Source organism: Crassostrea angulata, chromosome 8 (genome assembly GCF_025612915.1).
Source record: "Crassostrea angulata isolate pt1a10 chromosome 8, ASM2561291v2, whole genome shotgun sequence".
In the NCBI taxonomy this organism is placed as follows: Eukaryota; Metazoa; Mollusca; class Bivalvia; order Ostreida; family Ostreidae; genus Magallana; species Magallana angulata.
In genome coordinates this window covers 17,713,508-18,001,865 of record NC_069118.1, presented here as the reverse complement: position 1 = coordinate 18,001,865, position 288,358 = coordinate 17,713,508, and the positions used below count along the sequence as shown (strand labels likewise).

The 288,358-nt window shown below is 33.3% G+C and overlaps 9 protein-coding genes, 2 non-coding genes and 1 pseudogene across 17 annotated transcripts in view; 6 read left to right on the top strand and 6 right to left on the bottom strand.

The window, feature by feature from the left end:
* The window catches only part of LOC128161762 (NADH dehydrogenase [ubiquinone] 1 beta subcomplex subunit 11, mitochondrial-like), a 4,632-nt gene extending 1,716 nt beyond the window's left edge, over nt 1–2,916 (bottom strand). Inside the window, exons 1-2 of the mRNA XM_052825154.1 lie at nt 2,664–2,916; nt 1,188–1,324 (exon numbers count right to left, since the gene is read on the bottom strand). Coding sequence (XP_052681114.1) covers nt 1,188–1,324; nt 2,664–2,888 — 362 coding nt within the window. The 5' untranslated portion in view covers nt 2,889–2,916. The remainder of the gene's footprint in view (nt 1–1,187; nt 1,325–2,663) is intronic.
* A 13,789-nt stretch (nt 2,917–16,705) lies between these two features.
* Nucleotides 16,706–23,652, bottom strand: LOC128160185 (protein rolling stone-like). 2 transcript variants are annotated; one of them, XM_052823469.1, is made up of 4 exons: nt 23,010–23,652; nt 21,010–21,238; nt 17,687–17,818; nt 16,706–17,484 (listed from the first exon to the last, which is right to left on the bottom strand). In XM_052823469.1, exons 1-4 carry the CDS (start codon nt 23,094–23,096, stop codon nt 17,063–17,065), a joined length of 870 nt encoding a protein of 289 aa, XP_052679429.1. In that variant the 5' UTR covers nt 23,097–23,652; the 3' UTR covers nt 16,706–17,062. The 2 variants fall into 2 exon arrangements, with proteins under 2 accessions (XP_052679429.1, XP_052679430.1); XM_052823470.1 differs by having other exon boundaries at nt 17,687–17,815.
* Nucleotides 23,653–84,341: 60,689 nt separating this feature from the next.
* On the top strand, nt 84,342–85,361 carry LOC128159293 (uncharacterized; annotated as a pseudogene).
* A 68,151-nt stretch (nt 85,362–153,512) lies between these two features.
* On the bottom strand, nt 153,513–171,307 carry LOC128158921 (uncharacterized). The gene is made up of 19 exons (XM_052821911.1): nt 171,173–171,307; nt 169,016–170,451; nt 168,436–168,597; nt 166,398–167,612; nt 165,520–166,013; nt 162,513–162,555; nt 161,771–161,855; nt 161,429–161,508; nt 161,079–161,170; nt 160,567–160,675; nt 160,048–160,118; nt 159,711–159,818; nt 159,047–159,162; nt 158,411–158,544; nt 158,146–158,214; nt 157,567–157,725; nt 157,034–157,120; nt 155,934–156,101; nt 153,513–154,549 (listed from the first exon to the last, which is right to left on the bottom strand). Exons 2-19 carry the CDS (start codon nt 170,423–170,425, stop codon nt 154,445–154,447), a joined length of 4,707 nt encoding a protein of 1,568 aa, XP_052677871.1. The 5' UTR covers nt 170,426–170,451; nt 171,173–171,307; the 3' UTR covers nt 153,513–154,444.
* A 5,138-nt stretch (nt 171,308–176,445) lies between these two features.
* LOC128161718 (E3 ubiquitin-protein ligase HUWE1-like) lies at nt 176,446–237,739 on the top strand. Of its 6 annotated transcripts, none has more exons than XM_052825082.1 (81): nt 176,446–176,511; nt 177,877–177,962; nt 178,114–178,221; nt 179,196–179,312; nt 179,569–179,729; nt 180,055–180,133; nt 180,228–180,290; nt 180,498–180,572; nt 180,683–180,799; nt 180,912–181,011; nt 181,170–181,270; nt 182,166–182,227; nt 182,321–182,409; nt 182,536–182,616; nt 182,701–182,786; nt 182,971–183,075; nt 183,327–183,558; nt 185,542–185,643; nt 185,924–186,004; nt 188,175–188,281; nt 188,497–188,535; nt 188,813–188,999; nt 189,289–189,380; nt 189,675–189,880; nt 190,854–190,920; nt 191,044–191,220; nt 191,440–191,685; nt 191,862–192,487; nt 192,582–192,701; nt 192,798–192,862; nt 193,109–193,266; nt 193,436–193,726; nt 193,964–194,116; nt 194,705–194,803; nt 195,583–195,736; nt 196,086–196,210; nt 196,355–196,489; nt 196,756–196,874; nt 197,073–197,160; nt 197,548–197,663; nt 198,013–198,064; nt 198,178–198,298; nt 198,447–198,549; nt 198,677–198,917; nt 199,203–199,392; nt 199,523–199,669; nt 199,849–199,976; nt 200,304–200,501; nt 200,862–201,417; nt 201,872–202,017; nt 202,489–202,582; nt 202,874–202,954; nt 203,126–203,289; nt 203,434–203,548; nt 203,719–203,829; nt 204,592–204,790; nt 205,120–205,273; nt 205,734–205,860; nt 215,206–215,357; nt 215,528–215,630; nt 218,229–218,439; nt 220,004–220,209; nt 220,332–220,431; nt 220,576–220,859; nt 221,203–221,399; nt 224,433–224,733; nt 228,612–229,820; nt 230,018–230,070; nt 230,368–230,525; nt 231,533–231,643; nt 232,097–232,290; nt 232,711–232,826; nt 233,066–233,189; nt 233,453–233,644; nt 234,011–234,214; nt 234,474–234,749; nt 234,852–235,122; nt 235,305–235,410; nt 235,558–235,857; nt 236,257–236,447; nt 236,782–237,739. In XM_052825082.1, the coding sequence occupies exons 2-81, from the start codon at nt 177,918–177,920 to the stop codon at nt 236,882–236,884; spliced, it is 13,263 nt and encodes a 4,420-aa protein (XP_052681042.1). In that variant the 5' UTR covers nt 176,446–176,511; nt 177,877–177,917; the 3' UTR covers nt 236,885–237,739. The 6 variants fall into 6 exon arrangements, with proteins under 6 accessions (XP_052681042.1, XP_052681046.1, XP_052681043.1 ...); XM_052825086.1 differs by having other exon boundaries at nt 201,869–202,017; nt 220,576–220,661; nt 221,212–221,399; XM_052825083.1 differs by having other exon boundaries at nt 201,869–202,017; nt 221,212–221,399.
* Nucleotides 210,498–213,250, bottom strand: LOC128161719 (uncharacterized). Its single transcript, XM_052825087.1, has 2 exons — nt 212,719–213,250; nt 210,498–210,923 (listed from the first exon to the last, which is right to left on the bottom strand). Exons 1-2 carry the CDS (start codon nt 212,840–212,842, stop codon nt 210,598–210,600), a joined length of 450 nt encoding a protein of 149 aa, XP_052681047.1. The 5' UTR covers nt 212,843–213,250; the 3' UTR covers nt 210,498–210,597.
* LOC128161981 (small nucleolar RNA SNORD61) lies at nt 232,899–232,968 on the top strand. The gene has a single exon (XR_008240574.1). It is a non-coding gene; the product is annotated as a small nucleolar RNA SNORD61 (small nucleolar RNA).
* Nucleotides 237,740–240,434: 2,695 nt separating the features above from the next.
* On the bottom strand, nt 240,435–240,556 carry Trnal-caa (transfer RNA leucine (anticodon CAA)). Its single transcript has 2 exons — nt 240,519–240,556; nt 240,435–240,480 (listed from the first exon to the last, which is right to left on the bottom strand). It is a non-coding gene; the product is annotated as a tRNA-Leu (tRNA).
* Nucleotides 240,557–240,756: 200 nt separating this feature from the next.
* On the top strand, nt 240,757–256,230 carry LOC128160537 (pseudouridylate synthase 7 homolog). Its single transcript, XM_052823875.1, has 16 exons — nt 240,757–240,817; nt 242,719–243,092; nt 243,294–243,384; nt 245,481–245,591; nt 245,991–246,140; nt 246,685–246,812; nt 247,201–247,278; nt 247,853–247,981; nt 248,696–248,821; nt 249,472–249,533; nt 249,642–249,799; nt 250,069–250,258; nt 250,558–250,680; nt 252,168–252,237; nt 254,111–254,262; nt 254,679–256,230. The coding sequence occupies exons 2-16, from the start codon at nt 242,749–242,751 to the stop codon at nt 254,867–254,869; spliced, it is 2,103 nt and encodes a 700-aa protein (XP_052679835.1). The 5' UTR covers nt 240,757–240,817; nt 242,719–242,748; the 3' UTR covers nt 254,870–256,230.
* Nucleotides 256,231–258,311: 2,081 nt separating this feature from the next.
* LOC128160655 (uncharacterized) lies at nt 258,312–270,136 on the bottom strand. Its single transcript, XM_052824014.1, has 5 exons — nt 268,884–270,136; nt 268,348–268,540; nt 267,415–267,734; nt 266,014–266,277; nt 258,312–258,387 (listed from the first exon to the last, which is right to left on the bottom strand). Exons 1-5 carry the CDS (start codon nt 269,629–269,631, stop codon nt 258,350–258,352), a joined length of 1,563 nt encoding a protein of 520 aa, XP_052679974.1. The 5' UTR covers nt 269,632–270,136; the 3' UTR covers nt 258,312–258,349.
* Nucleotides 270,137–274,806: 4,670 nt separating this feature from the next.
* Nucleotides 274,807–275,568, top strand: LOC128160735 (uncharacterized protein K02A2.6-like). Its single transcript, XM_052824079.1, has one exon. The coding sequence runs from the start codon at nt 274,807–274,809 to the stop codon at nt 275,566–275,568; it is 762 nt and encodes a 253-aa protein (XP_052680039.1).
* A 3,244-nt stretch (nt 275,569–278,812) lies between these two features.
* LOC128161804 (uncharacterized) lies at nt 278,813–284,432 on the top strand. The gene is made up of 5 exons (XM_052825208.1): nt 278,813–279,421; nt 279,642–279,834; nt 280,874–281,190; nt 281,439–281,699; nt 281,786–284,432. The coding sequence occupies exons 1-5, from the start codon at nt 278,956–278,958 to the stop codon at nt 283,738–283,740; spliced, it is 3,192 nt and encodes a 1,063-aa protein (XP_052681168.1). The 5' UTR covers nt 278,813–278,955; the 3' UTR covers nt 283,741–284,432.
* Nucleotides 284,433–288,358: the final 3,926 nt, after the last annotated feature.

The following is a 288,358-nucleotide window of genomic DNA, read 5'->3' as shown; positions in this document are numbered from 1 at the left end:
ATGCAAAATTACATATCGTTGATTTTTAAATATATCAAAATCAATAAAAACAAATCCTGTCAGTACTTCAGTACTTTGATTACTAGTTTACATTGAAAGTAAAAACAGGGTTTACACCTTACAATGACAAACATTCCAGATTCATGATTATTATATTAAAATCACTAGAATCATGAATGAACAAAAGCAAAAATAATATACTAAATATGGGGGTGCTAGTTTTAGTTTCTGAGTGATATTTTATAATGATCTTTTAATTTTTTTTTCAATAAACAAAATGTTAATGGAAATGAGGCCATTATCGGTTTTATCAATATAATAATCAAACATGGTGAACTGTTATACAATAAAACTCATTTAATGCAAAGTCCTAGGGACCAGTGGATTTACTTTGCAATATCTGTTATTCGTTATAACTGTATAACACATTCGTAATAATTATTATAGCAAATTTGCTATATACTTGTTTTCTTTCACATGACTACCATTTGAGCTTATTGTGGCATGAAATAAATTACCTTCCTTAGAAAACTTAAATAATTAGATGGTAAATTGAAGGATTTATGTATAAATAAACTCATTCAAAGAATTGATTCAATTGGTAAGCTAATTTTTTAAAACTATTAAAAACTTTTGTTGTAAAAGAAGTGAATTATGCTATTTTTTACCTACATGGGACTCATTCTCTGTATCCATAAAGTCATCATAACCAAGTTCGTTATAACCGCAAGAATTTCGGATTAGATTTTTGCAGGGGACTATGCAAAAATTTGCTACATTGTATATCTGAAAATTCTCTATATCTGTGTTCAAACTAAATGAGTTTTACTGTACATGTACATGAAGAAAGTGATGAATTCCCTGATAGTGCTTATTAATAATAATAAAGATGTTATTTTATCAAATATTACTTGCTTAAAATAAATAAATGCGCATCTAAATAATGGGCACTTTTATGCTAAGTTACACATTTTACACGTCCATTCGTATGACAGTACATGCATGTATGTTGGTATATTAACTTCACATACAAATATGTTGGTATAATATCATATTTTCATTAAGTTTGTAAACAGGCATAATACCTTGTAGATGAATATTTGAATACAAACTAAATAGCAGTCTTGAATAATTGAATATCAATTTATGGTATTCGTTTCAGCTCTAATAGTACCAACAATTCTTACCCATAATCATTCAGAGAAAAGTTGAAAAAGGCAATTCCCACGGTTACCGGTATGACGAACCAAAACCACCAGACTGTGTGATAGTTAAATTTGTCAACCTCTGGAACGTTTTCCTCATATCCATAGGGTATTCGATTCTGTAAAGAAATATTGGTAGGTTTTAATGCTTCATTTATAAGCATTAATTTTATAAATTAAAGACTTAATACATCTTAAGGCCTAACAAAAAAATATGTTTGTTTCCACTTTCCCGACCGATCCTAACTTAAACCTGTTGGCCCCAAAAAATTTCTGATTTTTTTTTCGTAAATTTTCGTTTTAATCTGTTTTTTGTTAAAATTTTGTTTTTATCAGATTAAAAAATTTATTGTGTCCTCTAAATTTAAGTTGTAAAAACGCTTATAGAACTTATTTAGATGTCATCAGTGTTGTGTAGATGCTTGTTATTTACAAATGGCAGCACGTCATGCCAGTTGAGCTCGAGAAATGTTCCTACCAGCCGGGGAAAAAGTTCATCAGATCATTTTCGTCTGGGCTTTCATTAAGTCAAATATATGACCAAAAAAAAAAAAAAGCCTACCTTCCGACCCTAATTTTTTTCAGTCTGAAAGCGGAAACAAGCCTATTTCTTTGTTAGGCCTTATAATTAATGTTTGGAAGTGATGAAATTTCAACATAAGAAGCAGAAAAATCTCTGACAAAACAGGAACAATGTGAAGTTTAGAAATAGATTTAACAGCTTATCTTTTCTTTTAGAATATCTGATACATAAAACATGTTAAATCTAGCATAATAGACACCTTCAAAGAAACTGCAAGCACTACTCTTTTTTTGCAAAGCAAACTGCTGAAAAAAATCATTAAATTCTTCATATCTGTCATTTGATTATCCATTTATTAAATATTTAGTACAGTGTATGAATTTGCCCTGCAAGAGAGCAGTATTGCAGTTACTTCAAATTGGTCTGTTGTGAGTGGGGAAAAAGAACAAACTAAACATACTAAAGCTTACATTTTTCTCAAGAAAGGTAAATAAATGTTCAGTTAAATTTTGTCTGTTTTTTTTTGGCACACTGATATTCTTAAGAAATTTGAATAGTTGTGTATTAAATCCTAATTACATGAGTAATCAAATGAAAATTAAAGCACCTTTTTGATATAAGAGTTAAATCTAAACAAAACAAAGCCAATTAAAAAATATATAGTTTAAGTATAACATAACCTATTTATTAAACTGGTTTAATTTCCATGGTCTACCAGTAAAGCAAACCTTGGCTATATATAAGTACATGTATATTCTTTAGAGAGAATGTTTACCTGTTTACAAATTTAAAGCGGCATTAACAGTACGAAAAACATGCATAATGATAAAACAAATCGTGAAACCTCGAGATTTCACATCTGGTTCCTTTACCATGACGAAAGATTATTTTTAAAACACCTGTCACTAGGCTTTTCAGGTGAATGTTTGGCTTACTTTGGGTGAATTCAAGTCTTCATCTTTGAAGTGTTCCTCTAAACGTTTATGAAGCTCTTTTCTTTTAGTTTCGTCTGCTATATCTTCGGGTGTAAATGGTATACTAAGGTTACTTTCTTTTTTGTCGGATGTAGAGACAAATCGCAGAGAATGGCGCTGTATATATCGCCTTGCTCCACTCATTTGTTGGTGGAGCCGACATGTCCTTCCCAGGAAGGTCGCCATTTTCTTTCACGCGCGTGTAAATTCGAAAACCTATTCCCGACAAATATATCCGGATTGGCAGAATGAGTAGGGCACACATATTATCTCTTTTAAAGCGAATAAAGTTGAACTTGATTGGTACTGAATTATAAACAATTTATGAAAAACTACCCAACTTACATAAAAAAGACTTTTTCAACGCAGGTTGACTAATAAAGTTATGAACTCAACATTATCTGAAAAGTAATGTATGTTAACCCCCACCCCCCCCCCCCACCCCCACCCCCACCCTAAGGCCCTGCACAGAATTTTTTTTATTATCAAAAACAACCACGATGGTCTTAATTGGTCGGGGTGAGTGGGAGGGTAGGTTACTTTCCCAAAGCACATGTTGATGTTAATTCATGTATAAAATGAAAATAAAGTGCGTGGGTAGGTTACTTTCCTCAAGCACATGTTGATGTTAATTCATGTTTAAAATGAAAATAAAGTGCGTGAAGTAGAGGTATTGGGGGGCTTACCTGTCATATTGTTCAATGATGATGATCTTATATTTTTGTTGTTGATATTACATGTGATTATAACTATAGTTTCTGTGCCTGTAACGAAGAATATTGATCTGGGTTGACTCGAAATTGACCCGGGAGTCATTTTTTAATGTTGAAAATTTAGACCAAAGGTCGTGAAATCAATTCCCAGGGTCATTTTTCAACAGTTTGAAAAAAGATTTTTATAAACTCTGATGACTTCAACACGTTGAAAATTGACCCTGTTGAAAATTGACCCTGTTGAAAATTGACTCCAATGTTTATTCAACTGAACTGGAATCTACTCTACACGGTTTTAATGTATATGTATATACTTAAGAAATTTACTAATAACTTAATAACTTTAGTTTTAAAAATATTACTTTACTATCAGAATTTTTGAAGAAAATCGTTTATTTATTTTCCAGTGAACTAGAAGAATATACGAATTAATGTCTCTATTTTCTTTATCGGGATAGAATGATTGTCCCTTTATTGATTTGAACTTGTCATAGTCTCTGATAAATATGTCCAACAAATACTTTCAGGCAAATCGACATAGCTTTATTCTACAACCATATGACGTTGATCTTAAAATAAAAAATTATGACATATATATACCCTCTATTTAATAATACTGTATTATTAGGTAGAGGATATACGTATACGTTAATTTTTATTGCGAGAAAAATATATAACGTCGAGTGCCTATTTTATTTGACAAGTTGTCAACAGTTTTTGTTTATATTTTTCGACTTAACAACAATATTAAGTGGGTAGATGTAAACACAAAATTAACTGGATTTAGTATTTACGCCATGCAACCAATAAATACAATATTCACAATATGACACAACGCGGATATGTTTACAGCACTGTCCCGATTGAAGATGCAGGTAAAGAAATCATGTTTAATGAAAAAAAACCCAATCAAAATGAAGTGCTTGAAATAGTAGTACCTGTCGTATGAGGGTACTTAATGTATCCATAGCATAATGACGTTCCTCTGTGATACCTCTGAAGAACACCTAAACTTTTTCAGTTGTCAGTGACAATAATCACAGAGGCCTCGAATGTATCTTTATACACCCACGCGCCACTACTTAGTGCTACTTAAGGATACACCCCAATTCGCTAGACAAGGATTTAAATTAGATTTAGTTCCTTGTACATCGGAGATGGCTACCCTGAAGATGTCAATTAATAACCACGTGTGAGGTCAACACGGTCACAACTAGGTACTCCTCAAAATGCACTCCATCAGGTTCTATTTGGGATCAATATATAAGGATAACATGAAAACCTAACTTCATAAAAGGTGTTTTTTTACTAAATATAATGAATTCTTTATGTTAGTATATATTGAAATTTTTAAAATCTTGAAACATATTAAATATTGTTGAAGGATATTTGTTACGTACAAACAAAACCAAGAAAATAAGTAAAGCAGCTTATGTTTTAAAAAAAAATTGAAAAAGGTGTAGAAACAAGAACGATAAATCTCGCAACGCACTTTCAGTTTAAAGCTAAACACAGTTTATGCACCCAGACCATGTACCTGTAACAGGGACCCTTTGGTTGAAGAAAAAATTAACAGACGCTTTGGGTTCGCTGTGATATGGTTTATTTGTGATTTTAAAATAGATCATCCTGTAAATATACATAAATATAATTCAGTTACATATGATCAATCCACATAATATTTATTATTAATTTCACACGCATAGAATATACTTAACAGTAAAATAAAATTCTTAGGTGATTCATGATTCATATGGAGGTGGCAACATTTCAGAAAAAATGCATAACCTGCGATATGGATGGCCCGATATATGACGCAGACTCTATAACAGGAATACATTTTACTACGAATTTGATCTGAAAGTTCAAGAAATCGACATTTTTTTTTCAAAGTGCGTTGACATTGTCGATATATACGCACTTTGGAAAAAAATTCAAAGTGCATTAAGAATCTTAAATATTCCAATCAGTTGTTGTTTAAACCAATCTGATCAATAAAAGAATTTTAAAAAAATTAACGTTAAACAGTTGGTTTTTTTGGCGCCGGTGTTCTCATGTTGATCCATTCCTGTGTCCGGTGATATCCCAGGGGAGGAATATACAGTATATAATTATCAAATATCCAACAGTATTCCCAGTTTTAAAGATATGTTCAACATTTTAAAACTCTTACAAAACTAGAACAACATGTCAATCAAAACTGCTGGATAACTAATTCGTTAGCTTTGAGTTTCCTCTTCGTTGCTTGCAAAATATTAATAACCTTTTATCAGGGACAAATATGTTGAACAATTTAACATGCATTTTAATCATATGCCAATTTCGACAGATATCCGGGATTTGGCAGGGAAGAAAACGGGTGCCAGGGTTACTAGACGCTCTCCAGTAGATTGAAGACAGGTAGACCAGGGGAGGCAAAACTCCGCCGACTACGTACACAGAGCTTATTTGTTTTATTTGTTTGAACGAAGACCTACATTGTACTTGTACAAAGAAAATAAAGAAAAGGAAGTATTTCATATAACGTCCTAAGAAAAACGGAAAACAAAAAAACAAATTAATAAATAAATAAAACAAGTATATCTTTGCGCGTATTTATTTAAGAGAATAAATTAAATTAATTAAAAAGATTTCTGGCACAGCATATAAAGATCTTTTAAGCATATAAATGTAGAAAAAATATCAAGGAATGTACAAAAAGTATATCATATAATGTTTATTGTTTGATAACTAACAAACATTTGAATTTACAATGTATACTGGATGAATGTAAATACAAAATTCGTATTGGAAATGTATTTACACCATTAAACCAATAAATTCAAATGAATGTTCACAACATGACCCAACACCAGCATGTTTACAGTACATACAGTACTGTCCCAATTCCAAGCTATCCTAATAATGAAGCCATGTTTAATGAAAAAACAAACCACTTAAAAAATGAAATGCAGGACGTAGCGGTACCCGTTGTATTGAGGGTGCTATTTGTCCCTTCGATAACGGCTTAATTAGTGACCTAACTCTGTGCTACCTCTGACGGTCACCATGAACATGGAGATCGTCATCACAGAGGCGCGGATTCTACTTTCCATCCACAACGTCACTAATTGGATTCCTTGGAAGGGATTTTGCTTAATTATTTCACCCCATCTTCGCTAGACAAAGATGTAGAGGATCAGAGTGAATTCTAGACCCTTGACTAGCGGAGATGGCTATAATTCCCCGGATATCCCTATCACCAGATACGTCTTCGATCGTGCGAGGTATACACGTTCACAACTAAATAGGTACAGTACTACTTGCACTCCACCCACAATCGATTCGCGATCTGTAGATAAGAATAACGTATATATCAAACTTAAGAAAAGAGTATTTTATTCTAGATATCATTTATTCTTCATGTTAATATACTGAAGATTTTAAAAACATTTGAATATTTAAAATATTGTTGAAGGATATTTGTAACGTAAAGAGAAAACGGACAAATGAAGTAAATCCTTTTATTTTTTAAGTTTTCAGTTTTAGAAAAAGCTGAGACAAGAACGATAAATATCGAAATGCACTTTAACTTTAAGATTGCTATAACCATCTTGGTAAAGATTGTAAATAGAAACATTCATCGATCTCTTTCACATTAAGATAAGCTTATGTAATATACATGTATAAATGTAAATGTATTTATCTGTATATCATCTTTTTAGAAATACTCCACAGGTATTCATGTATACTTCTTTATTTCTGATATTCCACTCTTTTGTTATTTAATAAATCTTATCAATCAGTACTCTATAATAACAAGGTAGACAAAGTAAAGGCGCGATTTTGCAAGGAAGGGGGGTCAGTTTTGAACACCGGCGCTCTCCAGTAGATGAATGTCAATGTCCGATTATAGTAGCGCAGATCGAGACATTTTCCACAGGAGAGGGTGTTCAAGGGATTGGGGGGGGGGGGGGTGGCTTGATGGCCTATTTTCGGAAACTTTACGATGCGAATTTGAGAAGTTTGTAAATTTTGCCTAGTCTGGTCCCCTCCCCTTTACCCTTTCTAGAACTCTAGAACCACGCATGAAGATTAAACTAACAAAAAGGTCTGGTGATCCGAATGCCGTTTTCTTTGAGGGATGAGGGAGTATGAGTGGACTGATTAGGGCCTTGGTTGAAGGGTAAGCGATGGGGTGGGGCGTTTTCATGTAAAGGTATATGAATAGTCTCATAGCTCTGAAATATTTTTATTAAAGAAATGGAACATTTATTTTATGAACTTCTGTGCAATTAAAATTGTTTAAGTGTTTGTTTCTTTCGTTGCTTTTTGCAACGAATTATAGAATCCATTAATTCTTTTTTACGGTACATACTGGAAAATTTTAAAACCTAAAAATATTAACAATTTTGCTCAATGTTAAATGTTACTTATGGTGAAAACAGTAAAAATTAGTAAAGAAGCTTGTTTTACAAAAACCTTTTGAAAAATCTTTGGAAACAAGAACGATAAATTTGGCAGTGCACTTTCACTTTAAAGGTATGAGTTAACAATAGCTTGATACTTTAATAGAGACTTTTAAAATATAAACATTGACCGAACTAGTACTCTTAACGATATACGTTTATGTAATACCGGAATATAGATATAACTATTAATGAATAAAAACTCCTTTGGAAATTCTACCCGAGTACGCAATTTGGACTAGATTTTTTTTTATATTTAATCATAGTTTCCCAATCCATTGTTGTTTAAACCAATCTGATAAATTTAAAAAAACACACAAACGTTAAACAGACAAAGGGTGCGGTACTAGGATTTGCGGCGGGGTGGTGGTGGTGGTTGGTTTCGGGCGCCGGTGGTCTCCAAAAGATTCATATCAGTGTCCAGTGATAGTCCAGGGCAGGAATTTAAATAATATTTATAATCAAATTTCATATGTCTTCTCAATTTTTAAAATATTTTTAGCCTTGTACAAACTTTACAAAACCAGAATAAAATGAACAACATGTCAATCAAAACTGCGGGATAAATAATTTATTAAATTCATTTTTTTTTTCTGCACTGACATCCTTCTTTTTTATGAGTATTTATCCGGCGCAAATCTGTTGAACAGTCTAACTCGATTTCAATGTTTAAATGGTATGTCGTTTCATTTAATGGGTTTCTTCCGAAATCGACACCTGATTAGATCGGACACGGCACCCTTCATTAGTTTAGATAATGAAACCAATATACCGCTTTCCTCTGTTTGAATTGTTCTCTGCCTAAAGTAACCCAGAATGGTTTAGGGTAAGATGTGAGGACGTGTGTTCTTATTAAAAAAAAAGCATTATTTATAGGCATTTTATTTCTATCGAACAAATGGAACAGTAATAATATTGCTTGCAATTTAGAAGTTTTTTCTTACTATTTTTGTTGCACTTCAAAGTATTATGCAAACTACCATATTTTTTTTATTTTACAGTACAGAAATAGTTAATATACTGGTTAAATTTTTAGCACTAATTAAAGGTTGAAATCAATTAATTCTATTCCATCTCTAATTTTAAGGCTGCTTATAAAAACCTTAGCTGATAACTTTACAGGTAGCTGTGTTTGAAAATTATTTTAGAATATTTTTATCTAAAAAATATATTACGCTGTTATAATCATTAATCTAGAATCTCAGATGTTGATGTCAGGTTTTATTTTAATATTCTAATATGTTGGTGCATAGATTTCGATAATTAAGTAAGGAGGCTAGTTGGTTCATTAACAAACTAGGTTAGGACGACAAAGAATTGCTTTTAATTACGTTAAGCATTAGATAGTTTAGAAGTGTATACCCTGAATTGAATTGTAGGAAATAGAATGAAAAAGGCTACGAAAGCCGAGAAGGATCATTCGAGATTCGAAATACGAGATTCGAAATACGAGATTCGAGATTCGAAATTCGAGATTCAATATCTAAATTAACCAATCAAATCATGGATCTGAAACCTGTATCCTAGCAACATCAAACTGTTCTAAATAAAGATCATTCGTACATGCTCTTTCCTACAAATAAATGTCTTAATAGCTCTTATGTAATGGTTATAAAATGGTTAAATTAACATTAATGAATTAACCCCACACAATATAAACAATTAAATTAGTGATAACACTGTTGGCTTTGCGAATCTATGTGATTTTGTTTATCCTGTATGTATTTTCCCCCCGAACCATTTTAACCCGTAGTGTATTCGCCCCAACTGTGTAAAAATCGGCTCGCGAAAAAAGATCTTTTTGATCTAAATAATTAAAACTGAGTGTGGTTTTAGCTATGAAACGAAATTCAATGAAATAATCGACATGTCAAAATATAGGTTATGATAAAGTTTTAAACCATAGGAGATATCATGATTTACAACCTCAACGACAACAATCCAGATAGGAATAGTGTATTGTAGGGTATCAATGTCATTGTCGATATGAGAGAGAGAGAGAGAGAGAGAGAGAGAGAGAGAGAGAGAGAGAGAGAGAGTTTTGTAGTGTCATATTCAATTTTGATTTAGAATTTGAAATTGTTTGATTTGATACAAGCATATACAGACAGTTAAGCCACTCATAGGAGAAAAGAGAGGAGGTAGATAGGATAGGGCAGACCAACTAGCAAGCTTTAATTTGAACGGTGTTAACGCACGTGTGATTTACATCGACTCTCTCTCTCTCTCTCTCTCTCTCGCTCTCTCTCTCTTTCTCTCTCTCTCATCACCTAGCATTTCCTTTTCCGTGTGATTTCTTACATTAGCTAGCAAAAATGATAAAAAAAAAACCATGGAATTTTCTTTAAATTGTGTGCGGATGTTGTACTCAATAATCTGTTTTCAGTATATAAATTTCGGGGGGGGGGGGCTATATATATATATAGTCCTAATTTAATTTGTCAGTTATTCTGTCCCCACTTCGTTCTCTCTTCGTTTTCCAGGCTTTTTTTTTTGATTTGGCTCGGCAAATTAATTTCAAACTTTCTGTGTAGCTCCATAACGATGCACTATAGATAATTTATGAGTAGTTTTACTTTTGATAAACATATATATATATATATATATATATATATATATATATATATATATATATATATATATATATATATATATATATATATATATATATATCCGTACTTAATTACTTAATTAAATTTGACTCTTAAAATCGGATTTAATGTTCCAATAAATATAGGGTAGGAATGAGTAGACGGGACCTTTTTTCGCATATCATACTGTACCATTCATTCAACACAGGTATTAGTACTCATCGAGTTCGACTTTCATTTTTTATCCACTGGTTTTAAAGCTATTAATTTTTGAAAATATTTCGAATTTATGGCCTGATTATATATAAATTAGAGCTGCGCTGGTGCATCTATTTACCCAAATGGACCAAAATATAACTAAATGAATCTAAAAAATTTGACAAAATTAGTTTTAAACGACTCATTTTTCAATTCTAATCGGGTATGTCCTTTAGAAAAATCTTGAACCACACACATGTTTAGCAAATAAAACGACAATTGTTTCATTTTTTTATGGGGAGGGGTGGTGCCGGTAAAAGACATGTATTGTTTGTGGCAGTTGGGCTATACTCTCATTTGTTATAATAGGTATTACTATACATATTGATATAAAATGAAAGTTTCCAATTACACTGTACATAGCTTCTATCATGCATTTTGACCCGCGCGATACTTTAAGACAATTTTCAAAGCATTTAATGTAATTCAACCGATCATTTTTGGAAATAATTTTTCTGGATCCCCGCCTGATACGTCCGCCTCCATGTACATTAGAATTACATGTACGTTGACCATAATATGTAAACATTAACTTAATCGGCTATGTTATGTGACGATAACATTTTTTATCAATGTATTTGCAGGATAGGTAACAAATAACAGCCTATTTGTTGATTTCCGCACTGGTTATTTGAGATAATTTGCCGCCATCTTCTATGCATTCCCCACACCAAACACAGTTTCTTTATTTTGTGTTCTATGTGTATGGCGACAAATTGGTAAATTTGCACTTCTCGCCCCTTGTAGCTTCACCCTGATTACATTTTATCTGGCTAAGTGTAATGTAGTAGTATATTAAGTACACACATCTTTGCAGTGTTATTTACATCTTTAGAGAGTTACTTACATACAAAGTAAACTTTTGTATGATTTATATGCAATTATTGTCAATTTTGATGCATTGGGGGGGGGGGGGGGGTAGGAAACTACAGAGACACTCAACTTGGGTGTGATACATATGCCTGTCTATACCTTCTATTCTTTCTTGTTGATATATCAATGAATGAAATATAACAAACTACAACAATATACTTTGAAAAATTCATGCACAATCAAATTTTTAAAATTTTACCGTTCTCTGCACAAGAAATCGGCAATGTGAACAAATTGGCACCCTATTATCCCTACCTTTAATTGTACAAAATATGTATCCTTCTATATTGAAAACAATGCCAAAAGTAAGACTCATAAGAGGTTGTTTACTCAAGAAAAGGGAAAAAAATTGTATATATTAATAATTCCGTATGATGTGATAATATTTCAATGATTAGTTTATAATCATAGTACTAGTGTATGCCTGTATACATAAAAAACGATAAGTAATGCTTATATTTATTGGTGAAACCTGGACTGATTATTTACATTTAGATTAAAACGTATTTTAGATACTAATCTTCATGCGCGGCGGGGGTCTATAAAGGAGGGGGTCTGGACTTTCCTCGGGAAAATTGAAGCTTAATATACATAGTAAAATTATTGAAAATTGGCCTAGGACCCCCCTACCGAAAAAAAATTAGCTCCGCTTATGAAGCTCTCTACCATAACCGCATTTTTACACAAAAAGGGTGAATAAAGCCGGGGTTTAAACTATTGGTGGTGAAATACCCCAGGGTTCAAACGCATCAGGTGGAAATGCACAAGGGCAAACAAAATCACATAGATCTGCGAAACACACTGCATTATTACTATTCTACTTGAATATTCTGTGTAAAAATAAATACAAACAATTATTTAGCTAGCTAGGAGAAGTGAACATAGCATTTATTTGTGTATAAGAGCATGTACTAATATTCTTTATTTAGAACAGTTTGATGTCGCTAGGATACGTGTTTTCAGATCCTTGATTTGATTGGTTAATTAGATATTGAATCTCGAATTTCGAATCTCGAATCTCGTATTTCGAATATCGTATCTCGAATGATCCTTCTCGGCTTTCGTAAAAAGGCCCCAAATTTGTGGTCATGCCACTTTGACTTAACTAGACTAAAAGATACAAACGTAAATACTTTATATGGCTGATAGTTAAAATCTCCGTTTTGAAGCACAAGGTACATGTATACATACACTATATTCAGACACCCGGGTATTGTTCTATATAGCCTTTCCAGATATGGTGCGGATATCTTTACTACATACTCTATGATGTGGATCATTGCTCATAGAAACAGAAGTAAACATCCTTTATTCGTCTATTGACATCCGCCACAGATTAACCTCACAACTCAAATATACTAGTATGCAATACAAAGATATTCTTATTTGGTTATATGTATTGTATGCCGAAGACCTACGATCGATCTGCGGCTTACGGTGATGTTTACATACGCTTCAACTCAACTGTACACACACAAATATTGTTATTGTAGGAATTGATCACCGTTATACAGTCAAAAATGTTTTAGATTTTTCCAAATTCATCTTATTTTTATATTCTTTGAAGTTTCTCAAAATGGCGGACAAAGTCTTTGCCCTGCTTACGAAATTGGGAAGTTGAGCCTCTGCTTTTAATTTGTCAATATTCGCTTTTCTTCGTCCCTCGGCGGAAAGCGAGAACATGATATTCGTCACTTCCTGTTCCATAAATTTCCTACTCTCGTAGGAAGATTTGCAAGAACCCGGGAAAATAGTCCTATCTCTGGCGTAAGAGAATGTTTTTTCACGCCTTCGAATTCTTCTGATTGGCGCAGACGCTGATTGTCCGGCGGCGTTTCTAAGAAACGTGTCGAACACTTGTTTCGTTGTTGAGACGGGTTCTTCACGTTCGGTTTCTTTGGGAACTGTTTCCTGGACAACAGTTTTTGCTAAGGCCCATTTATTTTTAGGCTCCGATTCCACCACAGATGGCGCTGTCGTCGGTTTCACTTCCTTTTTCTCACTAATAGACTTCCACTTCAACAGCAAACTTTTACTTTTGTTTATTTCATCATGTTTCGTTTCGTTTTCTTCTTCTTGTTTTTGTCGCCATGAACGAACATAAGTATATCCCGGAATTCTCGTGACGTCACGAACCGCACTTTTTTTCTTCAGAAAGGGATCGTACCTCTCAAAGCTGTGCTCCCGGTACGCCTTGGTGGACGCCCGCATCCGGCGATACTCTTCCTGCGTTGACGTTATGTCACGATAGCATTTTATTTCCTGCTTTTCCTTATCCTTCGACATTTGTTTTAGAGTAAATCCCAGTTTGTTGTGCTCGTGCTGGTTCTTTACTTTAGTGTTAAGCAGAATCTTCCGGCTCATTTTCAGGCTGTGGTTCAGCTTGGTTTCATTTGTCGCCGTCATCGTTATAAAAACCTCACATTAAATTTTATAGATTCACATTCATTTCTCCTTTAATTTCACCCGCACACAATTCAAATAGTATACGTTTATAGGTTTAGCGGAATATTATGTGGTCTTTAACATTTGGCATCTATATTTTACTGATATAATTTACATATTGATTATAAATATTCATTGTCTTAGATTGAATGTTGGTGTTTAAACACAACACTGAGGAATATTTGCATAATCTTTGGGCTTTTATGAGTCTGCATGACATTTACACTCTGAGGAAGTCTAAATGAAGGTACGGTCCAAAAATCGAAATTGATCGAATGAACTTTATTGATTTTGCTTCTGCCACCGTTTTAAAAAATATGGACGTGCCAGTTTTCGCACATGTTGAAACAAAAAAGATGTTTAAAAAATGGAGTACCAAGTACTTAATATTAACAATTTTTAAGAAATCAATTCGTTTGCTTTTTAATGATTAATAAATATCGATGTGTTGTAAATTTTGTAAACCTTTATTCGAATGGCTGGTGATAAAATTAAACCTCAACTTTGACACGACACATGTTCGATTGAATGCAAGGTAATCATATTTTTTGAACACATTTAAATGTGGGACACCATTAAAGAAATATGCATATAATTACAATGATTTTAATTTCACCCTGAGTACTGGATACCTATTAATTAAGATGGTTCTAACCTATTTAATCAAAGTGCACAAAAGTGCTCATAAATCGAGAGTTAATTGTCGAAGCAACATAAACAATAAGTTTAGTAACTTCAATACACAGTTACGATAGTACAAAATTTGATTTTCAACTGGATAAGAATAAGTTAAATATCTATACAAGTATGTTTACATTTTTCAGTGTCTGCAGTCTGTGATAACACTACCAATCGAGATTGTAATGTATAGTCCAATAAAGTTTATCAATGAATATTGAGATTTTTATTCGTACAATTGCTAAAAATCAATTTAATGACATACACATATATGTAACAAAAGAATCATTATTTGAATATTATGTGTTGATCAAATACCGTCGAGCGTGATCAAGTCGGGCTTTATTGGATGTAATCACCCACGAACGTATTTGATCACGTAATATATATTCCTTATTTCTTAATTAGATAGATCATCACTGACCAAATACATGTATTGTCATATATAAAAAAAAAATCCTGTGTGATCTAAAATACAGATGACATCATTTGTTATTTGAGTTAGAAAATTCCAACCACAAATAAATATAATGACATCATGCATGTTTTCATGTCATGCCTTGTAAGAACATTGTACATGTATTTGGTGGTGTTTTAACGTTATACAGTTGTAAACTTTATGCCTCCTCTCCCCTCGCCTCACCTTATCTCCTACCTCATAATAATATTTGATATAAATAAACATGTATTTTATAATGCCAGTTTGGTAGAATCTATATTTTTCTAAATACAGATATAATTGATAAAGACTGGTAAACGACAGATGCACACACATTAAACTGGTATACGACTGGTATACGACAGATGCGTATACATAAAACTGGTATTTATGACAGATGCGCACAAATAAAACTGATATACGACTGGTATACGACAAATGCTTACACATAAAACCGGTATACGACAGATGCGTACACATAAGACTGATATACGACTGGTATACAACAGATGCATACTCACAAATTAAAACTGATATATACGAATGGTATATGACCATGCATGCATGCAATATTTAAATAAAACTGGTAGTGGTATATGGTCTATGAATATGGCGCCGTTCAAAAAACTTTTTAAATAGAAAAAATATTTAATGATACAAATAAAAAAAGTCACGGATATCAAAAATTAGAACGCAAACATTCGATTCCAAAAGGATCTTTTTAATTTTTTCAACTGTGCAAGTCTTTTTTGATGTCACTGCATGGCGTGCACATTTTTAATGCATTCAATGTCGATTAACCTTTGTATACATATTGCAGGTATTTCTAAATCACGTTAAGATTTTTTTGGTCGGATTTTTGAATTGGTACTCCTCCTGGCTATCTCCCAATCAAAGCAATGGTTTACTCCCTGTTTAATCAAGCACTTGTCACTTTTCCGAATGCAATACTAAGTTTGAAACTGCATTATGCAGTCGTCTGGCGTCATCTTTTCAATTATTTTCAAAAGGAATACACTGGAGGAAAATATTTTTGTTAAATAACCAAAGTATTACGTCAGAATATTGCAAGCCTATATTAACAGAATATTGATAAGAAACTGAAAAAGAATAATTTCGCGCGATCATTAAATCCATTAAGATTAATTTTGAGGTGTATAATTTTTCAAATTATTATTTTCTGCGTTCTTTACATTCATTTCATCAGAATTCGCCGTATAAGAATTTTTAAAAAATGCTAAAAATTTCATAAAAAATTTTCTTAAAATTTTGTCTGCTATCCTCAGGAGTAGAAAACAGCTTTTACGCATAATAATGAACGGCACTCATACACATAAAACAGATACAGCATATGTAGTCTTGTAATCATGTAAGTCTTGTACTAAAAATAATCTATAATACTGAAACATGACTTGAATATATATACAATATATAATTATGCATATACATGAAATAAAATAAAAATGGTACATGGATAAGATATCTCTTTTACCCTTACAAAAAAGATCTAGATCCCACCCCTCCCCCACCCTCAAATAAAAATGTATACATATGGCAACATAGTTTTTACTACAAACAATAACATTATAAATATACACATTAATTGCAATGCTTGAATATTATTAATCTAAATAACAGCATCTATTCCGTATGTTACACTTAAGAGATAAAAGTCGATCGATTTTATAAAAAAAGATGGAGTAGAACTAAGAACATATGTTTTGCAAAACAACATTAGTAATGCTGATTACTCTTATTTTCATTATTCATCTCAAAAAATCACGTTTATGAACTTTGAACGCCAGCAAGAATTAAACTGTTATCGCTCTCTTAATTTAAAATCGTAAATATTTTTTATAAATATCACATAGATAAATACGTACTATATTAATTAAATAGTTATATAACCTTTAAGCTATTCTAGAGTGTAGTTGGGTTGGTCGGAGATAATACTGCTCATTTCCGATTCAAAATCATCCAAGGGCGCTAATGCAGGTTCCTTAAAATACACTTTAGAAAATATCAACAAACGTAACCGATAGAGAAGGAACAAAAATGTCTGGCTCAAAATGGCCAGGACAATACAAAGTATACACGTCACAATGGCCTCCGTCGGCTTCACCCAGTTCAGGACGTTGTACGCATAGTGCCGCCCTTCCAGAATCGTTCCGTCGTTCAGAAAATAAATGGCGTTGAAGAGTGAGTAGATAGAACCGAGGACTACTGTGTAGAACATATGGAGAAGACGGAAGGGCGTGGCAGAAATCATGACGTCACTGATGACGTACACCGAGTTCAAAGTGTGTTTGAGTCTGCTCAGCTCGGTTTGAAAAATCTCTGTTTAGGAAAAAACAATTGTAAAACTTTCAATAATAATTGTTTAGAGAAAAAAAATGTTTTAGCATCAATTGTAATTTTTGCTGATTTCTATGAACACATTTTTAAATGGTTTTTATGAAATTTGCCATGACACTTTAGTTATCATAACTATCAAATAAGAAGCCAAAAATACAGTAACCTTTGTAAACTCATTACTCACTGCTATGGTCAAGGAATATTATAAACGCCCAATATGACATAGTGACTATGAAGGCGGAGTTGTAGCTCATGTTTTTCAGCACCCAGAGAATCTTTAGAGACAGGGGCATCCTGTCAAAGTATCTATCGTCTGCTGAAAAAAATAATACGTCATAAAGAACTTTGTATGCATAGGGTAGAGATTGGCCTTAGTTTTGATTTTTTTTACATAAAGAAAGGATTCGAAGTCAAAACTATGTTCGGCGCTTAAATCTACTGGGAATTGGGCGTTTATATCGTACTGACACCGAAGGTAAGAAGAGTAACTTAAGCAAGCATCAAAAGAAAGACCGCAAACCACTTCCTTTTCTACAAAAAAAGTATTTGAAAAAGATCGAGCTTTTTGCATTTCAAGAGAAATCCACTCACAGACATCAGCATACTGGTATATGGCCCTAACCGGATTCCATACTATTTACCATTGTTTTCCCTCGGACTGAAATGTCACATTTTCATTGGATTAAACATGGCACGTGATTGCCTCATATATCTCTATGTAGGTTCTTTGAGGATTAATATTAGGCAATATGGCCGTCATTGGCCGCCGCATCACCTACTCATCTCGATATTTCATATTATTTAACACAGAAATCGTGTTCAGTAAGTCATTAAAATATTTAGAGTAGTGGCCCTTTGGAATTATTTTTAAATTATAGAGTAGTTGCCCCTTGAATATTGACGTCACATTGAACTGTGTCTGGAGCAGAACAAAATGGCAGCGTCTAAATTTGCTCAAATCTCTGCAGAGGTTTAAAATTGAATAGCAACAAAAGTTACAAAACATTGTGAGTAATATGGGTGAAGCGAAGATTTTTAAAGCGTATTTGAAAGGTGGCATTGATAATTTTGAAGAGTTTAAATGAGTTTAATTGGACGAGATGTGAGGCATCTTGTACATGGCTTTGCGTAGAACACCGCTATCGCTAGTCCTATTTGTGAATGAATATGTCGCTTGATAGTCCTCGGGAAAACAAAACACTTCATTAGGTTAGTTACTGACTCACTACGGAAATATATTGGGTTGATCAATCTCATAGATGGCGAGGCGTAGTGAGTCAGTAACTAACCTAATAAGTAATAATATCGTTTTATATTTATATCACAAATAATAAATGAAATAAACGTTTTCCAGAACGCGAAAGAGACCACAGTGATTAAAATTTTCATTAGTTAGACTTAGCTTATTATATAATGTTCCCATTCTTCGATACAATGTTTAGGATCGGCTGGAAACGGAAACACGTACTCTACTAGTATTTGGGTGCACATTTAATATTAATTTATAATGTCATTAGCTAAGCTTTTATATAAAGTAGTCGCTGGGGTTTTTTTTAAACTTAGGAACCATCTGCAATGAAAAGAATTCCTTTCGTGAACACAGACACCTAAGAAAAACCTATTCACTGGCAAATTGCAAAAAATAAAGGTTTTGCACGTTTAAATGTCATAAAATCCAATGTCAAGTTTTTATTTCAATAACAGCTACAGAAGGGTGTTCACTTTGATATACCGGTACATTAATCGAAATCTGCTTGACATCAAGTAGGCATGAAATGACATATGAATTCACAATCCGATAGCTTTAACAAAACGCCGCGAGACATAATGGAAATCACGGATGGCTTGTCTCGGAGAAGAATAGCCAAAATGAGCGGATCAATGCAATAATAGAGCAATAAATTAAGCTGTAATAGCGGTTCGTTTCCGTATCCAGTGTTATAAACAGTCTCTCGAGACACGCAGGGTGTATGGTACATTGAGTTTACGATATACGACCAAGGAATACGTCCAAAAATCACGGAAAACGCTTCCGTCAATGTAAACAGCGGTCTGCATCGGAAGTGCTATGATGCCTGTAAATTTGTATGTTTTCTGAATTACACGTTCTGTCGTCCTCAGTTTCGCGCTAAAAAAAAAAAGTGGCTTGCCATGGATGGTCAACTTAAGATCCATTGAAATATCCTATTTTATGTTTTTGAGTCACAACCAGCATCATATTTGTAGTAAAAATTTCCGCTTTAAGGATTCGTCGAATCTGAATATGTTCCGAAAAATTTTTCACGTACTCTTCTTTCCGGAAGTTTTATCAATCACATTTACGCGGGTTTGAATGCATAAGAAAATGTACAATTTTCAGGGACACCTTTTTTCTAAACAAATACTAGTATCGATTGGTCAAGCAAAAACATATATCCTTTATATTTACGAATATTCTATATATTTAGTTATTTCTTATTATCTATCATATAACGGACCCTTTTGGGGCCTTCTTTGAATAATTAACCAAAACGAAAATGTGCAAAAAATATATTAGGCTAACGTTTTATGAATCAGAAAACAGACTCTACGAGATATGCATCTGTCTCTTAATGGTGCTTTATACTCTATGAATAATATATTAGCGATAGAATCATTGCACTGCACCGAGATCTGATGGGGTAGAGTCATTATTTTCCGCTACTTCACAAAGCACTGAATCCCCTTTACAGAAATGAAACTGAATAAGACACAAAATGTATAATTACACTACAGTTGATAAATCTAATTCATGTATTATCAAAACATTAGGTGTCATTGCATCGAATCTGCAGACATGTATTATTCATGTTATTTTTCCTTTTATACTTTTATAATGAAGATTCGATTTTATTCAGATATGGTAAATCAGTGTTCCCCCCATTTTTATGGATTATCGTCCTATGGATCACCCATCAAATTACTGTTGGTTTTCTATGACCATTCTAGATCATAATGAAATGCAGTCAATTCATGTACAGCATGCGTGTAAAATTGACAAAACGTTCATCATTTTCAATTTGATAAAATTAAAGGAATGTTACCTCTCTGCCCAGAGTGCTAACGCACCTTAAAATTATCATGCTTGAATTTTGATGTTGTCTTTTTATATTTCTGTTGCCTTTATATTGTGAAAGGATAAGTATAACATTATACTAAAAACTCGATACGTTTAAATCAGACTTTCATGCGGTTTTTTGTAGTTTTAAGGAGGCTGGGGATCAACAAATTGCCGATAAGATCTGTCTAAACTTTCAAAAATTATATTTAAGGACATACGCTTTTAAGTGTTGACTGTTTTCTTATATCTTTATACAGAGTTCTTTTTATATAATGGGGATAAATGGAGCTTAAAAATGGCAACGATCACCGAGCCCTTTAAATTTACCGGGTGGCAGTAAATACAAAATGTTGTAAATTTTGTATTTTCTGCCACCCGGTAAATTCAAAATTTACAACATGACAGACTGATAAAGACCATGACATTACCTAGATTGTCGGAAGACTTGGCCGTGTAGACCAGACTACACACTGTCTGGTACACGCTTGTGATGACCAGCAGAAAGAAGCTCCAGTTAGTAGCGTACACAGCGTACGTCCAGGTTCTGTCCTGATAGAACGTCTCTGATTCGTAGATAATATCAGCCAGGAACCAACCAATCAGTGCCAAGGAGACAATGATACGACAACCGACGTACAATTTTTGATTAATTGGCCACTGCAAAAAATAATATCAGTGTTAAATGTGAATATTATTTATATTTTAGTGAATTAATTGTAAAAGCTGTTTTGAAAATTGTAGAACCAATTTTCTTCTGAGGGTTGGCAAACGTAATTCATATTATAATACATTGTATATTCAATTTGTTAAAATTGAAAACTGGCCCTCCAGAAAGCCGTAATATAATTAAGATGGTTTCATACTGACTGACGCACAACGTGACATTCAAAAGTGAAAACATCGCTCCAGCTTTAGTGAAACAACTGTTCACCATTTCCGACTGTAAATTAATTAAGTCTATATTATATCCGTTTTTGTTGTTGTTTTTTGCAAATTGCAGGTATGCAATCTAATATATAGGTGTAGAACGTTCACTTACATAACTTACTTAAGACAAACAATACCACAAACTATTTGCGATCCCAAACTTCCGGATGTTGACTAGATGACATTACAAATGGCGGCGCGCGTTGTTCGGCGTGTTTTTTCTATTCATGCAATAATCCAACTCATAGAGGCGGAAATGAAAGGCCCATTAGCGTCAAATGTAAAAACACACAAGACTGAAGCGAGCCTATATGTCAAAGCAATCGAACACACGAATACACCGTGAAATTGAAGTTAGCTAAGCACTTTATCTTCAAAACCCTCGAGATTCGGATCGATTCTGAAAACAAACTTTGATCTTGTAATTCTATATCATCACTCACTTAGCTTCTGTAGATCACATCCTCAAAACAAATAGCATTACATGCGCTTTGTTTTTTCTCGTCTGATTCTGCAAAACGCGTTATAGATATAATTTATATCTTATTTGAAAACAGGTTTCTTGTAAAATCATATCGAGTATTACTACAAAATAGAGTTAAAGATTGTACAAAAGTGAAAGAAAAACCGATTACATATTTCAAAAATTAGTACATAAGTACTTTTCCTTTTCTAATGTACGTTTCAGTTTCTTTTCGATAAATTATAATCCAAACATGTATTAATTGTTGCAGACAATATTTATGTTGCTATCAGTGTTTGCCCTTTGTCGTAACCGCCTTCAATCTGCTGTAACGAATACCACTCAGTGGACATCTATAGCTGATTGTCCAGTCCAGTTTATTGTGTTGTTCCAGCCGCTGACCAAAATGTCAGCCAATGAAAGTCAATACAAGTACAATCCCCAGTAATAGCTCAATATATCGACAGCTAATGTAATGACATTTGTGATGATGAAATGAACGAAACTTAGAACAGAAAAACGAAATATGATGCAGTGCGTAACTGATATAAATGTAATGTACTGTATGGTATTTTTAAAAATGTTTAGATCACCATTGGATTATTTTTCTCCAAAATTGTTTGAAATCAGAATGTTTTTATTTCTCTCTCCCCTATGCTTTTGCGTTTTGTTCCGTTTATAGAAGCTATTATCATTCGGCGATTATGGATTTTTTCCGCGTAAAACAGATTGTATGCATTCATTTGGCTTATGGCTGTAAATGTCAAAGTGGGCGATCAATTAAAAAAACTGAATCAGCGCTATTTGGAATTAAATGAATACAGTCGTGAATAAAAGATATACACAATTCATATTTACAAAATCAATTCGACCCACTTTAAAAAGATTTAATCTCGTGCAAATGATTTCTTGGGAGATTTAAATCAATTTTGATTGATATATTTTCATTCCATTAATTAAGTAAGTAAAGACTCTATTGATTGACTGAAACAAAAACAAACAAGTAGAGAAAAAATAACATGTCTTATTAATAATTACCTGAGAGCGAAGAAAGTCCGATGGGTTTTCATGATGAAGGCTTAAATTCTCAGATTGAAATTCTTTCACAAACGTTTCGCATGCCATAGTACTTTGATCAGAAGAGACCCTCTCTCATTACAGGCTAGCAAACGTGAATCGGCGTGAACAGTGTCCCTTTACTGCAACAGCTGTTTAGAATATGGTTACAGTCCCATTGTTTGAATTTATATCGTAATCTGTATAGATTTACCCTAAATGAGTGAATCGTTTCACCACAGACTTGTAGAGATTGCCTTCAATCTGCTGACTGCATTTCGTTATCATACAAGGTTCTGATCGCGACGTCCCAATCGATAGGAAACCGTTGGCATCCAAGGACATCGCTGTTCACGACTTTTTACAGAAACTATAACAGCGTTCCGGTAGCTTCGATCTAGACTCGAAACCATCAATTTTAATTACTCTCACATTTCATCTTTCCAATGCGTAGGATAAGAAGCAAAAAAGTAGCGTTAGACTTACAGTATGCACTATGTGTACTACAGATGTAGCTTTGCCAATGGGACTCGATTGCACATGAACTCGATTGGTAAAAGGGTGCCAATGCAGTGTCAAAAATTTGGCGTTGAACTTGGCGACAAAACGGGGACATACAAATGTAAACAAGTAAAATTCAGGGCTAAGATGGTTTGATATTTGACTCTTTTCAGTAAAGTCAAGCTCTACAAAGCAACGGCGGTTGTAAATGAATCGTAAAGCATACTGTATCTATGTTAAGAAATGGTTTTGAAATATACCTATTACCTGTTATCTTTACAAAGTGAAAAAAAAATGTTCGTACCTATGCATGTTAAAGCTGGTGTTTTCTTTTTGACGGAAACTGACGGTTATTGTTTCTGAAATAAAAGTAGGTTACGTCATTTAACTCTGTGACGTCACAGAGTAAGGCTCTTGCGGCGTACGGGTTGCTAAACTAGCAGAAAGGTTTCAGGTCAGGTTACGCTTGTATAGATATTTACTGACAATATTTGATGCTATCAACAAAACAATTTAATCAGTTTCAATCAACTTATAACTCTGCATATGAATATACGCATTCCTTTAAGCTATTTATGCGATTTATTCGGTCAATTACAGTTAATCTCATTAGTTTTTGTGAAATGTGTTTTACTTGTATCAAGTTTTATTTTTTTTTTAAAAAGGGGAAAGGTCATGGACGCCTACGGAATACATTCGATTTTTTTTTACCCACAAATGTTTTATATTTCCCCATTATTTTTTATTTATTCCCTATGGATTTCGTTTCCGTTTAAATATATTAAAATCAATTGTAAAAAGTTAGCAAATGGGGGTAAAAATGTTGACCTCATGGTTTAGTCCAGTATTAGAATCAATTTTTTTTCTCTCAACAATAATAATGGCATTTACAAACGTTACATATATGCTAAACACAATACAAAAGAAAGTACGACTGCATAACATTAAAAAGATCAACTGTATTTTATATTTAGCATCATTTGTAAATAAATTAACACACTTTTTAAAACCTTGATATACCTTTCGAACCTCTGATGTCCTTGTGGTATCATTTTTAGACGGTGGCTATAAATAGCCACGGTCTATTGCTACGGTCCTGACAGGAAGGGTATTTCTCACGTGGACCCTAGCGGATAAGGAACGATAACTCTGTTAGGTACATGTATGCAGTGTTACAGGCAATGTTTTATTTACGTGTCGATTTAAGTATGAGAATTAATTTTCATCTTATCAGATATTTCAAGCATTATAGCTGCTAATTATTTTGTACATACATTTAAATAATGTATGAAATGTATGATGTAAACAATTGTCAGAAACACGCAATTTAAACTGGTTTGCCATTTCATATTACAGCAATTATGCTTCATTGATAAATTCAGTCATTTTCAACGCATAAGTTTTAGTTGAGGCAGTATATTTATTTTGTTGTAGCTTATTCCAAAGAATTCACAGCATATTCTGACAATGAATATTACATAAATTACATTTTATTGAACTTCAACCGATCAATGGCACACTTTCTTCTACAAGTGTGCATGTGTTTTTAAACACACAAAAAACTTAAAATTTACGATACAAATGTGTTTAATCTTGGACTGACCTATGATTTACAATGTACCTTATTTCAAGTTGTACCTCACTCAGTCCGTAGAAACATTAATTTTATTACAGGCACCTCAATAGTCATCAGACAATATTTACTGCTGATGTTGACGCTTTACTTGCTGCTGACTTTCTTTCAAACACGCTAATCGACGTCGGATTGTAAAATTCACGTGCACATCGCGATCGAGTCGCCATTTTACATGTATATAAACTACATTTTACGATGTTTCAAAGATTTTCAGTTCAGATTTTTTTTTTACATATGCTGTAAAACGTCTTATGGATTTCACGGCGTGTCAGCTCGTGTATCTCTAATTTGCAGCAAACGCTAGCTTTTTTGTGAGAAAAAAGAATCGGTTCAACTCATGCGATATTCCATATACATTTATGGTACACTGTGAACGCCTAAACAGTTTCTGTCGAATTTTTTCACAATGAACTGAATAGCGCAATTCGATGAGCGAAGTACAAATAGTGAATTTAATTCATAGGCGCCCGTCCCTGCTAAATGTATTAGAGAATCTTTTCTTTGGTTTTGGGGACATTTTTTCACTAACAGATAACACTATTTACATTTGTATGTAAACATCGCCCCGTTTGTTCTCAAATAATTTTTAACTCGCGAGAACAACTCTATTATGAACTTTCTTCGACATTTGTTTCCAAGTGTTAGCATCATGTTGTCAACATGCATTTACAAATGGGCGGGTCTATGTAAATAAGCCAGTTTGTTGCGACTCGCAATTGAAATACACACCGGTTAGAAAGTGTCACCACTTAACGCAATGCTACATCGGCCGAAGCGTAAACATCCTTGCTATATTTGCGATCAGAAAAATGTGCTTCATAGATGACTGTAGAATTCTGCTGAGCTACAGAACTATAGCTTTCCGGAAATATTGCCGGGATTTGCAAACCCTAGATCTATTGTCTAGTACATGCAAAGAATAAAATCAAAGAAGGTGGGTGAATAAGGCGCGTAAAATGCCCATATGAGGAATGATTAGATACAGCAAAATTAAAAATATCATTAAAATCTGATACTTTTTTAAAAAATAATTAAAAACAATGTATATTTAACGTAACATCGTGTTGTAACCTTTAAATATTTTATATACTTGCAATATATTGATTTAATTTAAACTGGCATATGCGTGTCAAAACCTCCAAATAGTGTAATTTTTATAACTTCAATGCCTTTTCTTTCATAGAGTGGGTCTGAGCTCCATATTTTTTGTCACAGTCTAAATGTAGTTTAATGGAATTTAAACCGATTTTACTCAACAAAAATGTGGAGAGATGATCCACTATAGTTCAAAAATGTCATTTGATAGCTCAACAATTGTTTTAGAAAAATAATACAAGTCCGTAAATTCGTGGCTAATGTCTCATATAGCACTTCAACAACTCACTTTGTTGTGAATGAAATGGCTTAGTGGTTAGAGCACCAGACATTAGGAAACTTTATAGAACTTGGGTTTTTAGGTTGTGGGTTCGATACCAAAGATAACAAAGATTTATTATAATTTTTTCTTATCGTATTTTTGAAATATTTCAAACTGAATATAGTTAGAAATTACCATTTTGTAAAGTTGTATTATAACATCTCAAATATATTTAATTGAAAAAATGCTAAATTTGAAATTGTATTTTACGACTAAACCAAATGGGCAGTTGCGCCATCACCTTCCCCCATCTTCTACACAGCTGTACGGTCAGAAAAACGTGCGTTCAACTTGAATTTTGTTTGTTTTGGTGTTTTTAAAAACTTGTTGTAAGTTTACTAGAAAAGTTAAATGTAGCAAGTAATTTATTTGTGCTGAGAAGCGATAAAATATACATGTGACTTTCCCGAATTCATTCAAATGATTTGAATAAATCTATAGCTAAATACAATATAACAAATGTTTAAAACGTTGATTAACGAAACTGCCGCGACTGAATATTGTATGATTTTTTTTTCAAATTTTAATTCACTTTCGTTGTGAGCAAATGGAAATAATCCACTAAAGTGGAAGATAAAATATTGATTGGCTCTTCTGTTTCATGATGAGGTGCATTCCAAAAGCAATACCAGTTTTATCAAACAGGTTCTTGTAAACCCATTCCGTTTTCTTTACACCTAAATGTATTAATTGACTATGAGGACAAAAGCAAGTGTGATGGTCCACAAGACTGTAACTTTTTCCCCGTGAAAAAATTGAGGGGGAATGCTGTCAAGAGGGACAATTAACATACTATATGTATGCCCAAATAGTTAGCAAAAATAAGCATTTTATCATATCAAAGCTTTATTTGTTCTCGTTACTTGAGAAATCTACAATATATTTAAAGCACAATAGTCCAATCCACAGTTTTCAAAAGTTGTTTCCCTTTGCGGGGTCAACCCAAAGGTAAAAAGGGAAAAAACCAAAATTCCCCTTCTTCAAACAATCAAATATTTGGGCGTACTGTGATGAAATCGCTTTGGATTTGATTTATTCATTCAATATGTGGTGGCACCCACATATTTAATGAGTCATTCTGGGGCAATCAAAATGCATAGTATTACCGAAAACGGATTTTTAATGTCAACTGACATAGATACAAACATATAGATACAAAATATAGATACAAACTTCTACTCTACAAAGGCTACTGCGATAAATCTTGGGATTTTCCCCAAAAGATGACGGCCAAGAGACACAGCATTTGTAAAGTGTGGATTGAGATCACAGCTACGATTTCCACAGAATTATCCAAATAGGAAACTCACGACCAGTTGTGCGACTAAGCGTTAAGTATTAGTACATGTATACGATACTGGCCGCGGTTTTCGACAACATTAATTAACATACATCACTCATTGTTACATGTAATTTGCCACTTTCAAACGACGCCACCGTCTAACAGTACTTTCAGTACTTTGATTTGTTATAATATCGAATCTCTTTTACCCCATATTTTTAAAGCATTTTATTTCCAGCACTTTATTGCTGGACAGAGCAACAGACTCAGTTATTGTTTCTTTATGTTCTAATTCGTTCCACATAAACGAACATATATAATTTTGAAATAAAAAACAAACACGTTTGTTAGGATGTGAAGCGCTTTGAAGTGCAGTTTATATATTTCGAAAGACAAAAAAGAGTGCTAAAATGACTTGTATGTGAAAATTTAAATACCCAAGTTTTGAGTTACAAATAATTTATCCTGAATGCTTTCTCTGACATAACCATCTCTTTAGCTTTTAATGACCTCCACCGCCCATGCTTTATCAACAATCTATCATTAATACCACCGTTTGCAGCTGAAGTTGCCCCCCCCCCCCCCGATCTTAGACTTGTCTAAACCTATTTCTTCAATAGCGAATAGACAATTTCGCGAGGCCTGGTATAAGACAAAGGACGATTATCTCTTCAAAATTTATAAATATTAGTGTTTTCACAGAATGTTAGAAATTTGAAATAAAAATAATCTTCAACACCCAACAATATTAAATATTCCTCCAACGTATGTACAGGACAAGTGTCACCGTGAGTTCTAGCAATACACAATTCATGACCTTCTTTATAAACATCTGTATTGATTTTGACAATATTAATTTTCAAACAAAAATTATTAAATATTTTGCAAGTTCCGAATATCTGAGGAGACCTGCAAAACCCAATAGACGCATACATAGAGTACGCATGCTATACAAACTGTTCGATTTGTATCTCTGAACCAATAACTTCAAATGATCTGGTGTAATTGGTTCCTTTTTAACAACATGCTTGGAAGTTTCTTTTATTGCGCCCTCTTATGTTAGCTTCACTAATGCGGAATCATATGGGTGATTAATCCTGCTAACTGACGGGTCCAACTTATAGAATGAGTTGCTAATTGAATTTTACTCCTTTTATAGCGATCGAGATTATATAGAGCCACGTGTTCGTCTGCTGCAGGTAACGCTGAAATAGAAGGTATAAAAGCGCCGCACCGTAGACAGAAAGCGTTGAATGCGTACCTGTATTGAGTTAACGTGTTCTCTGTTCTTGATTTCAGACGGAAACTTGGTAATCTATCCCTTTATTGTTGTAACCACGTGCACTGATCTTTAATCCGTGCACTATCAGACCACCGTCCCGTAATGAAAATATCTGGAAAATGTAATCAACGGAATACGACAATTAATTTTTTTGAAGCAAACACGAATTTCGACTCATGGTGCATCATGATCATTGATCAACTGCACTGCACCCTGAATTCATAGATGTATCAGGATCTTATATCATCTGCAATACATCCAACATCATGATATAAATTATATACATGCATAGTGTACCAGGACCGAGCACATCTCCAATACATCATACACAATTTCTATATTGACATTCTGAACTCATCAAGAGTTTATCAACGAACCTCAAGCGTTTCATTTAAGATCTTGCATCCGGCTTTATTGCGAGTATTCCAGAGGTAAAATCTTTTGTATCAAACAAACATGTTTTGTTATTACCCTGGATCATTCATCGTCGGAACCCATGGTTTTCTACTTGTTACACTGCTTTCAACAAAGCAGTGTAACGGATAGAAAACCATGGGTTCCGACGATGTGGAGCATTATGTCAGTACATTCATGAAATAATAAAACATCTTTAACGTACGATCTGTAAATCATATCTTTATCGAAAATGAAAGGCAGAGGGCCAGTTTTAACAATCAAAACACCAAACGCTTTACATGCTATTAAATGTCTAATGGCGCGAACTACTTAGTAGACGGGATACAAGCCAATCATTTTCATTTTCCCAGTTTTGTGCTAAACAGACAATAGCTTCCGAGCCAGGGTTCCAAAATTTAGAGTTATGCCGTCCTAACTTACAAATATTATAATTTGAATCTGTCAACAGAAAAATTTCATATCAAGTTGTTAAAAAATTCAAAACATTTTACGTTAACACCCCAATCATCACGATCAATGATATTACTCAGAAAATCGGCTTTCTCGTTTTCTAGTCTGGGTATCCACTGAATGTCAATTGAAATTTTTAGTTCTACACACATCTTGGAAATATCATAAGCAAAAGATTGTAAGTGATGTTTCATACTACCTGACTGTACAATTTTACACAGCTGTGGTTATCAGTGAACCATTTTACGTCTTTGTTTACCAAAATATCTTTAAATGAAGCTAACGCTAGTTCAATGGCCTGCAGCTCTCTCCAAGCTCCTAATCTTTTCAGTCTCTTTCAACGTCAAATGAAAACATTTTGAATCAACTTCGACAGTGTGAACTCCTGAAGCTAAACTACTCGCATCTGAGTAACCGATAACACTTTTCTTAGTCGGTGTTGTTAAATACCGTGTGGTTTTTTTTTCAGAATAAATGCATTGTAGCCAGAAATTACACTCGTTGAGAAACTCACTCTTGTGAGTGAATACAATAATATCGCCCCATGACTCTCCAGATTCTATCTCAATAGAAGAGAATTCACATTTTGCTACATATGTACATATGTTACCCATAACCGGTGACATTGCCATAATCTTTCCGACCACTCTTGCTAACTCGTCAAAAACTCTAGGAGGACTCTTAACTAATTTCTGCAATGAACCAACTGTGTCGTCAATACGCCTTGTGGGCACTGAAATAGAAAAAAAGCTTTGAATCCCACAAAATTCCTGCGTTGGGTAAAGATTTTTTTAAATTGATGAGTAGTCCAAATTCTGATAAACTGTTTTGTGTCATGTTGTAAATTTTGCATTTACCGGGTGGCAGTAAATACAAAATTTACAAGTTGTCATGTTGTAAATTTTGTATTTACTGCCACCTGGTAAATTTAAAATTCACAACATGACATTTGTATAAATTCAGAAACTGACAAACATTCATGTAAAAATGGAGTTAATAAAAGACCAACATCGAGGTAAAGTACTACCCCTCTTCCTCCAAAATTTGACAATAGGCTTAAGACAGTTCGTAAAAATGAATGGAGCAGATGACAAACCGAATGGCAGGATAGTATAACAGTTATACTTATCATTCCATGCAAACCAAAGGTACTTCTGAAATCTTTCGGAGATAGCCAAATTTGAGATCGAATTTTAGGCAATTACAATCTTTTCAATATAATCTATAGCTGTTTCAATCTTCAAACTTATTTTTTTCATATTTTAAATAATTATCAAGTAGACTCAAATCTAGTATCAACGTCTTTTTGACCTGCAGGCATGTTCACGAAACTTTCCTAAGATATGACCTAAGTGTGTTCCTAAGATATGACTTATGAAAAAAGTTAGGAACATCCTAAGATCAACTTAGGACACGTCTTAAGATGTAGCTCGACGGTAACTTAGGAACATCTTAAGTTAGGATATCATAACCTTCTACAGCCATTCTTATTGTTCACATTTATTCATTCAGATCGAATTTGAGAGACTTGTGTAGGATACTAGGGATGAATCATTAAACATTTTGCCAGAAAATTGTACGTCTCGGTAGTTAACACAATAGGGCTAAAACCAGTAATTTTTATGTATACATTTTAAAAATTTACATTTACCTAAGTAAATATCAGTGACCAATAACAATTTAGTTTGTTTTTGTTTGTTTTTTGAAATGAAACACCCCCCCCCTTCCAAAAAAAAAAAAATAAAATATTGAAATAAAAAATATCACACGCCCCAAAAAATTCAAATAACTGTTCTCTTTTTTAAGAAAATATGTATCAGTACAGAATTGGCTTACAAGCAGATAATTATGTAAACAACACGTGTGCATTGTCTTTAGATAATTAACATTTGAGAATCTTGTCATTCAAATATATGTAATATACATAAACTCGCGATTTTCATAGAATTTGAAACGTTACATGGGGAAACACATGTACCCTTACATAACAGCCAATTTCCCTTTAATCTGCAATATATAGAATACACAAACATGTTAAATAAGAGATAAGTTGTAATATATTTCGAAAATATATAAATACAGTTCATTCAACATTAAATGTTTTTTCAGAATAAAGCGATAAAAATTAGGAATGATCACGCATGGCTTATATAACCCGATGTAAATTTACTTTTTAGCAAAGAACATTTAAATAATTATAATCAAAAATTATTAAAATCAAAACAATGAATGTAACGCAAAATAAGTGAATAATTTTCATTCGTCAAACAGAGATAGTATTTGCAAAAAAAAAAAACTTAAAAATTTGTCAGCTCCCAGGCAGGCATGTAGTAACAGGGAAGTGGTGAGAGTTCGGGGTCCCCCTCCACGTCATTCTGTTAAAATGAACACACATGATAGGATTAATGACTATGCCCACCCCCCCCCCCCCCTCCCGGATTAGGAATTTGATGTTTGTCGAAAATGCTGGAACCGTGGAAAATATTATTTTATTATACCGGTCTTAAGAAATGGCTTCACAACATCCCAATATCCCCAAAAACGTGATTTTATAGCTTTAGGATGGTCTTAGGACAAGGTAGGTGTTGTCCTAAAGTTAGGACAAAGTTATGGTGGTTCCTAAATTTAGGAGAGCTTCGAGAAACAGACTTAAGACTAAGACGTATTCTAAGATGTACTTAGGACGCACCATAGTCCTAAGATAGCTACGCTGAGAGGACTTAACAATTTATAGTCTATGTGAAGCTTCTACAAGACAACCTGTCGTAATTAATTGAGATATTTCTGATGTGACAAATTCAGTGTTGTTTGTTGCAAATTTATTGTCTCAAACAAGCATAGGAGGTGGAATGGAGACAAAAGGAATTTGATAACCAGAATAAATTACTTTTAATATATATTGAAAAGCCCCAATCTCTTCCCATTATTTATAATGCCTTTTTAAACTATGTTTTATAATACTACATTCCTTTTTACTTTTTTCCCTCCCCACAATTTGAACAACCTGTATACTTATCATTGACTTTGAGTGGCCTTTCCCTTTGGGCAGTCGGACTTTCAGTGCCCTGTTGCAAAGCAGTTGAAACAGACGTCATACGGCATAGACTGCCTCCTTAACTGCTTGTTTCTGCCCTGGCCGTAGAGAAATTGCTGTTGTTGCTGCTGTGTTGAAACGCAGGAAAGGGCTGAAAAGAATTATAGACACCAGAAAAAGCCAGTTGAGCTGGGGACCCCGCGCCGCCGTTGGATGTTGTTTTGTTTGTCCCGTATGGCTGAAATCTCTTATTCTGTTTCTGGTGTCTATGTGCCCTGTTTTCAGTGCTGCGATTCTTCTTTTCGTCGTTGGAGTTGTCTGTTATTTTTGACGAGTTTTCAATTTTTAAGTAAATTCGGAAATATTGCTTTCTCTAATTAAAACCTTCTAACAAGTCGGCGTTAAACTCCATCTGAACTTGGCTACCTTCAGACTTAAAGTTATGTATAGATTGTTTTGAGTTTCTTCAAAGATTTTGACTGCTCCGCTTTCAACTGCCCCGAGAACGTTCTGAATTGAGACTGTATTAATCCCGTTAAGAATTTTACAATGTCCGAAATTTCCAACAAAGAATTCTTCCTGTGCTGTCTTTTGGTACTTTATCTACGTCTGTATTCATTTCATCACCCGAATCGTCCAAATTCCGTGGAAAAACAGAGAGAATGAATATGCAATGAATATTTTAATGTCACCTGACAAGGTGACCAACAACTAACCAATAAATAACAGATGTTAATAAAAAGGAACACGTGTTATTGGAACCTTTAATAAATACACATTTAGCGATCTCCGATCCTCAGCCATGTTCAATAACTCTATATTATCAGGAATTTTTTATCCATACCATAAATCGTATAAAGATATATTTTATATAGACAAATTTGATTAGTCTTGGAGTGTAAATACTACACTAAGTCATGGCACAGTGACTCAAAATATATGTTTTACTTTTTGATTATGACAATGGAAATAAAAAGAGCTACTCGAGATTTCATCATGATCATACGGAAGGTTTCGCACATCATAAGTCATCACCTACTGATTTACAGGTCATTAAAACTCATCCGGAGATCGCACACGTAAACAAACCGAATTGTTTTGGACATTGGTTTACCGTCACGTGATTGCGATTTCTGTCTTAAAATAGTTACAATGGGATTGACACACTGAAAAAAGAATCATATTCATCGTGGCCAAAATTGCAATAACTTCTTAAACTGCATAGATACCATCTCTTTTTTTATTTCATATATAGTGAAGGATAGATAAATAATATTTTCAGACTGATTATCAGTAAACCTTAAAGAAAACTTTACCCTTTCAATTCTGATGAAGTTACAAAGCTTTGTTTTTCTATTTTGCTATCGTACAAATAGCAGTTGAAAACATTACATTTATCAATACGGTCTCTTTCTTATCTTTGTAATCAATTGCCTTCATTGCAAATACATGTAGTTATAAACTATAAAAGCGCTCTTCACGAGGCTTAGGCTTCCGAAAAACAAACATAGTATATAATCTGGAGTCGCCTATACCTCTGTGCATTATTCAATTCTATACAATGGGTCCTGTTGTAACTGCCTAACGTGTGCAAAATTATAAGTGTAACATATCTGTTGATGAAATTCTAACTTCTTGATTTTATTTTTTCATTGCACTGATTTTAAAAAAGATATATGAAATGATTCTTTTATATCTAATATGTTTTGCACAGTATTAAAAATACGTTCATTAGTATTTGTTTCGTGTCGTTTTGAATCGTAACGTTATACACAAACTCTCTTATATTTCCAAAAAAAAACCACTATATTTTAGACACTGCGACATTGAAGCTATCGTTTATTGGTAGAATGTAAAACAAAATCACACGTCAACATAGATTTCAAACAAGGCAAACCAGAAAGTATTTACTGCATATGGATCTCAGTACAACAGAGGACCTAATAAAGACTACATATAAGTATATAATCAAAAACATTACATAATCGAACACAAAACGGCGTTGTTCGTTATCAACAGTGCAGCGGAAACATACGAGCAACTTTTATAATAGAACTCTGTGATCAAGATAGGGGAGGTCACTCATCGAGGACGAGTCATTCTTGGCCCTCGACCAACCCTCAATTTGAAATCAGTCGACGTTTTCTCTTTATTTATTATTACGCATTAACATGCATCTTAAATTTATATATGAGGAAAACAACTACCGCACTCTGTGAGAAGCAGCTGTAGACACAACCACGTCTTCTGTTCGTTTGAAAAAGAGGCTAATGACCTTAAATGACCTTAAATGACCTTAAAACATCTATACGCAATAAAAGTTGAGGAATTTAAAGTGACAAGAAGTACCATGGCCAGGAGATGTCTTTGAGAAATCTAGTTACAACAATGTTAAAAAATGGAATCTTGGAATCAATCTAGAGATGACGTACATTTTAATGAAACCAAGTTTGATGACAACAACAACGCAACAGGAATAACTTGGAATGCTGACAGTGGTGTTTTAACAAAAATTACTTTCTACATCAACCTGTTAGGATTTCTTGGGAATTTTATCACCATTTTGTACATCATGTGCAGCAAGCAACTGCACACGCCAACCTTTTTCGCTATTTGCAGTTTGGCAATTACAGACTTTATAGTTTGTATGATATCGCTATTAGTCAAGTTTGTTTTCGATGAATCCTTCATACTTGTTGTGTATATTATCCTCTTCATTGCCATGATCAAGTCTTCGTTTGATGTGGTGTTTCTGTTTTTCCTTCGCTACGCCCTGATTGTTCATCCACTGAAGTGCAGACAGTACCTCACCAACTCGTTGGTATTCAGTGCATCACTAGCCTTTTGGGGATACAGCTTTATTGTTTTTACCCTGTTAATTTTGATTCAGTGCTTACTCTATCTGTCGAATATATTGAACATATTTGAAATTACTATATTTTTTACAACAATAATAATGTTAATCATCACTGTTCTGCCAGTAACCATTATATCTGTTCTCCATTGCCTAAAACAAAGAACACTTCGGTCCTCGACTGTCAACACAGCGATAACGAGAAAAATGTCCTGTGTCATTATCATTATTGCCGCTTTGAATATCATTTTTGGTATATTACTTTTATTAGAGGATACTGTCGACATAATTGGACTGATGCATTCATTTAATCCATTTATACTATTTCTATTTCATGTTTCTTATAAGAAATGTGTTTCTAATGTACCGTCATGTTGTGATAACGGGTAAATTTAAATGTATGATTTCCATTCTTTTTCCATAAATTATACAGTTGTCTGTTTTCTTGGTTATTTTTTGGTCGAGATTAAAACACTATATAAATTTTACAGATGTTCAATCAATTTTACTAGGAGGCTATGGTCAAAATAAAGAAAACAGGTGGCATATTAAAGGAACAGAATGGAAATAATAACTTTCCCACCTCTTCTGTTGAATGTTTAAATTGACCAGAAGAAATCCATAGACTAACAATAATCAACAAATAAATTGTATTTTACATAAATAAAACAAAAAATCTAAGAAATCAAACTTAAATATTGTTAAATGCAAGTATTGCTTACACTGCATATATTTATCCTGATGTAGAAGTATTAATGTTGACAAAGACAATTCATTGTAATTAACAGTACATTCCCATGCAAAAATGCCTGCCTTTTTGACACATGGACACTTCCGCCTGAAGATATTTTTGCCAAAGATCATTTTGGCCAAAATGTTTCATATTGAAAATGCACCATTTGGTTTTCTTTGTTTCATTTACAATATATATTTTCATGTGTGCAAATGTCTTTCAGGCAATTCGACAAAACATTTCTAATGCAATAAGACCGTAACAATTTCGTTCCTGAAATTTTAACTTAAAGTGGTGTACGACCATTTTGTACACATGTGAACCAATATGTAAACATTTCATTAACTGAATTGTTTATGCCATAAACTGACTGGAACTCCTGTCAGAAGATACAAAAACAATAAATATGAGATTTTACGTGTTGTTCTGTATGCAATTTTTTTTTTACAAAAATACAGAACAGTGACTTTGCTAATCATTTATTACAAATCACTTTACAAATAAAAGTTTCAGTTTTGTACAAAATCTTAAAATGAATCAACACAAACATAGAAAATACATAGGCAATGACTTTGTTAACCAAAAAACGGTGAAGAAGACATTGCTGATGTACTAATACATCAACAATGAATTAAATTTAAAGTATGAAAAAACTTACTAATAACTTAAATCACGATGCTTCAATGTGGTTATACCTTATTTTTACGTTTGCAAATGAGAAGGCATAAACAATGTCAAAATGTTTAAACGTCAAATAAATACAACAATGCATAATTGAACTAATAACAACTCCCTTAATAAAAATGATTAATTCATTCAAGTATATTTGATTCATTGTTAACAACTTGTGCAGAATATTTGTACGAGGGTTGTTCGGAAATTATTGAGACAACACGGATATTTCCATTTCTAAGTGACGAATTAGGGTGAAAATTGGCATGAACATTGTAGAAACCTTTACAAATAATTAAAGAAAGTAATATTTAAAAAATGTTCAATATTTTGTTTACAACAGTAGATAAACAAATCGGTGGTCGGGGTACCCGGCGCAAGCATAAACTCCGAGAATAAGAAAACTAAAACATCGTTTATCTAAGTGTCTGCAAACGTGCAGCTTATACTGAAAGAAATCAGATTATATATGTCCATTTTGCTATTCATTGTGACTAACGTTTGATCAAGTTTCACTAGTGTTTGAGTTGAAATACGGATATAGTACAGATATATTTACCAAGCAATAGGAATTTGAAAACGACGGTATATAGAAATTTGACGTCAAGGCAGCGCAGCAAATATACATCAAATTGATGGAAATATTCTGAAAAAGACCTTTTAATGCCACACAGTTGCTTTAACAAAAACTATACGATGGCAAGGGATAAACAACTTCAGTTTATCGTCTTTTTTCACTAATTGTTTAGCTAGAATACAGACAAAGTGACTAAATAACAAGTACTTTTTACACACTTACTGATGTCAACAGTTCAAAAATATGTACACAGAATCACGGTAGGAGACATTTCACAGTAATTTGACCTTTGGTTAGAAATGACCCGATTTTTTCCCACAAAATTCAAGTATGGAGGGAATATGCGAATGTTGACATCTTGAAATGTAAACAAAAGATGAGAAATGAAGAATTAATTCTAATTTCCCTTTGTTTGTTAGCTGTTTAAAACATAGGATCAATAAGAAGCGTTAAAATGACGTTGCGGTAAGTTTGCGGTTGCGCCGGGTCACTGGGCGATGGCAACTTGGTCTGCTTACCAGGAATGTTCTAATCATGCTATGGACAATACATTTTTTACATTGATAAACTCTATCCTGGTGTACGTTTTGGTGAAATTTCAAGGGTTTATCTTTTCCCCCAAGAAAATAAGAGTAAATGTCTCAATAATTTCCGAACAACCCTCGTACATTTGAAATTACCCTTATATTACTTTTTCAGTGATTCACTATCAACTCATAAGTTTCTTAAATTCAAGTAAATACGTGTTTGATGATTTCCTTACCATCTGTTTCCTATAAGATTTACGTATTTCCCCCCTTATTGAAATAATTATTGTGTCAATTTTTATTGAATTAGAAAAATCACTGGGTTTTGTTTTTAAATAAATAAAATCATTGTTATCTATATCATATAAATTATTATGTCATGCTTTAATTGTAATTGATGATCTGAAAAACTTAGAGCTGTGGCCTTAAATGGGTTTTAAAATTTTGTTGTCAAATCAGTCCACAGGGTGTATTCCTGCATTGCACACATTTAAAAATAAGGTACAGAACAACAGGTGTGAATTGTGTTTTGATAACAATTATAATCTGTACTTTACCTGAGATTCACCTGAATTTTGGCATTGTATTTATAGAAAAAAATATAATGGATATAAATGTAAAGGAGAAATTTTTCAGATTTAGTTTCGATTGCAGGAAATACTTTTAGACATAATATGTGTAGGTTAGGGGATATTACTTTCAAATGTTTATTTAATATCAAGGTGGTACGTCCTTTGTTTTGCAATAAACAATCTATCATAGTAGTTAGCAAATTCCAAAAACAGTGAAAGTATTTTAATAATGACGCACTTCTATTCACGTTAATATCAATACACCAGCTTAAATTTTTATGTATTGTAGCTAAATCATGGTTTTAATAGATTTTGATGACCAATGAATTTGGAATCTAACTAATTACATCTGCAAAGTAATCGGAATTTAGTTATTTAGATTTAGAAATCTTTTTAATGGTTATGATAATTTAGTTGAAAGTTTTAAGCAAATAATTGTAATTTAATGAATTACTTTTCAGGTATTTAACCCCATTCCTGGTTGCTACAAATACAAGCAATATTAAGAGATCTAATTTTTTTTTTGCATACATTAATCACTGATTTGTTAAAGCAGATATTTCCTTTCTGTTAGTTACTAATTTATTCGTATCAAATATGGTTTTTTCACATATGCAAACTGCATGTACCATAAAACAAAACCTGTTTTCAATACGAAATAATTCTGACCTCAGTATATTGCTTGATACTTCACAACTATCATTCAAATTTAATAAATCTATTAATTCAGCATTTAATGAAAAATGAACAAGAGCATTTAGAGATATACTTATGAATTAAATATTTTAATTTTGTAAACGACTTTCAGAAGTACACTTAAATACATGTAAGAGGAATAACTCTAGTTACTCGACTTCATACGGGAATCAAATACACCAGATGATATCCCGTGCAAGCGCTGAAATTAACTCTTTACTTTAAAATTATATAACGCTTAAAGTGGTATGAGACACTTCAATGTTGTGACGTGTTGTTTATCGAAATAAACAATAAAATAAAGTGTAATTACATGAGTAGTTTCTTTCACAATATAATCACCAAATAGCGTAGTGCAGTTTGTTAGAGGGGTTACTTCGCATCTGTAAGTCATGAGTACATAATTTCCGTTCATGTCTAATTCAAACTATTTTAAAATTATGTCTCATGAAAATTATAAGAAAAGAAAAATTAAATTACGAGCAAACAGTCATGAAATAGTTTCACTGACCATCTGTCGCAACTTCGTCCGACTTCTCAAAAAATTAATTTCTTAACAAAGTCTTCCAGTGACAAGTTAAAGATCTCCGTTTGAAATTATTTTATTATTACACTTTCTGAACAATTTCTCACCTAGAGTTCAGCCCTTAGGACTAAATTTAACGGACTCCAACTTAACTTGAATATATAACTGTCTCGAGAGACAAAAATATCTATATTTTTAAGTGTTGTTAAATCTAAATTATTTTTATCTTATACAACTACTGATTTTGTAACCGGCTACCATCGTTCCGACCGAGTAATCGGTTATCTTGTTACCGATTGCCATCCCTAATATATGCATGAACGTGGCCGTATTTCTCTTTGTTGCCGCTGGCTGGAGAAAAAATTGCAAACATTTTTTAAAATTTTAATTCAAACAATTGAGTGGGTTTTTTATTCTAAATGTCTATATTCTAAATGTTGTGCTTTAGGTCAAATTTCACAATAGTATTTATCACTTTCCAAATAAAATTTCAGATAAAAGAAATTTTGAAAAAAAAAATTGGGGAGCTTCACCCTACCCTACTCCCCAAATTAACCTACCCGCGTATTTAAGAGGGTGGAATTGAAATATTTTTTTTACCATGATATTTATTGAATGTTTAAATAAAAAGAAAATTGTCTTTAGTTTTGGGGGATATAACCGGGTGGCTTTGGTGTGTCAGCATGTGACTCATACCTCTAGGCTAAGTCGGATTTATTTTGTTAGTAACATTTTATCTTTATCATAACAAGTACATTTAGGGTTTTGGTTAATTATTTTGTAATGTCATAGAAAAAATAGCATTCAGTGTAAATCTTGCCAAGCCCACTTTCATTGTCTAAAGAAATGTAAAGAGGGAGGATGTCTCAACTTAAATGGATAGAAAATTTAACAATCAAAGTGTTTCCTTCCTCGGATATGTGTATTTTTTTTTATTTCTTTGCTTATTGCAATAACTATAGTAGTATGTGCAAACAAGTTTGTTATCTATTAATATTGAAATATGTTATTTTATAAAGTTTTTAATGAGAAAAAGATAAACAGATAAACCTTTATTTACATGCATTAGACAAAGGAAAGGGGTAGTACTAAATATAAATGTGTAATAAAGAGTATTATGAGTACACGTATAATTATGATATTTACATTGTATATTACAGGTGTGATAATCAGTTTTTATTTAAACTTTAAGGAACTGTCAACGTTCATCTATATATGCTGATAGTGAGAAAAAAAATCTTCAACACAATTCAGAGTGTAACATACATCATTTATTAATATAGACTAAAAATGTTTACAAATGACTGTATAAGATTGACTACTACTTTCCGTTATGACGTTAATTAGTCTAACCGCATTAATTACTGGGCACCCAGTTCTGGAAAGTTCTTTCCATCAAAATTAAAATTGCTTCAAATTAATTTTTTTTAATTATCAAGTATTTTTTTTTAATTAACCATAGATTGCAGATCAAAAAAATTTGCCTGCGAAGTATGAACTCGTCCTGTCATCCGGAGTCCGTGGTAACCCTGTTCTGGAAAGTTCTATCTATTTCCTGTTTCTTTTATTTTTGGGACTTAATTTTCCATATTGACATCTTTTTTATCGAAACCTTAAACATTTTAGGAACACGTTTATATTGGATACTTATATCGGATAAAACAAGGCAATGATCTTGCAATTGTGTTATGCCTAACTGTTAATTTTATAAAAAATTAAATTACCCTCGCAGTGTTGGGTTAACAAAACACATCACATAAATTCAGAGTGGCACATCATACTTTCCTCTTGAAACTACGGTGTTTCCGTTATCGAAGAAAACGCAATTGATAATAGTTTACTACAGTTTCCTTTCACGATAACGCACTCCTAATTCAATTCTACGTGTAATACCACCTTAAGAGAGGGCGATGGAATTTAAACAAGCACAATTCTTAAAGTAATTTTATTCTCATTTATCTATATCCACAAATTTTCTCCGGTGTACGAAAGTTCACTTTGGCTCTTCGAAGCTTAATTTTGCTGTAGAATGTGATATAAGAAAAAAACTCCTCGATTGTGTAACTGTCATTTATTACAATGTATAAATGAATAGAAAATGCTACATTTGTATAAAACATAAAATGAAACAATTTTAAATTCGCGGTATTTAATTACAAATTTTAGTTAAACTAAAGCTTGGTTAGAAAGTGGCAAGAAAACTCCGTCACTTCTACGCAAAGAAAAAGGCTGGATTGAAAATATTCGTCTTCGACAAATGGTCAATTTTATTGGTCAGTTTCAGCACGCTGGTCAGTGTAAGAAGAACCCTAAGAGATAAACAAAATGCTGTTTACACAAAAAGACAAAAAAGTGTATATAAAACAATTTATTGTAGCAATAATCTTTATTTATGCTAAAATAACAAGTTTTCAGATTTCGTGCCTACTAGATGTTCATTGATCTGTCGCGTCAGTTATTAAAGAAAACAATAAAACTGTATATTGCAATTTTAAAGTTCCAAAAACTAAAATTAAACTAAAATTGATGATGTTGACAAAAACAACATTTGTTGCTTCAAAATCCTTGTTTCTCAAAATCTACGTGCACAAGTAATGTCTCACAAAGATTTAACTTTGAGCAGCATTAAAGACAGAAAAATTTGATATCTTAAATAAACATTCATGAAATTTTTGACTTTCAATCGCCAACTGTGTAAACAATATTCAGGCTTTCCATTTAGTATTGCAAAAAGATACTTGTCGTGTCAAGACTCGATCAAGGAAAACTACCACTGTGACTGTTTATGGGATCAAGAGTTAGATATCTTTATCTATAACTTTGTAGTTGGGTAATTTTCTTTATAAGAACATATCTCCGTGAATTAGCTCTTACGCGTATACAAGAATATAATGTTTAGATTTTTTTTCTATAGTGTATTATTAAAAATTTCCCTTTGCCTTATTTCTTTGATTTTACATTTTAAAAACTTTAATTAAATGAAAAAAAAAACCCACCGCAGTTAAAAGCATTGGTTGTTTAAATTCATTATCATTATCTGAATACACACTCTTTTCTGTTTAAAATACCATATCATATAGTGTAATATCCTTATTTGTGTTGACTGCTAAACAAAAAAAAAAACAAAAAAAAAAAAACAATAAAAAATCAGAAATAATTTTTAAACAAGTAAAACAAAAAAAAATTGCTCTTAATAAATTTCCATATAACAGAAAAAGATTTTTACATTATATGACAGCTTATATAGCAGACCACGAAAAATCTACTGTTGGTTCCCACCAAAATGGCAAAAATATGAAACAAACATATTTATAACAGATAATTGTGCATGCACAAATAAAAAAGATCATGTGAACCTTCGTCTTAAAGCATCCCACATTTAACAGTTGAGGTTTTCTTCTAGTGCTTCTACTTTAAAGTATAAGCTTTACAGATCGAATGTTTTAAATACATTCAAAACACTCTAGCTTTACTGTGTCCTGTTACGTTCATAAACTCTAAACAAACAGAGCGAATCGAGGTTATGCACAGCAAACACAGACACCAACAAATCAGCTCTATGTGTTTACTTGAAGTAGAGGATACGTAAAACTGTAACATTAGATAAGGTGTGAGGAGTGTAATGAAACTTCGTGGAATCAACTGGTGAAGTGTCGTTAACGATAGTTCAAAATATTGTTAAATGGGGTCACTAAATGGATCAAAAGGTGTTGGATATTGGAATGAAAGCCAACTTGATGATTACATGAACCACAACTCAACAGTAATGACTGTGTTTGATAATGGTGTTTTCCCCAAAATTGTTTTCTTCATCATTCTCATAGGATTGTTGGGGAATATTATCACAATTTTGTACGTAACCTTCACCAAGCAACTACACACACCAACCTTTCTCGCAATCTGCAGTTTGGCAATTACGGATTTCCTAATTTGTATGATTTCGCTCATCGTCCTGCTTGCTGGCAAAAATGACTTTTTTCACAGACATTTGTTAGTCGTTTCATATATACTTCATTTTATTGCCATGATTAAGTCTTCGTGTGATGTGGTGTTTTTGTTTTCCCTTCGCTTCGTTCTTATCGTTCATCAACTGAAGTGTAAACAGTACCTCACCAATTCGTTAGTCATCAGTGCATCACTAACTTTGTGGGTATACACTTTCATTGTCTTTGTTCTAGTGCAGCTTATAGTATTTTTTATTCAGAATACGAATATGAGTGAATATGAAAAATATTCTATTGGTACAGCAGTCTCGATGTTAATTATCACTTTACTTCCAGTAACTATTATATTAGTTCTTCATTGTCTAAAAATGAGAAAACTTCGGTCAACAACTGTCAACACAGCAGTGACGAGGAGGATGTCTTTTATAATCATCATCTTTGTTGTTTTGAATGTGGTTTTTGGTATTTTATTTAACTTTGTGACTGAAAACGACATACATGTATTTGGACTGATGCATTCTATTAATCCATTTATCTTTTTTATATTCCATGTGCCATTCCGCAAATGTGTCATAACATTGCTGTTAATACGCACTAGAGGATAACATGATTCAAAAAAGAAATTGTTGAATCCGTATGTACAATGAAAGCTATTAGCTTTTATTTATGCAAAATAATTGAATTTTGTGGTTACACTTAAATTAGTAACTAACATTCTAGTAACTTTGTTGACCGCATTCCGATTCAATTTAGTGCTATAAAATGTTGCGTTTTTTTTTAAGATTGAAAGCAACTTGTTACTTTTTTGAAATTTAATTTCCTAGAAACATATATATATAAAAGATAAGTCGAATCACACAAAATGTGTATGTTTTATGAAAAAGCATACACTGCCTTGTGTAACGTATACTTCACAAAGCGTATGGTTGATTTCAAATAACTTATGTTACAGTGAATTACAGCGGGGAGAGAAATATGCAGAAAATAAACTCTGATCTTGAAAATTAAAAAATTCCACCGATGTCTTTTTGCTCTGAGAAGAATATTATTATGCTCCTTACTCAGTTAATGAAATTTACATTCCGCGAACAGAGAGAATTAATACATGTAGATGTGTATGTACTACATGCAGCGCGTTATAATTTTGATAGGCACAATTGCATCCACTTTAGAAGATCTCTATAAAAATTGGAAACACCCAGTAAAACGACCTGACTGAGTATAAACCAGCCCTTTCTTGCACGAGCTGACCTACGACATCAAAGAAGTTGTAACAACCATATTTCATATAAATGAAACTGTTAGCGACTTTTCTTTCTCTGTAACGTGGTGATTGACAAAAACTATAATATGATACATGTACGTACTTAATTTGTCTTCTTAGTATTACCGGTATTGATTAAATGATTAAGAGATGGGTATACAATTTAAAAATAAAAAGTAAAATGTTTTAAGGTGTTTCATACGAGTTACGAAGAAAGTATCGGTTATTGATTCTGCAATATATTAGCGACCTTCATTCCCGCGTGCATCATCATAAATGTTTTTTATGAATTTTGTTAAGGATTTCGTTTAAAGATTTATATGAATATTATAATGATATCTCCTTTGAAATGGCCCAGAATAATTGTTTATGTATGCGGACACTTGACCGTGGCTTGAGACGATGAGAGAAAACATGCGCCATTATTTTAAAGTATGATAATTCCTTACCTTACGTTTGCCCACAGGATCATAAAGCAGTCTTAAACTCAAGTCAATCTTGTACACTGTTTTATTGTCTTGTGATTGGAAGCATAAAAACAATTATTATTTTAAAAACCGTGTCTCTATATAACGTTGTTCGGAGCAAAGATTTTATGATGATTGAAATTGTTGCTTTTAGAGGCATTGTCAATAGGATAATTTCATAAACCACAACAAAACATGAATTACTGTGTTTGATAACGCTATCTTCCTGAAAATTGTTTTTCACATTTTAGGATTTCTAGGAAACTCAATTAAATTTAAATATTTCTAATTTTGTAGATCAACCGTACGACAACCTATTACTTTTTAAAGCTATAGATCTGCGGCAAAACCATCAAATTTATTTTTAATGAGTACTGAAAACAGTCATATGGGTTTTTTTTTTCAATCTTTGATTTTAAATAATTACTTACATACTCAGGCACTAAACGTTATTTTACATTACCAACCGTACAAAAATTCTCATTACAGAAAATAGTGATCAAGATCAAAAGCAACTGCACGGGAACAAGTCATTATTTATTTTAAAATTTTAAAGCTTAAACACACTATAACTCTAACTTCGTAGATAACGACTTACTGCTCCTACATGCACTTTACAGATCTAATCTTTTAGATAATATATTCAAAATATTCACGCTCTGATGTAGAGAAAACCAATATAATGCACATGTGCAGCTAACGTACGCATGATCGCTGGTTTACGTAATATCGTTACATGATTGAATGTTTAAATGGGTCGTGAGTTCACAAATATGGAAATTGAAGTCAATTTGATGGTTGCAATTATCAAAATAAAACTCAAAATGCTTTCTTGTATAGCATTTTTCATGGAGTATTTTTTTCTTCATCTATCTCCAAAGGTTGCTCGGGAATTTAATCCTCATTTTGTCCGTAATCTGTTCCAAGCAACTACACACACCAACCTTTGTCGCAATATGCAGTATGACAATTACGGATTCCAACGGTTGTTTGATATCGCTCATTATCCTGTTAGTTGGCAAATTGACTTTTATCACAAAAACTGTTGTTTGTTTCACATAGAATCCCCTTTATTGCGACTGTTAAGTCTTCATGTGATGCAATGTTCTGTTTTCCATTCTCTACGCTCTGACCGTTCATCTTCTGAAGTGCAACCAATATTTCACCAATTCGTTTATCATCAGTGCATCACAAAAAATATTTTGAGGATACGGTTTTATTTTTTTCTTCCTATTGCATTTGATACAAAGCCGTATTTACAATTCTGATATTAGTTCAATTGAAATTTATCCAATTGTTTAAGAAATATCGATTCTAAACATCGCTGTCTTGACTGTAACCATTATATCAGTTCTTCATTGTCTAAATATGAAAAAGCTTCGGACCACAATTACAAACACAACGATTACAAAAAGGATGTACTGCATCATCATCACCTTTGCAGCTTCGAAAATATGTTTCGGTATTTTATTGAAATTGAAAACTAGCAGACATGATATAATAGGAGTAGTGAATTGTAATAATCCATATGTGTTTTTTTTCCTATGTCCTGTACCACACATAGAATATGTCTGTCTGTTGTTTATATTACTTATTAAAGGATCAAATTAAATTGTCGAAAAATCGTATAATTATGTGTGTACAAAGAATAAGTGTTTCATTTAATGCAAAAATATTGTTTTACTCAACAGTTTATTCTCATATATAACTGAAATAAATAACAATATTAAGACTAATTAAAATACAAATTTTTGTGAATGTTGCAAAATAACTTCTCAGATCAGGTCGAGAAAAGTTTTGAAATATAAAAGGGGAGGCGTAAGTAGAAGTTTTCATATTAATTCAAACAACATTTTGAGACTGCAGAGGATATTCTTCAACATTCATGTTAACAAAAACTTTATCTTTACTTTACTAACAGCTCAGTGTTTCCACTTAAATTACTCGTTTCTCTTATAGAGACGATCTAGGTCATGTAGACCAGCTGTTCCGTGTAACCCCCACTGGTTTTGTTATTAATAGTTAAATTATGTGTATTCATCACAAGCTGCCGATTATAATGATATGCAGACGACAGTTTTTTTTTTGCATGTTAAATATACTTAACTTGTATATAAAATATCCTTCTAAGAGTAATTTGATACGATAATTATTACTCATAATATTTTTTTATGTAAAAACACACAGTGCAAATGTTATGGAGATCCTTGGAACAGCCGCTGAGAGCTTTTCAAATTGCGGCTATTCACATCGTTTTAACAGGAACTAAACATGAAATCGACTTGGGTTTCAACACATTTTCGTTCTGAAGTTATAATTTTATGTTTAGTGTAGGAATATTAGGTATTTCTGATCCGAAAATTTACTGATGACGTTTGTGGTGTATTGATGGTTCAAAATTTGCAGAGCAGTTTCAGAGCATGTACATAAGAGGGGTGTTAATATCTTAGCCTACTACTTATTTTACATATTGATATGAATAGAGATATGTACTAAATAAATACGCATATGAATTGATTTAATTCTTTGATAATGAATACATGTCAATTTAATCTGTAATAATGTCAGTTTTTTCATTATACATCTAATGAGCCAGGATATTCGTACTTTGAGTCCTTTTTTCATTGGTTTGTTATGATCTGTTATCTTTGTTCAAGGTTTCTGCACCGCCTTTTCCTATTTGTTTCTGCGCCGCCTTTTCCTATTTGTAAAGTAAATTTGCACTTTCTGGGTGAAGTATAGACTAGAGTGTGCAAAATGGAGAATAAGTATGCACCTCAAAAATGTTTTAGACTACAGACCGACTTAAAAAAAACCGTGACTAATTAGGCAGCTTTTGTAAAAAAAAAAAAACAAAAAAAAAAACCTTTGAATTATTTTACATTAACATTTTTAAAAAATCTTTTAATCGCTATTTGCTATCCATCCCAATATTGTCTTATTCAAAGAGCTACAGTTACTAACATACACGGAAGTTGTTCATATGACGCACCGAAAAAATCTGCAGCTGTACAAAGGTACTGTAAACGTATTAAATTTGGCGTGCACGATGTTTGGCAGAAATTAGTTTTTGAACAAGCTGGCGTGGATTTGAATTAACGTATTCTTGAATTTGACTATTTATATACATATATGCATTGCATTAAGCGATGTACTTGATTTATCGTTTGTCGCATGCCGCCAAAAGCGCCAAAAAGAATACACAGCCAAACGTAGTACGTTTACAGTAATATTCACTCTGTGCAATCATTAAGTACCATTTTAATATCATAGATGCCATCACTTCATTTTCCCTTTCATATTCTTTGTGATATCATCCTCAACAGCAGGTAAAGAAAGTATTGTGATACGTTCACAAGTAATTCTGGCGACTTTTGATCAGCACATAAATTTATTCTGATTCCTTTTCGGTGAATGTGAACCTCTATTTTAAAAAATGGAATCAAGTATCCTTGCGTCAATAGTTCTCTAGCTATGAAATATTTATTTCAATTCGGTTTAAATAAAGAGACTAAGTACAAATACTTTTAATTTGTACAAAGGTGCTTGAGGACAGGACAGACCCCCACTTTCATTCCCCCCAACCCCAAGTATCTAGACCCCCAGGACCTTACTCATTTTTTCTTTGAAATATCCTTTTATGACATATTTATAATCTAATGTATATATTCATTGCACAAGATAACGTAAAACAAACATTCTGATAAAAACAATCACATCCTCTCTACATATAATACAACAAGGTTGTTAACTTCGTCTGCAAGCCGACAGGTACTGCCGATGAATATTTGTTGAAATGTGCTATCAAACTACATTTACCAGTAAAAACGGTGACCTCATGTTGTAGCCCGATAATTCTCTTCCCTGAATATTAGAATGTCATTCCCATGTAAATACACTTATTGGGTAAATTGGGTCAGTTTTCACCGACAAGTTGCAAGTTATCTTCAGCCAATGGAAGTGATGTTTTAAAGCAAGAGAGATAACTCCGCTCATTAACAGAGGAGTTCCGCGTGTATACGAAACAATGAAAAGGTAAGAGATTTACGAATTTGCATGGAAAAGTAAAAAAAAAATTTAATTCATTATGAGTATGGATTCTAAACACTCCACTTAGAACTAAAAGCGTTTTTATCGTCTCGGGTACTGAAAATTCTATATATATATATACATATATATAAATATTTTTTAAAAAAGGCACTCATGCTGAGTAAATTACCATAAAAGGGAAATATGTGATAAATGTTATGAGTTATCTTTCTGCGTTAAAATATCATTTCCTTGATAAGAATACATTACCACATCAAAAACGAATTTTTAACAAGAATTTTCTTATAAATCTCCATATTAATATTACAATACATGAATTATTGGGAATCTTACATACATGTAATTTGTCAATAACAAATACAGCCATAGATTAAACAGATATTTTTATCATAAAAACGTGATCACATAATAAAAGGACTGAATGGTCCTAGCCACTTTGATTATTCTTCATCCTTGAGAAGATGAATTTTTGTATTAAGATATAACAAAAAATTTTAATCTTAAAGCTAAAGTATTTGATTTTTTTGTTTATTTTTCCTTACTCAACAACAGGTTTTTCTCAGATATTAATATTTAATGTAGATCTTATAGACTAATCAACCTTGATATTATTGTCTGAAATCAATACCTCAATTTAAGAACAGTTAATGTTAAACTTTTATACTTTAAAATAACTATTAATATTATTGAGTGAAGTTAAGGACGAGCCTCTTCATCTTGAGCTGTACAAATCTAACCCATAGCTAAATTTGAAACAATCGGCGTTCATACTGTTATGCTACTAATATATAATCCATCAACAAATAGAACTACTCGATATAATGCATCTGTGCAGCAAAAGTGGGTATCATCAAATCCTTGCTCTCATTCTTCTTTGGATCTCTTTTTCTAATATTGTATTTGCCATGATATTCTCTTAGGATTGCTTGAAAATATCACTTTTTTCTACATCACCTTTGGCAAGAAACTACAAACACTAATTGCTCTCATGCGGATTACATAGTGTTATTGATACCACTCAATTTCCTGTTTGATGACATAAATTACGCAGCTCTCAGATTCCTGATTTTTCAAGAAATGACTTCCACGTTGCGGTGATGAAGTCTCCTTGTATTTTGAGATTCCGATTTTGCTCTGATCGTTCATCCGTTAAAGTGTAGACAGTACTTACCAATTCGCTTGTCATTAGTGCATCATTAGTCTTATGATTGTACAGCTTTTTTGTATTTGTATTGATGTACTTGATTAAAGACATAGCAGAGGATGCTTACTCCTACTAGGCACCTGATCCTACCTCTATCTATTTGAAGGTCCGTGTAGCTCTGCTTTGAATTTGTATTTCGTTTTATGAATTTTTGAGATGGTTCACGGTTTGTTATTGTCATTTTTTCATCTAACTCTTTGAGAATGTGTGCACTTGAAAGTTATTTTTAAGTATCAATATATATATTAATCACCACTGTTCTCCAAATTACCATTATTTTAGTTCTTCATTGTGTAAAAATGAAAATAACTTTGATCCATGTCAGGCAACACAGCAATTTCAAATTAGATGTCCTGTATCATCATCATTACTGCTTTGATAATATGTTTGGTCCATTATTGAAATTGACAATTGGCTTTCACATTGTTGGACAATTATGTATTCTTGTAATCCATTTATCTTATTCATTTACCATGTGCCTTACATCGTCATTCCTGTCACTGTGTTAGAATGAATCTTTATAAATGGTCAATTCCTTGTTTACGGTGGTCTTTTTTATATGCAATTTATGAACATTTATGTCATCAAACATATCGATAACATAAATTTGTCATTGGCAATTCATTGCTTATTTAGTTTTAAAAGAAAACGTTGCAAAGCAACTAGTGAAAATTTTTGTGAAAACCAAGGTGCCATAATGTTACATAAAAAAAATAAGGAAAAGACTACATTAATCGTTAGAATATTTTGTTTAATAAAAAGATTACAGTAAAGCTTGTTTAGTACGAACACAGATATAGCGAATTTTCGGATATAGTGAAGTTTTTTGGAAACCCCGGTAAAATTCTTTGCAAAATTTAACGGTTATAACGAATTCGGATATAACAAATTAACGGATATAGCGAACTGATTTTGAGTCCCGTAGAGGTGAATAATAACGAAATTTAACACCTATAAAAACAAATATCTTTACAGTTTAAAATAATTTGCACTACCAATTCATAAAACAGATTGAATGAATTCATTTTCATATGATTTTTTCAATTCACAATCTGATTATTAAAGGTATCAAAGTAATAAAGTTTTATTTCAAGCCTCAATAAACAAAAATTAAATTCTGGTTAAAGAAAACATGTATATAGTGAATTCGCTATAGATATTATTACGAATTCGTTATACGGATATAACGAATTACGAATATAACGAAGTAATTCCATTAGTCCCTAGGACTTCGCTATAACCGAGTTTTACTGTATCTGCATTATATTAGCGATATTCATCACAGTCGTTATCCTGCACACTTATAAAGGCTCTCGAGACATACACTGTAATATCCGTGTTTTGTGCAATATACATAGCTTCCTGTTTTTACATTGTCACTTTTACGTTAATATGTAAATACACCGGGTATGCCTTGTGAATTTGAAATAATAGTACAAAAATTCGTCCCAGTTTTTAATTTAAATCCATATTCTGCAACTTATTTCGATAACTTGTAAAATCCATACAGTTTCGTTATAATATACATCAATTCGTTGTTGTCAAACTCTAAGAAAAAAATTGCATTGAGGTTTCTTAACTGTGACGACATATATATCATACAAATTATAAACTGTATAACTCATCAGTAGTTTATGGTACAGAGTAGATTTTATGATACGCATTAGGTTTATCAAGTATGGTATTATTTTGTCTACTAATAACATGTTGATGACCTGTCTTGACAGGATAAAATGCCTACGGTTTATATGTTAAGGTACATCTTAAAAGTATTGTTCTTATAACTTTTATATTGTAACAAAAAATGATCGGCATGTTACCACAACAGAAACGTTTTAAAAAAACTATGATTGCTAAACCGATGTTTGACACTATTTTTGTATAAATGAACCAGCCTGTGAGAACAATCATGTAATATCTTTCGATAGCAGTTATTTCATCGTCTTAAAATTTTGTTAGAGTCAGTAAATATTCTGAACCATGATTACTTCCAGCAAAATGTAATGCTTGAATTTTAGTGTAAGTATAGTATAATGTTATTGAAGAGGTTTTTTTTTTATATTTATTTATGTTCATATTAGTTATATTGCTCATAATCATACTAATTAAAAAAACAAGAAGAATATATACATATATACATGTAATTTAAACTTTCTATTCGCATTATGATTTAAGTGAAAAGAAACAAAAATATTTATTACTTAATGGAAACAAACCAGCGACCACAATATCAAAACTATGCTTTACCACTAGACAAAACATATAACACTCTTATCAATTTTTTTAAATATACAATGTATGTGGCTATATACATGAATGTATTAGAAAGTCACAAACTGAAATATTTGTCTAATTCTTAGTACAAAAACCACGTTAACCCAAACTTATTTCAAAGTAAGAATATAATAATACCTATAGAACAATCTTAATCGAATTAGTTTGGTTCAAAATAGTTCAAATAGTCAAATATATAACTTTTTATTGCATGCTGACTGGTTTCCTTTACAGCTGATATCTCCTTAACCAAGCCTGAAGATTTTAATGATGCTGTATAAGGTAATTGGGACTCTTTTTACTATGGTGATTGTGTAATTTGCGTTTCTTTGAATATATTTTAAAAATTGTATAGTATTGAAAATGTTTGCAAAAACGCAGTATATTTTAGGCGAAATTGAATACTATGTGTTGTTGTTTTATCAATCAATGGGTGATAACGCTAAATTCAAGCTGTTTACTGAATATCAGGAAAAATTATACTTTTCTGTTGCGGTGAAGATCACGTTTGCAAAGTATGTATACTTAGGATATCCAGACAATTAACTGAAAATTAACTAAAAATCTTTAAATCTATGAAGTTTCTTTCATGATGTTCATGTTATGAAAAATTGATAAAAAGTAATAATTGATGAATCCATACTTAATGGGTTATTTCTTTTCAAACTATCATGAAATGTATGATTTATTATAGATATTTTTTCATTATATGCTTCTGAATTAAACTAAACATTTTGTGCATTACATGAGAGAATATTTGGTATATATTAAATGAAAAAAATGGTTTCCGTGAAAAAGAAGTAATTGAATATCCTGAGTCATTTCTAATTTGAGATATTATGTTGTACTCGTTAATATCAGAAAGGATATTTGTCGATTGATATACATAATTATCAAATAACATATAGATATTAAAACTATGATCAATAATTTATCAATTAAGACACATTTGTAGGAAACATTAACCCATCTTTGAAAATGATATACCTTTATGTAATTTATAAGTGTTGTGCTTTTAAATAACGAAAAACCCCTGAGAGAATGCACAAATGAGAAATCGTCTACTGCCTTGTGCACGAACAATCGTCGCCGTTGTGGAATGGGTCCTACTAATAAAACAATGAATAACATTATTTTACGATCAAACCTTTCCTACTGGGAGAAGACAAGCGATTGAAAACTTCCTGTAACTAGTGATAAAATTGAGCAATATGCATACAATCTTCTCTGGTCGTTCATTAGCTGATATGAAGACCAATTTGTTTGTCCTCAGTACATCACTACCCTTGTAGTTATACAGCTTTATTGCCTTTTCATTATTATATTCAACAGAATAGTTTTTTAAATCGCTTATGGGGAAATGCAAAAGTTATTTAACTTAATATCGATGTTACTGATAGCCATTCTCCCAGTGACTTTTATATCAGTGTTTCATTGCTTAAAACTTAGAAAACTTCTGTCCACGAAGTCAACTCAGAAAACACGAAAGAGATGTTTTGTGACAACATCGCTGTGTTTAATATAATCAGTAGCTGTATTTTGCTTCATGACCACCTCTGATCTACTAAGACTGGCGCATTCATATACTTTATTTTATCTTTTTTCTCTTTCATGCGTCATACGACTAATTTGTCTGTTATTGCAATCATTATGTCAGAAAGTATTAGAGTAAATTGATGATTGCTGAATTGATATATAAATTTCCTATAGATATGCTTTGCCTTGACATTTTTAAGAACCCATTTTAATGTCAGATCGTGCTAAATTAAACATAATTGAACATTTAATAAATAGTAGCGTCATGGAGTTTAAGTTAATTTCTTTCATTTAAGGGGGGATTGTAAAACAATAAACAGGTAACTCTTTTAATGTTATGATCAGCATGCAATATCATTCGTCAGCTCTGTAAATGCAATGCTAAGCATTACGCTACATGTAAAAAATAATACATATAGCACTGTTTTGTTAATTTCCGAAATAACATTGCATGAATAAGCTGTACTTTTAGTAGGCAGGCGAATTATACTTCCGATATTCTTCCGCATTAGTGAAGAAAAACGTGATTTGAATCATTATGTATGTACCTGTATAAATGTTTTATTTTCAAGGCATATTGGAAAGAGTAACGTTTTTAGGCATCTACGTGTAATCTAAGATTAAAACGAAGTTGTCATAGCATAGTAAATAACACCGTGCAAGGCGGAATGCATGCGCAAATAGTTAGATTTGTCGGATGCCTTATATGGACTCAACTTGGTTCGGCCGAAGCCGATCACAAAAATATCACATTAACTACCCAAACAATTATTTGCCACATTGAGATATGGGGAAAATTATTTTTAATTTCATAAGGGATAGGGCGTCGCAGACCGATTGTTAAACATAATTATTGCGATAGATTTTGCAACATCTATACGCAACGTCGTGGGATTTTTTGTATTAATTCATTGCTCTTTGGGGACAAATCTTTTTAATTTGGGATGAATTATTATCTTTTGATCAAAACGAATAAAAAGGTATAATAAAACGAATGATTTAAACTACAGTTTGTTAATCTGGATTTTTATTTTAAAAAATGCACCATTGTTTTTGTGTCCTGTAAGAGTCTAATTTATGAAATGAAAACAACTTTTTTGTTCATACAAAGATTTGCGTTATTCCCGCAGTTCGATCAGTTAACAACAATCAAAAGAAACAATTTCATATGGATTGTACAATGATTTAGTGATGTATTTCTTAAGATCGATCAAACTGTTAGTGTCAGTTTTGCATCATATATGGCATTTATGTATTATGTAATTTGTTAGTGATACATTTATATCAGTAGTGGTCAGGATTTTGAACACTATATGTAAGTTTATATTATAAGTGGATACTGTACACAGTACAGAGGTTTTTAAAGAATAGTTTATGTTACATTTACTATGACTTCTCGTTTATAATCAGATTATTTCACCTCAAAATACACAGTTGTACACACTTTTTCTTGACCATAAAAATCATACATGATAAACACATTTTTAGGTAATTCAACAAAATACAAAATGAAAAATTTTAGTTAGATAACTTTAAAAAAACTGTTTGAAAGGATATTCAAAGATAGATGAAGGAGCAATTGTTTGTCGTCATTATGGAAGTAAAACAATGCACAAAAAGTTTAATCTAACATGGTACATTTTGTGTAGTAATTTTCTGTAATTTTTTCCAGGAATTACGATAGAGATTATTCAATAAATAACCTTCAATATTAAATGGGATGAATAATGGTCAATTTAGATTTTAATTTATAGAAATTGAATGCTAAAGCATTTAAAGTGGATGATTTCATTGTATTTATCTTTCGTATTTTGTATTACATCATACTAATCATACCTCGTCTAAATATTTTTTTTAATTATCAACGATATAACTCATCTTAAAGTGGTTCGGTCCTCTGTTTTTGGGTCACCTCTGGTCTTGATGTTCTAAATCATATATTAATTCTAATCGTATATTTATATTTTACAATGCCACATAAACTGAATAAAATATATAAGTAAAAATCATTTATTTTCAGAGTTTGATAGGGAATTATATTTTGAGGCAGAATGTGTTAAAAAAGAAAATGAACATTTTTCATAATTAAATAGTTTTGGAGAGCTGACCTTAAGCTTTCTAATTTTCAGTGCAGACCAAACTTCCTGAAAGCGGTGGATTAGGATATCTTTATCTTGTTCCAAAAAATATATTCGAACAATTTTTCAATATATAGCTTGTATTTCCTAAAAAAAAAATTAAAAACAATTGCCAAAAAAAAGCTTATTTCATGCCATATGTAAAAATTTACATTGATGACCTATACTTTATTTTCTGAATATCTTAGATTTTTCTCACAAGTCTGTTATAATTTAGCAAAAGTTTGAGAGTGTTAGATAATTTCAGTGCACGTTGAATCGTTCATGACTGAAAACAGCATTGTATTAGTGCAAAAGGTCAAAATATTACCAGACAATTTGGAAACTTGGAAATGTTCAATTTGTAAAGAGTGAGAAAAAAATCAGATCAACGAATATGAACATGGGCCAATCGAAAATCTGGAAAATTTTGGAAGAATCTATCGATGATAGATATTTGAATGGAAGCCAAATCGATGTGGAGGCTTAAGGTCAAGGATTTTTAGCAAATCACAGTCTGCAAATCTCGGATTTTATTGCCATCACAATATCGCTGATAATCGAGTTAGCTTTTAACACTGGAAACCTAGAATTCTTGACAGTTACACTCCTTAATGTTCCTATGATTCAGTCATCGGCTGATAGTGTGTGTCTGTTTTTTCTCAGTTATGCTCATCCGATGAAATGTAGCAGTACCTAACAAATTTGCTTGTCGTCAGTGTATCATTGGCCTAAGCACACAGCTTCAATGCCATTTTACTCAAATATTTCATTGAATACTTGAGTTACAATTAAAGCAAAAGGATCCTCAAGGTGAATCTTTTCTATACTTACATTGGTGCATGCTCCATTACCGTGCTTCATAGTTTTTCATCGTCTAATAATGAGAAAACTTTGGTCCTCAACTGTCAACAAAACAATAACAAGAAAGATGTATTTTATCATCCTCATTATAAATGCTGTTTTAATATATATTCTTTGGTAGATAATTTAACTTTATGATTACGCTTGACTTTTCCTCGAATCAATGCATCTCTTAAATATCTTTACATATTCATATCTAACGTCTAATACCAAATATATGCCCCAGCATTCGCGTCAATATAAAAATTGTTCTCATTAATAGGGTAGAACGGTCAATCTCATTTCTAGTTTTTCTTTAAATCTGTTTGAGAATAAGACCTCTTTAAAAGAATAAAGGAAATATCAAAATGTTCAGCCTTAAATATTTGGATTTTATATCTTTTAAAATACAGTAATGGCTAAAAGTACAAAGACTACATTTTAAGGTAGATCTGATGGGAAATATTTTGAACTTCAAGCGTCTTAAATTGATTTTTGTATTTGTTCAGTGACTATCTACTGACTGATGTTAGTATAAATCATTAAACTAAACAAAAAAAATACTTCTTCAAATATTTTTTTACTCTTATCCTTATCCCTGCATTAAATTATGAGATATTGGCTCTTTTAGATTGTAATGAAAAAAGACAAAGCACTCAGCCTGGCGATTGATTATAAAACAAGTTCTCGTTGTTTCACATAGAGTTCTGACATATCATGATTAAAAAAAACAATTTTTATATTAAAGAAAAAATACAAATGACAAAATGGCCAGAGCAGAGCCATCACGAGAATTAAAGCTTTTCTCAGGACAATTACAAAATCTTTTTTTGACCAGCTTATTTCATATGTGAAAAGCATTATCTTGCACTTGCTTTTAGTGCAAAATCTATGATTCACTGGGACTCTACTACGCACAACACAATCTTCCCATAGGATGCTACCATTTCTAACCATCACTCACTTCGCACGCACCAGTGTCATTACTTTATCATCCTTCGAACCCTTATAGGATAAAATAAAGAATAAAATGAAATGATGAGATAAACAAGATAGACGAGAAAAAGAATGCTAAAGATGACATTCTTTATAATATTCTACTGAGATATTTGATTTATATTATTTATTTTTTTCGACTTACATATAACTTTCTGACTGTGCTAAATGTAAAGCTATCGTACAATCGAAATTTTGGGATTACTAAATAAGACACAACATGTGCGAGGGCCAATAAAAAATACAAAACTTTTTTATATTATAACATTATATTATAACAAAATTTTATAGACATGATAAACGATATTTCGATCAGTTTGAATTGAAAAAAAAATAGAAATGCATTACGATATATCTCAATATAAAAATTGTAATCTGCAAAATTGAAGTCACGGCAAAGGATTACTACACCGGGTTTTGGGCCCTTTTCGGTCGCTTCTGTTGCGTTTATTTCTTAACCTTATATCACTTTTGTTAATTGTTTTAAAGATGCTAGTCAATTTTCAACATCAATTAAGATTTTAGACTGTGATACAATAAGCTCATTCTATGTTTTTCTCCTTAGAACTTTCGAAAAAAGGAAAAAAAATTTGCTTATCTGCCCTTGATCAAACATGAGATTGATATTAATATACATGAGAGGTGGAGCTGACATATCGGAATGGTACAAAAATTGTCCTAGTTAGCACACAACATGCTACCTTACACGTCACGTGATAGCATTTTTTATTCACAAAGTTACCTTAGGTGAAAAATCACTTGGTGAATTATAATATTCAACATGCACCAGCCCTTGGTTAAAACAGGGAATGCGAAAGTAAAAAGAAGCAGTTTTTTCTCATTTAAAACATGAGCGCATGTTTGTCTATTAATCTTTTTTTGACATAACTTTGATAATGCTAATATAAATATACGCTGGCTATTTTTGAAGTCAGTATAAAAATGGATGTCCTTATTATCGTTTGGAGATTGGTCAAGTATAGTCCATATATCGGTTATTTTTCGTGTATGTCAACTACGCAAGTTGAATTTGTCCGCCATGTCTATTGACCTAGATCGGTTTTATTTTTGGACAGCCAATAAGAATTCAGGAGCGGGTCTTGAACTGAATATATGAATAACCTTTTAAACATAATCAACGCGGTAAATATGAATTTTCTATCACAGATTATTTCCTTGAATGATGTTTTAGTGATAGACCGAGGTAAAACTGCTTATTAACACTGAAATTCACGTTATCAACCCCATCAAAACTTCTAGCGTGAATCCCATAAAATCACGCGAGAACTGCGCGGGTATGATAAGGCAACTCTCAGCAATCAATTGAGTAAAAATTCCTTTGAAAGATATTACGGCACAATAAGCAGCATGATGTCATATTTTCATAAGAGATATGTCAATATTAACTTTATCACTGGTTTAAATTATAAAAAAAAATGTGGCGAAAATGTCACTAGAAACTCTTCTGACTGAATATTTCTTCGATTTCTCTGTATTACGTATAATTACTATTAATGACGTCACAGGCATGTTTAATAGAGAAGATCAATATCGGGAGAAAAACTCATCGGAATGCAGTGTAAACAATGCCGAAATAAGATGATTTAATACAAATACCCAAGATTTAGATGAATATCAGTTAGGATATAATCAGGATAATACAGGCATGGATATTTTATTTTATCAGCGAGAGTATTTGGCTTGACCGGCCTTTCCTCTGTCAATGTGTACAAAAAAATGCAAAGTGTAACACTACCCCGAATATTATCAAAGTTGGCAAATATGAAAAGCACATGACCTAAAATACTTGAAAAGGGTTGCTAGAATCATGTGCTTTGTTCTTGTAAATAAAAAATATGTTGTATTTTCAATGAAATTGAAGAAGTTGAGGGGACTTCCGATAAATAATGACAATATTCATTTTATGCAATTAACGATAGGATCCTAGCAGTAATACTAATAAAAATAAATTAATTGTCCATCGAATTATTGTATTACACATTCAAATGAACTGCGGGGTAGTGTTACACTTTTTGATTTTTGTAAAGGTCAAAAAGTGATCTATTTTAACTGTCACGTGATACCATGACACGGCAGCTTCAAAGATCGACTCGATTCCGAAGTAGACAAATACTATCTTTGCGAACACATTCACTTGATACTAATATTTAGCGCTGTTTTCATAAAAATAAACAATTTTTAAATTGATCATAATAGCGACAGTCATGAAACTCGGAGTTGTCTTAACCTACCCGCGTGTCATGACTTATGAAAAAGACGACTGGTAAACATGCTGACGTATTTTATCTGGTTTTGATTTATATACGAATTTGAATTTTAAAAAATTATTTCTAGTAAACATCAGATATACAAATCGGAGAGGGCTACATTATTGCCGGTACAAAGGAGTATATAGAGTAAATCTTTAAAAATCTTCTCAAAAACCATTTGGCTAGATAAGCTAAAAATTCTCTGGAAGCATCCCCATGTAGTGTAGATTCAATTTGTTCAAACCATCACCCCAGAGATAGAATGGGGCCACAAAAGGGGGGGGGGTCGAATTTTTACATAGGAATATAAAAAGTAATTTTTTTAAAAAAAATCTTCATATCAAAAACCATTTAACCAGAAAATCTGAAACTTCTTTGGAAGCTTCCTCAGGTAGTGTAAATTCAATGTTGTTTAAATCATGATTCCCAGGGGTAGGGTGGGGCAACAATGGGGGTCACATTTTACATAGATATTTATAGAGAAATAATCTCTAAAAATCGTTTCAGAAACTGATCAGTTAGAAAAGCTGAAATTGGTATGAAAGCATCCTCGCTTAGGGTAGATTCAAGTTAGATAAAATCTTGATCCAGGTACAGTGGGACCACAGTGAGAGATGAAATGTTCACATCGGAATACATAGATATTTTTTTTTAATCTTCTTCTCAGAAACTGATTCGCTAGAAAAGAAAAGCTGTAGCTTGTGTGGAAGCATTCTTGTTAAAATCTCTTCAAATCATGGTCCCCAAGATAAGATTGGACCGCAATGGGGGGGGGGGGCAATTTTTTTACATAGGAATATATAAGTGATAGCTGATTGACTCGCACATATTTCCTATTTAATCTATTTCTATTTATTCTGTTTTATTCTTGGGACCTGATTTCTCTTTTATCGAAACTTTTAAAATTCTAATAAACATGTTTATTAGAATGTTAAATCTATAACATAACCCCCGCAGTGTGAATAAAATACATAATATAAATGCAGAATGCCACAGCGTATTTCCCTCTAAGTGGCTTCCGCTGTCGAAGAAAACGCAATTGATAAGAGTTTACTACCGTTTCCTTTCTCGATAAGAAAATCCCGTGTCAGCTCTACGTGTAACAAAGCTTTAAGATTGGAAAGAATGCGATACAATTTAAACAAACTCAATTCTCAAAGTAGCTATCGTATTCTCATACATTTATGCAAATACTGTGAGTTTTCAGATTTCGTGTCGGCTAGATGTTTACCGACCTGTCCTGTCAGTTATAAACAGCAATCACATTCAGTATGTATCAATTACACACTATATAATTTGCCCTCAAAATTTGTACTAATGTACATATTTATTGCAACATTTAAATAAAAAAAAACCAATATGAGGAATGGAATGATGATAGTCACAAAAAGGAATACTAGAATTTATTTTTGTTTTAAACGTCTGCCTCACTAAAGTTAACCAAAAATTCAATTTTGACCGCATACAACATGATACTCGATGTTTTCAAAATAAAACATGGCATGTTTGACTTTTCATCTTAAACTTTGTGAACAATATTCAACGTTACATCGATTCTACTATTGTAGAAAAAAAACACTTATGTCAAACCACGAAAGTAGTACGCCCAATGGTGGAAAAGTGCCACAGTTTATTTGAAGTAGAGTTAGATATCTTTGTCTATAACTGTAACAGCTGGGTAATATTTTTATAGAAACATTTCCCGGTGACTTAGTTCTTACACGAGTTTAAGATTATAACGTAAGATGTTTTGTCGATACTGATTTTTTGTTATTCTCTGAAACGAATCCTGGAGAATAAATAAAATACATATGAAATGCAGTAATCAGAATTACATGTTTATTTTTTAATACATTATCTGAATACAAACTGTGTCAGTTTAGAATAACTTATCATACAATTTGATGTCCTAATTAGTGGCGATAAAATATAGTTCAGCAAGCTTGTTTACACTGCTCTGTTACGTAAACAAACTTTTAAAAAAAAAGAACGAATCGATTTAATACACTTGTGCAGCAAACGCAGACACCATCAAATTATCCCATTATTTTGACTGGAAGGCTTAAAACTGCACACATTAGATAGGAAGTGGGACGTGTAGAGAAGCTTCGTGGAAAAAACTGTTGTGTATATTTCGTTAACGAAAGTTTTCAAAATATTGTGAAATCATGGGGCCATTGAATGGATCGACAGGTGGTGGATTTTGGAATGAAAGCCAACTTGATGATTACATGAACCACACCTCAACAAGTCTGTCTTATAACGGTGTTTTTCCGAAAATTATTTTCTCAATCGTTCTCTTAGGATCGTTGGGGAATTTTATCACCATTGTGTACGTAACCTTTACCAAGCAACTGCACACACCAACATTTCTCGCAATTGGAAGTTTAGCAATTACGGATTTAACAGTTTGCATGATATCGCTCATTTTCCTGCTGCCTGTTGTCAAAAATGACTTCTTTTTTCACAGTATTCTGCAATCTGTTTTACGTATAATCCTCTCCATTGCGATGGTTAAATCTTCGTGTGATGTGGTGTTTCTGTTTTCTCTTCGCTACGCCCTGATCGTTCATCCATTGAATTGTAGACAGTACCTCACCAATTCGTTTGTCATCAGTGCATCACTAATCTTTTGGGGATATAGTTTAATCATCAACGTCTTAGTGTTGCTGATACAATTCTCCATTTACAATATGAATATAGATAATTATGAAAATCATTTTATTGGTACAGCAATAACGATAATAATTGTCACTGTACTTCCAGTAACCATTATGTCAGTTCTTCATTGTCTAAAAATGAGAAAACTTCGGTCAACGACTGTCAACACAGCGATGACGAGAAGGATGTCTTTTATCATCATCATCTTTGTTGTTTTGAATATGATTTTTGGTATCTTATTTTACGTTATGGTTGACATAGACATAATTGGACTGATGCATTCTATAAATCCATTTATCTTTTTCATATTCCATGTGCCATACCGTAAATGTGTCTCTATAGTAACTTTCACAAAAATGAAATAATTGGCTGTCAATTCTGCTGAAAAAATATTAGTTTAAGTATTTTATTTACCTTTTTAGCATAATTTGTTGAATGATTGAGAGATGGGGTGTGTACTTTTTAGATATAAACACTTAATGAATTTGGGGTCTGAACTTGATTTAATTAGAATTAATCAAGTACATGGCGCTTTCAGACCACAAGGATTATGTTTTGCATAAATTATCTAATCAATCACATCATTGATTACATCAGTAATGGGAGTTATGGATAATTTAGTTGTAAAATATTATGGCATAAAGAATCAAATATTCATGATTTTATGATTAATTTATAAACGTATTAATTATTGTTATATAATCATCTATTGTCATTTTCCTGATTATTTCAAACCAAATTTAGTAAAATAAAAAAGTCACAAAAGTGGCAGAGTGCAACATACTTATTTGTTATGTGCTGTTTTACTGTACAAAGATGAAGGGCTCAGGTGGTTCAATATCGAGCAGATAGGGGTTAATTATTTCATGAATATGCGTGGAATAATGCTATATGCAGTAATGGTCTATTTCGAAAATTATTAATTATGGATAAATGGTTTTATGCGACTTGTACGATTTACGAACTTATTTAGTATTGACGAAGGTGTCAGTTATTTTTTCTGCAATGTAGCTACCTTCATATGCATATTCATCACCCTAAAAAGTTGTTTTTTTTAAAGGACTCTATTTGATTTGGTTAAATATCTGCCCCCAATTTTAACCAATCTTTGAATATGGTACCGTATTAAAACCAAATATTAAGCAATCATTATTCAAAGGATCTATATCACTTTTATATGGATATTAGTTATAATTGTCTATTGGCTTTTTATATATGATGTCATCTAGATGAGCTTATTCCCGCACTTTTGCAAACAAATTAAAATATTGTCATTTTTTCTTTATATTTTGCATTTGAGAGTATATAGCTCAGGTCTGCTCATGTATGATTTTAACATATGTGTTTAAATAGATAATAATTCACATCATAATTAAAAGCGGTACTTGAGCAAGCCTGAACTCGATGTTCCCCAGTCGAAAAACCATCGCAAAAAACCCCTATTTTGCAACAAAACTTTAGATTATCAAAATAAGACAATCTTCATGGCGTCATTTCTACATTGCGTACACTGTCGTGATAATCTTTTTCACACTTTTTTTAAATATGATTTTAACTATCTTCCACCTTATCTTGAAAGTTTTTGATAAAACTTTAATTTCGTGGGCGAGAAATGTACAATATCACATTTAATCCTTTGTTAACGAATTCTTTCAATAACGTTTCAATTTGTTCAAATATAAAAATGGAATCTGCCTTGTAATATATCAGGATACATGTATTTGGACCATTGCTTTAGACAATCAAAGCCTATAAAGTATGACAGTTTCTTACTTTAGATGTGGTGCCAGTATCACGAAGAAGTCAAAGTTAGGTCAAAATAGCTATTTTGTCTTGTAATTGAAAACATCAAATAAAAACTATTTAAATGTGTCTCGTTGATAGTAACAAATTTTAGGCGTTTTACTGATATTTTTGAATGATAATTTGTGGTGAATAAATAATTATTTCTTGAATTTGTATGATGATTTTTTTAGCTAATAATAATAAATCGATGTGTTTAATAAATCCTAAAAAAGAAAAGGGAGAAAGCGTTAACAGCGGTTCCTACTGCACTTATACATAGTCTAGTGGAAAAAAACCCCAAATCGAACATGTTGGAAGGAAGCCTGACTATTGTCGGCTATGGGGAAGACTCGCTACAGAGCCATTTTCACTCCAAATTAGAAGACTCACTTTATAGCCCGTCCTCGATGGGGAAATCTCAATATACAGCCAGTCTCACTCCAAACTGGAAGACTCACTCGATAGCTGGTCTTCTATGAGGAAGTCTCACTATTGGGGAAGTCTCACAATACTACACTTTCCTGGCGAATATTATCTAAAAGATTTAAGCTGTACTCTAATAAAAAAAATGTAAACATTAATTTTAATTATCTCTTCAATATGTTTTGATATCCCTTAAAACTTTAATATTTGACAATATTTTAACTTACATTTCACAGAGCTCCAGTTTCACCATTAAAAATACTTGCAATTTACGGTTCACAAAATATTGCGCTTGATATGAAAAAATCAACCTTCTTTTGTTACTTACATATTCTATGGAAATATTTTATATCAAATCCTCTTTTAAAATTTAACTATTGATGTTACACAATTTACCTCGTAATTTCTGTGATTCAACATTTTGAATAGAAACAAACTATATCACTTTTTTTTGTGGGGCGTGAGGGTATTTAAAAAATAAGTTTTGAATTTCAGAGACATAAAATGTACTATTTTGGTAGAAATTTTAACACAAAGAGTGTCAGAACGTAGGCTAACCAATTCGCAAGTATACAGTAGATACATTTCAATACTTTATTAACTAATTAGTTAATTAATTAATTATTCAATTAATTAATTATTTTGCAGTTTAATGCTATGACAAAAAAACCCTCAAACAAAATGAAATAAGAATTACTTTTGCAGGTCGGTTAAAAAAAAGGTTAATAAAAATATTGATATTGCAAATTGCTAAAAGTGAGAGTAAAAAGGAGTTTTTTTGAAAACCCATGTGCCCTTTTGGCTGGAGGAGAGAAGAGTAATTTTTATCACGTTAAATTGATGAAACGAAGATAAAGTGGCCGTATGCTAAAATTGATCCTTAATATCGTTAACAAGTTTTGACATATTTTACAAAAACAAAAGAACAGATAGCCGATAAAAAAAATTTCTAATTCATGATGTAGACATCGTCTATCTCCAAACTAAACCCATATTCAAGATGTAATATTTTGCGAAGGTTCACAACAAAATACCAATATGTTACACCATAATTGAAACTAACCCCTCCCTACTGTAAAATGACATGCAATTGCAAACTTCGTTATATAAAGTGGAAGAAAATTGAGCAATTTACTTAGAATAAACCACACTGAACTGAGAAAAATGGTATTGGGAGTAACTTAAAATGTGAGAAATGGTTGCGTTAAATAAATCCAGCGATGATTATTATCTAAATGGGAGTCAAATTATCATCACTGGATACACCAGGAACAGTTTTAATGGACAAAAATTATTTTTCTAAATGACTCATAAAGTCCATCATTTTCATAGGACTGCCCGGTTATCAGTTTAATTATTCTGATGGTAGCCGTCAGGAAGGAACTTTACACTTGCAATCTAGCAATAACAGATTTAACAGTTGTTGGAATATCACAGATGAATATGTTTGCTGGCAAAATTGACTTTTTTAGAATCTATCTTTTGCATATTTCATTTGTCATTGTTTAAGTCAACAGGTGACATCGTTCTTTTGTTTTTTCTCGGATATGTTCTGATTGTTCATCCGTTGAAATGTGGACTGTGCCCCACTAAATTCGCTTATTATCAACGCATCATTAGACTTGTGGTTTTTCAGCTTTTTGTGGTTTCAATAATATCTTGAAACCACATACCTTTGTGAAATAGGTGAATGCGAAAATTATCTAACTATCACAAGAGTATAGATTGTACTGATAGCTATTCTTCCAGTTATTTTTATATCACTGTTACATCGCTTAAAACTGAAAAAAAACTTCGGTCCACGATTGTCAACTCAGCAATTTCAAGAAAGATGTTTTGTGTTAATTGCTGCTTTTAATAATATAAGTGGTTTTAGCTTTATAACCCCCTCTGATTTACTTTGACTAGCGCATTCATGTCATCCATTTATCTTTTTTTTTTATAATTCATGACCATACGGCAAATTTGTCTCTTTATTATAATCACTATACCAAAATGAATAAGGATAGATTGATGATTGCTGAAATAATACATCAATTTTCTATAGATAAACTTTGTTTTGACATTTCTAAAACCATTTTTTAAGAATCTAATTGTTCTTAATGGAACACAGATACAAATAGTACTTGTAACTAGACACGATCTCGTTGCGAGCAACGAGGAGGTCTTCCGTCCGATTTTTAGAATATGCAATGACCTTACTCTTGACCTCCATCAACGAAACGTAATCGGAAAAGGAGGCGGGATCTATGAGTAATGGGTGAAAGACTATCTATCCCTTTGGTGTCCCTTATTTGAGGGATCAGCTCCTTTTCATTCATTTTAGTCAAAAGGTATTTTTGTGTACCACTAATAAGTTTTTAGAAATTGGTTACCGTTTTTGAGATATCTGGGAAAAATCGTTTTGATATCCGATCCTTAAACTCCTTTTAGGGTCCAGATTAAAACAATATATATGGTTGTACATTGTTAAGCTCAATATTTTGAGCATCTTTTGTTAAATATTGCTTTCCAAAGTTTTCCTCTATTTTGAGATATTAAACATCAAAGCTTTAGACCTCTGGTCCCTTAAAATCCCTAATTACGTAACATAAGTGTAAATGATTGCCATGTACAGGTACAAAACATTAGAATGAACATAATTGCTTCTATAACGTATCACCAAATATTTAACCGTAAAAAGTTATCATTAATAGACTTAAGAGCCCCCTCAGCCCCTTATTAGAAGGGCCAGCACCTTTTTCTTGATTTCAAATGAAAGCTATTGTCAATTCAAACACTTTTTGTTCAACAAGTAATTACAAATTTTGTACCGTTCTCGAGATATCTTGAGAGGGTCGTGTTAGGGGCCAACCCTGTATCTCCTTTTAGGGACCGCATAACAAAGAAATTATAGTTGATTATTGTTAAGCTCTATATTTTGAGCATCTTTTGTTAAATATTGCTTATCCAAATGTTTCTTCATTTTGAGATATTATGCATTAAAGTTTTGGACTTCTGGCCCCTTAAAAATTACTAATTACGTAACATAGGAGTAAATGATTGCCATGTATAGGTAAATAACCTTAGAATGAACATAATTGCTTCTATAATGCATCACAAAATATTTCACGGTAAAAGGTTATCATTAAAAGACTTCAGAGCTCCCTCAGCCCCTAATTTGAAGGGCCAGCCCCTTTTTCTTGATTTCAAATAAAAGCTTTTGTCAATTCAAACACATTTTGTTCAAATAGTGTTTACAAATTATGTACCGTTCTCGAGATATCTTGAGAAGGTCGTTTTAGGGGCCGACCCTGTAACTCCTTTTAGGGACCGCATAACAAGGAAATTATGGTTTCAGGTTGTTAAGCCCTATATTTTGAGCATCTTTTGTTAAATATTGCTTATCCAAATGTTTCTTCATTTTGAGATATTGAGCATCAAAGTTTTGGACTTCTGGCCCCTTAAAATTCCTAATTACATAACATAGAAGTAAATGGTAAATAACCTAAGAATAAACATAATTGCTTCTATAACGCATCACAAAATATTTCACGGTAAAAAGTTATTATTAAAATACTTCAGAGCTCCCTCAGCCCCTTATTTGAAGGGCCAGCCCCTTTTTCATGATCTCAAATGAAAGCTCTTGATTTAATTAAGTTTTTTTGTTCTACATGTTTTAACAAAATGTTTTCATGAAAAGAGATATTCAAAGAAAACCAAGAAAAATCACGACGCCTTTTTTATCCTAATTTTCTAGCTCGGGCGAGCTTCGGCGCTCTTTGAGATAAAGATGATTAATGACCATTAGACACTATTTCAGTCTTTCGTCTATCAGCCCTGAAAAGTTCAACATCGTATCTTAAATGGTAAAAGAGGAGTTCTCGTGACAAAATACCCCTATAAAAACCGATAAATCCATGATATCTCAAGACAGGAAGTGACGTCATAAACAAAAAAAAATTCCAACAAGGTTCAGATCAATACCTATCAGAACTGAAAATTTGACGTAAATCAGTTGAGCCGTTTCCGAGAAATCGCGTGCACAAAATCGGTAAGAAAAAAAAAATAATAATAACTAGAGCAAAGCTCGTTGCAAAGCAACGAGAGGGTCTTCCGTTAATGTCGGAAGTAAAGCTGGAAATTCCTGTAAGAAGCAGAGCTCTTAAACCAATTACAAGAGTAACTAAAATATAAAAGATGAAAAAAATCGAATTATTCCTGGTACGACTTAACAAGTACGAATGATTTTAAGTACGACTTAACAAACACCTTTCCGATTTCAAGAACGACTTAACCAAAAAAAATCCGTATGTGTTCAAGTACGACTTATTAATTATTTTTGGTACGAATTAATTTCACTTTTAACATTACGCTATTTTTTAAACCAAGGACGCGGAATCAAAATTTCCGGAAAAATCAATTTTTAAACCCCGATATCTCTGTAATGCATCGTCCGATTTTAAAACGGGTTTCGGTTTTAAATTAAGCTTAATAAAAGCTTCTTTGCTGCTTTAAGATTAATATCAAATTATTGGTCACAAATGAGTTATTATGAAAAGATTTAGTAGCCCTTCTGGCCCCTAATTTGAGAGGTCAGCCCCTTTTTTTATATCAAATAAAAGGTCTCACTAATATTAACATATTTTGTTCTACAAGTGTTCATGAATTGTATACCGTTCTCGAGATATCTGTACAAATGCGTTTTAGGGGCCGACCCTTTAACACCTTACCGGGGCCATTAACAACAACATTTTTGGTATAATATTGTTAAGAACATTATTTTGAAGAACTTTTGTTCTACATTGCTTTTAAAAATATTTCTCCTTTTTCAGATATTAATGATCAGAGTTTTGAGTTCTGGCCCCTTGAAACCCCTAATTACGTAATATATGACTTAGGCATGGTAATGTATAGATGAACAGCTGTACAATGAACATTTTTGCTTCTATAATTAATAACAAAATATTGTTCAGTAAAGAGTTATTGTAAGAAGACATAAGAACCCTCTTGACCTCTAATTTGAGGGGCCAGCCCCTTTTTCTTGACATCAAATAAAAGGTCTTGTAAATATAAACATATTTTGTTTAACAAGTGTTCACAAAATGTTTACCGTTCTTGAGATATCTGTACAAATGTGTTTTAGGGGCCGACCCTTTAACTCCTAAATGGGGTCATAAACAAAAACATTTAAGGTAGCAAATTGTACAAAACATTTTTTTGAACAACTTTTGTTCTACATTGCTTTTAAAAATATTTCTCCTTTTTCAGATATTAATGATCAAAGTTTTGAACTTCTGGCCCCTTGAAACCCCTAATTACGTAATATATGACTTAAGTATGGTACTGTATAGATAAACAGCTGTACAATGAACATTTTTGCTTCTATAATTGATAACAAATTATTGTTCACTAAAAAGTTATTGCAAATAGACTTTAGAGCCCTCTTGGCCCCTAATTTGAGGGGCCAGCCCCTTTTTCTTGATATCAAATAAAAGCCCGTGCAAATTGAAACAGCTTTTGCATTACATGTTTTAACAAAATATTTATACGTCAAAAGATATTACGGAAAATGTGCGAAAATTTTGTGAAAAAATTTGGTGCTAATTTTGAGGTTCAGGTGAGCTTCTAGGCCTTGCGCATTTTTCGCAATTGGAAGCATGGAGGGAAATCTACATATATTCATCTACAATCCCTGCAAATTTCAAGCTTTTATCATGATTAGTTTAAGAGGAGATGCGTGGACAAAATGACCCTTAAAAATTTACAAAATCGTCCATATCTGAAACCGGAAGTGACGTAATCATTTGAAATTGTAATAATCAGTAGCGACATTGATGTTTTATAACTCCTAAAAATTTGGTGTAAATGGGTTGAATAGTTTCTGAGAAATAACGCTCCAAAAAAGTCAGAAAAAGAAAAAAAAGTATAATAACTAGATTCGATCTCGTTGCGAGCAACGAGTGGGTCTTCCGTCCGATTTTTGAATAAATAAGATTAAACTTATCAATTCAAAGATAAAATCGTAGATCTAAGCGAAAAAAAGAGAAAAAAATTTTGCGGCACTCAAGGTTTGAACCCGGGTCGCCTGGGCCATGTCCACGACTATAACGACTGAGCTACTCGGACTCCGCTTCAGAACTTTGACGCTTAATTTCTCGAGAATGCCTTGATCGATTTTAAAACTAATTACATATTCTTAATCAGTGAGAGGGTCACTATAAGGTGTAAAAATTTCAAAGAAAAATATTAAAAAATAAAAAAGTCGAAAAATTCAATTTTTCAAATTTCCTTCCGGTGACGACCGGAAGTGACGGCTGACATTCTCTTGACCGAGGTACATTAGAAAAACGGTAGATCTATCATCTCTGAAAATTTCAGCTCTATATCTTTGCTCGTTTTTTAGAAACCCGACAGACAAAATTGACTTTTTAAAATCGTAAACGGACGATAACTTCTGACCGGAAGTGTATTTTCAAAAAATAAAAATTATATATCAGGTTTAGATAAAAACACGTTTATATTGAAAATTTGAGCGAAATCGACCCTGCCATCTCCGAGAAATCGTCTGCACAAAATCGGTAAGAAAAAAAAAGAATAATAACTAGATTCGATCTCGTTGCGAGCAACGAGTGGGTCTTCCGTCTGATTTTTGAATAGATTAGATTAAACTTATCAATTCAAAGATAAAATCGTATATCTTAGCGAAAAATAGAGAAAAAAAATTTGCGGCACTCGGGGCTTGAACCCGGGTCGCCTGGGCCATGTCCACGACTTTATCAACTGAGCTACTCGGACTCTCGCTTCAGGACTTTGACGCTTAATTTCTCGAGAATGCCTCGATCGATTTTAGAACAAAATACATATTCTGAATCAGTGAAAGGGTCACTATCAGGTGTATAAATTTCAAAGAAAAATACGAAAAAATAAAAAAGTCGAAAAATTCAATTTTTTAAAATTTCTTCCGGTGACGACCGGAAGTGATTGCTGACATTCTCTTGACCGAGGTGCACCTGAAAAACGATAGATCTATCGTCTCTGAAAGATTCAGCCCTATATCTTTACTCGTTTTTGAGAAACTTGACAGACAAAATTGACTTTAAAAAATCGTTTATTGACGATAACTTCCGACCGGAAGTGAATTTTGAAAAAATGTCACGGGGGTACAAACTTCAGATGGCGAGGCATCTTCAGTGAAAATTTGACGGAAATCATATCAGCCATCCTCGAGAAATCGCCTGCACAAAATGTGTAAGGAAAAAAAGAATAATAATAATAATAGAATTGAAAAAGAAACCGAAGAATAATAGAAGGGTCTTCCGCTGAAGACGGAAGACCCTAATAATAATAAGAATAAGAAAAGTGAAAAAGAAACAATAGAATAATAGAAGGGTCTTCCGCTGAAGACGGAAGACCCTAACTAGTTTCGATCTCGTTGCGAGCAACGAGTGGGTCTTCCGTCCAATTTTTTAATAGATAAGATTAAACTTATCAATCCAAATATAAAATCGTAGATCTAAGCGAAAAAAAGAGAAAAAAATTTTGCGGCACTCGAGGCTTGAACCCGGGTCGCCTGGGCCATGTCCACGACTCTATCGACTGAGCTACTCGGACTCCGCTTCAGAACTTTGACGCTTAATTTCTCGAGAACGCCTTGATCGATTTTAAAACAAATTACATATCCTGAATCAGTAAAAGAGTCACTATCATCTAATTGGAAAAAATATATAGAAATAAAAAGTTGAAAATTTTCATTTTTCAAATTTCCTTCCAGTGACGACCGGAAGTGACGGCGGACATTCTCTTGTCCGAGGTACACGAGGATATTGCTAGATCTATCATCTCTGAAAATTTCAGTTCTCTATCTTTACTCCTTTTTGAGAAAAATCGCCGACAAAATTGACTTTTAAAAATCGTAAAACGACGATAACTTCCGACCGGAAGTGAATTTTTAAAAATTGTTCCTGCGGTATAAAATTCATATGACTAGGCATCACCCCTTAAAATTTGAAGGAAATCCAACGAGTCATCTCCGAGAAATCGCCTGCACAAAATTTGTAAGACAAAAAAAGAATAATAATAATAACTAGACACGATCTCGTTGCGAGCAACGAGGAGGTCTTCCGTCCGATTTTTAGAATATGGAAAGACTTTACTCTTGATCTTCGTCAACGAAACGTATCTGGAAATGGAGGCAGGATCTAAGATTAATGGATGAAAGACTATCTACCCCTTTTGTGTCCCTTATTTGAGGGATCAGCTCCTTTTCATTCATTTTAGTTAAAAAGTATTTTTGTGTACCGCTAATAACTGTTTAGAAATTGGTTACCGTTTGAGATATCTGGAAAAATCGTTTTGATATCCTGTCCTAAAACTCGTTATAGGGTCCAGATAACAAACAATATATGGCTGTACATTGTTAAGGACATTATTTTGAGCATCTATTGTTAAATACTGCTTTCCAGAATTTTCCTCTATTTTGAGATATTGAGGATCAAAGTGTTGGACTTCTGGCCCCTTTAAATCCCTACTTACATAACATAGCTGTAAATGATTGCAATGCATAGGCGAATACCGTTAGAATAAACATAATTGCTTCTATAATGTATCACAAAATAGTTCACAGTAAAAAGTTATCATTAAAAGACTTTAGAGCCCCCTGAGCCCCTTATTTGAAGGGCCAGCCCCCTTTTATTTGATGTCATAAGAATGTTCTTGTCAATTCAAACACATTTTGTTCAACAAGTGTTTACAAATTCTGTACCGTACTCGAGATATCTTGATAGGGTCGTTTTAGGGGCCGGCCCTTAACTCCTTTTAGGGACCGCATAACAAAGAAAATATGGCTGCATATTGTAAAGCTCAATATTTCGAGCATCTTTTGTTCAATATCGCTGTTCAAAATTTTCCTCCATTTTGAGATATTGAGTATCAAAGTTTTAGACTTCTGGCCCCTTAAAATCCCTAATTATGTAACATACGAGTAAATGATTGCCATGTATAGGTGAATACCGTTAGAATGAACAAAATTGCTTCTATAATGTATCACAAAATATTTCACAGTAAAAAGTTATCATTAAAAGACTTTAGAGCCCCCTGAGCCCCTTATTTGAAGGGCCAGCCCCTTTTTCATGATTTCAAATGAAAGCTCTTGTCAATTCAAACACTTTTTGTTCAACAAGTAATTACAAATGTTGTACCGTTCTCGGGATATCTTGAGAGGATCGTTTTAGGGGCCAACCCTGTAACTCCCTTTAAGGACCGCATAACAAAGAAATTTTGGTTGATTATTGTTAAGCTCAATATTTTAAGCATCTTTTGTTCAATATTGCTTTTCAAAATTTTCCTTCATTTTGAAATATTGAGCATCAAAGTTTTGGACTTCTGGCCCCTTAAAATCCCTAATTATGTAACATAGGAGTAAATGATTGCCATGCATAGGCGTATACCGTTAGAATAAATATAACTGCTTCTATAATGTATCACAAAATATTTCACAGTAAAAAGTTATCATTAAAAGACTTTAGAGCTCCCTCAGCCCCTTGTTTGAAGGGCCAGACCCTTTTTCGTGATGTCACATGAAAGCTCTTAACTTTATGAAGATTTTTTGTTCTACATGTTATAACAAAATACTGTCGAGGAAAGAGATATTGAAAGGAAACCACGAAAAATCACGACGCTTTTTTAACTGTAATTTTCGAGCTCGGGCGAGCTTCGGCGCTTTTGATCAAAGAAAAATATATATACCACATGTCAGATCTACAACCTTTTGTCTACAATCCTTGAAATTTTGAACTCAATATCTTAAATCGTTTAGGAGTTTACCCCTGGACAAGCCGACCCTCTGAAAATCGTTAAATTGTAAATAACTCAAAACCGGAAGTGACGTCATCATTAAAAAAAATTTTCAATAAGGTTCAGATCATAATCTTTCAGACCTAAAGGTTTCATGTAAATCGGTCGAGTAGTTTTAGAGAAATTGCGTACACAAAATTGGTTGGAAAAAAAATAAAAATAATAATAACTAGACACGATCTCGTTGCGAGCAACGAGGAGGTCTTCCGTCCAATTTTTAGAATAGGGAATGACCTTACTCTTGATCTTCTTAAACGAAACGTATCCAGAAAAGGAGGCGGAATCTATGAGTGTAATGGGTGAAAGACTATCTATCCCTTTGGTGTCCCTTTTTGAGGGATCAGCTCCTTTTCATTAATTTTAGTGAAAAGGTATTTTTGTGTACCGCTAATATTGGTTACCGTTGATTGATATATCTGGGAAAAATCGTTTTGTTATCCGGTCCTAAAACTCATTTTAAGGTCCAGATAACAAACAATGAATGGTTGTACATTGTTAAGCACATCATTTTAAGCATCTTGTTAAATACTGCTTTCCAGATTGAAGATTAAAGTGTTGGACTTCTGACACCTTAAAATCCCTAATTACATAGGAGTGAATGATTACCATGTATAGATGATGTATAGATGTATAGATGAATAACCTTAGAATGAACTTAATTGCCTCTATAACGCATCACAAAATATTTTACAGTAAAAATTTATTATTAAAAGACTTTAGAGCCCCCTCAGCCCCTTAATTGAAGGACCAGCCCCTTTTTTTGATGTCATAAGAGTATTCTTGTCAATTCAAACACATTTTGTTTAACAAGTGTTTACAAATTTTGTACCATTCTCGAGATATCTTGAGAGGATCGTTTTAGGGGCCGACCCTGCAACTCCTTTTAAGGACCGCATAACAAAGAAATTATGGTTGATTATTGTTAAGCTCAATATTTTGATCATCTTTTGTTCAATATTGCTTTTCAAAATTTTCCTCTATTTTGAAATATTGAGCATAAAAGTTTTGGACTTCTGGCCCCTTAAAACCCCTAATTACGTAACATAGGAGTAAATGACTGCCATGTATAGGTAAATAACGTTAGAATGAACATAATTGCTTCTATAACGCATCACAAAATATTTCACAGTAACAAGTAATCATTAAAAGACTTAAGAGCCCCCTCAGCCCCTTATTTGAAGGGCCAGCCCCTTTTTCTTGATTTAAATGAAAACTCTAATCAATTCAAACACTTTTTGTTCAACAAGTGCTTACAAATTTTGTACCGTTCTCGAGATATCTTGAGAGGGTCATTTTAGGGGCCGACCCTGTAACTCCTTTTAGGGACTGCATAACAAAGAAATTATGTTTACAAGTTGTTAAGCTCAATATTCTGGGCATCTTTTGTTCAATATTGATTATTAAAATTGTCCTCCATTTTGAGATATTGAGCATCAAAGTTTTGGACTTTTGGCCCCTTAAAACCCCTAATTACGTAACATAGAAGTAAATGATTGCCACGTATAGGTAAATAACGTTAGAATGAACATAATTGCTTCTATAACGTATCACAAAATATTTCACGGTAAAAAGTTATCATTAAAAGACTTTAGAGCCCCCTCAGCCCCTTATTTGAAGGGCCAACCCCTTTTTCTTGATTTTAAATGAAAACTCTAATCAATTCAAACACTTTTTGTTCAACAAGTGTTTACAAATTTTGTACCGTTCTCGAGATATCTTGAGAGGGTCATTTTAGGGGCCGACCCTGCAACTCCTTTTAAGGACCGCATAACAAAGAAATTATGGTTGATTATTGTTAAACTCATTATTTTGAGCATCTTTTGTTCAATATTGCTTTTCAAAATTTTCCTCCATTTTGAGATATTGAGCATCAAAGTTTTGGACTTCTGGCCCCTTAAAATCCCTAATTACGTAACATAGGAGTAAATGATTGCCATCTCTAGGTATATAACGTTAGAATGAACATAATTGCTTCTATAACGTATCACCAATTTTTTCACAGTGAAAAGTTATCATTAAAAGACTTTAAAGCCCCCTTAGCCCCTTATTTGAAGGGCCAGCCCCTTTTTCTTGATGTAACATAAATGCTCTTGACTTTATAAAGATATTCTGTTCTACATGTTATAACAAAATACAATCGAGGAAAGATATATTGAAAGAAAACCACGAAAAATCACGACGATTTTTCAACTGTAATTTTTGAGCTCGGGCGAGCTTCGGCGCTTTTGGTCACAGGAAAATATATATACCACATGTCAGATCTACAACCTTTCGTCTACAATCCCTAAAATTTTGACCTCAATATCTTAAATCGTTTAGGAGTTTACCCCTGGACAAGCCGACCCTCTGAAAATCGTTAAATTGTAAATAACTCAAAACCGGAAGTGACGTCATCATTAAAAAAAATTTCCAATAAGGTTCAGATCATTATCTATCAGACCTAAAAGTTTCGTGTAAATCGGTCAAGTAGTTTAAGAGAAATCGCGTACACAAAATTGGTTGGAAAAAAAAAGAAAAAAAATAATAATAATAGGGAAAAAGAAACCGAACGAAAACAATAAGGTCTTCCGTTGGAAACGGAAGACCTTAACTAGACACGATCTCGTTGCAAGCAACGAGTGGGTCTTCCGTCCAATTTTTGAATAGATTAGATTAAACTTATCAATTCAAACATAAAATCGTAGATCTAAACGAAAAAAATGAAAAAATTTTTTTGCGGCACTCGAGGCTTGAACCCGGGTCGCCTGGGCCATGTCCACGACTATATCGACTGAGCTACTCGGACTCCGCTTCAGAACTTTGACGCTTAATTTCTCGAGAATGCCTTGATCGATTTTAAAACTAATTACATATTCTTAATCAGTAAAAGGGTCACTATAAGGTGTAAAAATTTCAAAGAAAAAGATTAAAAAATAAAAAAATCGAAAAATTCAATTTTTCAAATTTCCTTCCGGTGACGACCGGAAGTGACGGCGGACATTCTCTTGACCGAGGTACATTAGAAAAACGGTAGATCTATCATCTCTGAAAATTTCAGCTCTATATCTTTGCTCGTTTTTGAGAAACCCGACAGACAAAATTGACTTTTTAAAATCGTAAACGGACGATAACTTCCGACCGGAAGTGTATTTTCAAAAAATAAAAATTATGTATCAGGTTTAGATAAAAACACGTTTATATTGAAAATTTGAGCGAAATCGACCCAGCCATCTCCGAGAAATCGTCTGCACAAAATCGGTAAGAAAAAAAAAGAATAATAATAATAACAACTAGATTCGATCTCGTTGCGAGCAACGAGTGGGTCTTCCGTCCAATTTTTGAATAGATAAGATTAAACTTATCAATTCTAAGATAAAATCGTAGATCTAAGCGAAAAAAAGAGAAAAAAATTTTGCGGCACTCGAGGCTTGAACCCGGGTCGCCTGGGCCATGTCCACGACTATAACGACTGAGCTACTCGGACTCCGCTTCAGAACTTTGACGCTTAATTTCTCGAGAATGCCTTGATCGATTTTAAAACTAATTACATATTCTTAATCAGTAAAAGGGTCACTATAAGGTGTAAAAATTTCAAAGAAAAATATTAAAAAATAAAAAAGTCGAAAAATTCAATTTTTCAAATTTCCTTCCGGTGACGACCGGAAGTGACGGCCAACATTCTCTTGACCCAGGTACATTAGAAAAACCGTAGATCTATCATCTCTGAAAATTTCAGCCTTTTATCTTTACTCGTTTTTGAGAAACCCGACAGACAAAATTGACTTTTTAAAATCGTAAACGGACGATAACTTCTGACCGGAAGTGTTTTTCCAAAAAAAAAAAATTATATATCAGCTTTAGATAAAAACACGTTTGTATTGAAAATTTGGGCGTAATCGAGTCAGTAGTCTCCGAGAAATTGTCTGCACAAAATCGGTAAGAAAAAAAAAGAATAATAATAATAATAATAATAATAACTAGATTCGATCTCGTTGCGAGCAACGAGTGGGTCTTCCGTCCGATTTTTGAATAAATAAGATTAAACTTATCAATTTAAAGATAAAATCGTAGATCTAAGCGAAAAAAATAGAAAAAAATTTTGCGGCGCTCGAGGCTTGAACCCGGGTCGCCTGGGCCATGTCCACGACTATAACGACTGAGCTACTCGGACTCCGCTTCAGAACTTTGACGCTAAATTTCTCGAGAATGCCTTGATCGATTTTAAAACTAATTACATATTCTTAATCAGTGAAAGGGTCACTATAAGGTGTAAAAATTTCAAAGAAAAATATTAAAAAATAAAAAAGTCGAAAAATCAAATTTTTCAAATTTCCTTCCGGTGACGACCGGAAGTGACGGCGGACATTCTCTTGACCGAGGTACATTAGAAAAACGGTAGATCTATCATCTCTGAAAATTTCAGCTCTATATCTTTGCTCGTTTTTGAGAAACCCGACAGACAAAATTGACTTTTTAAAATCGTAAACGGACGATAACTTCTGACCGGAAGTGTTTTTTCAAAAATGAAAAAATATGTATCAGCTTTAGATAAAAACACGTTAATTTTGAAAATTTGAGCGAAATCGACTTAGCCATCTCCGAGAAATCGTCTGCACAAAATCGGTAAGAAAAAAAAAGAATAATAAGAAAAGTGAAAAAGAAACAATAGAATAATAGAAGGGTCTTCCGCTGAAGACGGAAGACCCTAACAATAAGAAAAGTGAAAAAGAAACAATAGAATAATAGAAGGGTCTTCCGCTGGAGACGGAAGACCCTAATAAGAAAAGTGAAAAAGAAACAATAGAATAATAGAAGGGTCTTCCGCTGAAGACGGAAGACCCTAATAATAACTAGATTCGATCTCGTTGCGAGCAACGAGTGGGTCTCCCGTCCAATTTTTGAATAGATAAGATTAAACTTATCAATTCAAAGATAAAATCATAGATCTAAGCGAAAAAAAAGAGAAAAAAAAATTGCGGCACTCGAGGCTTGAACCCGGGTCGCCTGGGCCATGTCCACGACTATAACGACTGAGCTACTCGGACTCCGCTTCAGAACTTTGACGCTTAATTTCTCGAGAATGCCTTAATCGATTTTAAAACTAATTACATATTCTTGATCAGTAAAAGGGTCACTATAAGGTGTAAAAATTTCAAAGAAAAATATTAAAAAATAAAAAAGTCGAAAAATTCAATTTTTCAAATTTCCTTCCGGTGACGACCGGAAGTGACGGCGGACATTCTCATGACCGAGGTACATTAGAAAAACGGTAGATCTATCATCTCTGAAAATTTCAGCGCTATATCTATGCTCGTTTTTGAGAAACCCGACAGACAAAATTGACTTTTTAAAATCGTAAACGGACGATAACTTCTGACCGGAAGTGTTTTTTCAAAAATGAAAAAAAATGTATCAGCTTTAGATAAAAACACGTTTATATTGAAAATTTGAGCGAAATCGACCCAGCCATCTCCGAGAAATCGTCTGCACAAAATCGGTAAGAAAAAAAAAGAATAATAAGAAGAAAAGTGAAAAAGAAACAATAGAATAATAGAAGGGTCTTCCGCTGAAGACGGAAGACCCTAATAAAGAAAAAGAAACCGTAGAATAACAGAAGGGTTTTCCGTTGAAAACGGAAAACCCTAATAATAGGGAAAAAGAAACCTAAGAAAAACAATAAGGTCTTCCGTTGGAAACGGAAGACCTTAACTATAGAGGATAGGGATGGCTGTTGCGAGCGTCATCAGCAGCAAACAGTGATGAGAAACTTAATATAGAGGAGTGAAAATGCGTAAAAAAACGGACAATACTGATATGTTTAAAATGAGACCTATATATGTTATCAAAAGCATAGAATAAATATATTTAGATGTACATGTACGTGTTCAATCTACTTCAGAAGACAAAAACGAGGAAAAAACAAGTTAATACCATTAAATATGTTGAAACAAATAGCATTCTTAGGGGATTCAAGTTGTTTTCAGTCTTTTAAAGGTTTTGGGAGAATGCAAAACAACACCACCTCAAGATATCTAAGAACTACATGTAACTCACGAATCAATTATTTGCAAACTAGGGACATGGGGTAAAGAAACTCTTTCTATTTTATGAATGTTAGGGCGTCACAGACTGTATCTACTGCATCCACACTCCAAAGAGCAAAAACCTGATATTGTACATTTTGTATTGCAATTTACTGTGATTCTTTCCATAAATTGGGTTAGAGTTCATAAAATAAATATCCTTAAATATCAAACTGAATGAATATTTAGTTTTCAATTCAATAGGATGATTTCACATGTCATTTATCTGTACCATTTCGTATTACATAAATCTTATTATATCTTGTCTCAATAATTAAATGGCATCATTAACGATAGTCAACTTAAAGAGGTTCCTGTTTTGGTTTGCCATTATGGATGACCTCTAGTCTGAAAATTGTGCATCATATATCAATTCTACTTGGATATTTATATGTTTACAATGCATATAAACTATATTGAATAAAATAGTTAAGGAAAAATGCATATTTACAGAGTTTAGTAAAATACGAGATTTTGTGGCGGACGATTTTTTTTAAAGACGAAAATGAACATTTTTCATAACACAATAGTTTAACTTTTAATCAAAGCACTATAACTTTAGATTCCAAAGTTTTAGTGCACATCAAATTCCAGCGGTTTTTTGCATTGGAATATCTTTATTTTGTTCCGAAAAACATATTTCAACAATTTTTGTATTGACATATTTAGGTTGTATTTCATACAATTCAAGTAAAATATTGCTCCAATATGTGTCTAAAATTAGCTTATTTCATGCCATATCTGAAATATTACATTATTGACATATCTTTAATTTTATTTTCTGAATTTGTAAGATTTTTTCGAAAACTGTATTATAACTCAAGTAATGTTTGAGACTTTTAAATAATCACATAGCATGTTGAATCGTTAAGGACTGAAACGGCGTTTTAATAGTGCAAAAGGTAAAAAAATAATCAGGTGATAAAATTGTGAACCTTTTCTTTATACTTTAAAATGAAAGACTTAATGGGAGGATCCAGTCTCCTTAAATAAATGTTAAACTATAACTTGTTTATGGATATAGACGTATGCTTTAGTGTGAACTTTAACCCTAATTCTATAATATAGGGAAATAAAATTATATCATCCTGAAATGGAGTAGTTTGAATACAAATGTCATATTATACAAAATGGCAATCATTAATTTATACAATTACGCGAGGCAACCGTTGTACGTACCATCAAAACAGTCTATTATTACTTGCACTTGATTCTAACTCTAATTTTTTGTGGAGGTCCTATATATAGTTTGCTCTGCTCTCGTTTTGTATTTTTCTTTTGGACGTTTGATTTTGATTACTGTTTGTAATCACCACATCTCATAATTAAAGAAAAATAAACCCGATTGTAACATTTTATATAAAAAATGCATAGATTTAAGAGTTTATATTTAAGGCAAAACTTTGTATTGGTTGTTTTAATAATAAAATTTTGAAATACATAATGAACCATCTTTAAATCTTTTATTACAGTAAGAATATTCTCAATTTTTTTTTGGTTATTATTAAATGTTCTGAACATTGACTGCATGTGGAAAATGAATTATGTTATATGTTGTTTTTGTTGTGTGTGTAACTTCTCAAATCAAATTTTATGTCATGATTATAATACGCCACTGAATGGGTTTGTTAATTTCCAATCTGCTTACGACGCTTCATTATGACATTCTATTACATATCGCCTTTCGGCTCTACGAGGGTATCATGTAGCATTATCTCCGAGTGCAGCGAGGCGTTACTCAATTCAAAGAAGTTAAAAAATGACCTGTGTGACGTAAACAAACCTGTGGTCAGTGGTATATAAAGCACAGCTCCACGTGCCGAAATCATTCTTTTTCTCTGAGCGGCGTGTGTTTATACCTGTACAACAGGTGAACATCTTATAACGGTGTGTATTAAAACTTAGAACGTTGTTCAAGTTTCTTGTCTTTTTTTCTGCTGTAAAACAGCTACCTTATTTAATTTTATGTAACGTTATACTGGTAAGGTAAGTTAATACGAAGTTTGGTACTTTACCGTAATGACGGAAAATCAGGACGATGTCCTGTCGTTCATGGGAAGCGACCATGAGAATTACTCAGACATAGGTGGATTGTTTGGCGATAAACCCCGGACACGAAGTGTTACGGAGGACACAATAACTAATGCAACAAATAAAAGAACTAGAGGAATGAAGCGCAAAGCGCAGACCTCATGTTCAGCGAGTGCAAGTGCACCGCCACCACGGGTGAAAAACAATCTAAAAAATCAAAAACTCAGTCTGAATGTGTTCAAGAATTTAATGTTGACGAGCTAAAAAATCAATTAGGAATAGATAAAATCTAACAATTTATTTCCTCCTTCACTGACACTGTAAAACAGTTGGGTAATTCCAATAGTATGGCACGTAATACGTGCAATGTAAATGATATGCGGTCCACCGAAACTACGGTGCGCACTTCGGGTAATAATTCTCCCGGTAATTTCACACAAAATGTACCCAATAGACCGCTAAGAAATTTGGTAAACATACCTGATTATGATTCACGACAGACTCTTGACGAAACCCCTGATGATTTTGACTTTGATTTTTCTTATTTGAATGATCAAGTTTCTCCTTCTATTGAAGGTGTTGACCCTCAAGAAAGTTTTAAGGGGATTTTAAATGATGAATCACTTCAGATAACAATTGATAACAATGATTGGGATATCCCACAATTAAATGCAAATGAAAAAACTGGTCCAAAAGTAAATGAAGCACTTGGAAAAGCAGTAAATGCAGCCATCTCTATTAAAAGTAGCAAAGAAAGCATGGTTGATTTAGTGAAAAAATATGACAGACCAGAAAACTGTAATTTATTGAAAGTTCCCCGTGTCAATAAAGAAATATGGGATGCAATGAACAAGCAGGCCCATTCAGATGATCTCACTTTGCAAGTATTACAAAAATCTTTAGCCACGGGTATGATACCTTTAGTACAGATGGCTGATATGCTTGTAAATAAAAAAGAACTTGAGCCCCAGATTTGTAAAACGATGTTGGCTGATTCAATAAGTATGCTTGGCAATGCATTCTACAATGTCTCTATGAAAAGAAGAAATTAAATAAAAAATGTTTTGAATTTTCGATATCGCAAAATTGCCTCTTCTGAAATCCCAGTTACTGATCACTTGTTTGGAGACAATTGTGTCTCTAAACTCAAGGAAATGGGTGATATTACTAAGCAACCAATTGGAATGAAATCGAACTATAAAGCAAAAATTTAAAAATACAACTCAAGCAAACAACTACATGTCAAACCAAGGGTATCAACCCATCCAAAACCCATACAGAGGAACCCATACAAAAACCGCCAGTATTCATCATACCCTTCCCAGAGAGGCAGAGGTCAAAGGGGGCAATTCCAGTACAGAAGTGCAATGAAAAAGCAGTACACTTACAACAAGTAAGGTGAGAAAACTGAATAAACCTTACTGGAAAAAATTTACAAAAGACGAATGGATATTAGATATAATTCAACCAGGTTATAAAATTGATTTTTTTCAACAACCTCTTCAAACATTCTTTCCGAAACAAATTCAATTCAATGCAGTAGAATCTGAAATGGTATCAAAAGAAGTAAAACAGTTGGTTGATAAAGGTGCAATTGAAGAAGTAAAAGATATTTCGGATGCTTTTATTTCAAATATTTTCCATGTACCTAAAAAAGACGGTAATCTCAGGCCAATCATAAACCTGAAATATTTAAATGAATTTGTTGAATATTATCATTTCAAACAGGAAAATTTGACATATGCTTTAGAACTGATTCAGAAAAATGATTATCTTACTTCAGTTGATTTAAAGGATGCATATTTTAGTGTCAGTGTTCACCCAGACTACAAGAAATTTTTAACTTTTTCTTGGAATGGAAAATTTTACAGATTTGTAGTACTACCTTTCGGATTAGCATCATGTCCGAGAATATTTACAAAGATATTGAAACCTGTATATGCATTTTTTAGGGAAAATGGCATAAGATGTTGCTATTATATTGATGATTCCCTGATCATGAATCAAACATTTTCTACATGTCAAGAACAAACAAATATAGTTATGTCAGAATTAAACAATCTTGGCTTCACAATAAATGATAAAAAATATATAACCATTCCTTCACAGAGAATTGTTTTCTTTGGAGTTATAATTGATTCAGTTGAATTCAAAGTTTATTTGACAGATGAAAAAGTTGAAAAGATTTTAAGACAAAGTCAATTAATTTTGTCTAATCCAAGAATTCAAATCCGGCAATTGGCCTCATTGATAGGTTTATTGGTTCATGCTTGTAATGCAGTTTTCGAAGGACCTTTACATTACAGGACTTTAGAAAGAGATAAAGATCAAAACCTAAAATTGAATGGTGATGATTATAATTCTTTCATGACTTGTTCTGTTGAAAGTATTAATGAGATAAAATGGTGGTGTAGAAATATACAATCTCTAAATGGAAAAGATATTAGATCAAGACCAATTGATTTTTGGGTTGAAACTGATGCATCCTTGCAAGTTTGGGGTGTTAGATTTGAAAATAAAATGACAGGAGGTAGATGGACATATTTGGAATCATCATATCATATCAATATTTCAGAATTAATGGCCGTGTATTTTGCAATAAAATCATTTTTTAAAGAATACAATTCAATACATATTTGTTTCAAAACGGACAATACAACTGTTGTTTCTTACATTAACGCAAAGGGTGGCATGCATTCAAAACAACTTGATGATCTTTCAGAAAAAATATGGAATTGGTGCATAAAAAGAGAAATCTTCATTTCTGCCCAATATTTGCCCGGATATGAAAATATTTATGCTGATTTACTTTCTAGACAATTTGCTGATTCTACAGAATGGATGTTAAAACATGATATTTTCGTGAGAATTTGTAAACAATTTTTTAATCCAGACATAGATCTTTTTGCTTCTCGTTTAAATAGACAAATGAGAAAGTTTGTTTCCTGGAGTTTTGATCCTGACGCTTTTCATATTGATGCTTTTACTTTATCTTGGTCAAACTTATGTCCATATATTTTTCCACCTTTTCAATTAATTGGTAGGATAATTAATAAGATTCTAGAAGATAGAGTTAGACAGGCAATACTTATTGCTCCGTTATGGAAAACTCAAACTTGGTTTCCGCAACTTATGTCTGTTTTGATTTTTATTCCTGTTAGAATTCCTCGACACAAGGATCTCTTAGTGATGCCACACTCAGGAGAGCTACATCCACTCCGCAAGATAACCCTAACCGCCTGTCTTGTATCAGGAGACCCCTCTATGACAAAGGACTGGCAAGATTCGATAGTGACATCGTCCTTGCTTCCTTACGTCCGGCCACAAACAATCAATACCAATGTTGCTGGCAAAAATGGATACTTTGGTGTTCTAAATGGAAAACCAATCCCTTTTCAGCCTCTGAAGAAATAGTTGTAAAATTTTTGATTTCTTTGATGAGTAATAAAGTTTCATATTCTGTTGTGAATACTCATAAATCAATGTTGATTAACACTTTGCCATATTTTGGTGTTTTATGGGTTAAGGAACCATTATTACTTCCAAAATTAATGAAAGGATATTTTAATTTGAATCCAAGTAGACCAAAAGTGAGAACATCATGGGATGTATCAAAGGTTTTGTGTTTTTTGCGCAATTTAATGCCAGTACATGAAATATCTTTACGTCTGTTAACTTTTAAATTAATAGCTCTTATTGCGCTTACAACAGCTTCAAGGGCCCAGACACTTTTTGGCTCTTGATTTGAGATATATGACAGTGTTTGCCGATAAGGTTATTTTTCAAATTCAGAAGTTATTGAAGACATGTAAACCTGGGACTCCTGTACATAGAGTTGTTTTATATAAATTTTCTGATAACAGACTCTGTATTGTTTCCACGTTACATGAATATCTAAAAAGAACCAAAAACAATAGAAAATCATCTACATTATATGTTTCCTACAAAACATTCAATCCTGTTTCAACATGTACGTAAGCAAGATGGCTGAAAAATGTCCTAGAACTGTCAGGAATCAGGAACTTTACTGCACATTCCTTCCGTGGAACTTCCGCTTCGGTGGCTTATTCGTCAGGCGTATCGATAAAAGAAATTATGGATGCAGCAAATTGGTCCTCATCAAAGACATTCTTTAAGTTTTACTATAAAGAAGAGAATATAGCTGGATGTGATACTGATGGACATTTTGCGAATACAGTGTTAAATAGATAAACAATTGACTGTTTGATAATGGTGTACTATTTTTACATTGTTGATAAAATCAATTAAAATTGTAATAAAAAATTACTTATTGTAATGTTATGATATGTATGAATTTTGATATTGAATAAAATGTGGTTTATTTCGACTTTTTTATTTTATGTTTAAAAAATTATTGAATTTTTTGAAATAATGTCTTTATTCTAAATTTTTTGTTTGTGACCAACTCTTTAAATATGCTACATGATACCCTCGTAGAGCCGAAAGGCGATATGTAATAGAATGGACCCTCCTCCAAGCATCCTTTAGGATGTAAAGGATGAGGGTCATTCTATGTAATGAGCCTGAGGCTCAAGAGAGTACTTTAGATCTAAAGTATGATATGTGGCGATAACAAACATTCTTTTTCCAATTCATACGTTTATTACGTTTTCAGATATTTGCTAATGAACGTTATTTTGAACGACATTCTGAAATTTCATGTATCAAAATAAAGCATATACTATGGCCAGTAAAAATACGAAGACTTTTGCGATAGCTTTTTTAGTCTTTGTTTTCTTATTACAATTTTTATTGACATAATTAGGCAATATTTAATCAGTTTAAACTATAGCTAAAACATCCGAATCCTTGATCCTAAAATAGATCAATTTTTAAAATGGGCGTACATGTAAGACCCTTATTTTTTGCGGGTATTTTATTAAGCGCCTTTCTGGTTGAGTGTTTGAATAATTCATTTTTATGCTGGGAACATATGGAGAAGAGCTTTTACTCACTGTACGTGAAAATACATACTCGTAGTTTAATAATGCTGAGCAAATAAATTGAAAATAAAAAATACGATGCTATCATTTGTGGAGAACTTTTGAATATGTTCTTATTTTGTTTTTCAATTTCTTTTTTTTTTTTTTTTTTGTGTAAAATGTTAAATTCAAGTATATTCGGTTTACCTAAATTATTGATATTTAGTTTTGTTTAACAACCACACTTGCAAGCTTTAATACAAATCTAAGCCATTAATGAGTGCCATATAAATCATACAAATTCATGTATTCAAATTTCTCATTATTCATTTTTCTCATTTTTCTCGGTTGTTTAGATAATGATCAAAAAGTGAATATCCTTTTTTTTAAAGTTCAAGAGGCAAAACTCTGTAAAAAAAAAAATCATTGGACCGTACCGGAACCAAATTCTTCTAAGTCAGCCTCTATATGTATAAGATGTCTCCATATCTCAAATTTGAGTTGAATGTGTGCAACGGTTGTAGAGATAATAATCGGAAAGTAAATTTCCATTTTTTTTTCAAAGTTCAAAAGGCATAACTCTGTCAAAAACCATCTGCCTGGAACCATATTCGAACTTAGCCTGTATATACACAAGATACATCAATACATTAAATTTAAGTTGAATGTGTAAACCGGTTGTTAAGATAATGATCGGAAAGTGAATGATGACGAAATGACAGAAGGACGGAAGGATGGAAAGAAGGAATGACAGAATATCAGAATGACGGAATGACTGAACAGGGTAACACTATATGTCCCAGCGATTTCATAACAGGGGCATAATGACAAGCTGTGGCCGGTAATAGCCCAGCCAGCAGTACATCATTCAAGACGACAATGTGCCAGTGCATCCTGCTCGTTGAACTCTAGATTTTATCTACAGTAACGGAATAAGAATTCTGAGCTGGCCTGTACAAAGTCCCGATAAAAACATAGTCGAAAACCTATTTAAGAAAAAGCTACAGGGACGTGTTGGCCGAGTTGCAAACAAGGTCGACCTGTTTCGTGAGGTGGTGAACATTTGGACCTCCAATACGCCTGAGTATGTTCAAAGTCTATAGAACACAGTTCCGAGACGCATACAACGTGTGATCAGACTAAAAAGTCATCTTTCAAAGTATTTGGTAAGGTTTTTTTTTTACTAAAACCATTGGTTTTAATTTTAAATGGAATATTGAAATCTGGCCTTATTTTGTCGAGAATGTAAACACGCCGCCATATTGCATCATACTGTATATAGTTCTTGAATACATCAAGTTTCAATGAGAGGCTGATCGTTAATGATAACTGTCACGTTTTAATATTTACATTCCCCTGTGTTTACGTGGCTATGAAGCAAAAAAGAAAGTCAATTTTTTGTGTTGGCACAACGCCTATTTTATTTTGCGGTTTTTTTTATTTTATGTATATACTTTTTGACACCGTAATTTTTTTAAAAGTTCATCTTTTCATATTATAATAAAATGTCGATATCGTGTAATAATTCGATATGTGCTATATTATTACTTATTAGGTTAGTTACTGACTCACTACGGAAATATATTGGGTTGATCAATCTCATAGATGGCGAGGCGAAGCCGAGCCGTCTATGAGATTGATCAACCCAATATATTTCCGTAGTGAGTCAGTAACTAACCTAATAAGTGTTTTGTTTTCCCGAGGACTATCAGGCGACATATTCATTCACAAATAGCGGTGATCTACGCAAAGCCATGTATACAAGATGCCTTATATCTCGTCCAATTAAACTCATTTAAACTCTTCAAAATTATCAATACCACCTTTCAAATGCGCTTTAAAAATCTTCGCTTCACCCATATTACTTACAATGTTTTGTTGCTATTCAATTTTAAACCTCTGCAGAGATTTGAGCAAATTTAGGCCTAGACGCAGCTGCCATTTTGTTCTGCTCCAGACACAACAATGTGACGTCAATATTCAAAGGGCAACTACTCTAATTTAAAAATAATTTCAAAGGGCCACTACTCTAAATATTTTAATGACTTACTGAACACGATTTCTGTGTTAAATAATATGAAATATCGAGATGAGTAGGTGCGGCGGCGGCCAATGACGGCCATATTGCCTAATATTAATCCTCAAAGAACCTACATAGAGATATATGAGGCAATCACGTGCCATGTTTAATCCAATGAAAATGTGACATTTCAGTCCGAGGGAAAACAACATGGGTTTGTGCGTCATTATGTCCCCTCGATACATTACCAGACAGAAGTCACACGATTCACCACGCAACTACTTATTAACTGCAATTTTCAAAATCACCAACCCCAGGGCTGTTCAGTAGCGCACTGTAGTGAGAAACAAGCAACATTTTACACATCAAAATATCAGGATATTCTAATGGTTTTAAAAAAAATGTGTAAATATTCCAATTATCAAACATGCCATGGGAGTTTAATCTGGCTTGGGCTAATATGAAGGCCAAAAAGTATTCTCCGACAGTTCCTCAATTGTAACATGGGCTTATTTTTTTTAAATGGTCGATAGAGATTCCTGCAGTTGCTTTCATATCAATATCCTTTATTCAACGTGCTCACGGAACTTGTTTGTAACCCACCAAATTGCAAGAAATAAATCGCTCTAGTAAGTTACGTTTAATTATTTTTATTCGGTTCTGCCTAATAAACATTCCAAACTATTAACTACATCACATAGTTTGCGCATGTGCAATGCCACGAGAGTACAGCAACAGAAGGAATCGTTTAGTAAGAAGGATTTCCTTCAGTTATGTGACCATAGATTTCGTTTTTAGTGTCCAAAATTACTATACTCTGTTCCAAGTTTCTGCTTTCACTACTTTTTGCTTAATGTTTTGATAAATACATGTGTGTCCAAACTACGTTATTCCACTAAAATGAAAAAAAAATCTTTCTGTTCTGAAACGCCTCCTCTACCCTTCAGGTTTCAGAACATAACCAAAAATACAAAAGTCTTAGGAGATTTTGCATTGCAGCAAACATGAAAACACCCTATTGATAACGTTGAAAAATATGCAACGTGTTCCAAGTATCTATTTGAAATTGGGGGAAATGGGGAAAAAGATATACTTATTTCCCATTATAAAGTAGTCTTGGATTTTCCCCTTTATATCAATTTCAATTGTTCTTCTGTGACAGGTATATATAATTTCCTTTAAATTCGTCAGAATTTGGGGGAAGCAGTAACCTGGGACAGACATTAGCTCTAAGGTTATTTTAAAGTCATAGCATAATTATTTGAAAAATCCTTGTCTAAATCACGTGTTCTCTTTCTTCGGTCCAATCTGGCTTATACTTCACCAACAGAGTGCCTTCAGTCAAAGCGTGTGCAATGACCTTGGATGTATTTTCCAGTTGAAGGGTCAAAGTCATATAAGACCATATCAGAGCATTTATACCGGTAGTAATCTGGCTCATTCTTCACACTAACAGAGCTTTTGGGTAAAGCGTGTGCAGTGACCTTGAACCAAGTTTCGCGGTCAAATGTGAAAGTCATGGCACATATTTCTAAAATGAGGTTTAGACCATTAATTATTTCCCATTGGCTTAATCTTGCTCAGATTAAACCACCAAAAACCTCATTTGTAAGGGGTAATGAGCTTGAATTAACGTTCTATGCCAACTAGAAAATACATATGTCTAGCCAGGTCAAAGCAAAATCCCCTAAAATGCATTGCATCTTATTTTTCAATATTAACGTTATTTTTAATCTCCTTAATATAACGGAAGCCATTTTGTGCAAAAAAAATTATTCTAGTGCCCACAAAGCTTATCCAGTGGCCTCCAAGTATTTTATGTATGTGGCAGTCTCCGGATATTTAGTTTAGACAGACTCCACATTAATTTCTGGTTGCCACTAGATGATAATTTGGCAGTTGTTAAATAGGGTTTTAATTAATACATTTATCTGTACATGCGCCTGATGTGAACAAAATTTTTAATTTACGTCAATATATGGATGTCAATTTTCCTAACCATCAACATTAATTTTTAAACAAATGAAAAGCAACATACAGATGTTAAAAGCTAAAGTTGATTTTGATTAGACTTTACCGTATAATGCATAATACCTGTCGATTGTGTTGTAAATGAATGTGGTCCAAAAAAATTTTGTAACACGCAAACAAGTTTTTTCAAGTTTAAAAGATCGAATGTATCATAGAATATTTTTGAAGTGTATAAAAATTGAAACTATGTATATAAGTCCTTAATTCATAATTATTGCATCAATTTTTTTGTCAAGTGTAAGTAAACAATTAATCATGATTGAGTGCTTATAAAACAAGAAATTTGGTTTATTCAATGTTCTTGTGCATCGATTATTGTGGATTTAATAAGGGAAAAACATCACAGTTGCAATGATTAATACATTCCTGTCCATTGATTTGTAAAAAAAAAAAACATTATACCGACATGTCATTAGATACCGTACTTTAGTGATAACGTGTATCATCTCAAATCTGAAGTCCACAAAAATTTGTATTTAACGAATACTGACAAATTGAGGTTTATTTGAATTCTGTTTTCAAACCAACTCTTTAAGCGGTGCTTTGAGTGATGTGTTTGTATTTTGCCAGCATTCAAGGTCTGTAAATCTGGTATTTGATCATTATATTTAATCCAGTCATTTGTTACAACGTTAAAGTTTCAAGGTAAAGTACGGTTATATAACATTTTTGAATAAGTTTTTTCGTTATGTCACAAATTAGATAATTTTACTACTATGCCCTAAAATTGCTGAATAACACCGGAAATAGTTATATTGCCCCCCTGGAAAAAGTTATACTTAACAGGAAATGGTTATATTGTTCCTGAAACTGTTATATCATCCTCGCGTGCAATCATTCTGCATATTAATTACGTCGGGTTCGAAATTTAGCTGAGCAAACGTAAACAGTTCCTCAAAAATAAAAATGTCATGACAGTGTCTCCTATTCAGAGAAACTTACTTTAATTGTTTAATTTGAATAGTTATGTTCTGTTTGAAAGCATCGATCGATATTTTACAAGAAAATTGATTTGTAAGATATGAAGATGCATTAATAATTAAAAATACACAATCATGTTAATGAGGTACATATGTTCATAAACAGATTTTTATTTTTAAAAAATGTTATATACCATATATATTACATGTCTTCTCGGGTGACAATACCAAAATATTTGTCCCTCAGTGACAGGAAAGCCCTGGAGTGTTATGTCGCCCTCTGCCTTCGGCATCGGGCTACGTATAACACTCCAGAGCTTTCCTGTCACCTCGGGGCAAATATTCTGGTATGTCGCCCTCGAAGCCATGCAATATATGTATAATAGCGAAGTCCTAAGGACCAGTGGATTTACTTCGTTATCACCGTAATTCGTTTTATCCGCATAACGAATTCGTAATAATAACGATAGCGAACTTTTGCTACTTTGGGCTTAAATAGACAGTACAGCTGAAAACACATGTGTGAATAACTTCAGATTTACCTATTGTATAGTTAGGAAATAAGAAATAACGTTTATTGTAATAGTTGAAATACACGAAAATCCCTTTCACATACTTAATTAACGTAATTATGAGCTTCCGGAAATTCAAGGGTCGTACACACCTGAATAATCTTATATCGTTTATTTGTACCACGTGGACTTTGAATGACAGTACCCAGATAGCAAGCTTATATTGGCCCAGCGTTGGCCCGATGTTATTATTTATGTTGGCCCAATGTCGGAAAATAACATCGGCCCAATGTAATTTTGCTCATCGGCGCAACATTGCACCAACACGCTGGCGTGACGTCGGCCCATTGTCAGTAGATTGACAGTTTTAATGTTGGCCCAATGTTGGGGCAACGATTTAATCCAACCAATATTCCTCAAACTTTGTCCTTATAAAACAATCTCACAAAAATTAACAGTAAGTCTAATCTTTATTGTTTTCTCACAGAAATATAATCAATATTCAAATTTTCAAATGTTTTTTTTTACAGTCGATCTATATACAATGTACTTCCACATCCCTTCAATCTTCTTCATTTGTTTTCTTTACTCCTATATTCATTCCCTTTCTCAATCAGATGAAGAACGAATCACAATAAATGCGTTTGGTCACTATCTTAAGTTGAGTTCCAGTTTAGTTCTCTAGTTCTGACCTCGTTGATAACTTCAAAAGCCCGTTTTTGCAAAATGCTGCTGTAAATTAAAAAAAAATAATCATATAAACGGAAAAAATAAATTGATATAAATAGAATTGCATTTACGTTATAAAGATAAAAATACTGTGAATAAGTGAATTTGAATTTTCCGCTGAGGAGGTTAGGGGCGGGGGGGGGGGGGAGGGGGGGGTCTGGATATATACGACCTTCTTTAGATCCGTGCAAGACTCACAGCTTCTGATCTAATATTTTCAGCACATATCATGCCGATGATTTATCATAAAAACATACGACAGAAGTATTTATTAAAGCTGCATTTAGGACAATTATATCAGTTTGCCCTGACATATTCTGATCATCTCACATCAATGATAAAAAATTGTGTCTTTGATTCCCAGGGGCGGATACAGGATTTGTAGTTAGGGGGGCGTGGATAAAATTACTGAGGCAGGGGGCCTTGAGGCCCCCCGTGGGTCCAGGGCAAAGCCCTGATGGGGGCTCAGGGGGCGAAGCCCCCGGAAGCTCCTGGTTTTCGTGTATTTTGAAGGTAAAACCAGGCTCAAAATAGTGGTATTTTTTTTAGTTATGTACACTTTTAAAAGATGAAATAAGCAATAAAAATAAACAAACAAGATAAAGTTTTCATTTCTTTTAATCACCAGTTGGATTTTCAAGTAACATCCGTCTTGGATTTCTGGAAAGAAATATGTCAATGATTTTACTGACATCTACCTTGATGTCTTTATGTATAAACAAAAGCATAAAAGCATTAAATCGCTCTCCTCCCATCGTAGAGCGCAGATAACTCTTGATAAATCGTCAAGATGAATTGGCCCTTATTGTTACTTATACCTAATACATTTATTGGATTAAAAACAAAATATTTAAGGCATTTATGAACTCCCAAAATTAACCAGGTTATCAAAGTTACAACATTCTAATGACGTTACGGTATCCGACCCCCTATTAGCTGTTAGATATATCTGATGCATCAAATCTTCAATATTCTTATATTAAAATAGTCTATTAACCTAGAAAAAATTTCAAAAAATATACAGTAATTAATTAATGATTGCACATAGACCATCTGGTTTTAAATGCAATTATATATTTACCTTCGACTAGCTTTTAAATATTCAGAAATTTTTGCTTGCATCGCAATACGGAATGACAGCGCAGTCTACACTTGAAACACAACTGCTGGGATTTCCAGTCGATTCTTGGTCGAAGCCCCAAGTTCAGGGCCCTGGGGAATTTGATGCAGCCACCATAATGAAATGACCAACACTGCTTGTTTTAAACACAGTTTAATTGGTTTGTTATCAGAACCTGTCAACATGCATTAAGATCAGATGTTTATTACAGTCAGCATAGCACAACTGGTGTATCAATTAGGTGTAACATTGAGTCAGGCACAATTATTAATAAAGTGAAACACAAAATGCTAAAATTTCTATGTAAAATTTATCAACTCATCTACAGTCATGCATACTTTGAAAATTTTAGGGGGGGGGGGCGTGCGCCCTCCACGCCCCCCTTAAATCCGCCAGTGATTCCTACCCTTAATATTGAATATTATCATAATATTAAATTCAGTTACCTTAGATGTTCCTTAACTTGAGCCGATAAACTGCATGGTTCTATTCATCTTCACAAATAACATAGGAGACAGCCATGTCACCGAAATTGAACATCAGCAGGAGGATGTCTACAAGGAAATTGCCATTAATTTGCTTTCTAGTTTTCATTTAAAAGTTTTGAGAACATTATTGTATAATAATCACCCATATATAATAAAAATCTGTAAAAGAACATCTGCATACTTACATTATTCCTGCAGGCAGCCATGATGATAGCATAATATCAGGTTACTCTGATGGATTTGTCAAAAATGACATCACAGTTCTTTTGGCGGTAATGTTTCATTCACGAGTGCTGGCCCCAAGATCATGAAGCAGTCTTAGACTTAAGTCAGATTTAATACACTGTCTTATTGTCTTGTGATTGACAACATCGAAAAAATGAAATGCTATTGGAAAGTGTCTCTATATTATGTTGATAGTTACAAAGTTTAAGGATAATTTTATGACATATTTTAATTTTATAAAAGATTGCAATTTAGTCTTAAGTCTAAAATGCTTCATGATCCTGAGGCCAGAAAAGTTACGATGCATTGATACTGCATTTCATTCAAAGTGTAGACAAGTAAAATGCTTCATGATGGACACACATATTTATAGTCATGTACATTAAAAAAAAAATATTCAATATAATAAAAATCTAAATTAATCTAAAGATTTTTAATTATAAAAGACTTTAAGTCAATAGTTTTTCAAAGACACGTCAGTTTTAAAATTACATACTTTGTTCATCTGTAAAATAATCATTTATATAAAAATTCAAAACACACATTTTAGTCCGTCGGCCCGACATCGGTGCAGTGTATTCGCGCCCACCGAGATCAATTTGATATTGGCCCAACGTTGGTACAATGTTTATGTACCAACGTCGGGTGAACTACGTTGATCCAATATTGGAACGATGCCAATGCACCAACAGTGATAAATACAAGGTTGGTCCAATGTTGGTCCAACGTCGTTCTACCAACAGCGATATATAGCCAACCTTACAACCATAAGCCAACGTTGGACCAACGTAAGCTTGCTATCTGGGTAATTGACACGTGCTGAAAACTACAAGATCTTCGTATGCCCGACTACGGTCATCATGGAAAACGAGGTTAAAGCGATTCTCTGAATGAAACATATCCTTACTTACTCGATGATTTACAAATGGTTTACTAATTTAGGTTCATTTTAAAGTGAATAGACATTACTATGTCAAATAACCCCTCAAGTGGCCTCATTTATAAAAATAGATTTAGGTTGTAGCAACTCCTATGATAAACACGAAAAATACATGCTTATAAAATAATAATTGTGGTTATTTTAAAAACTTTGAACAGTTATTACCTATGAGAAGTAGAAAAGACATATTTTTATCAACAAACCTGTCCAGGAGATTCTTCGCGAGCCCTGCATGTGTTTTGTTTACATTAAATACGCATGCGTAATAGTATAGAAGGCTGAACCCCGAACACGTTGCGATGTATTTATGTGATAGGTTATACGTAATAATTATTTTTATTGAAATAATTAGATTTATTGCACGGAGAACTTTGTAATTTTCTGAAAGTTTATACATTCATGGGTAGTACAAAAATACCGAACCCGATCGGAAAATTTTTCAAGTCGGTTTTTTTGATAAGATGCGCTGTACTGTCTCTTTAACTAAAACATTACCTTTTAATATTTGGATTATGAATTGGAAAAAAAACCATATGAAATAAATTCATTCAAACTGTTATGTTAAATAATAATGCAAAATTTTTAAAGTGTAAAGAAAATCGTTACAAAAGTGATAAAATTTCGTTATTATCACCGCTACAGGACTCAAAGTCAGTTCGATATATCCGTTAATTCGTTAATCCGAATTCTTTATAACTGTAAAGTGCTTAATTATTTAAAGTGTTACAACTATTTTAAAAAAAATATATATGTATTTTTTTCAGATATTGACGGAGGCTTCTTGTAAGGCTTCGACCAAATTTGCACGGTGTTTTATGGCTGATAATGCATATTCCTTGTGGAACACACTGTACATTTGGGAACACATCGATATATTACATCTGAACAGCTAGCGTCACCATCATTTTACCCTGACTTCTTGGTGTGGAAAATCGCTAGAATAAGAATGCTTTTTTAAAATAACTGTTTACCGTCGGAAGGCATCTAAATCAAACCTTTCCATCTACTAGAAAATGGAAGCATTGAATGGATACAACAATGATAGTTATTCCAATGGAAGCCAATTTGATAAGGACCACAACATTACAGGATCGAATAGACTTTATAGAGATGGGTATTTGACAGTTTTCTTTTATGTCTATTCGCTGGGGTTGCTTGGGAATTTAATAACAGTTTTTGTTATAACCTGCAGGAAAGAACTGCATACACCAACATTTCTGGCTATATGCAGTCTCGCGATTACGGATTTTATCGTTGTCGGAATATCGGTGATGAATGAGTTAGCTAGAGAAACAGAATTGTTTCTTGGAATAGTAGGATTCTATTTTATTTTTTTCTTTTATGCTGCTATGATTAAGTCATCAGCTGATGTGGTGTTCCTGTTTTTCCTCCGCTACGCGCTGATCGTTCATCCACTGAAGTGTAGAGTGTACCTCACCAATTCGTTTGTCATCAGTGCATCACTAGTCTTGTGGGGATATAGCTTCATTGCCATTTCATTAAAGTATTTCATTGAATACTTGAGTTATAATTATAACAGAATAGAATATATCAAACTGGATTTAATTCCTACAATAATGTTCATTCTTATCGTAACTGTTCTACCAATTATCATTATCTCTTTTCTTCATTGTTATAAAATGAAAACATTGAGGTCCTCGACTGTCAGCACAGCGATAACACGAAAAATGTCTTGTGCCATCATCATTATTGCCGTTTTGAATCTATGTTTTGGTTTTTTGTTTAACGCTATATTTTCAGGTGACATATTGCTTGGCTTGATGCATTCCTGTAACCCTTTTATCTTTTTCTTATTTCATGTGCCATATCAAAAAATTGTCTCCATAGTTTGGTCCTTGTGTAAAAACATTTCTCATTAAGGAGGATGTGTGGTCGACAAATTAACCATGAATTATGCATTAAACTTTTGAATATGATATTTTATATCATAACCTATTATTTAGTGAAGAAAAATTCAAATAGTGTACTTTTAGAACTGAACATTTTCATATATCTGGATACAGCGTTATTCGTCTAAAGAAAGTAAAAAGAGCAAATAAAATTGACGACGACCATTCAGACCTCTTAAACGGATTTCGTACGTGTGAATTGATTACGTCGTGATAATTTTTATATTCTTAAATATTTTAGATTTTTAGATAATCAGATGTCAGAAAAATACTTGATAGAATATGCTCTTACTTATATCGTAATCCTTTATGATATATAAATTTGCGTTTGACTTAATAAAATCGCAAGAACCTTATAGAAATATTATGTTAATCTCTCTCATTTTATATGACTTGCATGATTTATAAACAAAAAATATACTATCTATTATCTGATGGAAAGACCTCTTACTATTTTCAATCATGTTAAATCCTCTATTTTATTTTTTATCTATTTAAATAATCTTTATTTTAAGACAGAATATTCAAAAGTTTCATGATTTCAACTTTTTGAATTAATATTAATTTATTAATCTATTTTTACTGCGTTGGTGGTATCATTCTTTGTTGTCTGTTTTGTATGAAATGTTAGATAAAATAAAGAAGGAAACACTGGTTACGTCTTGATGTATCGAAATTATAGATAAAACCATTAACTTCAATCTTCAATTGTACACAATGAACTTAAAAGTTTATTTACAGTTAATGAATTTACGCTTACAGCGAAGTGATTTTCATTTCACATGACTTTATAACGTCGTAAACTTGACAGATATAACGAATTACGCTTATGACGAAGTAAAATTACACGTCCTTGTGACTTCGTTATAAGCGTGTTTAACCGTTTTTAGATGTATGGTTTATATTACTTATCTTAGGTAGCAAGGGACAGTTTTTTTTGTAAAATTGAGAGTTGCTGTACTTGAAGGCTTATGAGTGTTGCTAAAATTCATAAATGATTTTTAATGATTATCATTAGTTAGAAGGGTGTCTCTTCTTAAAATTGATATGCAATATGTAGGCCCCATATGTTAGGTACATGAGAATCAGAAGTAAAATGCGAAACCTGCTGCTATGACTTTTGCGTTGACTTTACACAGTGAAATTGCAAGTTACAGACGGGAGGTATAATAACACGAAAAGTAGGTGGATGGGACATTGTAAACTATACACCGGTAAGTTTCTGACATGTGATAGTGCAACATGCACGCGGTACGGAAGGTCAACCCTCTGCAGGGAATTAGCTGGGGGAGATCTAAAAAGCTGAAAAATCATGAAAAATTAGCAAAATATGAAAGGGTCCAAATCTTATAAAACCAGTATGTAGAGAATTTTACAGGTTTTGACTAGTAATTTTCTTCAGAAATTGGTGATTGGCCTTAAAAAGCGTGAATTAAAGGTATTTGTGCTGAATGAGAACTGAGGAAATTCTAGTTACAGAGTTCCGAGGACACGCATCCCCTGGCTACAATGAATTGTATCAAAAAAATTGTCCCGTGCCAGATTATATCGTCCACAAAAAACCCTATCTAATATACAGCTGCATCCGGTCACTCTTTTGTAAAATAAATCTATATAAAAAGGTCAGTTTTTCGAGTTCTTAACAAGTCAATAATATTTGCACCAGTTTTACGACTTCGGTATTCATACATAATATAATACTCATTTTTAAAGAAAAATGGCAAATATGGGTCTGAAAAACATACAGAAACAGTTGTGATTATGTTGAGATAATCATCAAAGGTATTGCCCGTCTTTTTAACTTCAAGTCTGAGTTCGTTGAGAAGACTAAAGGAAACAAATTAAGACATGTGGAAGGCAACATTTAGAATGTCAACTGTCTCCCCTACTTGTAGCCATTTTTGTTAAAAATCTGTCTATAACGTCTGTTGTATAACGTTAAACGCTATTACATCCATATTTATAGAAAATGAAAAACCTTTAAAATAGCCGATAACCAGGAAAGAACTTTTCTTGTTACACAATCTGTGTAAAACACCAACTATGAAGACTCAGAACATGTTCCTATTGCATCAAAATTTAGAACAAATTCAGACCTTTTATGAATTTAAAAATAATATGTCATCTTACTGGGACATGTTGACGTTACTGACTAGAAAGTGTTCAAACTATTGAGAACATTCTAAAGAACTTTTATGAAATTATCTTCCTTTTTCTGTCTTATAGTAAATGTTTCAATGATTTCCTAACAGTTTTCATATACCGGTATGAATTAAATTTAATGATGTTTTTAAGTTCAAGTCATTGTAACGATAAAAATTATTTCATGAATATTTTGCGATTGTTTTCATGGTTGATTAATAAAATTGTCACAACAAGGAACAAACATTTTTCATAACATTAGTGTAATTAAAAAAATAGGTGTTTAATGGGAATGGACAGAACTATATGTAAAGTTTACACTACTGGACGCCATGTTTGCCTTAGAATGTAACCACAATTTATTGCGCATTGATACGAATAAAAACTGTTTACAAATAAATACATGAGTAAAAATTTCACATCGCATGACAATTAATATAAGCTGCTCATTATCTAATTAGTTTTTGGTTTTTTTATTTTAAATTGTAGACAATGACGTGTTGACAACGAACAGTGTTCAAAATCAAAAGTCAAAAGGAAAAATACAAAACAGGAGCAGAGCAAACATTGACCTCTACAATAAAAAAAGAGGCAGGATCAGGTGCAATAGAGGAGGTAGCATCCACTACCGACAGGTAACACCCGCCATGTGCTCTTTGTCGTAATCGGGAAAAACGGAAAAGTCCGTAACAAATGGGTGATTAATTATGGTCTAACTAGTTGTATGAAAAAAACCGTAAGTCAACATGCAACCTAGTGGAAGGTTGTATTTGCTCAAAACATCGTTGTATCGACCATAAAACTCACGAAAAGATGACTTCAATTGAGACTGTTGGTAGCTTTGTTTTATCAACTTGTTTGTCAGTAGCTTGCATCGCCTTAGATACTGTTCATAAGTAGAGCGTGTCCTTGCATATCGAATTAACTGAGACTAACTCATAAAGTTTTATTGTTAGGTTACCATCAATGTCCATTTCCAGTAAAATATCCAAATATGAAATAGATGACGCAGACTCTGTGGTATCGTGTATTTCAAGTTCACAGAGATATATCGAGTCGACGTAAGTAAGACACATTTTTAAGCTTCGCTAAAAATTTTAAAACTAATGAGTTTGAAATGAAACCCTTATAGCGTATTGTAAAATGAATTTTTTCCAATTTTTTTTCGTTATGCCCACAGAATATATTGAAGATTTGGATCAATTTTCACAAAACAACAACAACATATGTTTGTGAAAACCAATTATTTCTTCTTTTTTTTTTAATTAAAAACATGTTTTGAATGCTTATCATATTTTCACACAATTTTGTTGTTTTAAACTCAATATCTCTTGGAAAAATCAAATACTTCAGTTTAATGAATTTCTTGGCGTCGGTAGCCGAGGTGGTTAAGGTGCAGGACTCATGACCGAAAGGTTGTGGGTTCGAATCCTGGCCGTGGCAGGTCGACGTTGTGTCCTTGGGAAAGACACTTTACATGTATTTCCTCACTTCACCAAAGTGTAAAATGGGTACCTGGCTATAGACAGTGAAAGATATTGTCAGAATGTGAGTGTCTGAGCGCCTTAACGGCTGCCGCACTGAGAAGGCTCTGGAATGCTTTAAGGTCTGCTGGGGTAATAATTGAAAAACCGCTTTGAGAAATGCATTGCAATTTAAAAGCGCTATATAAAAACTTGCAATTATTTTAATTATTATTATAATTATTGATACCTCATGAATTTAATTTGGGTCGTAGCTGTTATGCGTATTATATTTTGATAAAACTAATTTCATTTGTTTCAAAACGTCAACACACATTGTTGTATCGAACATGTAAGTTTATATTTGTGAGCCATGTGCACTTATATGATACAAATGTTTTCAATGTGCTCTTGATTTTTTATTTTAAAATTTATCTTTATTATGATAAAAACGAGTATAAAATGATTATTGCACGATATTTATCCGTGTTTGTGGGTCATTTAGGCCATGTAAGCTTGTCTATGAATGAATCTTTTAACTAAGGATTTGATTTCCACAAAATTTCTAACGTACTTTTTCTTTAGTGACTTTGTAAATAGAACACAAATATGTCACTAACACAATAATCTTTAATTGATTGATTGGCCAATTCTCAAAATTATATCAGTATCATATATACTTTCTTTGAGTTAATAATCAATGATAGATATATTAAAAAAAAACCACTGCATTTGTTTGTCTTGTCGTTAAGGTGACCGATTTCAATCGAAATCTCAAATGGTTAAGAACGATTTAGTGTTCTTATCATCTGGTTGCTACCCATGTGTGACCTTGGATGGTTATCATGAACACTTCCTGTTTGGTTTTCAGATTGTTTTTGATTAGAGAAGAAAATGATGACACATATGAAAGAGAAAGAAAGGTTAAAAATCCTTTTTATTCGAATTCCTTCATATATAAAACAGTGTTGATTAAACAGCAGATTTAAAGTAAGTACAGTCTGTCGGAGGAAGACTTCAGACACTAACAACAGATCTGGCTCTTTTTTCAATGGTCATACTGTCTTCTACTTTTATAACTGTTATCAAAGACGCATAGTAATCGCAATTAGGTGCTATTTACCAAAAGTACAGACAGGGAAACACCAATTCACTGCTTTAATATGTCGTCACGGATAATTGATTTCAAATGTGAAAAAAATCACATCTAATTGTTTCGTTTGTTTCAAACTTAGAACTTTTGTTAAGGTATAGTAAATGAATTAATCTTAATCAGTCAAAAAAAACTATTTCTTTCACTTTTCGATTTCAATATTGTTAAGTAATCTGATATCATATATTGTTTTATCAGTGACATTAATTTTTTTCCAAACATAAAAATTAACAGATCAAATGAATGATTGCCATTTAAACTGAAAAAAGAGCTAATGTAAGTTTTCATTGGATATTTATAGGGGTGTGTCTTACTGAAGTAATTTAAGCATTAAAAAAGTTTTTAACAAAAATTGTGATCATCCTCCCTTATGTTCATCCGGTAGGTCACCGGTATGTTTTATTGCCAATACTTGATGCTAAACTAAAAAGCTTATTGCGCACTTTTAAAGACTGCGAGTTCAGAAGTCAAAAGACAGACAGTACCACCAACTTAGCAATCGTACGTTTAATTATTTCATTGAAACAGAATAAGCCACAGGGACAAAAAGCAGAGCTTCTAACAAGCGTGCTTACATGAAGGACAAGCGCTGTTCTACACCCCAAAGTGCTATGTAGTTAGCTTGATACAAAATTTGCCTACATTCCAATTCTTTAAAACGTCATGGGAGTTGAGTTTGGTCCCAAAATCAAGCAGTCTGAGGTTGACTTGGAGTAAAAAAAGTCTTTATTTGACATTTTTCCAACTGTTTTTTCTTCTGCTTAATAGGTACATACATTGTACACCATACATAGAGATAAAGACGTGAAATTACTGTAACGAACCGAAAGTACAAGTTAATGCTTAAACTTATAATTATAGGTCGCTGTTTAATTATCTTGCTTCAAGGTTAAAAAAAAATTCACTTTGGTCACAGTTTATCATTAATACAAATACATTTTTTACCATTTATTGTAACGAATGAATGGTTATATATATAAAAAAACGTATAATTATTACTAGTATACAGTACGGTTGATACAAGGTTATCTATTCATATAAGTATAGCGACGAACCGATCCAGGACGCCCTAATACTAAAGTTGCATTACTTTATTAATCGCTAATTACTTGGTTATGTCAAAACATTCCACTGTCAAGCGAGTTGCTTTTCATTTTCAACTGAACTTTACTTTCAAAACACCGTCTTTTTATGCCGAACTTGTTATGTTGATGCTGAGACGTCAACGTCAGAATCGTCAACTAACTTGGCGTATCTCATCATAATTAAATGATAACGTTGTACCGACATAAAATACATGACATTTAACATGTTTAAATTATTATACAAAATAACAATTAATAAAATTTAAAAAACATCAATTATTATTGTTCATTTCATTTGTCATTATTTGTTAGAAAGAGTTTAAAATAGTTTTAAACATCGGGCTCAACATACTGCAAGCATGGCAGTTAGTCTGAATAAAAATAAACAAGTCTGTTTTCATGTGAATAAAACAAGTAAGTTACAACAACGCATAAATAGTTAAAATAAATAATGACTTAGTACCAAATGAAACGATCACGACAATGAGGGAATGATTGAAGGTGTAGCGTATTTCGGGGGGAAATTTGAATGATAATTGGGATCGGGATCGGGATCTAGGTAATTGTATGTGTGTAGTTTCACAGTCGATAACTAGGTTTATCGGCTGTTTACTATAATTACGGATCGTAAACTATAGTTACCGACGTTAATCTATATGTCACGTCTGTAAACTATAGTTAACACTAAAAACAATCATTTGCGGTTGTTAAACATAGTTTATCTGAAAAATAGGGTTTTATGATCAGTAAACTACGGTTTACAAATCTAATGCACGCCAAATTCACATAAATTAGCAAAACATAATTTCACAATCGATAAACTAGGTTTATCGGCTGTAAACTATAGTTTACGGATCCTAAACTATAGTTACCGACGTTAATCTATATTTCACATCTGTAAACTATAGTTAACGAATGCAAATCTATGTTTTACTTTCTGGAAATACACGTTAACAATAGATTTTGCTGATAAATATAGATTTACATCTGTAAACTATAGTTTACATTCGTAAACAATAGTTTAGAGTTGATAAATATAGTTTCACGATTGTGAAACTATATTTATCAGATACAATTTGCATTCGTGAACTATAGTTTAGAGTTGTTAATCATAGTTTTACAATGGTGAAACTATATTTATCAGATAAACTATGTTTAACAATCGCAAATGATTGTTTTCAGTGTTAACTATAGTTAACAGATGTGAAACATAGATTATCGCGTTAACTATAGTTTACAGACGTGTCTTGTGTTCTTTGTGGTTTGTCAGTTTTAATTTCGTTAATATACGTTTTTACTTAGGTGACTTGTGTTGTTGTTTCCCGTGATGGTAGGTTTAAAGCCCAGAAATCGTCACATTAAGGGAAACACAATATGCACACAAAGACATCGTCAATATCAGGAAAAAATCCATCAACATCGATTTTTTAAAATTCCTACTTCCAGTTCGTCGCCGAAAATAATATTTTTAATTTCAAAGTGCTAGTAGAGTGAGCTATCTGCAAGTTATGATCAGGAGAGTTGTAAAATTTTCCAGCACTCCGAGATATACATACACGATACAAAACTATCGTAAAAATTCTGCCATCAAACAAAGTCGGTCCTGGACGCTCCTAGAAATCACCAAAATTGTTTTCATTCTAATATGCACCATCGTTGGATTTAATGAATGCTTTCTAATCGTTTAATGACATTTTGGAATATTTAGATTTAGATCCATGCTGTGTACAGTAGTACATTAGTAAACCGCACACATTACACACTTGTCGATATACACATTATAATTCTCCCTCCTATGTTATACACCGATCAATGAACATGCCATGCAGAAACAGAAGGTACGTACAGATAATTATGTATAAATGGATCTGCAAATCCTTTCTTCATGTCAGTCGTATAATTGTTTTCATTCCAATTGCAGTGAATAACCTCTACGGAACAGACAGTATCTGTATTAATGCATTGCATAATATATCTGTATCTCAATTATTGTCAACTATCCTCCCTATTTGGTGTGAAGAATTACTGGAATAATGCATTAAATAAGAAAAAGTGAGAAATTGGATTTCAAAATTTATCAAATCAATTACTGTAATCTGGCTGTGTCTGAATCAGAAAATTACAGCAACTGGAAAACAATGGAAGGATTGAATGGATCTAATGATGACAGATATTTTAATGAAAGCCAATTCGATGAGGCCAAAAACGTTTCAAGATCGACTTACTTTGATCACAATGTTAATTGGATAGCTTTATCTTTCTATACCTTAGGACTGCTGGGAAATTTTATTACTACTCTGGTCATTTCATGCAGGAAAGACATGCACACACCAACATTTTTAGCGATATGCAGCTTAGCGATCACAGATTTTATTGTCATCGCAATATCAGTGGTAATCGATTTAGCTAACAACTTTGACTTCTTTCGAACAAACATTGAATTCTGGACAAAGTTAATCCTTTATGCTGCAATGATTAAGTCATCAGCTGATGTGGTATTCCTGTTTTTCGTGCGTTTTGCTCTAATTGCTTATCCGCTGAAGTGTAGAATGTACCTCACCAATTCGCTTGTCATTAGTTCATCACTAGTCTTATGGACATACAGTTTGATGTTTATTTCATTCAAATATTTCATTGAATACTTGATCTTTGATTTGAGAATAAGTGATCCTAATGTAAGTGATTGGGTTTCTACGGCTACGTTGATGCTGATCATGACTGTCCTACCGATTGCTGCCATGTTTGTTCTTCATTGTGTAAAAATGAAAAAACTTCGGTCCACTACTGTCAACACAGCGATAACGAGAAAAATGTCCGCTGTCATCATATGTATTGCGGTTTTAAATTTTTTCTTTGGCATCTTATTTTTCTTTATGAGTACATCCAACATTTTATTCGCAATTGTACATTCCTTAAATCCTTTTATCTTTTTTTTATTTCACGTTCCTTATCAAAAATGTCTGTCCTTATGTTAAAAGAGTTGTCATTAAATGGATTCCGTTTATATTTATTGATCATCTTCTAAAGATTATACATGAAGTTAAAAAATAAGATTTGTTACAACCTAAATAAAATCTTTAATTTTTTTGAATTTCTGCTAATTTTACAGTCATCTAATTATTTGAACGTAAAAAATCTGTCGGTTTTACAAAATCGATAATTGTGGTCTAACAGAATTTTTCTTTTGCAGATAACAGACTCTTCCAAAATTTCATATAAAATTTTTATGTGTATTTTTTAATTTTAACTGTGTTTTGTGTTATTGTATTGAATTATATTTATATAAAGAGGTCAATGTTTAGAAAGCTTTTTATAATTTGCACCATTTAAATGGCTGTCTTAATTAGTTTTTACTTCCAGTATTCCATCTAAGCATGGCATCTTTACAGGCAATTACGGATAATGTTCGACTCAGACAACACACAGAATTGATAGTTAATGTATTTATGTTGATAAAATTATTTCCAAGAAGGTGACTTTTGTCTTTCTTTTTTTCATATTGTCTTGTATATATGTATTTTTATCGGTCGTAATAGATGTAATATATATGATTATTACCTGGAATTTTTATATCGCATCCTATATTAGCACGATGTCGATGTAAATCAGTCCAAGAACCGTTAGGATCAATCAATTTGGTTGAAGTTTTTGGCATAATGATGTCCAACAGTTGTTTTTTTTATTTTTAAACAACGTAAAATACAATAATAATGTGATCATTTAAAGATGCAAGAATACATCACTTTGTCGGTCTTTTGGAAACCTTCCTTTATTAATTACTTCTGGTCTTGATCTTTGTGAAGGGTAATGAGGGGTTGAAGCCGCTTATTTAGTCATAATCATTATATATACGCGAATAACTCTTCAAACAACACAAGTCAATATTCTGAACTCATGAAATTCATGAAATTATGGTACCTGTTACATTCTAAATACCGGTAATTAATTAAATCTTATAAAAACAAGAGACCAAGGGGCCACTTTGTTCATAACTTTTGCCATAACTCTAACCAAATCAGCTAACTCTAATAAAAGTAGCTCTATAAAGTCAAATGTTCTGTTATTCTAGCCGTTGTTATTTCAGAGGTTGGTGTGTCAGCAATAAAGATATAATTAGCAATCAGAACTCTTTAACATACAATGATACTACAAAATGAAACAATGTATTTCTTGGGGAAAATAGTTTAACAGAGTTTTACCCATACAAACTCATACAGTCTTTTATCCTCTCCTGAGACCCGTTACATAGTATACGTTTAAATGTCATGATTTAAACTATTCAAATTCTAAACTATATTCCTATATTAAACTTTTAATATCTTCTTAGGATTCAAGCATTGATCCATAATCCATATATTAACAATTTGAAATCTAAATTATTCCAGTATGCTTTACGATTACTTGGTTGCCTTGCGTCTGTTTGCTCGCCTTTTTGTCTTAAACTTTCAGAATTTGAACATTCAAGTTCGTTTAAATTTAATGCTTAGCTCTTTAAAGGTTAAATAGTTCGAGATAGTTAAAACAGGTCGGGTGCTTTTGAAATCAAAAGAACTCAAAAGCCCGAAATATCTTTAGTTTTAAGTTATAGTAACCTTCTTGATAATAAATATAACTTTTGTTTAGTCTCACGTGAAGCAGCTGTGAAGTTTGAGTTTTTTTGGGTTTTGGTTTTTTTTTTATTTTGCGTCCTACTATAAAAGAATATTGCTATAGACCTGAACTCTTTTTGCAGGAAATAGGCAAGAAGGAATTTGCTACGTGATCAGCAATAATTGTAAATACTGCATTATTAAGTGGTTTTCTTCCGATATGACGATGCCTTTTTGTAATTAGGGCACTCTGCATTATTACAAACAATGAATATGTCCTGTGGAATAGAATGTACGCTTATCAAAATATCGACTAACTTCGTCTGAGCAACAAGTGTTATCATCATCTAATCAACAACAGTTTTTACTGTATTCGGGCGGTATGTTATTCAAACAATTCCTATACTATAATATGAAGCATTGAATGGATCCAACGATGACAAATGTCTAAATGGAAGCAACTTCGAAAAGGCTCACAACGTTTCAGGATCAAAAGGATTTTATAACAATTGGGTTTTCACTTTTTTTATGATAGTCAAACATTAGGTTATGTTCTGCCTAAGGAATGCATAGATTGGTCATATGAACAAATACGAACAAAACAAAGAAAACAAAAACACAAGCGCGTGAGTATAGTTATAAATAATCTTCACCAGAGAAGTGACGTATACTAAATGGTTTCCCTTAATTAAGGGCTATTTTAGTTCGTCTGTGTGCAACACATATGTAGAACATGCAAAAATAAGGTATACTGAATGAAAAACGCTTTAAAGTTACTTATTATACATGAACTCACGTCAGCGGTGCTAAAATCGTTAAAAAATAACGCGCTTCAAAATGTATTCAATTTGTTGTAAATTGGCCTTTGTGTATCATTTATGTAATTTAGAGGAAAAAGTTTTAGAATAGAGATAATAGCCGACTGTCAGAAGGCAAACATTTTATATTCTGTAGAAAACTTAAATCAGCTGTGTGTTTCACTTGAGTAATGATATACATGTACTAGTAATACCTATAGAACAATCTTAATCGAATTAGTTTGGTTCAAAATAGTTCAAATAGTCAAATATCTAGCTTCTTATTGCATGCTGACTGTTATCCTTTACAGCTGATATATCCTTAACCAAGCCTGAAGATTTTAATGATGCTGTATAAGATAATTGGGACTCTTTTAACTATGGTGATTGTGTAATTTGCGTTTCTTTGAATACATTTTAAAAATTGTATAGTATTGAAAATGTTTGCAAAAACGCAGTATATTTTAGGCGAAATTGAATACTATGTGTTGTTGTTTTATCAATCAATGGGTGATAACGCTAAATTTAAGCTGTTTACCGAATATCAGGAAAAAAATACTTTTCTGCTGCGGTGAAGATCACGTTTGCAAAGTATGTATACTTAGGGTATCCAGACATACGGAAATTAACCAAAAATCTTTAAATCTATGAAGTTTCTTTCATGATCTTTACGTCATGAAAAATTGATAAAAAGTAATAATTGATGAATGCATACTTAATGGATTATTTCTTTTCAAACTATCATGAAATGTATGATTTATTATGGATATTTTTTCATTATATGCTTCTGATTTAAACTAAACATTTTCTGCATTACATGAGAGAATATTTGGTATATATTAAATGAAAAAAAATGGTTTCCGTGAAAAAGAAGTAATTGAATATCCTGAGCCATTTCTAATTTGAAATATCATGTTGTACTCGTTAATATCAGAAAGTATATTTGTCGATCAATATACATAATTATCAAATAACATATAGATAATAAAACTATGATCAATAATTTATCAATTAAGACGCATTCGTAAGAAACGTTAACCCATATTTGAAAATGATATACCTTTATGTAATTTATTAGTGTTGTGCTTTTAAATAACGAAAAACCCCTGAGAGAATGCACAAATGAGAAATCGTCTACTGCCTTGTGCACGAACAATCGTCGCCGTTGTGGAATGGGTCCTACTAATAAAACAATGAAATACATTATTTTACGATCAAACCTTTCCTACTGGGAGAAGACAAGCGATTGAAAACTTCCTGATGTAACTAGTGATAAAATTGAGCAATATCCATACAATATTCTCTGGTCGTTCATTAGCTGATATGAAGACCAATGTGTTTGTCATCAGTACATCACTAGCCTTGTAGTTATACAGTTTTATTGCCTTTTCATTATTATATTCAACAGAATAGTTTTTTTAAATCGCTTATGGGTAAATGCAAAAGTTATTTAACTTTCACAGGAATATCGATGGTAGTGATAGCTATTCTCCCAATGACTTTTATATCAGTATTTCATTGCTCAAAACTTAGAGAAAACTTCGGTCTACGAAGTCAACTCAGAAAATACGAAAGAGATGTATTGTGTCAACATCGCTGTGTTTAATATAATCAGTGGCTGTATTTTGCTTCATGACCATCTCTGATCTACTAGGACTGGCGCATTCATATACTTTATTTATCTTTTTTCTCTCTCATGCGCCATACGACTTATTTGTCTGTTATTGCAAGCATTATGTCAGAAAGGATTAGAGTAAATTGATGATTGCTGAATTGATACATAAATTTCCTATAGATATGCTTTGCCTTGACATTTTTAAGAACCCATTTTAATGTCAGATCGTGCGAAATTAACAAAATTGAACATTTTAATAAATAGTATCGTCTAAGTTTAAGTTAATTTCTTTCATTTAAGGGGGGATTGTAAAACAATAAACAGGTAACTCTTTTAATGTTATGATCAGCATGCAATATCATTCGTCAGCTCTGTAAATGCAATGCTAAGCATTACGCTACATGTAAAAAAAAAAAAAACTACATATAGCACTGTTTTGTTAATTTCCGAAATAACATTGCATGAATAAGCTGTACTTTTAGTAGGCAGGCGAATTATACTTCCGATATTCTTCCGCATTAGTGAAGAAAAACGTGATTTGAATCATTATGTATGTACCTGTATAAATGTTTTATTTTCAAGGCATATGGGAATCTAAGATCTAAGATTAAAATGAAGTTGTCATAGCATAGTAAATAACATCGTGCAAGGCGGAATGCATGCGCAAATAGTTAAATTTGTCGGATGCCTTATATGGACTCAACTTGGTTCGGCCGAAGCCGATCACAAAAATATCACATTAACTACCCAAGCAATTATTTGCCACATTGAGATATGGGGAAAATTACTTTTAATTTCATGAAGGGTAGGGCGTCGCAGACCGATTGTTAAACATAATTATTGCGATAGATTTTGCAATATCTAAACGCAACGTCGTGGGATTTTTTTTATAAATTCATTGCTCTTTGGGGACAAATCTTTTTAATTTGGGATGAATTATTACCTTTTGATCAAAACGAATAAAAGGTATAATAAAACGAATGATTTAAACTACAGTTTGTTAATCTGGATTTTTATTTTTTAAAATGCACCATTGTTTTTGTGTCCTGTAAGACTCTAATTTATGAAATGATAACAACTTTTTTATTCATACAAAGATTTGCGTTATTCCCGCAGTTTGATCAATTAACAACAATCAAGCAGTTTTTCTATAAAAAGAAACAATTTCATATGGATTACAATGATTAAGTGATGTATTTCTTAAGATCGATCAAACTGTTAGTGTCAGTTTTGCATCATTTATGGCATTTATGTATTATGTAATTTCTTAGTGATACATTTATATCAGTAGTGGTCAGGATTTTGAACACTATATGTATGTTTATATTATAAGCGGATACTGTACACAGTACAGAGATGTTTTAAGAATAGTTTATGTTACATTTACTATGACTTCTCGTTTATAATCAGATTATTTCACCTCAAAATACACAGTTGTACACACTTTTTCTTGACCAAAAAAATCATATTTGATGAACACATTCTTCTGTAATTCAACAAAATACAAAATGAAAAATTTTAATCAGATAACTTTAAAAAAAGTGTTTGAAAGGATATTCAAACAATTGCTTGTCGTCATTATGGAAGTAAAACAATGCACAAAAAGTTAAATCTAACATGGTACATTTTGTGTAGTAATTTTCTGTTATTTTTTTCATGAATTACGATAGAGATTATTAAATAAATAACCTTCAATATTAAATGGGATGAATAATGGTCAATTTAGATTTTAATTTATAGAAATTGAATGCTAAAGCATTTAAAGTGGATGATTTCATTGTATTTATCTTTCGTATTTTGTATTACATCATACTAATCATACCTCGTCTAAATATTTTTTTTAATTATCAACGATATAACTCATCTTAAAGTGGTTCGGTCCTCTGTTTTTGGGTCACCTCTGGTCTTGATGTTCTAAATCATATATTAATTCTAATCGTATATTTATATTTTACAATGCCACATAAACTGAATAAAATATATAAGTAAAAATCATTTATTTTCAGAGTTTGATAGGGAATTATATTTTGAGGCAGAATGTGTTAAAAAAGAAAATGAACATTTTTCATAATTAAATAGTTTTGGAGAGCTGACCTTAAGCTTTCTAATTTTCAGTGCAGACCAAACTTCCTGAAAGCGGTGGATTAGGATATCTTTATCTTGTTCCAAAAAATATATTCGAACAATTTTTCAATATATAGCTTGTATTTCCTAAAAAAAAATTTGAAAAGATTAAAAACAATTGCCAAAAAAAAGCTTATTTCATGCCATATGTAAAAATTTACATTGATGGCCTATACTTTATTTTCTGAATATCTTAGATTTTTCTCACAAGTCTGTTATAATTTAGCAAAAGTTTGAGAGTGTTAGATAATTTCAGTGCACGTTGAATCGTTCATGACTGAAAACAGCATTGTATTAGTGCAAAAAGGTCAAAATATTACCAGACAATTTGGAAACTTGGAAATGTTCAATTTGTAAAGAGTAAGAAAAAAATCAGATCAACGAATATGAACATGGGCCAATCGAAATTCTGGAAAATTTTGGAAGAATCTATCGATGATAGATATTTGAATGGAAGCCAAATCGATGTGGAGGCTTAAGGTCAAGGATTTTTAGCAAATCACAGTCTGCAAATCTCGGATTTTATTGCCATCACAATATCGCTGATAATCGAGTTAGCTTTTAACACTGGAAACCTAGAATTCTTGACAGTTACACTCCTTAATGTTCCTATGATTCAGTCATCGGCTGATAGTGTGTGTCTGTTTTTTCTCAGTTATGCTCATCCGTTGAAATGTAGCAGTACCTAACAAATTTGCTTGTCGTCAGTGTATCATTGGCCTAAGCACACAGCTTCAATGCCATTTTACTCAAATATTTCATTGAATACTTGAGTTACAATTAAAGCAAAAGGATCCTCAAGGTGAATTTTTTCTATACTTACATTGGTGCATGCTCCATTACCGTGCTTCATAGTTTTTCATCGTCTAATAATGAGAAAACTTTGGTCCTCAACTGTCAACAAAACAATAACAAGAAAGATGTATTTTATCATCCTCATTATAAATGCTGTTTTAATATATATTCTTTGGTAGATAATGAAAAAAGACAAAGCACTCAGCCTGGCGATTGATTATAAAACAAGTTCTCGTTTTTTCACATAGAGTTCTGACATATCATGATTAAAAAAAACAATTTTTATATTAAAGAAAAAATACAAATGACAAAATGGCCAGAGCAGAGCCATCACGAGAATTAAAGCTTTTCTCAGGACAATTACAAAATCTTTTTTTGACCAGCTTATTTCATATGTGAAAAGCATTATCTTGCAATTGCTTTTAGTGCAAAATCTATGATTCACTGGGACTCTACTACGCACAACACAATCTTCCCATAGGATGCTACCATTTCTAACCATCACTCACTTCGCACGCACCAGTGTCATTACTTTATCATCCTTCGAACCCTTATAGGATAAAATAAAGAATAAAATAAATAAAATAAAATGAAATGATGAGATAAACAAGATAGACGAGAAAAAGAATGCTAAAGATGACATTCTTTATAATATTCTACTGAGATATTTGATTTATATTATTTATTTTTTTCGACTTACATATAACTTTCTGACTGTGCTAAATGTAAAGCTATCGTACAATCGAAATTTTGGGATTACTAAATAAGATACATCATGTGCGAGGGCCAATAAAAAATACAAAACTTTTTTATATTATAACATTATATTATAACAAAATTTTATAGACATGATAAACGATATTTCGATCAGTTTGAATTGAAAAAAAATAGAAATGCATTACGATATATCTCAATATAAAAATTGTCATCTGCAAAATTGAAGTCACGGCAAAGGATGACTACACCGGGTTTTGGGCCCTTTTCGGTCGCTTCTGATGCGTTTATTTGTTAACCTTATATCACTTTTGTTAATTGTTTTAAAGATGCTAGTCAATTTTCAACATCAATTAAGATTTAAGACTGTGATACAATAAGCTCATTCTATGTTTTTCTCCTTAGAACTTTCGAAAAAAGGAAAATTTTTGCTTATCTGCCCTTGATCAAACATGAGATTGATATTAATATGCATGAGAGGTGGAGCTGATATATCGGAATGGTACAAAAATTGTCCTAGTTAGCACACAACATGCTACCTTACACGTCACGTGATAGCATTTTGTATTCACAAAGTTACCTTAGGTGAAAAATCACTTGGTGAATTATAATATTCAACATGCACCAGCCCTTGGTTAAAACAGGGAAAGCGAAAGTAAAAAGAAGCAGTTTTTTCTCATTTAAAACATGAGCGCATGTTTGTCTATTAATCTTTTTTTGACATAACTTTGATAATGCAAATATAAATATACGCTGGCTATTTTTGAAGTCAGTATAAAAATGGATGTCCTTATTATCGTTTGGTGATTGGTCAAGTATAGTCCATATATCGGTTATTTTTCGTGTATGTCAACTACGCAGGTTGAATTTGTCCGCCATGTCTATTGACCTAGATCGTTTTTATTTTTGGACAGCCAATAAGAATTCAGGAGCGGGTCTTGAACTGAATATATGAATAACCTTTTAAACATAATCAACGCGGTAAATATGAATTTTCTATCACTGATTATTTCCTTGAATGATGTTTTAGTGATAGACCGAGGTAAAACCGCTTATTAACACTGAAATTCACGTTATCAACCCCATCAAAACTTCTAGCGTGAATCCCATAAAATCACGCGAGAACTGCGCGGGTATGATAAGGCAACTCTCAGCAATCAATTGAGTAAAAATTCCTTTGAAAGATATTACGGCACAATAAGCAGCATGATGTCATATTTTCATAAGAGATATGTCAATATTAACTTTATCACTGGTTTAAATTATAAAAAAAAAATGTGGCGAAAATGTCACTAGAAACTCTTCTGACTGAATAATTCTTCGATTTCTCTGTATAACGTATAATTACCATTAATGACGTCACAGGCATGTTTAATAGAGAAGATCAATATCGGGAGAACAATGCCGAATTAAGATGATTTAATACAAATACCCAAGATTTAGATGAATATCAGTTAGGTTATAATCAGGATAATACTGGCATGGATATTTTATTTTATCAGCGAGAGTATTTGGCTTGACCGGCCTTTCCTCTGTCAATGTGTACAAAAAATGCAAAGTGTAACACTACCCCGAATATTATCAAAGTTGGCAAATATGAAAAGCACATGGCCTAAAATACTTGAAAAGGGTTGCTAGAATTATGTGCTTTGTTCTTGTAAATAAAAAATATGTTGTATTTTCACTGAAATTGAAGAAGTTGAGGGGACTTCCGATAAATAATGACAATATTAATTTCATGCAATTAACGATAGGATCCTAGCAGTAATCCTAATAAAAATAAATCAATTGTCCATCGAATTATTGTATTACACATTCAAATGAACTGCAGGGTAGTGTTACACTTTTTGATTTTTGTAAAGGTCAAAAAATGATTTATTTTAACTGTCACGTGATACCATGACACGGCAGCTTCAAAGATCGACTCGATTCCGAAGTAGACAAATACTATCTTTGCGAACACATTCACTTGATACTAATATTTAGCGCTGTTTTCATAAAAATAAACAATTTTTAAATTGATCATAATAGCGACGGTCATTAAACTCGGAGTTGTCTTAACCTACCCGCGTGTCATGACTTATGAAAAAGACGACTGGTAAACATGCTGACGTATTTTATCTGGTTTTGATTTATATACGAATTTGAATTAAAAAAAAAATATTTCTAGTAAACATCAGATATACAAATCGAAGAGGGCTACATTATTGCCGGTACAAAGGAGTATATAGAGTAAATCTTTAAAAATCTTCTCAAAAACCATTTTGACTAGATAAGCTAAAAATTCTCTGGAAGCATCCCCATGTAGTGTAGATTCAATTTGTTCAAACCATCACCCCAGAGATAGAATGGGGCCACAAAGGGGGGGGGTCGAATTTTTACATAGGAATATAAAAAGTAATTTTTCTTAAAAAATCTTCATATCAAAAACCATTTAACCAGAAAATCTGAAACTTCTTTGGAAGCTTCCTCAGGTAGTGTAAATTCAATGTTGTTTAAATCATGATTCCCAGGGGTAGGGTGGGGCAACAATGGGGGTCACATTTTACATAGATATTGATAGAGAAAAAATCTCTAAAAATCGTTTCAGAAACCGATCAGTTAGAAAAGCTGAAATTGGTATGAAAGCATCCTCGCTTAGGGTAGATTCAAGTTAGATAAAATCTTGATCCAGGTACAGTGGGGCCACAGTGAGAGGTGAAATTTTAACATCAGAATTAATAGATAATTTTTTTAGCTTGTGTGGAAACATTCTTTTTCAAATCTGTTGAAATCACGATCCCCAAGGTAAGATTGGGTCGCTGGGGGGGGGGGGGGTGTCAATTTTTACATAGAAATATATGTGATAGCTGATTGACTCGCACATATTTTCTATATAATCTCTTTCTATTTATTCTGTTTTATTCTTGCGACCTGGTTTCTCTTTATCGAAACGTTTAAACATGTTTATTAGAATGTTAAATCTATAACATAACCCCCGCAGTGTGAAATAAAATACATAATATAAATGCAGAATGCCACAGCGTATTTCCCTCTAAGTGGCTTCCGCTGTCGAACAAAACGCAATTGATAAGAGTTTACTACCGTTTCCTTTCTCGATAAGAAAATCCCGTGTCAGTTCTACGTGTAACAAAGCTTTAAGATTGGAAAGAATGCGATACAATTTAAACAAACACAATTCTCAAAGTAGCTATTTCATTCTCATACATTTATGCAAATACTGTGAGTTTTCAGGTTTCGTGTCGGCTAGATGTTTACCGACCTGTCCTGTCAGTTATAAACAGCAATCACATTCAGTATGTATCACACTATATAATTTGCCCTCAAAAGTTGTACTAATGTACATATTTATTGCAACATTTAAATAAAAAAAACTAATATGAGGAATGGAATGATGATAGTCACAAAAAGGAATACTAGAATTTATTTTTGTTTTAAACGTCTGCCTCACTAAAACTACATGCATAAGTAAAGTTAACCAAAAATTCAATTTTGACCGCATACAACATGATACTCGATGTTTTCAAAATAATACATGGCATATTTGACTTTTCATCTTAAACTTTGTGAACAATATTCAACGTTACATCGATTCTACTATTGTAGAAAAAAAAACACTTATGTCAAACCACGAAAGTAGTACGCCCAATGGTGGAAAAGTGCCACAGTTTATTTGAAGTAGAGTTAGATATCTTTTTCTATAACTGTAACAGCTGGGTAATATTTTTATAGAAACATTTCCCGGTGACTTAGTTCTTACACGAGTTTAAGATTATAACGTAAGATGTTTTGTCGATACTGATTTTTTGTTATTCTCTGAAACGAATCCTGGAGAATAAATAAAATACATATGAAATGCAGTAATCAGAATTACATGGTTTTTTTTAAATACATTATCTGAATACAAACTGTGTCAGTTTAGAATAACTTATCATACAATTTGATATCCTAATTAGTGGCGATAAAATATAGTTCAGCAAGCTTGTTTACACTGCTCTGTTACGTAAACAAACTTTGAAAAAAAGAACGAATCGATTTAATACACTTGTGCAGCAAACGCAGACACCATCAAATTATCCCATTATTTTGACTGGAAGGCTTAAAACTGCACACATTAGATAGGAAGTGGGACCTGTAGAGAAGCTTCGTGGAAAAAACTGTTGTGTATATTTCGTTAACGAAAGTTTTCAAAATATTGTGAAATCATGGGGCCATTGAATGGATCGACAGGTGGTGGATATTGGAATGAAAGCCAACTTGATGATTACATGAACCACAACTCAACAAGTCTGTCTTATAACGGTGTTTTTCCGAAAATTATTTTCTCAATCGTTCTCTTAGGATCGTTGGGGAATTTTATCACCATTGTGTACGTAACCTTTACCAAGCAACTGCACACACCAACATTTCTCGCAATTGGAAGTTTAGCAATTACGGATTTAACAGTTTGCATGATATCGCTCATTTTCCTGCTGCCTGTTGTCAAACATGACTTTTTTTTTCACAGTATTCTGCAATCTGTTTTACGTATAATCCTCTCCATTGCGATGGTTAAATCTTCGTGTGATGTGGTGTTTCTGTTTTCTCTTCGCTACGCCCTGATCGTTCATCCATTGAACTGTAGACAGTACCTCACCAATTCGTTTGTCATCAGTGCATCACTAACCTTTTGGGGATATAGTTTAATCATCAACGTCTTAGTGTTGCTGATACAATTCTCCATTTACAATATGAATATAGACAATTATGAAAATCATTTTATTGGTACAGCAATAACGATAATAATTGTCACTGTACTTCCAGTAACCATTATGTCAGTTCTTCATTGTCTAAAAATGAGAAAACTTCGGTCAACGACTGTCAACACAGCGATGACGAGAAGGATGTCTTTTATCATCATCATCTTTGTTGTTTTGAATATGATTTTTGGTATCTTATTTTACGTTATGGTTGACATAGACATAATTGGACTGATGCATTCTATAAATCCATTTATCTTTTTCATATTCCATGTGCCATACCGTAAATGTGTCTCTATAGTAACTTTCACAAAAATGAAATAATTGGCTGTCAATTCTGCTGAAAAAATATTAGTTTAAGTATTTTATTTACCTTTTTAGCATAATTTGTTGAATGATTGAGAGATGGGGTGTGTACTTTTTAGATATAAACACTTAATGAATTTGGGGTCTGAACTTGATTTAATTAGAATTAATCAAGTACATGGCGCTTTCAGACCACAAGGATTATGTTTTGCATAAATTATCTAATCAATCACTTCATTGATTACATCAGTAATGGGAGTTATGGATAATTTAGTTGTAAAATATTATGGCATAAAGAATCAAATATTCATGATTTTATGATTAATTTATAAACGTATTAATTATTGTTATATAATCATCTATTGTCATTTTCCTGATTATTTCAAACCAAATTTGGTAAAATAAAAAAGTCACAAAAGTGGCAGAGTGCAACATACCTATTTGTTATGTGCTGTTTTACTGTACAAAGATGAAGGGCTCAGGCGGTTCAATTTCGAGCAGAGAGGGGTTAATTATTTCATGAATATGCGTGGAATAATGCTATATGCAGTAATGGTCTATTTCGAAAATTATTAATTATGGATAAATGGTTTTATGCGACTTGTACGATTTACGAACCTATTTAGTATTGACGAAGGTGTCAGTTATTTTTTCTGCAATGTAGCTACCTTCATATGCATATTCATCACCCTAAAAAGTTTTTTTTTTTTAAAGGACTCTATTTGATTTGGTTAAATATCTGCCCCCAATTTTAACCAATCTTTGAATATGGTATCGTATTAAAACCAAATATTAAGCAATCATTATTCAAAGGATCTATATCACTTTTATATGGATATTAGTTATAATTGTCTATTGGCTATTTATATATGATGTCATCTAGATGAGCTTATTCCCGCACTTTTGCAAACAAATTAAAATATTGTCATTTTTTCTTTATATTTTGCATTTGAGAGTATATAGCTCAGGTCTGCTCATGTATGATTTTAACATATGTGTTTAAATAGATAATAATTCACATCATAATTAAAAGCGGTACTTAAGCAAGCCTGAACTCGATGTTCCCCAGTCGAAAAACCATCGCAAAAAACCCCTATTTTGCAACAAAACTTTAGATTATCAAAATAAGACAATCTTCATGGCGTCATTTTTACATTGCGTACACTGTCGTGATAATCTTTTTCACACTTTTTTTTAATATGATTTTAACTATCTTCCACCTTATCTTGAAAGTTTTTGATAAAACTTTAATTTCGTGGCGAGAAATGTACAATATCACATATAATCCTTTGTTAACGAATTCTTTCAATAACGTTTCAATTTGTTCAAATATAAAAATGGAATCTACCTTGTAATATATCAGGATACATGTATTTGGACCATTGCTTTAGACAATAAAAGCCTATAAAGTATGACAGTTTCTTACTTTAGATGTGGTGCCAGTATCACGAAGAAGTCAAAGTTAGGTCAAAATAGCTATTTTGTCTTGTAATTGAAAACATCAAATAAAAACTATTTAAATGTGTCTCGTTGATAGGAACAAATTTAAGGCGTTTTACTGATATTTTTGAATGATAATTTGTGGTGAATAAATAATTATTTCTTGAATTTGTATGATGATTTTTTTAGCTAATAATAATAAATCGATGTGTTTAATAAATCCTAAAAAAGAAAAGGGAGAAAGCGTTAACAACGGTTCCTACTGCACTTATACATAGTCTAGTGGAAAAAAACCCCAAATCGAACATGTTGGAAGGAAGCCTGACTATTGTCGGCTATGGGGAAGACTCGCTACAGAGCCATTCTCACTCCAAATCGGAAGACTCACTTTATAGCCGGTCCTCTATGGGGAAATCTCACTATACAGCCAGTCTCACTCCAAACTGGAAGACTCACTCGATAGCTGGTCTTCTATGGGGAAGTCTCAATATTGGGGAAGTCTCACAATACTACACTTTCCTGGCGAATATTATCTAAAAGATTTAAGCTATACTCTAATAAAACAATGTAAACATTAATTTTAATTTTCTCTTCAATATGTTTTGATATCCCTTAAAACTTTAATATTTGACAATATTTTAACTTACATTTCACAGAGCTCCAGTTTCACCATTAAAAATACTTGCAATTTACGGTTCACAAAATATTGCGCTTGATTTGAAAAAATCAACCTTCTTTTGTTACTTACATATTCTATGGAAATATTTTATATCAAATCCTCTTTTAAAATTTAACTATTGATTTTACACAATTTACCTCGTATTATCTGTCATTCAACATTTTGAATAGAAACAAACTATATCACTATTCTTTGTGGGGCGTGAGGGTATTTAAAAAATAAGTTTTGAATTTCAGAGACATAAAATGTACTATTTTGGTAGAAATTTTAACACAAAGAGTGTCAGAACGTAGGCTAACCAATTTGCAAGTTTACAGTAGATACATTTCAATACTTTATTAACTAATTAGTTAATTAATTAATTAATTAATTAATTATTTTGCAGTTTAATGCTATGACAAAAAAAACCCTCAAACAAAATGAAATAAGAATTACTTTTGCAGGTCGGTTAAAAAAAAGGTTAATAAAAATATTGATATTGCAAATTGCTAAAAGTGAGAGTAAAAAGGAGTTTTTTTTTAAAACCCATGTGCCCTTTTGGCTGGAGGAGAGAAGAGTAATTTTTATCACGTTAAATTGATGAAACGAAGATAAAGTGGCCGTATGCTAAAATTGATCCTTAATATCGTTAACAAGTTTTGACATATTTTACAAAAACAAAAGAACAGATAGCCGATTAAAAAAAATTCTAATTCATGATGTAGACATCGTCTATCTCCAAACTAAACCCATATTCAAGATGTAATATTTTGCGAAGGTTCACAACAAAATACCAATATGTTACATCATAATTGAAACTAACCCCTCCCTACTGTAAAATGACATGCAATTGAAAACTTCGTTATATAAAGTGGAAGAAAATTGAGCAATTTACTTAGAATAAACCACACTGCACTGAGAAAAATGGTATTGGGAGTAACTTAAAATGTGAGAAATGGTTGCGTTAAATAAATCCAGCGATGATTATTATCTAAATGGGAGTCAAATTATCATCACTAGATACACCAGGAACAGTTTTAATGGACAAAAATTATTTTTCTAAATGATTCATAAAGTCCATCATTTTCATAGGACTGCCCGGTTATCAGTTTAATTATTCTGATGGTAGCCGTCAGGAAGGAACTTTACACTTGCAATCTAGCAATAACAGATTTAACAGTTGTTGGAATATCACAGATGAATATGTTTGCTGGCAAAATTGACTTTTTTAAAATCTATCTTTTGCATATTTCATTTGTCATTGTTTAAGTCAACAGGTGACATCGTTCTTTTGTTTTTTCTCGGATATGTTCTGATTGTTCATCCGTTGAAATGTGGACTGTGCCCCACTAAATTCGCTTATTATCAACGCATCATTAGTCTTGTGGTTTTTCAGCTTTTTGTGGTTTCAATAATATCTTGAAACCACATACCTTTGTGAAATAGGTGAATGCGAAAATTATCTAACTATCACAAGAGTATAGATTGTACTGATAGCTATTCTTCCAGTTATTTTTATATCACTGTTACATCGCTTAAAACTGAAAAAAACTTCGGTCCACGATTGTCAACTCAGCAATTTCAAGAAAGATGTTTTGTGTTAATTGCTGCTTTTAATAATATAAGTGGTTTTAGTTTTATAACCCCCTCTGATTTACTTTGACTAGCGCATTCATGTCATCCATTTATCTTTTTTTTTATAATTCATGACCATACGGCAAAATTTGTCTCGTTATTATAATCACTATACCAAAATGAATAAGGATAGATTGATGATTGCTGAAATAATACATCAATTTTCTATAGATAAACTTTGTTTTGACATTTTTAAAACCATTTTTTAAGAATCTAATTGTTCTTAATGGAACACAGATACAAATAGTATTTGTAACTATAGAGGATAGGGATGGCTGTTGCGGGCGTCATCAGCAGCAAACAGTGCTGAGAAACTAATATAGAGTGAAAATGCGTAAAAAAACGGACAATACTAATATGTTTAAAATGAGACCTTTATATGTTATCAAAAGCATAGAATAAATATATTTAGATGTACATGTACGTGTTCAATCTACTTCAGAAGACAAAAACGAGGAAAAAACAAGTTAATACCATTAAATATGTTGAAACAAATAGCATTCTTAGGGGATTCAAGTTGTTTTCAGTCTTTTAAAGGTTTTGGGAGAATGCAAAACAACACCACCTCAAGATATCTAAGAACTACATGTAACTAACGAATCAATTATTTGCAAACTAGGGACATGGGGTAAAGAAACTCTTTTTATTTTATGAATGTTAGGGCGTCACAGACTGTATCTACTGCATCCACACTCCAAAGAGCAAAAACCTGATATTGTACATTTTGTATTGCAATTTACTGTGATTCTTTCCATAAATTGGGTTAGAGTTCATAAAATAAATATCCTTAAATATCAAACTGAATGAATATTTAGTTTTCAATTCCTGTAACTTAAATGTTAAAGCATTTAAATAGGATGATTTCACATGTCATTTATCTGTACCATTTCGTATTACATAAATCTTATTAAATCTTGTCTAAATAATTAAATGGCATCATTAACGATAGTCAACTTAAAGAGGTTCCTGTTTTTGGTTTGCCATTATGGATGACCTCTAGTCTGAAAATTGTGCATCATATATCAATTCTACTTGGATATTTATATTTTACAATGCATATAAACTATATTGAATAAAATAGTTAAGGAAAAATGCATATTTACAGAGTTTAGTAAGATACGAGATTTTGTGGCGGACGTTTTTTTAAAGACGAAAATGAACATTTTTCATAACACAATAGTTAAGCTTTTAATCAAAGCACTATAACTTTAGCTTCCAAAATTTTAGTGCATATCAAATTCAAGTGAATTTGTGCATTGGAATATCTTTATTTTGTTCCGAAAAACATATTTCAACAATTTTTGTATTGACATATTTAGCTTGTATTTCATACAATTCAAGTAAAATATTGCTCCAATATGTGTCTAAAATTAGCTTATTTCATGCCATATCTGAAATATTAGATTATTGACATATTTTTAATTTTATTTTCTGAATTTGTAAGATTTTTTCGAAAACTGTATTATAACTCAAGTAATGTTTGAGACTTTTAAATAATCTCATAGCATGTTGAATTGTTAATGACTGAAACGGCGTTTTAATAGTGCAAAAGGTAAAAAAAAAAAATAATCAGGTAATAAAATTGTGAACCTTTTCTTTATACTTTAGAAAAAATGTAAGATGTTTGATAGGAGGATCCAGCCTCCTTAAATGACTGTTAGACTATCACTTGTTTATGGATATAGACGTATGCTTGAGTGTGAACTTTAACCCTGCTCTATAATATAGGGAAATAAAATTATATCAACCTGAAATGGAGGCGGCCAAGCAAATTCTATGTAGACGTGGGTCAGCTTTTCATATACAGTTTTTTTTATCTTTATTTGTTTGTGATAACAAGTAGTTTGAATACAAATGACATATCATACAAATTGGCAATTATTAAGTTATACAATTACGAGAGGCAACCGTTGTACGTACCATCAAAACAGTCTATTATTACTTGCACTTGATTCTATCTCTAATTTTTTGTGGAGGTCCTATATGTAGTGTGCTCTGCTCTCGTTTTGTATTTTTCTTTTGGGCGTTTGATTTTGATTACTGTTTGTAATCACCACATCTCATAATTAAAGAAAAATAAACCCGATTGTAATATTTTATATAAAAAAATGCATAGATTTAAGAGTTTATATTTAAGGCAAAACTTTGTATTGGTTGTTTTAATAACAAAATTTTGAAATACATAATGAACCATCTTTAAATCTTTTATTACAGGTAGTATATTCTCAATTTTTTTGTTTTTGTTATTATTATTAAATGTTCTGAACATTGACTGCATGTGGAAAATGACTATGTTATATATCGTTTTTGTTGTGTGTGTAACTTCTCAAATCAATTTTTATGTCATGATTATAATACGCCACTGAATGGGTTTGTTAATTTCCAATCTGCTTACGACGCTTCATTATGACATTATGAAATGCTACGCAACATTAGTTAGTCAGTTAAAAGCTCTCCTTACTTTTCATGTGCCTTAATTATGCAATGAAAATGCTCTGTAATTGGTTCATTATGAATACAGCCTAAAATTTATTATTGAACAACACGCAAATAATCCATAAAGACTGAAGAGAATAAATTGCATAATAATACTAAATTATTGAATGTTCTTAATTCTTTAAAGGTCTGTTTATTTCATGTCAGAAACGTTAGTGAAATACAATTAAGAGATAATTACAAAGTTAAAGTATGATATGTGGTAATAACGAACATTCTTTTTCCAATTCATATGTTTATTATGTTTTTGAATATTTGCTAATGAACGTTATTTTGAACATTTTGAAATTTCATGTATCATAATAAAGCATATACTATGGCCAGTAAAAATACGAAGACTTTTTCCATAGCTTTTTTACTCTATGTTACTTATTACAATTTTTATTGACATAATTAGGCAATGTTTAATCAGTTTAAACTATAGCTAAAACATCCGAATCCTTGATCCTATATAGATCAATTTTTAAAATGGGCGTACATGTAAGACCCTTATTTTTTGTAGGTATTTATTAAGCACCTTGTTGGTTGAGTGTTTGCACAATTCATTTTAATGCTGGGAAAATCGAGAGGAGGTTTTAATCACTATATATATTCGTACTTTAATAATGCTGAGCAAAGAAATTGAAAATAAGGAATACTATTTTTTTTAGAACTTTCGGATATGTTCTTTTTTTTGTTTTTCAATTTCTTTTTTTTGTAAAATGTTACATTCATGTATATTCGGTTAACCTAAATTATTGATATTTAGTTTTGTTTAACAACCACACTTGAAAGCTTTATTACAAATCTAAGCCATTAATGAGTGTCATATAAAGCATACAAATTAATATATTCAAATTTCTCATTGTTGATTTTTCTCATTTTTCTCGGTTGTTTAGATAATGATCAAAAAGTAAATTTCCCATTTTTTAAAGTTCAATAGGCACAACTCTGTCAAAAATCATTGGACCGCACCGGAACAAAATTCTACGTCAGCCTCTCTCTCTCTCTCTCTCTCTCTCTCTCTCTCTCTCTCTCTCTCTCTCTCTCTCTCTCTATATATATATATATATTAATATATATGTCTCCATATCTCAAATTTGAGTTGAATGTGTGCAACGGTTGTTGAGATAATAATCGGGAAGTGAATTTCCAATTTTTTTCAAAGTTCAAAAGGCATAACTCTATCAAAAACCATCGGCCTGGAACCATATTCGAACTCATCCTATATATACACAAGATACATCAATATATTAAATTTGAGTTGAATGTGTACACCGGTTGTTGAGATAATGATCGGAAAGTGAATGATGACGGAATGACAAAAGGACGGAAGGATAGAATGACAGAATATCAGAATGACGGAATGACTGAACAGGGTAACACTATATGTCCCAGCCATTTCATAACAGGGGCATAATGACAAATTGTGGCCGGTTATAGCCCAGCCAGCAGTACATCTTTCAAGACGACAATGTGCCAGTGCATCCTGCTCGTTGAATTCAAGATTTTCTCTACAGTAACGGAATAAGAATTATGAGCTGGCCTTTACAAAGTCCCGATAAAAACATTGTCGAAAACCTATGGCTGTTTATCAAGAAAAAGCTACAGGGACGTGTTGTCCCCGTTGCAAACAAGGTCGACCTGTTTCGTGAGGTGGTGAACATTTGGACCTCCAGTACGCCTGAGTACGTTCAAAGTCTATAGAACACAGTTCCGAGACGCATATAACGTTTGATCAGACTAAAAAGTCGTCTTTCAAAGTATTTGGTAAGGTTTTTTTGTTACTTAAACCATTGGTTTTAATTTAAAATGGAAGATTGAAATCCCGCCTTATTTTGTCGCGAATGTAAACACGCCGCCATTGTGACGAATACTTATTGCCTCATACTCTATATAGTTCTTGGATACATCAAGTTTCAATGAGAGGCTGATCGCTAATGATAACTGTCACGTTTTAATATTTACATTCCCCTGTGTTTACGTGGCTATGAAGCGAAGAAGAAAGTCATTATTTTGTGTTGGCACAACGCTTATATCTATTTTGCGGTTTTTTTATTTTATGTATATACTTTTTGACACCGTAATTTTTCAAAAGTTCATCTTTTCATATTATAATAAAATGTCGATATCGTCTAATAATTCGATATGTGCTATATCATGGATTTGTGCGTCATTATGTCCCCTCGATACATTACCAGACAGAAGTCACACGATTCACCACGCAACTACTTATTAACTGCAATTTTCAAAATCACTTACCCCAGGGCTGTTCAGTAGCGCACTGTAGTGAGAAACAAGCAACATTTTACACATCAAAATATCAGGCTATTCTCATGGTTTTAAAAAAATGTGTAAATATTCCAATTATCAAACACGCCATGGGAGTTTAATATGGGTTGGGCTAATATGAAGGCCAAAAAGTATTCTCCGACATTTCCTCAATTGTAACATGAGATTTATTTTTTTTTAAATTGGTCGATTGAGATTCCTTGTTGCTTTCATATCAATATCCTTTATTCCACGTGTTCACGGAACTTGTTTGTAACCCACCAAATTGCATGAAATAAATCGCTCTAGTATTAGTTATGTTTAATTATTTTTATTCGGTTCTGCCTAATAAACAATCCAAACTATTAACAACATCACATAGTTTGGGCATGTGCAATGCCATGAGAGTACAGCAACAGAAGGAATGGTTTATTGTCGTTTTGAATCTATGTTTTGGTTTTTTGTTTAACGCTATATTTTCAGGTGACATATTGCTTGGCTTGATGCATTCCTGTAACCCTTTTATCTTTTTCTTATTTCATGTGCCATATCAAAAAATTGTCTCGGTATTTTGGTCCTTGTGTAAAAACATTTCTCATTAAGGGTGATGTGTGGTCGACAAATTAACCATGAATTATGCCTTAAACTTTTGAATATGATATTTCATATCATAACCTATTATTTAGTAAAGAAAAAATTCAAATAGTGTACTCTTAGAACTGAACATTTTCCTAAATCTGGATACAGCGTTATTCGTCTAAGGAAAGTAAAAATAGCAAATAAAATTGACGAAGACCATTGAGAGCTCTTAAACGGATTTCGTACGTGTGAATTGATCAAGTCGTGATCATTTTTATATTCTGAAATATTTTAGATTTTAAGATAATCAGATGTCAGAAAAATACTTGATAGAATATGCTCTTACTTATATCGTTATCCTTTATGATATATAAATTTGCTTTTGACTAAATAAGATTCATTTGCAAGAACCTTATAGAAATATTATGTTAATCTCTCTCATTTTATATGACTTGCATGATTCATAAACAAAATATATACTATGTATTATCTGATGGAAAGACCTTTTAATATTTTCAATCATGTTAAATCCTCTATTTTATTTTTTATTCATTTAAATAATCTTTAAGACAGAATATTCAAAAGTTTCATGATTTCAACTTTTTGAATTAATATTAATTTATCAATTTATTTTTACTGTGTTGGTGCTATCTTTCTTTGTTGTCTGTTTTGTATGAATATGTTAGATAAAATAAAGAAGGAAACACTGGTTACGTCTTGATATATCGAAATTATAGATAAAACCATTAACTTCAATCTTCAATTGTACACAATGAACTTAAAAGTTTATTTACAGTTAATGAATTTACGCTTACAGCGAAGTGATTTTCATTTCACATGACTTTATAACGTCGTAAACTTGACAGATATAACGAATTACGCTTATGACGAAGTAAAATTACACGTCCTTGTGACTTCGTTATAAGCGTGTTTTACCGTATTCAGATGTATGGTTTATATTACTTATCTTAGGTAGCAAGGGACAGTTTTTTTGTAAAATTGAGAGTTGCTGTACTTGAAGGCTTATAAGTGTTGCTAAAATTCATAAATGATTTTTAATGATTATCATTAGTTAGAAGGGTGTCTCTTGTTGAAATTGATATGCAATATGTAGGCCCCATATGTTAGGTACATGAGAATGAGAAGTAAAATCGAAACCTGCGGCTATGACTGTTGTGTTGACTTTACACAGTGAAATTGCAAGTTACAGACGGGAGGTAAAATAACACGAAAAGTAGGTGGATGGGACATTGTAAACTATACACCGGTAAGTTTCTGACATGTGATAGTGCACCATGCACGCGGTACGGAAGGTCAACCTTCTGCAGGGAATTAGCTGGGGGAGGTCTAAAAAGCTGAAAAATCATGAAAAATTAGCAAAATATGAAAGGGTCCAAATCTTATAAAAACCAGTATGTAGAGAATTTTACAGGTTTTGACTAGTAATTTTCTTCAGAAATTGGTGATTGACCTTATAAGGCGTGAATTAAAGGTATTTGTGCTGAATGGGAACTGAGGAAATTCTAGTTACAGAGTTCGGTTTTGACTAGTAATTTTCTTCAGAAATTGGTGATTGGCCTTATAAGGCGTGAATTAAAGGTATTTGTGCTGAATGGGAACTGAGGAAATTCTAGTTACAGATTTCCGAGGACACGCATCCCCTGGCTACAATGAATTGTATCAAAAAAACTGTCCCGTGCCACCTTATGTCGTCCACAAAAACCCCTATTTAATATACAGCTGCATCCGGCCACTTTTTTGTAAAATAAATCTATCTGAAAAGGTCAGTTTTTCGAGTTCTTAACAAGTCAATACTACTTTGCACCAGTTTTACGGCTTCCTACATGATTTTTTTAAATTTCGGTATTCATACATAATATAATACTCATTTTTAAAGAAAAATGGCTATTATGGGTCTGAAAAACATACAGAAACAGTTGTGATTAATTTGAGATAATCATCAAAGTTATTGCCCGTCTTTTTTTAACTTCAAGTCTGAGTTCGTTTAGAAGACTAAAGGAAACAAATTAAGACATGTGGAAGGCAACATTTAGAATGTCAGCTGTCTCCCCTACTTGTAGCCATTTTTGTTAAAAATCTGTCTATAACGTCTGTTGTATAACGTCGAACGCTATTACATCCATATTTATAGAAAATGAAAAACCTTTAAAATAGCCGATAACCAGGAAAGAACCTTTCTTGTTACAAAATCTGTGTAAAACACCAACTCTGGAGACTCAGAACATGTTCCTTTTGCATCAAAATTTAGAACAAATTCAGACCTTTTATGAATTTAAAAATAATATGTCATCTTACTGGGACATGTTGACGTTACTGACTAGAAAGTGTTCAAACTATTGAGAACATTCTAAAGAACTTTTATGAAATTATCTTCCTTTTTCTGACTTATAGTAAATGTTTCAATGATTTCCAAACAGTTTCATATACCGGTATGAATTTAAATTTAATGATTTTTTTTAAAGTTCAATTCATTGTAACGATAAAAATTATTTCATGAATATTTTGCGATTGTTTTTATGGTTGGTTAATGAAATTGTCACAAGGAACAAACCTTTGTCATAACATTAGTGAAATTTAATAAAAAAAATAGGTGTTTAATAGGAATGGAGAGAACGATATGTAAAGTTTTCACTACTGGGCGCCATGTTTGCCCTGGAATGTAACAACGCACAATTTATTGCGCATTGATACGAATAAAAACTGTTTACAAATATATATATGAAAAAACATTTCACATCGCACGACAAATAATGAGCTGCTCATTATCTAATTAATATTTGGTTTTTTTTTCAAAATTGTAGACAATGACGTGTTGACAACGAACAGTGTCCAAAATCAAGTCCAAAGGAAAAATACAAAACAGAAGCAGAGCAAACATGTAGCTCTACAATAAAAAAAAAGAAGAGGCAGGATCAGGTGCAATAGAGGAGTTAGCAACCCAGTGGAAGGTTGTATATCTGAAAAGATCGTCGTATCGACCATAAAACTCACGAAAAGATGATTTCAATCGAGACTGTTAATAGCTCTGTTTAATCAACTTGTTTGTCAGTAGCTTGCATCGCCTTAGATACTGTTCATAAGTAGAGCGTGTCCATGCGTATCGAATTAACTGAGACTAACTCATACAGTTTTATTGTTAGGTTACCATCAATGTCCATTTCCAGTAAAATATCCAAATATGATAGAGATGACGCAGACTCTGTGGTATCGTTTATTTCAAGTTCACAGAGATATATCGAGTCGATGTAAGTAAGCTTTGCTGAAAATTTTAAAACTAATGAGTTTGAAATGAAACCCTTATATCGTATTGTAAAATGAATTTTTGCCAATTTTCTTTCATTATGCCCACAGAATATATTGAAGATTTGGATCAATTTTCACAAAACAACAACAACATATGTTTGTAAAAACCAATTATTTATTCTTCTTTTTTTTTAATTAAAAACATGTTTGAATGCTAATCATATTTTTACACAATTTTGTTGTTTTTAAGGTCTGACGTCAACGTCACAATCGTCAACTAACTTGGCGTATCTCATCATAATTAAATGATAACGTTGTACCGACATAAAATACATGACATTTAACATGTTTAAATTATTATACAAAATTACAATTAATAAAATTTAAAAAACATCAATTATTATTGTTCATTTCATTTGTCATTATTTGTTAGAAAGAGTTTAAAATAGTTTTAAACATCGGGCTCAACATACTGCAAGCATGGCGGTTAGTCTGAATAATGTCTGTTTTCATGTGAATAAAACAAGTAAGTTACAACAACGCATAAATAGTTAAAATAAATAATGACTTAGTACCAAATGAAACGATCACGACAATGAGGGAATGATTGAAGGTGTAGCGTATTTCGGGGGTAAATTTGAATGATAATTGGGATCGGGATCGGGATCTAGGTAATTGTATGTGTGTAGTTTCACAGTCGATAACTAGGTTTATCGGCTGTTTACTATAATTACTGATCGTAAACTATAGTTACCGACGTTAATCTATATTTCACGTCTGTAAACTATAGTTAACGCGATAATCTATGTTTCACATCTGTAAACTATAGTTAACACTGAAAACAATCATTTGCGGTTGTTAAACATAGTTTATCTGATAAATAGGGTTTTATGATCAGTAAACTACGGTTTACAAATCTAAAGCACGCCAAATTCACATAAATTAGCAAAACATAATTTCACAGTTGATAAACTAGGTTTATCGGCTGTTAACTATAGTTTACGGACCCTAAACTATAGTTACCGATGTTAATCTATATTTCACATCTGTAAACTATAGTTAACGAATGCAAATCTATGTTTTACTTTGTGGAAATACACGTTAACAATAGATTTTGCTGATAAATATAGATTTACATCTGTAAACTATAGTTTACATTCGTAAACTATAGTTTAGAGTTGATAAATATAGTTTCACGATTGTGAAACTATATTTATCAGATACAATTTGCATTCGTGAACTATAGTTTAGAGTTGTTAATCATAGTTTTACAATGGTGAAAATATATTTATCAGATAAACTATGTTTAACAATCGCAAATGATTGTTTTCAGTGTTAACTATAGTTAACAGATGTGAAAGATAGATTATCGCGTTAACTATAGTTTGCAGACGTGTCTTGTGTTCTTTGTGGTTTGTCAGTTTTAATTTCGTTAATATACGTTTTTACTTAGGTGACTTGTGTTGTTGTTTCCCGTGATAGTAGGTTTAAAGCCCAGAAATCGTCACATTAAGGGAAACACAATATGCACACAAAGACATCGTCAATATCAGAAAAAAAATCCATCAACATCGATTTTTTAAAATTCCTACTTCAAGTTCGTCGCCGAAAATAATATTTTTAATTTCAAAGTGCTAGTAGAGTGAGCTATCTGCAAGTTATGATCAAGAGAGTTGTAAAATTTTCAAACACTCCGAGATATACATACACGATACAAAACTATCGTAAAAATTCTGCCATCAAACAAAGTCGGTCCTGGACGCTCCTAGAAATCACCAAAATTGTTTTCATTCTAACATGCACCATCGCTGGATTTACTGAATGCTTTCTAATCGTTTAATGACATTTTGGAATATTTAGATTTAGATCCATGCTGTGTACAGTAGTGCATAGTAAACCGCACACATTACACACTTGTCGATATACACATTATAATTCTCCCTCCTATGTTATACACCGATCAATGAACATGCCATGCGGAAACAGAAGGTACGTACAGATAATTATGTATAAATGGATCTGCAAATTCTTTTTCCATGTCAGTCGTATAATTGTTTTCATTCCAATTGCAGTGAATAACCTCTACGGAACAGACAGTATCTGTATTAATGCATTGCATAATATATCTGTATCTCAATTATTGTCAACTATCCTCCCTATTTGGTGTGAAGAATTACTGGAACAATGCATTAAATAAGAAAAAGTGAGAAATTGGATTTCAAAATTTATCAAATCAATTACTGTAATCTGGCTGTGTCTGAATCAGAAAATTACAAAACTGGAAAACAATGGAAGGATTGAATGGATCTAATGATGACAGATATTTTGATGAAAGCCAATTCGATGAAACCAAAAACGTTTCAAGATCGACTTACTTTGATCACAATGTTAATTGGATAGCTTTATCTTTCTATACCTTAGGACTGCTGGGAAATTTTATTACTACTCTGGTCATTTCATGCAGGAAAGACATGCACACACCAACATTTTTAGCGATATGCAGCTTAGCGATCACAGATTTTATTGTCATCGCAATATCAGTGGTAATCGAGTTAGCTAACAACTTTGACTTCTTTCGAACAAACATTGAATTCTGGACAAAGTTAGTCCTTTATGCTGCAATGATTAAGTCATCAGCTGATGTGGTATTCCTGTTTTTCGTGCGTTTTGCTCTAATTGCTTATCCGCTGAAGTGTAGAATGTACCTCACCAATTCGCTTGTCATTAGTTCATCACTAGTCTTATGGGCATACAGTTTGATGTTTATTTCATTCAAATATTTCATTGAATACTTGATCTTTGATTTGAGAATAAGTGATCCTAATGTAAGCGATTGGGTTTCTACGTCTACGTTGATGCTGATCATGACTGTCCTACCGATTGCTGCCATGTTTGTTCTTCATTGTGTAAAAATGAAAAAACTTCGGTCCACTACTGTCAACACAGCGATAACGAGAAAAATGTCTGCTGTCATCATATGTATTGCGGTTTTAAATTTTTTCTTTGGCATCTTATTTTTCTTTATGAGTACATCCAACATTTTATTCGCAATTGTACATTCCTTAAATCCTTTTATCTTTTTTTTATTTCACGTTCCATATCAAAAATGTCTGTCCTTATGTTAAAAGAGTTGTCATTAAATGGATTTCGTTTATATTTATTGATCATCTTCTAAAGATTATACATGTAGTTAAAAAATAAGATTTGTTACAACCTAAATAAAATCTTTAATTTTTTTGAATTTCTGCTAATTTTACAGTCATCTAATTATTTGAACGTAAAAAATCTGTCGCTTTTACAAAATCGATAATTGTGGTCTTACAGAATTTTTCTTTTGCAGATAACAGACTCTTCCAAAATTTCATATTTAATTTTTATGTGTATTTTTTAATTTTAACTGTGTTTTGTGTTATTTTATTGAATTATATTTATATAAAGAGGTCAATGTTTAGAAAGCTTTTTACAATTTGCAGCATTTAAATGGCTGTCTTCATTAGTTTTTACTTCCAGTATTTCATCTAAGCATGGCATCTTTACAGGCAATTACGGATAATGCTCGGCTCAGACAGCACACAGAATTGATAGTTAATGTACATGTATTTATATTGATAAAATTATTTCCAAGAAGGTGACTTTTTTCTTTCTTTTTTTTTCATATTGTCTTGTATATATGTATTTTTATCGGTCATAATAAATGTAATATATATGATTCTTACGTGGAATTTTTATATCGCATCCTATATTAGCACGATGTCGATGTAAATCAGCCCAAGAACCGTTAGAATCAATCAATTTGGTTGAAGTTTTTGGCATAATGATGTCCAACAGTTGTTTTTTTTTCATTTTTAAACAACGTAAAATACAATAGATAATAATGTGATCATTTAAAGATGCAAGAATACATCACTATGTCGGTCTTTTGGAAACCTTCCTTTATTAAGTACTTCTGGTCTTGATCTTTGTGAAGGGTAATGAGGGGTTGAAGCCGCTTATTTAGTCATAATCATTATATATACGCGAATTGTATTGTATTGTTTATTGGCTAAATTCAAATGAATTATAAGCTGTTGAAACATATGTACATAATTATAAATATATAATGCTTACACTCTATCCAATCAAAATCAAACAGTTCGCTATTGACGTTAAACAATATTCTAAAAAAATATTATTCATACATGTACATTCATAGGAGGAGAGACCCTATAAATCAATAAATCAAATGATTATAATAATGATAATAATGATAATAATAGTAATATTAATAATAATAGTGATAGTAATAATACATCAGTTGGATGTACTAGTTATCCGACATCCCGTTTTTTACCTGCCTCACGCAGAAACATTGCGAGATGGCACAATTGTTTGCGATTATGAATGGCAAGGAGTTGAACTAACTTAAACATTGAAGGACGAGACCAGTAATATTTTTTTAAATACAATACCCGTAGACTTTTATAAAATGGACAGATAAGTATGAAATGGAATTCATCCTCGACTTCACCTAAATTACAATATTTACAGATACGCATCGATCTGACAGTTCCATTATAACGGCCTTGCTCTACCAAAAGCATATGCGATGACAGTCTATATTTTGTTAAAAGGACAACAAGGTTTTCCGGAATATTTTTACTCAAATAAAATTGTAACGAAAAAGTGTCAGGCAGATACTTGTACAATAAACATTTAGAGGATGACTCGAAAAATGCGTCTCTTTCCTGAATAAAAAAATCAGACAACCTCTGCTTTACAATTTTTAAGAAAACATTAGTGTTAGCCACATTTTGTGAAAGCCAGACTTCATGCATACCCAGAGATACTAATAATTCTCTGACATTAAAACACCATGTATTTGGTATCAACTGTGAGACCATTTCCTCATATACATTGCGTAATATACAATTTTCTGTTTTAATCAATTTCAACCAATACTTAATGATACGCAATTTACGTATAATACTCATAGGTAGACGACCTAACTCTGAATAAACCATAAAGTTTGACGTACATTTTTTAACTTTCAAAATTCTTTTACAAAAATTTGTGTGAACTCGTTCTATTTCATCACCAGAATGAAAACCCCATATCTCGGAGCCATAGTTAAGAACGCTAGATACATAGGTGTCAAAAATGCTTAATTTAGTCTCAATATTTAAATAAGTTTCATTACATAGTTTTAGAATACCAAACATACATTTCCTACCCTGCATTGCAATTGTTTTCTGTGTAACATTAAAATTCCCATTAAAATTCAAATTGATTCCTAAATAATTGAAACAATTAACAACCTCAACATGCTTTTGGTCATAGGTCCAAAAATCATTTTTACACATTCTACCCGCATGTCGAAAAACAACTATTTTTGTTTTATCTGTGTTCACACCAATATTCCAATCATTACTAAATTGATACAATTGATTCAACATACCCTGTAGACTCTCCCTTGAATTAGCTATTAACACAGTATCATCAGCATACATTAAAAGAAAAAGCGAAAGGTCTCTGAAGTCAACAGGTTCACAACAACTTCGAATAAAATCCATTTCAAAATCATTAATATATAATGAAAAAAGAAAAGGCGACAAAGCCTCTCCTTGCATAAGTCCAGTTGTTGACGAAAAATAATTTGACAGTTCAGACTTATATCTGACACATGATATTAACTCACAATAAATATGCTTAATAATACTTAACAACTTTCCCGTGACTCCATTTGTAGCAAGTTTGTATAATAACTTGTTTCTATTCACACTATCAAACGCTTTTCTGTAATCAACAAAACAACAATATAATTTCTTTTTCTTTTTCAAATATAAAGATACTAAACTAGTAAGTGCAAAAATGGCATCTGTGGTACTATGACCTGGCTTAAACCCAAACTGCGCATCGCTTATGATACCATTGTCGTCAGACCAGCGAAGTAATCTATAGTTCAACACTGTGGTAAATATTTTTGACAGATTACTAACAAGAGTTATTCCCCTGTAGTTGTTAACATCATTGGTGTTACCTTTTTTAAGAAGTGGAATTATTACACCTATAGACCAGCTCCTTGGGAAAGTACCTGCATCCAAAATTTTATTAAAAAGTCTAACTAAAACTGGTAAAAAAAACTCTTTAAATTTAACAAAATATTCATTTAACAGGTGATCTGTTCCGGCAGCTTTACCACATTTTAATTTTTTTAATACTGAAAGTAATTCCTCCTCATCTATGGCTTTATCTAATTCACTAAAAACAGTATCAGTACTCCTCTGCTCAAAAAATGGACTTTCAATGTCTACAATATTTTCATCTACATTACAAACACTCTTAAAATATTGATAAAAAGCATCTAAATCTAAAGAGCTTTTAATTGTTTTTCTTTTCTTGAAAATCTTGTAAAACTGTTTTGGATTGTGCTTTCTTAAATAGTTGAGTTTATTACCTTCGTGTCTGACAAACCTATTTCTAGTTCTAAGTACATGCTTTTTGTAGACACGTTTGTTTTCACATAAAGTGATACGATTTTGAACAGACCTTTCCCAATTAAAAATACGTAAGGAGCTTTTATAAACTTTACGGAGTTCTTTACACTTGTCATCGAACCATGGCTTATTACTACTGGAAAACTTAATGTCAATAGACGAACCACCTAAAAAGTTGGATACACTACAAAAAGGCATAAAAACACTGTTTAATATACTAGTGAAATTATTTACAACCTGATCTATACTAAGGATCCCACAGTCCATTTTTTCAAAAAGACTGTAAAAATCAGACACTTTACTGTGTAAGATAGATTTTATGGACTCAAAAGCTTCCTCATTCCATCTGTACACACTGCCTGCCGTTACATTACTACAGAAAATGTTATGATTGTCATAGCGTTGGTAGTTTTTAACATTATGAATACACACTTCAACTGGAGCGTGGTCTGACCATTCATTAAAATCTTTAACAGTAAAACTCTCGATGGCATCAAAATCATCCTTACCAACTAAAACATAATCTTAGACACTCGAACCTAAATGGTTAAAAAATGTATATTTGCCCCGCGTGTCCCCGGAAACCCTGCCATTACATATTCTAAGACCAGAGGCTCGACATAATTCGAGTAATTTACGACCAAAATTATTGACATGTTTGTCTTCCGATCTACGTGAACAAGTATAATCCTTATCATATGACAAAAATGCAGGCATGTTATTTAACAAATTGTTAGCCAAAATATCATATTCAACATAATCTTTTGATTCACCCACACGACTATTAAAATCTCCAGCTAATATGATAACACCCATATCACTGTACTTCGCAATATCGCATAATAGAGTGTCAAAAAGGTCAATATCATAAGTAGTATAGAATACACTGTTTTCATGTGCAATGTAAACAAAACAAATATAAACGTCATTTTTATATATACCTGACAATTTTACCCATACCATACTGTCACCAACATATTTACAAACTGAAAAGTGAGCTAGTAGTTCGTCTCTTACCAGAATTACCATTCCACCCCCTTTGCCTCTGGTACGTGGGTACATAAAGGACGCATAACCTTGAGTAAGATGAGACAGGTCTAAAGTAGACTCACTGTTTACCCAACACTCTGATAAAAATACAATGTCATACGAGGAAAGAAGTTTACAAAACTCATGTTCACCTAACTTCTTTTCCAGACCTCTGTTCACGTTCCATGACACGATTCGGAGCGGTGGTCTATCCTCTATCCTATACGCGAATAACTCTTCAAACAACACAAGTCAATATTCTGAACTCATGAAATTCATGAAATTATGGTACCTGTTACATTCTAAATACCGGTAATTAATTAAATCTTATAAAAACAAGAGACCAAGGGGCCACTTTGTTCATAACTTTTGCCATAACTCTAACCAAATCAGCTAACTCTAATAAAAGTAGCTCTATAAAGTCAAATGTTCTGTTATTCTAGCCGTTGTTATTTCAGAGGTTGGTGTGTCAGCAATAAAGATATAATTAGCAATCAGAATTCTTTAACATACAATAATACTACAAAATGAAACAATGTATTTCTGGGGGAAAATAGTTTAACAGAGTTTTACCAATACAAACTCATACAGTCTTTTATCCTCTCCTGAGACCCGTTACATAGTATACGTTTAAATGTCATGATTTAAACTATTCAAATTCTAAACTATATGCTTATATTAAACGTTTAATATCTTCTTAGGATTCAAGCATTGATCCATAATCCATATATTAACAATTTGAAATCTAAATTATTCCAGTATGCTTTACGATTACTTGGTTGCCTTGCGTCTGTTTGCTCACCTTTTTGTCTTGAACTTTCAGAATTTGAACATTCAAGTTCGTTTAAATTTAATGCTTAGCTCTCTAAAGGTTAAATAGTTAGAGATAGTTAAAACAGGTCGGGTGTTTTTGAAATCAAAAGAACTCAAAAGCCCGAAATATCTTTAGTTTTAAGTTATAGTAACCTTCTTGATAATAAATAGAACTTCTGTTTAGTCTCACGTGAAGCAGCTGTGAAGTTTGAGTTTTTTTGGGTTTTGGGTTCTTTATTTTGCGTCCTACTATAAAAGAAATTTGCTATAAACCTGAACTCTTTTTGCAGGAAATAGACAAGAAGGAATTTGCTACGTGATCAGCAATAATTGTAAATACTGCATTATTAAGTGGTTTTCTTCCGATATGACGATGCCTTTTTGTAATTAGGGCACTCTGCATTATTACAAACAATGAATATGTCCTGTGGAATAGAATGTACGCTTATCAAAATATCGACTAACTTCGTCTGAGCAACAAGTGTTATCATCATCTAATCAACAACAGTTTTTACTGTATTCGGGCGGTATGTTATTCAAACAATTCCTATACTATAATATGAAGCATTGAATGGATCCAACGATGACAAATGTCTAAATGGAAGCAACTTCGAAAAGGCTCACAACGTTTCAGGATCAAAAGTATTTTATAACAATTGGGTTTTCACTTTTTTATGATAGTCAAACATTAGGTTATTTTCTGCCTAAGGAATGCATAGATTGGTCCTATGAACAAATACGAACAAAACAAAGAAAACAAAAACACAAGCGCGTGAGTATAGTTATAAATAATCTTCACCAGAGAAGTGACGTATACTAAATGGTTTCCCTTAATTAAGGGCTATTTTAGTTCGTCTGTGTGCAACACCTATGTAGAACATGCAAAAATAAGGTATACTGAATGAAAAACGCTTTAAAGTTATTATTATACATGAACTCACGTCAGCGGTGCTAAGATCGTTAAAGAATAACGCGCTTCAAAATGTATTCAATTTGTTGTAAATTGGCCTTTGTGTATCATTTATGTAATTTGGAGGAAAAAGTTTTAGAATAGAGATAATAGCCGACTGTCAGAAGGCAAACATTTTATATTCTGCAGAAAACTTAAATCAGCTGTGTGTTTCACTTGAGTAATGATATACATGTATATTAAAAATAACACTGACAAAAAGAAGGAATATGTTTGAGATTTACGTCCTCTAATAGCGCTAGAAAATAAATAGAATTAATAACTTACAGTTCGGAGCTCTGATATGTTTATACACAGGACTAGGTACTTTTTCAGTCATATTTTGCCCTGTTTTATATTATTATTAAAAATATCACAAGAAATTAAGATATAACAATTATTTACAAAAAAATACCAATAAAATGAGATTCTATAAATAGTTACCCGATTCGACTTTCACAAGTTTGACTTTATGTTTATGGCTGAAGTCGAAAGATGAAAAAAAATTGCTGAAAGGATTTTTACGTTCATTAAGTGATTTAAAAACAAAAAGTAAAAATAGAATCAAATTTACTTCGCATAACCTATGTGGAGTGTCTCTAATCAAAGACGTAGATGTATTCTTAACGGAACATGTTAATATTACTGACCAGAAAATGTTCCAATTCTTGAGAATATTCTGAAGAATTAAAGAATTTATATTCTTTTTTTCTGATATGTAGTAAATGTTTCAATGATTTCCTAACAGTCCTTATATATGATTTTAAACTAAGTGATTTTTTTATATGTACAAGACACATGTGTAACAGTTAAAATTTAGGGAGGAATCATTGTTTTATGGTTGGTGAATAAAATTGTCACAAAAAGGAACAAATCTTTGTCATTTTGCAATGTTCAAAAATAAATCATTTATTAGGAATGGACAGAACTATATGTGACGTAAACTAGGCGCCATGTTACATGTAGCCCTGTAATATAACCACGCACAATTATTTATCGAGCATTGATACGAGTTAAAACTCTTTACAAAAACATACATGCAGTAAAAATTCACATCGCACGACAGGCAAGATAAGCTGTTCACTAACTAATTAGTTTTTTGGTTTTTCAAAATTGAAGACATATTTCGAACCTTTGCTGAAAGTTTTGAAACTAATTACTTTCAAATAAATCCTTATATCGTATTGTAAAATGAATTTTTGCCAATTTCGTTTGATTATGCCCAAAACATATTGATGATTTGGATCATTTTGCAATAAACAACTACAAATATATGGCTAAATACCATTTATTTCTATTGATTTTTCATTTATTAAAAAATCATTTTGAATGCCAATAAAAGTTTTCAAGCATTATTGCAATTTTAAACTAATTATCTCTTTGGGGAAAAAAAATCAAATATACTCCATTTTAATGAATTTGTTGACTACTCATTAGTTTATTTTGGGTCAAAGCTGGTATGCTTATTATGGTAATTTTGTAAACTAATTTCTTTTGTTTCAAACCGAAAACACTCATTTGTTGTATCGAATGTTTATATTCGTCAGCCTTGCAAGCTTAATTGATAAAAAAATAAATTTGATGAGTTATTAACTTTTGATTCTAAAACATTATTGTTTTTAAAATGAAAAATCCGAGTATAGAATAATTATTAAACAAAATTTTTCTGTGTTTAACGGTCATTTTAGACAATGTAAGCTTGTCTATGAGAGGATTTCTTAACTTATGATTTGATTTCCACAATGTCTATAACGTACTGTTTTTTAATTAACTTTGTAACTAGAACACAAATATGCAACTTTCACAATGATCTTTAATTCATTAACAAATTCTCAAAATTATATCAGTGTCATATTTATACTCTCTTGATTTAAAAGTCCAAGGTTTTTCCTTTTTTATCGTAGTCTCTTAGATTAATTATCTCATTTTTTTTTCTTTAGCATTTACACTGAACAAAAATTCTGTTTGCCGAATCTAATGTTTTTATTATATGAAAAAAGCACATTTGTATGTCATGTCGTTGGGGTGGCCGATTTCAATTGAACTCTCAACTGGTTAAGAACGATGTAGAAATCTTAACCTCTTGTTGCTACTTGCAACATTGACCTTTGATGGATATCACGAACACTTCCTGTTTGATTTTTAGATTATTTTTGATTGGAGAAGAAAATTATGACACATATAGAAGAATACTTTATTTACCTGTTATCAAAGACGCATATTAATCAAATTAAGTTGCTATTTACTAAAACTAAGGACAGAGAATCACACATTTATTGCTTTAATATTTCGTCACAGACAATCGATTTCAATGAGTCTTGTTCTATATGTGCTGTTGATGAGAATACGTATCGGTTACACAATGTTGAAAATTTCAGATCATTCCGGGTTTTTTTTTCAAACTTAGAAGTTTTGTGAAGTGTATTTTAAATGAATTTATTTAAAAAAAAAATAGGAAGATTTTTTAGTTACAATCTTAATCAGTCAAAAATACCTATTTCTTTCGCTTTTCGATTTCAACATTGTAAAGTAAAGTGATATTATATGTTTTTATATCAGTGACATTATTTTTCCAAACATAAAAATTAACGGTTTATTCAATCAATCAAATGAAGGCCATGAAAACTGAAAAACTCAATATTTTGCTTTTAACTCGACTACTGACAGACACTCAAATTTTGTTCGACAATTATAAATGTCTTACTGAAGCAATGTAAACATTAAAAAGTTTTTGACAAAAATTGTGACCATGCCCCTCTAGGTTATAGCTGTTTCTCCGGTTGAGTCACAGATTTGTTTAATTACCAATACTTGGTGCTAAACTAAATGACCAATTGCGCACTTTTAAAGACTACAAGTTCAGAAGTCAAAAGACAGACAGTACCACCAACTTAGCAATCGTACGTTTATTTACTTCATTGATACAGAATAATCTGCAGGGCCAAAAAGCAGGGCTTCTAACAAGCGTGCTTACATGAGAGACAAGCAACGATCTACACCCCGAAGTGGTTTGTAGTTAGCTTGATAAAAATGTTTCTACATTCAAAATATTTAAAGCGCGATAAGAGATGAGTTTGGTTCCTCAAAGCAGTCTGTGGCTGACTTTGAGTCATAAAAGTCTTCATTAGACCTTATTTCCAACTGTTTTTCTTCTGCTAAATAGACCCATACATTGTATACAGGTCGATAGAGATAATGACGTAAGGGATACTGGGAAACACCTATATATAGGAGGGAGAATTATTAGGAAAACACGTATATCACAAGTGTGTAATGTGTGCGTTTCACTAAACACAACTTATCTGTACACTGCATGGATCTAAAGCGAAAGATTCCAAAATGTCATTAAACGATCAGGAAACATTCAATGAATCCAACGATGGTGAATATTTGAATGAAAGCAATATCAGTGTTTACTATGAGCGTCCAGGACCGACTTTTTTTGATAGCAGTGTTTTTACGATGATATTATACTGTACATTGTCTCTCGGAGTGTTGGGAAATTTTACCACCATTTTGTATATAACTTGCAGTAAGCATTTGCATACACCAACCTTTATCACAATTTGTAGTCTGGCAATTACGGATCTAACAGTTGTGGTGATATCATTGTTTGTTAAAATGTATGACAATGATAAGTTTTTTGAAGGAAACGTGTTATTCGTTGCATTATTAGTCCTATATATTGCAATGATTAACTCGTCAGCTGATGTGGTATTCCTGTTTTTCCTCCGATTCGTTCTGATTGTGTATCCGCTCAAGTGTAGACAGTACCTCACAAATTCATTTGTCATCAGTACATTGTTGGTCTTATGGGGATACAGCTTTTTTGTTGTGTTTGTTATTTTTATTATTATGAACAGCGTTGTACCATTGATTTATGAAAAAACCGAAAGTACAAATCTAGATACAATATTGTTGGTGCTAACCATAGCCGTTGTGCCAATTCTGATCATTTCAGTTCTTCATTGTTTTAAAATGAAAACTCTTCAGTCCTCGACTGCCAACACTTCAATAACGAGAAAGATGTCCGCTATGATAATCATCATTGCTACCTTAAATGTACTATTTGGCATTGGTTTGAACTTTTTGACAACCTCTCCAATACTTTTCGGACTGATGTCTTCTTTTAATCCATTCATATTCTTCCTATTTCAGGTGCCATACCAGAAATTATGTAAGAATAGTTAACATAATAATAGGGCAATTTTATAGTAATATTGTCGGTGTGTCACTCTTATAATTTTCGTACTGAAATTGACAGAAGTATTTTGATTTAATTTATAAGTGTAGTAATTTGAAATTAAGTGATCAATTCATTCAATTTCAATATTGCCATTTTTTAATAAAACATAAAAAAATTTTTGGTTCTTGAATTGTTTTTGTTCATTTATAAAATATAGTAGAATGACCAGCAACCTTTAATTAGGAAAAAATCATCTGTAATACTTCATTCCAGTATAATTGGTACACGGAGGAATTGGTATAAACAAGCTCGAGAAAACTGAAGCCAAAAGAATATGATAGGTAAAATGTTAAGAGACAAATGTTCCACAACCGGCAGATATAGCATTGCTTTTTAACTTATAAGATAGAACTCTCAAATCTCGCATCTTTAACAAGAAAGATGTCCGCAATAATCCAATAATCCTCATCATTGCCACTTTATATGTACTATTTGTCATTGGTTTGAACTTTCCAACAACCTCTCTATTACTTTTGGGATTAGAAACGGCTGAAATACTTAATTCCTGCATACAATGGTATAAGAAGGAACTGTTGATGCAAACCGAGCTTGAGAGACCAAAAGCAGAGGGAATATTGTAGATAAAATGTTGAGACAAATGTTCCGCTTCAGGCAGATATTACAGTGTTTTTACTCAGAACTCTCAAATCAACGTATACCTGCCCTTAATGAAAAAATATATCTAAGGCAAGAAAATTCACTTTATTGAGATTCTAAAAAATTATTATTTATTTTTTTTTGGAGATGCCTCAAGTGACAAAAAAAATATATTTATACGAGGGTTGTTAGAAAAGTTCGCGGACAAAGTGATTTACAGCAAAATTACTGTGTACTTTATAGGATGACGTATATTAAATTACTATCATGTGAAAATAAGTATGCAAAAAATCATATGATTTTGAAGTTGTTTTCAAAAGATACAGCGATTTGATTTTGCATCAATTGTATTTACGGAGCACCATTTCATATTTCTACGACGTCAGGTGACGTCAAACTGCTGAAAGGCAATTTAAACCTGTCACTCTTTTTCAAAGTAAACATCTTTTAGTCACACACTTTTCATGCCATTAACCCATTTATAAAACGCATATCCTACCATTATTTGTCAAATTTTTGTATAATGTCTTTTGTGTCATATCGTAGATCATTTAGGTCCGAAAACTCTGTCCGCGCAGTTTCGACTTCAGATAAGCATATAAAGCGAAATTCATGGGTGCAAGATCCGGGCTGTATGGGGGGTCGGGGTGCTGCAAGAGATCAAGATATCAGTTTTTTCAAACCTTCAATTCCAATTGTGGTTCCAATTGTAAACCTTTGTCCTATAAAAATAGCAGCATTTAAGAACCTTTTGGTCTCCATCGGAGATTTTTCTGCCTGCACACAAAATTTAATGACGGCCCGGTGCTCCAAGGTGTCCATTTACGTTAACGTTTTTGACTCGTTTTTCTAGCGTTTGTCGTAAATATATGGCGATAAAACGGTCAAAAATTATTCAATTTAATTGAAACTTTCACAAAATGACCTTCATAACTTAGTGTGATCTCATATGAAATATCGTTTATTTTTATGCGCTTTAACTGTACATTTTCATAATAAGGAAAAATGCGTACAAAATATAAAACAATTAAGAATTGACATGCTCCGTGAAGCATATCTTATCAAAATAATTAATCGGTTTATTTTTTAAGGTGCATTAAAAATAAACAAATCTTAACATAATTCTTATAAAAATACGTCAAGATTAAATATAAAAAGTTTCGCTGGTATCATGCGAATAGTCCGCTCACAATTAAACTTGTCCGCGAACTTTTCTAACAACCCTTGTATGTTCTAGTCATGTGCAATATGTATCACAACCATCTTTCGACACATAACTTACTTCATCTGTACAGCTCAAAGACCTAACAATTCCAGTTTAATGTATATCGATACGAAACACACACAAAAACTAATCTGCAGGTTACCATGCATGCAAACAAAAACTGTCTGGAAGTATGGGGTCTACCCGTGCAAGTCCATGACTTTTTTTTCAATTAATATGCAGCAATTTAATACAACTTACAAGCTTTAGTATTTTAGGTATTTTTTGCACTCGGAAGGAACCCGGATACAACGAATGACTTGTAAATGTCAATGATCTTATCATGGAAATTTCTTGAAAGTTATCGGAAATTTGACATCCGGGATATAGTGTGATACTTGAATTTCCTACTAGAAATATTGTCAGTAAAGAACTTAATTAAATCAAGTATGAATAACTTGAACTTGACAACCCTTTTCTATACAGAGTGACAAATAACCGTTCATGTCATTAGCATTAAATCATATGTATGTTCATGTGAACGGGTTACACAAATGAATGCAAATTAGAAACACTGTGTGAAATCAATAATTAAATATCATTTGTCAAGAATGACAATATCAAAGAAATACCACAATAGAAACGATTTATCGAATCAGATACGTGTACAAAACATATCATGAAAATATTGTAGATAATTTTATAATAATAACTGTCCATATCAATATGACTTGATTAATCGATAAATATAATTGCAAAGTAGTATTCAATTTCAATTGTGTTGTATCAAATCAAAGGAGAAATGTTCATGATAAAATCAAACCCTTGTTTAATATTTGGATATTTTTTTTTTACAGATTATCTTTCTATGTGAAATGAAACGTACATTTAATGTTAATAAAATTCTCAACGTACACGAAAAATACAAAGCAATTGAAACCTACGTTAAATCAACATGTGCCATGAACAATTATGGACTAAATACAAAAAAGCAAAACACAGAAGGAACAATTAGATTGATTTACATACCTTAGGAATACGTTATGAAAATATTTAATTTACTTATACTGGACAAAATTGTGATTCAATGTGATGTGTTTAATCAATAAGAAAAAGGTATATATATTTGATTTCTATTGTTCTGTATCAAAACCAAAATCTAAGTTTTCGTTTAAAAAGTCCTAATATTCTGATACTAAATTACGGGGAGCAACTTTTACAAAAAGTCTTCAATTAGTCACACAAAAAGTGAAATAAGATGAACATATATGGGTTACATGAATGAATAAAACTTACAAGTACAGAAACTGTTAAAGTTAAGTAGTTTTTTCATATCAAGATAAAAATTAAAGAAGATTGTAAGACTCCATTGAACAGAACAATACCACTGATAAACCAAGACATCCTCCTGGTATTGACAGGGTTCACAGTCGTTGATAGAAGTCTTCTGATCTTCAAACAAGTGAGGATTAATACTACACTTCCGCGGATACACGTTGAATGTAAAGTCGATCAGAGAAAAAGTAACAATAATACCGGTTGTAAAATACAGTACAGTGTTGTTTACTTTCGTCAAAATGAAAATCCAGGAAATCATGCTTAAAACCAAAAATATAAAATCGGAGACTGCAAGACTCCGTATTGCGTAGAAGATGGGTGCTTTGTTTTTGGTTTTTTGGTTTTTGGCACATCTAATTAAGATAGTTTCCTATCAATCCCAGAATGATGATAGACAATGATGTCCAAGCAAATATTATAGTAAATGCGAAGCAATAGGACCCGAATTGGTGTCTTCATAGAAGTAAATGCTTCAAATCGGTATCATATGGTTTCTCCATTTCAAATTGAAAATTTACGTTTACTATTTGTAACAAAATATAAGTCCTTGTATCTCATAAAAGATTGGTTTCTGTTACTTTTTGTCACATGTAATAATCAGGACGGTGATTAATTACCAATTAATCCCAAGAGGATAATAGACATAGATATTTAAGCAAAATATCGTGCATCATTATGAGTGGGAACCCAATTTTCTCCTAAGGAGTATGTGTCATTAACAAATTACTTCTACTTTTTTTTTATAAGTAACAAAGTATATTGCGTGGTCATCCTTTATATATCTTGTATTTTGTTAACACGCTGTTAAGCATTTGAACAACGAGATGCTGTTTCCGCAACAAAGAAGGGTTTGTCAACAACCGTAGACGTAATTAAGGTAGGTATTGTTCATATTTATATGGAAAAGAAAAAAATTAATATTGTTGAATCGGTGGGGGGGGGGGGGGGGGAGTAACAAGATTATGCGCAGTTTGACAGATGTTTTTTAATTGAAGTGTTAGGATAGTGGTGATGATTGATTACACCCTTTTAAAAATAAATGATGTTTTCTTTTACTCATTTTGATTTTTAAACCTGTATCGTTTAACATACAAAAGCTGTTTAGTAAATTTTGTCCTAAACTCTATGCCAGGAAAAAGGGGGTTAGATGACGTTCCCAAATGCTTTCGCGCCCGGCTGAATCCTTCCACAACTGAAAACCTTATCTGTAACCAAAACACCAATGGACAGCAAAAAGATGCGAGAGCATAAAGACAGTGTTATAAAACATTGTCTTCAGCACTTGTCTTGTGTCTCAAATTCCTATTCTGATAGTCCTTCCAATAACTGGACGTGTCTTCAAAGACCAATTGATGATAAAAAAAATTGTCAAGGTTCATGAAGAGACAAAACCTCACAAGAACGCTCCAACACACAGTCTCTCATAGTGAAACACTTTCTAAAGAAAGAGAAGTTTAATATTTTGTCACAACCGCTATGTACGTCAAATCTCTCGTTCATTCATTTTTATTTCTTTTTTTTCAAACATTAAAAAACACCTCGTAGGAGGAAGACAGAAATCTAGAAATTTCTGAGGATCTGCCATATTTCAGTACATTCTGACCATACCCTAAAACCTTTATAAAAACTCATTTAGGAATTAGATTTTTAAAAGATTTACGACCTTATTTCGGTGAAAAGGGAATATCTTGAGAGAAATAATTAATTAAAATATAATCATTAGAAAGTGTTCCTGGTTTATTCATTCATTTATTTTTTCATTCATTTTGAAAACATCGGGAACATAATTTTTAGCAGCCCTTGTATTTCCCTTAACTTACAGATCAAGCTGGTTAACGAAGCTTTGAGAAATTGAAGGGGGTGAATTTACATCCTATTTCCTGCTATTATCACCGATTAAAAATTGATTTTGTATTCCACATGACCATAGAAACTTTTCAAAAAGTGTTTTTTAGAGAGGTAAAATACTTCATCTATAAACTTGTAAATTGTAAAAGATCCAGCAGGAATCGAACTCGTCACTTCCAGAGCAGTGGCATCACAATTTTATTTTTCAATTGCGCTTCACTCTTAGGCATAAAGAGAGTGAAAAAAATGTATGATATTATATATATAATAGTTGGTTTAATTGAAATAGTTCCGATTCCATTCCCCACTTTAGTGTTACGTGCCCATCAAGACCTAAATGCATTTCCATTCCTTGGTGATTGTCATCATAGATAACCTTTCTGATCAATTATTTTATTGCAAAGAAAAGAGTCGACAAGGAGTTTTAGGTTGAGTATATTTTATGGTATGCAACGATTTGCTTGAATGAAGCTGCTTTCAAAACACAGAAAATTTTAACTTTATTGTACATCCTCGAGAGAAGTGGACGTTATACATAGTCCGTATTAATGAAAGTTATGCCTGTCATCACCTCCAATAGAATACACATAACAGTATATCGAAAATGGCACCAAAGAAAACATGCCACCGTGTCCTGCAAGGTTAGAGATACACTGGTGACGAATTAGTGAGGTAATGTCTACATTTCAGCGGCGAATGATCAGCGCAAAGCGAAGGAAAAACAGACTTATTAAAATAATTACTTGCAATTCAAAAGATGGAAAGATTTTGTTGTATTTTTTTAATTATAAAAGCAATTATTTATCAAACTACTGAATCTGGAATGCACTTCCAAAGGTTATTAATTAAGTTATAATAAACTAAACAAGAAGTAACAATGCAGAAGAGCTTTGAATAAAACTAAAGTAGGAATATAGTGGCAAAAAATAAGTTTTAGATTTAGACTATATATAATCTGATTAAAGTGTTCTAAGCTGAATTTGACTTATCAAGCTTCATAGTATTAGTTTCCACTTTGCTTAGGGTAAAAAAATATTCTAATGTTTTTTCTCTGTACTTTCATTTTCATCAGGTGTCCACTTTACATCTATTCAATAAACAAAAATTGAAATATGGTATTGCTCTGTAGAATACGGTCATGAATTTCAGTAAGTTTTGTTGTATATGGGTTTTTTTTCCCTGTCTTGAAAACTCTCTTTAAGTTATTTCTTTTTGTCTAGATTACAATATGCCCAATTTAATCACTTAAATAAACGAACTTAATTAGAATTAGTCTGCTTCCATACTATATTAGAAACTCTCCCTCTCTCTCTCTCTCTCTCTGGTTGTGTAGAACATAATACACAAGGATTGACAAAAATAACATCAATAATTGCATATATCTTTATTTACAAATTAATAAATATCAACATAACTACATACAAAAGTTCTTGTTACATTTTCTATTATCTGTGAATTGACAACCAATCTCGTGTGTTCCGCTATACATGAATATGTAGAGAACTTGAAGAACTGACAAAATCTTTGTCTTATTCTAAAAAGATCTGCTTGGTTTTGATGTATCAAGTATATGAATGGCTCTGTGACTTCCTGCAAATTGTCAAAACAATTAAATTTTAAGTCTATTACAATTCGAGAACTAAAAACAAAATTTTCAAAATATTAAAAATTTTAGTAAGACTCTTAAAAATTGTTTGTAAATTATGTATTACCTATAAATGTCAGTATTTATAATGACAGGCATTTATCTTGTGATAAAAGCATTTTATTGCTGTACATGTACAATGTTAATATCAATTTGACATTTGATATAAATGTACTCTTATGTATTACATTCAGTAAAACTAATGAACAAATGAGGAGAAAAATTAACTGAGCTTTTGTCATATTGAAAATTAAAAATTAAAAATAAAACAAATATCAAATACTGGGTATTTTTAAAAATATCCAAATTAAAAAGTCGTACGAACAACAGAGATTCAAATGGACGGAATTCTTCTAAAGTGTTCACATGTACATCAGATCTTTTTAATGAAATTCATTTAATGCGAGTAACATAAAAATCCTCATACAAGCTTTGTCATCATTTTTCAACTCAAAATATCAGCATTTATAAATAAATGCAAAGAGAGTTAATGTTGCCAACAAGTAAAGAAAAATTGATTCTCCGATCACAACTGGCCATCTTTAATGTTCTTCTCCAATAAATTGTTCATTCATGCACTTGAGATAAGCGTTTCTTTCTGTAAACTAAATAAATAAAAGAGGACCATGGATGACCAGGTCTTCGATGAGCTGCAATCAGTCGGAGGGGCGGACCTGAAGTGTCAATCTTTGCTGGTTGTCAAGACACTCTCGAAGTTTATTTTCAGTCATTGTCAATCTTTGCTCCAATAAGGAAACAGTCTGAAAATATAATCATATTGGTTAAACTCCTCTCATCTAGCATTTTGAATTAATGATTGCTGAAAAACTAAGTACCATTGTGATATTTAAACAATTAAGGCTATTTTAACTACTTTTCTATGATAAGCCTCAACAGACAGATTGGTTTTGAAGCATGAAAATTAAAAATCACATACATACAAGTACAAAAAAAATGTAAATGTACTCTTCACATTATAAAATACATGGACATTACTAGGGTTTTAAATTTGCTCTGTTTTACCATATCTGCCAAAGATTGGGATTTTTATGCGTTCATTTTTGCTACTATATGAAGAAAATACTTGTATATTGACAAAAAATTTTGGGAGTTGATTTTAATCAACTCTCCTATGCAGTTACTCTGGCAAACCGTAAGTGAAACAGTGTTTGGACCTAAGCACAAATCATCACCACTGACAAGACGTAGATCTTGAAAATAGTAGATAAATTCGGTGTACTGTATGCTGTACCATTGTTTTTCAAAAGAAAAGTATCTATAAATACCTTGAAAATAGTAAGATTTTATATAGTACGAACAATTCAATTGTTTTTTTGTAGTTGCATGTATTCCTAGAGTTCATAGAGTTCAATATAGTCTCGTTCAACCAGACGCTCGGCTGTCTCCTTAAATCTCCAACAAGCAGAGAGGCTCTCTTGGCAGTCGGAGATTAACGGTGACAGCCGAGCGTCTGGTTGAACGAGACTAGAGTTCAATATTGCTTGGATCCAGACGTGTACAATTTTTAGAAACATTTCGATTACTGATACACAGTTTGATGGAATTAATTCTATCTTTAAATATTACACAACATGATTCATATGGGGTTTTCTCGAAATTTTTGTCAGAAAAGTTCGAGAATTCACGTAACAAAAATTTGCATAACATATCGTTGATTTTAAAATTGATAATAATCAATTAAATTGGCTCCAGACAGTACTTCAGTTCTTTGATTTTTAATGAACTAAATAATAACTCTTTTTTCTGCTGATTTTGGGTTTTCTTCCTTTGTAGAAAAACAGGTTTTTGAATTTTAGTTGGACTCTTAATATAGGAAAAACTTAGAATTTGCTAAATACTCTTTTTGTAGTTCGTAGGAGTATAACAGATGCAGGCAATGCAGAAAAAATACATAACTCATGTGAGCAGGCTATACCATTTTTTTCTGCAGTGATCTTAACCATTATTTTCCTATGAACCAAAAAAGATAACATTCTATTGTTTATTTTTACATCTTTTTTATCATATTACTCACAAAATATGGTTGAGAATGCATAAAATTTCTTGTTGTTTTGTATCAAAAGTTTACAGTAATGTCAGGCTATTACATTTACAGCTATTACATGTACAATAACAATTTAATACCTGTGTTAGTACATCCAGTTGTCCCACTATCTGCTCCAGCGTTTTTCCAAGCTGTGGGGGTAAGGATTGTGGTTCCAATTGCTGGGTGGTAGCTGGGCGGTCCTTTGTGGTGCGTATTGTGGGCTCTGGCTCTGATCCCATCATATCCATTTCAAAGGTAACACCATTCTGGAAGAGATGAATGAATAGTGAATTACATGCTTACATATACATTCCTTGTTCATAATAGTAGCAGAAAGATTTTTTTTATTAAGGTAAAAATTAGAGCCTTTCTCTCTCTCTCTCTCTCTCTCTCTCTCTCTCTCTCTCTCTCTCTCTCTCTCTCTCTCTCTCTACTGGTACATGTAATTATTAAATTAATTTAAAATTTTTTTTTTTTTCCAAATCCGAATAAATACAAAACATTCAATCATTTTTGGAGAATATTTAAAACATAAAAGACAAATTGATTAACACACAAAAGACAAAATATGCCTTTTAGGCTATCAAAAACATGTCTACCTGTTGGCTCGGTACCAAAAAAGTCAATCACATGTAAAATCATACTAACATAATAGAGAGGTTAATGATTAAATGTGTATGTCTACTGGTACGTGTGGGGCTAGAACTAAGAAGTATGTTTACACGTACGGTTATGTTTAGTAAAATGTGGATGTAAGCGTACGTGTAAAACAATTATATTCAACATTTTCAGCTTTCTCTCACTGTTTATGGAATAATTCTTTGATTTTAAAAACCAAAAGCATGATCATCCTTAATTTATCATCTGCTTTACTTAAAATAACATCTGATATAATCTAGTCTATATTTTTATCAGAAGATGCTACAAGTCTTTACCTCCCGGTAATTTTGATTCTACATGTTTTGTACAACTTGTACAGGTATGTGGTATGCGGAAATCATTATGTAATACATGTACCTAAAGCATTAGGGGATTTTCCCAGTAACATGTAATAGTACACATACACGTTTAAATGCTTAACCTCTCTAATGTAAAACCTACACTACAAGTACATGTACTAGTAAATAGAAATGAAAACTAAATCTAACATTTCATAATTTTACAGTACATGTCAGGTATCTAAGTCTAATGCAGCTACCTGCTCTGATGAAAACATAGCAGGCCCCACATCCGTAACGGGAACTGATTCATCATCCATGTTTTTAAGCTCCGTTCTCGCGTCATACTGGAAAAAAATTTTGCCCTTTGACATTTCTATTACCCTATTTATGTTCTTAGACTGTTAACATGTTTTCTACCAAGTTTATATAAAGAAAATAATATTCATTTTTGAAATTTAGAGAGAGTAGAAATCATTTAATGATTCATTTACATTATGTGGCAAATTTTAAAATGTTTACATTTATATGCACAATTATTTTTTTTTTCATCAAATTTCATGCTATAGTTACAATTAATTTAGAAATAAAGGTTTCATCTATGCGTCTTAGAACTGTACAACTGTTACATTAATTTTATTTAAAAAAAAAAAAAAGATGATATCTCTCCTAAGACCATAAATGTTTACTGGTACATTGGACTGAAGATTTATAAAATAAAAATAACAGATGAACTAAAACAACCTTAAAAATATAACAAAAAGAAGGGAATAAGTTCAATGTCTGTACTGACCCCTCGGGGAGACTTTGGTTTGGTCGGTTTCCGTGTGACCCTGGGTGGGATGTCAGAGACAGTGGGTTCTGAGGGCGTTGGCTCTTCCTGTCGGTTTTTGTGAGACTGGAGAACCTCTGAGAAATCCAGCTGATCAAAGTTTGTCTTCCAGACCAGCACCTGTAGAGGAGATCATCCATCAGTTATCAGATTGTCAGGGAATCACAACAAACCAACCATGAATATCAACTTTCTTCTTATCATATACATGCAACAGTAAGTCACCAAATACAATTACCATAATCTTTATGCACAACAAATTTTTTTCAATCTTGAATGCTGATACACTTAGTATCTATAATTATGGAAGAAGAATGACTTCTTTTAGCTCTGTTCCATTAATACCAGTGTTATTGGTGATCTACATGATTTTTTTTTAATTTACAGCTTCCATTTCCATTGCTTAACCCAGGGTACAAGTAGTGTATGGATTTATATCCTCCATATACACAAACAATTCACATGTGTACCAGTATGTGCAAGAGATAAGCATATACTTACTGTTTCTTAATTTAACTAATACAAATTAAACATACACACCTGTTCATCTGATCCTCCTGAGGCAAAATATTCACCAGATTTGGAAAAGGCCACTGCTGTACATGGTCCCTTTGAAAGAAATATCAACATTGAACAATTATACAAAACAATATTCTGCTGAAATTAGATATGTAACACAAACATCAAAAGCAATTAGCAAATGTAGCTAATCTCATTCACAGTCAAATAAAGTGCTCTCTCTCTCTCTCTCTCTCTCTCTCTCTCTCTCTCTCTCTCTCTCTCTCTCATGTTAATTATACAATACCTGATGTCCATGGAGTGTATAAAACAGCCTTCCCTCTAACAAGTCAAACACCTTGAGTGTTGAGTCGTCTGATCCAGAGATCAGGTAGTTACCACTGGCATGGAAGGACAGGCTGTTGACTGCTGCACTATGGGCTGATGATTACAACAGAATCAATTACTGTGGAATCATTAGATTTCGTGGTGGCTCAATTTTCGTGGAATTCGTGGATACCTTTCATCCACGAATTAACATCCTCCACGAAATAAATAAATTAGGGTAATAAAGTTAAATTGCCTCTGTAGGTTTAAGAGAATACACGAAATTACATCCCCAAGAATCTGTAAAATTTTAGCAATCCACGAAAATTTGCCCCCACGAAAATTAATGATTCCACAGTACTGGTAAACATCAGTATGATTAATGCGAAGTTTATAAACATCTGAAATCTGGTGTATTACATAAGCACTATTGATGAAAAAAAGTTGACAATAAAAGTGCCAGGAACAAGTAAATTTCATTAAAAAAAAATTTAAAAATCCTCTACAGAAAGAAAATTATACAAGTCTGTATTGTATGACATCTGCAAAGTTTGACAAAGGTGATTTAAGGTCTATTTTGACATCACTCAAGATCTTTTAAAACCTTTGTATTTACCTGTGTAATGTTGTAATAATTTGTTCATCCTAATATCCCACACTTTGACCGTGCTGTCAGTTCCCGCTGAGGCGATACAGGTTCCACTGGGGTGAAATTCTACATGATTTACGAACCTAAACACGTAAAAAGGGGAATATAAAGTAAGTAACAAGAAAGTCATCATGAAAATCATTTACCTGTGAACAAAGTCTGTGATACCTTACTCAAGAAATAAGCAGCAAGTTAAAAAGTCCACCTGGATATAAACTTTTTAACAGTGCTGTTTATTACTTATATTTACGTTTTAAAAGGGCTAATTGTTCAGCATTGTTAAGATTACCAAGATTTTATGTTTACAATAACCCAAGCAACAAGCGATAAGCACGTGCTATGATCACTGTGATGTCATGAAAAAGTTCATACAGAATTGAAACATTTTTCGCTTTTCTATTGGTTTATACATGAAAAAGGAAACATATTTGCAAATGTAAATATTTTAAAAACAGGCTGCATTCATTATAACATCAAACTGTATAACATTACACACATTCCTTCAACAATTCAAATTCACGCATGTAATGTACAAAATGATAAAAAGAAAAGGGCTAATGTTATGAATCATAGCTGCAGAGATATGCATGGAATTTCCCATCTGAATGTGTTTATAAAACTCTATCTTTACCCTCCATGTTCATAGAATGTGTGGATACACTCTTTGCTGTTCCTGTCCCAGATTTTCACTGTTTTATCATCACTACCCGACACAATCAAACGGCCATCAGGTGAAAATCTAACAAATGAAAGTAAGAATTCTGATAAACTTTTGACCAATTAGTTTTTTAGGAGTTTCAGTTGCCTTAAATTTAAAAATATGAGTTGAGTTAATTTTGAATAAACAGTGCAAGTGCTTAGAGAAACCTAGCTATTACATGTTTGTGTAATTCAGGATGAAGAGGATTACAAACTATTTTAGTTTTTCTTTTTTTATGCCCAGGTAAGTAATCTTTGTTTACACTTACTTGGCACTCCGGACCCAGTTGCTGTGTTGATTTAGGGAATACAGAAATTTTTGCCTATGACAAGTCCACAACTGAAAAATTCAATCATCAAATTAAAGAAGCCTATAATAATAACATACTTCGAGTTTTAAATGTGACAGGTGTAAATAAACTACAAATGAAATATCTTAATTGTTCACTTTGTAAAAAGATTTTTTTTTAATTTCAAAACTTTTATTTCCTGTGATATTAAAAGAATCACAAGTATACTGTATCATACTGTCTTCATTACAGCAACACATATTACTGTAAACAGGGAAATTATCACCCCCATTTTATTTTTGCCCCTTTCGCCCTTGTTGTCAGCGGGCAAATTTAAGACTGGGCAAATCTCAAAGTCTCAAATTATTTTTCTTTGAACAAAACTGTGTCTGGGCGAATTCAAGACGGGGCGAAACCTGTTGCTAGAGTAGAAGGGCTAAAATTACATGGTACGAAAATAACACTGTATACAGAATCAATTAAAAAAAAACCTTGTACCTTAATTGTTTTGTCATCAGAAGCAGTAATTAACGTCTGTCCATCATAAGTAAAGTCTACACTCCTGACAGTTGCAGTGTGGGCCTTGAATACTGTGGACTCTCCTTTCCTAAAAAAAAAAATAATCTATTCAATTTTAGATAGAGACTTAATTTTAATTACTACATACGGTAATCAAATTTTTTTTTTTTTTAAACTCTGATCATTAAATTTTACATATATATATTCAATGTAAGTAAAATGTATACTAACATCTTTATACTTGTAGTAATTGTATTCAATTGTATTCAATGCATGTGTCACTTGTTTTTTTTATGATAATTACAGAATTTCCTAGGGACATTATCCAGGCATAGATTGCAATGCCAGTACTGTAGATTCCTAATTCTAATTTTATTTTCTCGCAATTTGATGGAAAACAGCAGAATCACGGAAGCAAGTACTTGCGTAAAATAAGGAATCTACAGTATTTCTTTTTTTTTTCTTTCAAACATTCTAAAACTTCTACATACACTGTAGGAATCCAGAGCCGGACTGTTTTATCTCGTGATGCTGAAGCTACCAGGTGTCCCGAGGGTGAAAACTTGACGTCCATTACTGCATCCTACAGAAGATCAGCCATAAATGATTTGCATAAACCTACTGCATCAATATTTTTACTTGCTTTCTGGGATTTTATGAATTGCTTTTTGCTCTTTTTTTTGGTTTGAGAGCAAATGAAAAATAGAGCATCTTTAATACAAGTGGAAAGCGTATTTGTCTGTTTGCATGGTGATAACGTATGTGTTAAATAATTAATTGGGCAGATTTCTAAACATGGTATGATAAAACCTGTCGTTTAGGAGACGTATCAAAAGTTTACCTTGTGTCCAACAAATCTGTATGCACGCATCTGCGGTTTGAAATTCCACACCATTAGGCAAGAGTCCATGGACACAGAAGCTGAAAGAAACCAAGTATTAAATTTATTTATAAGACATGTGTAAGTATGTTAAGCATGTTTAGCAAATGTTTATTTTTTTTTAATAATGTTATAGACAGTATATTAAATGAAGATTTATGAGAAAGCGCAGAGGTTTACAAGTAGTACTGGGTAAACATTTTGGAAAACAACCCCTCCCCTAAATCACTTTTCTAATTTCAACCAACTGATTAATGACATAATCAGGATAATTGAATTGACTGAGTTTAAGCAACATCTTACCAAGCTGCTTCATGTTGGGATTGAAGTCTAGACTGCATACTGTATCTCTGTGTCCCTTGAAATGCCGCTCTAAGGATGGATCCTCCTGAGACAGAAATCAAATCACAACTGATAATACTTTCATTAAGGTATTTTTTCTTGAATGTGCAACAGACTGTGGTCTGTGGTAGTACTGAGCTTATTTAAACACACTATCACACTCTTCCCCCTTCTCTTTTGTCTTTGAGATTAGAAATACCATATAAGGCTTTTCATTTCGCTCCACATGGAGTTATTTTGTTGGGTGCTGATGTAGAGGGTATAAGAGGAATGACCACAAGTGAGGTAGGCTCGAACCCACAATCCTTCAGTTTAAAAAAACAACTGAGGTAAAGGGTTAACCCACTAGGTAGTGCTAGTAGGAGCTTGGCAGTACTGAACTTTTTCTACACATATTACTTTCATTATCCTATCACAAATATATTGCTAGTGTACTGTAATTTACCATATTGTCTCAAGTTAAGTATTCTAAATTAAGGACATCTTAATTTCACAACAATAATAGACACCTTCCACTTAAAAATAGGACTCGTAGAGTGTCAGTATACATTATTTTATGATTATCTTAATAAAGCAGTTTTAGAATAAATATTGCATTGATCAACGAAATAGCAAGTAATCAGGAACGATAATTTATCGATATATGAACACTTAAAGGAGAAAAGAATTTAAAGAATGTTTCATTTCTGTAACAGCTACCTACCAAAACAGTGGCCATCGTAATCCCGTGTACACAATTTAATGATCTATCGATTCAGGTCCAGTCATGCACATAAATTCGAACTGTGGCGGGTATGTTTACCAAAGGGAGTTAACTGCGTAACGGAGACTATGCGGCTGCTTTTCGTCTAATTCATTTTTTTACACTCGGTAATTTATGTCCTGCATATACCAAGCTGTGATAAAAAATACCCAACATCAACACTTTGTTGTCGAAATAAAAAATAAAATATAACGATTCTGCTAACAACTTCCGGTGCTGCGAAAATCTTATTTAAAAAACCAAATGTTGTAAAATTAAAAATTTCCGGATTGTGATTTCGCCAACATACCTTATCATTGATTTTCGAAAGCTTTTTAATTAGCTAGATTTTATGTCTTTACTGACGTATATTTATAGAGGAACCTTTCTTAGTGGATATGTAGATCACACACATCTGAAGCATGGATTAGTCTATCACCTTCCTTTCATTTTTTTTGGGGGGGGGGGGGGGTAATTTCTTAGGAAATTAAGGATTCTTTATCACATTCATACTTTCATTACCATTTTTTTTACATTTTAGAAATCGACCTCCTACTGGCATAAAACCATGAATCCAGTCTCCTTAATTAATAGGTTTCTTGATTTTGTAACTCACAAACAGCTGATGACTGGATTTTACAGCGAATTACAGAATACCGGTAGAGTTTTCAATATCTTGTTGGATTGCTCAGTAGGGTATTCAATTTGGTTAGCAAGGTATCACATCAGGTTTAAATCTAGGTCCTGTGGTTACTCAAGTGTAGATTGTTATTTTGCACTCAACCAATTTATTTGGCACAAAGAAAACCTCTAGAACACTCTCTCCTATTGTTAGCTATTCTATTCATAGACTTTTAAAAAGAATGTTCACCTGGACAGCACTGGATTCTATAGAGCATCAATTCTGCTTGGAGTAATTTGAATTTTGTTTTTCAAAAAATGTAATTCAAAAAACATTTCTGAAGAAACAAACAAAAGAGAAAAGCATAACCTTAAGAATTACGGAGATATTTTTTTCCTTCAAAAAATCATTAAACATTTTGGTTCCCCAATTCCTGGTGCAACATACAGCACTAATAGTAGTTTTTGCTGTGACTGCTTAATTAGTTCAGATTTTTATTATTATAGCTAATGTAGGACAACAGGGAGAAACAAAAAAGGCCCAAATGTGCAAATACATGTATTTACTAGATTAACTCACTTCATCGCTGTCATACCTGAGTAATCACATGACCTAGATTTTAACCTAATGTGATACCTTGCTGACCAAATTGAATACCCTATTGAACAATCCAACAAGCTATTGAAAACTCTACCGGTATTCTGTAATTCGCTGTAAATAGTAACCCTGTTATCATATCTAAAATGCCTTTTTACCAAAATGTCACTCAATTGCCACACTTGCACCCATGTTATCATAAATCCAATTGCCAAACTAATCAACTCTTTCAGAAAACGATATGATCGATTTCATTTAAATCCTACTATAAAAACCTTGCATATATGGACATTTTTTAAGGAAACATTCATCCAATATATCACTCATACAAACCATAATTTAAAACATCTGTAACATTATTAATGATATCCCTATAAACTTGATGCAATAATAAGTCCTTATGCCAGCAATGTGATCAGCTTTTTAATAAAACACTTGGTTCGTGTACTTCAAATGACATGAACACCCCCCCACCCCTTAAAAAAAACCCCAAAAATATAAAACAAGAACTTTGCATATTTAATGTAATTATATTTTTTTTATTATTATAAATCATATCTTAATAATAAGCAATTACTTTATATCTATCAATTTAAACCATGAACAAAAATTCATTTGAAATAACAAACATCACAAGGAAAAATTAACAGACATGTTCCAAGGTACACGTATCATACTTTGCAGTCCCATGTGACTCAATTAAAGATACATTTCATCAACAAAAATACACATTAAAAGAACCCTCTTGAGTAAACCACGGCACAATTCCACACTAAACTTGAACAATCTGGAACATTACAAACAGCTATTTCATTCAATACTCAGTTTAAATTCAGAAACCTTTTGACATGTAAAAAAGACAATGTACAAGTACATCCATGTACTTGAAAATAATACTAGAAATAATCAACAGAAATCCCATCGATGGAAACAAACTACCCAAAGTACCAGTTGCTCAAACCTCAATTTACTTACATGTACATATACATGTAACATTAAAATTGCCAGCCTTAACAAATCAGACATGCATTCGCACATTGTAAAACATACAGATGAAAGTAAATCCAATATCAACATGTAAATGACTTTCGGGGAAGAAGATGTACTGTTCATCATGTTCATATTAAAGTCTATTCACTAGATCCTTAAAACTGCTTTGCGAATTATTTCCTACTATTCAATAAATGGCGTTTGATGCAATGTCAGGTACAAAAAAAAAATTAAAGAAGGAAAAAACAAGCACAACATCTTTGTACATACCATTTACATTAAAAAAAATCATTTGAATAAAACTATACAAAATGGTGTTTATCATAAATAACAATTCACATATATATGTATAAAAAATGCACATCTCTGTTTATGTGAATAAAAAATATTTAGCATAAATAATGAAAAAAGTAATGTACAAATTCATAAAAAAATGGTATCTGGTTTATTAGTGATTCTTACATGTTTACACACACATACAGCATATAGATGTAGGTTATCCATATAAACTTGACAAACAGTTGATAAACCAAAAATAATTTACCTCCGATTTCAGCTTTCATACGCCACATGATCAAAAAAAGGTACATTGATCATGGATCATTACATCTTGAAAAGTTGTGTACCATATGAAATTGCTTTCCACAGACAAGCATATGAACATAATGAAAATGCAACATATAACATAAGAAGGTTATAAATCCGATTGTCATGAAATCACTAAAAATACATCATCAAGTGAAAAATAACCAGCGTTACGATGCTTTAGCAATAATGAACCCATCTTTCTTAACATCCACCCCTCGCCCGTCCCAGGCATAGTCAAAGTTCACCTTCATGAAATCCACTGCCTTCTGAAACACAGCATCATTAGGTTTGCCCATGGACCCTTTCCTCACACTGATGGAGCCCTTTGCTTTTATAACTCGCTCCACCTCCTTCTTAATGTATGCGGAAGAGAAGCAGCTCCACAGAGCATCGACGGCATAAAACACCGGATACCGCTTGGTGCTGTCGGGAGGGGACACCGCGATCTCGTACACCGCTTGCGGAGTCTCGCTGTTATACACCTTGTCATTGCAGAACCCAGGCGAGACACTGGGCTTCTTTTTCCAGTCCTCCGTTTTGACGTCCGGCTTGGTGTGGGTGATTAGAGGCATCCAGTTGTCCCAGGATAACACACTGAGCGGTCCCATCACAAACTTTGTCACCGGGGCCGCCTCTCTCGGTTGTTTCTTGACCGGTTTTGACACCTACAAAGTAGTTACAAGCAATTAACCAACTTCAAACACATTCCCTTCTACACAATAAGAGTTGTATTGTGTAATACTTGAAGATGTAAGCCACAACGAATTTTATAAAATAGTATATTTTAATGCATAAACTTTTAGCTCAAAAAGTTTGCTTCAGTAAATAAAATTTACTTCAGAAATATGTTTACCATATGTTCCTCATTACCATTTCCCCAATTTACTCCACAAATAAATATTACAGTGTATTTTATGATACTGTATTAATTACCTGCAGTAAATAAGAAGGGTTTGCTTCTTTCAAAAAAGAATGATTCATCAAAGCACCTCATAAAATTGTAAGAGTTTGATGTGTAAGCAAACAATACATGCAAGCTAAAATTTTACCTTTGGTGAAGCTTTTGGACTTTTCTTGGAAGTCTGCTGAGCTTCCTTGGCTTCTTTTTTTGGAGTCTTACTCTCCAGTTTGGTTTTGTTTGCAGGTTTGGATTTCTCACTTTTCTTGGATGCCTGAGTTTTCTCTTGTTTCTTAACAGCACTAGCTGTGGTGGTTTTCGCTGACTTTTTCAGGAGTTCTGCCTTCTTATTGCCTACTTTTGCCAACACCTTTGGTTTGGTGATTTTCCCTGGTGATTTTTTAGCTGCTGGAGAAGGTTTTGTAGATTGCACAGGTTTTGTTCCTTTGCTCTCATTTCTTTTGGACTTCACATCACTAGTTTTCTTATTTGTTACTTTGTCATCTTTTGCATTTTCTTTAGCCTCTTTGCTAGGAGTAGGGTTTTTAGGTGGTCTGCCTGGCTTTTTCTGTTCTCCCTTTGGAGGTCTTCCAGGTTTTTTCTTCTCTTCATTTTTCTCTTCCTTCTGAACTTTGGAAGGTCTACCAGGTTTCTTTTTCTCTTCCTCTGCTGGACTTTTTGGAGGTCTTCCAGGTTTCTTTTTCTCTTCCACTGTAGGACTTTTTGGAGGTCTTCCAGGTTTCTTTTTCTCTTCCACTGTAGGACTTTTTGGAGGTCTCCCAGGCTTCTTCTTTCCTCCTTCATTCTGAGCTTTAGGAGGCCTTCCTGGTTTCTTTTTCCCACTTCCGTTTTGAGTTCCACTTCCAGACTTCAAAGATTTCTTCACAGACTTTGGCAGTGTCTTTTTTGAGATTTCCTTGCCCTCTTCTTTTTTCACTTTCACTTTTGATGGGACTTTTGATTTGGTGGTTTCCTCCTTTTGGCCATCTTCATTTTTTAACCCTTTGTTCACAGGAGAAGTCTTTGCTAATTTTTTCTCAATAATTGTTCTTTTTGCTTTAGACAAAATTTTAGCAGTTGCTGCATTCTTGAACTTGTTCAAAGATTTAAGGGGGGACTTATCGATCTTTAATTTTTTGGTGGGTGATCCTTCGCCTCCACTTCCCTCCATTTTTGCCTCCATCTCCAGGGCTCTCTTGGCCTTCTTTTCTTCTTTGAGGGCTAGTTTTTGTTCCTTGAGCATTGTTTTCGTAGATTTGTTGTCCTCAACACTTTTCAGTGAGCTAAATAACCTCTCTAATTCCAAGTCCAATATACCCCCCTCCTCTGAATTTTTCTTGGCTTTTCGCACTTCATTTTCGTAACTCTGCAAGAACAAGGAAAAAGCAAGTGATGAAATCAGTATTAATCTTAAATCTCAACAGCGGTAGTTTAAACAAGCAAGATCTACTGAATATCGATTCACATCAAAGTTTTGTTATTGAATCAATGCAAATACAAGTAATATTTACATTCTTCTCTCACCTGGCCATGGCTGCATGACAAAAGAAATAAGTTTACATGCAAGATGCTGGGTTTTTCTGCTGATGTTATCAAAATGCACAGAGTTTAGATTTCAAAAAGTTAAATGTGAGTTTTAATCTAATGTTATCAGGCAGCCATGATTAGAAGAGTGCTTTACATACTAAGTAAAGCAATTTCATTTTCCTAAACCTTCTCTTCTCCCACATCTATGTTAAGCTTTACAACATCTATCATCCCACATTACATCACCTCAGGTTGACTTTTCAATTTTTTTAAGCCAATCCAACAGTCTATTATACGTCAATTAAATTTTTCTCAAACTTGGTATATATATACATGTAGTTTGTTTTATCCACCATTCTAGCATATAAAATCATTAATAAAAAAAATATGGACAAACTTAAATAAACCCAGTCCTTGCTAGTATGAACTTCTCCATGATTTTGTTTACTCCTGGGGTCACCTTGGGTGTTAAAAGTGTGAAAAGGAACCAAACTACCGCTTGAACTTTGGTAGCAACAAAATTATAGGCTGAAGTGTGATTCTGAACCAAGCCTGTATGGGAAGTTGTTAAATCTAGTCCTTAAATCTGATTAGTTTTTTTGGATAGTGACTTTAGATGATTAACCATCTGTATAAACTCGTGTAATTCATCAATAAATCACCTTTAGTAACTTCAAGCTGCCTTCTCGTAAACATATGGACATCAGAGTTTCATAAGTAAAGCTAGCATTGTCTATTCTCAGATGAGCACCTCCAGTTATTTTTGAGATCTGTTTGTAGAAGTCTGATCTGTATCCCACCTGTAAACCGTAGATCCTGACTCCCTACAAAACAAAGCAAGAGATGTGTTAATTCAACAAAAAAGTTCTTGTAAAGCTTCTCAGGGAAGAATTGTTAAAAAAAACCTTATTTGCAGTTCAAAAATTGAGTATCATTATGACATTTGCAATATCAAACCTGTCTGTCACATTTTGTTCTTTTAAAATTTCATTTTTATTGACTGAGAAACTTTTGATTTTTTTTGGCCATACAAAAGCCAATCAACATTCTTATTATCCTTATACATAAACATCTAACAATTTTTTATAATTATTATAAACTATGTAGAAAGTCTTCAGTACATCATGTTCAAATTTGTACCTAACAACATTCTGCCATCAATCCCACCAACTTTTGAGCAAAAAAACCCTATTTTTTCTATGAAAACTTTAGAAAGCAAGAAAATGTCTAAATGTAACAAACCATCTCCTTCAGAAGAGCCGTCTCTACCCTCCAGTCAATGTCATTGACAAATTGTTCATATTTATAGCCTGGTTCGTGGGGGTCGGAGTCTCCTATCAAAACTAGACTTCTCTGACTCCCAGGGGTCCAAGATAGAGACTCACGAGTCTTCCTCAGAACAAGTTCGTAACACTCGTCATCGTCACCTCCATGAGTGATTGACAGGTTCTCAAAGAATTTCACCACTTCCTCAATACTGGCACCAAAATCGATCCACTTGATCAGGTATCTGTCATGGCTGAGATCATAATAGTCACCGTGTGCCATGAACGCTAGACGAATCCCAGGCATATCGGTCTGTAAGCGGTTGACTAGATCCTTAATTCTCTCCCCTGCTTCTTCCATGTAACTATACATGGACCCTGTAGTGTCAAATGAAAAGACAATCTCGCGAAGGCCTCCAGGAACTTTTCTAGGAGTTTTCACAGGGGAGGCAGTTTCATTAGTGCTGGTACTAGCCTCTGGTTTATTTTCTTCCTTACTCTCAGCCTTTTTGTCACTGTCTTCATCACTGCTGTCTTTAATTTCACTTTCATTCATTTCCTGTTCATCTATATCAATTTGTTCTTTCTCAGTATTCTCACTTGCTTCCTCTTCAATTTTTGGTAATGGTTCTTTTTCAATCTTTTTTTCACTATCTTGGTTATCCACAGAAGTAAAATATTCAGCAACTTCAAAAGCTGAGGCTCTTGGCTGGAGACTTCCACAAGTAATCTTAGAAGCTCCATATGTTGAAGTGGAACTCTCATCAGAAAATTCATAAACTATATCTGATGCAACTACAGGTAAAACCAGGTCATCAAATTCTAAGTTGGTAATTTTGCCCACAATTGAGCCGGATGGAAGTTTTTGCATTTTCTTCTCTATCTCTGAAGCCCTAGTCAGACTGGGGTCCACCTCGATTTCCAACTGAGGGGGCAAAATTTCTGTAGTCTCTGAGGCCAGGTTTGTTCCTTTGTCGTTATTCAATTCATTCTCAGTTATCTTGTCATTTAACTTTAGGGTGGGGTCCTTTTTTAGTTTGGTAAAATTGGTTGAAGCTGAGGATTTGGAATAAAATAATGGTGTGGAAAAAGAAAAATCTCCATCTACATCATCTTTCCGTTTGGTGGGTTTCAATGTGGGAAATCTTGGCATCTTATATTTCTTTTCTGGTGACTTTTTCCCGGGAGATGCTTTCTTTCTAGAATCAATGGCTGATATTTTTTCTAATTTAGGCGGAGCGTCTAATGAATCTACCGGGACAATCTTTTTCTTCTTCTCTACCTTTCCTTTAGCTGTGGCAACTGTGGCACTTGTGCTCTGTTTCTTTAACTTGGGTGGCTTATCAGTGACAGGCAACAGTGAACCTTTTCTTTTTATTCCTGGCATCTTGATTTATGTCAATTCTCTTTTCTCTGCCAAAATAAACAAGAAAATTTACTAAGGAATAAAATTAACACTACAGTAGAATTAGTTATGATACACCATCCTAAATACAGTCTGTGCATACCAATAAAAAGAATCTCAACATTATAATTTTTGTTCAGAAATTAGATAAGCTAACAATTATATGAATTCATTATCAGGTAAGTTATTCTGGTGTCTTGCAATATCATTATTGAGATTTGGTTTTCAAGTAAATGAGTTACAGTATTACATTTTGTTATAAATTGAATAAAAACTGCAAATTTCATGTAAGCATCTGTGCAAATTTAATAAAATACTTGGAAATAAGGAGAATAGTCAAATACAATCACCATATGTTTTGTATTATGATGCATCAATAAAAAATCGCAATGCATTACTGTTTTCAGTGAGCATTAACCTTAGATCGGTTATAAAGTGTACAGGCCACAGCAACCAAGTTCCTGATTTGACGCAAAAATTGCATCCGTGATAGTAAAATTAATCCATTCCATTTTAGGAAATCATGGCATACGAGTTAAAAAATATTTTTTTAAAACGATTTCGTACCATTATCACGATATATTTTGAGTAAACTACCTAATATTATTGAATTATTGATGATATAAGGTGGCCTACTCTCAACTTACTTTTTCTCATTATTTAGCAAAAACTGCAAAATTAATTAAAAATACTACGTTTGCATTGAGTGTAAATACTTTGAATACATACCGAGTTCTGTTCAGCTATTCATAGTTGTAAAAGTTATGAAATATAAAAATTATTTTGGTATTTGTTCTCTCTTGTTCGGGCACATGCCGGACCGACGCTTGCATGAAAGTAACGAACGATTTGATTGGTTCGAATGGAATCGTCCTCTTTTTACTACGACGTCCCGTTCGGATAGTTAAAATAAACATAAAATTTTCAATTTTTACTTGCAGACCTGGATAAATTAAGAATAAAAAGATGCATATGTATTAATGAAAAACTGAAAAGATTTAAATCAAATGTCATATTAAAACATTCATACAAAATACTTTAAGACTATATAAATCAGATTCTTGCATATCTGCGAACTTCAAATATTTTGATAACCAATGCATGTACAAATGAATACTAAATACTCGACGTATTTTTTTTTCTTTATCTTAATAAATTCTACTGGAATTTATTCGAAAATAGACAACACTGAAATGTAAATACGAGGGTAGAGTCTATGACTTAACCCAGTCAGGCAGTTCTTCCAAATAGGAGAGTTATTTTACTGAACCATATGCGCGGATCATGTTTTATTTTCATTTTTTATTTTATTTTATTTTTTGCCGGGGGGGGGGGGGGGCTTCAGGGAGGAGGGGCCTGACATCCCCCTTCACACACCTGCTAACTCAATTTCTTTAAATTTACATTGTGAAATTACCAAAAACATGCCTTAGACTTAGTCCACCCCGGCAAATTCAAATAACCGTCGGACCAACAACCCCCCCCCCCCCCCCCCTTCTCGATAATCAAAAAAACATATATACATGTAATGTCTAAAGTAATGTATATACATATACTTGGAAATGTCATCTTGTCGAACGTTACCGTGCTTCTTGATTTTTATTAAGGAGGTTGGCACCTGAAATAATAGCAATGTCAATCATCCGAAAACCACTTGGATATAAAAAGGGGGACCTAAAATGTTCATTTATTTTATTTTTGATCCATGTCACATGTCATTCATTTTTTGGAAATATAGGACCCCAAACAGAAATCGGATAATTTTCCTGAAATGTTTGCTAAAACTTGACATGGAAATTGATAATTTGAAGAAATAAAACAAATATTCATAGTCTGAACTATTATTTAATTATGATTTTAATACAGTATGAAGTTGAACAGAAGTAGTGACTATAAAAGTAAAATCAAGTCAAAGTTTTAAAATTCTTGCTTTACTGCATGGAACATGTAGCTTCAAAGGCCAGTACATAATGAACACAACAACAGATGTTACAAAACTTTTGGACTAATCGAATTATAACGCAAATAAAAAAATGTATAGTGATGTCATCTTTTCATAACTGTGCGTACAAATAGACAAACATTTAAGGTATACGTTTACTCAGAGTGAAAAAAAAATCCACTGATGATAATGAAAAACCATCTATTCTGTGTCAAAGACCTATCATTGTAGTGCTATTTTTCACTTTCAAAAAAGTAGGTCAATGACATACTTTTTTTGATAATGGCCATTGAATATTTTTTGAAAATTTCAGAAAAGACCCTAAAAATTTAACACTATGACTGAAATTTTCTTAATTGTGAAAATTATACAAATTCCATAACTCTTTTAATGCGAGTATTTAAAAGTAAAAGAAGTAGGGGTCACATCTCAAAAATTTGAGATATAGCGTGAAATATGCTAATTTTAGGCCAAAATTGAAGTTAATTTTGTCTTACCTTTTATGAAATATAAGCTAAATATGCCAAAATATATCGATAGAAATATCAAAATATTGTTCAAATCTGTTTTTAGAATATCATGAATATATCATAATACACAAACTACATGTATCTATATAGAAGTTTGGTCTGCGCTAAAAATTAGGAAGCTAAGATAACAGTACTCCGAAACTTGTGGGTTATGAAAATTGTTCATTTCATTCTTGAAAACCTTCCGTCACAATATAGCCCCTTTCTAAACTCTGTAAAAATGTAATTTTTTAAAAACAATTTTATTCAATAAAGATTATTTGGCATTTCAAAATATAGATATACTACTATAGAATTATAATATGTGCTGCAGAATTTTCAGACTAGAGGTGACCCAAAATGGATACCCAAAACCTAAGGAGCAAACCTCTTTAAGTGGACTTAAACTTCACATATCAATAGATTATAAGTGTAAGTGCATAAAATTATGACTTTTATGAACAATATAATAGACAGCCATATGTTTTATCTTCGTAATTTTTGATTGACCTTCGTATAATATGCGCAAGACTTATTTTTTACTTAGGACAATAACTGCTCTCAAATAAACTGCATTAATTACAGCGAATTACAGCAGTGGCTGGATTGCCCAATGAGGTATTCAATTTGGGATACCGGGTATCACATCAGGTCTGAATTCAGGTCACGGGGTATACTGAAGTGGTTTTTTTTTTCATTCAACACATTCGAATTCGGGGGGGGGGGGGGGGGGTGTTCAAATGGCCAGCACTGGATTCTAGAGCGTCCATTCTATTTACAATAAGAAGGAAAATATTTCAGAAATGTAATTCAAAGGACAAATTCTGAAGAAACAAAAGGGAAATTTATTCAAGTACAAACTTAAGGAGAGGGAAATTCTTTTCCTGTAAAAAAATTCATTGATGACATTATATTTACATACCGAGTATGATTTTATCTATTTCTTTCGGAAACTTAAGTAAATTCATGGCTCTATAAAAACTAACAGGGCTGATATATCGACACGCCCTGTTTATCGATCGGTCAAAACCTACAGCGACCTAAAAATCACGGACTGCGCAAAATTATCATGATGATCAGATGTACGACTCAAATTCCCATCAGAGACGATTTGGCTGTTTCTTTTATCCAAAATACTGATGTACATTACCAGTAATTTAGTTCATTTAACTTACTTCGTTTTTACAATCAATTTATTAATTTGTTAAAATGAAGATGTAATAATTTATGCTGGTTATGTACTTTTCTGCAATGTCGCCACCTTTATATCCCGCATGAATCACCAAAGAAAGTATTTTCTAAGTCCAGTAATTATATATCCCACTTTCGCCCATTTTAAACACGGGAAAGGACCCCCCCCCCCCCCCTTCACATTTAGTCTACAAATATATGCGGATTCAGTTACTTTTTCCGGTAACCGGGGGGGGGGGGGGGGGTTCAGATGGATATTCTTCTGTTACTCGGAAGGGGGGGGGGAGCTTTCGATATTTGATGTTTACCATGTGATCTATAGATGTTTGAATTTTCCATCCTTTTCATCCTTATATTGTATTCGATAAAAGTGTCATTAATTGAAAATGCATGTATCGCAGATCATTATTTGAAATAGTTTTCTCCTTGCAATCATTTGAAATATTTTTTTACAAACAATCATTTGAAACTTTTTCATCACACAATTATTTAAGATATTTTATCTTAACAAAGAAAAATTTACATGTTAAACTTCTATTTTTTTTTTAAAACCACACAAAGGAGCCGATCGAATTAAACTTGATTACAGATCTGTCACATACTAATGCAAGTCAATGTTTAAAATGCAATTTTAGAAATAAAAAAAAAAGTTTTACATTTGATTTGTATTATACATTGATGTTCATTCTAGGGGGCCATTTTTGGCCCTTTCTATCTTTTAAAATGATTTCTTTATGAATATTTGTACACGTAATCCTCGTTAGTCCTGCATAGTAATGATAATAAAAAAATGATTATTCTTTTAGAATCAAAGACGTCGTGAATATTTTATAGATTTATTTTAAAACAATTTGAACAAAAAAGATTTAAATGTATATTTAATTCAAATATGTTTGGGTAGGGTCATTATTAAAAATGTCTTTATATTTTCCCTAATCCGTCCCTAAATTTTGAAGTCGGGTAGGTAGGTGCATTTTTTTCAGGCACGTAGCATCGTTTTTGGGGGGGGTGGGGGGGGGGGGGCAGACTCATCCAAAAAATCTTGACAAGAAAAAAAAAGAAAAAAAAAGGAAATTTAAAGGACAGAAATTGAAAATACATTACAGATTAGAATAAAAAAAATGAATCGATTCCTTTTTTCTAATAACAAAACTTAACAACATGACAAAACAAAGTGTTATCACTAATGATTCTTGTACGATCGAATGGAATGCATAACAAATTTTTGAACAATTTGCTCATTTTGATATTGTTTATTTTAAATCTACATGTAAACATGTTTGATTCAATGAATAGATCTGCGTAGATTTAACTATAGACAGGGACATAAATAAATGTATTTGTCTCTGACTATAGATTCATTTCAGTGTTGATGTACATTTTTACTATCTCTCAAAAACTTCGGGAAAATTGGTTTTCATAATAAAAAAAAATCTATGTTGTGGTTAACAAAATTCAGGTGGCGGGAACGTGTGTCGGTCGCGATAGGGGAAACAAAGTTAATTTTTGGGAGTTGATTTTAATCAACTCTCCTATGCAGTTACTCAGACAAACCGAAAGTGAAACAGTGTTTGGACCTCAGCACAAATCATCGCTGCTGACAAGACTTAGTTCTTGAAAATAATTGATAAATTCAATGTAATGTATGCTAAAGCATTGTTTTTCAAGGAAACTTATATTTATGAATACCTTGAAAATAGTCAGATTTTAAATGGTACGAATAATTTAGATATTTTTTGTAGTCCTGTGTATTCCTACGCCAGGGTTCAATGTGTCTCGTTCAACTCGACGCTCGGCTGTCTCCGTAAATCTCCGACAATTAAGCAGAGAGTCTCTCTTGCTTGTCGGAGATTTACGGTGTCAGCCGAGCGTTTGGTTGAACGAGACTAGAGCTCAATATTGCTTGGATCCATACAATTTTCAAGAAATATTTCTTTTACTGATACATAGTTTGATTGAATTAATTAATTTTATCTTTAAATATTATTTAACATGATTCATATGGGGGTTTCTCGACATTCTTGTCGAAAAAGTCCAAAATTCATATTATGAAAATGTGCGTAATTCAAATACAAATTGAAAACTTGTCATGCAAAATAACATATTATTGATATTAAAACAAATAAGCGTCGACAAAATCAACCCCCTTCAGTACTTTGATTATTTTGGCCTAAAAGTAATTCCGTTTTATTCCGGTTAGCGCATTTTATTTCCATTTCTGTAAAACTTAATCTGAAAGGAAATTCAATTAAAATGTATCGGAAACTAAATATCACTCTGTAAAGAATAAATCTTTTTGAAATGAATGGAAAATAAATGTACTAAAATGACAAATTTAATGAATATCTTAACGTTATGAGCGGCCTTTTAAAAAACGAGGCAACCATCCGGGCCTTCAGAAAATTTAACATGGCAGCCGTCTGGAGGTTGGTCATCATTTGTTTCAATTTACGTTGTACCCATTACTTAAATAGAAATGCTATTTGAATATTTCAAAACATTTAGATTGACAGAGTTAGAGAAAATATGACATAGTCTTAATTTTAAGGCATGGCAGAGTCATATAGAGAAAATAAGAATCCGCCATTTTCAATAGATTTGCATCCGTTGAAAAAGGTGCCAAAATTGAAAATAGGCATTGGAACCAAATGATTTTCAATAGAATATAAAAATTCTTCATTATTTAAATGGTATTTTGGTAATGTATAAAATACTTTCGTTCGCTACTGTAAGAAAATTGAATTTTTAGTGCCGACCACGTGCACATAACGAAACTGGGTGGGCACTATTGTAACACAGTTTTTGAATTATATTGTATGGCACTTATTAAGTTGCAAGTGCTATAGCGAATATGGCTATTTGTAATGTAGATATCGATCATTCTCCACTGTATGTGTAGTTATTTTAGCATTGCTTTATATTGAACTGAAATGGTGACTGATAATTTTCATTAACACAATTTCTTACCATGATTACTGTACTACGATGAAACCATAAGCATAAGGACTTGATGCTAGCAAAGTAGTGTCATGTGCAACACATGTGAAAATCAGGTCAGGCTACAGGTAAAGAATGATCTACTTAAAATGGCCTGGTTAAATTTTTACCGATTTCGGTATTTTTTTTTTTTTTTTTTTTACAGTTTTGTTATAAAATGCTAACACTGTGTAAAGGTACTAAAGTCGTGTACTCAATTTACTGTAGATTCCTAATTAAATGCTATGAAATAATATCCTCATAAAAATTGCAAGAAACAAACTTCACTTTGATTTTTCTGACAGATGTAAGATAAAAGAAACTATGATAAAATTCGCTTTCGCGATTATATATTCTCGCTATTTGATGCAAAATGGTTGAATTGCAGAATGAAGTACTCGCGTAAAATCAGGAATCTACAGTAATTATCAGTAACCTATATTGAACTGATGATAGGATGAATATTGATATTGGGCTTTAAACATGCAGGGTTGTCTCTAAGGCCCCGCTTATAATGCCTTAATTACCTTGCTATTATTACATTTCAAACACAATGTAGCTATAAGCAAGACCCCCTATTACAGTATAACTTTTTTATTTCTTCCCTCTACTTCAAATTTTAGAGACAATTCTGAACATGTATTGAGCAGTCAAGTAAATTTAATTGGTAATCAAAACCAAAAATTTTATGGACATTTCATCATTTTAAATGACATATTTACAAATTCTGCAGGTTTGTAACCTATCAACTGGATAGTTTGGAAACATGATACAGCCCATCGTTTGATGTATTTATAACTTAATCTATATTGCAGCAAACCATGATGAGAAATAAAGTGAAATACAGATAATCAAAATGAAGATCGACAGAAATAAATTAAAGAAATCAACAACAGAAGTGGTAAGATTCACAAGTGAAATATATTAAAATATCAAGGGAGTGTCATTGATATAATATTCTATATGAGATTTCTGTAAAGATGTTTTAAAGAAAATTTGTTGATATTATAAATGCCTTACTACACTTTGGATATCTTTCTTTTCGTTTCTAGCCTGCAGATTGTCGGGTACTGATTGAGAAGCTGCGAAATGCGACAGAAGAATACCTGTACAAAGAATTACAGGCCATCACGACTGTTACGTCATGGACCTATGGAAAGGTAAGTTGAGTGCCATTGATATATATTTTATATGCCATCATTTAGACTTAAGTTTTCTCGGCAAATTTTATTGAAACAATTCTCTTCATCTACAATAAATTAAGAATGAAAAGATTTAGTAAGCTGTTGTTTAAAGTAATTGTGTGTGTGGTAGGGTTGGATACCGTTAAGGATGAAATGGTACGATACCATACCGGTATTTTTGAAACGATACGGTATTTTTAACGATACGGTACTAGACCTCAAAAAATTAGAATAATGGTTTTCAATAAATATATTTACAAAAACATGATGAGTTTACAAACTATGTTTATGCTTCAATCTTTGAATAAAAGATTAACAAACAAATAAATTGAATCTGATTCTCAATTGTTTAGTAAAGTTCCTTGTGTTTTCCCCCTTTCCCAGGCAAAATAACTGGCAATGGTTGCAAACACCACAATCTGATTTCCTACTGAAATAAGACTAGACAGCGGAGCGGTTTACCCGGTTGCCAGCCATTGTTTGGTCACACTAATTGACAAAATATCAGAAAATAGAACGGAAATAAATAAAACACTTTTGCGCTATTTTGTCTTTTTAATTTGCATTTATTGTCGGAATAAAATTTAATCACTATCATTGTAAATGTATTTTAGTTTTTAAAAAAAATGATGTATTCATTTATTAAAGTATTGGCAGTCGAATCAAGTATCGTACTAAGAATGATAAAGCGCATATTTCGTTAATTAGCCTGTCCTTTTACTACGCGGAGAATTCGATTTTAGCGAGTCTGTAATCATTTTAAAGGAATAAAAAGGTTTCAGAAATACCGTTATTAGTACCGGTATTAAATGAAACGGTATTTTACCGGTATTTTTAAAGCAACTATTCAGTACGGTATTGGTACCGTGTACCGGTATCCAACCCTAGTGTGTGGAATATTTTTTGTTTTGATGTTTGCATTGACTTAGCATTTATTTACTGATTTGCAGTGCGAGCTTTACCATTGGTCGGATATATTGGACAAGTTTGATGAAATTATGGAAAAAGCCTGTAAAAAAGAGACAGAGAAATGGACGCTGGCTTGTGATCTGCCTTCAAATGAGCGGGTAAATTTACAATTCTTTCTTTTTAAAACATGACTATATATAGTATATGTATATAGTTTAGACATCTAAATTATACTGAAAACAAGGCAAAGTTAACTTCTCTGATGGAAAAATTTAAGTTTTAGTTAAAAAGATGTATACTGCTTTACACGTATCACATTGTTATTTGATTTTAAAGTACTATTTTAAACAATGTGTACTGCATATTCTAGAAATGTAACATCGTTGATTAAACATTGTGGTTGTTATTGACCAGCTGAAGGAGCTGCTGTTGTACATCTTGGATTTCACGTCCTTGCTGATAGAGCACAGCTTCTCCAGGCATCTATACAACTCCATGGAGCACCTGACTACACTCCTGTCTTCTTGTGATATGACTGTGGTCCTGGGGGTACTCAATCTCCTCTATGTCTTCAGGTAAAGGAGCTCAACATTTCTAAGTGAAAGAGCTCTGTCAAAGTACTCTACCATTATCTTACTTGCACAGAGAAAATCACATTTAAAAGCTGCCTTTGTGAAAAAAGAGACAAACATGTAGTTGAATAAGCATGATAAAATAATGTTCATTGTGTTATTAACCATGTGATAGTATTTTTATAGAAGCATTATAAAGTGCATACACATCAGCTTCTTTAAGTTTTTGATAATAAAGATACTGTTACACTGTCTCGTAAATTTTTAACACCCCATTCTTCATGTTAAAAAAACCTACCTATATTTGATTTTTTCCATATATGAACAGCAAAAGATCCAACTTCATCACCAGGCTGAGCAATGACAAGAAACAAGGACTCCTTGTCCGACTGACTCATCTAGCAGAGGTGATTTATTGCATTTATTTGTACAATTTTTATGATTGATACACCAATGGCATAGTGAATTCAACTAACATTGAAATTCAACTGTTCTTTTCAGAGTTGGGGTGGAAAAGACAATGGTTTTGGTTTAGCAGAGTGCTGTAAAGATGTGCCAACATCAGTATGTATCTAACATTTTATGAATATCTTTGCTTTCAGTATATGTTACATGAATTAAACTTGCGCACATTCTATTTTGTATTTGTTATAGTTGAAATGCAATGAAATTGTATGAAATCCATGTAAAGTTTCAAACAATTAAATTTTGCACTACCTGCCGAAAATCCCTGGATCAAAAATTTTCATAATTGTAATTCTTTATTTGCAGAGTTTCCCCTCTAGTGCCACAACTCTTCATTTTGAGTTCTATGTTGAAAATAAAGATGAAAAAGGAAGTAAAAAGGTATGTTATTTTTCTATAAATAATTTTTTTTTCAAGACACATAGATAAGCTGTGTAATGCTATGGTTTATTTTTTTCAGAAATTGCATTATTCAATTTTTTTGTTAACAGAATACTGCAAACACAATAACTTCCATACATATGGAGAATTTGGATAAATCCACAAAATTACCCTCGCAAATAATGGAGGACTTGTTGACAAACTTCAAAATACCAGAGGAGAAACAGGTACATTTTACAAGTAACAATGAAGATTGTCATTCCATAACTAAATAACTACATTGGTAGGATTGTAAAGGTACAACTATTAAACCACTGTGTGACTATTGCTCTTCTACAGATGCTGTTGTATACACATATTCGCCTGGCCCACCTGTTCTCCAATTACCATGCACGAGTACAATGCGTCCAAGCAAGGTTACAGGCCCTGGCCATCCTAGGTAAACTGTGCAGCATTTTGCCATGGAAAAGCATGATTTATTGTTAAGATGTTAAGATTTTAAGTAAATACATATAACAAAATAAAGGATGGAGTGAATGTTGTCATAAATTTTTTGCAATTTTCAATCTATTGAATATTTGTTTTCTGGTTTTCCAGTCTACTCCAATGCAATACAAGAAAACATGAACTCCCTTTTGTACCCTGGACTTATAGAAGAACTAGTTGACATCGTAGAGCTGAAGGACAATACCTTTGTCGTAAGTTTTCATTCATTTTATATGATATCAGTAAGATTAGAGTTATATGTGTCAAATAGGTGCAGGGCTCGACATTAACGCTTGTCCGCTTGTCCGGTACCAGTTAAAAAAATATGCGGACAAGTGAATATTGCTGGCCACTTGTCCGACTGGACAAGTAAGAAGTCTCCAACATTTAAAAAAGAAAAGAAAGTTTTGTGATAAGTTTATCTGTAGTCTCGTTATAAGTTTATCGATTAGTTATTTTGAATTTCGATCCCGACATCAAATTGCAATGCAATTGAGTTACTCTTGATCGGGATTGAAGTTCACTAATTTCAAACAACTTTCAAGGTGTGGATCTTAGTTCTTACAAAGTACCAAACACATATGTTAAGAAAAAGAAAGGAAGAAAAGGTAGCAAAGATAAAGGATTATGGAAAGAAATGTAACTTATTTTAGGTTTCATTCATCATTGATAGACTATGATGACATTCCATGTTTAGTTTAAAAAACAGCTGAGAAATCAATATAACAGTTACATGTATTTTTAAACCTGATGCTAAATTTAAGATGTCGTAATTTGCCATGACAAAGCTACAGCTGACAAATCATGTTTAATGTTATATAGAACAAATACATGTACATAATTATAGGAAAGACACTTTAAGTTTCCATTTAAAAAGTCAGGTTATTAATTATAGCTAGAGTATTAATCAATAAATGATTTTATTTTAGTAATAGAGTACTGTAGTTCTCAAGTTGACAATATTTGATCTTTAATATTGAAAAATTTTCGGACAAGTGAAGTTGAAGTTCGGACAAGTAAATGTTTTGGTCACTTGTCCGAATGGACAAGTAGGAAAAAAAGTTAATGTAGAGCCCTGAGGTGCTAATTTCCTTTTTTCCTACACAGGAAATCAAAGCTGCTTCCTTGAGAACTCTGACTTCTATCATTCATCTGGAGAGGAACCCAAAGTATGTAGACTTTTACCTACTTCAGTTGGTGATTTATTCTACTTATGAATAAACATCTGTTTGTATGTTAACTTGAGATTTCTTTGTGTTTAGATTGAATAATATAATTGATGCAACTGGAGCCTCGTCCTATCACGGGTTTCTTCCAGTGCTTGTACGTTCATGTATCCAGCACATGACAGGTAAACCATTTTAATCTCCTCTGATATATAACTGAATTGACTTATTTATATAACATGTTCAATTTGATTAAAAAAAATGTTTTAAATTTTGTGGATACATATTGATTATTTTTAACTTTTGGACAGATCCTCTGTTGACGCCTTTCCCACAGAAATATGCCACTGCCTTGTTTTCCTTCCTGTATCACTTGGCCAGCTACGAGAATGGTAAGTGATTTTTGCATTCAATCTCTGGTGGCCAGATTTTATAGATTTGAGAGGAGATACACAAGTGGTTTGTTCTACCTGTAGGTGTGGAGGCCCTGGTGTCCTGTGGAATGATGGAGTGTCTCCTGAAGGTCATTAACTGGTACGGAGACGGACAGGAGCACATCACTGTGAGTAGACCTGTTGCACATTGGTAGCTTTAGTGTCAGGAGATGAGAATGTACATGTAATTGTTGAATCTTGATCATGGTTGGTTGTAAAGTTCTAAAAAAAAAATGACACAATTTTTTTTTTCTAAAACTTAAAGACAAAGGCATCAGTGTTCTTAAAGTTAGTTTATTTTTTTATTTACAGCAATTTGTGACAAGAGCTGTTAGGGTGGTTGATCTGATCACAAACTTGGATATGGCTGCATTCCAGGCACAAGGAGGACTCTCCACATTTATCAACAGACTTGAGGTAAGGGAAGGCTAGGGTCGGTTTAATATACTTTTCTCATATGCATCATTTGATATGCTTTTCACCAAAAGAAATGAACATTTTTCATGATATTTCATATAATAAAATCAATATACTTGCAACACTTTATGAAAGGGGGGGAACTATATTTATAAAAAAAAGACAAAAACTAAGAAACCTTTTATTTTCTTTATGTTAATACAAAATAGAAATGTAAATATTGATATATATATTTTCTTTCGTTTTATCAGCATGAAGTGGATGTGTGTAGGAAAGAGCAGCCGTTTGAGATCAAGACTAAGAGGAGAGAGTCGGTGCTGGAGGAGAGCCCGGTGTCCCCGGCCTCTGACATGGAGACGGAGTCAACAGAGGCTTCTTCATCAAGAACTCCAGCCTCCCCTGGGTCAGTAGACCCCAACCAGCCCTCCACATCCTCGGGGGTCACACACGACAAGCTGATCCCTCAAAACCCAACAAAGACAGGTAAGTCTTGGGGGTCCATTGTGGATTAATTTCTTAGTTTGTTAGAAGTCTTTTCTTTAAGCATTGTGTATCTCTGTCCATGCTAATTATGGCATGCTCGGTCGTTTCCAGTGCTATATTAACGAAGTGATTTGCATCGTTGGATCATGTCTTTCTTAGTCATGCATCTTGGAATTAGTAGCTTCTACAACATGCAATTTTGGATAGTGTTGTGTACAAATGTGAATCAATTGTTTTAAACAGAAAGTTATGGGAAAGGACACAAAAAGAACACTTCCTTATCATGCTTCATCCGTTACCATAATTAAAATACAGCCAAAACATTATTTACAAATTTCTTGTATCTCATTCAAGCTTAAAAAAGTTTTGAAACTTCCAAAATTTTCGCCCACTTGTTAAAAGGATACAATGTTTAGCCCTTAAATGGTCAGACCTACAGCATGCATTGATAATCAGTAGTAAAATTTTATAGATTTTTTTGAGTCAGCTCGCAAGTCCTTGTTATCATAGCCGTTTCTGCAAAAATTTTGCACTACATTATTCATGCGCTAATGAAAATAGTGCCTGCATTAACCTCTTTTGTTTGCGTGATTGCCAATTTTAAATGGTTAAACAATCTAATCTTTTTTTACACATATATTTTGAAGTTTTTCTTGATGTTTAAAAAATAAAACAAATCAAAGTAGATCTTGTTCAATCGCCTCCCATGAATTCGACAACTTACACGGGGAAAACCTTGTTCCATATTAAGCGTAAAATCTATTTTTAGAAAAACCCAGCTCGCAAAGCGAGAAGAGCCTTGCTGTCATCGAATCTCTTGGAGTGGATTTTGAGCACAAACGTGAATTGATAATGTGCGATATAATGCAAATAGCTCTTATTTCTTCGTCATTGAAATATACTGGTCCTTTGTCTCTATCCTACGATATTATGCATTGCCAGTCTGGCAGGCATTGCCAGTCTATCATTGAAATGTTCAACAGAACAGGTTGAATCAAAGTACTGAAAGTACCGACACGAGTTTATGATTCAGGAATCAGACTTTTATTGACCCTTTTCTGCTCTCAGCACGCAGAATTTGAAATAATCATGAATGAAGTATAGAAGTATCTTATTATCACTGGCTAAAACATATCAAAAATAAAAAAAAAATCATGAATCGTGAAAGATAATTTTTAAATAACTGGATATCTAAATATTATTATCATATAATTTAATATGATAAAGGTGATGTCTGCCACAATGAGCCCTGTAATCTTTGTTCACCTATGTTTAATTCATTTACAAAAGACAAATTTTTTTTTATGTATTACTAACAATGTAATAAAAACAAATACACCAAAATAATGACATGTTCACAGCGAGTCGACTCTTAGGCCCTTAAGGCCTTTGATTTATAGATAACATTCAATGTTCAATTAAAATATTTGTAGATATATCACCATAGATTTGGTTTTCTATGGTATCTTTTGTGTTCAGTATGAGGTGTACATGTAATAGCAACAATACAATACATATTCATGAAAATGCATGAAGTTTATGCAGAGTGAAATTACTTTGATTGTTATAAAGAAGTACCTTTTGCATTGTGTATCTCTGTCCATGCTACAATGGCATGCTCGGTCGTTTTCAATGCTATAATAATGTGAAGTGATTTGCATCGTTGGGTCATGACCAGTTTGGTCTTGTATCTTGGAATTAGTAGCTTCTACAGAAGGCAATTAAGATATGATCTTCACTGTGCTGTTTGACAGTATTACTCTCTAGAATGTAGATATAATTATGTAGAATTAGAATAGGGCTGATGCATTGATAGGCCTTTCTTGACAAAGTATAAAAGATAAATATTTTTAATAAACACATGTATTAGTATGTGACTAAATGTTTTTACACATTTTCTGATAACAAACAGGCTGTTCATCTTCTACTTACATGTTTGTTTCATATGTTGTATGTAATGTACTCATAATTTTTTCATGACAGGTGTTCAGTGTTACCCCCAAAGAGCAGCTCTGCTGAAGTCCATGCTCAATTTCCTAAAGAAAGCAATTCCTGATCCATCATTTTCTGACAGCATCAGACATTGTAAGGAACTTTTCTTCTATTGAACAATCATTATTACTCTTCATAAACGTTATAAATAGGTAGCAAAAACAAACAAAACGTTCGATTGAATGAAAAGTTTAAACAAGTTCATTTGTGTATATGTCATATATAAGAGGAAGTATTTTGTTCAAGAAGAGTTCTTAAATGTTTTTTAAATTCATTGTAAGAATGCCCCCAACAATACACTAATAAATATATCCAGATACATATATGTTCTTATTCATTTATTTGGTAATTTGTGACATTCATTTAATTGCAGTGATGGATGGCTCGCTGCCAAAGTCTCTCCGACACATCATCAGTAACGCTGAGTACTTCGGGCCCTCTCTCTTCCTTCTAGGCAAGTGATTAATTATACCCCCGCAAACGAAGTTTAGGGGGGTAAATTGGTTTCATCCTGTCCGTCTGTCTGTCCGTCCGTCTGTCTGTAGACGCAACTTTGTCCCCCCTATAGAATTTTTTATTACTGCATGGAACAGTTTGAAAATTTGTACATATGTTGAACACCATCTGAAGATGTGCACCTGCAATTTTTTTTAAGATCAGACTAGATTTAATGATTTTATGACAGTTTTCATTTTCCTTATTCTATATATTGTACACTAATGTTGAAAAGTAAGGGAGGTAATCCTTACAGATTTTATTAATTAACAGAAAACACTCTAAAATATATTTATATAAATACATCCAGATGTAGGTTTTTATACCCCCGCAAACGAAGTTTAGGGGGGTATATTGGTTTCACCCTGTCCGTCTGTCTGTCCGTCCGTCCGTCTGTCCGTCTGTCTGTAGACGCAACTTTGTCCCCCCTATAGAATTTTTTATTACTGCATGGAACAGTTTGAAAATTTGTACATATGTTGAACACCATCTGAAGATGTGCACCTGCAATTTTTTTTAAGATCAGACAAGATTTAAGGATTTTATGACTGTTTTCATTTTCCTTATTCTATATATTGTACACTAATGTTGAAAAGTAAGGGAGGTAATCCTTACAGATTTTATTAATTAATTAATAGAAAACACTCTAAAATATATTGATATAAATACATCCAAATGGAGTTTTTTGTCTTTATGTCTTAATTAATAAAAAAAAAATATTTTTTATAAGTATTCTATCAACTGACAATGCAAAGTTTTTGTTTGTCAATGATAAATTCTTAGGAGCTAATAAGAACATCAAAGACAAGTTTGGCTGAATTCATTTGTCCCAAGGGAGCCATTATCTGAGCCATGGTTCAGATCGAGCATGTGTTTAGGGGAAATTGATAATCTGTAAAATGGGTGATGGTTTTGGGGCTATTTTAAAACTGTTTCATGTAAACCAAAAGTTCTATCATTATAAGGAAATAAATAATATCATTATTTATAAAGAAGTTAAACTATTTTTAGAGGTTGTTTAAATGTATTTGTCAAGTAAATTGATGAAGTGACCCTATTGGGCATTAATTTAAATAAAATTCAAAATTACTGATATGATTGTAGTGTTTTGGCAATTTTAAAATTGTTTGAAATATTAAATTTTCTTTTTTACATATTTTTACATAGTATGGTAATTATGGTAATGTTTTGGGAGTTTATTAAATTTAACAAGCTCATCAAAGAAAATCATAGTCCTATGGGATCAATTTTCTGATATGGAGTTCCATTGTGCCATAGGAGAAAGTGAGGAAAATTTGAAACAACTAATTGCATCTGTCAAGACTCTTATTAGAAAGATATTGAAAGTTTTATCAACAGAAGAGCATTGCTTGGCCACCGGTATTTCCATTTACTGCAAAGGGAGGGGTTATTGTCATTTTGTTCGTTTTTCTTTAAATCAATTAAATTAAAAAATATATATCATCAGATACATACATTTGTAAATGTATTACTGTTGTAGATATGTATGTACAGTGAAATTCTGACAATTTTGATTTTAATTTTTCTTGTTAACTAATTTTTTTTTTTTACAATTCTAGAATTTTTTTTTTTGTATGTGTTCCAAACCTTTATTATTCAATTCAATTATTTGTCCCATTTGAAATTAGCCTTGCGGGGGTATTAGTCCCATTAGGACAGTTCTAGTTCCTTTTGATTCCTGCTATTGCATTGTGTATCTCTGTCCATGCTACTATGGCATGCTCAGTCGTTTTCAATGCTACAATAATGTGAAGTGATTTGCATCGTTGGGTCATGACCAGCTTGGTCTTGTATCTTGGAATTAGTAGCTTCTACACTGGTTCCAAATCATTTATGTACTGTATATAGGGTTATTTTTTCCCTATATTTTCGCCGTTCTACACTTGCAAACAATTTGTTCCTTGAATTCGCCAAGACATAGTATATGATGGATACTCTTTCTATTAACACTGTATTTTAAAATTGTTTTGAATTTGATCGCTGAAAACAAGGGCGAAAGGGTAGAAAATAAACTAGGGGTGAATACTTCAGGGTATACAGTATCCCTAAAATTCAGGTCCTGAATGCAGCATGTACTGAGGGTGTGAACTTTCACTTTCTTTTTGTAGCCACGGATGTAGTGACTGTGTATGTCTTCCAGGAACCATCCCTGCTCTCCTCCCTACAAGACAGTGGCCTCACTGACGTTGTTCTTCATGCCTTGTTGATTAAAGATGTAAGTTCTACACCACATGTCCTAGCACTGAGAGAGGGAAATAAGAATACAGTATATTACTCGTGTTTTACAAAGATATAAACATAATTCTTAGAGAAGGAAAACTTTTTCAATGTTGCTGCAAATATTGTTCCTTAACATGTTTCAATGAACTTATGTGCCTTTTTTATGGGTTGAAATATAATTAATTGTGTACATGTCCATTGTATGTAAAGATCAAGACTCCCTACGAAAGCAGAAAAGATAATGTAAATGTATGTATATTTTTAAGAAAAGTATGAATCAAACTGTAAATGTGGAATTTCTGCAAGGGGGTATTTAAAGTCAAAATGGAGAAGATGAGAAGAAAAAATGTTCACCCAGCCATTGACTAACCTACATATTATTTCCCAGAGAAACATTCAATGATGTTTTATAATGCAGAAACAATACATGTACAATTTGTACATATGTATTGTTTCACTGTGGATTTGCAAATATTATCAACATATGGGGATATTCATGTATACAGTATTTGAGCTAATATTGTAGGTTCCAGCTACCAGAGAGGTCCTGGCCTCCCTTCCCAATGTGTTTAGTGCATTGTGTCTCAATGCCAGAGGTTTGGAGTCGTTTGTCAGCTGTAAGCCCTTTGATAGGTTGTTTAAGGTACTTCTCTCCCCTGACTATCTCCCAGCTATGCGGCGAAGACGAGGGTCGGATCCGTTTGGTAAGAATGGTATGATGCTTCTTTATTTACTACTATACAGCGAATTCAGAATTTTAATTGGTGTAAGATTTGGACTTGCGCTAACTCAAAATCATTCCAGAATTTCTGGCAGTAAAGAGTTTTACAACAAAGCACACCTTAAACTTGCACACCGAAGTGCAAATTAAGTAATAATAAATAAAGAAAAATTGGCCAAAAAACTGCCGATTTATTTTATATTTTATTTTTTATCAAGTTCAGATTGTCTTGAATAATCATGTTTAATTGAATATTTATCTGTGACATTTGTCTGCTGTAGGCGATACAGCCAGTAATCTTGGAAATGCAATGGATGAACTCATGAGACATCAGCCCTCTCTCAGAAGTGATGCCACAAAGGCTATTATCAAGGTATATCCTTAGAATGCACATTTACATGCATTGTGTTAAAGGCTTTAAATGATGAATAGTCTGTGGAAATAATAAGCAGTATAAGCATTGTATTTGATCTCCTGGTAGATCTGAATTTTAATATTTGCTGGGAATAAAGCAATGCAACATTAACTGTCTTCCGGAACATTTGTCTGTGTGACACCTTCCTCGGAAAAGTTTCTGAAGTCAAACATCAAATCATGATAACGATTCCTAGCAAGATGTAAGACACAGTTTACAGGTTATTTATAAGTTGTGCTATTGTCTTTGTAGCTGTTGGAGGAGGTGTGTTCTATGGGGAGGGACCAGAAGTATGTGTGTGTGAAACCCACCCCCAAGACAGAGCCTGTGAACATGTCAGTACAGTCTCCCCAGCCCCCGGACAACAACTCGTCTGACGAAGAGGAGGAGGAGGATGAGATTCCTACAACACAGGACATTGATGGAAGCAAGCCAGAGACGCAGAGAGAGGCTGCTAGGTGAGGGGGCTTTTATGAAATAGTGATATGTAAATAGTGTAGAAGTGGTTTGTTTTTTTATACCCCCCGAAACGAAGTTTGGGGGGGGGGTATATAGGAATCACCCTGTCCGTCCGTCAGTCTGTCCGTCCGTCCGTCTGTCTGTGCAATCGTGTCCGGTCCATATCTTTCTTATGGAGAAACATTGGAAGTTCTTACTTCACACAAAGATTGCTTATGACCTAAGGGTGTGTCATGATCTTGACCCAAGGTCATTCGGGCAAGGTCAAGGTCACTGGCAGAAAAAATACAAAATTAGTGTCCGGCCCATATCTTTCTTATTGAGGAACATTGAAAGTTCTTACTTCATACAATGATTGCTTATGACCTAAGGGTGTGTCATGACCTTGACCCAAGGTCATTCGGGCAAGGTCAAGGTCACTGGCAGAAAAAATACAAAAATTTTTGTCCGGCCCATATCTTTCGTATGGAGAAACATTTGAAGTTCTTACTTCACACAATGATTGCTTATGACCTAAGGATGTGTCATGACCTTGATCCAAGTTCATTTGGGCAAGGTCAAGGTCGTCGGGAAAAATAGTGCAAAATTCGTGTCTGGTCATTATCTTTCTTATGGAGAAGCATTGAATGTTCTTACTTCACACAAATATTGCTTATGACCAACAGTTTTAAAAAAATAGAGCAGTTGTTATTTAAAGAAATAGACGGTGAAATAGATTCATCCAATATTTTGTATAATTGGAAAAATACACGCATTTTGATTTTTATCTTAGCGGGGGGTATCAATTGTGAGCTTGCTCACAGTACCTCTAGTTACTATTGGGTGAGGGGAGAGGGAAGGAAACAGTTAATGCATGTATAATAATTTCTTGGCAATACAGAAATGCATTTCTATATCAATCTTTGGTATTGCATCTTGAAATGTTCTTCCCAATTTAAGAAATGGATTTAATGATGTATATTTTGATTTCAGGGCAACTGTAGCCCAAAATACCCAAGAAAAGCAGCAAATTCCACTTATGGATTATGTCTTAAATGTGGTAAGTATTTTAAATTTTAATGGACAAGTTCCTAAGATTTTATTTCTTTTTAAATGAAAATTATTTTTAAAAAAATACAGATGTATATCTAATACATCTATGTGGGTTTTTTCTTTGGTGTAGATGAAATTTGTGGAGGCCATTCTGACTAACAACTCGACAGATGACCACTGCCGCGAGTTTGTCACCCAGAAAGGATTGGAGCCGCTGATGAGTATCCTAGGTCTTCCCAATCTCCCTATAGACTTCCCTACCTCCCCAGCCTGCCAGACGGTGGCTATTGTCTGCAAATCCATTCTGGTAAGTTGACGTACATGTATATGTTGCCATTATACACAATTGCCTACAATTGTTTACACAAAAATATATAAACATTGATTTCCTCTTTTCTATTCTGGTATATATGCAGTTCAATCATTCTTATGTCTTGATTAAAGGCAAAAAGGTTTAATACTTAAATTTGAAGTTGTGGAAGTGTCACATTACACAAATTGTCACAATTTGGTATTTCATTTGCAGAATCTATCCAGAGAGCCTCAGGTTTTGAAAGTTGGTCTGACCAAGTTGGATGAAGTATTAGAGAAGTTGAGCCCCCTTCACAAACCATTGGACCCACCCGGTGGTTCTGTGTTACTAAGAGAGTTGGCCAGTGTGGCCTCCCCCACTGATGCTACCCTGTCCCCACAGGCCACACCCCTCCTCCACACTCTGTCATCATGTCATGCCTATGTCATGATGTTTGTTCATGTCTGCAGAATGGGACAGGTGAGTACATTGTGATGGGTAAATTTTGCTAGATATGGTTAACCTTATGAGAGAGGGCGGTTTAAATTATGGAACTTGTGCCCTATCCTGATTATAGTTTTGTACATTAAAAATATGTTCAAATCAACCTTATGACACAAAGAATTATTAGTTATGAATACTGTTATCTTTTGCAGACTGATCTTAGAACGATATCTGTCAGCCATTGGGGATCAGAGCTGGGATTAAAAGTACTGAGTGGTCTTAGTAAACTGTACACTTCTTTAGTGTGGGAGAGTACAGTACTTCTGGCCCTGTGTAGTGAGGAGATACTTCCCCCAGGATGTGCCTTTGGAAAGGCAGACATGGACAAATTGCTGCCCAAAGATTTCAAATTGGAGAAAGAAGACATGTCTCCTGGATCTGCAATGGGAAGCAATGGCGTCAGTGCAGCCATGGAATCTCTCTCCACGTCAGAGAATAACGAAACGCCCATGGAGGTGAACGAAGGAGCAAGTACATCTAAAGATGACAAAGATGGAAAGAAATCCAAAATGTCTCCAGCACTGCAGGCCCAGGTAAAGCAGCTAAAACCTCTGTTGTCTGTGTCTTCTAGACTGTGTCGAACTCTAGCCGAGTTATTCAGTTTACTGGTGAAGCTTTGTGTTGGAAGTCCTGTCCGTCAGAGGCGGTCCCACCAAATTCCATTACCCCCAACTGTGCCCTCCCCCTACGCACAGGCAGTGGCCAAGTCCCTTACTAAACTTCTGGCCAACGGATTCCAGTGGGAACCCCCTGCATGCTCACCAGTGCCAAAATTAAGGTATGTATGATTTTACACATTCGATGCAGAGGATTTCTAATTATGAAAGTTAACAGAAGTAGATTGTATGCTTGTTTGTGTTCCCCATCCTTAGGTTGACGTTTTTGGTGTGTTTTGTTGGCTTTATGTCCATGATGTTTGATGAGAAGAAGCAGCCATTTCATCTTATGCTACAGAAGTTTGTAGCTCTTGGGGGTCAGGATGCCTTGTTCAAGTAAGACACAAAGTGAACACCATTGAAATACAAGTAGGTTTAAGTTCTTGAAAGTCTGAACATATAATCTAATTAGAAGAAACTTACCTTTTGTAGAGCATTCGAGTGGGCATTGACTTTGGGTAAAGAGACTTCCAAAGATGGACAACCAGAATTATCAGGTACATTTCATTTCATCTTTTGAAGTATATCGGTGATGTATCATATGTCTAAACTTGTGTAGAATTAGAATCTCTAGAATATCATTGATATGTTAGAGTGGGTAGTTTTAGCCACTGTTTGTATATTTCAAGTTTTCAACCTCTATCTTGACGATTCATGGTCCAATTGAGGTTGAGATGATTAAGTTTTATTGTTTATCAATGAATTTATCGGTATTCATTTGTTTACTGGATTTTTTTCCCCAGAGGAGATTGCCGAGTTCCTAGACTCTTGGTTGATGTTGATTGAGAGGATGTCCAACCCCAAGACGATCCTGGAGACCCCTCATGTAATGCCATCTAAATCTAGTCAGACTGGATACGTTCCCTTCAGTGCTGTTCAATACCTCATCAAGGCACAGAAGGTAGGGGCTCCGAGTTTGTAGCAGTCTAATTTGAGTGACTGTGATTTGAAAAAAAATCTTGAAGAACATTAAAGGAAAGTAGGGGTAATTGGAATCTCAGGATATGTTTCAATAGAGTGTGCATTCTTTATATAAATTTGTTAGAAGGAAGGGTGTGTGTTTTTTTCAGGCTGCCTTTAAAGCAGTGATGAGTCTTTGGAACAAGAAGCCATTAAAGGTTTATGGAGGTCGGATGTCAGAGTCAATGTTGGCCATTCTCTGTAACATCATCAAGGGAGAGAATATTATCAAAGAGAGGCTTGCCAAGGAGAGGGAAGAGATGGGAGATTCCTCCAATTCCTCAGCAGCAGCAGCTGGTCCATCCACCAGTGGAGGGGCAGGAGCAGGGGCTTCCCCAGCTGTTCCCATGGCAACATCTGCACCCAATGAAACAGATGTAAACGAGGCCCATCTTCAACAGGTTTGTCTACTGAATCTTTCATTGATTTTTCAAGTCTTCATTGCTTGATAAGATTGTTCTATTGTTTTTTAAATGGAATAAAAGATGTTAGATGATGATTGCATTAAGACAAGCATATGTCAGAGTACTATGTGTGTTGATAAAATGTGTATCTGATAACTCGTATTTCATTGCTTTCACACCTCATTATAAGATGAGAAAACTTTGTGATTACCAAGTCTCACTATCTCGTATTAGCTGATGGACATGGGATTTACACGAGAACATTGCATAGAGGCCTTAGCTCTGACCCCCTCACTCGAGCAGGCCACTGAGTTTATTCTAACGAATCGGTCTGCAGACCTGGAATCTCGAACAAGTGCCCCTCCAGCAGCCCCTGCCCCCACAAATGTAAGTGACAGCATATACAGTAGATCCCGCAGTATTGATTTCTCATTTTAAATTAAGAAACTACAGAATTCAATGTCAAGTTGTTATTAAGTACAAGGTAATGAGACAGTGAAGTTGGAATACAGTTCCTTTTTAGATTTGGTTGATAATTATTTCTGAGATGATGATTGCACAAGACAAGCATATGTCAGAAAAGACAAGTCTGCCTGTTGATTTTGCATTTCTGAGAACGAGTAATGTTGACTTGTATTTAAGTTTATTTAAGGGCATAAGATTTCCATCACAGACACTGTGATTTGAAAATCATGATTGTACAAAGGGTCACTAACTAAAATTTGATAAAAAAATAAAAACCAATCTGATTAAATTGAGACATGTAAAGTTGCTCCTTTACGGTAGGCTGTATAGTGCATCGTTTTACAAGTCTAGTTTTAATTAGATTGAAAGAAAACAAAACAACACCCACCAAAAATTTAAACAAAACAAAAACCCCTCAGATTTCGTGTATCTTGGGTGGTTTACAGATCACCCAGCTGATTGATTGATGTAGTGTGTTATTCATTGATCAATTGCGATGATTTGTTACAGCCCCCGGGAGTGGTTATGGAGATGTCAGAGGAAGACCAGATGATGCAGGCTATTGCCCTGTCTCTGGGAGAAAATGTGGTCATGTCGTCCACAGAGGAGGTAACGTGGATGTGGTGACACAGCTGGGCTGATCTCTAAACTACAGTTACATCATATATCTGAGGGCAAACATTAAACTCCATACCCTTGTCTAGCAACATTACAAGAATATTGTTTGCATTAAAACTTTTAACTTATAAACTTGTAAAATTGTCATGCTCTGGTTTCATTTATTGAGCACCAGTATTTGCAATTTCGTTTTGTATCAATCTTCTAACTCAAATATTACAAAAATTAATTAAGATAGAAACATAATAAAAGGTTGTATATGTTAAGACATTAACCAAAAAATTTATGTATCCTTAAAACTGGATTTTACTGAGTCCTTGAAAATTGATGCCCTAGAGTATTAATAAATTCATAGTGTCTCCAAGTTATAAAAATGTTTGATGAAAGAAAATAGTGTAGATTGTACGATATAAAAAAGTGTACATAAAAAAGGTCTAATATTAAAGTAAATAATGTTGAGGGAAGCATGCAAAAATTTAAGTACTGGTATTAATTTTAAGTGTTTTCTTGATATGAAAATGATGATGACAACAAAGACAAGCATATGTCAGAAATACTGTATGTTGACTTTGGAAAATCTGATTATAGCTTAAAGCTACCATATTGACTGAGCATTTCTTTAACACAATGCAGGTGTACGTACATGTATTTTACCTGCATATACACACAGGTACATGATCATGTAAGGAGGCCTGGGCACCATTACATGTAAAGTTTTCATATGTGAATTTGCAACACGTAAACTAATAACACTGGAATTAATTTTTCAGAGCAATGCTCCCTCTTCATCCGGTACCAAACCAATAGAGAAGACTCCCTCTAAACCCCAGGTAGAAATACCTGAAGAGTACAATGAAAAGCAGGAGGAGGAAGAACCATTAGAGAAGTCTGTCATTGACAACTTTACAGAAAAAGTTCTACCAGGTAAAATCTGGTTGCTTCATGCATGTATTGTGCCAAAGGCTAGTCAGTCATTGGCCAAAAACGGAAAATATTTTGATATATTGAATTTATGTTGGAAATTTTAAATTTCAATTATTCAAAGGTTTCTTATTACATGAACTTCAAAAACATAAATTTTACTAAAATATTGGACATGTTGGATGGTTTAGCATATTTACTATATACATGTATGTAAGTTTTCATATTTTTATAGATACATGAATTTCAAAAACACAAATTTTACTAAAATATTGTATGATTTAGCTTATTTACTATGTACATGCAAGTTTTCATATTTCTACAGTTGTAATATTGTGTTTGTGTTTTTAAGGTTGTTTGACTCTCCTTGATGCCCTCCCAGAGACAGTGTACCGAGTTTGTGATCTCTTGATAGTGGTCACCAACAGGAATGGGGCAGACTGGCAGAAAATGGTGCTATCTAATCTTGTCAAAGAGGTAAAGCACACTTAAGTAATGTTTAGCAAGAAACTTGACTTTAAAAAAAATTCCATGCTTCAACATTTCTTCCTTGAAATCAATCTTCTTTGAAGAATCAAATAATATTGTTCATATTTAAACTGTTGCTGTTTTTTTTAACAGATTCAGTCCATAGGTCAAAAGATCCTTAACAGAGGCAATAACTTAGAATCGTTGACAGAGACAGATAAGGAGGATCTTCATTCTGATGCCTCAAAGTTTGCTGCAAGACTTCATTTATTCAGTTTACTATTTGAGGTAAATTCAAAACAATGGGAGATGAATGTGATGAAGAGAGAATGAGCACTGAATGATTTAGATATTCACCCTTTATGTTGACTACTGTTCCAATTTCTGTTAATTTAATGAAATAACAGACTTAACTATTTCTAGAACGAAAGAGAGCAAACCCTTGAAACATGTAATTCAGTCAAGATTTTAGTAGGTCTAAAACTAGTGAAATTTGAAAGGCTCTTCTACAGCAGTATAAGAACATACAGAAGCTGTATCATTCTACGTTGCAGGAAATGATGCTTCCATGTGCAGAGAGTGTAGAAAGTGTGTGGTTGACCGATTTACTGGTGCAAGTCTTAAACAGTGGGCAGGAGTTCCTCACGGCAAACAAGGACTCAGTCACCCCAAAGTAAGTACCATTACCTATAAGAGTTCTGTACGCCCCTTAAAAAATTCATGTACCATTACCTGTAGAAGTTCTATAAAGTGACAAACACTACAGAAATTCATGCTGGAGCTAGCAGTGGGTAAATGATATTGAATTGATCTTGGATTTGATTTGGAAAAAATTGTACTTGATTAATAGTTTGATGATTGTGTTATACAGGTGGTTGGCTCCTTTGCTTCTGTTGTTGGATCTCTACGAGAAGGTGTCTGTGATATCAAAGCGGAAAGCAGAAGCCAGCAAACTACTGGTAAGTCACTGTGAGACACATCTGACAGACAAGTTTGATTGTTACAGCATGTGAATGGACACTGTTAATGTTGTTAAATCATGGGAAACAGGAATATGGAATCACAACACGACATAGAATGTCGGTGATCCATGAATAGTGATGTGTGTGTTAATGCATGTGCAAGTTGATTTGTACTATTTTAATTTCCATACATGTTAGTATAAATATGTGTTAATTCATGTTAAAATGCTCTTATCTAAAATATTTATACATATCTTTTCCTAAGCTACAATGTTATGTTGGCAATAAAATTTTGTACGAACGTAGCATTCATGAATTTTGAGTGTTACCTGAGAAAATCCTGAGAGTAGCAAAAAATGAATTTTCATGTATCTCTTCTTTCAGTGTCACAGTCACACCTGGAAATGGTTTGATGACAGCAGTGGTCGATGGTGTAAATATTCAGCAGTGAACAACAAGACAATTGATGATGCTTACCAATCAGGGGAAACAAGCATTAGGTAGGGTCATCTGTAGATTACTGTATAAATAAAGAGTTCATACTGTTCTGTATTACATGTATTTTAATGAATTTGGCGAAATGATGAATGCATCAAGACAAGCATATGTCAGAATAGACAAGTCTGCCTGTTGATATTGCTGATCTGATCTGCTTCTGGCATGTTTCCTAGGAAAATGCAATTTTACATTCAATGTTCATTTACCTACATGCATTTGTGTGCCTTGTATTTTGCAAAAATTTTATAAATCTTTTGCCAAAAAATGATTGTAGATAGTTAATGTTCCTTAGTTTAAATACAATGCAAGTCTTTCTAGATAATGATGTTGCTTTCCTCAACACACATATAGGTTTCAAGCAGGCAGGAGGAGATACACTGTTAACTTTAACTCCATGGTACAGGTAAGTTTGATTTTATGCTGCTGTGAACTTGTAATATAAACTTGCATTTTGTATTTGCTCAGTTTTTTAAATGCAGAAAATATGTGCACAACTAATGCGCTATATTTGTACAGATCAACGAAGAGACCGGGAATCGTCGTCCAATCATGTTGGCCTTTCCTTCCCCTGAAGAAATGTCAGAAAATGGCAATAAAGAGGAGTCAAAAGAGCCTTCAGTAGAGACTGCACAGTCAGGTATGGACCGAGAGAAAGATCTGATAGCAATACATGTACAGCCCAGGCACATCAAAGCTTTCATGCAAATTCATGTTTATTTTTTTTTTTTAGAAAAAAAATTACTGATCCAAGTTAATTACATGCAGTGTATATATTATTTTTACAGTCAGTAAAATGGAAACAGAAAGTCCTCCAAAGACAGAAAACAGAATGAAAGAGTCTGTGATAGTGTCAGGGATGAATCCTGATCAAATTACCCAAATTATTAGGTAAGAAACTCAATTTAAATAATCAGAAGACCTTACCTGCCACAGTAATTTACATTGTCAGTTATGTGATCTTGATTGATATATTATTTTGGATGTACAGTACCTCACAATGATGCTCGTATTACAGGTGTATTGTGTCCTTAATGAACATTCCCGTGGAAGCAGAGTGCCTACATGCTGCCCTGCGCTTGGTGTTGCGATTGACTAGAAATCACCAGAATGCCATGTTGTTTGCAGAATTGGGTGGACCTCGCATTTTACTTACCCTGACCCAGAGTTCCTCATTTCCAGGATTTATCTCCCTTGCTTCCTTGATATTTCGCCATATCATTGAAGAACCATCTTCTTTGCGATACTGTATGGAAAAGGTAAGCAATGCTTATTTATTTTCTATTTGTGTTCCCTGAAATTGGAATTTTTGAATCAGGTTTAACATTTCAATTTTCATCTCTCTATGAAATTATAAGCCTGCTTGCTTTATTCAACTCAAATGTTCACAAATTGTATTTTGAATTTTTTATAATGTGTGACATCAACATTTTAATTTTACATACCATTGATAATAGTAATTCTTATACACATTTGACAACCCCCCCCCCCCCCTTGAACAGGTATCTGTAGATTGTTACTAAGTGAATTCTGTTTTCCTGTAGGTGATAAAGAAAGCTACCAGTGGGACTGGCTCCAGTATCCACGGTGTCAAGCCTGGCAGTATGGGCTCCAAGGAGGTCAACTATGTGTTCAGAGTCCTGGCACCAGCCGCCTGCAGAGACCCTGAGCTCTTCTGTGATGTCATTAAAACGACCTGTAGATTCGCCCTACCTCCAGCCTCTAGTCGAAGAGGTTTGTGGCTATATTTCTTAATTGACTTTCATTTGATTAGATAAATAGGGGTTCCATTTGAAATTAAATGAAAAGGTATATGACTATTGTATGGTGAGCCAGTATTCCTTCATTTGTTGCCTGTTTGTAGATGATGATGCTCGGTACAGTGGTCCTCAGATCTTGAAAAGCGTGTCCACCACCAAGTGTGTGTCAACGACCGTAGAGTCCCCAATAAAGGAGGTGTTACATGACCTTCTGAACTGTCTTATAGCGGAGTACAACTACCAGGACGATGGTAAGTTGTAGATAGAAACTCTACAATACATGATTGATCAATATACATGTACATGTAGTAAAGTCTGTTTTGGTTGCTACATGTAGTTATGTTATATCTGTTTTGAAAATGAATTTATATAACTTTATAACATGTTAAGTAAATAATGATACTTAATTTGTTACCTCTGCATTTTGAAGGTGTGTCTGGAGGATTTGAGGTACAACCACCCTGTACCCTGGCAGAAGCCATTGCCAGTGAAGCGAGGCCCTCCGCCATACCCAGACAGGGCAGCTCAGCTGATATTACCAATGAGGAGGAGCAGGCAGTAAGAGAACTCCTCATTGTCTGTCACATTGTGATATTTCATTTAAGAGGGCTAGATTGTCAGATCCATTTTTTAACTATATTTATCTCCTTGAGATGAAGAGTTATTTTAAAGCTTAAAAAAATTGAGTTTTTTTTTTTTTTTTACTGAATGATAGTTTATGGGCAAAAATATTTTTTAAAGATTTTTAGGCAGATGTAATGGGTTTTGTTGACCTTTCAGCCTTCTTAACATTAAAGAGATCTCTGTTGATCGAATAAATTGGTTCATAGTTTAATGACATTGGTAAAGTTGTTTTGTTTCTTAATGACAGTCATTGTTTTATAGGGTGAGCCAGAGACCTCAAAGGATCAGAACAAAGAGAAGGAGCCCAAGGTCAGTGAGGATCAGGAGAAGAAGCGGCCTTTGATGCCCAAGTCCAGTGTCCTCCGGCTGCTGTCTGAGGTGGTCAAATCCTACAGCAGCTGTACCCAGCTCATCACTCAGTACACCTACACGGCCGCCCAGACACCACTGGTGCACGAGGTGAGGCCAGCGTCAGGATATGAATTCTTTAATTAAATACATAAAGATCTACTTGCAAAAATGAGCATGTCAAATTTTTTAAAAAAATTACGTGCTGAAGAACAATGTCTCAAATGAGGACAAGAAATAGCTAGTTAGGGGTAACAAGCAAGATGATATGAAGATGGTTAAAAGAATGATATAAAAATTGGTCAATATGCAGTTTAAAATTATGCATTTCAAGTAGATGATTATTTAAACCTTGTCTAACTGCCTTTCATATTTAAATCATGATGTAAAAAAAAGTACTAGTTGGGCATCAAACGAATTGTATGTGCAGTAGTTGTAAAATAGTGATGAAAAATTGATTTATTGTTGTAGGAATGTACAGTGTTGGCATTTGTGTTAGACAATCTCCTCCCTCAGTGTCAGATATTTGGGGACCGAGACTGCCCCGCCCTGTCCCGTGTGTTTATCGCCAGCATCGCGTCCTGCAATCACAGTCCTGATGCTCAGATGACCCTGGTGACGGAGATCAAGGGGGCGCTACAGAGAGCCCTGGCCCTGCCAGAGAGTGCCCTTAAACACACCAGGATCCGTGCCCTGACCAATTTAATCAGTATTATCATTGACTCATGCCCCAGCCCTGGGGGCCAGGTTCCCAACCAGATGTTCAAGGGTCAGCAAACGGTCATGAACAACATTGTGAAGTCTCTACTCAAGAAGGGCTTAGTTACAGACCTGGCCCGGCTTCCCCACAGTCTGGACCTGTCTAGTCCGTACATGGCCAACACGATCAACTCGGCTCTGAAGCCTCTGGAAACCCTCTCCAGGGGTGTCAACCAGCCCGCCCAGAGTGTGGTGTCAAAGGTCAAGAAATCAGAGACAGAGACTTCACTACAACAGACGACTGAATCTCAGGAAGACAACACAACCAGTAAGAATTTTGCAAAGTTTTCAATTGGTTCTGTGTATGCTGTAGTTAATTCTCACTCCAATTTTCTCTGTGTGCTGCATTTAAAGTATTTGAAATACTGGTAGCACTGGACAAATATAATGATACACTCACTGTAAGACCACATAAAATAATTGATTTTTAGATTCTTATCCCCACCCGTCCCTCTGAAAACGGCCCACCATGATGTATTTTTTTTTTATTTTGAAAAAAATTATGGGGAAAAGAAAACTTGAGAAATAAAGAGGGCTCTGTATACAAAAAATTCTAAATATTTTAATGGTTGCTTTAACATGTGGATTCTAGTTTGATTCCAGTCATGTTTATCATAATCATACAATCATGACAAATGTCCATTGATTATGACATGCATGTACTGTAGGAATTACTGTTATGGTGTTACAAGTGTCTGACAGCATAATTTTTTTGTTAGCAGTGCCTGCGCCAACCACAACACCGGCCGAACCTTCCCATGTAGGGGAGATAACTATCGAGGATATCTCGGACCACACGGACACTGGGACAATGGAAGAGACGGAGCCCATCAGCACTGTAGAACCAGAGAACGAGGATGGAGAACGGGTAAGGAACACAACCTGTCCAATAAACGACACTCGCTGTCTGGCTCTTAATGTTATTGGTTGCTTACGATTTGCTTAGCTTTACTACCAAACACAGAGACGGGATTAGAAATACATCCAGTCTGGGCATAGCTCTAGCTGTCTGGCCCTCAGTGGTTATATATACAGTTAATTGCATATGATTTGCTTTGTTTGAAAAATCAGTGAGATTTTATCAGAACATGAAAATGTGAGTTATTGATTCCTAAATTGGATGGAGTTAATTCAATGCACTGCATGCATGTTTGTTTTGACATACAGGTACATTGAAATTGGATTTGGTGATGAATTTATAAATTATTATGGTTGGTTAGCTATACACTATTCTATGCTATATAGTAGACGGACTATATTTGCTTTGTGTTTATCTGATTGCTATCACCAGATATTATACATGTGGATTCTTAGATTTCTTCTCGTTTTATATGAATAGGGAGAGACAGAGCTGGATAATGTGCTAGATGTCTTACTTAACCGTGATGGCAACCCAAACAACGAAGTGATCGGAGATATCGTCATGGATTCTGGTGAGTGGGGGAGACACAAATACAAGCTTAGACATTTTAATCTTATATTACAATGCTCAAGTACACATGACATCAAGTAATTACTCATGAATGTACTGTTTGGTAATATATGTTTGGTAAAATACATATGTAATTTTTACATTGTTTTGGCACAACTTTATAATTTGAATATTTTTTTCCCAGTCATATTCAAATTGACGTACCTGTGTTCCTACTTATGAATAATTGTGGATGCTGATTTTTAAGTGCAGCACATTGATTTTTGTTCAGTGTCTACTTTTCCTGTTGTAGAGGACTTAACACTCCATGACTCTCAGATGGTCAGTCAGGAGATCTCCATTGATGACGACGATCCAGAGGAACATGTACATGGTGAGCTAGCTTCAGCTGTTTGAATGTTTGCATGTTATGTGTACTTCATGATGACCTGTCTTTATATACATGTACATCTGTAGTATTACTGCAAACCCAGTAATTTGGCATTTGATGAATGAATAGGGATTTTAAAAAATGCGAAGTTCGGTTTATATTGGTGTATTTTAGGTGACGACAGCTGTATTCACAATGAAGATGACAGTGCATCTGATGTAGATGATGATGATGATGATGACGATGATGATGAAGATGGTTGTGAGGATGGAGATGGGGATGATGAAGCAGAAGATGATGACGATGATGATGATGAGGAAGAAGATGAAGATGATGAGGTACATGTACAATATATTACAGTATGTATGGATAATAGTTGCACAATTTATAATGTGTAATCTTACGGGTCTTGTTAAAATAAGATGAACCTGCTGTAGTAGATCACATTACTTGTGTATCTGATGGGTCTCCTTATGTTGTAGGGTTCTGATATGGAGGCAGAGGAGGAGGATGATTACCCTGATATTGACCCGACCCTGAATCCCATGAGCGAGTTTGACGATAACATCATGCACATGGATGAAATCTTCCCCACTGGTCAGTGAACATCTGTCAAATTTACTTATTTTACATCTTCTAAGTACATGTAAAGTTGGCTTGAATATTGTTTATGTGAAAACGAATTATGTTACAAATGAAGTCATTTGCAATGGTCTAAGTATTAATATGTTTACAATAAGTTATGCTGTTAATTTTGACTGTTACAGGGAGTGGTAGAAGTCAGAGCTTACTTTTCAATGAAAACAGTGGTTTCAGGAACATCGGCTTCCAGATCCCCATCAGCTTACATGACAATGATAACGGCAATGATGACTCAGGTACCCACGCAGTCTGCATAAGCTTCATCCAAAAGTCACTATGCATTCATTTTCCTTTTCCAAAATTCAAATCATTTCCTTCATCTAAAATTCATGGTTTATTCAACTCATCATTTTCTTCATCCAAAATTCAAAGCATTTTCTTCATCCAATATTCACTGTTTATTCAAATCAGCACTTTCTTCATCCAAAAATTATTGTTTATTCAAATCATAGTTTTATTTTTTCTAAATTCATGGTAATTCAAATCATCATTTTCTTCATCTGAAATTCACAGTTTATTCGAATCATCAGTATCTTCATCCAATATCCATTGTTTATATTGTTCTCTCTCTTTCTTGCACATTTATTAGTGTCAATTTGGATTTTTATACATGGGGGAATTAGCTTGTGTAAGGAGACATTCATGTATTCTGTAAGGGTTCAATGATTTGACAATAAGATAGGAACTTCATGTACATGTATGTCTAGTAAGACTTGTAGCTATATGCAGTGGAGTTTATGAGTTTTGAAGGAGTACAAAATAAAAATTTGCAGATGTTTTGTTTCTACCTTCTTGACAAATACTGGTGCATATTTATAGCTAAATGTAAATGATAAATAAATCCAAAAAATGAGAAATAAATTCTACATTATTGTAAAAAAAATTTTTACTATCTGTGGAATTATCGCTTTATGAGATTTTATTCCATGTTGTAGCATTTTATTTTGAAATCTAATATATTGTTTGATGATCTTAAGAAAATGATTGTTCTATTTCAGCACCTGCCATTCCCCCAGCTCCTGTCAATGTGATGTCCTCCCACCCTCTCCTAGTGAGGCAGCCTGACGGACATGCCATGATGGGGGTACAGCGAAGGGGGAGGGGCAGGAGGGAGGCATCATGCCGATACAACCCCACCACACAGACTCTACATGTCAATCTGCAGAGGCAGCCCAACCCGCCTGTTATCTTACAAAGGTTTGTGGTTATATTGTGAGGAGAGGGAAACATGGCAATTTCTTCTCCAGTCAGTGGTTGTCATCTGATCTCATAAAAATTCATGAAAATTTAATGAAGTTTTTTTCCATATGTTGGATGTTGGTAAGGTTATTAGAAATATATGTGCTCTCTTTAGTGTATATTTAGCTTCGCAGTAATCTTTATCATTATGTTTTGATCATGTTTATCAAAATAAAGGGTTGTTCATATACATATATATGTATGTGCTTTCTTTATCATAACATCATTATATGCTCAGCTTTGCAGTGATCATGTTCATTTTGATTTAAAGTTCTTGTATATTGCAGGTTACTTGGTCCTACCACAGCAGCAGATGTCCTTCAGCTGACCTCGACCTTGACCTCTGTAGCTGGCCCCAACCATGGCAGGTTGATGGTCGGTAATGATGATCTCCGCATCATATCTAGGCCTGACGACGACTTGATTGAGGAGTTCTTGCATGTAAGGAGGCCCTTTCAACCTGTTGGAATCCCACAAAATAACATTTAGTTTCTCAGAATATAATGTGGCTGCCAGGTTTATTGTTAGTTTGAAAAGGGTTATTAGTCAATTTGATTCTCTTTACTTAAATTAAAATATGAACTATTCCCCTTTTCAAAGAGCAATAAAATTTAGGAATGTGGCAGCATTTGACATGATGGTCACCAACTAGCAGACAACACCACTGTATGATATAAATAGACTAAATATTGTAAGACCCACTATAAAGGAAGTTATATATTGGGAAATTCAGACCGCAAAGGTTGGGGGGGGGGGGGGGGAGAGAGAACAGAAAAAGAAGTAATTTTAATCCAACGAATATTACCGGGTATATCACTGGTGTTGCATGTAGAGTAATATTTTCACTCGAAATGTGCCATGGTTTATAAAATAACATTGCACTTGTTCTTATTTTTTGCAGAATACGATAGATCAAGATGGAGGGCAGGGAGGTTCTGGTGTGCTGACCTACATTCCCTCCACTCTGACGCGATGGACGGAGGAAGCCAAAGTTCTGGATGGAGACAGTGTTCACGATTGCGTGACTGGTATGTCAGCTTTGAGTTTTTCTGCTAAAAACAAATGCTGTAAATGAAGTGTATGGAAGAGAAGTTTTCTTTGCCTTGAAAGTTTAAAAATTTGTACAAAGTTTGATGACTGACAATGGAATAATTTTACTCTTTATAGATTAAAAAAAGGGGGCAATGTTTGCACAGTATAGTTGTGTTTTGGTCAGAGACATTGAAAGTAGTTTATTTCTTATAGAGTAAACATGAGGCACATGACAAGATTAGACCTGCATACGATTACTATTGCCTCTGTTTGACTCCCATATAATATTGAAATGAAAGCAACTAACTTTTACCAGAAAATGGAGCATTTACACTCGAGGTTAATGTACATGATTGAAATGTAATGAAATCTTTGACTCTAAAACTTTTAAAACTCCAGTACTCACATCTTCAAGACAATCTCTTATTTGTTCATACATTTTTTTTTACCCCTATAACATTGGAGGAAATAAAATGTCAGTCACAAAGTCCATCAATCCATTTTTTTGTAAGCGCAATTTTTCATAGAACACTGCACAACATTTCCCGAAAACTTGTTGGGAGTTATGACAATGTGTAGATGTGCAAATTACCAACAATGCCAATTACATTATTATACCACCTGCAAACGAAGTTTGGGGGGGTATATAGGAATCACCTTGTCCGTCTGTGCAATCGTGTCTGGTCTATATCTTTCTTATGGAGAAACATTGGAAGTTCTTACTTCACACAAAGATTGCTTATGACCTAAGGGTGTGTCATGACCTTGACCCAGGGTCATTCGGGCAAGGTCAAGGTCACTGGCAGAAAAAATACAAAATTTGTGTCCGGTCCATATCTTTCTTATGGAGAATTATTGGAAGTTCTTACTTCACACAAAGATTGCTTAAGCCTTAAGGGTGTGTCATGACCTTGACCCAAGGTCATTTGGGTGAGGTCGAGGTCACTGGCAGAAAAAATACAAAATTCGTGTCCAGTCCATATCTTTCTTATGGAGAGTTATTGGAAGTTCTTACTTCACACAAAGATTGCTTATGACCTAAGGGTGTGTCATGACCTTGACCAAAGGTCTTTTGTGCAAGGGCAAGGTCACTGGCAGAAAAAGTGCAAAATGTGTGTCCCGTCCATATCTTTGTTATAGAGAAACATTGGAAGTTCTTAATTCACACAAAGATTGCTTATGACCTAAGGGTATGTGTGACCTTGACCCAAGGTCATTTGGGCAAGGTCAAGGTCGTTGGGAAAAATGGTGCAAATTCGTGTCCGGTCATTATCTTTCTTGTGGAGAAGCATTGAATGTTCTAACTTCACACAAATATTGCTTAAGACCAAAGGGTGCATCATGACCTTGACCCAAGGTCATTTGGGCATGGTCAAGGTCACTGGCAGAAAAAGTGCAAAATTTATGTCCGGTCATCATCTTTCTTATGGAGAAGCATTGAATGTTCTTACTTCACACAAATATTGCTTATGACCAACAGTTTTAAAAAAAATAGATGAGTTGCTATTTATAGAAAATGGACGGTGAAATATATTCATCCAATATTTTCTATAATTGGAAAAATACACGCATTATGATTTTTATCTTAGGGGGGGGGGGGGGGGTATCAATTGTGAGCTTGCTCACAGTACCTCTAGTTTTTCCAGGAATTTTGGTTCTTTTGCACTTTTGGCTATTTATTAAATGTAGTAATGAATAAGTTGTAAGTGCAACTCCTCTTAAACTGCTGCACAGAATTGAATTGCTAAAAAATTTGCAGGGAATAAGGAGACAATGTGTTGAGGTGCACATTACAGTGCTGCTATCCTGAAAGTTGACAAGGATAGGATAGGATAGGATAGGATGCAGGATGCACGATACATGATAGAAATATAAAAGTTAAGTTCTATCCTATCCTATCCTATCCTATCCTGCATCCTGTAGCCAATCAGATTCAAGTATAAATTTCAGAGTTATTTTGCAAAGCGAAAATTGGCTTAACAATGTCTTTTCAATGTCAATTAAATACTTTTTACAAGTTAAACCATTTAAGAATAATATTATATCAGGAACGCGGTGCATAACATTGATGCGCGCTAAAATGTCGGCGCTACATCTTTGTCAATTCCTACGCAAGTACAGAGTTACTGCGATAATTCGATGCAACATTTGACATCGTCAGAAATAGATTTCTGTATTTACTTCATTGAATGTCTGCAAAGTAATAAAAGCTTGAATTTATAAATGACCAATTCGGCAATTTAAAAGATAAACATGTTTACAAGAAACAGACATTGCTTCAAGTTTCATATAATTTCTTTGATGCCCAATAACAGGGACGCGTATTTCTGTCCGATATTAACCTGAACATATCGAATTAGTAAATGTTAGCTAGCTATAAATGCTTAAGAATTTATACTTTAAAAATAACTCCGAGTGGTTTAACTATAAACGATATAAACTTCCTAAAGGAATTATTTATTTCCAGATCGTGTTTCCATTTATCGCCAAACGAGTCGCTCGAATAATGATAATTACGCTCAGTTATATGTGATAAGAAAATAATTTGATAAAAATATGTGACTTAACACTTCCTCAATAAGTGCATCGAAGTTATCTATCTGTTTTTTATGCATAAATATAATAAAATCAAAAATCGAATCGCTTACCTGTTTGTTTACGTTATTGTGTCCATCCATCGTATGATTTAATTTTACCGTAGTACAGGTAAGTAAGTTATCCCGCTCGAAGAATATTCGGTTTTAAGATATAATTATTCATATTGAGTACTACATTGATTGATATAATCATTTAATTCTTAAATTTCGTTTCATTTAACTTGCATTCCTAAATTTTGAAGGTATGGGATAGGATAGGATAGGATAGAGATTATTTGCAGGATAGGATGCAGGATACATGATATAGGATAGGATAGGATAGGATAGTTTTGTCAACTTTCACGATAGCAGCACTGTACCAGGAAATTTCGGTTCCTTTATTTTGCCCAGAATTGCAACGCTTTTAAATTTAAAATTTTGTGGTTGTTAAAGACAATATATTGATGTGCATATTTGCTGATAGTTTTGATGTAATGATTTTTGAGGACTTGTGCCCCTTTATTAAATTATTTTGTGTATTTGATATGTACCCTGTCATTCATTTTATGTGGTGATGTCATGTAATGGGGTAGTGTGGAGTATGCTCACTTTCTCTTTCTTTCAGTATGAGCTATATCAATATTGGGTGATTTACTTTGAATTTATTTAAAAGAAAACTTTTTAAAGTCCAATGGATTCATGATATCTATTCTATAATTTAACTCAAGGAATCATCTTAAACATACTGCAAGAATATTTTTTATTTGAACTTGATTATCTGAAAGTTTTTTTTGCAAGGTCTGTTGGAATGCATCCATAATATTTTCAAAAGTGCATCCAACATTTTCATGTGTCATCTTGTCAGTTATAGGCAAGCAATAGGGTGACTCTGGTATGGAGGTAGGGGGGGAGGAATACCCAGAAAAAAAGAAATAAAAGTGTTTGACTAATCACAATTATGCTTAAGAAGCTGGTAAAGTTATGGATTCTTCAGATTTTCTTTCAATCTTGTCCACAAATTATTGTACACTTAAACACTGTCAATGATGCAATGCGCCTTTGTTTTGCCCCTGGCTATTTGTCAAACGTGATGTAATATTACATCCAAAAGGTTTACCTTGTAACTTTGGTTATGAAACAGTCACTGTGAATGATGTCCAGAAAGCTCTTCATTTGTGTGTCTATTATTGTTTGTTTTAACTAAGGAAATCTCCGACAAGCAAAGTCTCTCTTGCTTGTCAGAGATTAATGGAGACAATCGAGCGTTTTTTTAACAAGACTAGAGTTCAATATTGCTTGGATCTTTACAATTTCTCAGAAATATTTCGATTAATGATACATAGTTTAATGGAATTAATATTTCAATAGTAGGCAACTTGATTCATTTTAGGTTTTCACAAAATTCCTGCCGAGAATTTCATATTATATAAGTGCATAATTTAAATACTTATAGGAAACTTCTTGACATGCAAAATAACATATTGTTGGTTTTAAAATAAAAAATAATCGATAAAATCAACTCCCATATGTACTTCAGTACTTTGATTATAGATAATGAGCCATAAAGATACTGTATGGTGAACATTAGTGTAGACCATTAAATGATCAATTTGTGAGAGATCTACGTTATTAAAAATGAAAATAATCCATACAAGGCTTATATAGGTGCCCTATTGTACAATGTGTCATGTCCTTATGAAGGGCTGTTACACATAATGTATACCATATAAAGGCTGTTACTCATAAATGTATACCAATTCTATGTAACTTTGTCATGAGGAAACGTGTGGTACAACCATTACTGCCTGTAAATGAATACTAAGTCATGCGACTTTTACCTCATATTTGTTAGTTTAAGATTTTTGAATAAATGTTATAAATCATTTGTATATAGCACTGTTATACATCTGGATAATTTTGGTACTCTTAAAGTCTAGTACTTGTATCTTCAAGGCAAACTCAGTAAATTTTTTTATACATTTTATTCAATATGAGCAAAATCAATTATATTTGAGTTAAATCATTTCTTAACATCAATAAGGAAGAAAAAAAATGACTGTCAAAGAGAATCATTTTAATATGTATTCTTAGCTCAAGTGAATCAAGTTCTTCACACAGGTAGAACTTTTTTTTCATTTTAACTTGATTATCTATGAGTTATATTGATGTTGGAATACATTTATTTATACCATTCTGATAAGTGCATCCTGGCTCGTTATCACAATCATTAATGACAGTGATAGGCAAGCATTTGTTTAAATCTGTTTTCCAAAGTTCAAGAGTCTCCTCTGTAGCTTGTTCAATGGCAGCCTGTCTGTTGGCATCTGCTTGTTCTCTGGCCTCTTCTTCAGCCTTTGCTCTAGCATCAGGGCCACAGGTGTCAGTGGGACACTGAACTTTAATGTAATAAGCCTTCGATGACTCCACTGTTGATTGAAAGGTATCCTCATAACCCCGCTGGTAGGCTCGATCATAAATATTATCTGTAGATGGGAGAATAAGCATCAGTTTACATTAACAACATTTGTTTCAAAATTCAGAATTGTAAGCAGCTAAAAGCTTGTAAGTTTAACATTACAAATTGTAGTGGGATGAATTTGTAACCAAACACCATGCAATAACAAAACAAAAATGAAATAAAGAAATGTAGAAGCATAGGTACTGGTATATACAGTGTTCGCCAAGGTCCTCGGATCTTTACAGGACATTTGGTCCTGCACAATCAAATTATTTACAGGACCGGTTACATTTTTACCTGACCAAATTTAACTTTAATAAGAATGTTTATTTAAAAACACACAAAAAAGGTGTCAAAGTTATTTATTTGAATTATTTCATATTCCTCTTAAAAATTCAAATAAAATATTCCAATTCATCACAATACTATTTCTTCTGTTCTAGACTATTTCAGAATTAACAAGCTAAAAGTTTACAATCTCCCATTCATATGTAAAAATAAAATATTCTAATATTTTAAGTCAGTGAATTGCATACAACCTCATACTACACAGCTTCAATAAAAAAATTTTATTATCAATGTGCATATAACAATAAATAAAATTGTCCATATATCTATTCCACTTTGGTATGACTTTGAGAAGTGCATAAATATTTTTGAGAGGCAAATATGTCGTCTGTAAGTCAAGTGAATTAAGAAAACTGTCATCACTTGCAGTACTCTGATGATTTCTATGGCAACCGCCTGCATTACATAACATAATTTCATCTTCTATACTTGGGATCAAATAATATTTCAGAGTTTTGGCTTAAAATTTTAAACTTTAGACCATATATATCTTATTCTGCTAATAACTAAAGACGTTTAACAAGTTCAACGGTTTAATTAATTAGTCCCATTCTCAGATTACGATCTCGCACCTTTAATGTGAAGATGGTTGACTTCCAGACAGACACATTGTTTAACAATTGACCACTGCAGTGATAGAACTCTTCCAACTGTTACATAACAATTGATGTCTGCAGCCATAAACATAAACTGATAAATATTAATAACATAGGGCTCATCTATGGTCAGAGCTTTGTGCACTGAAGCGACGCAAGATTTCCTGTTGCACGTGGTGATTGAATATTATCGATAACAGACTGACCGAATAAACAATGATATAAAAGAGGAACACATTTAAGAGAAAATTTTACACTTAAGGAGTCAACAAAAATTGATTTTCGCCACATTTGAATTTCTTTTCGCCAAATTTAAAAAATAGAACTCAAAACCTTTTCGGACATTTGGTCCCGGATTTATAGGTATTTTAACGGACCTCGTAAAATTTTACCGGATTTATCCGAGGTCCGAAGAACCTTGGCAAACACTGTATATACCGACTCGTATTTATATCTCCATAAATTTCAAAGAATCATTCCGTGTTACTAATATTTGCATTTCTCATCAGTTATCATACAAAGCATTTTTATGTTTTTTAAAATTTTATTTAACTCTGTAAAACTTGCTTGTTCCCCACCTGTGTATGTCATTTAAAGCAATTATGCGATGTTGTGCAACATATCAGGCTAAGTGTGCGTTATAATTATTATTCTTTTGAACCAATTAAGCAGCATTTGATCTGTGTTTTTATTATGGACAACGTTACAAAATGTAAATATTGATGTATATTGCACACAGAAAATAAGATGAAGCAGCAAGCAGAGCGCGTTTACAAGCACTGCCATCAATGGCACTCGACCCTTCATGTCTCCTTAATTTAATGAAGCATTGTAAAATGAAAGATCAAAATTTGAAGGAAAATGTAGACTGATTACCGATAACTCTGCGGTTCACTAATGAGCAGGGAGGAAAGAGAGTTCTCCCAGATTGTGGCTGACCGTTAACTGTAGTCAAGTACAGAATCCATAGTCTGGACACCCACACTACACAGGCCTTCATCTTGTGTGTGGTGTATGAAGGAGATTGTTTGCAACTGTGTTAACAAAATTCAACTGTGGTGATAGTATAAGTAAGGTGAGGCCTGCATTCCTGTCTGTGTGATTTAATTAGTGTACATCATCGTTATGCTAATGAGAACAATTTTCTGTGCGGTTAAGGTATTGCTTATGAGATGAATAAACATAGCATATAAAATGAAGGAGTTTGTGTACGGCCATGTTTAACCCCTGGCTATTTGTCAATAGATCTCATTGGTTACCCTAATAAATTGGTTTTTAATCAATTTGGTGATGTTCAGCAAGACTGATCAATCTGTTGATCTCTCTACCTATCTATTTATCTGTGGACTGTCTGTTCAACAAGAAAATATCAATTTTTGAAGGGAAATATTTAAGGAATAAGGAATCATTCTTTGAGTATTATGAGGTGATAATTTCGGTCAGGGCATGATCAAATCAAATAAAGCTCGAAGGGCTTTATGATAGATTTGATCAAGCCCCGACCAAAATTAACACCTCATAATATTCAAAGAATGATTCCTTATTACTTATATTTATATAATTTTAAGCCATTGTATGATTAAATATTTAAATATAGGTAAGCAAACCCCACTGGCGCCCCAATTTGATGTTATGGGTTTTATAGTGCAAAATCAATACGAGGGTTGTCCCAAAATAATGTAGACAGGACACATAATTTATAATCTGTTCACTCGAATTTCATAAGACTTCTATATTTTCTTCAATGACTCTTTGGCAAACAATGCTGAAAAGTTCAAATCTGTACTTTATTTATTTCTCGAGAAAATGAATAATTAGTAACAACAAGTTTTGTCAGGCGGCGCAATGTGCGACGTCAAAAATTTCCAGTTTTACGTTGTTGCTAAACCCTCCACATCGTTCACGATAACATTAACGTTTTATTTCCGAAAATGTCTTAGAAAAAATATTATCTTTGAACATGTACTCTGCGTGCACATTCAATATATATTTCTAGTTTTATTTTGTTTTTAAATATTTTCTAAGTACAAACAATCTGTCGGCTCCAAACTTGCCCTGTATTACTTGTTGTCTAACGTCCGTCCTACCGAAATGTGTCGTTCAACATTTTGACGTCCATTGATATCGTTCGGGGTTTCTTTTTTCCACTTATTGTCATCATACTTGTTCAAATATTTTCAATGTTGTTTAACTACCTATTCACAAAACGCATTTCTCATCAATTTTGTTAATTTCATTTACTTCCAAAGCCGCTTAGGATTTATTTCATGGTCTTTACAAAATTGTATCAGTTAATGCTGCGCCGCCTTAAACGCTGAAAACGTCATTTTATTACCACTTAACTTTTCAACTTGTCACAAAACGCGCTATAAAATATTTAAAAGTTTTGTTATAGCCAAAACATTTTCTGAGTAAATAATAGAATTATTATCAAATATCGGTGTATGTTTTATTTGAATTTTTTCATTCGAAAAGTACTTTTTCAATTCATTATGTTGATTTTAACTTTTTGTTTTTGACATTGCGCCGCATGTCGAATTTCTGATCTAACATGCTTTCATTTCACTAATTTAATCTCAAACAATATTCGATTTTAAAACATTATTTGAATGCAAATTTCTTGAACCCTTTGTGGCACAAATTTCATCTTCCTTTGTCTTCGATTAACTGAATAACGCCACTTGTCTACGCTATTTTGGGACAACCCTCGTACGTAGTGTTATCACAGGCAAAGACACTGAAAAATGTAAAATAATATTGAAATTTGAACTACAAAAAAAATTATCTTCCTGGGAATCAGAATTTGAATATCCTAGAGCTGGGTCAAAACCTACACAGGCAAAAGAGGAACTGCTGTTGCACATATTTTCTAATTTCCCATGTGAAACAAAAAAGCCCCAAGCAACATATATATGCTATTTTAACAGCTTACTTGGTCAGAATGATAGTAACTGGTGTGAAAATCACTCTAAATATCAAAAAAAAAAAAAATTTAATGGTACATGTATATTTTAAGCAAAATGAGGATATTCTGAACAAAGTACATGTAATACATGATTGAGCGTTTATAGAACATGTTCAATATTACAAAAAAAATCAAAATGTGTTGAAATTCACATTTGTTTAATACGTATATGTGATTTTTAATATATATTAATTCATAATGTTTTCAACATTGCAACTTGGTCCTTTGATTCAGAGCTGCATAGAATCAAAAAAGAAATGCTGATATTTCAATATTTCCATTCTTGGGGGGGAAAATGACAACTGAAATAATGATTTATGTCAAGTGGATTTTACTGTTTGTTTCTAAAAAGGTGATGCAGTAACTTTTGTAAACTTTGGATATTTTTTCAATGCCAGGTTTGAAACCAGACTTAATAGATTATTTGGAGAAAAAGAGGGAGGAAGAGTTGGCGGAGAGGAAGGAGAAATCTCAGAAGCAGTCGGAGGAAGCCAGCAAGGAGAAGTCCAACAACACCTCCATAGGATGGGAGGCTCCACAATATATGGAGGTAACAGCAAACCACTACAGGGGGGGGGGGGGGAGGGAGAGAGAGAGCGGAGAGAGAATTCATGTAATGGCTTATTTAGATTTACTTTCAAAAAGTATATTGAGAAACAGTTCTCATCAATGAGAGGTAAAACTGACACATATGCGCATGAATCTATGATTCTTTTGAAGGTAACACAAACCCCAACAACAACCAGTGGCTCAGCGGCTACAACAACTGTTACCATGACAACCTCTGACTCCACAGTGACCACCTCAGCAGGAAGGCAGATAAGTACGTAGTCAGAAGATAACTGGTTCACTTAGACTCAGATTGTGAAATGTGATGACAATATGATGATATAGGAATAGACAAGCATATATCTGACATTCTGGTGTTGAATTTCTTATCTGATTGTCATCAGGAAAGAGGTTTTACTGTTCTGTAATCACATCTGTTGTTAGGTTTATCAGATAGGTCTGTTAGTTTACAATGCAAAAGTGTGGAAACTTGAGTATTACCTGAGCAACCAATGTCTAGGTTCTTGGACAGAATTCTTACCATTTTTAGCTCACCTGAGCCAGAGGCTCAAGTGAGCTTTTCTGATCACAATTTGTCCGTTGTCTGTCGTCGTTGTCGTTGTAAACTTTTCACATTTTCATCTTCTTCTCAAGAACCACTGGGCAGATTTCAACCAAATTTGGCACAAAGCACCACTAGGTGAAGGGGATTCAAGTTTGTTCAAATGAAGGGCCACACCCTTTTTAAAGGGGAGATAATTGAGAATTATTGAAAATTTGTTGGTATTTTTCAAAAATCTTCTTCTCAAAAACTATTAGGCCGGTAAAGCTTAAACTTGTGTGGAGGCATCATCAGGTAGTGTAGATTCAAGTTTGTTCAAATCATGGTCCCCGGGGGTAGGGTGGGGCCACAATTGGGGGATCAAGTTTTACATAGGAATATATAGAGAAAATCTTTAAAAATTTTCTTCTCAAAAACTATCAGGCTAGAAAGATTCAAATTAAAATGGGAGCATCCTCATGTAGTGTATATTCAAGTTTGTTCAAATCATGGTCCCCGGGGGTAGGGTGGGGCTACAATTGGGGGATCAAGTTTTACATAGGAATATACAGAGAAAATCTTTAAAAATCTTCTTCTCAAAAACTATTTGGCCAGAAAAGCTCAAATTATAATGGAAGCATCCTCAGGAAGTGTAGATTCAAGTTTGGTTAAATCATGGTCCCCGGGGGTAGGGTGGGGCCACAATTGGGGGATCAAGTTTTACATAGGAATATATAGAGAAAATCTTTTAAAAAATTTCTTTTAAAAACTATTAGGCCAGAAAAGCTCAAATTAAAATGGAAGCATCCTTAGGAAGTGTTGATTCAAATTTGTTGAAATCATGGTCCCCGGGGGTAGGGTGGGGCCACAATTGGGGGATCAAGTTTTACATAGGAATATATAGAGAAAATCTTTAAAAATTTTCTTCTCAAAAACTATTAGGCCAGGAAAGCTCAACTTTGAGTGGAGGCATCATCAGGTAGTGTGGATTCAAGTTTGTTCAACTCATGGTCCCCGGGGGTAGGGTGGGGCCACAATTGGGGGATCAAGTTTTACATAGGAATATACAGAGAAAATCTTTAAAAATCTTCTTCTCAAAAACTATTTGGCCAGAAAAGCTCAAATTTAAATGGAAGCATCCTCATGTAGTGTAGATTCAAGTTTGGTTAAATCATGGTCCCCGGGGGTAGGGTGGGGCCACAATTGGGGGATCAAGTTTTACATAGGAATATATAGAGAAAATCTTTAAAAATCTTCTTCTCAAAAACTGTTTGGCCAGAAAAGCTCAAATTAAAATGGAAGCATCCTCAGGAAGTGTAGATTCATGTTTGTTCAAATCTTGGTCCCCGGGGGTAGGGTGGGGCCACAATTGGGGGATCAAGTTTTACATAGGAATATATAGAGAAAATCTTTAAAAATTTTCTTCTCAAAAACTATTAGGCCAGAAAAGCTCAAATTAAAATGGAAGCATCCTCAGGAAGTGTTGATTCAAGTTTGATCAAATCATGGTCCCCGGGGGTAGGGTGAGGCCACAATTGGGGGATCAAGTTTTACAATCCTTAAAAATATTCTGGGAAAGTTTTCGGTCCAAAACTCAGTACTTAGTGTGAAAGCACAGGTTATGAGATTAAAGGTAGATTTAAGTTTGATGAAACCATGATTCCCTAGAGAATAGTGGGGCCACGAAATGGGGAGGGGGGGGGGGTTATAGGAATAGAGAAAAATCTTCTTACAGGTACAACAACAAAAGGGGCTTTACTAAAAAATAAGAGGTGGATAAAAATTGGCAGATTTTCAATTTTTTTTTAGCAAGATCTACTGTACTCAGTTGTCAAGATATTTTGATACTGTAATGCTAATTTGATCAGAATTAAGGCAATTGTTGCTCAGGTGAGCGATGTGGCCCCTGGGCCTCTTGTTCTACTGATCTTCCTCGTTCAGTTTGCATAAATATTACTAAAGGGAATTGCATTGTAATCGAAAGTGAACTACTACGCCTAAATTATATTCAGAGGTCAGTTAACTTAGTGCATATATATACTTTTTATACAATACAGATATTATATATATATTTGAGATATTTTAGTATTAAAATAGCAGCCTGGTAGTCTGGCAGTATGATATGAGTTTGTTTGACTTGCTTAGTTGACACGATGATGATGATACTAAGCATGGCATGATAATGACTCTTGAGTTACATGTAGTTTGATTAGTTTACATAATGTTGTTGACAAGAGCTTTGATTACACTATGCAGTACAAGAATATGTTGAGACAGTTTTCCTGACTTCTCGACAAGATTGATTAACCCACTGATACTGATAATATTTAGGTGCCTCTGAAGCAGCTGCTGCTGCGGAGCTGATAGCCACAGCTGTTGTGGAGGACATCTTGGCCCTACCCCAGGGCCAGTCGGCACCACCTCCAGCCTCTGTTGGAGCCCCAGCGAATACATTCACCACCCCTGCCGTCACCATGCCTGCCGTGGCTCCCAATGCTCCCGTGGTGGACTACCACCGCCCCGTGTCTTCTTTCTCAGGAAGGTAAGTTATGGCCGAGTGAACATACAATGTACCACCTCCTGTACAGTGTTTAATATGTCTTACTGTGTTTGAACTCTTGGATGTCAGTTGTGATGATTAGCATTTGCATGATTCCTGAGCTGCAATATCCTCTAAGAAGTACTGAACTGACAAAGGGAGGAACTTAGCTTGATTAAACATATTTGAGTAGATAAGGGCAATTTTAACAGCCTTTGTTCTGTTTTGATATTGATTAAAAAAAAATATATGGCCACAACTGCATTATACATTGATTTGCAGGAGTACCGTATATTCCCGCTTATAAGTCGGTATTTTGGGAGTAGAAATTTGAACAAAAAGTAGGGGTCCGACTTATAGTCATGACATACAATCAGAAAATTTTTCCACTGGGTAAAACTTCGTTTTTGGGTGCCAATTTGCTTCCAACTTTTGACTTGTGATCCCTATACTTGACATGTTTATATTTTAATTACTAAAAAGATAAACACATTAATAAATGCATTGAAAGTTTCAACTGTATTTCTTAAAAATATAAACAGCGTTTATTTGATAGGATCTTTTATTTAAGCAGGCAATTATTTACGCCTGGGGTGATAATAGCTGTAGGTATAACTGTACTAAGGACAATACAAGCCAACACTGAGTGTAAGGGGCTAATTACCAACCCTAATCGGTCAGTATGGGATAAAATACCTGTCATTTTATTTCCAGTAGCATTTAAACTAGTTTTTGAGCTATAATCAAGTTGTAATGAGTGTTAAAAAAAAATAGCGTCCAAAATCGAAAGTTACAAATTTCAAGAAAGATAACTCTGTTTACAGAAAACTATTAAAAAACATGGCGTCTTCAAGCGATCTAGACAGTGGGATTACAGAACAGTAATTTCTGTTGAATACTTAAAAATTAAACACTGAAATAAATGCTGGTCTGTTTAAAAAAAAATAAAGATCGTTTTATAATTATTCATATTTAATTTCACCTGAGAAGATAATAGCTACATGTATATTGGTGGCTGGAGGTGGGATGTCACCTAAAACAACACAAGCTAACACACCAGTTTTAAAAGGGGCTATACTATCTTAATCAGTCAACAGGGGATCAAAATCACTATAATTTTATTTTCAACAGTATTTTAAATAGTTTTAGAGCTAATACCAAGTGTATTAATAAAAAAAAAATGGCGTTCAAAATCGAAAGTTATTATTCCAGGATAGATGTCTTAACTGAACACAACACTTTTAAAATGCATCTAGAAATGATAACAGAGGGGTCAAACACCAATACATTTTATCTAGAATATAGTCTTGCTTGATAAAATGTGCTAATTTGATTGAGAATTTATAGACTGATTATCCTGAAAAAGATACCCGACTTATAAGAGGGTCAATGGCAAAATCTTGTAAATAAACTTGAAAAAAGACAACCGACTTATAGGCGAACAATACTTATAGGCGAGTATATACGGTAGATAGGATTATAGAAATACTCTGTACTATGATGATGTGATAATATGTAATTCACAAAGAGAGGAATCTGTTTTAAATAGGTTGGGTTTTTCTTTTAGTACTCCAAGTGGTCCCTGTAACCTAGCCTCTCTGTTGCTGTCAGAGGATTTGATCCCTGACTCCCCTCTCTCCAGCTCATCCATTGATAATCTCCCCCAGGGATTGGGACAGGAGTCAGTGCCTCCACCCACCCTGGAAGGCAGTATCACCCCAGAGGAGACTTCAGCCATCAGCAGTTCTGATGCCGTCACAGTGCAGTCTTCAGGTTTGTGTCTGAAGTTATTTTTTAAAGGAGGGGGGGGGGGTGTTAATTTTCTTTTAACTTTAATTTTAAACACCTATTTTATTTTCTGGTTTCTTCATTTTTGTGAGTTTATAAATTGGCAGAGAGTTCAGAGGAATTGAATTCAGGAAATGTTGCTGATGCTACTACCACTAATTCATCCAGTGGGTCACAGCCTTCAGGTGTCTTGGACAACATTGCGAAGTATGTCAAATATTCAATCTTGCCCTTCTCTTACATAAACATATTACATTAATATCTGTTATGGATTCAATTTTAATAGGTCTTTTTACTTTTGAGATTTATCTGATTCACATTGATTGAAGTATTATCTAATCTATAATTTAGTGCCCTGACCATAGACACGGCAGGTATCGGTACCCCTCCAGCATACCATGGCTTCTCCTCCAGCCTCTTCCCACAAAGCACCACAGGTAATGATCCCCCGGTCAATCTGTCAGCCCTTACTAGCAGCATGATGGGGGCTCTCAGTGCCTCGATCAACGTCCCCTCCAGCATCCTGTCTACTGGGGGAGAGGCTGGGAGTTCCTCAGCAGTCGGTGAGGAAGGGGCACCTGCTCCATCAAGTGCCTCCAATGTACAGTCTGGTTCAGCTCTTGATGGATTCGGAGGTAAGAAGGAAGTCTGTGAATGTGAAAACAGGGTTATTTTTGCCGTTCTACACTTCCAAACAGTTTCGCCCCATCTTAAAATTTGCCAAGACACAATTATTTTAGTAGAGATAATTTGAGACATTTGAATTCGCCCAGTATTTTAATGTATAAAACTTCTGCCCAATTAAAATGTTGTCTGTAGAATTTTCATTGTGCATACTCAAGTGTAAGGTCTTGTTCTTGAATGCATTTAGTGATGAACTTAACAGTTGGAAAGGAGGAAGCACTCCATCTAAGTAAAGAGAGTACATATAAGATGAGAAATTGTGTCCACTCCATTATGTGTGTTGATTATATGCAGAATTTCCAGATGGTGTGGACCCATCATTTTTGGAAGCACTGCCGGAAAACATACGACAGGAGGTTATAGCAGAACAAATGAGGCTACAGAGGATTCGACAGAGTGCCAGGGAGCAGGCCCAGACTGCCCAATCCACCGGCTCACTCCAAGTCAGCCCCGAGTTCCTAGCAGCTCTGCCACCCAATATCCAGGAGGAGGTAATAACACCTGCCTTTTACATTCTCATTTGCAATTACATTGAAAGGAAAGAATTATGAAGGGGTTGGGGTAATACTTGTAAGATGTCAGTTGTGATGATACAAATCTGCGTGATTCCTGAGTTGCAATATCCTCTAAGAAGTACTGAACTGACAGAGTATAAACTTATATATTACAGCTATAGTACTAGTGAATACATGAAGCTGTTTCATCTGATCACTACCTATGTTTTATGTTTGGATTTTTTGTCATTAAGCATTTTACAACGGCCAGAAAGACATTCAAGAAGTTGAAAATTTTAGAAACATTGAGATAAAACAACAACAGCATTATGAATGAGTTATTCAGAAAGACATTTCCGTTTCCTCTACCTTAACTTTAATTCTCTGTGTGCCAGGAGGCACAAAAGGCTAGAACATCATTTTTCCATTGGTGTCATGTCATTTAGGCCATTTTCATTTCAATTATCTTTAACTCTTTCCCCCGCACTAGCGCTTCTCGACGCCCCGTCATTTTTTCCGCGGTAGCGTCTCTCGACGCCATGTTTGAATTTCCGCAGAAGCGTCTATGGACGCCTTGCCTTGTTTTCCACGGAAGCGCTTCTAGACGACCGGTTATTTTAAGACCATATGAAAACGAGACTATGACGATTATTTACACAGGGTATACATAGAATTGAAGTTATACCATTGGTTAATAAAAATAAAGTGCACACATGTCATAAAATCACGTGATTACCTAATAGATAAGGGGTTTTCCAACACATGTGTACACCGAAGCGAAAGTTGATATCCAAGATGGCGGCGCTACCAACAAACGAAGATATATTGCGAGATTATTTTGATTCTGACGACGATATAAGTGAATTTGAAGGGTTTTCAGATAACGAATCTGATATATACATTCCAGAAGAGTCAAGTAGTAGTGAAAATGAGGACAGTTCAAGTGAATCTGAGCGAGAAAATGACGACAATTGGACGGAAAACCTTCGAGGAGTTCGTGTTGAACCCTTCACAGAAGACACTGGCCCTGTTTTTCCAGATGATTTCGATGTCGCCACTGCATCAGCGAAGGATTATTTTTTCTTGATGTTCAGTGAGGAACAAATTTCAGCATTTGTGCGGCATACAAACAATTATGCTCGATGGAAAATCGCTCAGAGGGGTGAGGCAGATCCTGTTTGGTATGAAGTCACCGAGGCTGAAATGCGGGCCTATTTGGGCATAAATATCGTGATGGGAATCAACGAAATGCCCTCTTACAAGGATTATTGGTCTAAAAACCTTTTCCTTGGAAATGAAGGGATAAAATCAGTTATGACCGTCAAGAGGTATGAAAAGTTGACAGAGTATTTTCATGTGAGTGATCGAGAAAATGAACCTGCAAGAGGAACAAGAAACTATGACAAACTGTACAAGGTACGTGAAGTGATAACCATGGCAAGAGAAAAGTTTAGATCAAATTACAGGCCATCAAAAAACATTGCCATCGATGAAGCAATGATAAAGTGGACAGGCAGATTGTCTTACAAACAATACCTCCCTGCCAAACCAATCAAGAGGGGCATAAAAGTCTGGATGCGATGTGATTCGGAAACGGCATTCTTGACTGACTTCAGCATCTACCTTGGACGAGGAGAGGCTGCTTCAGAGAATGGCCTTGGACATGATGTTGTCACCAAATTGACTAGAGACATTCAAGGAAAAAATCATCATGTATATTTTGATAACTACTTTACCGGTGTCAAATTGATGGAGGACTTGTTGACTCAAAACATTTATGCCTGTGGAACAGTGAGAATAAATAGACGCGGATTTCCAGATGATCTCAAGGGAAAACTTAGATTACAGAGAGGAGAAAGTCGGACAAGACAGAAGGGAAACTTAACTGCTTCAGTTTGGCAGGACAAAAAACCAGTGGCTTTCCTGAGCACTCTTAGTGATCCTCGTCTGCAGGTTCCCGTCACCAGACAACATGGCCGCAACGTACTCAATCTGACCCAACCTTATGCTGCCAATGAATACAATAAATATATGAACGGTGTGGACAGGCATGACCAGCTCCGAATGAAGTATTCTGTTGGCCGTGATAGCAAGAAGGCATGGAAATACATTTTCCATTTTATTTTGAACTGTGCAATGGTGAATGCTTTCATAATATTCAATAATGAATCTCAGAGGAGGAATTCAAAGAAAAGGTTCACTCATGTGGACTTCAGACTAGAATTGGCTCAACACCTAATCGCTGGTTTTTCTGGCAGAAAAAGAAAGTCTATGGAGAACCGTGAAGTTGTACATGAGCCCCAAAACTTTGCCGGTCATGAATCTACCCATATGGGAACAAAAAGAAGATGCAGAGTACACAAGAACAGAAAGGAAAGAAAAGAGACTGTTTATGGATGCAAAGTGTGCAATGCACATTTGTGCAAAGATGGATGCCACTTTGCATACCATTCTGCACAGTAATATGAAAAAAACAGACCAACAATCAAAGAAAAAAGAAACTTTTTCAGAATGACAATCAGGAAATTTGTATTTCTTTTGACCTATTTGTTGTAAATATGTAAATAAATGTATTTTTTTATTTCACCATGTTATAGATAAATCATTGCTGAAAAAGAAAATATATACTTTTATTGGCCTCTGCCAAATAATAGTGAAAATATCAGAGTAAATGTAAACACAGTCAGAGAGTCTTGTTTATTTCTGAAAATGCCTGCGGAGATGGTGCTATCAGGAGCGCATGCTGAGTGAGGAGATAACACTGCTGCAGTGGTCAGCACTGCGAGTGTAGATAACGAGCTTATCTGAGATACAGTGAGGGGGAAAGAGTTAAATGAAAATATTTTCTTTTTATATCTGCTTGCATCAAGTTAATACCTATACTGGCACAACAAAGAACAGAGCAGACACATGAATATTGAAAGAAATAAACCAATAACTGCATTCTATATATGAATAATAGATAAAGACATTTCTGTTCTAACCACCTTTTCATGTATTTTTTGTTATATATCATGTAAATACTTGCAGGTGCTTGCACAACAAAGAACAGAGCAGGCTCGGATGGCCGCCGTACAGCAGCAGACCACGGCTAATGCCGAGGCCCCCGTGGACCCGGTCAGCTTCTTGGCCTCCCTTCCCAGCTCCCTACGGCAGCAGGTGCTGGCAGACATGGATGACAGCACAGTGGCAGTACTGCCCCCTGACCTTGCCGCTGAGGCCCAAGCTCTGCGCCGCGAGCTGGAAGAGAGACACCGCAGGCTGATGCAGGAGAGGCTGTTTGCCCAGGCCGCCGGTGCAGGTTCTCTGTCAGCTATTCTTAGACATTCAGGTGCTTGTTTTTAGGGCATTGTTGCTCTATTTTTTTTTGTTTACATGTATCCATCCCATAATTTTATTTATCCCCAATGATTTTACACATCTCTTTTTTTTTTTGGCCCAAATGAAATAGACTTTGTTATGCACATTTAGAAGAAATATTGGAAGAATTGTTAATACTACGTGTACTAGAGTTGGAAGTTCTGTTTTGAAAATTCAATAACTCATCATCTGAACACTTACACTATCTTTATTCAATTGAAAACATTACTCTAGAAGATAAATAGTTTCAGAATGTCAGAAAGTTGACCTTTTTAGCTCACCGAGTCAGGGGGAGCTTATGCTATACCCTCGGCGTCGGCGTCCGGACCTGGTTAAAGTTTTTGTTGCAGGTCCTGTATCTAAGCTACTACTTGTCCTATCTTCACCAAACTTGCATGGATGATGCATCTGGACCTTCTTATGGACTTGAAAGACTTGGATGCTGAATCTGAGTCCTATATTTCAGATGCTGGAGGAGGTTAAGGTTGTTGGACCAGGTTAAAGTTTTTGTTGCAGGTGCCCTTTGATAGCAATATCTAAGTTACTGCAGGTCCGTACTTCACCAAACTTGCATGGATGGTGTGTCTTATGATACTGATGTACCAGGCAGGCTTGGGTTCTGAATCTGAGCTATAGGTTTTGGATGCTGGAGGAGGTTAAGGTTTTTGGAGCTGGTTAAAGTTTTTGTTGCAGGTGCCCTTTGATAGCAATATCTAAGTTGCTGCAGGTCCGTACTTCACCAAACTTGCATGGGTGGTGTGTCTTATGATACTGATGTACCAGGCAGGCTTGGGTGCTGAATCTGAGCTATAGGTTTCGGATGCTGGAGAAGGTTAAGGTTTTTAGACTGGTTAAAGTTTTTGTTGCAGGTGCCCTCTGATGATTATATCTTAGTTACTGCTGGTCCGTACTTCACCAGACTTCCATGGATGGTGTGTCTTATGATACTGATGCACCAGACAGGCTTGAACGCTGAATCTGAGCCATACGTTTCGGATGCTGAAGGAGGTTAAGGTTTTTAGAGCTGGTTAAAGTTTTTGAAACAGGTGCCCTCTGATGATTATATCTTAGTTATTACTTGTCCTAACTTCACCAGACTTCCATGGATGGTGCGTCTTATGATACTGATGCACCTGACAGGTTTGAATGCTGAGTCTGAGCCATAGGTTTCAGATGCTGGATATGGTTAAGTTTTTTGGAACAGGTCACATGTTTAATAGATAATAGTACTTTTTCAAACTTGCATAGTTGATTTAACTGTAGTATGAATGAATCACAGAGGAAGCTTCAGATGCAGAGCTTGATCTCCATTATCAAGGATGCTAAAAAATATATCTTAGTTATTACATGTCCTAACTTCACCAAACTTGAATGGATGGTGTGTCTTATAATATAGATGCACCTGACAGGCATGGATGTTGAATCTGAGCCAAAGGTTGCGGATGCTGGAGCAGGTTAAGGTTTTAATTGCTAGTGCCCTCTGATGATGAAATCTTAGTTATTACTGGTCTGAACTTCACCAAACTTGCATGGAGATGCTTCTTATGTCTACTGATGCACCTGACAGGCTTGAATGCTGAATCTGAGCCATAGGTTTCGGATGCTGGATGAGGTTAAGCTTTTTTTAAAACAGGTCACATGTTTTATAGATGATAGCTTGCATAGTTGATTTAACTATATTATAAATGAAACGCAGAGGTTGCTTCAGATGCAGAGCCTGTTCTCCATTATCAAGGATGCTAAAGAAATCTCCTACCTCACTCAAACCTGCTCGATAGATAGATGTGTTTGTTGATAAATGATATAACATGATTCTTATGATATAGTATTGTATGGTATGAAACACTATTGTTTAATATGATACAATATGATATCATATGTAATATTATAAAAAGTTATATGATACGATATGATATTGTATAAATTTTTTTGATATTTTATGTTATGATATTGTATCATGATATCGTTTACTTATGTATAGTATTGTATATTATGATACAATATTGTATAATATTATATTGTATGATTAATTGATTAATTAATCAAATGATACTATTACATCAGATATTGCAAAAAAAATTATTGTATCCTATGATACTATATATTGTATATTCTATAATAGTGTATCATACGATTTTGTATAATATGATATTAGTTTCTGTAATATAGAATTATATCACATGAAATTGTATAATATGTACTGTTATATTATATAATATTGTATCATACAATATTGTATAATATGATATTGGTGCATAATATGATATATTATCACATCACATGAAATTGTATTGTATGATATGTAAAATATATTATTGTATCATATGATACAATATGTATAATATAATACAGATTATATAATATTTTATTTTATCACATAATATTGTATCATTTGATATGATACAATGTTGTATCAAATAATATTGTATCATATGATACAATATCATATTATGTATCAAAAATGATACAGTATCATACAATATCATACTATATTATGCAATATAATATCATATGTTTCAATGTTTTGATGTATTATGTAATATGATATTGTAATGTAATACTATATTGTTTTATATATTATGATATTGTATTATTTGATCAAATACAATAACATATAACACAATACAATGTCATATCATACGTTACAATATCATATCTCATTATTGTTTATTATGGTATTTTATTGTATTATATGATATAAGTTGTAAATATGATAGGATGCAATATTTAATTTTATATTATTGTATTGATTAACATATGAACATATGATTATCATGCAATTTTTTAACAGATGATATACGATATTGTGTCAAAACAGAATCCATGAATATCCAAGATCATAAAGTATGAATTCATTTGATATGATAAATGTGGTCTCATAAAGGTGAAGTCTCATAAGGGTGATGTCTCGTCTCGGTGAGCTTTGTAATCTGTGATTACCTATGTTTTCTTAATCAAACAAGAGAGGCTTACTATTGTCCTTTGTATGGATGCAATGTATATATGCAAGTATACTGTGGAATCATATTAATTCATGGGGGCCAATTTTTGTGGATTGTGACTTTTTTGCTCATTTGTGGGTTGTAATTTTGTGGATGCATCGGTTACTGTTTCAGTAACAAAGATAACTTTTACTAAAAATGTTTTCGTCGAGGATTTAAATTCGTGGGGGAGGGCTACCCACATACCACAAAATTGAGCCACCGCGAATTCTAATGATTCCACAGTATGTATGAACCCTTTCGATCTGCATGTAGGTGCTACAGCTTCTTTTAGATAGTCCATAATTTATATCAGTGGATGTTTAACTGTTACCTAAACCTCTCTTCTGCAGTAATTATGAAGGATCTTTTTGTGCTGTAGATTTTTCAAAAGTATTATCTTCAGAAAGATTTCAGATGGACTATTGAAATTAAGGGATTATTTCATGTGAACAATTTTTTTTATCAAATGCTTGTTAATTTATAATACATTTCCTGATTTTGCATGTTTTAAAAGAGTTGGGAATTAAAAAAACGTTTTCACGTATTATTTGTGACATACAGAATTGCTTAATGTTCTTTATGAAATTTTTCATTGAATTTGAATCATTTATATTTGTTTCATTTACTATAAACTTTCATAATGATGCACCAAATTAATTCTGTCGTGGTAAAATAACTATTTTGTAATTGACATTAAAAACAAATTGATGAGAATGGTGTTTTATGCAGCATTATTTTACTATAGGATTTGTATTATGTAATGATCATTCTACAGCAGAATTTTGTTATTCAACTCTCTTCCATGATTTATTTTGAAATGCTTTGAAGAGAATGGGTGTGTAATTCAGTGTTAACTGTATTCCAGGTTTTGGGGGTCGTCTGGGAGGAGGAAGGTTGGCCATTCGAGCACTCCCCCGCAGTGGCACTCAGTGGACATGGGCGTCCAGCCGTCTCAACGGACCCAGCTCAAGCTCCAATCAGAATGCAGTAAAATTACGCGGGCGACACCTACTGGATCATGAGGCCTTAACGTGTTTACTTGTTCTGTTGTTTGTGGACGAGCCGAAGTTGAACACAACGAGATTACATAGAGTGTTACGCAACCTGTGTTATCATGGGCCCACGAGGATGTGGGTCATCAGGGCTTTGTTGTCCATTCTGCAAAAAACGGGCGACTGTCGATTGGAGGATGAGAAATCTGCACGAGAGAAAGGAAAGAAGAAGCTGGCGACGGAGAGTGAGTTGACAGTTAAAAGTGACACAAAAAATCAGGGCTCCTGGCTGTCCATAAGTCTGGAGGCTGCTCTTGGTTGTAGAGCCAACGTCTTTCAAATTCATAAAACGGGCAAAAAACACTTATCTGGGAGCTGTCCTGGCTCTGTGACTATCCATGACCAGGCTTCTCCTGTGGTGTGTAGGCATGTGTTAGACACTCTGATAGCACTAGCTAAAATATTCCCCAGTCAGTTTCTTCCAACTTCAAAAGTGAAGGAAGTTGAAAAGTGCAATGAACATGGTGAAGAGGGTAAGACAGATAGTGAGAGTAAAACAAAAACATCTAGCTCCTCTACTAGTACTAGTCCTAAAAGTGCCAAAGATTCAACAACAACAACTACAGAGACAGATTTCTGGGATCTCTTGATCAAACTGGACAGCTTAAATGCAAACAAGAAAGGTAAAAGTGTTCAGAAGACAGCCAGCAATGTTGACGGGGAGGCCAACTTCTTCAGTTACGACTCCTCTCCCCTGGGACAGTTGATGTTCATGTTGTCGCACCCAGTGATAAAGCGGAGTCAGTTGTTAACAGACCGGTTATTGAGACTGTTAGGCCTTGTATCCCTGGCTCTCCCTGATGTTACGCGCAACACGTCTACCGCCGGTATCACTTCAACGACTACGGGGGTCACTGGAGCAGGTCTGATGACCACTGCAGCAGCAAGTGGTACTGCTACCGCTACCACTACAACCACTTCCACCTCTGCAGGTGGTACACAGACCACTCCAACTGTGGTTTCTAGAGGTGTCAGTACCACCAAACCTCCAGTAGTAGAGGAGAAGAAGGAGGAGGTCAAAGGTAAGGCCATCATCATCACATTCCTCTCAACTTTGAGCAGTTTTGAAATAAGAAAAAGTAAACATATGTCTTTGTGTGAAAATCTGAAAGCACCAGGCTAAGCAGTGCCTGCAATTTTTGTGAGACACTTTTCTTTGTGATTGTGCTACTGAAAGTCACCATCTGTGAATTTACAGTGTTTGGTGTCTTGTTTTCAGTGAAAGAAGAAGGATCGGTGGTGTTAGAGGACAGGCTACAGTTAGCTGTACAGGTGAGTTCTGTTCTAGTCCTTAACTATCTCTTTGTTTACATACAAGAATCCATGCTGATAGGGGTATTTCATGGATCTTTCTGATTAAGCAAGGATTGTTATCAAGTTGGATATGTCATTGCATTGTTTTATGTGAACAGTTCATATGCATGTACAGTATAAAAAAATGTTTCTCTGAGAAATGTATTATTTTGTATTTCCTTAATACTATATTCATTTATATTTAGTATATAAAATTACATAAAATTTTACCATGAAAGGATGGCTGAGTTTCAAACTGTTTTACCCTACATTTAGGTGCTGACTTCCAAGTCCTGCTCTGAGGAAGGACTAGAGGATGCCACAAACTTACTGTTACAGTTGTCCTGGGCCAATAATGCCACGCGCCAGGCGGTCCTCAAACTTCTGCTGGAGGGGGCCAGGGTCCTCGGCATGACAGTCTGTGCTCATATCAGGTCTGTACTTATAATCGAAGTTGTAATCATACCGGGTCTGTGTCAGTCAGGAGTTGTTAAGTGAGATCAGAAACGAAGGGATTATGCATTATAACTTTTTCAAGAAGTGAAGTGTTTGGCAAAACTTAAATTTAAAAATTCTTTATTTAGTACAAAACAACCATTCATTATTAAACAGATACTAGTTAAAAAGTTTATGACAGTAAAACAGTTACTAGTTACTGTATACAGGGAAATATTCGCCCCTGTCTTATTTTGTCCCCTCTCGCCCTCGATGTCAGCGAGCGAATTTAAGACTGGGTGAATTTCAAAATCTCAAACTATTTCTCTTTAAACATAACTGTGTCTGGGCAAATTCAAGATGGGGCAAACAGTTTGCAAGTGTTAAAAGGGCATGGTCACGATATTGGTCAAATTCTATTTTTCTGATTTTCTTATTTACAAAGCTTTAATAGGAATGCATTTCTAATGATCAAATGAAATCTGAGAGTCAGTCGTAGAGTTATAAGCAAGATACAGGAATCTCAAGTCTTTGACATGTAAACAAGGCTCGTGCCCTGTTTTGTTTATGTATGTTCAATATACCAGTAAAAAATCTTTTTCAAACTAATTTGTCTATGTTCTTATTCATTTGATACACAAATAGACAGTTCTTAACGTTATACACATACATTTTGGATCTAAAACTGGAATTTTCACCTGAACATTCCAAACGTAAACAAAAGCTTTGTTTACATAGCAAAGAATTGTAAGCTCTGTAACTCCCTTATAACTCAACGAACGACACACAAATTTTGGTTGTTTATTAACAATGCCTTAATGAAGCATTGTAAACATTAAAATCGGAAAAATATTTTTGACCAAAATCGTGACCATGCCCCTTTAAAGGGCGAAAATTACACTGGGCGAAAATAACCCTGTATACAGTGATAAGTTAATGTTATGACTACCCCAGTATAAAACGGTCTAGATTGTGATTGATGTACATGTACGTCCATGTTTATCAGGTCGCTGTTGGAGGAACTGAGTGAATTTACAAAGAAGAACAAAGACCTAGAGGATGACAAGGACATGGAGACCACGCCCTCACAGTCGTCTAAAGGCTACATACAGGACAGGTAAGTGCTCTACTATCATTAGTTAGTGTGTGCTCAAAGTCCTGTAAAGGCTACATACAGGACAGTCAAGTACTCTACTGTCATTAGTTTGTGTGTGCTCACAGTCCTCTAAAGGTTACGTACAGGAGAGACAAGTTCTCTCCTTGTTTATGCTGTCTCGCTTGATGGTAAAGTGTGTCAATACTTTGGCATCTTGAATAGGCAGCAACATCAACATCTTGCTTCACACCAAATACTTAACTATTAAGGAATTTGGGTCGAGTTAAGATAACATGAATTCTTGTCATCTGTCTCTTTGAATGCCAATTACTCCCAAATTTCCGAAAACTTGGGGTTTTCTTGTACACTTGTAACAATGGAACTTGAATTTAGAAAGTGAATTGACTTGATCGTTTAATCACTTTCTTGTACATGTATTGACCATTGTGATTCACACAGATGTATACATTACAGGTATAACCCCAGTGCCAGTGTTGTGGTGGCAGCCCCCAAAAAGATCAAGGCTGGCCGGGAGCTACAGCTGCCCTCCATGTCCCTCCTGACCAGCAAGACCTCCAGCCAACAGTTCTTCCTGAGGATCCTCAAGGTCATCATCCAGCTACGAGACGCGGCCAAAATACAGGTCAAACGAACCGCCAGGAGAGGGGGTAAGTGTGCAGATGGTTATAAGGGGGTTAATAGGAAATAGCATAGATAGATTTGTGTTTCTTTGAATTTAATATATGATTGTTCTTTAAAACTGAATGCATGTATTTCTACATGTTGTTTTTAAAAAAAAAAACAAAAAACCAAATCAGTGTTGTGTCATTGGTATGACTTATCTAAGATACAATATGATAATCAATACATAGATAAATATTTTTGCATTTATATTCTCTTTAATTTTTTTCAGTTTATTAATTTTCAAAATTTATAGTATTTATCATGCATTTTAAAATCATATAAATATCATGTGAAAATTTTTAGCACTTGCCCAAAAAGTTGAGATTAAGTAATGCCTTCAGAATACAGTTCTTGTGTGTAAAGTGTATATGTGTGGATAAAGATTTGACTGTCTCTGTATTCAGAGCGAGACCTGAGCAGTATCACGGAGGCAATGGCAGCCCTCGAGGCAGAGGCTGAAGCCATCATGGACATGGTTGGACGTCGCTCAGAGCAGCAGAACCAGGCCCGGCAACAGCAGGTAAATGTTCCCCTCTTGTATTTACATATACATTTATCTTGCACCTTGCAGATTTTGACAGCCCTGCAGTCAGTAATGATGATTGAATTATATTGATTAGTCATGATAATTTCATATTTATCCTCTAAGAAGTACTGAACTGACTAAGCAGGATTGTTTTATAACACCAGCTAACATGCGATGTCTAACATATAGCCCAATGCATACTCTGACTGTACATTGTCTGTAAATGTTGACAGGATTCCAGCAGCAGCAGTGCCCCCTCGGACCAGCCAGCTGAGCAGGCACAAGAGGGACAACCGGCCAACAACCCACCCCCAGTCGATGCCAACCCCGACTCTCCGATGGATGTAGATCAATCAGGTAGGTAGCAACACCACAGAAGGACAGTTTAACTGATAACTTTCCATGATTTCCATTTATTATATGGAAAATGCATCTATATGTATTCAAAGCTTTGGTACTATCACAACTGGTATGTTTAAAACACATCTGAAAAAATACATGTATTATTTGAATAAATTCTGTAAATATTTAAAAAAAAGAAAGAGAGAAATGTGATGTATACTTACAAAGAGCAAATTTGAAATTGCTTTTAAACATGCTCTACACTTCTGTTATATTAGGGCCCTCCACATCCCCTCAAGAGAAGACTGAGGAGTCTGCCCCTCCCCAGCAGTCTCTGAGTGACCAGCTGGGGCTGGAGGAGTTGTGGAACACCCTGGGGGACTGTCTGACAGAGCTTGCTAAGACCCCGGACCACCATGCAGTCCTCATCCTACAGCCGGCAGTCGAGGCCTTCTTCATTGTTCATGCTGGTGTGTATGCTACTTAGAATTAAATCATATAGCAGGACAGTGCATATACAATCATTGATCAAATTGTTTATCTACATAGAAAATGGGTAGTTAAGCAACTGGTCACACATTTTATCAATATACTAAGTACTAAACATTTGAGTTTGCTCACCATAAACAGTTGGGTGTCACATAAAAACTTTAGAATTGACAACATATAAAAACAAAGTACATATTCACATGTAAGCTGGATATTTACCTCTGTATGTATTTCAATGTAAAAGATGATTAAAATAGAAGACATTGTAGTAGGAGATTGATTTATTTGATTTTGCCGTTATAATGATAGCCATCATGTAATTCATCAGTAAGAATTCTCTGTTATAGGGGAGAAGGATGCGAAATCTCAGGACCAGAGAACACCGAGGCGGGAGGATCAGCTGGCACATCTCAACATGGACCTGGCCCCGGCCTCGCCTGCAGCCCCTGGGAGCGAGAATCCTGCCCCTGTCCAACGGGATGGCTCCATCACGTCTGTGTCCTCTCTCACAGCGCTACCCCCAGACACACAGAAGTTCCTCAAGTTTGCTGGTAAGGTTGTGTTTGTTTGAAAAATCGCCTAGTTATGGTCAATCTGTACTGACAGGGAGGTTGGCTCCTAATAACACAGGGTAACAAATTCTCTTTTCATGTGGATGCTAAAAAAATTCAAAACGGATATATATGATTGGCTTTTGAAAATTTGCTTAATTTGAACATGTACATGTGTATCTTCTTTGACAAAAAGTTGGTTTCTTTATGTTTTAGTGTTGTAAACAACAGGCAATTACATGTATATGTTTGTTTTCAGAGACCCACAGAACAGTTCTGAACCAGATTCTGCGTCAGTCCACCACCCCCCTGTCTGACGGACCGTTCTCCGTGCTGGTCGACCACACCCGTATCCTGGACTTTGATGTGAAGCGGCGGTACTTCAGACAGGAACTAGAGCGACTGGACGAGGGAATGAGGAGAGAAGACTTGGCTGTACATGTCAGGAGAGAGCATGTGTTTGAGGATTCCTTCCGGGAACTCTTCAGACGCACCGCTGATGAATGGAAGCACAGATTCTACATTGTGTTTGAGGGTACATTCATTGACAATATATATCGGCTTCTTCAATATTTTTATGGATTTTCCACTTGTGCTGTGTTTCTTATTTAATGTTTATGGTGATCTGTATTAACAGGTGAAGAGGGTCAAGATGCTGGAGGCTTGCTAAGAGAGTGGTACATCATCATATCCAGGGAAATCTTCAACCCCATGTATGCTCTGTTCAGTACATCACCAGGAGACAGGGTCACCTACACAATCAACCCGTCCTCTCACTGCAACAGCAACCACCTCAGCTACTACAAGTTCGTGGGTCGCATCATCGCCAAGGCTGTGTACGATAACAAGCTTCTGGAGTGCTACTTCACTCGGTCATTCTACAAACATATCATAGGCCAGACTGTCAAGTGAGTGTCCCTTTCTTTCCACAGAACGTTGTACATTGTTCATGTATGCTTTGAATTTTAAACTGTTCATAATTTAATAATCATCATGGCTGCGTAAAAAGAAAAGCCACTTTGTATGAGAGTTTCCTGGGTTTTTTGATGTGAAGAATAAATATTGATAGGAAGTGTTTCTGTTTTCACAGGTACACAGACATGGAAAGTGAAGACTATTCTTTCTACCAGGGTTTGGTATTCTTGACGGAAAATAATGTTTCAGATCTTGGATACGATCTCACATTTAGCACAGAGGTGAGAAAGAAATTGAGCTTAACACTCTATTCAATTCACAACGAATTCCATTAAAATTAGATATTTTATTCGGCACAAAGTGATTGATTGAATATTTTGGTTTAATGTGAGATAATTGTAAGAGATTCTATATCCTGATTTTTGTAGATTGAAGAGTTTGGTGTGACTGAGGTCCGGGACTTGAAGCCTGGGGGTAGGAACCTCTCTGTAAACGAGGACAACAAGAAGGATTATGTGAAGTTAGTGTGTCAGATGAAGATGACTGGAGCCATACGCCAGCAGCTCAATGCTTTTATGGAGGGCTTCTATGATATCATTCCTAAACGCCTAATCTCCATTTTCAATGAACAAGAGCTGGAGCTTCTGATATCTGGTCTGCCCACCATTGACATTGACGATCTGAAGGCCAACACAGAGTACCACAAGTACCAGGCCACCTCTCTACAGGTATGTCCTCTTGTATATAGGGCAGAGTGAACTGAACAAGAACGACAGTTGTATCTACTAGTTTAAGGTGGTATAAGACACTTCTGGGATATCAGTGATTATCAAAGTATGTCATATATGTATGTTCAGAATCTGGAATTTTCAAAGAAACATAGTTTCATAAAAGAAGAAAATGTAAAACACGATACATTTTCAAGAAAAATGGATTACAGAACTCGGATTCTTTAATGCTGTGAGAAAAAGATACTGTAGAAGTTGGAAAATATGATGTAAGGGTTGATTTAAATGTTTATTTTGATGGAAAACATCTCAAAATATTTAATAGAGAGGCAACTTGAAGAATAGTCAATTTGCTACTAGCTAATGGTGTCAGTTAAAACATGACTCCTGATTTTTCAGGTACAATGGTTCTGGCGTGCCTTGCGTTCCTTTGATCAGAAAGACCGAGCCCAGTTCCTGCAGTTTGTGACCGGAACGTCCAAAGTTCCTCTACAAGGCTTTGCTTATCTGGAGGGGATGAATGGATACCAGAAATTCCAGATACACCGAGACGACAGATCCACTGACAGACTGCCAGTGGCACATACATGGTAGGAGATCCTAAGGGGATAACTTGTAAAGAATAAATAAACTTGCATATTTCAAAAAAAAGAATGCTCTAGGAGTTGTTTCTAGTATACTTTTTTATTATGCAAGTGCATGTATTGAAAAGATATAGAAGATAATTGTTGAACTAAGATCAGTTGGTAGTTATAGAAAAAAATACATAAAATACTAGTGTGGAGAAGGCAAAAATAATATAAGGTATCAAAAGTCCGAATGATATTTGATATGTATTAAGTGCCACTAAGTTTTTCTATCTGCAGGGTATGTTGTATTTGTCCATGTTCTATATTAACCCCCAATTTTTTTTTCTTTTTGTAGCTTTAACCAACTGGACTTGCCTGCATATGAAACATATGACAAACTGAAAAGAATGCTGCTCTTGGCTATCAACGAATGTTCTGAGGGATTTGGTCTTGCTTAACTCAAAAAGACATCCTGAAATTGTTTTGCACACAAAACGATTTAGTAATACATCTGTGTCGGCCGGTTGTAGAACAAATACATTTTATAAGTGCAGAATAACAAAAAGTGCTATAAATGGTGATATTGACGCTGTGCTCTGAATGAAGTTGCTTTATTATGTTTTATTGTGGAAAGAAGGTGCTTGTCAGGCTTTATATAGATATATATATATCCATTCTGTCTTTTAGAGATCTTCATACATTCATGCAGTTGATTAATATCTCAAATTAAAATGTAAATAATGTTGGGCTATAAATTTTACTTCTAGAAGACCTGCCACTAATGCCATGTAGTCAGGAAAATATCATAGAAATTATTTGAAATCTTGTAGATGACTACTGTTTATTATAAAGTTAAAAAAACTATATTGATATACATGTATATATTATATACGTGCATGATGTGGGGGCATTTTGTGAATAATACTGCATTTACAAAGTATGTGAAATATGTTGACATAAACTATAGCAAAGAGAATCGCTAAAGCATAGAAATTACAGGATTCTCAGTAGTTGTTGTTTGATTTGTAAATATTGTCAAATATTTTGTTCTTAAGATGTTATTTATTATTTAAACTATCATTAAGCGACGGGGCAAAAAGTCATACAAAATGTGTGGTGCATTGATGAGTTAGAATGAAAGAAGCTAGTAGTTTGATGGGTATCTGAAAGCAATGAGTTATCTGCCCTTCATTTTTCACATGTTTTTGTGTTATACACAGTTTGCAATGATAGATATATCTTTAAAAAAAAATTACATTTATCACATTTGTTACTTTCTATTGTCCATGATGAATAAAATCTCTGCCAAATTTTTTGGTTATTTTATATGGTAGTAATATATTTTTTCATGTATAAAATATCAGCAACGTCTGCCTTGACCATTTCGGATTAGATCTTGATAGGCTTGAATATATTAAATTGTATTGAGTAACTAAGCAGCGCAGCTTGCAATACTTAGTATGGAGATTAAGGTCAGACGACACGTTCCTCATTTTTATGTAGGAATTGTTATTGATTTACTATTCTACTGTGACAAGCTTTCTTGCAAGTGTAATTTTGGAAACCCATTTAGTGAAAAACCGGATTATTTTTATTGGAGTGGCCGGACATCGTGTCTGGCCGTGTTACCTTGTCGCGATAAAATTATCAAATTTTACGCACTTTTCTAGCCAGAAGAATACTAACATCAAATAAACAGGTGGATGCATTTATATTTACAGACAGAATATGCACTTAAAATAAGAAATAAAATCATAAAATCCAATTTGAACTCGGGTGTAATGAAATCGAAGGGTTTATATGCCGGTACCTGGCCTGGGTGACGGTGCCCATTTAAAGGGGCATGGTCACGATTTTTGTCAATTATTTTTCCGATTTTAATGTTTACAATGCTTTAATGAGGCATTTTTAACATGGAACCAAAATTTGAGTGTCATTCGTTGAGTTATAAGGGAGTTACAGAGCTTACAATTCTTTGTTATGTAAACAAAGCTTTTGTTTACATTTTGAATGTTGAAGTGAAAATTCCAGGTTTAGACCTAAAATGAATGATATAAGGAATAAGGAATCATTCTTTGAATATTATGAGGTGGCAATTTTGGTCGGGGCGTGATCAAATCCAATAAAGCCCGAAGGGCTTTATGATAGATTTGATCATGCCCCGACCGAAATTATCATCTCATAATATTCAAAGAATTGTGAGCTCAGTATCTTGCTTATAACTCTACGATTGACTCTCAAATTTCATTTGATTATTTGAAATGCATTTCTAAAGCATTATAAATAATAAAAACAGAAAAAAAGTATTTGACCAAAATCGTGACCATGCCCCTTTAAGGAATAAGAAATTCATTGAGTATTATGAGGTGATAATTTCGGTCAGGGCGTGATCAGGGCTTTATTGGATTTGAACACGCCCCGACCGAAATAAACACCTCATTATATTTAAGAATGATTCCTTATTACATTATATTTATATAATTTTCACCAATTGTACCATTAGATATTTGAATTTAAATAGGAAAACCCCGCTTGTGCCCCAATTATACGTCAAATGAATTTATTGGACTGTATAGTACAAACTCGATACAAAGTGATCTCATGCAGGCAAAGACGCTTGTTTAAAAATTCTTAAAAGAATGGTGTTAATTAAGCTTTAAGTGAGCCAACAAATTGAAAGCAAACAAATCAACAAGCTTGTCCAGCAACATCAAATTTAATGCAAGCCTTACGGACATTTATATGTACATGTAATTTTAAAAATTCTACAAGTAATATTGGTCTAGTATTCACTCCTTGTGTAAACTGCGAGGATTTTGTTGATACTTTGTATTTAGGACGCAATGTGTAGATGTAGATGTATATAATATCAGGAAATTCCGATTCCATAATTTTGTGGTTGACAAAGGAAGAGATGTGAATATTTGAAGGAAGTTTTATCTGGGGATTTTTTTTGAGTCATGCTTTTTATCAAATTTGGGTCAGACGACACGTTCCTCGAGCATCTTTTTTGTATTTCCTCGTTATAAAGAGTTCCAGTAAAATTATTATTTGAAATCATTTTAATTTGATTGAAATTTTAACCATATATAGATATACGCCTAGATGGCCAAGTGGTTAGAGCGGTGGCCGATCCCTGCGAGGTGCGCAGGTGTAATGGCTCGTGAGTCCAAGTCCCCGGCCCTGGCGATCTCCAGTATAGTGAATTTTCCTGTGCTGTATATTTTTTTTATTTCTATATCAGTAATTCAAGTATATTTTCAAAAAGATTATATAAAAGATTGCATATTCTAGTAATTTGAAGAAATTCCTGGTAAGGTATCCTGATTTTTTGCAAGAAAGCGTGTCAAAGTTGTACTAAATCAATAACAAATTCCTGGAAAAAGTTATATTAAATTGAGGAACGTGTCGTCTGACCTTAATTTGTCTATTTAAGGCCTACCCTCTCATTCACTACGCATATGTATGACCGTATTGTCATATGGTGGTGGAGCGTGGTAGTTGTTTGACAATACCATCAAAAATTAGATTCTTAAAAGAATGGTGTTCAGCTTTAAGTAAGCCAGCAAATTGAAAGCATACAAATCAAAATTTTTATAACGAAGACTCTTTCGCATTAAAAAAAAATGATTTACGACCAATTCAAAAAATGATAGAAGAGGGTTGTATCTTGAAAAAAAAAATAACTTTCAGTCGTGAGGTCAGTCTGACTATAAAGCCAGTTCCTACTATTTCAATTCGTTTTAGGGGTTGTTTTAGGCGTCCCTGCAACGAAGTGAAATAGTAGGCGCTGGCTTAATCAGACTGACATGAAGTTTGCCATTTGAGTAAATAAAACACCAAACCAAGCCACTTTTTTCTTTTTATCAAATGCCTTTTTTCTTTTTATAAATGTCATTTTTATATGGGATACGTGAGCTTTTCCGCTTTTCTTTCATTTAATTTGATCATAAATAAGGCAGCGTCACCCGCCAAAGCATCTTGAAAACAAAAACCACGAAAAATATTTGTCAGAAGTGGGATTCGAACCCACGCCCACATTCGTGGACCAGAACACTCGCACTCCAGTAATTGGAGCGAAGAGTTATTGCTCTTGAGTCTGGCGCCTTAGACCGCTCGGCCATCCTGACAACTTACTTTTAAAGAAATAAATAAGCAACAATTAACTGACAAATGAAATAGAACTATGTATTTCGATTTTTGCTTATTAATTTGTTTGGTAATAAGTACATAACGTTGGAGATGCATAAAGCAGAACATGAATGAAAACCGAAATGAATAAAATGCTTTGTTTAAGGATTGAGAACCAGCACAACTCACTTTAAACTAGTTCCCAAACCATGCTAATCATAACAGCAAACGATCCCATGCTTGCTGCAAAACTAGTTGAGGTAAAAAACAAACAAACAAACAAAACCTGCAAAGCATGCTGTCATTAGCGAAAGTGGCGACTTTTTTTATTAGTACCTTTTGTTAAACAGATTACTTTGGATTGTCATAGCTGAAGAACCGCAGTTTTTGTTCTATATAAACCATACTCTCTTAATTACTGAAGCAACAATAATATCCACTTGCTGTATACATCTGTTGGGAAAATCCACTGTGTCCTCTCTATTTATATAAAAATACCAACTTTTGGGTCATTGTCTGGCCAGGGACGTATAAACATGATAAACGGTATCAGGGAGAAAACGTTTCTTGGAGAAAACGTATACCCATGACTTGGGATACATTAAGAAATCGTAATCGTCGATGTAAAGCTATAAAATTCTTATTGATTATAGTACTACATTCATTGATCTAATACAATAAGTAAGTAAGTAAGTAAGTTATATATTATGGGCCCTGGTGACTTGTGTACAGTTGTGTATGTAATTATTAACCCAGGCAGTTTGTCAATTCCAGTTTACATTTAAATGAAGCACACTGACACCGGACTTATTCTCTTTTGAGAAGTGGACAGGCATAGCTTACATCCACTGAAGTGGATGTAGGCTATGCCTGTCCACTTCTCAAGGCAAAAGAGAATCCATCCACTGAAGTGGATGTAGGCTATGCCTGTCCACTTCTCAAAAGAGAATACACCGGAATCATCAGACATATGAGTCACTTTTGAAGAAAAAATATAATATTATTACATATCATATGTAGCAGTGTGATATATCAGTCTGGTTGCACTGTGTATACAATTAGGTCTATATTTTATTATCAATTTTATTTATGTTGATTATAATTGCCAAGTGCTAGTTTAAATATACTGTATATCCTTTTTTTTCGCGTGTCTCAAAATTTGCAAAAATCGGAAAAATGTGTAGCATTTTTAATTTGTGTCAGTCATTTTTTTGTGGTTAAAAAAAATTATAGAAAATAATACAGAATATAATTTCTGCATATTCAAGAATTTGTGATTTAAAAGAGATTGCCAAAAAAGCAAAGTTAGATCATCGCGAAAATGGATATAAGGTAAGACTCAAGATTGCTGTATTTTGGTTGTATCTTATTCTGTTGTCATTAAATTTGGTAAAATAAAGTTTAAAATTTTTAAGCTCAAATCATGTCCAAGTCCATTTTTAAAGTATTCCAACAATACTTATACATTTGTATAAGAATTGCAGGATCCATACAAGATATTTTTGCTAAAAAATTCATATATTTCAGTATCCTTATGCATTAATTAGCAAAGTTTTTTAAAACTATTTCACAATCTGGTTACAATGTGTACCCTAATTTTTGGGTATGTTTTCTCCTGGGTATTTTTTTTTCTCCAACAATTTCTCCAGGGTAGGTTTTCTCTTGGAGAAAGTATACCTTAAGTCATGGGTACATGTATGTTTTCTGCTGGGTATGTTTTTTCTCCAGCATTTCATATACATGTATATACTAACCTGGTATAGCAAATAAAATTTTATTGTTTAATTTCATGTTTTTTATTTGTCCATATACTGTAATATAATGATGCAATGTACAATACTGACTTTTGTAGTTACAATATGACCAAGAATGTAAAAATTTCTTAATACTAATTTATTATGGAAAAATCTCTACTGGCATTTATTATCCATTTACTTTTCGGAACACATAGCACATCTCTTCAACTTTATCATTTGCCAAAAGGGTACTTTCATATAATTTGAAGTGAACAATTCCAGTAGACAAATGTACAAATACAAATAATGAATGAATGTATATCATGTATATTATTAAGGTATGATTTATTTGTCTATCCCACAAAAATTGTCTTTTCAAAATATAAATGTACTGGTAAAATGATGGCAAAATGTTTGGTTTTCAGGTGCTTTAATTCGTAAGTTCACAAATCAAAATGCCACGCAGAGGAAGAGGAAGAAATTTTGGAAGAGGTCACTGGAGAGGACGGGGAAGAGGTAGAGGAAGAGGAGGTTCTTCTTCAGATGCAGGTCCTAATGAAGAGGAGACCTCAGAATCAATTGGGACCTCAGAATCAGTTGGAACCTCAGAAGACCTGGACAAATCCCTTGAATGCTCATCTGATCAGACAGAGGAGATCAAAGAAAACACAGAGGAGGAAAAAGAGGGAGTGGAAGAGGAGCCAGGGGACGCAGAGGGGATGTTCCTTAAAGAGGGGGACGTAGGAATCACCGAATACATTAGTTCCTCGCCTGGTTTCAGTGCTATCATCAAGCAAAGGTTTGTGGAGATATTGGACTTCAAATGGAAGATTTGCTTAAAAAACTCAATCTTCATATTTCACTTTTGTTGTTTTTATTATAATTAAGATATAAATGTAAAATAAACAGGCTTGTGTCCATTTTACTTTCATTTTAATACCAAAACATGGAATGACAGTGATAAGATATGATTTAAATAAACTGTCATGCCAACCTTCAGGTATTCAGACTTCATAGTGAATGAGATAGATGAGGAAGGGAGGCTAGTGAGACTGACAAGCTTAGAGGTGGACAGGTCGCAGATGCCGGCTGTATGTATCAATATCAGCGTACACAATATCACAGGGTCTGGAGAGTGTCATGTCAATCTTGCATGGCAAACAAAAAATATGTGGCCTCTAGAAAATAATAGTCCTGGTTTAAAGTGGAATGGGGCACTTTTATTCTTGGTAGATACAGATGAAAGTAGATTATATTGAATATATGATCACTGGTTTTTTTCTCAATATTCACGTTTTACAATTTTTGGTCATAAAATGCATTTTTAAATTATTATTAGATTTAACTAAAGAATAAATTTAAAAAAAAACTTACACAGAACCAGCTACTCTCTAAATAGTGAACTAGAAATCACAAGATAACACTTTAACTAACTGAGCTTCAATATTAAGAAATGTAAGATATAGAATGTAAAAATTAATTTTTTTTTTTAGAAAGTACCATATTTTGCCAAATGAAGTGCACTCTGGTGTACAATACACATCTGACATCCCCACCAATTTGGACCTAAAAATTAGGGACAAATCATAGTGTATATGTATTACATGTAATACTCACCAAAACTTTTGATCAAGCTGTTGACTATAAAAATCATGGTAATGTAGGCAAAATCTATGTGGAAATTTTTAATGTACTGAAAATTTTACATTTTTATGTATTTAAAATTTTATTCTCTCGATAATCTTTCTGACGCAGATTTTTTTTTAAAATCTTGACTTTCTTTAAACTGCTCAGAACAGTTACTGACTGCATACAACAAAACTGAAAGTGCCCCATTCCTCCTTAAGTGCATAAGGTTCATAAAATATTTGACTTGCTTACAATCCTTGTGATAGTTCACATGTATTTTTTGATTGCAATGCAATTGAAAATGAAAAAGAACTGCAAAATATTAATGATTTAAACTGTTCATTTGACACATGAAACCAGACCTGAATGATATGAAATTTGAACTCTGAAGTATGTGAAATTGTGTATGCTGATACATATTCTAACTGGAAACGCTTCACTACAGAAATTGGTACAGAAAAGAATATACCATGAAAGACAGTGCAAATTAAGAGAAAAAAAGCAAACTGCTTTATTATAATATTTGTAACTACTGGTATGAGTTTGCTTATCTGTGGTATATTTTATTTTGTAATTTTTTAATGTAGAGAGAAAATGTGGTGATAGTGTTTTTATACTGTATATGTACATTATCTAAGTCATTTGTCAGCCTGGTATTCTTTAAAGTCTCTGAATTTTGAAAAGGTGATGCTGATGTATAGATATCAAGAATTACATGTATTTGTTAAGGGTCCTCCACACTTGGGAAAAGTTCTGCATACAAGCCCATTCTTCTTAATTACTCAAAGATATGGATTTTTAGCATGTGTTCGAATTAAAAATGACAGGAAAAAGTTCAGTTTTTTTAAGGGGAAAAATCAACTTTTTATTATTTTACCGCTTTTCATGAAAAAAAAGTTCCTGCAGTAGTCGAACTTGGGACCTGCAGGTCAATAGATTGAAGCTCCGGATCCTCTTTTGCGTCACAGAGATAAACACCTAGAATTGGCGATATAAACTGTTTCACAATGCGTTAAAATCGCCATGTTGTGACGTACTGTCATAAAAAATAGAAGTAACAAGCTGTCAAGGATCCTTAAGAAGGAGAAAATGTTATAATGGACAACATGGGCAATGTTTTCTACATTAAAGCTAAGCTGCATTAGATCGCATTCATGTAATTTTCATGTTTATGTGCACATGTACACAGTATAAAAGGGAAGTTAAAATAGAAACTGAGAATTTTTATGTGTATTTAAGTGCATGTACATGTATACTCAAAAAAACATTGCTGTTATTTTAAAAGCTAGTTTGCAGTGTCTGATTTTTATGACTGGGGCAATATAGATACTTGTAATCTTATATAAACATTGAAATATGAGAATAAGACATTTAATGGAGAGAAATATTTGGAAAGTATTAGAATTTTCTGATTTAAGTTTGGTTAACAGAACTGAAACAAATATAGTCAAGATATATGCATTTACGGATACACAATAATTCGTTTACAGGTAAATGAATGGAAAATATTATAGAAAAACCTGATACAATTCTTTTTCCTGATTTTATTTTTTAATAGGATGAAGAGGATGATGACACAGGGTTGGATGGAGTGCTCTCCCCTGAACAGAAGGAGAAGCTGGATGACTTTAATGCTAATCCTAACCCCAAACGCGTCATTGACATATGTGTAAGGATAAACAGCTCATTAATTGGAGTTTCACTAATTTGAAGAACTATTTACGCTTGACATCATTAGATTTGTATTTTATAGCATCCTTCAAAATGAAGTAAGCACTGATATCAAAAAAGTTTTTTCAGTGAAGAACATGATTGTATTTATTTGAACCGTTTCATTTTATTTTAAAAGATCTGAATATTTATTGAGGATAATGTTTTTTTTTTTTTTAATTTTTGACATTTCAGTTGTAATGATAGAATGATAAATTTATTTCAACCATTCATTACAACCATATTTTGATGGAAACATAATTTAATATGCAAAATTTTGTGTAATATTAATTTTTTTTTTTTTAACATTTTATACATTAAAACATCGCTCAATTTTAATTTTTCAAAAACACTTTAGGCCCCGGTTGATAAAGTCACCCGAGGAAAAGTACACCAGATTGTGAGGGTGCGTTACAAGAAGCTGGAATCTGATACTCTTGTAGAGGATGATGTGAGATTTATCCGGATCTCAGTTAAAGGGGCAGGCGGCCATTGGGGTTCAGGTCAGGTTTTATTGATTTTTCAAGAGAAAGGTCCTGAAACACTCAGACAAACTTCAGTGATTTATCATGTTTATGCATGTACCATATAACATCAATTCTTTATTTTCTATAAAACATTCATTATGTAACATCAATTTTTCACCAGCCCCTTGTGAATAAGATGCGGGCTACAAAAAAATTTGTTTTATTTAGCTGTCTGACTCCTCCGTTTATCAAATCATTATAGAGGATGTTCTTAAATATTCATAGTAATTAGTAATGGCAGGGACATGATTTTTTTCTCAGAATTACTTATTTCTGCAGATTTTGAAAGTCAGAATAGTCATTCTTGAGATCAGAGCAGACCCCAACTGATTTGATTTTCTCATTTTTCTGTCTCTGTTAATCACATCCCTTAATTGAAATAGTAAAAGGTAGAAGGATTGATGATTTGAAAAGTTTTATCGTACATATATATTACTTTCTACAAAACAAATAGTATTTTTTAATATTCTTTACATTTTGATTCTATTTTTTCATTTTGATCTTTCCTTTTTCTTCTCAGGTCAGCATTTCAGACAGCAGAACTTTCAACATAAGCCCTGGCCGGCCGGCTTTGGAAACTACTGCCGCTTCGTTCTGTACAAAGAAAATATGGACACTATGGAGGCAGTGCATAAACTCACCAAGTTCTTCCAGTAAGGTCTTACAGCCAGAAATCAGAATGCAGATAAACTGTAAACCAACTTTTATTTGCAACTACAGTTAAACTTTGTTATCTATAACTAGATGGGACTGTTTAAAAACTTTGAGATATCCGAGTATTCGAGATGCCGAGAGTAAAATACTTAAAAAATAAGTAGTTGGGACTTACAAATCACTTCGACATATCCATTGTATTCGATATATCAGTGTTTAAAATATCGAAGTTCAACTGTACTTTATTTCATGATTTTTGTGTATATTCTGGTTCATGGCGACTATTTTCTCGATCAAGATGTAGATTATTTGGGAATAGTAAATGTAATAGTTACATAAATAATATAAAAGTATTTGACTTATTACCAAATCTTTTGGTTTACACAGTATTAACAAGAACATGTTCCAGTTTGCGGGGACCAAGGACAAGAGGGCCATAACTTCTCAAGAGGTCACTGTCTACAGGTATAGAATGAAACACAGGTGTGATAAAGATGATATCTAAGCAATGCTGTGTAACTGGCTGTGTAGCTGCTGATGATATTAAATGCAACTTTGAATAAAATAAAATTCATTTGATAAACAGCATCAAAATCTAAGTTCAATTGAAAAATAAACAGCAATTTAAAAAGTTCACAGGGATATATATGAACTTGGTCGGTCACATGATCAAATCTTGTGAAGCCCAAAAGGCTTTTCAGAAAATTTGATCACGTACCAACCAAGTTCATATCCTGGTGAACTTTTTAACGTTGCTGTTTATTACTTATATTTACATTTGAGAAGGGAAATCTTCAGAATCATTAATGTAACTGTGTTTTTACGATTACAATATTGCAACTGTCGAGCGATGAATGCGTGTGGTTATCATTGTGACGTCACGGAAACGTTCACACAGAATTTAACTTTTTTCGCTATTCTATAGGTTTATATAAGGAAACATATTTTACAAAAGTAAATATTATCAGTGTGTATGATGAAAAAATTAAATCATGTGATTTGTTTAGGCTCGTATAATTATGATTTTTTTGTAATTTAGGGTCAAGGCAGAGAAGCTGGTGGGGGCCAACCGTTATTTTTACAAAATGGCGCTTGGCAACTTCAGATATGTCGAACAGCCACTCAAACTAGGTCAACTGAGTGGCAACAGGTTCACCATTGTCTTAAGGTATGGAATTTCATAAATCAACTTTTTACCAGTATGTCTAATAAATGTTTGGGAAATAACCAAATTTTTCTAGCATTTAGCAGTGCAATTGATTGAATGAATACTTAGGTACTAGTGGAACTGAAAATTATGGTATTTTAAGAACAAATTTTTAGAGTAATTAAAACATGTTTATGTAATTGTGTTCATCATTTTTACAAGGAATTTATACATCGTGAAACAGATTACTGTGGAATCATTAGATTTCGTGGTGGCTCAATTTTCGTGGAATTCGTGGGTACCTCTCATCCACGAAATAACATCCTCAACGAATTCATAAATTTTGGTAATAAAGTCATATTTCCTTTTGTAGATATATCAGACTACACGAAATTACGTCCCCATGAACCTGTAAAATTTTATCCATCCACGAAAATTGGCCCCCACGAAATTTAATGATTCCATAGTAAATAAAAAAGTAAAACAAATGTTTGCTTGATTAAGTACTATAAATCAAAACAAATTTCTGTTGAAGCACTAAGCAAACTACTACATATGTTAGAACTAGTCTAGAGTATTGCATTTAATTTAGCATTAGAACAAATTACTTATGGAACACAGATCAAATTAGTATTTGTATAATTATAACGTACACTGTGGTAGTGCGACTGAAACACTGAAACTTAAGTTTTATAAGTATTAGACTAATTTCAAAATAAACTATGAAACTTTTAGAGATGTCACGGGAACAGATGAAGTAATTGACTCGGCTCTCCAGTCTCTAAAGACCAACGGATTCATCAACTACTTTGGAATGCAAAGATTTGGAACAACAGCCATACCTACTTACCGAGTGGGAAAGTGAGTAACATTGAGTGTCAGATGTGCAGTACGTGTATGTATCAAAAAGTCTCTACATGTTTTGTTAAAGCATACTTTACATAAGTATTCAATTGATAATGTCATGAATAGGAATCACATACTGTAGAAGCAGAAATATTCATTGAGGATTTAATTTCGTTATTTTCGTTGGCAGTATAAATCAACGAAATTAAATCCATGACGAACTTTTAACCCAAGCATTAATAAATACAGAGTTGATATGCAATGCATTCTAGGGATTACGATATGGCGAAAATAAATGCCAACGATATTGTATTTGGTTTAAAAATAACAAAATTTAAACCCAACGAAAATAAATGCTTATACAGTAACTGTTATGATCCAATGGCGTGGCAATAAAATTTCATATGTTTTCTCTCTCAGGCAATGTGACTTATGTGACATATTACATCTTATGATACCATATTGATTTTAATTATGCAATGTTAGCTTGGAAATTAATTTAAAAAAAAGATAAAGTTATTTTTTATCTGAAAAAACCCCCCAAAAAACAAAACAATGGACATTTACCACAAGCAAAAACATTTGTTAATAAAAAAACAACCAACTCATTGAATTAATGAATGAATGGACAGATTTTGACTGTATCAAAATTAATGACTCTCCAGAGAGCTGTTGAAAAGTAACTACAAAGAAGCAGGGGAGCTAATCCTACAGCCAAGGCCAGGCGGTATGTTGATATGTCGCAAATTTTAAAAACTTGGCTATGAAGAAAGATCGAAAGATTGATCAATGTTTTTCTATTGACACAGTTTACATGGTATGTTTGTTTCTGTAGAGAAGGATTTCATAACAGAGTGTAGGAAGAATTGGTGGAAAGACAAGAACTGCACACAGATGTTGAAAGTGTTACCACGGAAATACAACATAGAGCGAGCACTTCTAGAAGGACTGATAAAGTTTGGAGAAAATAACTATGCCAATGCTTTCCAGATGGTATGTCACAGTTTTTAGATAAAGGACGGTAAATATATATACTGCCTTTATTACTAAATCTGACCAGGGCTTTTGTTTTTAATATATAATAGTTAAAAAATAGTTTGATAGATTTTTATTGAAGGCAAATCTATGAGGATAAAGAAATTAAAAGCTTTGAATTTGTTTTACATTAATTTCAAACTTAGATAATTAATGTTGATACATGTAGCATACATATGAATGTACCTGTATATTACATTTTTAACTGTAAATCTTACTTTTGATAGATTCACAGAAACACAAGAATGTTATATCTACATGGTTACCAGAGCTATATTTGGAATCATGTAGCCTCTGATCGAATCAAGAAATTTGGGATGGAGCCAATGGTTGGGGATCTTGTTTACAAAGGAGATTTGAAAGATGTAGCTTTCAAAGAGGAAAATCGACAAAGTTCAGCAAACGGATCACTTGAAGGTTAATATTTTTCAATTCCTTTCATTATGGCTTTTTATTAATTGTTGAAGAACGTTTTCATTGATTTTAAATTGTATTGAAATCTATCTGAGTGATTAATATTCAATATAGATACTTTATATACTTTAAATTATAGTTTTCAAAACATTTGGTTATTATTGTGAAATGATTATTCAGAGATGATTGCAGATAAATTACATGAACATACACTATTTATTTGATTCATTGGAATCCCTTTTGTAGGTTATTTCATAGTGCCATTTCTATATTTGAAATAAACAGTGTTTGATTTGTTGTAGGGGGCAGTACAAGTTCCAGGGTCTCCCCTGAGGTAGTGACAGCAGAAACCCTCTCTCAATACACCATTCACGATGTCATCCTTCCACTCCCAGGGTTTGATGTCCAGTACCCAGATAATGAAGGTAGGCATGCATGGCTCACACAACTAAGAGCAGAAAAGCTAAGCAGACTGGACCTAAAATCTTGCTATCAAAATCTGTGCACTAATAAAAAAGTCTTTTAAGCAAAAATAAAAAAAGTAAAATACAGGTAAATATCGGTATCTCGAACATGAGATATCTAGAATACCCTGGTTAATATGTCGAAGTTCACCGCTGGTCCCGACAGTTTTCTTTATGTTAATGATTTAAAAAAACTCCTAATATCTTGAATACGGTAATCACGAATACTCTGCTTATGTCGAAGTATTTTGATAGGCTGAAGCCCTAATTTTGCCTAGTTTATCTCAAAATTGACCCATTTTTCTGCTTAGCTGAATATAATTGGTGTCAGTACTTCACACATTTCTGCCCGCTGCTATTTTTACACTTATTTACAATTTTCAAAACTAGTGGTACCTCAAACTGCATGATGTAAATTAATAAGAATGGTAGCTTGAGTGTTTTGTATATTTAGTACCTAATTATAAAATTCAGATTAAAACACAGCCACGATTGCAGATAATATGAATTAAAAAAACAGACTGTGTAGAGTGTGTACGGAGAATCGATTTAATATTGATAACTGCCAATTTTATGAAAAAGGATTAATAATGGAACTGAGCTTATGTCTTTTTCACATACGCTCCAATAACAATGAAGCATTATTGAGATACAAAGATTTATGTGAAAACTTTTCTAAGTTCAACAGAAATGGTTCATGTATTGAACACGCAGCGTTTAAAGTGACTTCGGTTTATCGTACACTGGTCGTTTCCAATAGCTGTGAGCGTAATGAATTAATATAAGATATGTTAGTTCACAAACACAATGATATAAAATAATGTTTTGTGGATTGTGATTCTAGATTATTTATATATGTGTTTTTTTTTAAAACTTTCGAATCCGTATTTAATGTTTCCCGTGATAAATTTCAGAAATTACATGGCAAGTGCTTCTTCCTTCTCAAAGTTATGAACTGTTGAGAGTGAAGATGATTTGAGGTCGTCTTATTCTGTTTGCTCTTACAAATATTAATATGTATTTCATAAACAAAAAAAATATACACACAAATTTAAAATTATTTCATCAAATGTTTGATTATTCATTTATGAGTAGAAGAAGAGTTCAGCATGTACAGGTACTAAAACACATGTTGATATAAGAACATTACAGAATCAAAATTGGAAAGCCTTTTTGGATATCTTAAACCCCCGGATATCTCGAAGTTTTGTTGAAGTCCTTCCAATTTCGAGATATCAATGTTTACTTGTATTATGGAATGATATTCTCAGATAGATTCATTTGTTAATTTTCAAGTGCCAGTGGTAAATAAGTTATGATTTAGAGTTTTGAATAAAATGATCATGGAACCTGTTAGTTTATTATTACTTGCCAAGGGTTAAGGATCTGCCTTGCTCCTCTACATATCTATTTTAGAAACCAAACTACATGTATTTTTGGTTTTGCAGTTGGTTTATGGTATGCAAAGTTGATGGCTGAAGATGGGCTCAAATTGGAAGATCTAAAACATTCCAACAAGTAAGTGTCTTTTGTTCTTAAATAGTTTCTTGTCGTGTCAGGGATCAGTTTTTGATAGGAGGGGGTTAGTAGGCAGTTATAATGTCCAGTTATAATGGTATGATAAAACTTGGTTACAGCGAAGTCCTAGGGATTAATGGATTTACTTCGTTATATCCGTAATTCCTTACATCTGTAATAATGAATTCGTAATAAAAACTACAGCGAATTCACTATATACATGTTTTCTTCCACCAGACTATAATTTTTGCTAATTAAGGCTAAAAATAAAAATACATTACTTTGATACCTGTAATAATGGGATTGTGACTTGAAAAAATTATAAGAAAATTATATGAAAATAAATTCTTTCAAACTTTTATGTTAAATGGTAGTGTGAACTTTTTAACTTGTAATGAAATTTGTTATAAATGTGTTAAATTTTGTTACTTTCACCTCTACGAGACTCAAAATCAGTTGGCTATATCCGTAAATTTGTTATATCCGAATTCGTTATTAGGGCCCCGCAAGGATTTGCGGGTGCCCTATAGTAATCACTCTGTCCGTCCGTCTTTCTGTCCGTCCGTCCGTCTGTCACTCTTCCGTCCACAAATTTCCTGTTTTTTTCTAATAATTTTTTTATGGTTGCCCAATCAAGTTCAAATTTGGTATGGTAGTTCAGTAGGCAGAAATACATATTTTGATGCTAAGTTTGGTTCTCTTTGTCTTCTGGTTTGGAGCTGGGGTGGTGGGGTAGATTCCTAACTATGCATAAGAAGAATGGGCAAAGAGAGATAACTGCTGAGAATGAATGGGCAAAGAGAGATAACTGCTGAGAATGTTACCATTGTATACATGGAAGGCTGTGCAATATTTGTCCTTTGGGATTAATTAACCTTCCACAGGAAGAAAATCCTAAGCTTTATCTTTATCTGTCACATTGAGATTAATTACTGCACTGCCTGTGTCTGCAAATGAACTTTGTTTTGAAGTTAAGGTCAATTTTGAATGATGTGTAGTATTGTGTACATTCTTTGAAATATGGATTTGAAATATAATATTCATATTTTTTTGGGTTAAAATACCGTACACAATGATTTATGATAGTTTTATTGAATAGAGGCAAAGCCTAGGTATCATGGCATTGGTATCAATTCTTTGTTTTTTTAACAAATTTTATTTCATCCCATGTTAACCCACTTTATCCCGTGGATATGACTCATTGGATATTTTTTTGATATTCCACAGTTGTGACTTTACAATGGGATTTGCCTAGGCATAATGAAGTAAAAATAATGTAGAGTTTTATAAACAGTGTAAACATTGATTGCGGTGTATAAAATATGGGATAAATAGAATCTCATGATTTGTAGTATAATATGATTTTTATCCAACTTGTGTGTTTTATCCCCTCACTAAGGCTCAAGAAAAAAACACTTTAATTGTTGGATGAAAATCATATCCAACTACAAATCACGAGATCCTATATATTCCAGTTCTTTACATCTTCTGCCGGGCATTTATTTCTCATCATTGTTAATATAAAGAGGATGGAATTCAAAGTTTTTTTCACTTCTCTATATTAATTGTCATAGCGGGGCCCTTCCTGACTGGTCAGTTTTCTAGTTACCATAAAGTTTTGCGCAGATTTGAAAAAAAAAAAAATTTCAGGGTCTTATAAAAACTACACTATATCCAAGAATTTGCTATATCTGTGTTCGTACTAAATTAGTTTTAATGTAGCTTTCAAATGTGAATATACAAACTTATTTAGAGTCATTTCTGCATAAAAAAGATCTTTCACACATCAATGCTTACAAATTTGTCTCAAATTTAGAATAATATGTTTTTAAAAAGTATTGAAAAAAATTAAAATGTTATTTTTGACTTGCAGAAACTATGCTTTGCCAGGTACTTATAGGAGGTTAATAATACTACCCAAGGATTTAATGTGGCAATCCTACATGTACTCAGATGTTACTAAGGAGTTGACCCAAAGTGATCTTGACCTTCTGCAGAAAAAAACAGAACCTGTCTCCGATCCAGGTGTGTTGCATGTTTACTTCATTGTCATTAACACTTTGCAATCAAAGTATTGAGATAACTGAAACACAATTCCTATCAATAACAAAGAAAGTGTTGAACTTGATTGATTTTATTAAATGTTTCTGATTTCTGAATGAAACTCATTTTGATAAATAGGCAATTTGATAAAAATACATAAGATGCAAATGAAACAACAATCAACATTTGATTATGCTTATCGATAAGTGAAATTGACATCAATGACAATTGTATTTGAATGAGTAAATAGGGCAATCCAAATTTGATGCAGGGTACCCGTTTGATTACTATCAGTGTAAAATCATTTATCATCATTGACAACACTATCAGTGAATACCCTTTTATAGAGTCATGTATCTCAATATCCTTCCTTATAACAGTCTACTGTTTTTGAACAGATGGTACCATAAAAGCATTGAAAATAGAACTATCTCTGCCACAGTCCTGCTATGCTACGATGGCGTTACGTGAAATTCTAAAAATAGACACGTCTGCCGCCTACCAGGCAACACTGAACCATGGCGTCATGCCCGATCGCTCACCCACAGCTATGGTTGTCAAGGAGATGCAGACTGCTCTAGGCCAGTGATCGTTGTGTGCATAATCATGTATGGAAATAATGACATAGGGCACCGTTGTAGTGTTTCTTAATGGTGGAGTTGCCAGATAGAGAATTACATACCTGAACATATACTCCCTTCAAATGTTGTAGTGATGTTCAATGTTGGAATTGCAGGCAACAGAAGTATTTGCTTAAATATTAAGTCAAGAAGTGCAATAGCTGTTTTATCTTAGTAACTGACATTATTAGTTTTAAATATTTTACAGAGCATATTGCAAAAAACATCTGACTCCTGAATAGATCATCATGTTTAGAATAGAGTCTTACAAAATGATCTGATTATGTTTGACCTGAAGTGTTAGCAGCAAGTACAAGTTATTGATGTGCATGAAACACAAATTAACAGAAATATTTTTTTTGTTTCTAATTTGTTGTATTCATGTTAATACATTCATGAATGGTCAGAAAAATGTCCATGTTCTGGAATTTGTTTTAGTGATATTTTTTTTCTTCATTTACATGCTGTTTAAAGAGAATTCATTTGTTTCCCAATTATATACGTACAAGAACTACAAAAATTCCTTTATTTATTAAAAACCAGATAATAGATCCAATAATGTTTAAGTTTAAACATCTGCTATGGTATAGCTTTGCAAACACATCCAGTGTAACAAGGTTACAGGGTTAAAGAACCTAGTAAACTGATCCATGCAGTTTCCTTCTAGAAAAATGTATTAGAACATGAATTCTATTTTGTAATACTTTTACCCATTGAGTTAGATAAACAAATATTATTATGAGAAAGATGTGCATTGTAATTGCTTATAGTCTCTTAAGTTTTAGCCTTCATGCAGTATCTGTACACAGCAAAGTTACCAATGACTGAACTTTATACATGTACATGTTAAAAGTATGCCTCTTTCCACAAGGACCAGTAACGTTGAATGTTTTTGTAAAAAAGTTCTTTTTGGTGTACATGTATAGTGAAAAAAAAACATGTCTCTCATTATATCGTCATTCAAGGGGCTAGCTAACACACTGTATCCCATATTTGGGCCTTTAGCAAGTGACAGTTGTTACTGAATCACTGGGTTTCAAATATAAATGTAAGTTGATGTGGATTTTGAGTTTACATTTACGTATACTCGGGATATGGTAATTTGAATATTGAACCAACCACAGAATACTTTTAACTATTTGAATAGTGAATAGTGAAAAGCGAGTAGTACTCCAACTTCTGAAAGCCCATTATAACATCTTAATATTCATTTTACAGTATCGTACTTTATCATTAAGGCTATCGTATGGTTGACTGGAAATTATAGTTTATTTCCAAAAATTCGAAACATCAAATTAATATGTTAATACAAATGAATGTTTAGCTTCAATTTGAGTCATGATAATTGTAATATTTCTAATGATTATCATAATAATTTAACATATTACTACAATGCTTATTTAACATATAAAAATTTGATAAATACATTATATATAATATCTGTCATTTTTCTCCCAATAAAAATTTAAGTTTCCATGCGCAATTGAAATAATTTGAACATCTCAATTTAAATTGGTTTTTTACATTCAATTTCAGAGTGAGTTGTCAAACCTTTCACCCAATATCAGAACATTTATCAGTTCACCTTCCTTGCATACTCCTGACTCTTTTCTTTTTGTCCTAAAATCCTGAACAGCACACAAACCCAATGAGACATTTCTGGGAAATCCTTGCAGAGGTCCTCTATATCTGGCATGTGATTTATGAGAGGAGAAAGACTCAGAGTTAGTTTTGATAAATGATACACCTGTATGTAGTATTTCTTCAGCATTGCTTTCAGTTCACGCTTTTGTGCTAATATCTCATCCTTTAATTCCGTGTCGTTAATGTTTTCCACTCCAATTGAGTCTTCTTGAAGGGCATATTTAATACACTTTATAGCTGTTTCAATGGTTGAGATTGAAAGAGATCGATTTCTCTTTTCTTTTTCACGCAGACTTTGATCGTACAGAAATTCAGCTATTGATATTAAATCTCCGGATTTACTGGCAGGGACCTCCAACCAACTTATTAGAAGATCAACATCCCAGGAAAGACACTTTCCTAAGCTCTGTTTAGTGTCTAAAAAGTATTTATTTACCATTGCTGTTCCAAATCTTTTGTCGTACAGTTTTGCCAAAATGACTCGAGATGATCGCTGTTTCATTAATTGCAATGCGCCGTCAAAAAAGTTATAGAAACTTTCTGGGTCTCTGTTTTCGGGTGATAATTTTGTTAAGTCGTGTATTCTTTCCAACAATTCACAGGTTGCATGATAATAACCGAATCTAGAGAGATATCTAGCTGTTCCATACATCCCGGAAATCCCATGGTCTACTACGGTATTCATTTCTCTGGAGTTTGTAAATAACTTTGTATTGGTCAAAATAGAACGGACTAAATTTGGACCATAAGAAAATCCATGTTTCTCTACAATGAGCTGAGTAACCTGCACTGGAAAGACTCGAATGGATTCGACAAAAACACAAAGGGCGTCAAGATCTTGAGCTGAAAAACTGTCAAGTAAGTTCCTTTGAGGAATGAAATAGTGTGGTAAAAACCTCTTTTTCAAACATATCAACAGTTTACTAATTACAAATAGAAGACAACCACCAAGGTTAGATTTCCAAATGCAACTTGGGAACTCCTCGCATGCTGAAAAGAACACAGCTTTAAGATGTTTTAATTTTAGTCTTTTTTCGAAATGGAATGTCAGATTTTCAAGCAAGACTTTAAAAATCGCAAATCCATATCTTTGAAAATAGGTAAAGTTTTCCATTATTAAGCCATTTATTATCGAAAAATCTATTTTCCACTCAATTGCAGGGTTTTTACTTAAGTGGTGAGCTTTTGGTATTAACGTACAGTACATTACAAAAACTTGAAACTTTAAGCTTCGAGAAGGAAAGTCAAAAAGCGGTCTTCGCAAAAACCATTCCATGCCTACATAACAAAAGTCCATTCGTATTCCACAATGTCTGATTTGATCATTTGATGTATTCTCTAAAAATGCACCCGAAAGATCAAAACCTTGTAAAAATAATCCATGTTCCGTTTGGAGTGTGTTTTGGTCCGACTTTGGGACTTGCCCATCTAAATATTTTAACCTACAATATCCCGGAGATGTATCGGAATCATCAAAACACAAGACAGTCGACGAGGATTCTTCCTCGTCTGGAATGGAGTCTGGAACGCGTACATGTATATGATCTTTCAAAATTGCAATTTTCTTCCCGAATTTTAGCTTGTATTTATTGTAAAAAGCTCTCATTTTCTGTGCTTTAGAAATGTCTTTAAGATGTATATGTAAACTCCCATCTTGAGTCGATCCCAAGAAATGGAACGGTACATCATATACAGCGGGCAAAGACGGAGATTTTTCAATCATCTCTGTTGGTATTAGAAGAGTAATTATGATGGCTAGATGAGGCAGGGGGATTCCCGAAATTGGATCTGTTTGTAGTGGGTCTTCAATCAAACATTGCAGTGAGTCTAAGAAAAATAAATACTGTTAAAAAACATGAAAAATTTAAAATTTAAATTTTTTGTTTCGTTACACAATGACTGCTTTCACAAATATCTTATTCATAACATTGCCTTATATGTTTTAAAAAGAAGATATAGAGTAATTGGAATCTGGCTCTATTTTAAACAAATTATTGCAAAGAGTAGAAAAAAAAATGTAATTTTTACTTTCTCTCATAGCTATTCAGTATTTTTAGAAAAAGGAAATTGTTTAAAATATTTTGCAATGAGGTTTCCATACTTAATTTATCATCTATGAATGTAACAGTGTTGCAAGCATAATAAACAATCGTTTGTCAATGCAACAGTTCGTGATTGGAGTTTCCGTCATCTCTTTAAGGTATTAAAAAGTATCAATCGTACCCCAAAGAGACTAAATACCGTCTAACTTTTAATGCAAGTTGGTGTGAATTAAATGTTAATCAAAACCACAGATTTGCATTTTCATTTGTTATTTAAATCATAGCCGATGGCCCAAGGTTGTGATCATATTTTAAGTCAAGTTGGATGGAATAACAATGATGCTTGCCATTGTTAGAATGGCTACCACAAATTGATATCACATTTACAATTCGTTTCTGTTTTAAGAATGAATAATACAAATGCAACTAACCATTGTGCGTTAAGTCTAGTTTAAGTTTTGACCAAAATCTTTACTGTTTTTGCTAATATCCACTGTACACGATAATAAAACAGTGTTTAAAGGTCGATTTTAATCTACTTACAACACTTTTTTTTATGTTAAATTACTTTTTATGCAAAACGGCGCTCTTCCATATAACAAAAGTAATGGTGACAATCAATAATTAGCGTGTAAAATGACTTCTTTTTCTCCGATTCCAGGATTCATATTTTGTTCAATGGATGAATATACCACAGATAAGATAATAAACTTAAGCTATTCACGACCTTAAGGTATCACACTCATCACGTTTTATGTTCGTTTAATAACTAATAGCATTCTTTTTAATATAAATAAGCAATATTTGTTTCGTATATGAACTTTCTATTTAATAAAAATAAGGTACATTTTTTTCATTAAGTCAACACAGAACGATTATTATTTCATTATTGTACAACATTCATAAAGAAACTTCATCGAAAACCAATAGAAACTGTTTTTGTTTTCGTGCGGAAGGTTTTCTTGAGGAAAATGATAAATCATAGAAATAAAAAATATATAACATAATATTTGATGTAGGAATCAAAATTAGAGAGTTTGATTGACTTTCTGCCTTAAACCAATGAAATATATATTTAAGCCAAAGCTGTGAGGATTTTGTCTTTGTAGCCATATTACTGAAATCACTAACCGTGATCTTTTATCAGTTTATTTAATTTGGAAAAAAAAACCAAAATCTGCATTAAATAAATATAGCAATTTTTTATACAAATATATAAAAAGCTTTTATTTCAAATCAAAATGAGATTTTTTAAAATTTACGCAATTTAAGGTGCAAAAAGGTCATGAATAATGTTTTTCACCTTTATACAAAAATTCTGTTTCAACTTTTATTTTCAAATTAATCATTGATCATGATTTAAAACAATACTTGATGTCATGATATCTCTCATATAGAATCCTAGTACTGTAACGAATGTTATTAGCAAAGGTTGCAGATTTGGTGAAGAAATTTCAAGTTAAATGCGCCAAACGAACACAAATGAACACTGATCACCTTTTTTCTTTATCAATATGAAGTTTGTTTTCTAAAGATTTCAATGACATATTTCTAAATTTTAAAAACTACAACTAACCGGGAAAATCAAAACAACTTTATTTGAGTAGGTAATTTAAATTAATAGATTTATTTAATTTTGTGATCTAAGGGAAAATCCACAAGTCGGACGGATCTGTTACAAGGTTTATGAAAACTCCGAAAACTCTCAAACTGCTGAATTACCGAACAATGTTAACATTTGCATACCGATAACAAAAACAGGCACCTGACGTTAGAATTATTTCTTTTTACAATAAGATTATTCCAAGTACTATAACAATAAGAAAGTTCGTCATGGTAGTCATTTTGATTTTTTAGACCGACTTATCTGTCACGATTTTCTTGCGGCGCGATTCATATTGAATTAATAGGTAAAAATAAATTCGTTCGCCACTTACCACTTTTTTTGTGTAAACTCGAGCATCATCTACACAAATTACGACTGTTCTTTTCATTAAAAATCATACTCCGAATTCAGTCAACTGCTTTTTAAATCGATAAAACTAGAAAATGGAGACCAAAAGTGATGAATCGTGTCATATTTAGGGTAAACCTTTCCTGATTGACTGTTATACATGTCGTTAAAAATTAAGCAACAGAATGGTTAAGATTGATAAATGTAAAGAGATAAGTCAGTTATGGGACTGGTTAGAAAAGAATAAGGAAAATGTCCAGATCAGTTACTTAGTGCTACTGAAGGAGAGTTGGTTTCACGTCTAGGAAAAATGTTCACCTGGCGGTAATACTAGTATGTTTAACTGACAATTGCTAAAGCAAACATTTTTGTATGAGAATTGTAAATTGTTAATTTTAGCTATTAATTCAGAATTATTTGATTTTAAAACTTCTAGTATATGAAAAGTTAACGTTATTTACAACAAAATTAACAAATGTTGTAGGACATAGGCATTTCAGGGATCTGCATGTAAAAAAAAAGTTTAAAACATAACAACCATGCATTATCTGTGAATTCATAGGTCTAATATTAATGCGAGATATTTACCGATGGGAGAAAGATCGGCTTAGTTTCTGATGAGAGACATTAAGATATTGATGAAAAAAATTCTTTTAAATGATGAATATTACTGGTTTTGTCCGTTATAAAGTATAGAAAAAAGTGTAAACTTATGTCTCATAACATTAAAAGAAAATACATGATTATATATTCCAACTAAGCCAGACAGCATGAATATTAACATTTAACTTGGTTTTTCAATCAATTACATTGTATATATTATTTGATCTATTGGTCACCCAAAATGTATAATCTATATAGATTTTGCTAACAATGCATTGTTCAAAATTAAAGTTCAGTTTAATTAACTTAAGAGTCAATGAACGAGAAGGCAAATTCAGACTTGTTTTTATTTTCTATGTACAAAATTTAGAGATGAACAGCAGTCATACTGCAGGTAGACTGGAAGCCAATAATTTTTAATATGTAATCTGTGTATAACTCGTCCAGATTTTAACATCGGCCCTCGCACGAAGTTCGGCATTTTTCAGGTGATAGATTGTTAAAATAAAATTCATATTTTTAGCTCACCTGAGCTGAAAGCTCAAGTGAGCTATTCTGATCACATTTTGTCCGTCGTCCGTCCGTCCGTCCGTCTGTCCGTCCGTCTGTCCGTCTGTCCGTCTGTAAACTTTTTACATTTTGAACTTCTTCTCTAAAACTGCTTATTTAATTTCAACCAAATTTGGCACAAAGCATCCTTATGGGAGGGCGAATATAAATTGCAGAAATAAAAGTCCGATCTGTATTCAAAGCGGAGAAAACCTTGAAACTGTAGAAAAAGGGGGGTGCATTTTTAAAAATCTTCTTCTCAAGAACTACCGAGTTAATCTTAACGTAATTTAGCATAAATCATCCTTAGGGAAAGGAAAATATAAATTGCAAAAATTATAGGCGATTTCTGTTCCAAATTTGAGATAATTGCGAAAATACTTATAAAGAATGGCTCGTTATTCCATATATCGTAGACTGGCAATTCATTGCGATAGACTGGTCTTATGACAGGCATCGCCAGTCTACCGCATCTCGAAAACGAGGTTCTTTGTTTGAAGCTGGCAGTTTGTTGTGCAACAGTTCACGTGCGAATATAATCTATGAAACATGGAAATAACCTTGGTGCCGATTATTGTGAAGTAAATTGAGGTTAAATATTTCAACGCGTTGTCATTTTCACTTGTGATGTTGGTTTTAGTTTGTTTTCATTTTTTCGTTTCATTTTGCTTTTTTTAACTTGGGAAACAATCGCCTTGTATTTGGAACATAGACTTCGGTAAATGTTTACCTGCGAAAATGATTAAATCTGATGCATTAACAACGTACTAAAGTGCATTTCCCTCTGTTTTTATTGTTTATTGATTAATTTTCTAATTGTTCCAACAAGGATCAAACAAGTGTGTTGGTGTTAGCTTGTTCGGATTTTTGTTTCGTTTTCATTATTTACGCTTTTAAACCTGGAAACTATCGTCTACAGGTATTTCGTGATTTTTACGTATCAATTCAAACAGATACTTCGGTAAATCAAACAGTTAACTGTTTACCTGCGCAAATTAAGCAAAATCTGATGTAGGGGTACTGAAATACAATTCCTTCTATCGGTAATTCGGCATTTTCTTTTGATATCGCTGACGGAAATATGTAGGTATATACATGTATATATATATATGATTCATTTCGAAAAAATAAATTGTGTTCTTTATTTGTTATAGTGCATGTTTCTTGTGTTTAATTGTTTACAATTTTTATTTACTAACCATATTTGAGTGTTAAGCTTCGAATTATAAGCAAGATACAAAGATTTGCTCACAATTCTATGTTTGTACACAGATCTTAAAAACTAAAGATTAAAAAAGTAAAAAAATTGTCAATATTTATTAAGAAAATGTTCAAAGTCTGTTCTTCCAGAAACCAACTTTAACAACTTATTGTATTGTAAACTTAATCTTTTTAGCTCACCTGAGGGTGGGGCCACAATGGGGGGGGGGGGGGGGGCTGGAAGTTTTACATAGGAATATATACAGTATATCTTTAAAAATCTTCTTCTCAGAAACTAATCAGCCAGGAAAGCTGACACTTGTGTGGATGCATCCTCAGGTAGTGTAGATTCATAGTTATGAAAATCATGACCCCCTGGGGTAGGGTGGGGCCACAATGGGGGATCGAAGTTTTACATAGGAATATATACAGTATATCTTTAAAAATCTGCTTCTCAGAAACAAATCAGCCAGAAAAGCTGACACTTGTGTGGATGCATCCTCAGGCAGTGTAAATTCAAAGTTTTGAAAATCATTACCTCCGGGGGTAGGGTGGGGCCACAATGGGGGATCGAAGTTTAACATATGAATATATAGAGTAAATCTTTAAAAATCTTCTTCTCAGAAACTAATCAGCCGGCAAAGCTGAAACTTGTGTGGAAGCATCCTCAGGTAGTGTAGATTCAAAGTTGTGAAAATAATAACCCCTGGGGGTAGGTTGGGGCCACAATGGGGGATCGAAGTTTAACATATGATTATATAGAGTAAATCTTTAAAAATCTTCTTCTCAGAAACTAATTAGCCAGGAAAGCTGGCACTTGTGTGGAAGCATCCTCAAGTAGTGTAGATTCAAATTTGTGAAAATCATGACCCCTGGGGATAGGTTTGGGCCACAATGGGAGGTCGATATTTTACATAGGAATAAACAGAGTAAATATTTAAAAATCTTCTTCTCAAAAACTAATCAGCCAGGAAAGCTGAAACTTGTGTGAAAGCATCCTCAGGTTGTGTAGATTCAAGGTTGTGAAAATCATGATCCTCAGGGGTAGGGTGGGGCCACAATGGGGGGTCAAAGTTTAACAAAGGAATATATAGGGTAAATCTTTAAAAATCTTCTCAGAAACTAATCAGCCAGATGATTCTTTATAATTATTAAGACTTTGGCCCCAGGACAATTCTTTGGCCTCACGAGAAGGTTCAGAGTTTGATGTACGTTTATATCCGATGTATAAACTATTGTTAAGGATCTTTTTGAGAACTGCAATACTCAACATATGACATGACTATAAAATCATCCTGTCAGAAAGGGGACTAATGATTATAAACATAAGAATATCCAGGGGAAAATGGATTTTATTTATACAGGATCTACATGTATTATTGTACATTGTCCAGATAGTTTGTATTATGACTCCATTAAGCTGATTTTATCATACCTATTGTTCCTCAGGTGAGCGATGTGGCCCATGGGCCTCTTGTTTCAAATATGGCACATTGCCTTTCGGAACTTTACTTTCGATTCAACCTTCATCCTCTTTCATTGATTAATGATCTCGTCTACCAACGGATTCCTCGACGGCGTTGTGCATTCAGTTACGTAACTCATTCCACAAATCACTACAACTATTAAACCGAACAAGAATATTTTGATCAATAAAGCTATTTGATTATTTTCTTTCCAGAATTTGGTTTATACATACATGTAGAGGACTTAAAACAATTTAATGCGTGTTTTTATGATATATATTTTTACTGAAATGAAGGAAAAGTTTCTGCACTATTTTCTTACGCGCAGACTCAATTCAGTGTTTTACGCGTGCCTTCCGGTTTGAGACTTCGGCTCACAGTAAACTAATAGACGGGGTCACGTGACCCCGTCTAAAAATGAAGTGAGCTGGAAAAACGTATGCTCGAATAAAATATAGAATAATATCATCAATGGTACGTACTAATAATCTACAGTTAAGATCAAAGTCATAAATAAGACTTATCGAGCCAATTTATTATATATGCCTAGAAGTGGCAACTTTACAAACAATTTGGTAACAAAAACCTTTATCTTACAATTTCATATACATTTATGTAGCAAAGGTTTAAAAAGTATGTGACCATTGATGAAATGCATTTTAAACCTTATTAATTTACAAGTGAATAATTTGAAGGGACATGGTCACGATTTCGGTCGAAAAGTATTTTTTCGATTTTAATGTTTACAATGCTTCAGTAAGGTATTTTTGATAGGCAACCAAAATTTGATTGTCATTTGTTGAGTTATAAGCAGGTCACAGAGCTTACAATTCTTCACTATGTAAACAAAGCTTTTGTATACATTTTGAATGTTGAAGTGAAAATTCCAGTTTTAGACCTCAAATGAATGTGTTAATCGCTAGTAACTGTTTATTTATGTTTTAAATGAATAAGAAGATAGGCAAATCAGCTTGAAAAAGATTTTTATTGGTTTATTGAACCTATGTAAACAAAACACGGCACGAGCCTTGCTAACATGACGAAGAATTGTGAGCCCTGTATCGTGCTTTAAACTCATCGACTGACACCTAAATTTCATTTGATCATTAGAAATGCATTCCTAAAGCATTGTGAAATATAAATTAAAATTAAAAAAAATTGACCAAAATCGTGACCATGCCTCTTTCAGGATTTTTAGAAATAAAAAAATGTGTGTTGTAATCGTTTGGAATTTTTAAATTGTGTTTATGGCCTTAACATCATTGAAATTCATTAATACTTTAAAATTTAATTTGAGTATTTTCAACTCAGTCATGTCCCAAAGTGGTATCAAACGATAAGGATAATGACCCCCTTGCGCTAACATCCGTGCCAACGAGAGATATTAATATAAGTTGTAGAACTTGTTTATCAATCGTTGTAAAATAAATAAGGTTAAGTTTTTTATAAGAATGTATTTCCGACTAAATTTTAATTCTACAAAATGAGATATAAGGCTGGCATGTTTGATACTTAATAGAGGCATAGTGCCAGAATCATATTTTCTTATCTTTTGTTTCCGAGCTGTATCAATCATTATACACTAGTTTTAAACAACGAACTTCATTACTTGAAAAACCAAGATTTTAAAATTATACATATTTCTTGTTTTATACCTTCTGTTTCATTTAGCTGGAGGTCTTGTCCACTGTATGTGTTGAAAGGTTCAGAATGGGGAAACTGGTCATCCACGACGATCTGATGTGTAGCACTTTGTTGTTTCATGAAATGATGTGAAACAAAACCTGCGATTTTTTCAAGTTCGCTTTGTGGAATGTATTTGCCAGGGTGCATTGTGGACAGTTTTTCTTGAAGGACTTTTTCACGAGCTTCCAGTGTCTCGTTTGTGGAACATACTAACAATCGGCCAAGTAGCGCCCCTGGGAAAATGGAACAATTTAAATTCCAAATATATCTACATACACCCTTTTACGAAGAAAATCCTATTCCTCTTTATCCAATCTTTCACGGAATGATATAAATAAATATTTTGACTTGTCCATAAGAAACCGTCTAGTTTTTAAGAATTTTGATCAATGTTATTGATTAATGTAAACAAATGTGAGACATACCAATTATTAACCTTAAAATGGAATAATAAATTGAATTGTACACCTTACTAATTAAAATACATATCATTTATGTGTTTGACCAGTCTTTTCTGTATAAGATGACATTTCATTTTTAAAAACTCGACATAAAATGCTAGATAGTCAGCTTTAAACATTGCTTACGGAACAGAACAAGCCTCAAGGTGAAGTATGTTTACAGCGAATTACAGAATACCGGTAGAGTTTTCAATAGCTTGCTAGATTGATCAATAGGGTATTCAATTTGGTCAGCAAGGTATCACATTAGGTTTAAATCTAGGTCATGTGATTACTCAGGTATGACAGCAATAGAGTGAGTTAATCTGGTTAACATTTGCACGTTTTGGGCCTTTTTGTTTCTCTCTGTTATCCTACATTACTGCTATTAAAGTCTGAACTACTTAAGCAGTCAGCACAAAAAATAACTATTAGTGCTGTAAGATGCATAAGATGCACCAGGAATCAGGGAACCAAAATGTTTAATGATTTTTTGCAGGGAAAAATATCTCCTTTTTAAAGTTATGCTTTTCTCTTTTGTTTGTTTCTTCAGAACTGCCTTTTGAATAACATTTTTTGAAAAACAAAATTCAAATTACTCCAAGCAGAATTGATGCTCTATAGAGTCCAGTGCTGTCCAGGTGAACATTCTTTTTAAAAGTCTATGAATAGAAAAGCTAACAATAGGAGAGAGTGTTCTAGAGGTTTTCTTTGTGTAAAATGAATGAGTTGAGAGCAAAATAACAATCTACACTTGAGTAACCACAGGACCTAGATTTAAACCTGATGAGATACCTTGCTGACCAAATTGAATACCCTATTGAGCAATCCAACAAGCTATTGAAAACTCTACCGGTATTCTGTAATTCGCTGTAACAATGTTAAGAATAATCGTTGTCTTTGAAGGATACGACTTTTTAATGAACCTACTGTATGGCCAATGGTGTAGCCAGTTTTTTGGACGTAGACTCATGTAATGAAACTCCCCAAGATGACCCAAGTATATTGTAAGTCTATAGCTGACTCGTTCCTTTGATTCTGCAATCACTTCGGTTCTTCTAATATCTTCCTGGAAGACGTTGAATACAACGACCTCTAGAAAGAAGACATTAACCAGAGCCTGCAGCATGATGTGATCACCCCACTCTCCCGATCTCTCCATTCTGACAAGATAATCTTCCCACGACTCTTCGGATAAAAAGGACGATGCGTGGGCACCCCCTTCTTCTGATGAGTGTGATCTCAGATAACTAAAATGAGATGCCTTAAGTTTATAGAGTTAGGCTTGTAACTTTGATTATGCATGTAAAGGATTTTTCCATGTGTTGGACAGAAAACAGAAAGCACATTTGCTTGTCACATCTAGCGCTGCAGTATATCTTGTACTTCATTTGCTTGCAAACTAAATATTATTTAAACATTTTGTTATCTTTGAATGATTTTCTCCTTTTTTCAGTAAGTTTCAGCATTTCTTGCATTATGTACACATTTTGAAAATATACGAAAATCAACGCCAATAATGTCTACGAAAACCAAACGAAAAACAAAAGTTAAAAATATATGTATATTGTCATTTTTGTTGTTGTTGAAACATGGAACATCTCTTAATTTACTGATGAGCAGAATTTTTCTTAACCCTAGCATACATTTTGATTAAGATTATGTTAATATATTTTTGATCTATGTGTTGAATTTTCAGCATTATCTACACTGAAAATATATCTTTGTACGTTGATGGGTATAGGTAAAAAATCTTTGGTGATACAAAACCCTTTGAAAGAAAATTTAACTAAATGCACACACATGTACATGTAGTAAAAATATTTTAAAATATTTATTTAAATATAGAATACTAATACATACTTTATTGCATCCGTCCTTAATGAAATTTCCGTGTGTCCTGGAAAACCATTGATCAAAAATTGATCTGAGAGTGCACGAAACATACAATTTCCGTCTGGCTTGACATCATGTACTTCAAAATTGTTATCAAACGCAAATTTATGTATGGATCGTCGAAACACTGGGAGGTTTGCTAATTGTTCCAGTCCTTTACCTTAAAAAATCAACAAAAAGCTCGTTCTATGAATTAATATTATGATCTTTCAATACTAGTATTTCATTAAAACTGTTGTATGTCACACAATTCGCTACAAAACAGCACACTACATTGTTAAAAGTAAAAAAAAAATTCAGTTTGCTTCCTAAATGTACGGATCCAACGTCATTCCGACAAATAATGCGTGTTTTGTTCATTTAATCTTTGATCGTCTATTTGTACGTTTTTAGTATGGTTTGTTATGTTAAAGGGTTATCATTTATATACAAAGAATTCTACATGAATTTTCATTAAGAATAGTTGACTAACTAGTATGAATAGTTGCAACAATTTGACTTACTAAATCTTCCTTTATGTGAGTCTTGAACTGGTAATGTTTGATAGTCATCGAGATAGTCGAGGAAAGATTCATCGGAAGGGTGCGTGTCCCAGTACTCATCTTCGCTGTCATAATAGTCTGTTTCATCTATTTCGAATAACTCCTTGTTACCTGACGAAGCTATGGCCTCTGTCTCTTTGTTCATAGTTTGTCCATCGGAGGCCTCTTGTTTATCCTCACCGTTCTGTGATTTGGTTTGGATTGAATCTAACTCAGATGAGATGCTATTCGACACCAATAAACTGTCTTCGTCTTTTATTTCTTCTTCACTTTTACATAGTCGTTGGGTATCTAGGTTTTTGTTGTGCCCGTTTAGTTCTCTATGATTTCTTACTTCTGAGGGCTTTCCAATGATTGATTTTGTGGAAAATTCTTCATCAAAATCCTTACTCTCCTCTGAAGGGTGCTCCCAAATATTCCGGTTATCAATGTTGTCGAAAAATTTTATTTCTGATTTTGTCTTATCCATATCTCCTCTTTTTGTGTGAATCCCAATTGGCCCCGGTCTTTTTACGTTGACATTCCTTACACCTTGCATACAGAAGTTTTCAGAAAAACAATCATCGGTCCTTTTGCTATCATCGAAAGAATTTTCATATATTTTCTTTTCTTGTGGAACATTATTTACAATGTCTTCCTTTTTCCAAAACCGTTGCAGCGAAGTTGCTTTCTGCTTTTCAAGCAACCTTGCCACGTCTTCCGATGACATATTGGGATGAATATATATACTTTGAAATTCTGTTTTTCTATAAAGATAAGTTGAGCGTATTTTTTTCTATGCAAAACAAACTAAATATCTGCTTTATAAGGAAGGATATCACTGACATTGTTCTGTCATGACAAGGAAGGAAAAAAGTGAGATCGTTATTTTTAATTTTAAACGAACAGTTATATGAGGATATTTGTTAAAAAATGTTAATCCTTCATATATTCATACTAATTAACTGTGATTTTCAGTTACAGGTATCGCCGATTAACTTTTTAAATTTTCTGTGTTGTTTTCGGATTTTACAAATTTCCTGAATATGCTTAAGAAATATAAACAGGAATACTGGTGTGGGAAAACGAATTCTGAAGCCACAAAACGAACTCCAAATTTACAATATGAATTTTTATATATTAAACACACAGTAGCGAATGTATTTTGTTGGTATATATGCAAAAAATATGACACAACACTCTATACAAAATGTAAGCATTCACTTCTTTAAGTCATAGCGGTTTCTGGTATTGAATGTTTTTCATATCAATGTTAAGTGTATAAATCCAAGTCCGAAGACTCAAGACATACAGAAGAATGATAACGAGGTTTGTCATTTAATATGTTTTATACTTTCAATCATATTATGTGTTCAAAATGCAAACCCATAAATACTTAGTTTCTGTATAATTTTCATATTTTTTTTCACTTTCTAAAACTTATCTCACCCAATCTGGAAGTTCGTAGGGATCAACTCAAAGAGTACACTTCAGATGGTATATTCTATTTGCAAGCCAATATTATACCCAATATCAGGTTTTTTCCGCGTCAAGTATTTTCTGCGATTTAAAACCTGGAACGGTATATAAAATTTACGCGAATCACATTTTCACTATTTCAAAGTCATAGTGAAAATATAATTCAAGATTGTTTAAACTTGTGAAATAAGAGGGTAAACGTATCTAAATTGCCGCTCTTCATAATGAAAAATTCGGACAATTAAACCGTTTACACGATTTTCTTAATGTTAAATAATTACCGATAATTATTTTCAGAGACGCACAGAGTCATAGAGAAATAGATCATGTACCGTTACATATACCAGTAGCTCAAGTATAATTAGACATCAGTTTACGCAAAAAGAGACCGTTTTAATTATCTTGTCAATGGATTATTAAATAAACTACCAGACTTACATACCTGTCATCTGCCGCTTGTCCTCCGATCCCGCAATTTCTACTCTAAACTTAGTGAAAACAGTTCATTGTACTCTTACATACCTGTTTACTTCATAAGGAAAGAAAGAATATATTAAAAAAAACAAAACTTTGATTTATTTTCTGCGATTCAGAAATCGTCGCGAACAAAGCGGAAATTGGATACACGCGGAAAAAACCTGATATACGGTAGCTATATTTGAGTATTTTACGTGTCTTGTTGCTTTTGTTGCTTTACAACCTCAAAGTTTTCTATGTTTTCTAAGCTTTCTGTGGTATGGGATATCCATTTTAATGTCAAATAAAAGTATATCATAATCAGAATATTCCCGGTGTAAAACTTATAAATCTTATAATATTTGACCTAAAAATACTTTTTAATTTTTTTGGAAAGGTAAAAAGAATAAAAACCCCAGCAGGATTTGAACTAATGACATATGTTCCTTGTTAACATTCTAACCTATTGCGCACAGAACGAAGAAGAAATCATAAAAGTGTCTCTGATTTTTTTTTGCTTATTTGGATAGGAAGTACATCACAATATAAAGGTATCCCATACAATCTTAGGAAATGGCTTAAATGATGGAAAATGCACTTAAAAGTATTCTTCAGAATATTTCGGCAAATTTTAAAACTTAATGTAGTTGCAAGTTTCAAGGTTCGTAAAGATGATCAATATTCATTAACACCATAGTTTAACAAGTGTCACACGGGGTTGTCAACGAATCAAACTTTAGTAAGAAATATACAATACAATATTTCTGAAGCAAATGGGGCTATAATCTGATTTGGGAACTCCATTAGAGTGTCAAAGGAATGAAAATAAGGGTGCCATTATCCAAAATCACAAAAATATGGAACCCAGTATGATCATGTCCTGAGACTTTACAGGGCTTATTTGATATGTAAAGGGGTGTCCAGATATTTCTAACACATGTTCAAATTCTTTAGCAAAATGCATGGTAAGTATTTGTAAAATTGAACAGGATGCAAAGAAGTTTGGTTTATCATCCAGATTCAACAATTAATACCGTGAATTTATTGTTGCCGGTATTAATGAGACATGGATACATATTAAATGTTTAGATTTTTTGGGAAAACTTGGCTGCACTTAAAGTGAATTAGTAACAAAATTTTTTTTGATCCGTCAAAAATTTTGCATAGCTAGAATGCAATGAAGAAGCCATTTTCTACCAGACTTTAATTGTAGAGTATCTTTATCCAATTAGATTTTAACATCATACAATTATTTCATTAGTATTTTTAATATCTATTACAATAAACAGTGACTAAAATATTTTTCCCACAGGAAATGCAATGTCTCCCTTCCGTCCTTTTCTACACTTAATTAGAAAAACTCAAAACGATGTAATTCTATTTTCATTTTATTTATTTGGGTTTTTTTTTCTGTTTAGTATATCTGTGATAAAGTTGAATTCAGTTCATTTCAGTTTTGTATTTTGTTTGTGTAAATAGTTGTAATGTTGGACCAAGTTGTGTTCCATATTTGTCAATCGAGAGTGTTCGGTATTAGGGCTAGTTTTAGTATAACCGGTTTGGTGAGCTAGAGCCGTGGCTGCTTGTCAAGTGTGCGGTCACGTTGTTGAATTCGCCCTCCAGTTTGTTAATTTTGTCGAATTCCAGAAGTTAGTCTGGTAGACTGGTAGCCATAAATTACTGTGAATCTGTTTGGGCATTTGCTTTTCTCCAGCCGGTATATTTATGTATGTTTTTTGTCAGTTTCATGGTATATTTACGGGGTGTGGTCTTAGTTATTTTCGTTGTATAAATGAGAATGTCTATAGGTTTTAGAATAGGTAATTATTGTTTCAGTGCAGGGATAGTTATATCGTTAAAGCCGGTGGGTCAGTGGTGAAACGTGAGTTGAAGGCTTTGCGTAGCATATGTGGGGCAGGACTAGGACCGAGAACTATTAACGGAGCAGCGCGTGACGCAAGTGGGACGCACGGGAGCTCGTGTTTGACGAACATTTATGGTTAGGAGGCCCTGTGTGGATAGATTTCCAGTAAGAGACCTTCGAGTCCGGGACTGGAGACGGAACGTTTTGTTTATGTGTTTTGCGTGCTATGGAGGCCCAGTGGTGACTATTTTAGGGTGGCTTTTGCAATTATTTGAAACCAAACTTTCAATTCTTTTTTATGTTTAAATGATTTATCAGATTATCTAGTGATAAAAAGTGATTCTTTAATTACAGATAACATTTCAATTTACTTTTTCTGTGAAATTACATATAACAGTATTGGAAATTTTGATTTGTTGGTTTATTCTTTTACATACTGTTATAGCTATATTTTGAGAAAGTAGACCTTACTAAAGGTTATTGGCAAATCAGTTTAGATGATGATACCAAAGTGAAAAGCGCGTTCGTGACTCCATTCGGTCATTACCAATTTACGGTAATGCCGTTTGGAATGATGAACTCCGCTGCAACATTCAATAGGTTGGTAAGAACTGTTTTAGCTGAACATACTGTTATGTTTATACTGATAAAATCTTAAGTTCTAGCATCTCTCGCATAAATAAAACAATGTTTAGGGCAGTAATTGATTCGGACATTTATTAATGGGAAACTCCATAGTTTATTTATATTATGAGCACTGGCTCTGCTAAAGTTGATATTTGATAGTCTGTGAACTTTTTGTGATGTACCTTAATGGATTCTCAGTTAATAAAATGTAGCCATAGTAAACGGACGTGTTTGTATTTCTTAATACACAACAAATTGGCGACGAGGATGTTTTAAGACTAACTGATAATTCCATGGAAATTTACATATAAAAGATACTGCAAAGTTTCTGTGATTAACAGTTGAGTCATTATTACTAAGATGGCAGGTTATATAGGAAAAATTGATCCCTTTGATGACAGCATTGAAACTTGGACTTGATATGTTGAGAGGCTTGAACAATATTTCAAGGCCAACAAAGTAGATAATGATATGAAAGTACCGGCGCTTTTAAGTTTGATCGGGGGAATAACCTATTCATTATTGAGAGACCTGACCAGTCCTGAAAAACCGGCAGATAAAAACTTTGTGGATATTGTGAAATTATTGAAAGATCACGCAAACCATCTGTAATCGCAGAGAGATTCCGATTCAACCGTAGGCAACAACTGGACGGAGAATCAGTAAACGAATATGTGGTGAAGCTAAGGAAATTGGCTGAACATTGCGAATTCGGAGAAAACTTCGCGACAGGATAGTGTGTGGACTTAATAACGAACAAATACTGAGGCAATTATTATCAAAATCAACTCTTACACTTCAAAAAGCCATTGATATAGCAGTGGGAATGGAGACCACCTCAAAAGATGCACAGGAACTAAGACATAAACAAGTGAGTGTCAATAAACTCAACCAACAAAGGACGTACCATCAAAAACCTGAGTCGCCGCAGCCAAGTAATTGCATTCATTGCAATGGAAAGAATCATGATTCAGCTGATTGCTATTTTAAATCAGCTGTCTGCCGGAAGTGTAACAGGACATTACAGGTAAAGGAAAACAAAAATTCAAACCAAGAAAACAAAAGAAATTTGTCCGAAATGTTGACCAGACAAGTAATGACAGTGATTCATCATGCGAAATCGAAAAATTGAGCATTTATTCAGTTATCAAGACTGCTGATCATCCTATACTCTTAAAAGTTAGAGGAAATGGAAAAGAAATTCCAATGGAATTGGATACCGGATCAGCTGTGTCCGTAATATCAGAGCAAAAGTTCCGAGAAATTTTCGGTAAGCAGCCATTAAAACCAAGCAAAATCAATCTCCGCACATATTCTGGTGAAAAACATTAACCAGTTGGAGTCCTAGATGTAAAAGTTGAAAACAATGGACAAAGTGCAGTTTGTGAGCTGTATGTTGTAGAAAAAGGGACATCAACCCTATTTGGACGGTCATGGCTAAAAGAAATAAAACTCGAATGGAAAAATGTCAAAAGCATCATGACGGTTGCCACAGAAAAACCTGAAAGCCAAACGAAAATTCGTGAAATATTACAAAAATATAGCTCAGTGTTCGCTGATGGAATCGGTAAAGTCCATGGAATCAAAGGAAATCTACATCTAATTGATGATGCGAAAGCAATTTTCTGTAAGGCACGACCAGTTCCATATGATTTGAAACCAAAAATTGAACGAGAACTAGGAAATCTAGAAAATATTGGAATTCTAGAAAAAGTGGACACCAGCAATTGGGCAACACCAATTGTACAAGTTCCCAAGAAAAATGGAAAAGTTAGGATCTGTGGAGACTTCAAGGTCACACTCAACGCTCAGCTAAACGTAGACCTATATCCCTTACCGAAAATAGAGGATATATTTGCGTCCTTGTCCAATGGAGAACATTTCTCTAAAATTGATTTGAGACAAGCATATCTACACATGGAAATGGAAGAAAAATCCAAAACGTACCTGACGAAAAATACCCGCAAAGGATTGTATCGATATAACAGACTGTTGTATGGGGTAGCATCGGCACCATCAATTTGGCAAAGAACTATGGACCAGATTCTACAAGGATTACCAGGTGTTCACTGCATATTAGATGACATGATAGTCACTGGCAAAACCGATGAGGAACATTTAAGAAATTTGGATAGTGTTCTTCAACGCCTCCAGAAATTTGGATTAAGGGCTTACCTTGAAAAATGTTACTTTTTCAAAGACAGTGTCCAATATTGTGGACATGAAGTCACAAAAGATTGAATCTGGAAAACAAAAGACAAAATTGATGCTGTATTAAGGACGCCAGCACCTGAAAATCTTACGCAACTGAGATCATTTCTTGGACTGGTGAAATCAGATCTGGCAAGTGAACTGAAACCAATGCATGAACTGATGGAAAAAGATGTAAATGGTCATTGAATGAAAGCCAACAGAAAGCTTTTTAAAAGGCAAAAAGGCTTATTACTTCCGATACGGTCCGGGCTCATTATGACCCAGATATGGACTTGTACCTCGCTTGTGACGCCTCACCATATGGAATAGGAGCTGTGTTGTCACACAAATACGAAAATGGAAGTGAACGACCAATTGCTTACATATCAAAAACATTGACAAAGACTGAACGAAACTATGCACAAATCGACAAAGAAGCACTGGCGATATATTGTGCGGTAAAAAATTCTATCCTTATCTTTTTGGACGGAAGTTTACACTGATCACAGATCACTAACCATTAACTTCGATTTTTCATCCTTCAAAAAGTATCCCTGTAACCTCCGCTTCAATATTGCAAAGATACGCTGTATTTCTATCAGGATTCACCTATGAAATCATGTACAAAAGTACAAAGAATCACACAAACGCAGATGCATTGTCAAGACTTCCCATGAAGTCAAATGAAAATGATGAGCCAGATGCATCTGATATTTTCAACATTGAACAAATTGAAAATTTGCCCGTTACTGCAATGGAAATTGCAAGAGAAACAAAAAGAAATCCGATGCTGAGTTGTGTTTATCAACATGTGACATCAGGATGGAAAAAGCCAGAGGACACATCTCTGATGCTGTTTTACAATCGTAGAGATGAAATAACCACACAACATTGGTGTTTGATGTGGGGAATCAGAGTCAATATTCCAACGAAACTTCGACAAAACATACTGGAAACTCTACATGCATCTCACCAAGGCATCAGTACATCCCTGGGAATGGCCGTCAGCGCCTTGGCAGAGAATACACATCGACGTCGCCGGACCATTATTAAATAAGAATTTTCCCATTGATGTGGATGCGAACTCAAAATGGCCTGAAGTTTTTTCCAATGAAAAAAATAACTTCCTTTAAAACCATTGAAATTTTGCGTACAGTTTTCGCACGAAACGGAATTCCAGAACAGATTATATCAGACAATGGACCACAGTTTACATCACACGAATTTGACGAATTCATTAGGAAAAATGGAATTAAACATTTTAAATCCGCTCCGTACCACCCTGCTACTAATGGTTTAGCGGAGAGATTCGTGCAAACGTTCAAACGTAGCCTAAAGTCGATGAGAAATCAAGAAATGTCACTCAACAAAAAGATTGCAAATTTCTTACTGTTGCATAGGAACGCGCCTCACAGCGTTACAAATAAAACACCGGCAAAATTATTTCATGGAAGAAATCTTAGGACATGCTTAGATCTCATTAGACCTGACACAAGAAAAACTGTAACCGATAAAATCATGAAAAATGCGGTGGAGGAAAGAGGAACAACTCGTAATTTCAAAGAAAACGACCATGTTATCGTGTAAGATTACAGAAAGGGTGAAAAATGGATAGACGGGACAAATTAAATTAAAATTAGGACCACTATCATATGAAGTTACAACCGAACAAGGGAGCGTGTGGAAAAGACATATCGATCAAATGCGAGATTCGAATAAAAAAATCGATGAACCGAGTTACTGTGACGACCCTACATCAGAGTTCAAAGAGCAAACAACGTTGACCACCGCTGCGCCATCAAACAACGAGTGTACCGATACCATACCGACTAAAAACGCGCCACTAATGAGACGTTATCCGACACGTGCACGTAATAAAACCAAAAGACTCATTGAAGAATGTTAATTTTAATAGTAGACATTGTGACGATATCATAATCATATATACCTTGATTTTCATAACTGTAGATTAGTTTTGTGTTGTTTGAATTACTCTTTATCGTTTATGTTCATAAATTTGAAGGGAGGAAATGTTATGTTTATACTGATAAAATCTTAAGTTCTAGCATCTCTCGCATAAATAAAACAATGTTTAGGGCGGTAATTGATTCGGACATTTATAAATGGGAAACTCCGTAGTTTATTTATATTATGAGCACTGGCTCTGCTAAAGTTGATATTTGATAGTCTGAGAACTTTTTGTGATGTACCTTAATGGATTCTCAGTTAATAAAATGTAGCCATAGTAAAGGACGTGTTTGTATTTCTTAATACACAACACATACCGTCTTTTCAGATTCCTTTATTGATGATATCATTATCTTTAGTGACTGTTGGGAAAGTCACATTAGACACTTACAAGTAGTGTTAAGTTCATTACAGAAAGCTGGTTTGATTGTCAACCAAAAAAAATGTGAGTTTGATGCATGTCAGATGGAATTCTTAGGGCACTTGGTAGGAAATAGTCAAGTTCAACCAACAGCAGAGAAAATTCAATCTATCTTGAATATTCCTGTTCCAGTCAAGAAAAAAGAGGTAATGTCTTTCTGAGGGTCTATTTGTTTTCTGTAAGATTTATTTATTATCTTTAGTTAACTTCAAAAGAATTCGTTTTTTTCTTCAAATTTTCGATACAATGGAAAAGATGTGTTACACAACTATGATTAAGAATAACAAACACGTAACAAGCGAAAAAACAGTTTATCTTTCTTCTAAAATATCATTATAATGTTTAATGTCATGAAAACTTTGAAAATTTACATACATGCAATTATCAATGCACAACTGACTGTAAAAAGTTAATTTCTGAGCAAGATTTTCATCCATCTATGACTGAGTGAAGGTGAGAAGCGAATGACATCGCCATTGGTTTCCGGGGGAATGGCCTTCAAAGACTTCAAAGCTTTTTGGGGGAAAAGATGAAAGCTAACTTTTAAGTATAAAAATACTTTTCGCTGCACAATTTCTAGATACATATAGAAAACATTCAACATTTTCGAACTTTGCTAAACATCATATCAATTTTTCCTCTCTTCAATTACTCGCTTTTATTGACTTTGGATGCATTATATGTGATTCTTGAGAAAAATACATTTTTGTGTAAAATCACTTTGTACAACTTAATATCATTGTATTGCGCTGAAACTCTAAGTAAAAAAGATGCATATTAAAATATATATCAGCAAATTTAATTGTTGTTCGGGTAAGGGATTTGACTTGGCCTTCTACCAGTTGTGTCTTTCCTCTTTGTTAATAACAACAAATTATATAAAGCCCAGTTTTTAATTTTTATTGTTGTAAAGCTAAAACGGAAGAAATAAGGAAGATGTTGCACAAAAAATGTTGAACAAGGAAGTTTTAGGAGCAAAATTGAACTATCTCCAAGTAGGGAACATAAATTTCATGTAAGAAAATTGCTATCTAATATTTGACTGAATGAAAATGACATCGCATAGAAATATAACACAATTCATTGAGAAGAATGTATGCAGAAATGTGTTGGATGGACTGTGGACACCGAATGATAATGAAGAGCAGTCCATAGAATTTATTTACACAAATTCATTAATGGAACTACAAAGTAATGAAAATGTGAAAGAGAGCACTAACAAAACATCAAAATCTTTTGATCAAACAGTTGAAGGTGTAAAAAACTTTCGTAAAGAAAATTCAGATGAACAACCTTTTTTGAAAACTGGACAGCAAGAACTTCCTCGTGATTGTGAAGTTGAAAAGAAAGAGGAACCCAGCGTAGGTATAATGGCAGACATAGATGACATAGACTATTTTGATAGCGATGAAGAGTTAATGGAAAAAAACGATGTGAACTATGCCGAAAAAGACTTGCAATTTATCTTTGATGGAGTGATCACGAAAGCCGACTCTAGTGAAGGAAGATATAGTAAGTAATATTGGGTTTTTTTCATTTCTTAGTAAGACATTTTCACTTATTATTCCCATTCAAGATTCAATTTTATCATTGGATATTTTTTAGATTCTTTTTTTAATATAAAATTTGATTGATTTTTCTGATTCTTCATTTGTAACATTTGCCTAATTAAATAGAGACCGATTTTGATTAATGTATGTAGCTATGTAAAATTTTATATTTCTTTTCATAGGTGAAGGTTTAGACACATATAAAAACATGCCGATTTATAAAAGATCAATACAGAAGTTTGCCAGTGATAACGGTTTTGAAATACATGACATTATTCCTGACGGAAACTGCATGTTTCGGTCGCTTTCTGACCAGTTTATGATAAATGGATGCATGGGGTGCAGCGCAGAACATCTACGATATGTTGCCGTTCAGTAAGATTTGCTACTACGATACATAAAGGTGTTTAATTGATGAGGGTGGGTGAACAATATATTACCCATCACATTACGTGAGATTTGCATAGATATCTAGACAGGCACTTGTCTGTAGGTCATGCCATATGACTTCAGCTTTGGCGTCACGATCTGCATTCCATTCGATAACGTTCGGGGAATGTATTGAAGCGTTTGTGAATACAGTTATAGATTTTTTAAACTCCGTTAAATAGATGTGGTCTTTAATGCTAGTTTTACTGAATTCAATATCATCGAAATTTCTAGCTTTAAAGTTCTATATAAAGTAACTTTGAATATATTGATGGTTTTGAGACTCTTCCTGCTACGTATAAACAACTTAAAGAAAAAAATGCATATTGAAAGTCAATTTAATCGGAAAATATTTAGCGTAGTTTTGTTCGGGGGGAGGGGCTTAAATATTAATATGAATCACGGTCGGGAAACCTGAAGACATATCCTAATTATATTGTAAATCGTGTTTTCAGACAAGAAATAATTACAAATGAGTCACAAAAATACCATATCAAAATATAGTATTGAATGTGTCTATCAACATGAAATACATAAGATTTAAGGAAATGTTCACGTTATAAGTATTCTAACTGAATCAACAATACTGTTTTCCGTTTTTTATGGATACCTTAAGATTGCTGTGTACCTAAACAATTGAGATATAAGTGCAATTTCTTTATCCATAAATCAAATACCAGATAAATGCTTTAATTATTGTATTTCTGCTATTTCTTTATTAAGTATTATATTAAAGTAAATCAATGAAGTTTTAGAGAACGAACGTTCAGTCCTCTAATTGTAAAGCATTTGATTTTAGGATAACATAACATAACATAACATAACATAACATAACATAATCGATGTTAAAATCAAAATATGTTTTTGTTTAAAAAGCTTATATATATCAAGTAGATATTCTCTTGTGATTTGAATTTATCTGATAAATCATCATATTTAGAGATTGCTTATACTTTAATCAGAATAATATTTTTGGTTCTTTTAGATACTTAAGGGAACACCCATTTATAGAGGAAAGTCATCATAGACAGTCTTTTCTGTGTAAAGAAACTTGGGATGATTATCTCCAACGAATGTCAAAGGACAAAGAATGGGGAGATCATCTAGTTCTCCAGGCTGTCGTTGATGCTTTCGACATCCATATCACTGTAATTAATGTTTTTCAGTATGATGTTAGACGAACAATTCTTCAACCAGAGTCTAACGCTAAAAGAAGACGCATACGTATTTTCCTTGGACACATTGGAGAATTCCATTATTTGAGTCTGCGACCAAGGGACTGGCGCCATCAATGGCCTTTTAGTAAACTTTTTTTTTCATTAAAATCCAATCGGAAAATACATACAAATATATAAATGAAATTAGATTCAATTTAAAATGATGCACGAGATCATCAAAATGTCTTAAATTCCTAATATTAGAAAACGCTACAGCACTTTATGTTTATAATGTTAATTACTCTAGTTAGCTAGTTAGGATGCCCAATAATACTAATTGTGATGTTTAAAACAAAAGGATTTATGGAGGGTTTTTTTGTTGTTTTTTTGCAGAATCAATTCTGTGCAGAATACTTGCTTGTTCTCGACACTTCTCCCCGTCAGCAAGACTAGACATTATAAGAAACAAATTTGGAGAAATCAAAGCGGGTAAAACACTGTCGGAAGAAGAATATACAGACAGAATCGGAACTCACACTGAAAATTTCCGCACAAACAGTACCGAGTCCACGGATTGTTTTGAAGAAAATCATGGAGATAATATGTACCTTGAAATATATTCTATAAATGAGTCAGAACTCCAAGCAACGTCAGGTAAGACACAATTCCACGTTAATTTTTAAATTTGATTTGTGGGAAATGTAATTCAAGCAACTAACACTATTTTAATTTAATTTTAGAAACTACAGTTAGCAGTTTATTAGATCCAATGAATATAGATGATGTTACCGGGATTCCGTTCTTCCATCTTTCTTATATATTTAAACAACTTTTTCTAAACCGTCTCATTAACCCGTACATAGGGATGAATGTCCCGCTGTTGTACCATAATGTGTGTATCGTATTTCTCGGATCAAATGCAACAGGAATGGATGTTTATTTAAAAGATATAAGCAAATTGCAAGAAAAAAGGGATTTTTATAACACCCATCGCCAAAAACAAGTGCTCTCAGCTGCCATTTGCCCGAAAGATATTCTTGTTAAACATACTGAAGGTAGCCGTTACCCTAAAGTATCCTTTTATGCTGACTCTTCCAGGACACATTCAGGTTATAGTCACATTAAGGTTCCATATAACGAAGTTGTGACGCCTGGACAAGAGGTTGTAAAAAGGGACAATGAAATCTATCTCAGAGATTTAAATATACCAACAGCCCCTCCAAACTTAAATCTTCCCAAAAACATCAGTGTGAAATATATTAGTTTGTTGTGTGACACATTCCCTCCACATGCACAGGTATGGATGAAACGAGAGCGACAATTTTCTTTCCCTTCGGAAAGGCTTGTGCAACGAATTCTAAGTCGGAGATGTTTATTAATAAAGAAAGCACACCCACAGAGTAGAGATCCAGACATTGAGTGGAAGTACGATTTTTCATTAGCTGAACAAGAGATGTTCATGACTGGACTGACCGAACATCAAATATATGGATTCCATGTGTTTAAAGTCCTTACTGAAAATGCAACATTTCATATGTCAAAAAAATTAAAATATAGCCATTTGATTGCTGTATATTTCAAAGCTTTGGAAGATATTCCTGTTGAATTGTGGGAAACAAATGTCAGTGGGTGTTTGCTCTTTGTCACAAGCTCCTTAGTAGCCCGTTTAAAAGCAAGGCATCTTCCTCACTATTTCATGTCTTCGTTTAATCTTATAGAGAGCTTTTCACCAGAGGAGATCAACGAGATCTGTGTAAATATTGAATGTATCCGTATGTTTCCATTGACTGTTATACAAATAACAGCTGAAAACCATGGTTATAATTTTGCTGAAAATTTGATAAGGATGGTTCTTAAAGACTGCAAAGATTTTAAAGAAAACAGAGATTCGATAACATTATTCACCGAAGCATTTATGCCAGGAACTGTCGGTTCCATGAAGGTGTACACCAGGCTTGGTTTTTACAACAGTGCATTAGATATTTTCAGATACCTCTATGAGCAGATGCTCTTTCTTCGAATGTCGGACGGTAGCTGTGAAATTCCTAGTTGTCTGGATACATTTGAGAAAATATTAGAAAGCTTTCACCAAAGATCTACTCGTATCATTCTTGCAAGATTATTTGACAAAAAATTTGCAACTAATATTTTAAGCAAAGTCGTCGATAAGCGTGCAACATTTGCAAAAGATATCCTTCCCTGGAAACCATATTTTCAAATGGAATGGATGGAAATTCCAAAACAAATGGATACTGACTTAAACTCGTTGGCAGATTATTTCTTTTCTTGTAGTATAAAAGAAAGTGATAAAAGAAATAGAATCCTTGCAACTGTAACATTAGAGACAGCTATAGCTTGTGTGCAAAAATCTATTGAAATGGATGCAATTAATTGTGATGAAATAGAAGACCAAAGTCTGAAAGAAGAAATAACAGCTCAAAAAGAACAGCATTTGTTAGTCCTCCGTGGGAAGCTGCGCGAGTTTTACATTTCTCTTTATGATATTTCACTGCTGTTCTTAACATTTTCCCCCTTAGATAAACACATGAATGAGATTGAAAAACTATGCATCGAGCTACCAGAAATGGCACATTATGCCATTAACATGTTTACATATTTGAAAAATGAAGAAAAAGCTAACGAGTACAGACAAAAAATTATAACGAAAAAAGATAGCGATATGATAACACATTAAATTGTTTTTAAAAAAAGGATGAAACCTGATCTACCCCCGCCTTCAAGAACAGACATTTTGCACTGTAGGTAAAATGCAGATGGTAAAAAGTGATCAGCTTGAATATGCATTTTTATATTGCAGTCCTAATTTAAAGGAAGAGAATTGAACTATATGATCAGGAAACGCTATGTTTTAGAGGTCCATGGTTGCCTATTCATTGCTCTTATTTACGAAAATATCGCTGTCTATACGGAATAGAAAAATGCTTTCTAAGCTTTATTTCCTTGTCTGTTTGAAAATATGAATATCACACGTATATGAATATACCATTGTAAATTAATGAATACCATGTGGAATTTCTCTTTGCATGCTCTATATATTGCCCTACTGGTAGCTCAATAATGCTTATTCTTTAGTGCTTGTAACTTACACATTTCTTCGTGCTTTAGAATTTCCCTCCATATCTGCATTCTAGCATCACAAATATATGTTATTAACTTATCACTATAAAAGATATATCTTGCAGATATCTTTCCTTATCAAAAAATTGCCATTGGGTACTTCATTTCTAGGATGTTCTCCTTCAAATTGTACTTATTCAACTTTGCAGACAAATTATAATCAATCCACTCGTTATCTTATAAATGGTTATGAAATTTTATGTTTTCCTGTTATTTTCAATATAACTTTTCTCCTTTTCCTAATTTTTGGGGGAACAGATTGGTGTGGTTTTTTTTTTTTGTTTTTTTTTTTTTTGCTGAACATTTTCAAAGATAATCTCAAAATAAATGGATATGATTTATCTGAATTAAAAAAACCGACCTTGTTAACATGAACAGTAAATGATTAGATATATTGACAAGCTATCATGTCAGTTACATCGCGACAGGGAAGGAAATACGTGATTTTAATTTTAATTAAAAGACTAGTGAGATTTATATTTTTTGTAATATAAATGTCATCATATTTGAAATTATTAAAAAACATATTAACCAAAATAAAAACCAATTTCACGTTAACTTTTATTTTAAAAAAATCCATAAACAATTGTAATGTATTAAGAACATCAGAGAGAGTAGAAGACCTTTTCTTCTCTGTCATCACTATTTAAATGTTATTCATATAATGCAAAAACATACCTTGTCCTTATCAATTTTTCACCGCGGCATGCGTATTTGCAGACATGTAAAGATTGATTTTATATTTGCCCCAATACACAATATTATTCAACACAATTTATGGTTTTCACTTTATACTAGCAATGCTTATTAGATATAATCAATATATTTGCTCTAATTTTACACAACATTATAAACGTTAAAAACAATAAGACCATGCACATTATATACCATACTTATTGTCCAATTGTTCAATTGGTTTTTCTTGATTATATAGTTTTTTTTAAATCTATTTTCGTTTGATTGGGCCTCCTGACTTTACATTGGCTTAAAATTTAATAGTATGTCACACTGTTTTTTTAAAAGTATCTTCAAAATGATCAAAATAAAATAAAATGTTTGCAATTAGTGTTTTATGTGTTTTATTTACGGGTTGCAAACAATTATCGGTGTATTTGGGCTACAAGACCTAGATTTACCTGCCCAGTTACGTAGTATTTAGTAAGTCATTAAACGACAGAGTATACTTGGGCTACTTTGTTACGAGTTTCAACTGTAGAACTGATATGAACATCTTTAAAACACGTATCAAATTTATCAGATTATGTATGTTGTACGTATATATTACTAATATAAGTCGTTTTGGAAAACACAGACAGATTTCAATTTAGCTCTTCCTGTTTGAATCAAATACTTATGAAAGCAGGGATCCCAAACTACGCTGATGATTTTGTTTATATAACTCGACATCAATTATGAGTTACTTTCTACCTTAGTAAACTATATTGTTGACACCTGCCTTTACATTGTTTAACTTTTAAATCATATTACACAAGTGCATTATGAAACATCCCTTTATCTTGAACACTCTAGCACGTTGTTGCTTATTACATCTAAGCATTTTCTTCCATTGCAAATTGAAAGATAACACATTATGCATGTATTATGTTACGTTTTTATAAAGAACAAGTATTCTGAGAGTATTGCATAAGCAATACACGTCCCCTACCGGTTTATATTATTATTCTATAAAAGCTTCGAAGCATACATTTATTTCAAAACTATTATAAACGAGATGTTATCTTTTAATCAGAGATAAAAGAACAGAGGAAATTCAAACTACATAGTTGATATAAAAAAATTGGTAAAATAATACTCTTTATTTTATCTCCTGTAATTTCGCCAAGTCCATTAAGTAATTGCTGGTAGAAATTTGTGAAAATAATGCACTGTTATGCAGAATATCATTTATTAACGTCTTCTCAGACTTCTGTACCCGGCCCGGAATCAACAGAGAAACCCCGATAACGAACCCGATTGTAATAATACAACAAAACCCTGTCGATTAAACTTGACACTATTTTACAGAACTTATTTGTTTGTTAGAAACAATAAAAAAGAATGCTACAAGTAATGCACGATATTATTACTGACTACATACTTTCCTCGTTTATTCAATACACACCGAACCCGATAACATCAAAAAATTGGAATACAAAAATTTATTTTTTTCTCGAAAATATGTCAACCAGAGGCTACAAAAGTGAAAACTTTATCTGTAGTTTGACATTTTGAAGCTGTGCAGCAAATTTCATATTATTCCTCAAACGCATAAAGAAAAAAAAGTGTGGAAAACTGTAGTGGGACAGACAGACGGACAATGGACCTCACAAAACAAGGTAAAGTTATAACAGTATAGAATCAATGCGGGAAAACGCAGACGCAAAGTATGTAAATGCGCAATGATACAAATTATATGTAAAAATCTATTTGCACATATTATATTCATGTAATGGAGGTGGGGGTCGGGGTGGAGACTTTGTTATAGCGAAAGTACATTTTTTTTCAGGGATTTGCAATGGGAAACACTGACATATTTATTCACTCGGGTTTTCTCGGGACTCATCTCACACCTTTTCAAATCAACCATCCTGACACTTTTCATGTCATTTAAGTGCAATGCAAAATTCCGTGGATTTAAGAAAAAGATGAAGAATATAAACAATAAGTGCTTTCTTTGGCGGGATGTGAAAGTGGCGACATTAATGTAATTTTTTTCTACAAAGATTGCTTCCTTCATAACCTGCATCAAGCTTCAAGCATATAATTGTTTATATTTACATCTTTCTGTGAACAAATTATTAAACTAATCGCAAAAAGTAAGAAAAATTGATTATTGTTAACGTACATCAGTACATTAGATAAAAGAAACAGCCGATTCGATCGTCGTAAATGGGAACCTGAGTCTGACATCATCATGATTATTTCGTGCAGTCCGTGGTTTTTTCTTAGGTTGCTTGAGGTTTCGAATAATCGATAAACGGGGCGTGTTCATTTCAGTCATGTCAGTTTCCATTTGTACAATCAATTTTCGTACGAAATAAAGCGAATCAAACTTGGTTGATGTAAATATATTGTTATAACTTTCATGAAAACTAGATGTTTGACATCGTCTTTGTATACGCATTTTATGATTGTCCATTGCACACCAAGGCGATAAATCGGAATATCAAAAGAAAAATAATGATAAAATAGAAAAGTAAATTACATACCAAATTCATTACAGTTAAAATTGAATTTTGACTTATGTATGTAGAACATCCAAGTCCAAGGATGGTACCCTTTCAACCATTTTCTAAATAATCAATTTTTGAGTTCTGTCCCTATCATTAATTTTTTAGCTTCATCATTGAATGAGAAGATATTTACAAACTTATTAATGAAATATATTTGATCTCTTTTATTGGGTTAAAATGATGGACATACGTTCGTAGTCAATGAATAAAACTGAAACCAGTTGTTGTGTGAAAGTATTGCCCTATCTTATTCATAGTGATTTAAACAATTTGTTTTATGATATAAGAAAACTTTTTTATTTTGCATTCACGTTATGTAATTTGATTTTCATTAGTGGTCTTGATTGAAAATTTTTAAAACGATTATTTATTTGAAACTATTACATGATGTATAATTTCATGAGATTTTTTCGGGGAAGAGGGTGGTCGTTTTTGTTGTTCATTGTCATGGAATAAACGGTTGTCTTCCTTAACACATATATTTGTTCTCATATAAGTTTGCATAATGATTTTTACTGTTAATTGCCTGTTGTCAAATGTGACAGTAGATTAAGATAGTATGGGGCATTTGTCGATATTAATGTGCATTTAATTTCTTTATAATTAAAAAAAAACTTTCACCAGTTTAGAATTTTCAAATATGAAAATATTTAACCGAAAAACAGCTTCTAAATAATGGAGAGGTAAAAAAAAGCAGGATTCGCACTCATGGGTAACACATTTTTTTTTTGTGAAGTGTCTAACCCACTGAGCTACGCTGATAGGTGGCAATTTTGGGAAAGAAACTACTTATATAATTACACCTGTTTTTTATTGGGTTTTTTTTTCGATAAACTATACGTCACAACATGGAAGTGTCCCATACCACCTTAACTATGGACATACTATAGCTGTTCTTTTCCTGTTTTGAGAAAATTCCTTTAATTATGTTATCTTAATATA

Bases quoted from the DNA above. Each gene is read 5' to 3' on its own strand.
- LOC128161804 (XM_052825208.1), top strand. From the start codon at position 278,956: ATGAAAATGACATCGCATAGAAATATAACACAATTCATTGAGAAGAAT. The intron at 279,422-279,641 runs GTAAGTAATATT...TTCTTTTCATAG, and splicing joins CTCTAGTGAAGGAAGATATA to GTGAAGGTTTAGACACATAT. The intron at 281,700-281,785 runs GTAAGACACAAT...ATTTAATTTTAG, and splicing joins AGAACTCCAAGCAACGTCAG to AAACTACAGTTAGCAGTTTA.
- LOC128161718 (XM_052825081.1), top strand. From the start codon at position 177,918: ATGAAGATCGACAGAAATAAATTAAAGAAATCAACAACAGAAGTG. The intron at 180,291-180,497 runs GTATGTATCTAA...CTTTATTTGCAG, and splicing joins GTAAAGATGTGCCAACATCA to AGTTTCCCCTCTAGTGCCAC. The intron at 215,358-215,527 runs GTAACAGCAAAC...ATTCTTTTGAAG, and splicing joins AGGCTCCACAATATATGGAG to GTAACACAAACCCCAACAAC.
- LOC128158921 (XM_052821911.1), bottom strand. From the start codon at position 170,425: ATGCCAGGAATAAAAAGAAAAGGTTCACTGTTGCCTGTCACTGATAAG. The intron at 161,856-162,512 runs GTAGGTAGCTGT...TTTCTGTCTCAG, and splicing joins TTACGATGGCCACTGTTTTG to GAGGATCCATCCTTAGAGCG. The intron at 160,119-160,566 runs GTACAAGGTTTT...TGAATTTTTCAG, and splicing joins CTGATGACAAAACAATTAAG to TTGTGGACTTGTCATAGGCA.
- LOC128160185 (XM_052823469.1), bottom strand. From the start codon at position 23,096: ATGGCATGCGAAACGTTTGTGAAAGAATTTCAATCTGAGAATTTAAGC. The intron at 21,239-23,009 runs GTAATTATTAAT...TATTTTTTGCAG, and splicing joins CGGACTTTCTTCGCTCTCAG to TGGCCAATTAATCAAAAATT. The intron at 17,819-21,009 runs GTAATGTCATGG...TATTTTTTTCAG, and splicing joins CAAGTCTTCCGACAATCTAG to CAGACGATAGATACTTTGAC.
- LOC128160537 (XM_052823875.1), top strand. From the start codon at position 242,749: ATGCCACGCAGAGGAAGAGGAAGAAATTTTGGAAGAGGTCACTGGAGA. The intron at 243,093-243,293 runs GTTTGTGGAGAT...GCCAACCTTCAG, and splicing joins AGTGCTATCATCAAGCAAAG to GTATTCAGACTTCATAGTGA. The intron at 243,385-245,480 runs GTATGTATCAAT...ATTTTTTAATAG, and splicing joins ACAGGTCGCAGATGCCGGCT to GATGAAGAGGATGATGACAC.
- LOC128161719 (XM_052825087.1), bottom strand. From the start codon at position 212,842: ATGAAGGCCTGTGTAGTGTGGGTGTCCAGACTATGGATTCTGTACTTG. The intron at 210,924-212,718 runs GTAATCAGTCTA...TCCCATCTACAG, and splicing joins AGTGAACCGCAGAGTTATCG to ATAATATTTATGATCGAGCC.
- LOC128160655 (XM_052824014.1), bottom strand. From the start codon at position 269,631: ATGTCATCGGAAGACGTGGCAAGGTTGCTTGAAAAGCAGAAAGCAACT. The intron at 268,541-268,883 runs GTAAGTCAAATT...TGATTTTTTAAG, and splicing joins CTCACATAAAGGAAGATTTA to GTAAAGGACTGGAACAATTA. The intron at 258,388-266,013 runs GTATAAAACAAG...GTTTTTTAACAG, and splicing joins CCAGCTAAATGAAACAGAAG to TATTTATTTTTCTTAGACTC.
- LOC128160735 (XM_052824079.1), top strand. From the start codon at position 274,807: ATGACGGTTGCCACAGAAAAACCTGAAAGCCAAACGAAAATTCGTGAA.